The sequence below is a fragment of the Condylostylus longicornis genome, unplaced genomic scaffold (assembly GCF_029603195.1).
Source record: "Condylostylus longicornis isolate FDR11 unplaced genomic scaffold, ASM2960319v2 ptg000062l, whole genome shotgun sequence".
In the NCBI taxonomy this organism is placed as follows: domain Eukaryota; kingdom Metazoa; phylum Arthropoda; class Insecta; order Diptera; family Dolichopodidae; genus Condylostylus; species Condylostylus longicornis.
The window spans coordinates 511,139-787,746 of NW_026578030.1; the positions used below are offsets into that span (position 1 = coordinate 511,139).

Sequence of the window (276,608 nt, forward strand, 5' to 3'; positions counted from 1 at the left end):
TCCAAATGCAACCAGCGGATGTTTTATGAACAAAACACTATAGCAGTTAAACAAAGTAAGAAAAAAAAAACTGTTCTATTTTCAATTGAAAGAAAAATATTTGAAGGAATATAAGGGTCCTCAAAAACTTTTAAAGTTCAGTCTATGAACACACTAAATGTATGTTATAATGTTAAACCGAAAAAAATTAAAAAATAGTTATTTTAAATGCAAGTTATTAAATCAGAAAAAAAGCAAAAAATGAGTAACTTTACTTAACGCGTTTTACCAGAACAAAAAAAACCGTTCCAGCACATTATGGGAGTGCAATTTTTATTTCTCCAAATCTTCTATTTATTTTTAGGTTTTCGTTTCAATATTGTAATGATAAAACATGATTTCATGAGAATTTAACAAAATAATTTGTAACAAATGATAGTTCAGGAACATTTTCTTTTGTCTGGTGTAAAAAAAACTAATATGGTAGTAGCACGGAATCATAAGCAAACGACTGAAAAATAAAGTATATTCAAAGAAAACAAAAATAATTTGAAAATTAATAAAGAACGCTAACAAATTGAACGTTTTTCAATGAAAAAATAATTCCAGTTAAAAATAATTCGAGACTTTTAAGTATGCACTAGAATTTCGAATAAAAAATTTCAATAACTCTAAATAACTTAATACTGCTAAATAAACTGTGAAACATTTAGATAAAATTATATTTTAGAGTCAGTACTAAAAATTTTACAACTTCAATTCCAAGAATGGCTCAATTTTTCTTTCTAATTTCATATTGGACTCTAACCACAACACCGATTCCTCGTCCAATTAATAGTTTTTATTAATTTAATTAAAATTAAATTTGACTAAAACTTTCAAAACAGCTCACCTTTAATTTGAATTCAAAACCTTACATAACAGGCTGTAAATATATGTTTCATTAAACATTTTGTTTTTGGTATGTCTTCCACACCCTTATACAACGAATATTTATAATAAATTATGTGTTATAAACTTATTGATTATAATATAACAGCTGCAATATCGATCAATTCAAACTACATTATTTTTGACACATTATTATAGTGGTGATATTTTGAAAAAGGGTTTCTGGCGAATGTTAGCAGAAAAGAATAAAATGAAATAGTTTATGTATGTGTTTCTACTTGAAATGAAAAATTGTTAAGAATCCTTGATTTCTTAGAGGATACTTGTATTTCTAAAATTTTATATTTGATTTTATGTACATGCATACACACATATAATATATTAAAGAAAAAAGAAAACACAAAAATCAAATATATGTATTCGAAAATTATCAGATAGAAAACATCCCTATATAATAATTTTAATATATAGAAAATATTTTAGAATGGTTTTGAAAATATGTCAGTAAAATTTGTAATTTTTTTTTTTTATGTTTTCTTCTTTTTATCCTTCATATCCTTCATATTGAATTGAATGTATGTATGTATGTTTTAGTATAATATTTGTATAAAAATATTATTTAAATAAAAATTTCAAATTTCTATTATAAAATGTGGAAACATGATGGTGAAAAGTTAATTTTTTTTTTTGATATTTCTAATATTTACAAAAATTAACGCCGCATGAGCTGCAATATTTCAATTTCTTTCATTCTTTGTTACACTTGTAATAAATGCATTTAATTTGAAATTTAGTAAATTCTATAATATTGAATTGACGCTATATTCAAAATTCAACAAAAGAATCTTTTTTCTTTAAACAAAATTTTTTTCTTTTAAACATTTTTTGTGAAAAAAATGTGGATTAAATGAAATTTTTAAATACCCTGTGTGCTATTATCATTTAAAAGATAATAAAGTTGGGTCAAACCAATGGTTTGTATTGTAGCACTTTTCCCTTAAACAAGTGAAAATACTGGTTTTAAAAACAGTCTATGTATATCCACCACACTATTAAAATTATTTTCATTCATATACAAAACTATTTCTAGGGTTGCATATATTTAGGATGAATGATTTATGCAGTCTTTGAAATAAAGCAAAATTTAATATAAACAGGGGTTAACATAATGCTCGATTTTAAGGGTTAATTGTGTGAGTTAAGAAAAATAATTATATTTTTTAATTTCATGGAATTTACTGTTAACTTTTTGCGTTTATAGAAATTTGAAAAAACTTGCGGTTTCAGAAATATAAGGTGTCAAAAATGCATATTTCACAAATTTCAAGAGGCCATAACTTGAGAGGGGGTGGAGATGGAAAAAAATTTTCTTCTAACGAAATGAACTACTTGTTAATGTCTAAAAGCTCCTAAAATTTCAAGCTTCTACAGGCTGGGGTCTAGAAGAAAAACGACATGAAAAATTTGGAAAAAAAGGACTTTAGATAACGGTAAATTTGAACGGCCATTTTGTTTTTTTAAAGTTTAACTATAGTATACCGCGGTAGGGGAAGCAAGTCACTGCCCTTCTGCGTTTGCAAAATTTCAAAAATGCTTATGGTTTCATTGCAGCAAATAGTTAAAATAGGCCATTTTTAGTGCTTTGGGGGGGTATAACTTCTAGAGGGGGGGAGATAGGTAAAAATTTTGTTCTACGAAAATAAGTTTCTAGTAAAGATCTATGTACGTATTAAATTTCAGCTTTCTATCTTTAAGAATGTAGAAGTTTTGTAAACAGACACACGGACAGACGGACGGACGCATGGACGGACGGACGGACGGACGGACGGACAGACGGACGGACGGACGGACGGACGGACGGACGGACGGACGGACGGACGGACGGACGGACGGACGGACGGACGGACGGACGGACGGACGGACGGACGGACGGACGGACGGACGGACGGACGGACGGACGGACGGACGGACGGACGGACGGACGGACGGACGGACGGACGGACGGACGGACGGACGGACGGACGGACGGACGGACTGACGGACGGACGGACGGACGGACGGACGGACGGACGGACGGACGGACGGACGGACGGACGGACGGACGGACGGACGGACAGAGTGAAACTAATAAGCACTTTTTTTCAAAAAATTTTTGGAAAAGTGCTAAAAAGAGATTTAGAATTTTGAGTTTAAAAAGAATTTTTTTCGACAAAATTATTTGAATTTTATAATTTTAATTCATTCTTTTCAATAACTATTCAATTTCAAATAGCTTTCTGTACACTGGAGGTCTCTAATGATTGCATATAGTAAATGCTGTAGACATGGAAATTTTTAATGAATAGAGACAGTATTTGATTCTTAATAACTTTACTTTTATTCAAACTATTCTATATACTTACAGCATCCGTGTAGCATAATTACAAAAGAAAATATGCAACACGCAGACGAGTACGCCCTAAAATATGCAATAGTTTTGGTAATATTTTTATTACATTTTGAGAAAATGTAAATACTTAGACTGTTCGCGAATTATATAGAATAGACAATATTATATTTCGTACATTTTATATTTCCCTCTCTTTGTCAATTCTGCGGCGAAAACATGCGTCTTAAACAATAAATAGCTTAGTTAAAAGTAATTACAATAAAAAAATTTCAAGAAACACATTTTGATCAATTTTTATTTCAATGTCTTTTGAAAGCAAATATAAACCAAGACATGCAATATTGTATAACAAAACGCGAAAAAAATGTGAAATCGAAATGAAATTCTTTAATTATTGTTCAGATTATACTCTTAAAGCTGCATCTAAGTGAATGAAATAATAAGAGTTGACAACCTTATAGTAAGAAATTTAAGTTAATAATTGTGAAATTTGACTGCATAATATTCTCTGAAGTGCACATGCATTAACTATTAATGCAAAATATGTGAATTACACAAAAGGAAACAAAAAAATCTGATGTGGTCAGCACATAACCGACCGCAATGTGTATTGTCTAGTTAAGTGAAAGTGTTACAGAATATTATAAAAATGTCTGTTAAATACTTATTTCCAATTTTTAGGACATTAGTAAGCTTATAGTTAACATACCTAGAAAAATGTAAATTTGGCTCTTATTACCCGAATTCCCTGAAATGCTCGCCAGTTAGTTTCGGTAACAACCAGAACTCAAATATCAAATTTCAAGAAAAATGTAAAATCGGCCCGCAGATCAGTTTTCGAGCCCTGATCTTTCCAAAAAATTTTCATGTTCATTGTTTTAATACAAGGAATTCAAATATTAAATTTCAATGAAATCGGTTGATTATTTCTCTTTATATACACAAAAATGTATATTTGGCCCGTAGTAAACGTCCAGTTGCCGATGCCTGATTTGTTACAAAAGCTAGGAATTTTCACGGACGGTAAAACAAAGCTCATATATGAAATTTCAAGTAAATCGGTTGAATATTTTCTTCAAAATGGTGAAAAATGTAAAATCGGCCCGCAAATCAGTTTTCGAGCTCTGATCTTTCCAAAAAATTTATATGTTCATAGTTTTCATACGAGGAATTTATATATTAAATTTCAATGAAATCGGTTGATTATTTCTCTTTATATACACAAAAATGTATATTTGGCCCGTAGTAAACGTCCAGTTGCTGACGCCTGATTTCTTCCAAAAGTTAGGAGGTTTCATCGCCGGTAGATCAAAACTTATATATGAAATTTCAAGTAAATCGGTTGAATATGTTCTTCAATATGCTCAAAAATGTAAAACAGGCCCGCTAAAAAGTGCAGTTCCCGAGGCCTGATATATACCAAAAGTTGATCGATCCGTCCCATGGTGGAAATAAACTTACATATAAAATTTCATCAAAATCGGTTCAGCCGAACTTGAGATACACGCGTGCACACACAGACCGACAGACGGACAGACCGACAGACCGACAGACCGACAGACCGACAGACCGACAGACCGACAGACCGACAGACCGACAGACCGACAGGTTGCTAAAAATAGTTTATTTACACTTCCCTACTATGGAGAAGTACGTTCCCACCGAAAACTCGATATGCAAAATTTGTTGCCATCACATAACCTACCTATTGTTTACACAATACGGTCGGTAAAAATTATTAGGAAAATTTACAACTATTGTGGTGATAGCATTTGCGGTAAAACTATTTATTAAGAAATTATAGAAAATTTTTACAAAAAAAAACAAAAATGGGAAAATAAAATATCCTTTAGCAAAGGAAACATTATTGCAATTCCCTAAGGATACCATCATTTTGCAAAAAAATAGTATCACAATAAAAATGAGAATACAACAAAAAAAAAACATATGTACTTTGCGAAAGAAAAGCAAAAGGAAATTCCAATTCTTGTTGTAAACTACATAAAAAGAATAAAAGTTTCCTGATATTTGAATGTTGCACTTTAAATTTTTTAAGTTTAATTTTTATCTTAAGGACAATCTTTCAAACCAAATAACAGTTTTATACAAAATAGAAATGGAGAACTCAATATAATTTTAATAAAAATTGTGTTATTCCAATTTCAATTAATTTCACGAACTTCACAACACTAAATTTAATAGCAATATAGCAGATTTCTTCTTGTAAGTTGGACAACTGCATTAAATGTTTTTATTGCATTATAGGGCCATTCTACATTTACAGGTTTTTCTTAATATATACAGTGTTGTCATACGCATTTATTAAAACTTGTGAATGCGAGATTGATACAAAACAATCTCGCATTCACAAGTAATTAATGAGTAGGTTCATTAAAAATTTTATTTTTCAACATACTAAAATTGCATATAACCTTAGTTTTAATGGAAATCCTTGTTAATATTAAATTAGACGTTAGCCATAAGCTCACTTTCAATAATTTTTAATTGTGTGTATAATAAGTCAGAGTTTCAAAGTTATTAACTTTTAAAATCCACTGACAATATTTTCAAAATTAATTCTATTCAGCTAAATAACCAATTCTCTATCAACAATTTCAATTCAGGCGACTAGCCATGATTAATGTTACTACACATGAAATCTGTAAACTCAAAATTGTTTACTCAAAAAGCTTATTATTTTAACACTGTTTACTCAAAATACTCAAAAAGCGATTATTTCCCAAATTAAATTAAATGAATTCTTACTACTTTATGAATTTCTAAAATTGGATAGCTCTGGAAACATTTAAAACTTATAGATTTTTAGTTAACTACACCTTTTCCATTTATACATATATAAAATTTATATTATAATTTATAAATAAGAGCACATTATATAGGTATACAAGAGTTGAAAAAGAATAAAGTTATTGCAAGGTTACTTGTATTCAAATGATATTGTTGTGTCAACAAGTAACTTCCGTTCTTTTCATATTATTGTAACCCAATAACTTAACTTGTTTTATAGAGAATGTAAGTAGGAAAAACCATTCAAAATTAAAGTACAAAAAGATTGGAAACAAATAATAAAAATAAAGACAACAACTGTAGAAGAGAAAAACTGTTAACTTTAAGATGATTTTTCTTCTTCAATATTTTTTACTATTTTGCGAGCTACTAACTTTACTATATGCACGATACATACAAGTACAGAGGAATTTAGAAGAGAAAATTTAAATTTTAAACAAATATATTATAGCTATGTGTGTATATAATATAAAATTAATTTTAAAAGTTAATTGAATTAAGCACCTATACTTAAATATACTCGTATTTGAATATAGTATAATGTAGTAGTAAAATGCAACATTCTTAAAGAAGTCATTGAATTCTCTCTCTTGTCTCCCATGATAATATTTAATTGTGTAGTTGTATATATTTGAAAAGGAAATTTAGTTCAGGAATTTTCAATTAAACTTTATTTATAAAATATTGAATTGGAATGATAATTAAAATGGTTGGTTATTTTTATAAATATATTCTATATTTGTACAAACACAGCATTCTTATATAATGTTACATAAATCAATTATAAAATTGTCATTTATAAAATAATTGTGGCAGTGTTATTTATTTTATTGTGTTATTATTACAAATACATTTGTGTAAAATCTTTAAGTGCAGGTATTCATAAATATTAAAAAGGATCATTTGCCGTGTATTCTGGCCCAGACGAATCAGTAATATAGACCTCTGGGCTTTAACCCACCAAGAACCAACCGCAAGGGTTATAAAGAAGAAAAAATGGAGGTGGATAGGTCATACATTGCGACGCCCGCCTGAAACCATCGCAAGACAGGTATTGGAGTGGAATCCACAGGGTAGAAGAAGAAAAGAAGAAGAAGACATGGCAAAGAACAATAAAGAAAGAAATCGAGACGGCTAACATGACATGAGCAGAAGTAAAAGGAATGGCCCCTAACAGAGTTCTTTGGAAAAGCTTTGCAACACATTATTTTAATTGTAGATTTGTAACAACTTAACCAAGTTGCACCTTATCCTATTATTGTGTCATATACTTTAGTTTTGCTTATGGGGATACGTTTAATATGAATCATTTTTAAATGAAATTTTATTAATAATTTCTCTTCTTCTTCGTTGCCATTCAAATTTTATGCCTAGCCCGCAATCAGCAAAACTGCAAATTTTACATAAAAATTTCGAAAATTTAACTAGCAAGTTATGCAACTTTTAAAATAATTATTTTATACACATTTTATTTCTATTATATAGAAAATATTCCTTTATACATAATTGGTTTATTTGAGCACACCAACAAAAACAAAACATTCCTTTTAAATAATTTCTATTTAAAGTTACATAATTTTTGAAACTACAAAATACCAACAATTTTAGCTTTCATCATAAATAAAAATGTTTTTTTTTTTAAATAAAAGAAAAATCATTTTCTATATAGAACAAATCGTTTTTAATAACAGGAACTAAAAAATTTATGTAGGACATGAGTTCAAATTTTACATAATAATATCCTTTTATATAATCGTGTTGGTTTTTTTTTTTTTTTTCGTTTTCTTCATATCGTTTGTATAACAATACAAACATGAGTATTAAATAACTGTGTACAAAACCATGTTATTCAATTTATTTTCAGTCAAATATTTACCTTACATTCTAACCATTGTTACGTATTTAGATATATACTTAAATAATATATTCATCTCTACTTAATGAACTATATAATAATCTTGCATGTATAGTGATGTGTTATAAATTAAATGTTATGTATATAATAATGTAGTGTCGCATACTCAAAGCAATACTATTATACAATACCAAAATATTTTTGTTTTTGTAGTAATAACGAAAAGTTTTTGATCATAATTTTATTTTATATACTATTCAAGTATATTATAAAGGTGTTGTTAATCTCCTTCAACTCACCTTGATTTGATTTGAAATTATGTCAAAAATATGAAATATGAAGTCAATATTTTGAAAATGTACTGTATTCACATTTTATGAAATAATTTTTAATTCAATTCAGCAGGCTATAAAGCGGCTATAAAACTGGAACTATTTATAATTCCGTACATTATAAATAAAGTATGCAATTGAAAATGGATGCTAACGTTGATATCTATAAATGCTATTAATTTATTAGCCTTCATATCTATAATTGTTAAAATATCAAAGCCACAGCTAAATATTAATGATAACTTTACTCTCCCAATGTGTTCTTTTTTTTTTCCTCACTCCTAGGAAGAGCATAGGGCTAGTACATGATATCATATATACTCATGCACCAGTTTCATTGCGTTATAAAATTTTAATTAGGTAAGTGACTAGTCTACCGTAGTTTGTTTTCTATATATTAAATATTTAAGGTTATGAATATTGATTGCTTATTTTTCTTAGTGTTTAATATCGAATATTATTGATATATGAAAATTACTTGTATACCAATTTCATATTTTATGAAATATTGTATATTACGCTATAATATTGAATATTACTATTTTATAGTGACCTGACCGGGGTTTAAACCCGAGACTCTTCCTCAATATCTTCTTAGACTTATTTAGATTAAATCAAATTAAAAATGCTGTACTCGTAAATGCACACGAATTGAATCTGATCAATGTATTTTAGCTAATTATTCTTTTTCGGGTGCCAAATTATTCATTCTCTCACAAATATTATACCGCAACATAATCTATAAATATGTGTATTTTTAGTTTTTCTTAATTTATATAAGCGTCATGGAAAATTTTTCACTCATTTATTCACAAAAAAGTAAGAAAAACACTTGTAACAAAATTAAATATTATCAAAATTGTAATTATTTTAAAGATTTATAAATACAGGTTTGTTTTAATTGTAAGGAGTCTACATATACTTACATACATACAATATATATGAAATTGGAATATTTAAATTTAAACTATTATATTTAAGTCATTTAAATGTACGCTATTCAACTACATATTCATACTAAGTATTTCTTTAGTATATAAGTAGAAAATATTTTCCAGTAGGGCAAAATAACTTTCAATTTAAATCATAGAGAATATAAATTTATAAAAACTGAGGGCGTTATAATTTTATTTTTTTAACTTTTTTTTTTTTTTATAAAAATTTTTCTATTTTCATTTCTATTTGGGTAAAATATTAGTTAAAAATATATATACAGTCGAACTCGCTTAATTGCAACACGCATATAAGCAAAACTCCTTTATGCGCACAGCATATTTTGCCCACATGCAATTTCTATAATTCTTCATACTATTTATAACGCTTAACTGCAACTCGCTTAATAACACAAAACTCTTATAAGCATACAATTTTTTGACAGTTTTGTAATTTTTTCATACAAAAGTTTTCGCTTATAAGCACAAAATTTTTTTTTACAATTAAATAATAAAAAAATGTTGGTGTGAGCCATCTGGTGTAAGACATAGAAAATAAAGTTTAGTATTCAATATATCCCTAATACACTGTCATCCCTAGTACAAACTTGACATAAAAATTTAACTTTGAAATTTATTGAAGTGTCAAAAAGGCGGGTGAATACGGACGTAATATTTAAAATTTGTACGGATTGAATTACATTTATGCATGATACAATGAAAGAAGTTGAAAACTCATTCAAAATCATTCAAAGTTATTTTAAAAACTGTAAAAATATTGTAACATGCGAAGGTATAGAAAATTTAGAAGATATTATTATTACAGAATATTTAAAAGGCAAAGAATTGAAACAGAAAAAAATATCTGATTATTGTTTAAGCCAAAATAATTAAAGAATTATTTTTATAAAATAATTGTGATATGTACATACTATACATGCACATGTGTACATGTATGTCTAAAGTAGTTCCAATGCAATTCTGTACGTACAATTCTGTTAGTCATTTTTACTTTTTTTTTATAACACGTACAAAACGTAAACAGATCTATATGTTAACTATGCAATTCCTTAAAATGCTTTTTTTTACAAACAAATTTAATTTTTATTTTGTTTTATATTCAAACTAATGAATTGTTAACCATTATAATTTTATTTTTTAATAAAACTTACAAATAGATTTACATAATACATACGTGTATTAATATGAATAAACAATTTTTATGTGGGACTAACAATTTTCGAAAAAAGGTTTAACGCATAATTGCAATTTTTTTGCATATAGCCGTCAAACGCATATATGCAATTTTTTTGCAATTAAGCGTGAAGTGGATAATTGCACAATATGGATATATGCACAAAAAAGTTTGCCAAAATGGGTGTGCATATAAGCGAGTTCGACTGTATACAAGTATAAGTAACAAAAAAATGCTTAGGTACCACTAAAATACTCGTATAAGCAGAAAAAAAAAATTTTGTTTCAATTGGAATCACTTGGGATGGTTCTTTCCCTTAATTCTTAAATAGGCATTTTTTCTCGTTTTCATTTTCATATCAAATATTTTAACGTTTTATTTTTTTAAGTCGGCATACATAGGTATCCTATTTTAATAATAATAATAATAAGAATATCCTTGAATATAATACCCACAAGGATTTTAAACAAGGTTATGTATAAAAGAAGGTTTAATGATATGTACACAGTATGTATGTATATTATGTAAGTATGTACACTTTATAGTAGTTTAGAGAATTGTTATGATAGTAGGTTAGAAATTTAGTGCTTAGAGATAATATACTGGTGGTATACTGGTATACTGGTATTGTTATTGTTATTTTATCCTCTTATTATTACTTTTTGTTGTTTTTTACTGTTTTTGTAGAAAACGGATAGAATATAACGGTTATTTTGGCTACTTAAAAGTCATTATCCTTTTTCATGTTTTAGTTTTTTTTTTCTTCCACAATTTTCTTTTTTTTTTTCGTTTTGCAACAAGTTAGAAATTTTTTTCCCTATATTTGTGTGAATTTTATTTTTTTTTTACTATTATGTAACAATTTATGTTAAAATTAAAGCTTTTCCTAATGTTATATAAAGTTTTGTAGCTTCCTTAATATCATGTACATAAATTAATTTTTATAGGATACACAGAGGATAAGTTAACATTTTATATTTTGCTTTTTTTTTCTCTACAACTACATAAGATTAACCTAAATTTAGATAATATTGAAAAAAAAAATCAAGCAAAATTAAGGTTTCAACTAAATATAAAGTGTTCATAAAAGGATCATAAACTCAATCTCCTATAATAACCTATGGTAGAAAAAAAATCTCCTAAAATATTTATGTTTGTGTATTAAGGATTTCGAAATTCAATGCCCAATATATAAATGGTGTTAAAGTAACATTTACCCACAGTTAATTGATTTTTTTTTTGTTTTACTGAATAAAATCGAAATTTGTTATTAGCTCTATGCTTTCTATAAATTTGTATTCGAGTTCTTTTAAATTCCATTTAGAAATTTAATATGGGATCCGTGTATGGATACTGGAAAAAATTTCTTAAATAAAACTTAAATAATAAAATATTTACAGTGTTCTCTTAAACATATGCACAATGGGTGAACTTATTTTTAATTGAAGGTGTACAGTTTCGTGCCCGAGTAAGTATAACAGCATTATTTTGTATAATATTTGAATCAATTCGGAATTTTCGTATAGGGTCGCACTATAACCATGAAAATATTCTCAAAATTCTTCATAAAATTGTAATCCATATAAATTTTCCGAATAATAATCTCAGTATTCACAGTACAACATCAGTTTTTCACACAAATTCCAATAAATATTTTTATTTTCAAAATATATAGCTACTAACTACAATAAATAACATGCAATATTTTTTCATTGCTACATTTAAAGAGCAACAATAATTTATATGTTAACAAATTACAATAAATTTGTAAACGTTTAACATACCATTACTAACTACCATATACCATCAAATACAAAAAATAATTAATGATTTTCATTCAAAGTTTTTCACTTTATACTTGTATTACAATTTTCACCTTAACCTTACATATTTTTTTTTGTTCCAATTTAAATATATGTATCTAAAGCAAAAGAAGATAAAAACAACAACAAAAACAAAGATATGGTTCATAATTCACACCTCTATTGTTTTTCAACACTTTAGTTTTAACATCACTTATGTTCCAATTATAAATTGAAAAATCTATGCCATTTTAACACCTAATTTATGTAGATCATACAATATATACCATCTCCAGTTGAAAAGCACAAAAAAAATATATAAAAATAAGATAACAGTTTAAGAGAAAATGTGTAATAGAAATGATAAAAAAAATGATTGCCATACAAGTATTAACACTAAAAAAAAAAAGTGCTAAGGTAGAAATAAAAAAACATAAGCAAAAAGAATAATTTCCACGGTCAATCAAGTATTCCATACTTGCATATAAATAGCTACCTTCTAACAGCTATATTTCTAAAATATTTTATCGCTTGTAATCGGAGGGAATCAACATACACTCTTACAATTATTATTCTAAAAGAAGAATTTTTACCGTTAATACAATAACCGTATAGCATATTTCCATTTCATTTATGCAATTTTTTAATAGTTTGTATTGAAGCAAGCATATTACTTTTAGTAATTTTTAAAATGTAAGTTATGATGAATTTTTCTAGAACAGCTATCAATCGAATTTCGTTTAAAAGAGGAATAATCATAAATTATTTACTTAAATCTGTTAATCAGAAATTTTATGGTTATACGAGCTATAATTACTGAAATATTAACAACATAAAATATTTAAAAAATTTCTACACGTAAATACAAACATAGTAATTTTCTCGACAAACACATTGTTGAAAAAAGTTAGCGAAAAAGTTAGCGAAACAATATATAATATTTTCCTTTATAAAAAAATAAAAATGAATTTCAATTTTAAAGTTTTTATAATTATAGTTATAATTATAGCAAATCTGACTTGTGAGGATCAAAGAACTTTAATAGCGAAATAATTGTAAAAAATAATAAAAGAATGAGTAAATAAAATGAAAATTATTTAAAATGAAATATTAAAAGACAAAAATTGTAATCTAATTGTTCAACAAACAATAATTGTTACTTATTTTGAATTTTTTAAAATTTTCATCTATATTATTTGCTTAAACTTTAACTGATTATGTGTTTTATTTCTTAAAAGTACATAATAATGTTAAGTGTAACACTCATATCGGTTCCTTTTTAGGAAATCGTGTCGTAATTATAAAATTTAAAATTTAACTAATGTTAGGGAAAGCCTAGAGATTGGTTTAGAAACCTTATCTGTTAATAATCTGTTAATCTAAAATAAATAAATATGAGTTTTTGCTAGCAACAATTAAAAATTTATGTAAAAAATAATTATGCACGTTGTAGAAAATTTTTAATTACCAGAATTAAGTTGACGTCCTTAAACAGAGAAATCATACTTTGTTGTTGGCAATATATTAAGTCGCAGTGTATGTACATAGATGTTACGCTCGTTAATTATAAGGTGAGCAAAGCATTTCAACAATATAAGACCGACAAATAACATTGAAATCTAAAACAAATTTTAATTAATTGCAAATAGAAATTAAACAAATTTATTTCCACTGCATAACTACTAAAGAGCAAAATTTAAAAAATTTCAATTATTTCTCCATTATTTGCACTGTAGATGGCACTTAAAAATCAAATGTTTTACTTCTTAAGAAGAACAAAAGTAAGACAGATAGTCAATCAAAAGTTTGAACAATAAAACAAATTTTTGTTTAGCTTAGTTGACGGCACAAACAACTTTAACAATTAAAACAAAAAAAAAACGTTTACCTAGATATTTGCTTTTATTTTTATTGTGGCCTTCTGTTTTGTTTTTTATTTAAAGTCAACACCCGTAAATGATATATTTATAATGCATGCCTATATTTTACCTGAAGTGTGCACAAAACAATAGCTACAAAATACTACAACAAAAAAAGAAAAAGAAGGGAATACGAAATGGGCCTAAACCAAAAAAACAAGAATATGTGAACGTATATGTTTATTTACCGTTATTCACATAATATGAAAATCTTGTGCTATCATGGTAGTGTGATGCTATTTTTTTTTTTTTTTCATATATTTTGTATTTATTTTCATATCATAATACGAGTACAACAATATGGTGATAAATCCTTCACTTTAATCCATTTAATCATATTTTTTCCATTTTTCACATTTTTCATATTGTTTTTCTTTTTATTATTATTTTGTTATTTTCTTTTCTCATATTATATACATATTTTACATTCTCTTGATATTTTCATTCATAATGTTGTTATATGTGTCTACACACGCATATATATAAATTTTTTTTTTAACATCAACTCATACTGTCACACCTCGTTTGCATATAAAAAAAAAAACAAAAACTTTTGAATGAGTTCAGAAGCACACAAAAATTTTTTATTAAAATAATTTTTTTTTTTTATATATGCGTTTAGGATATTGTCATCCCCAATAGAGCGACGGTATTTTGTACATATAGGTAGGCATACAACTACAACTTTTTATATAAAAAAAGGAACGCATGTAATTTATGTTAGGAGTATAGCACATCATCTTTAAAACAAGAAAAAAAAAAGTTTAATACAATTATATACAAAAATTCAAATACATAGAAACACACATGTGTACACATTTTGATCTATGATGTGATAATAAAAAGAGTAAAAAATATGTGCGAAAAATGCTGTAGGATCAGATAATCTGAGTGAGGAACAAAATATTAAATTTTTGTATCTCTATATGTACATGTATGCATATGTATAGGAATTTGGTATTATACATGGGTACTTAAAGTGTAAAAACAAAAATAAAAAAAAACGCCTGAAAGTGAAAATTAAATTTTTGTCATAATTCATAATAAAAACAATAGTAACAAAAATTATAGCTTATGGCAATTTTCTCGTTATTCTCTTAAAAGAAAAATCATGGGAAATTGAAAAAAAAATTAATATAATAGGTATAAGGTGCTATTATTTATCCCAGGCAATATTATTACGACAGCATAGTATGAGGTTGCAAACCTTTTAGATTAAAATTTTATAAAACCATAAGATTTTTTTAAGGAACAATTCAAACACAGTAGAACGCGTGACTTTTTACTCTTATCGTGTTTACTGGTATTATCGAAGGTAATTACGTTATTTCAATTATTGTAATAATTTTATCTATGCTATTATATTTTAGTCAATTCGATATGTCTACATACTATAAATTCAATTTAACACTCTCACTTCCAAATCAGTCAAAAACTATTGACTATTAAAAACGGCCACAAAAAAAATTATTAAAAATGATTCCCGCTATCGCTACGTTTTTTTTTGTGGTTGCTGATATCGTACGATAACAAAATTTATAAGTATCATTTTAACTGTTAACTAAAAATTAGAAAAATTCCATTTCAGCGTTAAAATTTTTTTTGTTAATTTATCTATAATGACCGTCAGTCTCTGAAAATAATAAAAATTTATTACAAAGGTGAATGACGAAGCAATTTTTGAATAACTCTTTGTCAGATCAAAGTGTCTGCCAAAACAACTTTGTACTTTATTTTTTCTCATGCTTCTTTATCTGACAAAAACCTATTCAAAAAAAAAGCTTAAAAATGTCGCGATAGTGAGAGATTGGTGCTGAAAAATTTACGATATTAACTTTTAGATATTTACGATATCATTTTTTTTTTTATATTTTATTTAAAAATTCCTTTATCATGCTCCATAACATATTCTGTAAATCAATTATTTTTCCGAAATCACCTTATAATAGCAGGGCGTAAAAAGCAAAACAATTTAATTCAAAATTAAATCTTTATAAATTGCATATATAGAGATTAATATAAACTCCAAAAATTAAAATATTATACTAAAGGACATATGCAAAATAATTCTAATATTTGCATATACAATGGGAGCTGTAAACTAATAAACAAATATTTTAAAAAAAAAAAAAATTTAATTTTATATTAACCTGGCACGTACGTTTAAAATTTGAATTCCTCTGACTATAATATATAAAAAATTGTAAATATACGATATACGTACACGTATACTATACAAACTATATGCTTATACCTAATAAATTGTTTAACTGGCACGTATTTTCATAAAGCATTTTTCAAATAATCATTATTCATACATACGTATAGGTACGTATAGGTACGTAGACATAAATATAAGTTATTCATACATATTTCATCTTACTATATCGTTATTTTTATTTATTTGCTTATATTATCTTCATGAATTTCAAATATACCTTCTATTATATTGTACTTTATATATACATACTTGTATATGAAATAAAAACATACAATTACATTTTAGTATACGGTATACATGAAAAATTGAAAATTAAATTTAATCAAAACAGGTGTATAATACAAAATACAATTATTATTATTGTGTTGTTATTGTTTTTACTGCTCTTTTTTTTGTTGTATGTTTTTCCTCTTACCATTTAATAAAAAAAAAAACAATGTCCAAAAGGGTTAAGGGTGTAAAATAACAGTATATAGAATAAGTGTTGTCACTTTATTTTAATATTTTTCAAAATTTTTGAAATATTTATTTAGGGTAATCCTTTTTATTTATGTATGCTTAAGTTGTTAAATTAAAAATTAGACATTTGATTTGACTTTAGTCTATACCAAAAAATCATGTGATAATGATAGAGATTACGATATAGAGAATTACGAACAATAAAAAAATGTTAATGTTGTCAACAGTAACATAATTAACAATACACATTCAAATAAAACAGTATAGTTTGCTTACCATATCAAATTTTATTATACCAACGGTAACACTAAAAATCAAAAATTTAGGGGTAGAGTAGGATAAAAAGAGTAAAATATATTCTCTAATAATATAATCCAACTACCCATTGGACAATATGTTTTTTTTCTTGTTTAAAATTTTCATTTTACTTTTTATTATTATTTTACTGGTTTGAAGACCTCATTATTATTAAAATATTTGCAATGATTATAATAGCGTAACATTACTTGTAAATATTTGTTACAAATTTTCTACATGCCTTTCGGTACACGTATATATAAATATGTTAAGTGTAAGTACCTATACACATTAACATTAATAATAATACATAATTTTCATATTTTGTACATTTCTTGGCTCAGGTGTATTAATATAAAAATATACGATACATGTACCTATACATACAACTATGAAATTAAATATGATATTCTTATGTTATATCATATTTCACTTTGAGTGACATTTCATTGTCAGCAAGTTTTCATTTTACTGTTTTCTTATTTTTCTCTGATATTTCATCGTTTCACACAACACATATTATTATTTTGTACATAATTATGCATTACATATGTATGTATGTATATGCATAATATTTTTCTACATTTTGACACTAAAATTACGTTATTTGGTATGAATGAATGATTATTGAAAAGGAAAGAATCCAGTTTTATTTTTCTCTCTATGGTTTTCCTTTTTTTTTTGTTTTTTCTTGTTTTTTATTTACTCAATTAAGATAACATGCTTGATAGGATTCCCTATACCACCTATATATATATATCTATGCACATATTATAATTTATACGATATTAAGATGTACAAATATTATACTTTAATATTATTATTACAAAAATTATTATTAAATGGAATTTTGTTTTACAAACAAAATATAATATTATGAATATAATTATTATTCAATGAATTTTATAAACGGATTAAGGATTTAATTCACATAATAAAATAATAATATTCTCTAGGGAAAATTTTTGAAATTGTTTTGTTCGATTTAAGATCAAATGGAAAGAAGAATATAATTTGACTCACATGTATGAAGGAATGTATATAAACATTGTTGTCTTTTAATTTTATATTGTCTTAATTTTAATAGATTCAAGTAAATTTGAATATATTAACTGTATTTTAATTTATGCTAAACTTGGCATAGAAATTGAATGCATCTACATTAATTAAGTGTATACAATAATATAGAATTTAATTTTTTTGAAATTATTGCATAAGTAATAATGTTGTACTCTTTAATTATTAAAATAAATCTAGTTAAAATATATTAGAACCCAGTGATATATTAAATTTATAGTTTATTAAGAATTATATTTATAATTGTTAGTGTACGAATACATAGTGGAGTCAATTAAATTCATAAACCGATTTAATTGTATCCTGCACCTTTCCCTGTTGCATAGTAATTAGTCGAACATGTGAAACTATTCTAATATTATTGGACACACGACAGCTAAGTGTCATGAATCTAGTTTCATTATTTTTTCGAATACATATTTAAAATCAGGTTGTTGGAGTTTTATTCCAAAACCTCTTTTACTCTTTGAGTTGTATGGCATCTATTCGAGCCCGTTTTCAATTCAGCCTTTCATCTCGCATTAAAATTAGAATAATAATCTTTCCTACGCAGAAAAGATGAAACTTTTGAAAGTTTGGTGTCGATTACAATATTCGTTTTTGAGTTATCGTGTAATCGGACGAACGGCCGGACAAGATTAAATCAACGCAGAATTTTACGCTTGGTAAGAATACCGTAGACGGCTCTTTCAAGTGGTTACTCCATGTATACCAAAGTTCCTTGACTTCTTTATTTAATTCATGTGTATATTAGTTAATAGTAATTATTGTAATGCAAGTAAACAATCAAAATAAATGACAGTCAAAAAACAATTGTATTTCCATACCAATTATACATATTATATATAAATATACGGAACCTTATACTTACCTTGAATGCAATTTATATTTAAATTAAACGTAAATTTCAAAATAAATCAAAAATAAAATAAGATAATTTTTACTTTCGAAATTTAAGGGATGTAGAAATATTTAATTTGTTAGCAATTAATATTTGGTTATCTTGGAAACTGAATTGTAAAAATAATTTGATTATCCAGAAAAATATTTAGAAAATAAAAGGAAAATATTTTATTTAAATTTTATTTTACTTCAACAATTTTTTTTATTTATTTTAAATATTACTCGAAACTTGTTTTAGTAACCCTTCATTCTGTATGTACATTTTGTATGTATGCATTTCCGAAAAAAATATTTTATTAATGTAAGTCTTCTTCATAATATTTTTATTATATTATTTTAGTTTCTATAAAATTCTTTTGAATATTATGAATATTAATATTATATTATTATGACGCTGTTACAATAAAAACAAAAAAAAAATATTTTAATGAAATTTAAAACTTACTTCCATCCTTCCGTGAATAACACATAAAATGTATATATACCTAATTATATACATATACAATTATAATATGCTCTACATTACATGTTATACAGAGTTCATATAATGTAAAATACCCCCTCTTTATTTAATTTAATACTTTATTCATAATAATAACAAAATTATGTAAAAAAAAAATTTTAGTTATCAAACGAAGTTACTTTTAGAATTAAAAAAACACAAGTAACATTGTTAGTATTATTCAAATATTTCTTTATCGTAAAGAAAATTACGAAAAAATAAAAAACGACAAAAAGCAAAAAATCATTTTTTTTTTCTTATTGTATAAAATTGTCATTAAAAGAACGTTAATGTAACGCATGAGTTCATCCCCCATCAAAATACAAGTACATTAAAACACAGTTAAAAAAAAAATAAAACACCGCAGAACAATAATAATAAGAACAAAAACAACAGGTAAGACAAGATAATCAAAGAAAACCAGTATAACATACAACACTATGATGACTTGCTTAGGTGACCAACGACATAAAAGTATAACAAAAAGCAAAAGTTTTATATAACGAAATTTTTATAATATTGTTACAAACTACACTCATGTCCAGCATTTTTTTAATTTTACTATCCCAAAGTAGTTATGTATATGAATGAAAATGACTTGCTACCTATTATAATAAAATTATATGGTGTAGTGTTGCACAGGTGTTTTGCAAATTTTTATTCGTAATTTGTATAATCGTATATCGTAACTATATGCTTCAGAAAGAGGAAAACTACAATATAATGTGGTTGTGTTGCTTATTGTAATCAAAAATTTAGAAAAATTATAAAAGTCGTATCTCAAAATTCAATTACATATGCACATACATATGCATACATGAAAGGATAAAATTTATTTATTTTTTGTTTCATTTTTTGTGATTTTCAATATACTCAAGAAAAATTCGATAATATTTTAGAAATAAGTAGTTAATCTAAGGTATGCAAAATTTGCTATGTAAAATGCAGTAATAAATTTTATTGTTCTTAGTTAAGAATTAGATAGAACATTGTAAAAGCGTAGTCCTTAATTTTAATTGCATTCATTAATAATCGTTACATTGAAATTAAACTTGTAAAGCGAATAAATCAATAATTTACATACTCTTATTTTGCATCTTTGATGACTTGAATTACTTGAACTCAATTTAAGCGCAATTAACTACTATTTTTCGAGATAAAAAGTGAACAATCTACTTTCATAAAAAAATTCAAAGGTAACTCCCACAAATACATTCAACCTGCTTTAAATATTGATAATATTATAAACATTTTCCTTTGTATATACTATTAACATACCCGCAATGTCTATACAACCACGTCTCAAAATTTACATACGAATTGCAATTACATACAATTCTTTTTTCTTTGAAAAAATTTTATTTTTGAAAGATTTAAAGAGATTTATGAACACTATGTAAAAAAAGGAAAATTTTCAAATATTTAAAAATAAATCTAAAAAGAATTTATATACAACGTAACAATTAAAAAGAAAATAAAAATTTTCCCATCATAAAAGATAGTTATACAATGTAATAATGAAATAATAATCTGAAATAAATTATGAATATGCATAATGTAAAAAAAAAATTCTTTCATAAAAAATATTAACAAAAAAGTTTTTTTTTTTCTTCTTCTTTCATAAATTTCTCATTCTGCTACCAAATTTAAAATTAAGTATACTTAAATGTAAGTTTATTCTGAGCAATTAGATGTTGGGCTCTCCTTCCGTCTGCCGAATCACTGTAGTGTATTTTAGCCGAGGTGGCCGCAATTGGGAAGGCTCTGTGCTGGCTTGGGTGCAACGTCGTATCGGCTGGTTGCGTCAGTATTTTCATTGACAGTCAGGCCGCGATAAGGGAACTCCACGTCTAGGTCTCCACGTCTAGAACAGTCCGGGACTGCAGGTCATCTCTCAACGAGATGGCGGGGCAGTTCAAAATAAACTTGGTCTGGGTCCCCGGACACAGTGGGGCTCCAGGTAACTGCAAGGCGGACGAGCTTGCGAGGCATAGAAGTACTCTGGAGATTCCACCTGAAAAGGAAAACTTGAGCATGTCTCTAAGAACCCTAGGGTTGCTGCTGCCCAACGCGGCTGTGGAGCGCACCAACCTTAGATGGGCTAATAGAGCAACGTGTAACGCGACAAGGAGTTTTTGGCCAAAGCTTGATTTACGTCGCACAAGGGATCTGATCTCTATCAGAAGGGAGGATATCAGTGCTGTGGTAGGGGTACTGACGGGCCATTGACTAATCGGCGAACATGTAAGGAGAATGGGCCGCCCCGCAAACGAACTCTGTAGGAATTGCTGTGACGAGGGGGAGGAGGAAACGGTGACCCACCTTCTATGCTCATGTCCGGCACTGGCGAACTCCAGGCATAGATTCCTTTTACTTTTGAGCAGAACTATGTGTGCCTATACCTAGGACATTATGTATCAGTGTTACAAACTGAATACAAAACTCGTAATAACCTTCAAACCCTGTTCTTGAGAATACAAAAATTAAAATATGATAATAATTCGTGATGGTATACAGAATATTACAATAAGCTTAGCTCAAGATGGCTTGATTGTAAATTGGGCTGAATTGGCAAGGTTTCCTTCTGACTTCATTAACACGTAACCATCCTATTCGTATGCTTTATTACTGCTTCATTTTCCACACAATTTCTGCAAATTCTATTTATTGGGATATTCAGTTTAAATACTTTAGTAATATTGAAAATTCTTTACTAGATTTATGCAAAATATAAATACATAAATACTGTCCAATGTCAAATTCATTATGTCATCAAGGGGCACATAGTAGTCTTACATTTAATAATTTAGTCTGTATATTATAACAATTAACACATTGGAAATGCTTACCCAGAATTTACTGTATTTATATCTGCATTTTAGTATTTGAAAATATTTTTGAATAGTGATTGTAAAATTTAAACAAGAAATCAAAAGCAATGGAGCGTAACTTTATAATATATTATTATGAATGTACACACATAGTAGCAGAACAGCTACCAACAACTATATGGTATAAGTAAAAGTTTTAACTTCGTTCAAATGGAAGGGAATTCTGCTATGGAGAGTAACTCTTCAAAATTTTTTAAATTTACTTTTTTTTTCTTTATAAATTTATTGTTTTTCTTTTTTTTTGACCACTAAGAAACAAATTTGAAAAAGAGAAAATAAATTAAAAAATTTTGTATATATGCATGTAAATATAGACACTCATGTATAAAAAATATAGACACTCATTTAGAATAACAACATACCCAACATACTAAGGTAAAAAAAAATTATTATACATACACGATTAAGTTACCTGTATTATTTTCTCTCCCTCTTCTTCGGTATTTTTTTTTTTTGGTTCTTGTATAATAATATAATAAATTCTTAGACTGAATTTCATTACTTAAATTAATGTCATGTACAATATATATATACATATTCACATACTATGTACTTGTATAAATCCTATATGAATATTACATTAACATATGAGTATTATAGTAAAGAAATATGTGTACATTAGTATGCACAATTTACTAACATACATACATGTAAATTAACTAAAATTATGCATTTAAGACTTGAAGTAAAATATTATGTATTATAATTAAACTATGTATATATGTATAATGTATGTAATAACAATGTTAGTGTGTTAGATGAAATAATATGGATAGTAACAGTTGACTATATATATAGAATGGAATTTATAACGGGTGATTCAATAGGACTGCCCAGATTTCAAACTTTTGGTCTATTAAAACTATTATATTTGAAAAGACAGATCAGTTTGCCAATGCAAGTTTTATTTGCCAGTTTCAGTAAGGTTTACAATTTAATTATGATATCAATATAATATGGTAGCTTCTGTGAAGGAATCAACAAGAACACTTTATAGTCGAGTTGTCAAATGGTTCGCAAGTCCTTGTGTGCTCAACTAAATGATATATACTTAACAAGTCAAGAAATTGTGATTTAACGCCAATAAATTCTTTGAATAAGTTATTTAAAATCCTTGGTGTATATGCAAACAAATCAGAGTCTATTGTCGATTTAGCAATGAGAACTGAATGCTTAAAATATTAGATCAATCTTCAAATATTGGGTAAAATCCAAGGCTATAATTATATTCAATAATTAAATTTAGTCCAATAAAATTTATAAATATTGTATTTCAAACTGATATAGAAATTTTCTATCATCCTCAAATTGCTCCATTTTTAATTTCGAAAACACACCCATAAAATCTTATTGAAAAACCCAATTCATGTATATGTATGTAATATAATTTTTTAATATTACATAAGGCATAATCATTTAAATATACATATACAAATTTTATAAGACTTAAAAAGGAAACTTAAAAAATGTAAATTTTCAATAATAGAACTGAGGGGGATGAACAACAACCAAATGCTCTATTCACATCATATGAAATACATAAGTAAGTTTTGTTACATTGCATATGTACATACGTGTGTACTGTAATATATTATCTGATATACACATAAACAAACACGTATAGGTACATAAATATTTTTAAATATTAAGTACATCAACTTGTATTAAAAAAAAATGAATGAGTAGCTAAAGCTATTGCACTATTCATACTATATTAATAATTTATGTGAGAATATTATAATTCAAGGATAATACACTTAGTAATAATATAATATGAAATTCTAGTTTATGTGTGTACATTTGTAATATATATACATATGTACATATGAGCATTTTAAATGTGTTATATATAGAATTGAAATAAATTGTAAAGAATTTCACTAAATAAATTAAATAATTAACTTCAAGTTGCATAAAATCAAAATATGTGTATTTCATTATTTATTCGAATGAATGAATTAAATGTCTGCTAAACATAATGCGATATAGCTACATAATAAAATTTTAAAAAGTAATTTTTGAATAATTAAATGCAAAAAAATTAACAAAAAAGTATAGCAAACACTTAAGAATTTTGCATTAAATAAAAAAAATGATGGGTTGTAACATGAGATATCTACTTATTTAGAATGATATATTTAGGAATTATTTGTGAAAATTTAATTACTCGAAAATATGGAAAATACTGCCATGATGTCAGTCATCTCTCTCCTCTCTCTCTTCTAGTAATTCTTATGGAAATTATACGTCAATTCATTCACAATGTTGGAAATGGTTGTTTCATTTGCTTCTTACATATATAACTGAGATTTCATATTTAATAATGATTTTATTACAGTTTACTTGTCCATCTTCAAATATGTAGATTTCATTAAAATTTTTACAATATTAAAAATCCTTCTATATAAATAATTATTCTATATACAAATATAAAGCCACATATTTCATTAATAGTATATACTACAGCACCTATTCATGGTATCAATTACAAAATTACTGACCTATGTTTATATTATGTTATTAAGGGTATATTTTCATTAATAAACAATATAAATTTCATTATATGTTATGTACCTACATAACATTATTATAAACCTGTTAAAGAAAATCTGATATCTTATACTATGAGTGTGTGTATGGATAGATACAAATTATACTTTGAAAACAGATCAAATAACATTATAGGCGACAATATAAAAAACAAAAAATGAAAAATTATAATGAAAAGTTTCTTTTTTAAAGAAAAAAATATTCTATTTAGAGGAAATATTTCTATTATATTGATATTTAGCAAGTTGTAAAGACTTGTAATCATAAATAACAATTTGTATTTAGAGTAAGAAACATAAAATTAAGACCTTTAACTTAAAAAGTATTTGTAACATTTTTTTTTACTTTACTTAATACTTTATTTACTTTATTTGTACATATAATTAATTTTAGTATATGGCCGTACATACCAAATAAAATTCCCGATATTAAGGAATCCAATGATATATCTAATATTCAAAAGTGTTTTATACACCAAATGGGACAGAAATACGACAGAGTACTAATACAATCTTATTATTTATTTTAAATAAGACAATGCATTATATAAGATTTTTAATTTATTTTTGTTCTTTCATCTTTAAAATCACCAATTTTATCTCTGCTTTCTCAATTATTGTTTTGGCACTTCTAAATTTCTTCTTAATTATTCATTTTTTTCAATTCAATTTTAAATTTTCAAACAATTTCTTTTTAATTAGAACGCACTGAATCAATTTTATTAAATTTTTTTTCGAAAATTAATTTAATTAAATACTTACATAATACGAGACTCTTCCCAAAATGCAAAATTCCATGAGTGTAACTGAGTGTAAATTCACTCACTTAGTTTACACTCAGTGAGCAAAAAATGAGATACATAATAGGACCGTAAATTTTTATTAATTTCCACATTTTCATTAAAAAACGCCTTATAACTACTCCCCGCCAAACAAAATGCAAAATTTCATTTCTAGTGTTAATCATATTTTTTAATTCAAAAATCATATTTCTACAGTTTGAACTGTTTTAATTACTGAATAACTGCGGTGACCCGGGATATCTATCCTGTTGCCCTTCGGTTCTCTTGAAATCAACAAATCTCCTATTTTAATTATTCGATCTACTGAATGGCTGCGGTGGCCCGAATGATATGTTCCCTTGGAATCTACTACTTACCTGAAGTTTATAGCTTAAAGTAAATAATAATTTTTTATTTTGCTTTTATACTATACTCAAGCACACATCACCATCATAATAATATTTTCATAGTTAAAATTACAATTCAATTCTGTTATACTCTATAAACTATATGTGCATGTAACTTTTTAAATTTATATGTGTATAACTAGTTCAAACAATAATATAAACATAAATATGTAATTATATACTTATTTATGTGTATAAAATTGTATAATAATTAAATTATTCACGTCAAAATTCCTATATATAACAATAATAAATTAATTTTTGAAAAAAAAAAAAAAATTTTCTCATACTATTTCAAAAACATACCACATTATACCTTTTAAGTTAAAAAATTTTAAAATTTATTTTTCATCTTTCAAAAGAGAAGAAGAAACAAAATAATTACAATACCTGTGGCACGAAAAAAAAAAGAGATCAAAGAAAAACAATGAACATTTTTTGCTTTCGGTTTTTCATTTTTAAAGAAGCTTAAAAAATAAATTTACTGACACAAAATTTAAATCTGTAAAAATTATGTTAAAATTAAAAGAACATAAGGTTTACTTTTTACATAAATAAATTTTATAAAAGTATTTGGAAAAGAAGAAATGCCAAGACTTTTTAAATAACATTAAAAATTTAATAAAAATCAATAAAATTCTTTTACTATAATTTTCATTTCTCTTTGTTCTTTTGTAACAATAATTTCGGAAACATCAAGAACAAAGAAACAAGAATATTACAGAAATAAAAGAAGAATTCTTTTTGACGTGACCTCTAAAACAAAACGTTATTTGAATATGATTTCCATTTATTTTTCCAAAAAACATACAAACAAACAAAAACACCCAAAATACAAGTTTATAACAGACAAAATTTTCATCAAAAATAATCAGAAAATGTTTTAAGAAAAACAGAGAAAGAGAGAAAGAGAAAAAAAAACCAAAGAATACAAAAAGTAGAACAAGAAAATCTTCAATTCCAATATGTCGTTTTCTTCAATCAAAAATATATTAAAATTAATTTATTTTTTTCTTTCATTTTATTTCTCATTTTTTATTTCGTCATGTTTCTATAATATTATATACATAAATATCTATACGTATAATAACCCTCATAAGGAAAAAATATTAATCTTCACTTGTAGTGCTTTTCAATTTTTATCTTCTACCAAATAAATTTTCTATCTTCTCTTTTTGATTTCCTCTATTGTATAACAATAGAAAAATTTTTATATATGTATAAAAAAAAAAAAGAATAATAAAGCAAAAAAAAACCTAACACAATATTAGAAAAAAAAAACATAAAACGGAACTGAGAATGGACCTGTCAACTGAAAACAAGTTACAAGAACTGAAGAAAAAAAAAAACAATCAAAAAAGAAAATTTTACAACAGTATCCTGTATTATGTAATAAAATAGAAAAAAATTCTAGAGACTGGAAAAACAAAACAAAATCTAACAATCAAAATAATAAAAAATTACAAGAAAAAATAAAACACAAAATATCCTTAATTGTTCCTAGAACTTCATCGCATTATAATCTCTTCAACATGGTACAAAAACATAAAAACGAACTAAAATAAACAAACGTCAGAAAAACAAAAAAAAACAAAAACCCATATACAAAATACTGTACACAAAAAAGGCCATTCATCTCCTAAAATTTTATATTTTATAGAACACTAAAATATCATAGGTATATGTAAGGATGTACAAGAGTATATACAAACATGTATATATTACATTATATATAAACGTAAAATACGATAAAAACTCTAAAATATATTTCTATGTTCATATACATACATACATATTATTGTAACACATTTCTAAACGGAACCAATTTTACAATAGGAAAAAATTTTTCCTTACGTGAAATATTTTTACATTACCGTATCAAATCAATGTCACTTATCATCTCTCCATTATAATAATTTTCTCATTTTAGAAATATAAAAAATTATTTAATTTCTTTAATAGAGAAAATTAACTTATCAAAATATTAATGCACTCTTTAAAATAACAAAATAATTATAAAATTTAAAAAGAAATCTTAATAAAAATATTAAAAAAAAAAAAGTTCCCAAAAATCTCCCAACATTATTTTCTTCCCATATATTCTCGCATACGATTACGAATTCTTACGATTACAATTAAAGGATAAAAATTCTCCCCAGAAAAAAAAAAGCAACGTGAAAAAAAAATATCCTTTTTCCCAGTATATTCTCTAATTCTCTTTTTTGACGTGACTAAACGAAACAAAACGAAAGCAACATGAAAACGAAGGGAATAAAATGAAATTGACATGCCTACAACAAAAAAAAAAAAACAAAAATAAATAAAATATAAAAACAAAAATTAACCCAACAAACGCTTAATATAAAATTATATTCATAGAAATAGAAAATATGAGAATAATAGAGAGAATTAAATTTTAAAGAGAATGAAATGAGAAATTGAGAGCATGAAATTTTGCAAGAAAAATATGATTATAAATAGTATAATGAGAAAATGAGAAAATATAAATTGACAACGAAATAAAAATAATCTTAAAGTAATGCTATTTTTACTACACGTAAATTTATATTAACTTTTTGAAGTTTTGTAGCCAATAATCGGACTACAAAAAGCCGCATGATAAGAAAACACAGAACAAATAAAAAAAAAACAATTTCCGTTATTTTAAGAAAAGCAGCAATGCGGCTTTTATTATTTACACACATTCTTTGCAAAGCTACAAAAAAAAAATTGTTTTTTTTTTTTTCTTCTATAAAGCAACACGACATAATTACTACATAACTACAAAATAATATTTTTTAAATATGTATTACATTTTCCATTAATATTAATATTTTTTATAAAATTATGTACGTATCATGATGTATTTTATTCAGGAAATTTCAAAGCAACATTTAAAACTACAACAATAATAATACACAAGCAGAACTACATACATTACAATTTTTTCACCCTTTATACCTCTCTTTTCTCAACTATAACTACAAAAGGAATGACACAAACACATAATATAACAAAATAAATACCGAAACAAGTGAACATTGAATACACATAAAAACATAGTATAAAAAGTATGGAAAAAAACGCAGTATAAATAAAAATCCTCGCAAAAAAAAAAAATTGAAATGAAATGAAAAAAAAAAAATGTAGCACAACAAAAAAAAAACCAAAACAAGAAAAAATATATGAAAAAAAAAAAAAAATGGAAAAACTCAACATTTTTCCGTCAAAACAATTTTCTTCAGTTGTAATATAACTTTCAAAGCGTTAAGGTTGTGTACTTGTTATTAATATTTATTTTGTTCTCGGTGGTATTATTGAAAAACGTCAAAAATAATGAGAGAAAAATTTTTTATAACAGTTTCAAAATGAAAATTTATAATTTCGTTACGTTTATAATAAAATGAGCACATTTTTTTTTCTTTTTTAGAAAATTACGTGAATATTATTTTTGTGAGATGATTGAAATTATTTTAAGAATATTAAATTTAAAATAAAAAAAAAGTACCAAAGTAGAATATATTTTATTTGAATAATTTATTAAAATTGGAAACGAAAAAATTCATATACGTTATGTAGGTAAAAAATAATTTCGTGAAAAATTTCCATATCAAGAAGTTTAAAAAAAAATATTTTTATTGTGAATGTTTTTATGGTTTTCTTTTTCTTTATTTCTTTCCATTTACAAAATATAATAAATTAATAGCAGAAATTGAAAATATACTCGTATGTGTTATATTTACGATATTTGTATATATATATTGATTTATAGTAATAATGAAAACCGGAAACTGTTAATCATCACTCAAAAAAAAATTTATTATAATTTTATTTTTTTTTGTTGTAAAAATGTTTTTTCGTATGTTTTACTCACTTATACTCGTATATTTGTATATATATATATTTATATTAAATGCTGATGTGTTAATTATTATCCTTAATTTCAATATGATGTGATAAGATGTAATTTATATTTTATTTATTTATTTTTTTTTATTAATAATATTTTTTATTTCTGTTAACGTTTCTTCAATATTATTTTATAAATTTTATATTTTATTTACTTAGTTATATATTATGTATATTATGTATATTATGTATTTTATATAGTCACGTTATTATTATTTGTTTTAATTTTGTTGTAACATTTTTCCGGAAATTATTCAATACCAATTCCCTCTGATAAACTCCTTATATCGAAATTGGTAAATTTACATTTCAAAGGATAAACAAAAAAAAATAAATAAAATCATCAATGTAAACACGTACAATTTTTTTTTTTTTTACTGTTATATTTTTATTTTATAGAAATGATAAATAATTTAAGTAAATTAATATCCTTTTTCAAAATTATTATTTTTTTTTTCAGTGTTACAAAATTCAGTGTGTATTAAATAAATTATGAATATTTATTAAAAATTGTTAGAAAAGAGAAAAAAATATCAATATAAATATAATATTGAAATTAATTAAAAAAAAAGACCAAAAAAATGCGTAAATTATAAAAATAAGAAGAAAAAAAAAAGGATAAAGAGTAATGAAATTAATAATGATGAAATAAACAAATGGTTTTCCATTTTTATTTTTTTTTTTTGCATTATTTTTTAAAATGTATTTTAATAGAAAATCGCCTTCATAGCCGTAATAATAATAGCAAAAATAATAATTAAGCCAAAACAACAACAACAAAATAAAATGTAATATATTAAGGATAAGAAAAAGCCCTTAATGTGAGAACAAATAAATAAAAAGAAAAAAAAAATAAAATAAAGAAATTTTGTGTATTTTAAGTGAAAAATTAACAAAAAAAAAAATTATTAATTTTCTTCAATTTTTCTCTTGTTTTTCTTCTTAAATAAAAGATAATAATTATTCCTTTTCCTCTATTTAGTAAGAATTTCGAAAAGATAAAGAAATTATTAAGGAAAAATACATAAGAACCAAATAAGAAAAAAAAAAATTAAATGTGCAAAAAATAAACCGTTATTTAATGTTTTAAATTAATGGTATTAAAGAAAAAAAATGAAAAAAAGCATTAAACAAAAATAAGAAAAGAAGAAAAAAAAAAACAAAAAGGTAAGAAGCGCGTATCCTTTTAATAAATAAAATATCCTTAGAGGTAAATGAATTTTAAATTACATCATTAAATATAAAAATTTTGTAAATTATTTTCTTCCCTTTCTTTTCTTTTTTTTTTCCTCTCTTCGTGTTCTGTTATATTTTTTTTCTTATATTATTATTATTATTATACTATTTCAAGTAAATTCACTCAATTTATATATATATATATATATATAAACATTTCCATTACAATATAACAATTGGATTGAATTATTATTTTGAAGCATATGGCCATAAAGTATAACTATATAGGAGGAGGATTGCGATGAATAAAATTAAAAAGGATAAGAATTTTATTTTTTGTTTTTATGAATTTTAAGAAATAAATCTCCTTGAAATATTTAAATAGAATTCATTTAATAGGTTAAACGTGATTGATAAACATTTTTTAATATTATTCAGAAAACGGATATAAAATATTTATTTTTTTTTTTTTAATCTTTCAGCTGTATAACTAGTATACTTATAACCTTTTAGTTTTAATAAGAATTTGAATAAACAAATTAGTATATTGGAGCAGGGAAATTAATATTGTTATATTTTTCTTAATTTTCTGGTTAAAATTTATATTTTTATTACATAACTAAGTTTGTAATAGTAATTATTTTCGTTATATTTTAATTTGAAAATTTCAGTGGTTTTTAAATTCCCATTTATAGTGCAATTCTTACACCTAGCGTATTATTTTTAAAGTTACTGCAATATACTGTCGTACTATAGAGGAATAACATCTAGCCTAAGTCTATTATAAAATAAGATAAATAGATTAGATAGTATTCTTCGGATTCATAAAGCGAAAAAAAAAAATAGAATACCCATACAGGATCAATCAGAAATAAATAAAAAAATCCAACACCATTGTGTTAAAAATTACTAATGCGTTCTCAAAGGTACAGCGAGAAAAATGTTATACTCTAATTTAGTTGAATTTTTTTTTACAAACATAAAATTAAACTTAATCAAATAAAAATTACATTTTGTAAGTTGTAGATTGCACAGGTGGAGTAACAGTGCACTGCAATCAGCATATAAGTAACTATTGTGCCGCCCTACTAAGTGTTGGACACGTCCCTACAACACCTCCTCGATAACCATCCCGTTAATGAATTCGAGTATCTTGGAAAATCCGAATCTTGGAAGATTTCAATGACAGCAGTTCCGCCTGAGTGAGTACGTAGTTTCCCAGTATTTCCCTTCTTCTGCGCGTGATTACTTCACAATCCTCCACAAAGTGCAATTAGGTCAAAAATTACATGTTATTAGAGTTTTTATTATTTTAACAAAATCAAAAACAACGGCAGGAAAAACCATGTTTATATAGATTGTAAATATTAGCAATTATTACTAAAATTCTAATTAAAAATTGCTATTGAGAATAATTTTATATCTGATTACAAGTAATCATTCAACATGTTATCAATAATTCGAATAACATGTAAATATTTCTGTTCTCAATTAGTAGGAGTACCACGCGTATACGTATACAATCTTGTATCTTCCCATTAATCTGAATTTAATGTTATAGTTCAATAAAATTGCACTAAAAATAATCAATTACATGCTTTTTTGTATATTGAGTCTTATTTCACTTAATAATATTATGTATTATGTTAAAGTAGTCCTTTAATGAACTCAATGCTAATGTTAAATTTTTATTCCTTCCAATATATTGTATACGTTATAGGTACTCACTTGTATTATATTTGTGAAAAATGATTATTATGTATATACACTGTAACATGATGCAAATGTGAGAATTTTCTGTTAAATTATGTAAAAATAACGAATATAATGTTCAGAAAACAAAAAAAAAACAAAAATATTCTTAACCTAATGTTCAATATGATAAAAAACAGAAAAAATTTTATTGTAATTCAATTTCATTATCCTTGAAGCGTAGGATTTTCAAAGAATTTCTATGTAGCAATATACTTTTTATATTTCTGTAACATAATAGCTATATATATAAGCCTAAATAACTCGAAATTTTGAATTACACTCTTTTAAACATTTAACATTTTTATTTTTGGTTTTTTTCTCTTGTCTTACTTTTTTGTTTTTTTTTTACATAATTAATCATTATATTGTATTTTAAGAACATATTTTTCTCATCTGATTGATTCCTTCTTTCTTGCGGGCAAAATTATTTACCATTCATTCATATTCATTTTTATTGATTCATTATACATATGTATACAAACTCGTACATGTACATGTGGGTAAGGATGTAAAGAAACCATAAAAATAAAAAATTTACAATTCATGACGCACAAGCAATTTAACTGCAATATAATCATTTTGTTATACGTATAGATTAAATATACACTTACATTCATACATTCATATTATATAAATAAGAGTATTTCAAAATAGGCATAGTGAATAAAAAATATCGACTAGTTTATTACCCATTTTGATTCCACTTGTTACACACATTTACATACTATATTAAAATACTTTGACATTCATTGAGGATAAAATTTACATTTAATTCAAATAGTGTATATTATACAGGCTGTACATATATAGTTATTCACTATGATTTCCCTTAATAGAAAAAATTCATAAAATAGAGAAAAGGGTAAATGTATACTCGTATATATATATATGCATTTATTTACTGTAAATATACTAATACACTAAATATTATAATTTACCCTTCATATTTTTCTTATTTATAAACTAAAATATCCTTGATTCCTTACTCTATTTCTTGTTGTTTTTTTTTTCCTTTCCTTAATATTTCAGGCTATGATTTCTCTATTATTTATTTTTTTATTTTTCTTTAACTCTTATTGATATTTACTTTAATAATAATGAAAAAACATAAACAAAAAACAACTAGAACTTTATGAAAATTGTAATATCATGTCGGTAATTTAGATTATACTTGCCAGTTAAATTAGATATTTTTCTTGGTTATAATACAGAGGTAATACCGAAACCAAAAGGGAATAATGTATATATATATATATATATGTTAATTTTTCCGGATAATGAAATCAGTTCTAGAAAAATGTACTTATATAATATAACAAAATATTTTGAAATATTTTGTAAATTAATAATTTTTAAATATTTACATTTACTTATACGTAAATTACAGAAAAAAATCGCAATGATCGATTGCAAAACGAAAAAAAAAATCGACCTTCATCTCTAAATTAAAAATAAATACAGTAATTTTCAAAAACCGAAAAAAAAACAAGAAGAAACTTATTTGCGGACTGTGAATTAATTCATTCGCCTATATTCATTTTTCAAGTTCGTATACCAAAAATAATTGTTTAAATTAGGTTTTTCTAAGAATTTTCTAACATTAACCATAAGTACACAAAAAAGTTGGCTTATTCAAAGTTCAAGGTATATTGTAAATTTTTTTTTTAATATTGTTGATTGATTTATATATAAATTTAACATTATTTTATAACAATGTTATTAATAAGTTAAAGTTTGTTTTAGCTTTCTCTTAATTTTCTGCAAATATTAACATAAAAAAGTACTTATGTATACTTTACTTAATTCATTTTCTGTGAAATCTGCACACCTTTTAAGGCAAAATTATACGGATAGTATAGACTACTTTTTATAATGTGTATGAACATGTTTTCAGAACATTTCCATTAGCCACTTGGATATGACCATTCCAACAAGTAAAATTATGCAATCAAAATTAATTAAGACAGTTTAGCTTTAATGTTTCTGTGATTTATGGAATAGATTTACTCTTAGAATTTTTTTTTTGTAATTTGTTTTAGAAGTCGGAATACAGTTAGTGATTTAGTGACCTTGTTATATAAAAATCTTTTTATATAACAAGGTCAAGTTTAGAAAAAAATTAACAAAATTTATGCATTAAGACCGAGCCATTATTTGCGAGACGACTACTCACTATTTTAACTGTCCAATCTGATATGTTTTGATTGGAGATATATGAGCAACTCGGTAGTATCACATAGGAAAATTTAATGTGGCTACAAAACTGTGGTTTGTCAAGAGACTGCATACGTATGAAGCCTATGAACATAGACATAAGCATCGAAAAAAATTTTATTGTGTCAAATTGAAAAGAACTGCAAAAGCCACAAAAAAAATGAAGTAATGTAATTTTCAATTGATTTTTTTGCAAAAAAAATCTGGTTTAATCAAAAAATGTTCTTTAATGTGGTTTAATACCCTAAACGCAAAGGGAAATCGGCATTTTATTTATATGTTAACAATGGGAAGCATATTAATATTACAATTTTAAAATCCATAATATCTTGTAATCTCACCACAAATATTGTAGAATTAATTTCCATTAAAAATAGAATATTATTCTAAGAGATTTCATTGAATTTTGTTTTTTAATTAATAAATTTTTATCAAAAGAATATGAGAAATTCAAAAAATATAATTGCATTTAAATAAAATAATTTTAATATATTATTTAATTAAATAAATTTTAAAGAAATAAAATAATTAAAATAAAATTTTTATTATAAATTCCCATAACATAGGTCTATATAATTTTGCTCTAATAATTATTAAATTGATTTAATGTGCATATGATGACATTCTACATATTTCAGATCTACAGAGATTAATAATCAAATTAATTTAATATTAAATTTTATAAAGAAAATTCCCTTATAAAATAAATTTATTTTTATTTTTTAATTTATTTTTGGTTTTGATAATAATAAATTAATTATTTTATTAATAATTTCATATAAAATATATAAAATACTTCAAATCAAATGATATTTCAATCAATTCAATATTATATAACGTAGAAACGTACATATGCATATTTATGTATATAAAAAACATGTTATGTAATTTTATTTTTAGCAAATTAATAATTTCTTATATAAATCTATAATTTAGTACAATACACTTTAATATATTATTATTACTTTGCTATTATTATTAGAATTTGTTTATTATATTGTTAAAGGACAAAAATATAAAAATCTTGTTTCTGGGTATAAGAACCTATTATATATTTATTTTCTCATTAATATAAATTGTAATAATAATCAAATTACTCCTACTTACTACTTAATTGTGTCTATATAATGTACATGTTTATAAAATTATTATGTTATATTTTACGATTATTTGTACTCGTATATTGTGTATAATAAAATAAAAATAGAAAATATACTTTCAAATTTGTAATATTCAATAGCTCGCTATGACATTCATAAGAACATTATGTGTCATTTTATAGAAATTATTATTATAGAATTGTCAAGAAAAAATAAATTATGAATACATAATGTCAAAGAAGATTGCAAAATATTATATTGCAAATAATGAGTTTATAATCTAGTAAAAATGTCAATTTGATCAGTGCGTGTGCAAAAAAAAAAAAAATTTAGAAAAATTAATTTTTTATATAAAAAAATTTTATTTGTCAAATTATTAGTTACTTTGGTTATATACAGACATCCATTGCTTAGATCAAGCATTAAGCATATCGCCAACAGGCGCAAATAAAAACATCTTTTAGTCGTAATTAAGCAACTGTCAGTTACCAAGCAACAGCGTCATTATTTATAGCAAAGAGAGGGAAAAAAAGAGGAATATGTTGTAAAAAGAGGGAACAGCTAAAGGGCAAGTAAAATAAAATGACGAGCATAATTTAAAAATAATAATAACAAAAAAACCGACCACCATGCAATATAAAAGATAATATAGATAAATAAAGTTGAGAGAGAATGACAAGGACAAGAAGAAACGAAAATATTACTACTAATTTAAATTGCACAAAATTCTAGATCTAAAAGTACCCTTACTAATAGCAGAATCAAATACCAAAGAATTAGAATTAACAGAACGGAACATTCTAGTGGCCGGCGCATTCCTACCATAATCAGTAGAGTGATAGCGATCATTGTACAACGCAACACACCTAAGATTCCTTACGTTTTCCCTAATAGAAACCTGCCCTAACAAAGGAGGAGCCACATTGGCCCCCAACACGAGGTGATGGATAAACATTATGTCAGTGACAACCCTAATTATTAATTTAAGGTGGCATAATATCTCGTTAGCAGAGGGGGGCCAATTTTATAAAAAAATTATTTTGAGGGGGGGAGGAGCGTAAACCAATATTTAATCTACGAAATCCCAGTTAAATGGACATGAACTTAAATGTTTATAGCTTCCATATTTAGTAACATATTTAAAAAAATTAATAGCATATTCATTTTCAAATGAAAAATAAATTTTCAACTGGGATTTCGGGGTTTAAGTATTGATTTGGCCCACCTTTCTTAAAATTGTCCACCTTTCTGCCCCCGAGAGATTATACCACGTTGCAGGTTCACCCTGTATACATACCTGTACTCTAAAGGAATGTATAAACATCCAGTAAAACAATTTGATATATTGAATAAACACACCATCATAATTATTTAACAATCACCGAGGTCTTTCAAAAAAAAATCTCTTAATGCCTTAACCCTTTTTATTTTTGTTTTTCTGAATAACTGAAAAATTTCAAGTAAAGCTTCTCTACGATTTGGAAAAAAACTTATTTTGTAATTAAATTAAATTTATAACATTTTTTTCAATTTTTTATTCTCTTTGATCTCAAATAATTCTCAAACTTTTTTCTAATGACGAGTTTACAACATATTCTTTTGTTGTCTTTGAAACTAATAATATTTTCTATGATTTTAATTTCATTGTCTATGAAGATCCCTTTTTTCTTCCCTCAGAAAAGCCAGGAAAATAATAGTAAAACTAATCTAGTATCCGCAGATTAGTGAAATTTCAAAATTTTTTTTGCTGAATTTTTTAGTTTTTATTAAAGTTGAAATACTCGTATTTAATTAATTTATTGTACTGCATTCTATAATAATAACTCTAGTATAACATATATTGTTATAGCGCTATGAAAATTAAAGTTGAATTATAAATAAAATTTTTATAATAGTGTCCATTTCGCTATTGAAACTGAAAATTCTATACTTATATTACTTGTTAAAGAAAATTTGTTAAAAAATATCAGTAAATGTGGTCACTGGATAAGGCAAAATCAACATTTAATTTCGTATATGAAGAAAAAACACAAGAGAAATTTGAAAAATTAATATTAAAGTCACTGTTTTATGAAGTTTTGCTTGCAAATGATTTCATGCAAAGGATCTTTCATTAGAGATTTGCAAAACATAAGGATATGAAGTGTACTTAAATAAATAGTTCCAATCTTTTTGCTTACAAACTATAATTAGAGTTTTGAAATTAATTTTTAGTCCCGTATAACACATTTACCATCCTATTTAAAAACTCATTTCCAATTAATGCTCTTATATGTTCTCTCCATGGAAATCAAAACTTTAAAATTTTTGCATTTATAGAAATAATTACAGATTATTGAAAAACCGCAAAAGCTATTAATGAATCAAATAGTTAAAAATTAAAATGTTTGTTTTCCTTTCATTGGAATTGCGCGTATTGAAAGAGAGCCCGTAACACAGTAACAAAATACACCAATATTAATTTAGAAATAAAATAAAACAAAAAGGAATGAACATTCTTTTGGAATGTTCATTCCTTTGGAAAGGAATGAAAGCTTTTGTTTGTTTTGTTATCACCGGTAATCCTCAGACACCAACGTGTTTAAGTTGTTTTGATTTGAGGCTTACCTTTGAGCAATTTATAAACTTAATCTGATTCGTATTACCGAATTAAATTAGAAATGCGGCTACCTTTTTCTTCTACGAGTATGTGGAAATCTTGTATATATATGCTGTGCAATGCTGTATAGAATATGTACGAGTATATGTAATTTTAAATCTGCAATGTTCAAACTGCAGCACAGTTTTCGTTTGCATTAAATTTTTTTAATATATGTAGTATTTCTAAATACCATAAAGTTTTTTCGTCTGCTTTCAACTACTCTGATTTACAATAGATTAGAAACCATAAAATTTTCTTCATTTCACTTTATTTATACAATGTGTTTTTAAAATTCATCACATTATACCTAAATCTATACTACAATTTTATGTTTATTGGGTCATTGTTGATTAAAATATTGTTTTGCATGTACATGTGTATAATTGCACATATATAATTTTTGAACACTTAGGGTAGTTATATTCAATATAAAATAAGTGTATACAATTTTGAATTTGACTAATATTGCTGATTATATTATTACAAAGAATGAAAACATATAACTTCTATATTTTAAAATGGACAATGACATTAATTTGCTTACAGGGGCAATTAAATATTTGCAATGTATACATATATGCATACACAGACATTTCAATAATGAGTTAGAGTAAGTGATTTTAAATTGCTTAATTTTACAATGTTAAATGTCAAACAGATTTTAAGTGTTTCGGTTATTCAGGTTAATTTTAATAATATCTTTCTTTTATATTAGTATGGACAATGATTACATACCTAAAATATTAGAGTAACGTCACGAATGTCTCATATAGTAAGAAGTTCTGAGAGCAAGTAGAAAGTGTTTGTTCTGAATTTTCATTTTAATATGACATATTTAGTATAATATCTATATTATATTCTTAATTGTTCCACCTGAAACTCTGTTTCTTAATATTTTAGCTTAAGTTTTCTTCAACCACCGGTCTCAATTATTTCAAGAAGTAGTTAAGTGAATTCTATTGAAAATTAACTACGCTATAATACAAAATTCAAGTTTGCAAAATATATGTCTTCTTCCAATTGAGAGTTTAGTTCCAAATTCATTATTAAAATATCATATACAGCACATTCCAAATATATGTATGTATGTGTTATATTTTTGCCGATTATGAAGAATAATATTTTTCTTCATAATCAGCCATTACACAGAAAAAAAAGAGTAGAAAATTTACCTAAAACAATAGTATAAATCACCTAATGAAATGCTTGATTTTCAGTCTCCTAAACTATTTAGCTACATTGCCTAATTTAAATTAGCTGAATTTACTTTTTAATAATTAGGAAAATAAACCAAATAAATTATCTAATTTATCTACAATACTAGCTAAAACACCTAAACATTTGTCTGGATTTCAACTAAGCAAATGGTTGGTTCACCTAATCTTTTAGTTGAATTATTTTAAAATCTTTTTGGAATTCAACTAAAGAAATTGGAATTTCACCTAAATAAGTAGCTGAAAAATATTCAATACAATAGATAATATGCCTAATTATTTAGTTATAAGAATCGAAAATATAACTATTTAATTAGATAAATAAAATAGAGTTTTTACCTATTATATTAGAAAAAGTACCTAAATAAATTCGGCTCTCTTCTAAATTTATTTAGGCTTAATCCTGAAAATAAGAGGATGTTATAAATTAAAAATTAAGTTTTGTTTCCTTTAATTTTATTCACAACAAAAGAAAAATGTATTATTTTTAAAACATATATAGGTAATCAAAAAAAAACTTATTGGTTTTCAAATCACTAAAAGTAATTACGTCATTAATTTGGTATAAAGTATTGTGGACATATAATTTATTTGTGCAACTTAGTTTTTCAAATTTCAAATTTTTCAGGCTCCAAATGTAATGATTGACTTTCTGAAAGTTTTTAACACTCCTGCGTTTTGGTGTTTTTTAGATAAACTGTAATATTTTTCTAGTAATTTACCTCGTTGACCTTTAGCTCCAACGTAAATTTACTAAAAGTAAAACTATATCAAGAATCCAAGTAATTACATTAACGTATAAACAATAAAAAAACAACTACTAACCAAATCGAAAGTTTCGCTTATGCTACTACCTTGCTGCAACGTAGACGTACTCTGTATATTTGAAAGCCAATTTCCTACTGTATTAGATGTAGATAATGTATCAGAACCTTGTTTTATTTTTTAAATTTTTTAAAATTAATTTCAATCACTAAAAATTTACTTTACAAAAACAAAACTATGCTTCTTAACTATATCAATATTCACCATGTACTAGCTTCTATTCAAATACTTTAAAAATTAGAATACAAAAAAAACTAGCGGTACTTTGGATTTTCTCTTGATAAAACGAGTGTTTTTATGTGAATTCAGCTAATGTTTTCGATATTTCGACTAATGTTTTAGTTAATTTTTTTTGGAGCAAAATAAAGTGGCTGAATCACCTAAAGTTATAGTTAAGATATCTAGAAAAGTAGTCATTGAAGAAGAAAAGTAACGGTATTTTGTTTTTTATTTTTTCTGAACAAAATATTTAATCTTTTGATAAGTCAGCCAATGTTTTTGGTAGTTCAACTAATGTTTTAGTCAATTTTTTTGCAATAAAATGAAATAGCTGAATCAACTACTGTTGTAGTCAAAATATTTAAAAATGTAGTCATTGATTAGGAATTTATATAAAAACTGTAAATTTATTTTTTGTTTTCTTTTCTAAAATAACCAAATGTTTAGGTGAAATGTCTATTAAAATTAGTTGAATATTTTCAACTACTTATTTTAGATAATACACCTAAAGGATTAGACATATCACCTATTTTTTTTAATATTGCATTCAACTAATTCTAAATAGTTGAGCCAGCTAATAATGAATTTTAAAACAGCTAAAGGAGTTGTCAATACTTCTAATTGTTTATAAAAAACACCTAATTTGTGATCAGCTAATTACGATTAGTTGAAAAATCTAATTCATTTTTTTCTGTGTACTTCACAATCAGAAATACTTCTAACCTACTTATATACCTTTAGCATTGTTTTTAAAATTACACATTTTTCTGAAGCCATAATGAATTCACATGGTGCATTTTAATTAATTAAGCATTACTTCATTAATATATTTAATATATGTATTCAATCCTGTAAAAATATTTTTTTATATACATATATACGTATATGTATTAGTATAATTTTGACCCCTCCGAAATTATCTTAAAATTACTTTAATAAAAAGTAAAATCACTTTATTTCCAACAATTTTTAATTCAAAAATTGAAAAGCTTAAAAAATAATATAATATTAAAATATTCCCACTATTCTTTTATAACATTATTATAAAAAAAAAAAATCTTGATTACTCACATATTTTTGTATATACGTATATACGTTTTGTGTTAACTTTAATTATTCATCGCTTAATATAAGAAAATGGAATAATAATAATAATTACAAGGAGTCTCAGAATTGGTTCGGTCAATTAACAAATTAATATAGTTAGATTGTTATAAGAGTTTAATACTTATTCAAATTGAAATAGGCAACAATATTTTCTAAAATTAATTGTGTAAATTTAATAATCCTTTGTCGATGTTTTATATAATAGAAAATAGAAAAATCATACCTAAAATAGAAAAATTTTCAAATTCCGAATTAGCAATCGAAACTTGCCGAAAATACATTGATATTTTCGAATTTACCAAACCGTTTTTAAATTGAAAACTGTAATTCAAGAAAGAAGCAATTTGCCCACATGCAGCTCGAACAACTTAAAGAAAATCTCTCTGAACACTCTGTAATCAATCAAGATTATTTTTTAAATTGAAAAAAAAAAAAAAAATATTTCATTTTTACAGAAACCATTTTATTCAGGCCAATCAACTTCTTTGTTACCTTTTGTATGAATCTCCTCTTTTCTGCTTTTCGATTTTTCTTTGAAAAAATGCGCGATAAAATGCTATTATTTTGAATGTAAGAGTAAAGGAAGCTTTAAGCCATAGTTATAAAGACCCTTCTTTAAGTTTTGAAAATATTGTGGGAACTTTTTTTTACTATACATACTTTTAAATAATCCATTGTTTTCTATATATATTAGATTAGCATTTCATTTTATAACGATTTTTACTTTATAATTGAAGTTTTGTTTGTAAATCGTTTCTATATAATATTATAATATGTTGATGTTGTACCCATTTTATACTAAAAAGAAATATTTGCCAGTTTCAAGAACATCAATGTTGTATAAATTATGTAGACACATCATTGTATTGCAAAATATCGAATTAATCGTGAGAAAAAAATACACATTTTTTTTTTTTAAACAATTTTAAATAATTTTAAAATAAAAGTTTTTCTTAATAGAAAACAAATAAAATTTATTTAAGAGAAATAATTTTATAGCAAAAGAAAAAGTGTACAGTTGCAGTTTATAATTATTTTTTACTCTCATTAAGAGTTTTACTTTTCCAATAACATGATTTTTCATAAATTAGATTCTAAAAATCATTAATTAAAATTGTGAGAAATAAAGTATTCAAAAAAAAAAAAGTTTTGTCGAACAAAACATGAATAATTTTTTTCTAATATTCGGCATTCATTAATAAAAAACAATTTTAACTTCCATACTATATTTAAATGCGTAGAAAACACAAAAATTGTTGGATCAATTGAACGGATACTTTCTTTAAAACAATTAATTTCTTTAATGAATAAAATTTTGGTTTCCCAGGACATTATTAAGTTAGCCCCCAGAATATACTTCCTCTTCCATATCAAAGATGGACAAGCACAAAGAACATTTTCTACACCCTCCTACTCTGCAATATCCTGACATAACATGTCATACATCCGTCGTAGCAACCCCAAGCCTCTTAGCTATTTTCCTTAAGAGACAATGTTCCGTCAACACCCTCACCAGCATGCTGAGATCAGTCCTACTATATCCCAACAACGCCTTCGTCCTTTCCTCGTTCCTACAAAGCCACATCATTCTGGCCACCATGTACGTGTGAGCCTCCGTCCGCAAGACCTAGGTCCTTCTTTTAGTTTACCTATATATGATACCAAAGCTTCCATACTGAGAACCCCTTCATCAATTTTTTATGTCGAAATTCGAGGAAATAGAAATCTTTTTTCTTTAAGGCACAAAATTAACAATTTCCTCGTAATCTAAGGTTTCTAAGCATAATAAATAGAATGTAACCTAATAATTTTTAAAAAATCGCTGAAAATCTGAATGTTGCGGTATCTGCTACCTTATAAGATAATAAATTTTCACGATTTTAATTATTAAAATAATAATCTATCAACATAGCTAATCAATTTATATAGGTACTAATTATTACAATGTCAACACCCATTAACAGTGTTATGTATAAATTAATTTCTAAATAAATATTATATGCCATATAAACATACCTATAATGTTCATATGCCAATTTCCAAAATTAATCATAATCGCATATATAATTATTTGTCAATATTGTATAAGCTGTTAAATTATCACCTTATTTTTAAATCACATATATATAAAAATATTTGTTAACAATGTCGCGTTTTCATTGTGGTATCCCCAGCTTTTTACATTATGCTAACTTTTTATTTCTAACATCATGTTATTATTTCAAATTTTTTTTTCATTTACATACCTTATAAAGCATTAATGCGAAAATCATGTTTCTAAAAATCAACCTTTTTTCAATAAAATGTATAAATTTTTAATTTAATTCATTTATAAATTACTTCATAATACAACCTCGTGTATATATACTCGCACACTATATCTAATGTTAAATTAACAGATACGCGCCCGTATTCAAAAGCACAATATTAAACTTATTAAAATCAAAATAAAATTCTACTTAAAATTTTTTGTATGTATAAATTTTTAGACTATAAAATATTCAAAATCATCACAATCGCACATATCAAATTAAATGTCATTTTATTTTTCAAAACAAAAAAAAAAACCAGTTTATTACGTATACTTACCCAAAAACGTAGAGAAAAAAAAAATCAACTTTTAACAACACCATCAACAGCAGTCAACTTGACAACTTTTCATAATTTATCATTTCGTTTTAATTTTCTATTTTTTAAGTTTTATTATTTTATATTCTGTTTTTCTTTTTTCAATTTTCACATAATAAAAATTACAAAATATAATATGTAATTATAATGTTACTGTTATAGTTATATTCTAATTACATACTTAAACACTTATTTACACACATGTACGCATATATGCCAACAATGATGAAATTACCATAGCCACTACTGCCACATCAACGTGAGTAAGTGTAAAGTAAGGTGTTATAAAGTAAGGTTTCCCCAAAAAAAAAAGAGAAATAAACACAACCAAATATAGTAAAATGTCAAAAAAATAAAAAAACACTTTTATATATTTACATTAACGTAACGTAACAAATTAAGTTATTAAATTTTATATTTTGACAATATTATAAAAGTAAAATAACAGTACAAAGTGGAAGCGACAACAACAACAACAGCAATAATATTATACACGATATACTTTTAGACACATACATACATATATGTATAATACTATTATGTACTATATAAAATAAATGAGTAAAATAATTTCGGGTCAAAATTTTAAAACCGACAATATTTGTCACTCACATGACACATATAACTTCCCCTAATTATTTTATGATGGAGAAAGTGTTGAATAAAACGGTTGTATTTTCTGGTATTTTCTTTTTTTTTTTTTGGTTTTTTTTTAATATTTGCTTTTTCTTAAATAAAAATAATATTATAAAATGAAAAGGATTTCCACCCTTTATTTTTTTTTTCACAGAAAATAAAATTAATGAAAATTTTAAAAGCAAAATAAAAAATGAGAAATAAAAGAGAAAGAGAAAGATATATCCGGTTCCTGTATACGCATTTTAACCCAAAAGAAAAAAAAAAAATGGTAAAAAAAAACACTTGTATTAAAAAAATTATGCGAACAACAAAAGTTCAACAGTAAGGGTCAATTCTCAGAATTTTAATAATTTTAACGGAGACCATTTAAAGTAGCAATAATAATAAAAGGTGTGGAGAATTTTTTTTAAGAATGGAGACAGAAGTTATTGCACTTGAAACTTACGTTACTAATCAAAATTTATCTTGATAAAAAATGAAGTATTGAAAGGCATAGTTTTTACCATGCGATTACCTAATTCATTTTTAAGGGTTCACTTACATATTATATAAAAATTAATATCTTGATAAGCAATATTAATAAAGGTTATAATAAAAATAAACACCGTGCATAGATCTTGGATATTATACAATTGGAGTAAGAATGAACACAATTTAAATATGTGGATTTGGGGTAAACACACTTTGTCCCGCACTCAAATGCAAGTCTTGGTATATAATTGCTGGGTCAGATTATGCCTTTAAGTAGCAATTATATACCAAAGTTAGTGTTATATCAAAGCCCTTGAATTCATTTACTTAAAGAATAAGAAAAAGCTGCAAACAATAGTACTACAACATCAATTTCCTTGGCTTATTTTTCAGATGCTCCTCAATTTTGTATTAAACTCCGACAATATTTGTGATATTTATCTGATGCTTATCTATGATGTTTCGAGTTGTAACCTTGCAGGAGATTCTTAATTTCTCGAAGCATTTAAACACACTTTTTATGTTTCGCACGCGTTCTTTCCACTTGTTTTCTTATTTCTCCGTGAAAATGAATATGAATCTGGTTCATCTAATTCCGCAATAGTAATTTCATTACAGAAAAAGTATCTTATTATAACGTTCTTATTGCATACTTTATAATTTATAAAAAACTTGAACTTTTACTCTTCCAATTCACTACTCTACTTCAATTTAATTTCTATGCATTCTTTGTACACACAGTTTTACTATTATAGTATTAAATATGTATACTATTACAGCACTTTTTCAGACAAAAATTATTAGCTGACCTCAACTACTCAATAGAAAAAATTTAATAACGTTCTCAGATACAATTCTTAATATTTTAAATAATAATAATTGCATTAGGGTAATTTATTTCTAATTAATATTATGAATAAAGACCTACAATTTTTCATGAGTTCTTCATATTTGCATAAAACAATAACTTTGTAACTGTAAAAAAAATAATTTTCTTAAAAATTTACCGGAAACAGAGGTCAACTTTATATAAAACAAAAAATAAAATTTAATAATATTCTTGAGTAAGAAAAATTTACGAGTATGGCGAGTGTCAGACACTTGCCAGTTGTATGAAATCTAATTAATATCAAAAATTATATTCTGTACATGAATATTCCGTAAAAGAAGAAATTGGTATCTAAATAGCAATTTCATTTCTCGGGCAAATGAAAATAAGAAAAAATTATTGAAATTGTCAAAATTCAAATACTTATAGTAGGTACGTATTAACGACTGATGGGAAGTGTAGGAAGAGAACGCGGAAAAGAAAATAAAGAAAGGTATCGTTAATATAATTATTACATTTCTTGTCTTAGAAACTTCTGGTAATTATAGTTTTGCGTGCATAACAAATTCTTACTCTACAATACAAAAAAAACTCATTATAATTATTTTGGGGTATCTATGAAAATATTGACAATGTACTACAATAAATAATTGTCAAAAAAAATAATAATACAATTATTACTCGTATTCTACTACATTTACTCCTTCTTTAATAAATATTTGTATGTATGTACATCCATATTATTATTAAATTACAACTAACTTATAAAAGGAGCTTTGCTGAAGCAATGTTATGCTTTATAAATGAAGAATTAATTTGCATTATAGAAGCTTTATTGAATATTAAAACAAGATTTATTTTTATATATTTTGCAATTAATGTGTATGGCACACACTAGTGTTGTGCAATTAAGTATTTTAAAAGTAGTTTAAATATAACTAATGTAATATACACTAGTGGAGTTTAAAAAAAGAACTACTGCTAACTATTCTTGAACATCATGCAAAATTTATAATTTCCTTACAAATAGTGTTATTAAAAACATCCTTATACTCACATAGCCGAAGAACAAATTTGATATTACTTTCTTAAAGGTGGCAATTTCTTCTTTTTCAGAAATTATTCTGACATGCATATCATTAATATTACTGTTTAAAAATTTGTAATTTAAAAGAATTTATTTTAGAATAAAGCTCATTGAAAACAACTAGTTCAAAATCATTGATATCTTCAACTGGCAGGTTTTATTTATAATCAAACGACACAGAGATGTTGGTTATGTGAGCAAAAGTATTTTCAACACCATTTTATCACTAGCAATTTCAAAAGTGCCATTTGCGTCACAGAATGTTTTCAATCGTATCAAAGTATTGGGAACAGAACCTTACCTGTTTGAACGAATATCAATAGTCAATCTACTATGAATACAAATAGATTCCAAAAAATTTAAATTAAAACATACTGTTATACTGTTATACGTTTCTATAACAAAAACAAATGCAGAGAAGAATTAATTTTAGAAAGATTCGAAATCGTAGTAATTTATTTGCAATAACCACTCTTTACTAAGTGTTATACTGAATAACGCTACTAATAAGTTTTTGAACTTTGAATAATGTATCTAACATGCTATAAAATAAACCTCCCCGCCAAGTAGTAGGAGAGTAAATTCTATATTTTAAAGTTTTTAACATTTTTACTTTATTTACATTATTTTAAATTTTCAAAATTTTAATTATTACCAATTCTTGATTAAGAGATAATATCTTCATTTTATAGAATATAGAGGATTCCATATTAAAAACACAAAATTAATATTTGAAATTTTATCCTATAAATATGCAATGAAATGAATTTTACGATAATCTAAAATAAAAATTTTATATTTTTTTACTTTATTGTTTACAAAATACTGTAAACAAAATTACATTTTGTTAATTTTCATTTTACACGCTTTATAAACACAATTTTCCCTTAAACCGTTATAAAGAGAAAAATTTCTTCATAAGAAAAACCTTCTGGCTAATATTATTGATTGATGTCAATTGTAATTTTGTTTATTTTTCCCTTTGCCCTGTGCATTATTTTTGCTTTTCTATAATTTCTTATATTGTAAATATTTTTTTTTTTTTGCTCCCTACCAGTGCTTCTTATCACTTTCTTAAGAAATTTATCATAAATTATACTTTATTATGTATGTACACCTACATATACCCACGTTTATAATTATTATACTTTTATATATATTTTTTTACGTTGTATACTAGTATAAGAGTAGATACTATCATAAATTTAGGTATAGCAATGGTCGTTTGATTTTACATAATTTTCATCATCATTATGATTATGTGGTAGAATAATATCGTCTATATATATGTATATATATATATACATATATCAAAGAAGTTAATAACATTTTGTAGGATGACTTGACTATACTATATTAACCGAACTTAAATGAGGGTAATATGAAAAAAAAGAAAGCATCGTTTTTTTTTTTTGTGTTTTTCTTGAAACTTCACAGAATTTTTAAATTTTTATCATTCTCAAAAGTATATGTAAGTAAAAGTATATGTAAACATCTTTATATAACATTAAGCACATAATATTATACAGATATTTGAAAAGCCGCCATAATGTTTGTTGTTTTATGAAAATTGATGATAATATAATTTTCTTTATTTACAAGACACTTTTCAATACAGATACCTACTTTCGTATATAAAAATATAGTGCTACATATACTTAATATTATACACTTAAAATTATATAAAATTTACACAAGTCTACCCTCATTTTAGGTGAGTATATCTAGGCATATACATTGTATACTTATAATAAGTTCATGGATTTTTAATAAAATGTAGTGGGACAACTAAAAATATTTGATGGACAGTCGCATTAAAAAATAATTTAAGTATGATGAATAATTGCGTATATATATAAACATGCGAATATACATATATTACATATATTATATATGTATATATATATATATATATATACATTTGCAGAATATATGTGAAAATAACTGTACCTACTCGTAAATGTGAATGATGGTTGAAATAGTGTGGTTATTGAGAGCGGAATAACAATAGGTCATCTTGAATTAATGTAGAAGATTAGAAATTCAAAAAGTAAAAAAAAAAAAAGCACAAAGAGGAGGACAAAATCAAAGACTGTTTTTATTTTTACTTATTTTTTTTTTTTTGTTTTTGTTGTTTGTTCACTTAGTTGATAGTATGAAGAGTTTATTAAATCTCAAAGTTTATTCTATGTTTATTTTGAAACAATTTTTATTCACTTTAGTTGTTATTTTTTTGCTACTATATCTTTTGTTGTTTCTTTTTTTTTCTTGGGCTACTTTTGTAGACCAAAAATTAAGATGTTTACATTTTACCGTTATGATGACAAAGTTTGACATTTAATTTTTTTTTTCTTTGTTTAATTTTCTAAGTAATTTTCAAGAAATTGGTAACGTGACAATATATTAAATGAGATACTTCCGTTTCTTTTAATGTCTAAAGAAAAGAAGCTTATATTACAAAAATATTGTAGATAAAAAATCTTATTATATTTTTTTTTTTGAAGATTTATATTCTTTAGTAGATTATGGCGAAAACTTATTAAAAAAAAAATTTGATTATCACCTTAATTTATTGATGAAAAAATAAATTAAGGAAAAAATCATCTAAAAATCTTCCTTAAATTGTTTACTGTTTTAAAATACTCATTTTATGTAGAGATTACGAGTATAAGCTGAAAAAATTCATAGATAGCTAATTAAATTCACCGAGCAATTTATCGAGCTCATATGAGCGTATTTTACTGAAAAATGAACTTCTTTATTTGTGCTTTTATTACAAAATTGTCTCTAATTACGAGTATTAAATAAATTATTATATTAAATAATTAAAAATTGCTGGAATGATTTATTCTGAATTTCGGTCAGAAAATTTAACAATTTATTTACAGTATATAACACAGGGCAAATAATGCACCAAAAATTTTCTGATTTTTATTTTAATATTTAAAATTACGAAAAAATTATACTGAAAAGAATGTTAGTGGATAAAGTATAGATCTTAGATTATTAAATTTAGCTATTAGAGATTAGGTCTTAAAAAATTGTAAAATATAAGAAATATAAATATAGAAAATATTTATAAAAGAAAGCAAACATATACGAAAATTATTGTACAGTATACAAGGATAAATCAACAATTAAAACAAGAATTAGTATAGTTGACCTTGTCTAGTCTGTTATATTCGTACAAATAACAGGAGATCATTTACATACAATTTCATAAAACCTCTTGATTTTCATATATCTGGTGCTATATATTTAAAAATATGGTAGTTACCATTTAAACCCGTTTAATTTAAAATGATGGCCACATAACCGAATTTGTTTGTTCAAAATTTCAACTTTGTAGCTTTAATAATTTCTGAGATATGAACAAACAGCTTATGAGACTGTATGGCACCTACTACAAGTTGTCGGGAATATTTCAACGGAAAGTCAATTTTTTATAATATTTTTGAATTTCTTTTCATCACAGTTATCGAAAGTTTCCAATAATTCATTATAATGTCGAATAATCTTTGATGAAGTATATTGCCAGTACCCGATTCTAAATTACTATATAGGAATTTGCTTTTGTCGTTGTATGTTGGTGTAACATTCTTCTTTGTGTTAATTTTGTATTACATAATAAGTAATCCGTTAGAGATTTTGTACATGTTCTATTTGCAATATTTTTAGTTCTTGTCGTATACTGTTTGGACATTGTAATTGGCGTATAAGTTTTCTGTTGGTATTCTTATATCAAATTCGTATAAAATTTTTATAGCTTTATTTTGCAGTGTGTGTATGTTTCTGTTCTATTTGAACTTCTAAATTGATCTAGTTCTCCATATTAGTAGCCTATAAGTTATATTTGAATGAATATAATAGATTAATCGTTTTGGTTTGTTATAGGTAAGCAATATACTGTTTCTCTAAATGTTGCTGCTATTCTTCAACATTTTTTTAATACTTTAACAATTTGCGTATATTCCAGTTTCAATTACTATCAATAGTTAGTTCAAAATAATTGTTGCCGTTCATTTTATAAATTAAGTGGTGAAATATCTAAATATTTTTAAATATTACTACAATTTAATATTTTAAAATCAATTTAATAATTTATAATTATTTAAAATTAAAAATTTTAATCTTTTATAATTTAATTGAAAAATCTCAGTATTCAGTATCAACTCAATACTCCAACTCTAAACATATTATGTAATTAAGATTTTAATAAATACTTGCTACCATAATTATATTAATTAATATAAACTATACATAATTGTTATATGAAAAGAAAAATGTTATTGGCACTAAAAGAATAGCTCATTCATTATAAATTAATAATTAGGATGAAAAATTAAAAAACATGAAAATTTTTGTGAAAAAGATTTTTTTTTTTTCATTTTTCCCTTACCCAAATCTTTCAGTTTAATTTGTGTTTTTCACAATTATTAGAAAAATTTTTCCACTTCCAAAAATTTCATGACGTTAAAAATTGTTTTTTTTTTTTTTTTTCATTAAAAAACCAGAAAATATAAAAATAATAAAAAAATGCAAATAAAATAAAATTAAGGTCATTATTTGAGTGTTAAAAATTATTATTTCTATTGCAATTCTATGTACTTTGCTTAAATTCCGAATAATTTATTCATTCGTGTTGCTTTGAAAATTTTTATTTTCAGAGTTTTTTTCATATTCAAGATTAACAAGAATATTAAAAAAATAAATAAAATTAAAAGCATTTATGTGAATCTTAAAATCCTTTTTCATATAAAAATCTTCATTACTGTTATACGGCCATATTGTATACGTTGTATAAATTTGTAGAAATATGTGTGTGTATATATTCATAAATATCACCGCCGGTATATTACCTAACAACTATTTATTTTTTTGCTCCTTAACATTCTTCCCGTATACAAATCCAACTCGAACTGTTCAACATTTCAACATACTAATGAAGAAAATTTATTAAAAATTTATTTTTTAAAGTTTTTAAATGTTATACTCTTTCTTTCTGTTTTTATACAGAATTTACGCTCTAATCCCAAACACCATTCACATTCCTGTACCAAGGGTATTCAATTTTAGCTCTACATATAAGCGTTTGTGTTGTATGCGAAATCTTGTTTTGGAAAAAAAACTTATATACTAAAAAATAGTTACACTGGTATATTGTAAATGGTTGAACTATAAGATATAGACGAAATCATTCAATTGTTTATTATAAAACTTAAAATTCTTATGACTAATTTAAAATTTTATTGATAATTATTATTAAAATTATTAAAATGTGTGAATTAGAACTAGAATGGGGTGGCTAACTTAGGCGAGCCATAATTTGTCAGAAAAACGAGCTGGTTTTTGCGAAACTCTTATTACAGAATTGCGTAAATAACCATTACCTCCAACGAAAATAATGTTAATTGAAATTTTCATCAGTTTAGATGCACTTACTTACCAACTAACTACATAAACCAAATAACCAACAAATTTGATTTTAGTTTATACGTTTTATTTAATCAGTACGCTGTTATAATATAGTTATAACAGATATTACTAACTATGTGCATTTCGTTTCCTCATCCTCAAACCCCTATTCTATATTAACATTACAAATGAATAAATAATTTTTCTATATGTACGGTATAAAACTTAAAAGTTACAAAGTATAGGTTGAATTTTGAAAAGAAAAATATAACGAAAAATCCTGTACAAGGATATGCTCATATGTACAAAACACAATTGAACGAACGGTGAAATTTTCTAGAAAAAAAAATAAAGTACCAGAAAAGCAGGAAAGGTAAAAAAAAATATAAAATTACGGAAACATAACTAGCGTTAATTAATTAGCAATAACCTAAAGGTAATTCATCTGCATCTTTATTTAGAATAATAAGAGTGCAAAAAAGAAAAAACCATTTTTTTTCATGCTCCTTGTATACTATTAATATTTGCAGTTGGGTTCATTTTAATTAAAAAAAATAATTTTATATGTTTTTTTTTCACAATCACAACTAATTTTATTAAAATTATTTTTATTTAATTTAAAAAAAAAAAAATATTTATTCGAACAAAAAAGGACAAATTTCGTAGAGTAATTTAAGGTACAAGTTTAAATTTTTTTCAATATTTAAATTCATAAATTTTTCTAACAAATTCATTAAATTTTTAAATGAACTCTCGAAATGTTTACTACTTTATTGAATACTCAGTGAGTGTTCAAATTTACTATTAAAATTCTATTGTTCATACGATTAAAATATTCAATTTTACCTTAGTGAATCACAAAAATTTGAATTATGAGAAAATTTTTCAAAAATTTAACGCAATTATTTTGCAAATTTCTAAAGAACAAGTCCATTTATTATAATTAAAAACCAAATTACTTAGATTAAAAATCTGATACCTACGCTTATTTCAAATTCAAAATGAATTGACAATTATAAAATCAAAACTAAAAATTGAATACATATAGGTAAAATATGCGGAAATAAGGGAAGAAGAATTCAACAATTGAACAATTGAATAAAGCAGTTAATCCTATAGATATTCCCTGTATAAAGCTTATGACATCTCATTTGAAATGAATTATGACAAAAGGTATATAATTAACATTGTCTTTATCATTACAAACAGTTTTATGAAAGCATTGTACGTACCAAATTTCATGTGAACAAGAATTCAAAAATAATTCAAGACAAAGTTTTTGAATCCATTTAATAATCATGGCATTAACAAAAAATTGGTAACTACATGCAATTATCCTTCTGATTATCTAAACAAAATATACTTCATTATCATTCAATGAAGTTTAATTAAAAACTTTCAAAAATTCCTAAATTTTTCTTTTTTCAATTTATCACAAATTAGTATTGAATTTTCCAAATTGTTTTCATAATGTGACAAATAATTTCCGGTAGGTTCTTTTGATCAATTTCCAGCTAGAACTACAGCCTGTTGAAAAAAAGGTATCTGCATATAAATAAATGCTTATAACTTCGGAACCCTACAATATAGAGTTTTCATTAGGAGCGATTGTTGGTTCCCTATTCTTTTGATTCCAATTTTATTCTAAAAAATTGTGCTGACATGCAACAGTCATGTTTACATAGAAGTTATTGTGCTCAATATTGTGAATAAAATTTTATCGAGCTAAGTATAATAAAATTTTATAGTTTTTCAAAATCTACATACTTGTCTTATTTAATTACGAACGAATATTATTAAAATTCCACAATAATGTTCACAGTTCCATAATTTTAACTTAGAAATTGCATTTTTTTGTTAATAAATTATTTTTAAATTGTTTGTTCTTTTCTCATTTCATAAACTCTAAAATAATAATTTTCAGCGAAATGAATACTAAATGAATAGCGAATTAAGCCATGATGAAAAATGAATTTTAAATATAATTAGTCAAATTTCATAACATATAGAAAATAATTATTAAAAATTCACAATTATTCTTCTAAATTAATAACGACAAATTTATTTTATATTTTATTTTAAAAAAATTTCCATGGAAAATGAAAAATTTTAAATTAATATTTTTTTTGTCTTCTATTTTAGTCATAGAATTTAATAAACAATTTCCCGCTCTCAATCGGTTTTGTTTTTCATTTCTATTTTTTGTTTTTTCTTTTCCATTCCCTATTAAAATGTCCTTTCAACTTATTTACAGATGACCACAATTTGAAATGATAAAAAAAAAATATTCTAAACCAAAAAATCTTACCACAAAATCGGAAACATAAAAATGAAATTAAATTGAATGAAAAATAAAAACTTAAACATTTTCTGCAAAAAAAATAGAAAAAAAAATAACAAATAAAAATTTTATCGACGTAAAAAACTAGAAATATTTATAGAATGTAGTTCAGTGTCTAGTTAAAAGAGCTAGAGTTTCTGTATTTGGATTATTACATTTTTTGGTTTAACCCGTCTTAACCACTGTTTTTTTTTCATTTAATTAATTGCAATGAAATTTTAAAATATGCTTGCAAAAAAAAATTATAGCACTGTACATGAAATGTAAGAATAAACGATGTCTACTTCAGCTCTTAAAATTTTTTCTTCCTAAAATATATTAGGTAAAGCACGAACATTGGAACGTTTCATATTACTTGAAGGCAGAATAAACTTAATAAATATTTATGAAATTTACTTAAATTGAAATATTGGGTTGAAAAATTTATAATATTAAATTTGAAAAAATTTAAATTTGAAATAATTTGAAATTGCTTTATTTATTGTGGGTTTTAAAAAAATATAATAAAGTTAGGTCAAAGTAATGGCTTGTAATGTAGCACTTTTCGTTTTAACAAGTAAAAGTACTGCTTTTAAAAATAATCTAGCTATGGACTACAATATTAAAATTAATTTAATTCATATAATTAAATATATACAAAATATTTCAAAAATTGCATACATTTAGGATGAGGTAAAAAAAATTAAAAGAGGCGCTAACGTAATGCTCGACTTTAAGAGTTAATTGCGAGTTACGAAAAATTATTATCTTATATATAGTAGCACCCAATTTACCGTTAGTTTTCTGCATTTTATTTAAACTTGAAAAAGCTTGCAGTTCCGGAAATATAATGTACCTAATAAAAATTATGTCAGATGATAACTTGTGAGTGGGTTGAGGTGGAATAAAACTTCTTTTAACGAAATTTATCATTTGTTGGCGTTTAAAAACTGCTAAAATTATTGACTTTTACAACCTGCAGTCTAGAAGAAAAACGATATCAAAAATTTAGAAAAAACTGATTTTAAATAATGGTGAATTTTAAAGGTCATTTTGTTTTTTTAAAGTTCAAATATGGTATATCGCGGTAACGCAGTAGGGTTTCGCTGCAATACATAGTTGAAAAATTGCATTAATTATTAATAGACTATAGCTTTTATGGAGTAAGATTGGTAAAAATTTTCTTTTACGAAATTTTTTTGTTTTTTTGTATCCCACTTCGCTTCTGGGAGGAGAATAGGGCTGGTACATGATCTTGCCATGATAGCCATGAACTAATTTCTTATGTCATTGAATTTACTAAGTAGGTGACGAGCCTCATTAGTTTATTAAATTAGTTTCTAGTAAAGATCGATGTTTATATAAAATTTCAGCATTCTATCTTCAACGACGTACAAGTCTTGTAAACAGACACATGTAGAGACAGAATGAAATTAAAAAGCGCTTTTTTCAATTTTTTTTTTGGAAAATTGCTAAAAATTAGGTATAATAAAACATCAAAATAAATAAGTAAAGGTAAAAATTAAGATAAACAACCATAAAACCTCAATAAAGGAAAAAAGTTTTAAGAAATAAAAATAAAATATTAGATAAAAATAAAAAAAAAAGTTAAACACATAAAAACAAGAAATTCTTGAAATAACAAACTATAAAAAATTCCATTTCAAAGCAAAATTTTAATATTTGTGTGTATGTGTGTACACATTATTCAAACACGTAACAAATAAATATAAAAGTTATTTTTTCTTTTACATCAGAACCTATTTCTTTCAAAACTATTTATTAAATAGGAGTATTTAATAAAAATTTAAATTGAAAAATAATGCCTTCGCACAAAATAACATTTATATAGAATTGAGAAACTGGAGCTTTACTATGTAATTCGACTTTCGCGAAGTGATTCTCTTTTTTGCAGAAATGATAAAGTATTACCAAGCAAATTGATTAGCGTAGTGACTTTTCACTTCTGCAAATACGAAAATTGTTTCACGAAAATTCGAATTAAGTACATAATAAAGCTCTTGGTAATACAAAAAATATTACTACAGACATAATGTGCTCATGTTTTGAGCTTGATTCTATAAAGCGAATATTTGGGTTGAGGTTATAGCCCTCCTAAACGGAGGGAAAACCATTTATTCAACTATGCTTTTAAAAGTAACAACTGACTGTATTACTATATTTTAAATTACTACAACATTACACTGTCTGCAATTTTAGTAATTTAAGTAAATTAAGGACGAAAGGATTAAAATACAATTATCCTTTTGTTTATTATACAACATTAAGTGAATTTTAGTTTTAGAAAATCGTTCTATTTTTAAAAAATCATTCTTCCGATTAATTTCTTACAAATGCAACTAAATATTGATATTATTATTAAATTCTGAGAAAAAAAAATTGTATTTTATCTTTAAGAAACAATAATATCCTTATACTTCAATCAATTTTAAGGACTACGCATAAATATTAACAAAAATATCAATTTTATACACAAATATTTCTTATAATTCTATTTTACATAACATTCTTGATTGCACTTTGACTATGTTGTGAGTATTAGATAATAATGTGTATCATATTAGTGATCAGTAATGACATAAACTTTAACTCTTTAGTTATTGAAAATTTTACTTGATTATTAAAATATAATCAAATCATAGAGCACTAGAACTTAAAATAATATTAGAAATTAAATTAAAAATAAATTTAAATATAATTCTAAATATATCACTTAGTTTTCTACATCACAAGTACAATTCAGAATCTATAACAATAAAAATGTCTATATAATTATAATAAGGATAATTTTATGCGAAAAATCAAGAAAATAAAATTAATTTTCCATCTAAAATTCTGAAAACTTTAAATTTTATTAATGTCTCTACTATGTATATATCTTTGCCTTTTTATTTATTAAGCATTACAGCAGAATAAAGCTAATATGTTAAATTTAAGATTAGATTATAATGAATTACATTATAAAAATTTTCTATATGGTTATATATAACAGAAAAAAAAGCAACTATTTTTCACAATTAATTTTTAACTGCTTTTTACGCTGCAATATTTTAGTACCTAACAATTTTAAAAGTATATAAAATAAATAGAAAACAAAAATCTGTATAATTTTTAAAGTTTCTTCTAAAAATCCTGCATAGCATAGAGACCATCTAATTATAATGAATTCTTATATAACATTATATGAAAGCAAAAATTGAATAGAAAATTATTTGAGGTGCCTTGCTATACATAAATAGCTGTTGTTTTCATATAATGAAAAAGTTTTGTATACTTAAAAATATCTAAAAACCAAATCAAAAAAATAAATATATATAAATATATTTATATATTTTATGTACCTATATAATAATATATATTGTCCTTTTTTCGCTATTTATTCTGTAATATTCCCACGTAAACATAGAATAACCGAGAAAATAAAAACAAGTAAAAACGTTTCAGTCGGTATGAACCGATTGAATTATACCCTGCACCTTTCATTGTTGTATAGCAATTACTCAAACCTGTGAAACCATTCTATAGAAACTTCACGGATATGTCTGATCTATAACTGAACACACAACTACCAAGTTTCGTGAATCTGTCTTTATTACTTTTCCAAATATTTAAAATAAGCTTTTGGATTTGTATGGGAGCCACTCGAACCTGTCAAGCAATTCCACCAAAACTTCAGAAATATTTTTGACCTATAATTGGACACACAACTGCCAAGTTTCATGAATCTGTCTTTATTACTTTTCCAAATATTTAAAATAAGCTTTTGGACTTGTATGGGAGCCACTCGAACCTGTCAAGCAATTCCACCAAAACTTCAGAAATATCTTTGACCTATAATTGGACACACAACTGCCAAGTTTCATTAATCTGACTTTATTATTCTTCAAATATTTAAAATAAGCTTTTAGACTTGTATGGGAGCTACTCGAACCTGTCAAGCAATTCCATCAAAACTTCAGAAATATATTTGACCTATATTCGGACACACGACTGCCAAGTTTCATGAATCTGACTTTATTATTTTGCCGAATATTTAAAATTAGCTTCTGGAGTTGTATGGCAGGTACCCGAACCTGTCAAGCAATTCCATCAAAACTTCAGAAATATATTTGACCTATAATTGGACACACGACTGCCAAGTTTCATGAATCTGACTTTATTATTTTGCCGAATATAAAAAATTTGCTTTTGGAGTTGTATGGCAGCTACCCGAACCCGTTGTCCGAATTGGTCCAATAACAATAGGGTTCGTCCTTGGCACAAAAGAAGCAACTTGTGAAAGTTTGGTGTCGATTGCATTATTCGTTTTTGAGTTATCGTGCGATCGGACGGACGGACGGACGGACGGACGGACGGACGGACGGACGGACATGTCTAAATCAACGCAGAATTTTACGCTGAGCAAGAATATATATATATGTCCATACCCCAGATGACTCCTTCAAGTAGTTACAAACTCCATACCAAAGTTAATATACCCTTCACGAAGTGCAGGGTATAAAAAAAGGACAACAAAATACGTAAACTATTACAAAATTTATAAAACTTATTTTCTAAATTTTCATTTAACTACACATACAATAATATTATATTGTGTATAATACTTATAAAAAAATATATTATATAATCATGTATAACACATGTTTACGAAACAAATTTTCTATACAAATTTTTGTACATATATCTATGTATGTATATATATATATACTTATAAATAGTTTCAATGCGCCCATATAAAAATATTATACAAGATGATGTAAGAGAAACTTAAAAGAACAAATCCGTGACTATTAATATTTATGAGACAATTTTCTTAACTTAACTATGTTGGTTTTTCTTTTCATTTTTTCTCTATATATATAGATTTTTCTTGTTTTCTTTTTCCTACTTAACTAAAATTTACTTTATACTATATATTTCTGTATATAATATAAAATACTTAAAGACATCCGCAAGGATAATAAAAATGAATTCATGAAAAATTATAAAATAAAAGCTTTAATTAAATTTTGTTTTCGTCGTCGTATAATGAAGCAAGAGAAAAAAAAATAATAACAAAATAAGAAAAAAAATATTGAAAAGACTGTAAAAACACGGAAATATTAAAGGTTTTTCTTTAGAAAATAGCGTATAACAGATTTTCATGTTTTCCTTGGATTTGCTTTTTTTTTTTTTTGGTTTTTTGTTGTGAAAAGGAAGGAAAAAAATTAAAGATCATGCATTTGGGATATTATAAAAAATATAAAAAAGGTAATTTCTCTTTGTATAAAAATTGAAGCGAATTTGGATTTTTGTACTTTGGTTCATTAACACAATAATAAAAATAAGAGAAAATTTTCATTTCAAAATATCAAGGATAATGAATGCAAATACATTTAATAAAAAGTTTAAGAGCAAAGTGACTATGATATTTTCAAAAAAATCTTATATACTAAAATTTAATCAAACATCAAAAAACTAATAAGGTTGAATTGCCATAAAAGTTATATTTAAGTTTCTATAAGAAGATTATAATTTACCTAATACATAGGATCAAATAAGAGCGGAATTAGTTTTTCTGCTTCTTCCTACACATTATTGATTCCAAATCAGAATTCATTTCTACATGTTTCATCCGTTTAACTACTATTTAAATTAATTTAGCCACAATTGTTTCAGCTATGCGTATTAGGTGCTAAGCGTGCTTCGTTCGGAGCCTTATAAATTTACCACTCCTTATTTTGAAATTACTATAAACCCATACTATTATACCTTAATAAAAATTAAATTAGCAAGGACGAGCTTAGAAATAAGGCGATTATTCTAAAATAATATTATTTGTGTTAATTTATCCATTATCACCCCTCATAGAATTTATGGCTTATCCATCATCATTCTTCTTAAAACATTTTTAGGGGAACAAAAAGATGCTACAATAAATCAGGAGTTGCTGCGGTGGCTTGGGGGGTTACTCTCGTCCTACTCGGTTCCCTTAAAATCTAAAAAAGGGAACAAAAGGACTGATGCTCCAAATTACATTAAAAATTCAAATACTTCATGAAAATTACAATTTTTTTTTTTGTAAATATAAAAGAATATTATACATTGATTGCAAAAAAGAGCGATTCAGTTCATATTTATAAAAAATGAGTTTATTTAGTCCACTTATTCATCTGTATTAATGTGTACTACATTACCGAATATACTACATTACTGAATCAAAAAATCATAAAAATATCATAGAGCAAAATAAGTAGGCAATCGTAATCAGGAAAATAATTTCTCAAAAAAAAAAATTTTTGTGTCAAAATCAATATTTTATTTTTTTTATAAGTAAACAAAATTTTAAATTCTATTTTAATAATTAATTTTTTTCTTTTTTTTTTTTTTTTTTCAATTTTTCAGATATGCTATAAACCAAAAAAAAAAAATTTACAAAATAATTAATTCAAATTTTAAGTAAAACAACAATATTAAGGATCATCAACAACAACTAGTATAATAGAAGATTAACATCGAAAAATAAAACCAAATTGAAAACTAAGAAAATTATTATACTCGTACCACATAAAAAAATTCATTCTTCATTTTATTCTTCCTGCAAATTCCAAATTCAACTAAAATATACGCTTTATCACTAAAAAATTTCTTATTTATTGAAAAATATATTATTTTATTAAATTATTATTTCCTAAATTTTAAAATTTTACTCAACATTAAAATAATAATATCAAATAAATTTGATAATAAATAATGAATAAAATATTAGTAAAATCTTAATAATATTTATATAACAAATAATTAACTAATATTTCAAGATTCTACCAGTACAGTATAATATTATTAAAATTTTGAGATTGATCTTATGCGATATAAAAAAATAGAAGAAATCAAGAACAACAGACCGGCAGAAAACAATAATTTAATATTCAAATAGAAAGTATAATAAAATTCAACCATATATAGATACGAGTAGCTAAAATATTTCAACAATAAATAAGGAAAATTTTCTATTCTACAAGCAAATTTAGAAACTTGAAGTGAAAATTTTTAAAATTATTAAAATAAACAATCACAACAAAAAAAAAAAACAGTATAATAATTAAATTATAATTGTTCTAATAAATGCATTTCAAATGATTATTTTCAAAAGATAATATTATATAACATAATTTAATTTATAGTCTTCATTTTGTATATATATACACATACATATATAGATATTATAATAGGTATATGAACAATCATATTATTATAATAGTTATGCTTGTATGTACTTAAAATTATTATTATAAATATTTTTATTAATTATATAAATTATATAAAATCTAATTTTGTGGAAAATAATATTTTTCAAAATTTTATAATTTTTCAACATAAAGGTACAAAAATTACCTATATATAAATTTTATAATATTATTTAAATAATTTTAATATTATTCACTTATTGTTTTTTTTTTATATTTTATTACTATTTTAATTTTGTTTATTCTATACATTCAGAATTTTGATTAAATTTTAAAATAGTGAACAAAAAATTCAATTTTTATCTTCATCCACCAATCTAATAATTTTTTTTTGTTTTTTTACTTTCATACTAACTGCTATTTATGCAACATTAAATTCTTTTAATATTTCATAAATTAATAATATTATATTATGTGCATTATTAGATTTTAATAAAAAAATATACAAAAAAGAATATATAGGAAGAAAAAAAAATCATCTATTCAAAGTGAAAATATTAAAATTTAAAACAAAAAACAATAAGAAAATAAAATCAAATAAATAAAAGATAACAAGGATACAAGGATAACAAGCACACAAATATAAACAAATAACAAACAAAAAAATATTAAAATTATTAAAAATAAATAGAAAATATAATATTGAAATATATTAATAATAATAAGTTTTTAATAATAGTTATAAAAAAAAATAATAAAGTAGGAAATAAATAATATAGAAAACAAAAATCATAACAAATAATAGCAAAAAAACAAAAAAAATTTAGGAAATAAAAATTTTTAAATGAATTATTATAAAATAATTTCAAAAACCTGATGATGGATCGTGCAATTTTATTTATTGGATTAATTGCAATTGCATTTTGTGGTTCTGTTAGCGGTGGTATTGGTAAGTTATATTTGATTTAATATTTTTTTTTTATTCTATCTATTATATTATTACTATATAGGAATATTATCTATATAATAAATTTATTATTATTTGTTTTTACATAAAAAAAATTTTTAAATTAAAAATACTAGATTGCGTTTTTTTTTTTGACATTATAACCAATATTGTTAAAAAATTTTGGGCAGACAGTTATTATTAAAATATTGTAAATGATGATATTTATATTTATTGCATATAGTTAGGTGCCTGACATTGATTTTGATGATTTAAATAATACGAGTATTATTTTTAAACAGCTTAAATGCACAATAAAGGAATTTTATTTGCAAAATATATTATGAAATTTTCTTAAATAAAATTTTAATAAAATAGTAATTAATGCCGCCATTTTAAATATAAATTAAGTAATTAATTAAAAAAAAAAAAAATAGTTGAATTTTATGCATCATACTTGTTTAATTGAAATACTTGAATATTGTAGTTATTTTTCAATTATAAAGGATTTTAGGGATATATGAATTCTAAAATCAAATTCCAATAGCTTCTATTATTACTTAAAAACTTATTTTAGGCTTAATTACAATAACCTATAGGCAAAAGAAAGCTACAAATAAGAAAACAAACATATATTGCATCAATACTTCAAAATAATAGCCATGATAGAAGGCAAATGTAGATATTTTTCCGAAACAAAAAAAATTTTTTTAAATCTTAAAACTGGTCAAACAATTAATTTAAAGAGGCAAGTAACCGCGTTACTTGATCCGTGTTCTAAGTAGGTACCGCCTTATTTGATTTATATATCTGTATGCTCTTATGAACTTGTCTCCTGTTCATTTTCATTTTAACTCCTTTATTACCTTCAAGTTATCTTCTGAAATTATGTGATCCGTTTCGTAAATATATTTCGCAACCATTGAATTGAAATACCTGTTAATTCTTACTCTCCTTATACGTTTTACCTCATTTAAATGTTATACTTAAGACTCGTTGTAACAGGTACCTTCGTTTAGCCTACGTAAAATTTGTCACAACCATTGCATTTGATTTTATATATCCCGCATTTTTCAAGCGCATCTCCTAAAAGCAATTAATTATGTTCATTTAAAAAATTCTAATTATATTAAGTAGTTCTAAATTAAAATTTTCAACATAAAACATTGGCAACTAAAATTATGTAACTGCATAGTCACTGATATCACTCATAAAATTTTACAAATTTCAAATTTTCAACAAATTCCATAAATACATACATACATATTGTATGCATGAATCAATAAAATTTATGTTCAATAAAATTTTGCTTTTACAATACAAATTTTTTTTTTCATAAACATGTAATTGAAATTCAAAGCTAAACACAAAAAAAAATACAGGAAATTATTTTAAATTGACTAAATATTTGATAAAAAAAAATAATGGCAATAAAAAAAAATATTATTAAATCAACAAGTAAATATTTAAAGAATTTAAAAAATTTACTGTACACTTTAAAATTTGCTATAATTAAGGTTTCAATATAAACGTTTTTTAATAGCGATGTTATTAACGGTAAATGATTGTATAGTTTAATTGTACTTACTTATAAAATTTATAGCTTTAATAATAAATTATTTTGTAATTATTGTTGTATAGCAAGATTGAATTTTGTATAGAATTATAGTATTTTAGTAACCCACTATAATTTAACTCCATTCCATTTTAAAGGATTAGTTTAGGTATTTTTGTAGAATATTTTTAAATGTAAAGAAATTGAGTATCTGCATCACTATTTGGATTTAATTTTGTCCATGAAAATAATATTTTTAATTCTCAGATTATACTGATTTCAATAAATTATGTCCTATATTATGGTTTAGCACTTTCGATTGATTTGAGCATATTCAAATACTCAAAATTTAATTGTGCATTAAATCAGTTAAGAGGAAATCATTCAGAATTCAATTTTTCTCTTAATTTATAAAGATTTCTAAAATCATGAACAATTTTCATTAAAATTATTAGAATTTAATTCTACAATTATAAGTCTTTGTGTAAAACTATTTACTAAAAATTTGTCCATTACATGTAGACAATTGTACCTATTGTAAAATACAAGAGAAAACACAAAAAGAAACCAAAACATGTACATGTCTACGTAATTATTTCCTTTTTAAATCTCATCCATTTTTTTTGAAACAAAAACAACAAAAGCAAACAACAAATTATTTCCAATTTATTGATCTGCGTAAAACCAAATCGAATAACAGTGCAACAAAATAACAAAGAAAAGAAAAATGTTCCTAATTGGCTTATAAAGTATCCAATTTTTATGCCATCCGTTTAAGTAGAAAAATTCTATTTAACTTTATACACAATTAATCCTCCAGCCCAATGAGTTTTTCGGAAGATATGCGACCATGTAAAAAATTATTTTTTTTTTTTCACTTTAAAATGATTTTTTCCACACCTTCTCCACTAATCTTACACCATATGTAAACGTTATACAGGAAAAAAAAAACAAAAAGTAAAATTACGAAAAGAATTTCATGTAATTTTTTTGTCAAAGAAAAAAAAAGATGTTTTCTTTTTCCACATAAGGCAACAATTGGTTTTTGTTTTTTTTTTTCCTATTTTTTTTCATTTACTTCTTGTTTTGATTTTTTTTCCGTATGTTTAACAAAAACATTACCTTCAACGATATTACAAAAAAAATTTTATCCAAATAAGAACAAAAATTTTTAATGACAATAATATGAAAATGAGATTCAGAAAAGAGAACAAGAGGAATAGAGCAAAGAGAGAGAGAAAGAGATGAAGTCAGAACTGAATAAAATCTTTGATTTTGGTTTCGGCTTTTTTACACATACTTCATACAACATCATATTATTATTGTGTTGTAATACTGTTTTGTATTATGTTTTGTTGTATGTTATCTTTAAGAGAGGAGCTTATCCATATATTACTTACCCACTCATGATAATCAAACATTGTTTCAACAGCGACCGACTAAATACTACTTTTTATCGCAAAATTCTAAATGTACCACACATAAAATGTGAAAAATATATAAAATAAATTTGGGTTAAACCAATGGTTTGTATTTTAGCACTTTTTCCTTCAACAAGTGAAAATTCTACTTTTAAATACAGTCTATGTATACCTATCAAACTATTAAAATTATTTTCATTCATATACAAAACTATTTCTAGGATTGCACATGTTCAGGATGAACGATTTATGCAGTCTTTGAAATAAAGCAAAAATTAATATAAAGTGGGGTTAACATAATGCTCGATTTTAAGGGTTAATAGTGTGAGTTAAGAAAAATAATTATATTTTTTAATGTCATGGAATTTACCGTTAACTTTTTGCGTTTATAGAAATTTGAAAAAACTTGCGGTTTCGGAAATATAAGGTGTCAAATATTCAAATTTTACGAATTTCAAGAGGCGATAACTTGAGAGGGGGTAGAGATGGAAAAAAATTTTTTTCGAATGAAATAAAGTATTTGTTAATGCCTAAAAACCCCTAAAATTTCAAGCTTCTAGAGGCAGGGGTCTAGAAGAAAAACGACATCAAAAATTTGAAAAAAAAGACTTTAGATAACGGTAAATTTGAACGGCCATTTTGTTTTTCTAAAGTTTAACTATAGTATACCGCGCAGTAAGTTTTGCAAACAGACACACGGACAGACGGACGGACAGAGTGAAACTAATAAGCACTTTTTTTCAAAAAACTTTTGGAAAAAAAAACAAAAAAAAAAAAAAAATAGGAGAAAATTTTCTGTACCCATTTTACTTCTTTGTATTTTTTCAGTTTCTTAACAAAAAAAAGAACCTTGTTTTGCCTTTTGTTTGTCCTTAAAAAAAAATCTTCCTTTTTTTACATTGTGTTGTATGCTATCGTCGTTTGTTGGTATCACAATAAGTATTGCTTCTCTTTATTATTGTTATTATTGTTGTTATTATTATTATTATATAAATATGTGTGTAAGTATGTAAGTATAGTAAATATAAATGGTTGTATTTTTGTGTCGTTTTATTTTCTATGTTACCATTGAATTCAATGTTCTAAAATCGTTAAAATCATTTCATTTAAAACGTGTTTATTTCCCTGTTTTCAATTTCATATTATACTTATACATTTTTCCGTAACATCAGCTACCTATATCCTTGTATTATATTATATAGGATAAGGATAATTTTTATATTATATTTTCCTTGTTAAACGGTATGATTTGGTTTTTATTCTGGTATGTTTTTTTTTTTTTTGCTGTTTTGATTTCCTATTGTTGTGAATATTTTTTTTTCTCTTTGTAATTTTGAATGAAGAAAAAAGGAAATGTTTTTACTTTCATGTAAAATATATACGCACACTTGTTTTTTTTTTTATCTCTTATATTTTTCTTCTGTTTTTCTTCTGTTTTTTTTCTGAAGTTTTTCGTATATAGTCTTTGGGTTTAGTTATTTTTCTTGTTTTTTGTTCTACTTTTATTATTTGTGTTGGCAACAGGAATTTTTTTGATAGATGAAAAAACAACAAAAAAGGAAATAAAATTTGGAAAGTAAAAAATGAAATCAAAACCAAGATCTAAGGAAACAACAGTAAAAACAAAATAAAAAAAAAATAAAAACAAAAAGCATTTCTAAATTTTCTGCCTATTTAACATTTTCACAAAAATGATGAGATAGTATAAATTTTATTTAAAACTTAAATGATAAATTGTTATATGTGAAAGATTTTATAATTTTAAAGAATGGCAAAATTTATTTTGAGTCCCCGTGAATGAAATTTTGATTTCTGTTTCTTTTATGTAAAATTTTTATATAAAAAGTCAAAGATTTATTGAATGAATTTAAGAAATGAATGGAGAACAAACATAACAAATGATTTTTTTAATTTTAAAATGAGTATAAAATTTGTATATTGAGCTGTAGAAATTAAATCAAGGCATATTTGGCTTTTTTCTTAAAGAACGTAAGAATTGTATTCCAGTCACTTAATACATCAGGAAAAAAAATCAATAGAACAGGTCAATTTTTATAATTACGCTAATAAGAATGCAATGCAATTATTTAAATCATTCAGCGTGGATTTTAAAAACTAGACACATATGAAAAGACATTGTATAGATTCTACAGAAATACAAAAATTAAAATAAATTAAATTATGCTAAAATTAAACCGATCAATTTGAAATCATTTTCATTGTTTAATTAATTATTGTTAGACTTACACAAAAAAATTTCAATTTCTTCATTTACAATTTGTCGTAGTCCTTTTGTTTCCAAATTAATTTAATTAAATTCAATCACTTCAAATCATCATTTTCGTTCCCGTTTTTATTGTATAATCTTTGAGAAAATTTTCATATTAAAATGAAATCAACTTATTCACGTAAAATTTTTATAAAATGGCACTTTTAACTTTTTCAAAATACACGAATACAAAACGTTTTGGAAAATCTGAAAATTTTAACAAAAATAATTTTTATGCAGAACATGAAAACAAAGAATAAAATATTTAATAAAAATAAAAAAATAAAATAAAAATATTAACTGAAAATTTTTTTTTTATTTTCCCCTAGCTTCCTGGAAATATTTGCGAAAGATTATGATTTTTCAGGATTTCTCGTTTTTATTGTTTATTATTTTTTTTTATTATTCTTCTTCGCATATTTTCAATCTTCATTCAGGTTTTTTTATATTATATTAAAAATATTTCATTCTCGTTTAAACAACACAGCGGCCCCGGAAATCTTAAAACACTTACTTGACTTTAAGAGAGGTTTTTTTCTGCTTTTTTTTTTTTTAATTTTATTTCTGCTTGTATTCTGATTGTTTTCGTTTATTTTTATTTACTTGTGTTTATGTTTTTTTTGTTTTGTTCATGATTTGAAGCCCTTCTAATCGTTATCATTTAAATTTAAATGTATAGTATAAATACAGTGGGTGCCTTTATTCACAATAGTGTGTACCTATATAAAAAATGTAGGTATTTTTGTTTTTTTTTTGTTTTTTGTTCAACCATAAAAACTCAAAGATTATACACCTTAAGTACAGTTATACGTGGTATAACGGTTAGTAAAATTCTAAAGAAAGAAGAAAACCTCAGAATAACACAAAATACTCGTAATACAACGAAATGATAGGATTTAAGAAATTTGTTATTATTTTGTTTTTTTTTGCATTAAGGTTTATTTTTGTATAGTTGAAGGTTATGTGAGGGATTCAAAAAATGAAAAAAACGGATGATAGAGATAATGATGACTGGCTTTTTTTTTTTTTTTTAGAAAATCTGAATATATTAGAAGGAATTTGTATAAATTTACTTTTATGTTAACTAAAGTATGTAAATATGTAAGTGGAGAGGGCTAAGCTTAAACAATAACTATAAATACACAAAATTTTTTCCTTTTATATTTCCTTTTTTTTCAACATTTTTGTACCCCGGAATGTCCATAAAATTTTGTTTTGAATTTCTAGACCCCCACCATAGACATAGATATGAATTCATATTTAATTTAATTTTAGGAAATTTCAGAATGAAAAATTTAAAAATTTAATAATTTTTAAGTGGTACAGAGAAATTTAATGAAAATTACATATTATTAAATTAAATAAACTCACCTCCGGTAAATTTCTAAATATAGATTATGTTAGGTAGAATTTCGAATATATTTTAAGTTTTAATATTCACCAGTCCGTAATAGTGGGATGAGTTGTCTTTCAAATTGATATTTAATGACTGCTTTATAAATTTAGTTTCCATGTGGATAATATAATCAGCTAAACGTAGCCTGCATCTTAAATAACAAAATATGTTATTTAAGATGCAGAACATGTTATTTAAGATATAACAACATGTTAGTTACAAAATAAGTTATAAAATTTCTAATTATCTTATCATTGTCCTTTTATTTGCTTGATATTTCGGATATTATTAGGATTTTTTCAACTACACTAACATAATATGCTAAAACTAGCAACAAGTACCTTGTTTTACTACCGGAAAATGCTTGCCTTATAAAAAAAATTCCCAAATTTGTACAACTAAATAATTTGAAAAAAAAAAAATTAATAATCAAACTTTGCCATCAGTTCCTTATTCACCATCAAAATTTCCATTTAAAAATCGAAACAAGGTATGAATGAATCCTTCATCTCAGTCTGATAGTTTCCCCAATTTTTTTTTTCTTTTCACTTTAGTTGATCATAAAATTTTCTTTACCTTCATCAAATTCTAATATTAAAAAAAAAAAAAAATCCAAATTCATATGAAAATTCAAATATTGCGTACTCCTACTCTTGAACAAACTTTAAAAAAAAAAATACACTTTAAGCACAAGGTGTCTGTAGCAACAGAAAATATAATATATAGCATGTTGTTATACTAAAAAAAATTTTTATAAGCTACAACTATACTATTTTTTATACAATTTAGACTACGTACATTATTCTGGCATCTGAAAGGCTTATGATGAAACGAAAAACAAAAAAAAACAAAAATTTTCTTATCACTTAAGTTGTTTTGACCCTCTTCTCATGAACAAAAAAAACAAAAAGGAGAAGAGAAAGAACAAAAGAAGAAGTTATTCAGAAAAGGATGAAATATAAAAACAAAAAAAAAAACAAAAAAAAACTTAAATCCTTTTTTTTTACAAAGGAATGCGGGATTCTTTCTCTTTTATTCGAAATTTACAATCCGGACGGTTTAGTAATTGTTTTTATGAAAGATGGGTTTTCATTTTGTAACGTTTTTGAAATTATTTTAGAATGGTTTTATTAAACAAACCACCTGTAATAATGGGTGAGCTCCTTTTGAAACTTCATCTCTTTTACGGTAACGTGTAAATTTTTAAAATTGATTAAAAAATTCTAATAATTTAATACCGTAAACAAATCCTGATTGTGCATTTAATATAATTAATCATAATTACCAATGTTGCCATTTATTGCTAAAAAACTAATTTCCATTGCCTAACTGGAAATCAAAAATAATTAAATTTAAATGAAAATCAGAATGAAAATTTCTGAAAAAAAAAGAATTACAATAAAATTTGGAATTTTAAAAATAATTTCACTTCTTCCGAAATTTATAAAACACTCAAATTAAGCCTTATTAAATGCAATTTTCAAAATAAAATTATTAAAGTAGTCAGGATCGGGAAATCCAAGGAAAAAAAAACAATTTGTTTTTATTATCTTTTTTTATGTGCTTTTTTTTGGTGCTGCGTCATCATAACCCAGTGAATATTATAGCAAATATGAACAAACTAAAAAAAAACGATAAAATTTATACTTTATGAAAAAGTATGAAAAAACAGTAAACATTATTTACACAAGCAAATAAAACGAAAAAAAACGCCGAGCACAAAAAGGATAAGAGCATTTAAAGTATAAGACTACATGCTTAGAAAATATTATCTATACACTCTTCACTATCACATTTTCAAGATTAAAGTTGCTTGAACCTTTCTTCTGTTTTTTGAAATTTTTACAACTTTTTAATATCATATACGTACAAGAGAAATGCAATAAAATTTTGTCAAGTCCTTCATAATTAAATTGAAACTATGTACAGGTAGAGTATTGAGTCATTTACAATCTATAGATTGTAGATGACTCAGAATTAGTATTAGATGAATATTTTTTGTATTAAACCATTCTAGAATTTTATAATTCATCATAAAATTATTTTAAAACGAAAAAATTCTTAATATTGGACACACAAATAAATATGCTCTAGAAATAGCTTAAACTCTAAAAATAACTCAATGTTATTTGTTATGCTAAGTGCTTTAATTTATTTATACAGCATTCAATATAAAATAAATTTAATTTTTAACCATTTTTTTTTTTGTATTTATTCAACTCACTTATATTATTATTGTTTACAGTGTAGTGGCATACAAAAGAAAATTTGTCAATATTGAATCAAAAAATTCGTATAACAATAAGAATTATAATTGCAAAATCGATACGCAAAGTTATACAAAGAAAACATGTAACTCAAACAACCAATCAACCAATTTTGTAAATTGACATAATATTTTATATAGGTTTTTGCACATAAATATAATTTTACTTAATGTATTTTATGAAAAGTACGTACATGTCATACACAATATAATGATACCGGTTGCCTCATTTAAGGTCATCTCATTAGACTTTTTACGGCAAACTAATATTATATAACTGCTTCTTATATAAGAATATATTGCTGGTATTTCAATTTTCTCGTTTCCATTTGAATTTGCCGAAAAAATCACTTTTATACATTAATGGCTCTTAAAAGAATTACCGTATTTAATAAATATTGTTTATTTTATTTACTACTTTCTTCTTAATTATCCTCAATTTTTAAGCTTCAAAACATTTTAACTTTCAATATAAATTAATTAACTAAAAAGAAATATAAAATTAAATAATAAACACCCTGTTTGTAATCCATATCATATAACTATAAAAAACATCTTTACACACGCCATTCGGCCACAAATCTTATATGTCGAAGTTGACATTTAATCTATATTATATACTAAATAAAACATCACCATATACCACAACCATAATAGTGCCACCATCACCGAAACTGTTAATATCACAATTATTTTTTCACCACCACAATTTTTTCCTCCTACCACAAAATTTTCTCTTCCTTTTATTTCCTCCAGTATTCTAGTCATACTATACTGACATCTTACCTATTGGCATTATTTTAGAATATTTTATAATATTATATAACTATAAAGGCTGAGGTAAAAACAGTCGTGGTGGTTATGGTGGTAAATAAGGTTAAGTTTCAAATCAATAAAAGCTACATATATATAAGAGGCTTAATAAACTTTATTAGCGATATTTTGTTTCCCTCTTCTTATGTTTTAAGCCAATATAAAAAGTATAAACCACTATTAACTTAAAAAAAAGCCATTCCTATTGTTTATTACTTCTTATACACATATTATTATAATATAAAACCGAAAATTCCATTAAAATATTGTATAAGGATATTTTTACTATATCCGCATACATAAATACAAAAAAGAAAAAGAAATTAAATAAAAACAACAAAAATATAATGTGCAATTTCCATCCATTACAGATAAACTTTTATATACGGACATGCATAGCAATATACACTGTTATAAATGCGAACATTATTACGTTCCAATGACGGACACACTTATATACTAACGTACGTGCATAAATTACATAATTCGTTAGTGAATATTTAAAACCGTACATACTTTAATATTTTTGTAATCGTACATGTATAGGGATATATCCTCTAAGAATGAACTCTAGACAAACCAATATTTACATTCAATATCGTGAAGTTACATATATATATACAAAATTCCATGTCTTGTCCACCTCCATCATCTTTCTTCCCTTCAAAATAAAAATAAACAAAAAAAAATAAAATAAATATTTTGTAATGGCTTTCAATAATTTTTCTTTCGTACAACAAAAACCAAGTAAAACTAAAAAGAAAAACAAAGGAAAAAAAATTGGTAATTTTATTACAACGAATTAAGGAACAAATAAGTCAAAATTCAAGGAGAAATTTGATAGACCGGAAGCCTATTATAAAATTGCCCAAACAAATAAAAATATATAGTATAAAAAAAAACTTTGTGTATCAATAAAGAACAGAAAACAATATTAAATGAACCCCTTAAACTAAAATAATAATAATAAAGAAAGAAATAAACATATACACATACACACCTGAGCCCATCATTCATTCATCGAATTCCTTTTTCTTATATACGCTGTACGTCTTATAATGATGGAATGAACAACATAAAAAGTCAAAAATTACTTTACCTTTTTCCCATTCCGCATGTTTATATGGTCATTTTTACATCCAACCACTTCTTTCCTCATATATACTTGTGCATAACTTCTTTTAACTCACTTTCAAATATTGAAAACTATACCTACTTACCACAAAAATAAAGAGAAAAATTCCGTTCATTGCCAAAAATATCTTTGTGTTAGTGAAAGTTGGTCATAAACAACATTTTTTTTTAATACCGAAAATATAAAAAAAAAATTTTTTTTTTGTATTCCTTAACTGTTTGAAACCGATACCAAGAGAATAAATGATTATTTCACCAGCAGTAAATTAAAGTATATAAAGAAACAAACAAAAAAAAAAACAAGAAGACTGTAATAACGTTAAATGCTTGAATAGTATATTTGTCACACCTGAATGACATTTTAACGTCTTTCCCCACCCCTTAACATATTGTCAAAAAGAATGAAAAAAAAAAACTGAATTTTTTTTTTTGTTAATGGTTAGTCATGAACTTTATTAAAGTGGTAAGTTATGCGAGTGGTTCTATGGTAGATATTTATTTCGTATATAGTTTGAATGTAGTAATATTGAAAAGTATAGTAATTAAAATTAAAGTGGTCAAAGCCTACAAAAAAAAAAACGACAAAAAATGTTTTAAGTTAAACTGGATGACCGACGAACCTTTTTCTATTGTACGGGATTAATTTAAAACTTTTAAAAAGTTAAATCGTAAATCTTAAGAAACATTAATTGTCACAAATATCTTAAGCCCACATTAAAATAAAAGGGATCAAATAATATATTATATTAACAATTACAAATCTAGATTTAGTGTTTTAAACTATGCTCTAGTACAGGCAAGTCAGTATGGCAGTCACATGAAGCTGCGAGATCCTCCCCGGGTCACAAAGCCCCCTTGAAGCATCTCATCCGCCACCCCGCCCATCCTTTTCGGGTGGACCCTCGAGAGGCAGTGTCCAGCGAGAATCCCTACTAATGTCCTCAAATTTGGACGATTGAGCATGGTCAGACCCCGTCCCCGCAGTCCCAGGGGAGGCACAAATTTCCTAGAGTGCGACAGGCCCAAGCAGCTATTCCCGTATTCAACTCTGGCCCGCTACTCTCATTCACTGAGGGCACGCAAGACCGTTATCTTGGACAACCCAAAGCGTGGCTCCGACCCAATGAAGGGAGCCGCCGCTCCCTCCCTGGCAAAACCATCAGCTCTCTCATTCTTGTCCACTCCGCAGTGTCGTGTCACCCACATCCAGGTTAATTTGTTGTGATTAGCCAGGACGCCAAGGGTGTCAATGCATTCTTCCGGCAACCTGGCTTCCACTACATCAGACAAGATGGCTCCACGAACAGCCCTACTGTCCGACATAATAAATATCCTGCTCCTCCTAGTGTTCCTCCTGATACATTCCAAAGCACACAACTATATGGCATATGTCTCAGCCTGAAATATCGATATGCTTACGTCCTCACTGTACACACCCACGCCAGCCTCTTCATTGTTTTGGATGCATCCGTATAAAAGACCACGGCCCCAGGGCCAAAAATTTTTTAATATTTAATATAATTTCAGTTTTAATTTTTCTTCTTAGTAGAAGTAGTGGTAGAAATAGTATTAGTAGTAATAGTAGTAGTAAGGAATGGGGGGCACTAAGCTAACGTATCAGCAACCATCAGATTAACACCTCACAATCACTATGTAATAACACCCCGAAAAATAATGTATCGGAAACAAGAGGCAATGCCCCGTCAGCAACCCCCACCACTATGTGGAAATCTACCCTACCATATCCCAACAACGCTTTCATCTTCGCATATTCACACCGCTCTGTTCACCCTGCACGTGTGAATCCTTCACCACATCATCCCTCTTTAATTTTTTGCAACTCTGATGCCAATGACCTCCTTCAGACCCAGACACACCGGCTTATCCACTAGGCCAGCACCCTCGCACGCCCCAGTCCTTAGAAGACAGTCTGCTATCTTATGTCCCTGAACCTACTACCACGTTCTCGGTCACCGCGGGATACAAGTCAGATCGTAGTTGCACATATTGCCAAGTGTCCTAAATGCTTCCCTGTGTCCAAGTGTCCTTCTGTAGTCCTACAACCATCTGTATATGGACAATTGATGATATGTGCTTAGCCCTCCAGTATTTCATTTCTCCCTTTCTGAAATCACAATCCCAATTTTTCATTTTACACAAAATTCAATTTCTATTGACGAAAACACTAAATATATTTATGCCAACTGGCAACCAAATGAAGAAGCCAAAGTTTTTTATAGAAATTTTTAAATACCACAATTATGTTTCGTGTTGTATATTTGGTTTGGTATTTAATTTTTTGTTTAATTTTTGTTATTGGCCGATCCTATTTCGTTACACTATCAAGTAACAAACAACTAATACGCACACACACACAAACTTGTAAACTTTTATACTATACTTATGCATATAATCATTCTGAGGACGATTAAAATTTAAAAAAAATTTCAAAAACAAAAAAGGAAAAAATACAAAATTTACAAAACGGATAAATTGAAAATTGAAACCCTTGTATAGTAAAATAGTTGAAGCGGATAATTTGGTTTGAATTTTTATTTGTTTAAAATATTTTTCCGGCTTTTTAATGAAGAAAAATTATTGTTATAATTATTAGTTCCACATATACTCATAAAAACATATCAAACGTTTATCCAAATATAAACAATTTTTATTTGAAATTGTAATGCAAATACAAGTCTATAAAATTCTGATAGTCAAATTTTGAAATATGATACGTTAAACAGGTTCATTTTCTGAAAAGGAATTTAATATAAAATTTTGGTATTAAAATTCAAATTACACAGGAAATAATTATTTGTCTGTTGCGTTGTTCATTCATTTTTTCCTTAATTTTCACATTTTAATGCTTTCTAAAGCTGCAGTAATTGATCTCGTATTACATACAATGGAATGTTCACATGAAATTTATTCATAAATTTTGATTGCGAAATGAAATTCGTTGATGACTTACGATTTCTTCAAAATTTCACCACATCATGTGATGTGGTGTTCACAAATTTTAATTTATTGAAAATTTATTGAAAATTTCAAAAAACCAGAAGCCGTAGTGAAATTTTGTTTGGAGAGTAATATGATTTATGTGACGGTTACATGCAACTTTCAAAATAGACTTGGAATCGATCCGAATTATGAATTTTAGAGTTAAAAATCTGGTTCAGATTGGCATTTCGGTGACAGAATCAAAAATTTTTCGAAAACAAAAATGAACTGTATTTTCTGGAATTAAGTGCTTCCCACAGCGGATTCTTGTCTACACCAAAATAAATCGATAATAAATTTCCGTATAAATTATCAGAATTTTAAGAATTTTCAGAGATTGAAAGAAAAATTGGTGATTGTCACTGTTTCTCATCTATAAAAGAAGGATCTTCAATAATTATCAAAAACATAATATTTATTTGATTGCTTTGCGCGTATACTGTGCATACAAAATTATTCAAATTCTTATTAAATAAAATTTTTGAAACAATAGAACCTTACAAGAATACAAATGACTCCCGCACATCATCAAACAAATTAAATAAAACAAGAAGAAAGAAGAATTTAAATTTTGTATCGAAAATTGATGTTAACTTTGTTAAATCTTCCATATTATGTGAATTTTTAACGACAAAAACAAAAAGCAAGACGAAACGTCAACGTAAACATAAAAAACATAATTTATTCTTATTTTGTTAAGATTTTTTTTTTTTTGTAGGAATTGCCCCAAATACATAATAATATTTTACATGACACAATTATTATTTATATAGATAGATTTAAAAAAAGAAAAAAATTTTTCAACTGAAAATATTTTATTCAAAGGACAATATCCTGGAATAATTTAATATTATATCAATTTAATAATATCAAAAAGCAACATAAGTATACAAATTAAATATACATACTCAAAATTCACATCCCCACATACTCACAGCAAAAAAGAAAAAATCAAATACCATAACTTGGTTATAATAACAGCGTACGCGTGTCTACGCTCGTTACAATAACAAATAAAAAGAGAATTTTCCAATAAAAACACAACAGGCATACAAAGAAAACACAATGATATAAAATAAATTTTATGAATATCAAATTTCGTTGTATTATTGAAGAAGAAGAAGAAGAAGAAGAAGCAAAAACAAACAAACATTTATACAAAAATAACAAAATAAACCGAAAAAAAAAGAAAATGTCAAATCAACCGCATATCACATATTCGTCAAAAAATAATTTTAAAACAATTTTCTGCGATTGAATTTCAATTCTTATCAATACATTTACTCCGAAAACAAAAATAATAATAAAATAATATTTTAATAAAATTCGTTATAAAACGAGAAAAAATAAAAACATATGAGCATTGTGTTTGAACGTCAACACACGAGCACACAATTATTGCGAACCAAAACCCACAACATCTATAGACTAAATAATATGTGCACACATATGTAAGTGTAGTAAGTGAAAATCCTTCCAACTTTGTATTCTCTGAACATCTTCAACAATTCTTGAATTGTTGAACATCTTCAACAAAGGGAAAATACGATTTCTGTATGTACATTTGTAAGTAGGAAAAATTAGAGTTCCAAGAGTCAAAAGGAGGACTAAAGAATAATAAGAAATAATGAAAAATAAAACAAAAATTATTCACGAAATGTCATGACTAGACAAAATCATTTTCATATTGTACTTTTCTTTTGTCATTTTTGCGTTTTTTTTTTGCATTTCTTTGTTTTCCTTCTTTTTGTCTTTGTCACTCTTTCAAAAATTTTGTTTTAATTTTTTTGTTTTTGTCTTCATTCTTATAACGTTGTTTTTATTTTTGTTTTTGTCTTATATTGTATTTTGATAATATTTGAAGAAAGTACACGTACCAACCAAATGATAAAAACAGTAAAAATTCTCTTAAATAAGTTGTTGACTTTCAAAGAGAAGGGAGGTTCTTATATCCCACCATTACAATATTCAAATCATATTTTTGTAGATTTTATCATAACATATGACATTGACATATTACAGCTTTTATCTTTTGATTATATTTAGAAAATTTGTATGCATAAAAAAACTATGCAGAATGATTGAATTGAAAAATTTTCTTTTACTCTTTACGTATTCTTTATGATGATGTCTTCGTTAATCGTTACGACATCATAAAGAGTTATAAAAATTTTTTTTTCAATCCCATATCAAGTGTAATATTAAGGGAATTTGTTGTCAAATTAATTACTTGTTTGGCATTATACGACTTTTGTATGAATAAATAAGTATAAGGGGTTTTTCAAAGTCTCCAAATTATTTCTTTGTAGTTTTCTACTCTGTGCGGAATTTGTTAAATTCAAAATTTAAGTTATGAAGATTTCATGTTTATTTTATGAAAAAAAAAAAAACATGAAGCCAGCTACCAGGATAAATGTTCGTAATTACTCTATTTCAATCTTCTATGTATAACAGATACTGTTGAATGTGTTATACACCTAGAATATTACGTGTTTAGAGTGTTATATGGCCTTAAATTGAACTTCTACCTCAATACTCTATGTATAACTGTATTTGCTCTGCTAATTTTTCCATGACTCATTTAATGTTTTTCCCTTACATTTAATTTAAAACCAAACTGAAAATACCCTAGAATTGTTCAAATTTGAGTATACTAACTATACTATGTAGAAAAAAAAGTACTGGAGACTATTACAATAGGTCTATCAAGTCTATCGAGTAGTTTAAATAAAATAGAATTTTTTTACGTCAATAACAAGTTATACATAACAGGGTTCTACTGTATTTACATTTATATTTAATTTTTATTTTGTCAAGCTTTTATTTTGATTTCATTCTTTTCTTTTTTTGTTTTTCTTGCATATACCTATACTTATATTTTTTCTGCATTAGCATTTTGTTTTTATTTTTCATATTTTTCTCTTTTTTTATTGTTGTTTTTCCCCCCATTTTACTTCCTTTCAATTCTATATAAAAGACAAACAAACTGTAAGAAATAAATTTTTGAATAAATACACGACAAAACATTTTTAGAATTTTGATCTCGTATGTGGTAAAATGTGATTTTAAGAAGCATAGAGAAAAAAAACTTTCCCTGGAAAAATGATACAAAAAATAAGAAAGGAAAAAAATTATTCTAGATGAGAAAAAAAAATAGTCCAAAAATTAACGGAAAATAGGGAAAAATAATATGTGAGTATGGATATATAAATATACCGTTATATTATCGTACGTGTACCTATCTAAATAAATTTACACGAAAATGTGTGGGTGTATATGTGCACATTTGTACTCATTTCGTTTTTTGAAATCATAACTTTGTGGTTTTTCTTTTAATATTTAAACATTTTACATTTTTGCATACAAACATACATCCCCACTCTGTATCGTAACTTATATGTACATACACGTAAATATAATTATAGGATACATATATATATGTATATGAATTTAGGATGTATAAAGGATATTATATTTTATTTAAGGACAAAAAAAAATATAAGGTTTTGTTTTTCTTTCTTGATCACGTTCATAAAAATACCTTTGTTTACAAAAGGATTACAATTAGAATTTTCCATTTTGTGTCTTCTTTTTTTTTCTTCATTTCTTCTCTTTCTCTTTCTCTTTAATTATTTTGTTCTTTTCTTTTATTCGTTACAATTTTCCTTTTTATTGCGGATGCTTTTCTCAACATTGTCAACTAAAGTAAATTTTAAATAATTAGGAAATGAAAAAGAAAACAATAAAAAAAAAAACGTAATGTGCAGAATTTGTTTTCTTCTTAATTAAAGAAAAATAAAATAAAATCAATATTTAATTTAAAAAAAATAATATTTTTTTTTTTATAAATTTAATTTAGATTAAATTAAGAATTCGAAGAAATACAATAATATTAAAAATTAACGTTTTTAATTAAGATTTCAACAGAACAGATGCAGTAACGAAGAATTTGTAATCAACGTCTTATTTGTTACATATTGTGTTATACATATATGTATATGCAGTTGTTGTATATATTACTAGCATAACTATATATAAATTATCGAGAATTGAAATTATAATTAAAGAATTTGTTTGTTTGTTTTAAAGATTTGATGTTAAGTTACAATTTCTTTTATGCCATTATAAATTTTTTTTTCTGCAATGACACACATACGTATTTCTCCTTGTTTTATAATATTTACACAAAAAATTATAAAATTGGTATATGATATGAAAATTTTTGCCTCGCTCTCCTCCTCTGAAAACTATAACATGTAGAGATAGGTAAAAATTAAACACTAATAAATCGTTTAGTTGGAAGAAATTTTCTTCCACCTCCATCCATTCATCAAGTTATCCCCTCTTGAAATTTGTAAAATTTGAGTTTTCACGCCATTCTATTTCCGAAACTGGAAGCTTTTCCAAATTTCTATAAATGCCATGCCATCAAAAAATATAAATATTCATCTTAACTCGGGCAATTAATTCTTAAATTCGATCCTTATGTTAACGCCTCCTTAAATTCTTTTTTTTTTTTTATTTCAAAGATTGCATACATTTCTCATCCTAAATGTATGCAATTTTTAATATATTTTAATAATGTAGATTGTTTTTAAAAGCAGCATTCCCATTTCTTGAAGGGAAAAGAGCTATTTTACAAGCAATTGACTTAATTCAACTTTATTTAGTTTAGATTTCAGAAAATTGCAAAATTATTAACAATGTCTCAAAAAAGTTTCTGTACAACTTAATTTTTTTTTTTCTAATTTTAATAAATTTTTATTAAAGTTCTTTTAAAGACAAGTTAAACTCTGTGCACACCATTATTTTTTCTTTACAACATTATATTATGTAATAGGCATGTAAGTATACTGCATTAGTAAGTATATAATAATATACAAATACATGGGTATGCACATATAATCATATAATATATTGTAGACTTACTTGTACTCGTATAATATTTGGGGATGATATTCGTACATTTTATTTTGTAATAATATGAATAGTTAATAAGAACAAAGGTATATAATTTGGTTATACTTCAGAAAATTTTATATTCATTTCAGTAACATTTTTCTAATAATATTCTTTGATTTTATTTCCTTTATTTTTATTTTTTTTTTTTTTTATTTCTGTCTTCCTTTTAAAATATCCTAATCTTGAAATAATCTTTAGGAAAGGATTTTTAGTTTTTCTTTCTCTTTATACATATACTCGTAATATGCATGTTTCCTTGATCGTTATATTATTTATTTAGTACCCAGTATATTATATTATATTTTATATATATTTGTGTGTTTTTCATATATAAGCATAATATTATATAGTTACATTTATAACAGTTTGTTACCATGGATTATTTTTAGTTTTTTTCTTTGGTATTTTCTTCAATATTCTTTATAGATTTAATGAAAATTATAGAAATTCAAAATTGCGTACGTGATACGCTTTGTTATTTTTCTTTCTTTTAGATATTATAAGTATGAACCTAGATATTCTAATAATCTACATCTACGTATATATTTATATATACATTCGTTTCAATATAGTTAAATTTTTATTCTGTTCAGAAATTTTCTTTTTTTCTAAAATCTTTAATATATAAAGTGCTTTAAATTTGAAGAACAAAGAAAATTTAAATCAGTGATTTAATCTTTTTTTAACACTTTTAGTATGGAAGAAAAAAATATTATGTAATATTATAAGGATTTAAATATTTATTATAACAACAGGCTTGTTGAACTTAAAAAAATAAAAATTTAAAAAAATTTTTTTAAATTTTGCACCTTGTCAAAAAAAACAAAATTTTAAAAATATTTTTATAAATTTAGAACGTGCCTAGTGATCACGAAAAACACTTAGAATCTCCCTATATCTTTTAATTAAGACAACAAACGCGTTTAAAGTTTTTAAATGGATTGGTCAAACATCTTAAGAAAAATAATTAATATGCCGATAAACTTAACTTTCATAGCTTAGCTTAAGTAATGTGCGATCAATTTCCAAAGTAACCATAAAATGTGATAGGTCTTGTCTTGATAAGAGACATATAATACTCACTAAACTAAGCGAGAATAGATGACATTGATAAAAAATTTCTTTAAAGGCAAAAATTTTTATCTTCAAGTATCCTAATTGTAAATTATTTGACATATTACTGTCAAATAATTTACAATTAGTAAAATAAATAAATTACAATAAATAGATTAAAATCGGCAAAAAATATAATTTAACAGTACCGTTTAAATTTTTAGTTATGCTCCATTAATATATATTGGAGCTACTATCCCTAAAAATATGCCGATTAGTGAGACTCTTTTGTTCTTTAATAAATTGTCTGAAATTGATGAAAAGAAATTGTTGTCTCCCAAGTTTTTTAGTAAATTTTTATTTCCAAAATTTTTGTTAATTTTTTCCAAAAGCCAAAGAGTAAGTAATTACCCAACAAGTTTTTTTTAGTCTAATTCAGTCTAATTCTAAAAAAATAGAAAAAATCAAATTATAGTATTGTTCAAATAAGGTTGTTCATTGATGAAAAAGTCTACACAATTCTACAAAATTTTCTTTATACATAGATTTTTCTCTTTAAATTGACATTTGTCTTTATCATTCAAATTTTTTTCAATGTAGTGGATTATGTCATGTTCCCGATTTTTTTTCAACTCTTCATCCATCTCATTTCGTATTTTAAATAATTTAAACTGACTTGTTTGGGATTTCAAAATGGATAAAAGTCTATTTTGTTTTTTTTTTTCTCTATATTTGAAAATATTTTCTATTTTTTTTTTAAATTCAATTCTATTTGAAATTAGAAAAATTGATAAACGTCTTTTTTTTCTCTCTTCCCTTAGTTTGATTTCTTGTTTTCCTTTCTCTTGTAAAAATTCAATAAAATTTGATTAGAATTTTCAAAGGGTTCTTGTAGTGTATATAGCGTAATTTTATAGATTTAGATAAATAAGAAGATTGGGTACTTCAAATGTGTGAGTGAAATTTCGCTACCTTTATGTTACCTCTATACATGCAAATATTAATGTACATATATAAAGTTTGATATTAATTTCAGCACAAATTGTGGTAAAATGTCAAAATTTATTAATTCACTGTACAACAAGGGTTTTTGCAAAAACATACATTCATACATTTGAATTTAGTCAAATAATTTTGATTGTCAACATGCTATAATGTCAATTTTCATCAAGTATGTGTAAGATTTTTTTAAAATTAAAGGAGTTTTTTTTATATAAAAAAGGAGAAGTATTTAGTACAATGAAATTCACTTTTCATTACACAATATACTGAAATCTTTAAATACAATACAGGATATCAGTAATATACCGGTAAGAAGAAACTTATACGGTATTAAAATTCGTTGATCACTTCCACCTAATTTAAGGAATAAAAGTTGTCGTAATGGTTTATTCCAATTGAACTTGTAAAAATATTCCAAGCCTCCAAAAATTAAACAAAATATTACAACATTACACCATACCGATACTTGTACACCTTGTAATTTCAGTATCATCACTGTTTTTTTTTTTTTATAAATTGATTCTTTGAAAATTATTGACATTGATATTTTTCAATAATTTAACTGAAACTCATTGAATTGAAATTTTATAAATTGAAAATGTAAAACAACGAATGCAAAAAAAAAGAAAATGAAAAATGAGTAAAGAAAATTTTAAATTTATATTTTTATATTTCTTGCATGAGAGAACAATAGATTTTCTTCTAAATAAATTTTCTCTTATAAATAAAACTTCTTTGCATATTGCTTTGTATACCAAGTAATAAAGTGGAAAAATTTTAAAATAGATTCAATGTGGAAATTTTGCTTTTCTTTAAACTCACACTGAATTCTAAAATCGTTTAAATGTAAAATTTTACATTTCGAAAATGATGAAATTTTCTTTATCATCTTCATACTCTGCACCTTTGTATGGACTTTGGTATGGAGCTGTTTGTAACCACTTGAAGGAGTCGTCTCTGGTATAGACATCTACATCTTACTCAGCTTAAAATTCTGAATTGATTTAGCAATTTAGTAATTGTTATAAGAATAGATCATTTGAATAATAAGTTATTCATGTCAATTACATTAAATGACTACTAGCATTAATGTTGTTGTATTTTACCAAAACAGTCAAAGTTAAATTAACGCTATTACGCCAATTTTATAAATATAATCACATTCGTTCACAGGAATAATTTTAAAACCAAACCACAACTTTTTTTTAGAATTTAAATTGAAAATGGCAGATGACAACAAGCCACGTCTGTGCTTTTAATTACTCTCCATAAAAAGATGTTATAAACTTAATAATAGTTAAAGAGATTTGCTTCTTCTATGGGTATCAGTGAAAATTGGCTAATATTTGTATGCAATAAAATTTTAATTGAAAATATTGTCGTAAGTCATTCCTAAAATTGTTGCTGACAATATTGAGAATATCACTTGAAAATTTTTAATCTATTTGAAAAATTACGCTTTGGCTCTATGTGAACATAATTGAAATTAGGTAAAAATTAAATTTGAAAATTATTATAAAGTAATAATGCGAAGCACTCGTAAAGTCATCCCCAAATAAAATTTTTAGTATAAAACAAATTATTCGAAATATAAAATATTTACTTATCGAACTACTTTATACCGTTAATCCTTAAATACGTATACGACACAAAACACAAAAAGAAAAAATTCTCTCCCTCATTACACAAAATAGAAAAGGTAAGGTAAAATTTTCTTAACTATTCACCTTATCATTTGAATAATATGAAAAAGGACAGTAAGGATATTAAAATCGAATGAAATGAATATTTGCTCAACCAATACTTTTTTTTATTATTTTTTTTTTTATTTTTATTTTTATTACTTATTCCTTTTAATTTTTTTTTTTACTTTTTCTTTTGTTTATACAATTCGAGTTAATGGTGAGAAATTTAATTTTATTATTACCAGCCAGACAGATAAGCCAAAATGCGACAGGTGTACATATACGTATAGTTGCCATCAAAATATTCATAGTATTGTATGTTTTTTTACATGAAATGAAAACATATAAGAAATTCAAGGTTGGTTGAACCTGAATTGTTTTTTTTTTTATTATTGTAAGGATAATACTTAATACACGCATAATATATGCATAAAGAAAAATATGTTATAAAATATTCTTTGAGAAATATTTTTATACAAAGGGTCACTCAACTATATATATTATTTAATTTATTCAAGAAAGAATGTTTTTTATTGTGGGAATTCAATTTTTGCTATGAAAATTACTATTTTTAAAAATTGAAAAGAATTATTCAGAAAATATAGTTTACATAGATAAATTCATAGATGCTATTTCATAAAATAGCATGTGAATTTTTTCAAAAATATTTATAAGCACCGATCATTTTTGGCGTAAATAGTTATAGTAAATAATCGTTCCTCATAAAGGATACGTACAAGAAATGGAAAAGAAGGAATTAATTGTATTAATTCTTATAATACGGTTTGTGATGAGAAAAATTCAAAGTCCAAAATCCTTCTATGTGTATAATTTCTTAAAAACATTGTAAATCGTTCAAATTCTTCTTCTACCATAAATTATAAGATAATCCTTGAAATAGAAAAGGTCATTGAAACTGATTAATAATTAAGAATTATTTTATTCTAGTCGTTAACTAGGAATACAAAGAGCTATCTTGTTACAAAAAATCTAAATGAAAAAAGTGTCATTTATTTTCGAAAAACATTCACTTTTTCAATTTTTTGACCAAAAAGAAAACAAACTATTAATGGTCTCCTCTGAATGTTATGAGATCTCTCTTTTTTTTTTTCTAAATTATAGAACACAAATAATTTATAATGTCATGTCAACGGATACTTATGGAAGTGAGAATACAGACAAAACAAAAAGCAAAAATTTCTTTTAAAAAATTATTAACTAAGATAAATGTCAGGATAACATTTTTATCATTTGTAACACCGCATTTAATAGACGGCGTTTTTGTTTTTTTTCTAACGTTAGAAACAGTAGTAGAAAAAACTGTCTACAATAATTTAATCTTTATGTCAACCTTTTTCCTCTTTTATTTTCAACTCTATTTTTGCAAATACAAAGATCATAAGTTTTAAACATGAAAATCATAAATCATAAAATTCTCAACTGGCTAATCATATTTTTCTCTTTTTCTCTTCATCTATATTCAATATTATAATTGTCGTGCCAGCCAGACTGTGGCGGTAATAAATATTTTACGTTCTCTTCATTTATTCAAGTTAAAATGAAATTTAAGAGAACAGAGAGAACAGAGGAAAATTCAATATCACAAGAAATTAATGAGAAATATAAAATATTATGAATTTAATTAAATAGAATTAAAAATTAATTTTAAATAACTTTGCTGTTACACTACATTCTAATGTAATTTTCTCTGTTAATGTAAGTATATTTTAAAATTTTTATTAAAATATTAAATTTTTGTATTCATGTGGCATACATCTCTTGCGGCGTCATCTTTTCATCTCTTATAACAGTAAAATCCTGGAGAATTCCAAAATCCATTTTATTCGCTGTATCAAGGTAAACTTCATTGCATTTTAATCACAATATTATTATATAAGAGCAAAATAAATCAATTGAGCATAGAAGTCACGCTGAGAAATATTAAAAATTTCATTTTCTTTAAAATTCAATAAAGTCAATTAAACTGATTTTGAAAAATTAACATTAATTGTCAAGACATTTTATATCAACAAACCATTCAATTATACGACACACAATGTATGTATTTCTTATCTCTTATTATTTTTTCTATAAACATTGCGGATTACGAGTGAAATTAACAGGGCTGCTAAAGCAAAAATTTCATTACGTCCTACTTATATGTAAAAATTCATAAACCCAATCACTTTATCTGAACTCAATTTTTATGTCTTAAAAAAACCCAATATCAATTTTCTCATATTGAATTTTTCAAAAATTCGGTGATAAGAATAAGACTCACATCACTAGATAAATTTAAAAAAAAACAAACATAATTAAGAAGGAAAAATCTTCCTCTGAATAAAAAGCTGCAGATAATGGAATAATCAGCTTGTATAAGAAAAAAGAACTTATAATTTTTTAAGCGAACTTGAGAACACTCTTGAGCATTTTTTGAAATGTACAGATGACCTATTTAAATTATATAGAAATTCATTTTAATTATTTTCATTCTTTTAGATACTCAAAGATTTAACAATATGCTGTTTTATTTCATTGCACCGCTAATTATTGTGATTTGGTGATTTAAAACCATTCCTTTATAGAACAAAATGAAAAATTATAAAAAATATTAAAATCGGAAGAAAAGATATTTTTTCCAAATCCTTTTACTTATTTTTATTTATTTATATATGCAATATAATGTATATATTGTAGTTTTAAGGATAATTCAGTTGTACACTATATTATATTGCACAAATTCTGTATATATATACTTGGTTTATTCTTGGTTAAAAAATTAATTATTTTGACATTTTATATACATTATCAACAAAAAAAAAAATTTCAAGAATTATTTTGTATGTATGTATGTTTGTATGTACATAATAAAAAAGAAAATTTATAACCATATCCTCCGTTTCACAATAAATTTGCAATATCCAAAAATAGGGAGCAAATAATAACGAAAAAAGAGAAAGAAAAAAAATACTGCATTTTATAAATTAAATAAAATATAATTAATTAAAAATGAGGTTAAGTCGAAGTCGAAATTTTTAATGATAAGGATATTGATACAATTGTTTTTGAATTTTTCCAAAAAAAATAAAAGGACAAAGGAAAAATAAAAAACTTTATTAATAATGCCGAAAATTTTACGGTTCTGTCAAAATTCTTTAAAGCAATTCTTTAAAGCAAATTTATAAAAAGCAAAGCTATTTAAACAAAATTTGGTCAATATTGCAAATTATAAAAATTTAAAAAATTATTGTAAATGGAATATCGGCCTGTTGTAAAGAACTAATTTTCAGGACCTAGAGGTTTTCTCAAAATACATAGAAATTCAAAGACATATTATTTATCCATAGACTGATAGACCGGCATCTTAATTAAATAGACAGCTTATTTTTGTTTTTCTAATACGATTAGGTGCATTTCTTTTGAAATTCAATTGTCGAAATTTAATGCATTCATAATATGAAAGGCTCAAAAAACAAAATGGCCTAACACTCCCAAAATTTTTGTTTTTTTTGTTAGAAATGTACATATTATATAAAATTAGGTCCCAAATTTAATTTTATCGACAAAAAAGTCAAATATTTCCTATATTCAATTATTTTATTTGGCTTTAACCGAAAATTTAATTTTTTAAGTGCAAAAGTGGCCTAACCCACAAATGTTATGGGTATGTCAAAAATTGAGTCCCTCATATATGCTTATTCTACGCAATACGATCAATAATCAGGAGTTATAAATCAAATTATTACAAAATAAATGAATGAATTAGAAATTTAAAAATAAATTGAAAACACACAAATAATGACAAAAAAGTATAATAAATTTTAATGGTACCATAATAATTAACCTCCCCGTTTAAATATAAAATTCTACAAACAATTTCACTACATAATTATTATAAAAAAATATCTGTACTATTTCTGATATTATTGCAAATTTATCATTACTACCTTCCTAAGTCAGTATGCATTTTCACAAATTAAAATTTTTTTCTAAAATTCAAAATTTAAAGTCAAGAATAAATAATAAAAGAAAAAATAAAATTTAAAAAATAATTCAAATAATTGACAAAATTCTTGTATTACCTTGTATCATATAACTATCATACACAATGACAAGGGAGTATGACATTAAATACAATTAAAATCATTATCAATAAAATCGTTATAACATATATAATAGAATACCAATACCAATATAATAGAAAAAAATTCACAAAATTTTCAATAACAAAATTTTTGACATTCAAACATTTTTTGGTCATATTATAAATTAAAATTATCAAAATATTCTGTTTTATTTACTCCACCCCCCCCCTCCCCCTTTCCGATATCCCTGTTTTCCTAACATATATTTTTTATTTTTATTTAAAAATACCGAAAAGCAAAAGGACCAAATAATATATTGTATATATTTAAAAATTATATAAATCCTTAATAAATACACACAAATTCTATAATTATCATAAATTATTGTATACAACTTTAGTGAATTCAGACAATATCAGAAAATACTACACATCATATATTTTGGAATCGTATAAATCTAAATTCTAAAATTCTGTAAAGAACAAAAACAAACAAATTTTATTAGATAGAAGATATAGAAACAATAATATGAGGAAAAAAAAAACAAAACAAACAAAAAAAAAATCATAAATAAAATTAAAAACCACAAAAATTAGTTATGTTTTGCCATACCTCCCTTTCAAAAACATTTTATTTTATATGACTTCATTCTTTTTTAATTTGTTTTTCTCGAAAATTTTCATTTTGTCAACTCCTACACGTTTAACCCTTGTATATTATATCTTTGTATATATATATATGAATTTAATAATATGAAGAAGAAGAAAAACAAAAAAAAAATATCTCTACAATTATTATCCGTTTTCACTTAATTTCAAATAACCGAATCGATTTATTATCACAAAAATTGCCCTCAAAATCAGCCTATAATTTGCCCTTCTTTTCCTCCTTTTTCTTCCTATATTTATATATATGCATACATACATCAAATATTTCCAAATCAAAGTATAATATTATATCTGATATACACACACAATCGATATTATTTTTATTATTATACGTATGTGTAAATTTCTATATATATTATAATTGTATTATATAATATACATACATTTAATATATGTAGATAGATGTATATGTACGTGCACATTATAATGTAATGAGTGTATGTACGTATGTAAAAAATTCTATGTTATTATCTTTTATATTGTTATTTCGTTGTTGTTTTTTTCCCAAAAAATGCTGCGGTACCAAAAACATATACATGTCTAAATAATGCTGTATATAGTATATAATATTCTTATTAAAATATAAAAGATAGAAAATGAAAAAGGACTCAAAAAAAAATGAATCCTTTTTTAATATACATAGACCTTATAACAATTGTGTTCATTTGTCCTGATGACACCAAAAAAAAAAAATATCCGTTATTATCCTTTTTTTCTTTGTTTTTTGGTGTTCTTTCCTTGTTTGTTGTCTTGCTTTCGGTTGTATATTCTTCCTTCTTGCGCTCATTTTATCTTTTATATATTATTTTCTTTGTTATCCTTTTATAATGTACCATTATATAGATTGTCGCATTGTATACGGTATATGTATACGGTACAAATTATTTTATATATAGAGAAATAATATTGTGTATATTGATGGTATATATATAAAGAAAAATATCTTTATTATTTTGCTTTTTCCTGTTTTTTTTTTTTCTTACGATAAAGATAACTGGCTTTATTAAATATCCTTATATCTTTAGAACACTTTTGTTTTATTTTCATTTAAGTGTACAATGTACAATAGATCAACAATTTAAGATATTTTTTTTGTTTTTTTGTCTTTTTCTGTTTTTATTATTGTTTTTATTGAAGGTACATGTTTTCTTATATAAAAAATATCAATATACGTTTATATCTCGATTTCTGAAATTGGATCACTTAAGTGCCATATACAGACCATATTATTATTGTATATTGTTAAGATATTGCCCTTTTTTTTTATAATTTTTTTTTTCTTATATTCGATATTATTTTCATTTCTTATCGTATACATATATTGGATGTTTATTTATTTTTTTTATTTCAGTTAAATGAAAATAAATTGAACATACAGTCGAATAGTATAAATTCGTATATAAAAAACAAATTGTGAATATAACATTATATGTGTATAACATTAACTGATCTTATGTAATATTATAAATATGAAATAATATACAATCATCATTATATCAGATTCAATACGGTTCCTATTTATCTTTTTAGTTTTTAACAAAGTGAAACATCATTTTCATATTATTTACAATAAACAAAAATACTATTGACAAGATTTTTGTCTTTTGACTTTAAAATATTAACAAATATTTTAGGCAAACATTAAGGCGGATAAGGCAGAAGAAAATGAAAGCATACTAAGTACAAAAATATAAGATGTTTCAAAAATATAGAGAATATACGGAGTTTACTTAAAATTTATAATAAATATTTCGTTTAATTACAAACGGTTGCCGATTCGACAATAAAATGAGGAAAATAACTACTAAATCTATACAACAGTAATAAAATCGGCAAAATTTACATTAGAGTTACCGATCATTCAAATAAATTAATTGAACTTATATAAAAATGAAAGAATCTTAACCTTCTATTTTTGAAACACGTGTTAACTGTAAATATTAATAACAATAATAACACGTGTTAAATAAATTTTAACATGTAACGTAAAATAATAACGTAACGTATTTTTTTTTGTCCAACGGGGGATCAGGAACGCCATGGGCCTTCTCATCTCCAACCATAGAATCTTTTGTGATTTGCGATCCACTTACAAGAGCACTATTCCTAGGCTTCTGACGAATTTCAATATTACGTCTACTTGGAGTTGTGACACCTTGTTGGAGTTGGAGTTGTCTACTTGGAGTTGTGAGTCACAAAGCTCCATCCGAAACACGACACATACCGTCTTTTTCAGTAAACCATGGTGAAATTTTTTGATGAATGTCCAGTGGGAAACCAAACCACCAGCAAGTCTGGGCGACTCAATGAAATTAACACCCTCTCCGGCCACCTTGGCGGGTCCAAAGAAAAATTTGAGCGATATTTGAAATAATTCAATTTTTTTGTAAAGACCCATTTGTAGTTCTATCAATTTTTTGGGATTTTTTTAAAAAAACATATTGCATGAATACTAAATTTTTAATTTATTCTGGAAATCAGTTTTCAAAATCAATTTCTTCAAAAAGTTTAAGAAAATATTCCACTTTATTTTTTATACGCTGTAAAAGAACACTGTGTCAAGACGTACAGCTAAATAATATTATGTGAAAAAGAAAAATATAAATTTGTTCTTTTCCTTATTATTTAATTTCGTTTAAATGATATTATTCTCTTATAACATTATAATATTCGATATAATAAATGAAATGAGAGAAAAGAGAAAACCATCTAAAATTTATAGATTTATGAAATATGAAATGAGAGTAAATTTTATAAATTATTTTAGGTCTAAATTTAATATAACAGATATTTTTTTGAAAATTCATAAAAATCTTTAAATTATTCAAACTTTAAGTGTTTAGAATATGTTATACAGAGATGGCGCTATAGTTTTTAATTAAAATTAGTATTTAAATGTGTATAATTATTCTACTCAGATTAAATAGTTCAAATCGAACAGCCTGAATTTAAAAATATTAGAGGCTGAATTACAAAAAACAAAAACTCGATTTTTTAATTTTGTATTCTTTTTCAAATACTTTTTGCATATTATATTTATAAAACGAAAATAGTTATCATTCGGAATTAAACACTCGGATAACGAAATATAACCAATTTGTATCAAAAACATTGTTCAATTAATTTCATTATCGTTCTTAACAACACGTCACAGATTTCTCTCAAAAATTTTTACATATAACATTATAAAAGTATTAGGTTTTAAGAAAATTTTTTAATTGTTAAGTCAAAAGATTGTTCCATGGATAACTCTTAAAACATTTTAGATAATTGAAGAATAAAATTTAATTAACAACTTACAGAAAATATCATTAAAGTATCACCCCCCTCCCCCCTCCCACTTATTTAGTTTCATTCAATAAACAAAGTTAAAAACCCAATATATTATTAAATCAATAGTTCATATTATATAACAATATCAATATTTGATAGCCATATAATTTTCGTTGGAATCCAATCCTCATTGTTTAAGTATAAAATTCGTTATATTATCACAAAAACGAAATATAACAAAAAATAAACAAGAACATATCAAGATAAAGATATTTTTCTCTTTTTTATACAAATTCCCTTTTAGAAATCCCAAAATTACTTGCAAATGGCAGTTATTACATTGTATTATTAGCCAATGGTCTGTAATTTCATTTCGCTTTGGAACATTTTAAAAAAGTTATTCAATGATCCATCCCTGAGAAAATGAGGGTGAAATTGAAAACAAAAACTAAAACTTATTTCATATTATTTTTTCTTTCTCTTTCTTTTTTTTTCCATTCTTAAATTGTTTCTATATATCTGAAATTCTTTTCCTTTTCAAGATGTGATGTTATCCTATATAATATACATCCTTTTCAAAATAGACATACACTTCAAATATACTTTAACACGTACATACGTATACAATGTCATATTATGTATTGGTGTATGTATATGTTCATTGTATATACATACATAAATACATCACAAAGGAAATTAAATTACGGTTTCATTTCTAGAATAAAACAAAACAAGGAAGCGATAATGGGTTTTTACTTTTGTATGTTCATAGTGTAACAAGTGTTCATCTTTGAAAATTTTATAACAAAATAAAGAAGCAAAAACAAAAAAAAAAATTAAAAGAAAAAAATTAGAAAAATAAAAGAAGCTTATCTGAAAATGAGGAAAAATTAAGTTGATCAGGACTACATAACGAATTATGTATTTATAAAGGAAAATAGGAATAATGAGGACGATTATTGAAAAACAAAAACGATTCTATAGGGATGAAGTTTTATTTTCAAGAATTTTAAGGTTACAATTTGGTTAAACGCATTTTAAAATCAAAAAAATTTAAATGAATTTTTTTAAATAGGAAACACAATTTTTTATTGTGTTGAGTAAGCGTAAGGGCAAATCAATGTATCAAGTATAGTGAATCATTCTTATTCATACTCAATTATTAATTAAGCTACCAACAGGTTTGGAATCTATTCCATTTCAAACTAAAATATGTTTACTTGAATTATGATTTCAAGAATTTTGTACAGGGTATGAAAGTTGTATGTAAATTAGTGAATATGGGCGCACATTACTTCGATGCATGTAATTAGACAAACCAATAAATTCACCTTTAATAAATACAAAACGATAATATTACACTTTCAATTCTAGAACATTTATTGATGATATTTTGACAGACAAAAGCCTTAAACTAAAAAAAAAAATTAAAGTTAGACTACAAGATTTTTTCCCAACTCACCCAGTATTATTAGGGAAGTGATTTCAAATTATTAATTATTATGTATAACAATAAATTTATATTCTCCACCCTGTTATTCTCTTCTCTTTTATTACAATATTTCATTAATTATATAAAAATTTGAGACATTTATACCAAATTGTTTACAAAAAAAAATTTTCTCGTTAAAGAAATTTCTCGTTATGGGGTTCCGATTCTTAATCAATTTCGGAATACCCTTCCGAAATTTCGACAACAAAATGTTAATAAAAAAGAAATACAAAAATAAAATGAAATTGAAATAATAATTTTAGGTGGGAGATATAATATATATATACACACACATATATATTATATTGTTATAAGAGTATACAAGCAATTATTAACATAATGTACATACATAATATATACACTTATAAATACTTGGATATTAACATTCTTATGGTTAAAATTAGAGCATATTATATTAAAAGAAGAATATTAATTTTTTTTTCTTGTTTTATATTATTTTAGTCTTTTAATGAATTAAATGAGGTCTACATGGTATTTATGTTGAGAACTCTGAAATTGACTATTATCATTATGATAACATCATTAAAATTGAAAATAAGTACATTAAAATTTGAAACTTTTTAACTTGTATAACAAAAACAAAAAAAAAAGTTTTTGTTTTTTTTTTCTCTCTCTCTCTCTTTCTTTTATTATCCAATATATTTTAGTATTATTATTATTTTTTGTATATCAGAAATATTTGTATTATTTTTATCTTTGATTTTTTATTGAAAATAATAAAAAAAATTGTGTAAAAAATTAAATAAAATTTGGAAGAAAAATAAACGTAAGAAAAATATTAAAAAAGTTTTAAAATGTAATTTAATTTTATCAGAAGAATTTTTATAAGTATTTTCATATGAACTTCAAATTTAGAAATTAAAAAGTTATTACTTAATTAGTTTTATATAGGTTAAATTACATATTAGTCAATAAAATTCTTAAAGAGTAATTTCTGATTAATTAACCATAATTAAATGATAATTAAATAATTTATATTAAAAATTTTGTTTGAATTTTCAGTAACAGACGCAAAATGTGAATTCCATGTTATATTTTTTCAGTTTATATGCCTAATATTGTTATGAATATTTCAGCTCAGGCATATAATATATATATATATATTTTTTTTTATCCTACTTCGCTCCTAAGAGGAGCATAGGGCTGGTGTATGATTATTGTGTTTAACTATGAAGCAGTTTCTAACGTCATTGGGTTTACTAGGTAGGTAACGAACCTACGGTAGAGATTATATAATATATCATTCAATTGAGAACAAATTGATAAATTTTAAACTTTTCTTAGTATTCTCTAAACTTTTCTTAGTATTAGTTCTCTAAGAGTTCTTATTTTCTAAGAACATTTTTTCAGGCGAATTTCGTTAACATTACAATATTATATTAGAATTATAAAAAATATTTTTTATATATTTAAAAAAAAAATTACATTCAAATCGTTTAAATATAAAAATTGTATATTTATAATATTAAATATAAGAATAAATCTATACCAATGTTTTGGTTAAGACCGCAAATTACCTGACTAATGCGTATATGGAAAATTACTTCAAATGTAGTTTTTTAAAATTTTCTAAAATTTCCTAATAATTCATAAAATTAATCACCTAATATAAATTAAGTATAAGTAATAATCAAATTATTTGAATATTGTTTCTCTCATTACAATTTAAATGATGCTTTTCACTGTTTTCTCTATATTATGATGCTGCAACTATGTGTTTCTTCTACAAAAGACAATGAACACGAACAAGTATATACTATACAGGAAGAACCTGCAACAGAACTTTTTGCAGGGACAGAATGGTGCCGCAAATAAATATTGAACTTCCAAAATCCTATATAGTTGAAAATTTTTGGTTTTTACAAAAAGATGTATCGATTTAAATGTTTATAACTTCCATATAGTTATTAACTGATGTAAAAAATTTAATATGCTATGGAAAGCATGAATATAACTGTTATAATATCGTTCTGTTATATAATTTATACAATATAATTTCTTAAATAGATAAATCGATTTTTTATCATTTCATTCACACACCAACACAATTAACCTTTTTATTTCCAGCATACTATTCCAATTCATACAAATCAATACAATCACCTCTTTGTTCAAATTATCTTACATACGCACTGATTATAATATTCTATTTTTAACCCTTTTATCATGTTATTCAACACTACTCTAGACCAGATATATATACACATACATAATATTTTGTATACATATAGGTATAATTATTTAAAATAGGAAAAATTTCGTCTAACCGTTTGACCTTTTTTTCCGACCTACTCGTCTATATCTAATTTAATAAATTGATAGAAATAAATCTGAATGTCATTAGCATTCTTAAAACGTCATTAATTTAATTTTCTTTCACCCTAATAATTTTCATGTTGTTTTTTTCGATACACTTGAAGTATAATCGAATTTTTTTTTTAAGTATAAAAATAAAAATGAAAATTGAGAGAAAAATAAAAATTCGATTAAAAAAAAAATAATTTTTTTTCTTGTCTTTTTAAAATGAGAGTGAACGTGTAATAGATAAATAGACCTGGAACCAAGAAGACCAAAAAAAAGAAATTACAAATTTTTTTTTAAAGTGAAAGAAAAACTGTAGAAATAAAAACGAATAATTTTCAATTCACGTTTTTGCTGTTCATTTTGTTTTTTTGCTTTTGCTAACTGAAATTTAATTTCTCGACTCGATTAATTTTTATTAAAGGTGCAAAGGCTATTATACAGAGACTGAAAGAAAAAAGTAAGATAGTAGCAATAAAGGATTTTATAAAATTCCACTTAAGAAAATTCTTATAGAAAAATGGCCTTGTACAGGTGATTTAAATTATAATTTTATTTAAACCATAATATTTTTATTAAGTAAATGTAGTTGAACCCATAATCCTAGACGTAATTTCTTTTAATGATCGCCTTTATCATTAAATTTTTTAAGTAATTGCAAATATTATTTCTGATTGAGGGTTAATAATGTATAATACTAGATTCGTTCTCTTAGAAATCGTAAATAATACGTTTTAGAAATAACTGTGAATATTTTGTTAATTTGGAATCAGACACTATTATGAACATAGACTTATAAATTTCAAAATTATATTCCAAAGTCAATAAAATGGTCTAATGCTAATAATTGAGTAAAAAATTGTATCTAAACACAAAATACGACCTTTGCATATTTCTTGACCAAATTTTACTCTACACAAATGATAAACATTCAAAAATTTTATGCATGAGTCAATGAATATTTCTTCTTAAATAGAAAAACAAAATTAAAGAACTAAAATGTAAATTATTATTAATTTATTCCTGAGAATGAAGTAGCATAAACACCCACAATTTGATATAAAGAATAATATAAATTGCGCGTAATTTAAGAAAAAGGGGGCACCACTCAGCCGTGAAAAAAAAGTTCTCAGGTAAAAACTAAAAAAAAAAAAAAATACATGCTTTTTCATCCACACATAATTCAAGATATACTTATAGGAATACTGACAAAGAAACCATAATTTTATTTTTGCTAGGACAACAGACGATTTAAGATAATAATTAAGAACCAAAAGAAAAAAAAAAGAATAATAATGACAATATCCAAAATTCCATTAACAAAATATGAACAAAGAATTCATAACATTTAATTATCTACCTATATATATACACAAACATACTTATGAATAATTCTGGACTGTACTAAAGACGGAAAATAAAAGTATTGTCTTAAGTATCGTCATCATAACAATTATTATTGCTTTATACTTCTGGACTTTATATCAGTTTTAATGTAACTAACCCCTTTTAACAATAAATGGCCACATACAATTGAACCATGCAAAATTATTGCATATTGTACTCCAGATCCAATATACATATGTACAATAATTTCAGTTCCAGTCTGTTATTTTCACTCTAATTTCTTTTTTATTACAATATTTTTTTCTTTTTACTTAAAATAATAATGATAATGATAATATTAAGGTTAAAACGATTATTTCGACATGCTTCACTACTTAAATAAAAACGTCTTTTAATATTATTTTGTAATGTAAAGAAGAAGTCAAGAACGAAATTAAATGTGATGTGGGTCTTTGCGATCATTACATAGTTAATAATGTCATTGTCCATAACCGTAATATTTTATTTTGTACTCAACTCTGGTGAAACTATATACTGTGAATTTACAATCATTAAAAGTTTCAGTAACTATACTTATATGGGAAAAAATTGAATAAAAATTTTATTTTCGTGTGGTATACTGTTTTACGGGTAACTTGATTATCAAGGAATCTTTAATGTAAAATAAAACAATTAAGGTACAGTACTGTTAACAAATGTATAAAGTTATAAAGGGAAGGTTTATTTGTGTATAACAAAAAATGTAATATGAAAATAAAATAAAACTCATGTATCAACGGAAATGATTATAATTAAATTTTCAAGTCATGAATTAAATTTATAAGTTAGTCAAAATATGACCCCAGAACTAGACATTTTATATTATGTGCAAAACTAATTGAATTAAATAATATAAAACATTCGGTTATACAAACTTGACCCATAATAGCCCAAATCCTTAATAAACCCGTTTAGATCCCTGGCATTTACATTTGCCAGCCAGGTTCGTAACTTGCAAAAAGAAATGCGACCCAAGGAACCTCCGCCTTGTTTATGTTAAAACTGGGCGTATGCACAGAAAATGGGCTAGCGTGTCCTCCTCCTCCTCCTCCTCCTCGTCACGCCAATTCCTGCAGAGATCGTTAGCGAAACACCCTATCCCCCTGGCGTGTTCGCCAATCAGACAGTGCCCAGATATAACTCCTACCTTAAATACATCGTTATGTTGTATTTCTCAAAATGCATTCAAAACTTGAAAAATTATATTAACCTTTAGAGCCTCATGCTTCTTAGGTATTTTTTTCAATAAGGACAATCCATGAATCATTGAGAAAAAAACAATTTCAACAAATCCCACATTTACTGAGTGGTTAACCTATTCAGACTTATTAAAATGTCTGAGAAGAAAATGTTATGAGTACCCAAGTTCATAACTCTTTGTCAACAATTACACAATTTTTTTTCCAATTTTTAGAAATCAGAGAAAAGCAGCAGTGTTATATGTTCAAAATTGTATATCTAGATATTAATGTATGCATGCGCTATAAAAAATAAATTAATGTTAATATGGTATGATTAAAGATTGCATATTCATAATTGAAAAAATAAATTGCAGTACACTCATTTAAAATTCACTCATTTTTATTTTTTAATTTTTTCGTATCATCCACGTGTAAAGAAATGTGTAAGGAATGCACACATTCAAGGTTTATATGAAGCAATTTATGTGCCCATATATAAGTTAAAATTCAGTGACATTTTAATGTTAATGAATGTGAATATAAAGCTAGATTAATCTAAACAAAACTATGTTAAATATTGCAAGGAAACTGTTTTATTAATCTAGATATTTCTATTTAACATTGAAGAAAATTAATTTTTAAGGCAATAATTTTATAATAGAAATTGATGTGCAAATCAATTAGTCAATGTGTAAATCTCTGATCTGTACGTGTTTTTAAGGTCACATACAAAATTGAGTTTTAGAAAAATTTTAATATTTTAAAATTTTATTATTATTACATCGGAACTTAAGGATAGAGTATATTAGAGGAATGTAGCACTCTAGTTTTAATTTTTGACAAATCAGAGAATCATAATTAACGTTCAGACCTTCAGAGACACGTGGGTAATCCTTCGAAATGCAAAAAAAAATTATATTGGCAAAATCCTTCTACGTTAATCATTTTAATTTCAGCTAAAATTCTAGTGACAATTGCATTGATATTTGTAATTTATTAAGTAACCTCAAATAAACTAGTTCAGGATATGAGATACAACGTCTAAAAGAAAGACTAGTTTTTAAAATTAAACCACTGAGGTCCATGTAATTTTAAAAAATACACTTTCAGTTTGCTTTAGTAAAGCTCTGAGAATAAGAAAATTTATTAAAAATTAACAATAATTGAAGCATAATTTTTAAAGTTTAATAGCACAATATTATTAACATCAATTTACTTAAGACCCTTTTATTACAAAACCTACTAATAACTTATAGAGAAATTTTTTTTTTGTCTTCTTTTTTAAAATTTAATTATTTTTATACCGTTTGATGTACTTGTGATAACCATTACAACAAAATATTTTATTTACAGTCTTAAAAATTATTGTGATTGTTATTATTATTACTAAATATAGAGAAAGAAATCATAAAGAACCTCCAAAATGAATGGAAAAACTTAAAAGAAAATTCAATTTGTAATAAAATAGAGTACCACGACGGAAAATTGAAACGACGATAAGTTTGTGAGAGCCAAAAATTCAAAACTCTTTTAAGCTTTGTGATTTCTGTTTCTTTTTTTTGTTTTGTTGTATTTTTTCTTGTCGTTGTCAGATCATCAAACATGATAAAAGAGCGTATAAAAGAAAAAAATTTACGGTAAATTGTTTTCCTGCTTTTCTAATTTTACAAGGAAATTTATTATTGTATTTTTACTTCTTTTTTTGTTTTGTATATCAAATTTTAAGGAAATTTTGTGCTTTTAACTCTATCTACTATACGAACCATAAGCATATACTTCTGTGTCACACTCGTTCAAATTTAAAATTATGAAATAATTATGGCTTGTATTCCTTTGCGTAGAATATTCAACGAACTGGTACAGACTGTGTCGAAAGTACAACGTTTTTCGGAGTCCATTTCAAAAAGACAATTTTGATATTGTCAACAGGGAGTAGTAACCATTTAGGACGAGTATACATTAAAGGCAGCATCGTCTTGAAAGAAGCGCAGACGGATGACACTTGCCCATAAACCACATTCAGCAGTATATTTTTCGGGATATATCGATGTTGTTGTTTACCAATTGGACCAAATACAAAATTCTTTTTTCTTAGTAGCAGCATTCTCAACTGTAGGCATTCTACGTATGCAATGCGTGTCGCTAGTTTAATTTTCAAAGCATAACCAGCCGTATTCGGCTTGCTAAGGCTTCAACTGCTTACTCAATTGCTCGATTACTGCAACCAACACACTCTGTTTAAGAAAATATGTTAAATAAACAAAACATAAAGTATTTGCTTCCTATTCCATTTAGAATTTAAAATTTTCTTCTGAAATAAATGCTTGTTAGATGTTTCCTCTTATAAAGTATATACATATTACATACATTGTATAAAGCAAAAACAACAAAAAGCAAAAAAGAAAACAAAAACCAAAAATGAGGAAAAATTAAACTTATTATCAACTATCTCTTTCTTGCCTATACAGACAAGTATCATTTATTCAATTTTCACGGGAGCTGGAACAGAAATAAAATTACAAAAAAGAAAACCAAAAAAAGAACAATGGCAGCAATGACAGAAACCCTATTTTGTCACAGATCGTTTTATCCTTTTTAAATTTAACACACACAGCTGTTCATACATTATTTTTATTTTATTATTTTTGTTGTCTTTTTCATTCTGCTTTTTTTTTAACTTTAGATTCGTCAAGGACATCATTTATTCCTGTTATGATTTTTTGTTCTTTTCTGTTTTCTTTAAAAAAAAAAAAAAAATTTAGTAAAATGATAACAAGGCAAAATAACAATAAAAGAAATTATGAACATACACACATCTATACTAAACTTTGTATGTATATATAGGCATATGTTTTTATATGCCACAACATTTCATTTTTCTTTTGATGTTATATTATACTTGTAAAGTATTATGTAAAGGAAAACATGCAAAAAAAAAGTTGAAGCAAGTAAATATAGAAGGCGTGAAATAGCATAATTTGATCTACAATATGTTTATGTGTAAAAGCAAACAGAAAAAAAAATGAAGACTACGCATAAACACTGTGAATATACACAATATGTAAGAGCAAATGCAGTAGACTCGCGGTTGTATGAACACGGGTATACGTGCACTTCGTAAGAAATTCGAAAGCTGTATTGAAACTAACATCCTTATCGATTAGCGATTCAAAATTCCGAAAAAATTCGGTTAATTTCCACAGTTTTCACGTTTTCAAGCATTCGGAACATGATTTTATTTTTAAGACTTTGTCCAGCCCATCAGTAGATAAAATGTAATAGAACACCATATAGTTCCCAGAAAATGTTCGAAAATTCTTAATATTCGCAAAATTAATTTATACACATAATTTTAATTCATATTATTATGATTCTACTGTATACACAGTTGTGCGTATACAGAATGTAATATGAAATTGTAATATAAATAGATTAACAGGCGTAATGAATTTGTTGAAAGACAAACATCAACTTTGTTTACTGTTTTGTTATGTTTTCTTTTTCAAGGCGACATTTTCTGTCTATCAGACAGAAAAATATTTAAATTAAGATCATGCTTTATTAGCGTTAAAACATTTTGCTTTTATAATATGAGTATAAGAGATTGATAACATAAAATTCTTTAATTTATCTTTTATACCATTAGCCACATTAGAGAATTTGTGAAAATTCCTACATAAATTCTGTTTTTATTCTGTTTATCTTATTAAATTTTTGTTTTAAATTACTTTTGAATTTTCTTATAAATGAGTTTAAATTCAAAGAAATAAATTGTAATGTTATTGAAAAAAAAAAATCAGAAATGTAGAGGCTTCATCAAATAAAGTTCTCAAAAATCTTTACTTTAAAAAGTCAATAATTATTGCTAATATGGTTAATTTAAAAGAATTAAATATTAAAAAAATTGGGGATTTAACATATGGAATTCTTAAAATAAAGTAGAAAAAAATCTGATGTGGTCAGCATATAACCGACCGAAATTTCTATTGTATCGTTAAGCGAAAGCATTACAGGAAATTATAAAAAATCCCTTTTGAACACTTTTTTCTAATAATATTAAAGTTAGAAACTGAATTCCCTGAAAATTTCGCCATTTTTTAATTGTAGATTGCAGATTATTAAAGAGGAATGTAGGCAAAGGATTTCCCTTTACTCTGACCACCGCAGGCAGCCATGGCTTATTGTAGCCGTCCCATATCTCATTTACACTATCCCGGTGTCAAGTAAATACCCGGAGATATCTTTTCAGAGAATTGAACGCGAAGCTCCGCAACACTGAAAAAGTTCTGCCCAAACTATTTGCAACTCCTGACAGCCAGAAAAACCAAAAGCTTTCCTACCATGGTAAAGTACATTTCCACCAAAAACTCGATATGCAAATTTTTATGCCATCATAAAATACTCCTTATTTTCGCTATACATTCAAATGAACACAAATTATGAAACGCAAAAACTCCGACGGTATATTTTATAATTTTTTATTAATTTTGACCTTATGGCATTTGTAAATGAGTAATACGCAAGATGGTATGCCTCCTTCAAATTATATTTTACTAAAGTATGTGTATGTATGTGGTAGGAATAATTTTGTTCATTTCAACTCAAATCATTTTTTAAATAAACAATGTTGTACAATTAAACTTTACTACTTAATTATTTATTTTGTTGGTTAAGCCTAGAAGTTATTCGTTATATTTATTACTCGTAAATAAAATTCCATAATAATTTCATTTCATAAAATATTTTTGGTTTTATAATTTGTTTTTTTTTTCAATAAAGTTTCTCAACTAAAAAATTTAAAGGTGTTTAAAAGTTGTGTACATTTATTTTAATGACAAAAATCAAATTAAATATGTTTACATTTCAATACAAAAAATATAGTAAAAATTATTCAGTTATACAAATACAGTATACGTGTATGCAGAGCCGGATGAGCAGGTATATACAAGCCGCACCAAAAAAACACATTCGATTTTATTTTATTACAAATGGTCACAGGTACAATAACTTCCTGTTTATTGTAGATAAGTGAGAGTTAATTATGCTCTTTCAGAGGAAAAGCTTATCTTCCAATTACTTAAGATGAGGCTAATTCCATACCGGAGTTCTAACTTGGTTTAAATAAGTATAAATGCATCTCCAACAAAAAGAAACGTTATGCCGAAAATTGAGAATTGCCGAATATTTACCTTAATAAGCCCAAAAATGTTTTTGCTCTATCTTAGTGCCTAGGCTCTGACATACCTAATTTTGGAGTAAAGCATTTGAGATATATAACTTATATGTACAAATTAGTATATGTATATGTCATACACTCATCATGTAGGTACTTATATGTTTATTAACATTTTAGGTCTTCGTATAAAATTAAATTTAAATTTATTTACGCGAAAAAGGTAAAATATAATATGAAGAGATACGTTCCCGTTTCAAAAATATTAATTTATCCTAGAAAAGAAACTTTCTTTTCACATAAATTAAAATATAATATAGTTGAAAATGTTCGTACTATTTACAAAATAGAGCGAAACTAAAAGACATAAAATTATGCAAATATATTTTACATATTTAATGAAGATATTGATAAATATATAGTGTTACTACATATATATTTTGTATATATGTATTTACATAGTATATTATAAAAGTACTTCAACAAATACATGATATCCTTGAACAGCAAACGTAACATCAAAAAAATAACATTAATTTTGTTCTTCTTTTCTATATTTGCTACGTTTTGACTTTTTTTTTTTTCTTAATTTTCACACATATAACTTTGTTTTCATGATTGTTAGTAAATAGAAAATTTAGCAGTTGGTTTTCCTTTAATATTTAAAGTTTAAAAATTATTTTTCATTTTAGTAAACTTCAATATAAAATTGCGTAAAATTTAATTTAGAGTTGTTAAATTGCTTGTATTCAAAAATATTGTGCGACATCAATTCAACCAACTTCTGTGTAAGAGTGCACGTCTCTTGTAAATTGAAATAATTGTTTACAAATAAGTTACAATTTTTACAATCAATACAGTATGGAAGTAAAGAAGTTACATAAGGCTTATCATCCGCATTATGAACGCATTATGTACAACCACATTCATCACACTTAGAATTTACGAATTTTTGTCCTTGAATTCTAGAAGTTCATTTAATTTGGAATCATCAAAATGAAAAATATCAAAATGAAGCAGAAAAATTAAATTACATAAACTCTAAAAATCTTATCACAAACGTCAGCGAAAAACTGAACTCAATGATGATCTTATAGGTATTCGGAATTTGGCCAATACCATGGTAATTTTCATTGCTACGATAACTTTTGATGTCAGTTTATGAACGCTTAAATTTATGATTTATTTGTTGCTAAATTTTTTAATTTCCAATAATTTTTTAAAACAAAATTCAAACCTAATTTGAATTTTTAATTTTCTGATATAACATAAGGATGGCAACCCGTAAACCTTCCTTTAAGATATATATTATGTACACATGTGTTTATATTATGCGGCATTTGTGTACACAAAATGTAAAATTCTTTTACTACCTTAACATAATTTTAAAATATTTACGTATGTACAAAAATTTAAATATTTACTTAAAAAATTTTAACTTTACACCACATCTAAGTGAATTTATAAAAAAAACGCTGGAAAAAAAAATAACAGATAAAATTACATTCTCTACCTATACGTCATTACCGTTATTCTATATACGCTCATTTTTATTTATAACAGTAGTCAACAACAGTAGATACAGATGAAATTTTCCGCGAAAAAATATTGGAAAAACAAAGTTGCAATTGCAAATATGTAAGAAATGCCAATTTTAAATGTTGTCATATGCATCGTATGAATTTGCATTCGTGTAAGTATTTTGAGTAGAAATATTCATACATTTTGTATTCAAATGCAAATATTTTTAACTTGAGGCGGTGTTTTTATAAAGATTAACATTGAGTAAGTGAGAACAAATCTTTATTTTTTATATTTTGTTCACAATATTCAACAAATCAGTACGCACTTACCTTATGCCTACAATAAGTCAAAAATGGCTGCGGTGGCTTGGGGGGATGCTCCTGTCCCACTCGGATCCCTTGGAATCTACCTTATGTCCTTTAAGCTAGAATCAACTTAGCTCGGAACCTTTTGCTGTATGTGCTGCAAAGGATCCACCTAGCTCGGATCCAGCTTTTGTGTGTGCTACAAGAATCCACTCAAGTCCAATACAGTTCTTGTTTGTGCTGCAAGAATCCATACAGCTCGAATCCAATACATGTAAATTTTTTTGTAAATATGTAAATCTCCGAGAGCGATGAGCTGATTTCTATTTTTCGTGAGTGGTTATAATTTTCTACTCTTTTTGTAACAAAATGTTTAATTTTGACATAAAGTCGGAGATAATTTTATAGTCTAATGTGTAAATAGTAATCAGATTTATCGTAGCTTTAATCCTAATTTTTGTCGTATTTGTTAACCATATACCTTAGATGTACACTTTGTCCATGTTCTGTAATATTATGTCAGAATCTGCTAGATAAGACATAAATTCATATTTACATTGAAATTTTCTTAAAATTCCTAAATCTCAGAAATGGTTTATTTTTGACATTTACTACGAAACACAAGATTTACTCGTTTTGTTCTTGTAACACCACGTTTCACAAGTAAATTTGGAGCGAGCTTCTCAGATAACCTCTACATAAAATACTAAATTACTTCAATGTGAAAGAAATTATGTGAAATAATTAAAATTCTTAATTTACAATGAAACTGTCCATTTTTTCATATAATATTTTGAAAAAATGACCCTGTAAGTTTGTAAATATATGGGACATCAATTTAAAACAGTAATAATCGCGTATTCAAATTAATTAAAAATAAACTTTCATGAAGATTTAAATTTATAAATTATTGAGTAAAACTTAATAAAATATTAAACATTTAAATTTTTTGTTCTATTTAAATGCTTTAAAAAATAAAATTAAAAAAAAAAAAAATGTTCGTAACCCAGTTCCATGGTGAATCTTATCTACCTTATGCTCTAAATCTAAACAATTTATGAGTGTCATATATATATTGTACAAAACACTCTCATTGATAATAGAGTATGATAAACTCTTAATAAAAATCTTAAACTAGAATTAATCGTTGTTTTCTCTCATATATACATTGAGATATAAACACAGAATAAAAATTCTGTGCATACTTTTTACACTTACATGAGCTCCTTTTCTTGCATGATCCAACAAAATTCACTTAAGATTGTCAGTACCTTATTAAAGCTATAATGTTGGAGTTTTTTTTTTTGCTTGTTTCTTTGTTTCTTGTTGTCTAAAACTAGAGCAAACAATTTTTTTTTTTGTTTTCTTATGGTTATTTAAATTTTCTCATAACTACTATTGTAAAACAAAAAAAAAAATAACAAAGGACAGGAAAAAATAATTTCCATTTTTATAAGAACTAATTAACATTCATGTTTATTTTTCTATTTAGTGGAGAAGCAATACTGTGGTGAAACTGAAGTAAAAAAAAAAAATTTTTTTTCCTCTGATATGAAAACGGATCGCCTAAGAAATCAAATTTCTTATTCGCATCTATTAAACAGAATTTTTAAATACAAAATCATTAGCTTGAATGTATCAGCAAATTTTTTAATACTTAAAAACCTACTAATGTTGAATTAATAAGGATTAATCGTAATTTTATATCATAAAACACATGTTCATGTCAATAGTTTAAATTTTATTTAATAATTTAAATTTTAATAGCGTCTGTCTTCTCGAATTCACCAACCTATTGAATCTGAACTACGTATGATTATTGCATGAAATCTGATTATGGTCTCAAGACCAGGTTTCATGTAACGAAATTTGTCTCTATTTTTGAATTAGTGAGCTCTTCTTAACCTACATAATGAGATAAAAGTTCCTAAATTTGCTTGGGTTCCATCCGACCCATTAATTCTTGTTTATTTTTTAATTAATTATCATTTTTAACCTAATTATTGTAATTGAAAAATACTCACAAAATATTTTCAATTAATCGAATAAATCAAGCATTTGACTATCATATAAAAGCACTAGGATTGCTCATTGGAATATTGTTTAAAAACCAAAGCTACCAAGAAAAAAAATGTAAGAAAAAAAGTCATTCAAAATATTTTCCCATATTTTTTTGTAAAAAGAAACGAAAACTTAAAGTCAACAAAGGCGAGAGAGAGAGAGAAAGAAAGAAAAAAAAAACATTAATGGTTTTCCTTTTATTTTCCTTAATTTTTCTTTTCTCTAATCAACGCAGTTGTCTACAAAAGTCAACCAGCGTTTTTTCATTTTTCTATTTTTTTTTTCTTCTTATTTCCTTCTCAAACTCATTAAAAGAGTTTTGGTTTTTTCTCACTCTCTCTCTCTCTCTCTCTCTCTCTCTATCTACTTTTTCTTGCGCTTAATTCTATAATTTAGCTTTTTTTTTTCTAGTGCTTTGATACCTTTAGCCCGCCAACTTAATATCCGCTTCGACATTGTCTTTTTGTTTTTTTTTTGGTTCTCTTTTTTATTTTCGACTATTTTCCAATTTTTCTTTTATTTTTGCTCTTCGTTTCTTTTTCTTTAAATAGTTCCGGTCTAGGGATTTTTTGAATAAATTAAAAAATAAGGAAAGCAAACAAAAAGTTCAAAAAAAAAAATTGCAAGAAAAAAAAAAGCAAAACATTAAACCAAGCTAAAATATTTTCTTCTTCTTTTTGAACAATGTGATCAAAATAAAATTCTTAAAATTATCAATTTTTTTCCCCCCAATTTTTCTCGTGTCTTAAAAGTGACTTTTACTTGCATTTTTTACAAACTATGAGTACAAGATTTAAAAAGAAAAAATACGAGTATAAGAGAAAAAAAAACTGCACTTTAAAATTAAGGAAATTTTCTATTATGTTTGAAACAAAAACCAAGCCCCCTGCACTTTGCAATCTCAATACTTTTCTTTCTGCAGTCTTTTCTTTTCCTTCCACACCTTGGGCTTCATAAAAAGAAAAAGACTCTTAATGGTAATTTTTTCCATTACATACGTGTTCCATATTCTTATAATAAACGAAAAAAAAAATATTAAAAACGCGAAACTTTTATTCCCAAAGGTGGTGTGGTTTTTTTTTTATTAAAGTGGAAGAAAAAAAAATACAGTAAAAACTCCACATATACGTATACAAACTGTAATTTACTAAGTACGAGTAGAAGCTAGTTTTTCCCACAGTTTTTTAATAGTAAATGTTAAACAAAAGAGTTTATTTTTTTTTTTAAGTAAAATTGGAAGAAAATTTATAAAAACAAAAAATCTTAATTTTCATATTTTTTTAAGCAACATTATAAAATTCATTTTGTTATAAAATAATTTTTATTGCATATCTTTAGGGGAACATCAGTTAAATTAAATTTTTTTCTCTCTCTTTATTCTCTTACCTTGCAATGTTATTAATAATAGAAATTAATAATAATTGCTTAGAAATTTATATAATAATAATTCGAGGTTTGTTAGGGTTTGTGAAGGTTGTTTTGCATTGAAAGAATATATTGAAGTATTGAACCTTATATATATGATGCCTATTTAATTTAAATCGAATTCAATTTAAATTAAATTGCTATTTTATTGCTGAGACAATATTGCTGTTCTGTTTATAGTTTTAATTTCAAATTAGAGCAGAGATTATTGTCGACTACTCAATACTAGTATAGTCAGTAATATGAGACAACAACGGCATGTCATTCTCATTGTTAACTACACTGTATACACTTCACTTAATTAAGTATATTAAAATCATTATAAAATCCTGTTCTAATTTTCGTATTGTATGCCTTCCCAAATTCCTATAATATTTAGATTGTAGAATATCAGCTAATCTGAAATTCCTAGTGAAACTAACAATTTACTGTTATGAGAGACATTATATTCACTTACAGTGTGCGTGAATCACTATCAAAATCATAAATGTATAAAAAATTTTAATATTCCTATAGATATATTAAAAGTTTTACACAAGCTTATTTGCAACACAATAAAATGCACATGTATAGTAAATTACTCTTTTTTTTAAATAAAATTGCGTGATTTGATATACATATATGAGTTTAGAAGCACACACAATGGCGATATATAATCGTAGTTACTTTTATAACATTATTCTATAGAAAATTGTGATAGATTTTTTTTTTATAACTTGTTTTTAGTTTGAAATTTAATGGATAAAGTTAAATTCACTCTTGTTTGTTTGTTTTTTCTGTGTTTTTCTTCCACTTTTAATGTATAATGCTTAATATGTCGGTTGATTATATAGTTTTAGTTATAATAATATGTAAATATATAAAATAAAAAAAAATATATATAAAAAATGTGGGTTGATTTTTTTTTTAAAAGAAGTTATATAGCAAATAGTTGTAAAAAAAAAAATAAAAGTAAAATAATAAAAAAAAAAATATTAAAATTCTTATTTTTACAAGGTTTTTCTTTTAAAATATGAGTTCTTAATGTGCATAATTTCAAATAAAAATAAAACGAAACGAAAACTAATGAAAAATTAAAAAATTGTTCTAAAAGGAGTTAAGTGAATTTATTTTTGTTTTTGGGTCGTTCCTATATACACATATGTATACGCTATATGTCATATACACACTTAAAATATTTTAGTATGTGCTTATAGGTTCGTATATCATAAATCTACAACATTTGATAAAAGCTGTTTTAAATCACTTTCAATTAAAAGGTATCGTGAGTTCAGAGAAAAAAAAACTAAGCACATATATTGTGCATCAGCCATAAATCTAGATATAAATATGATTTAGAGGTACTAAAATTTGTAATTTTCATATATATATACATGAAAGCTTGTGTATATGTACATAAAAACTAAATAGGTTGTGTAAAATAAAAAAATCATAATATATATTTGATAAATTTTTTATTTTCAATTGAAAACTATAGAGCATACCGGGGCAATTTTTTAACATCATATGAAAATAGAATTAAATTTCTTTTAAAGCAGTACCTAATAGGGTTCAACTTTAATGTATGAACAATTTATTCTAATAATTACCTATTGGTATAATAAATATAGTTTGGTTCCTTATTACAAAATTATTTATCACTTTTAATATCTAAAATTAATTTCCTTGGTAAAACTTCTTTTATGTTGCATTGCTCATTTGCACAGCTATTTTGAACGACTCTTAATCTTTGAACCATATACTGCAAATTAAAGTTTTAAAATAATCATTGCTATAACAGTCAAATTAACTGGTACAACAGTTTTGAGTGAATTCAATACTTTGAAATCTGACAATGCAATAATAATGTAATCAAAAAACATTAAATTTTTTCAGAAGCTATGTAAAACTATCAGAGTACTTCTGATAATAAAATTCTTTAAAATTAAAAGGGTCCCTTATAAGTGTTTCCATGATTTTCTGCAAAATTTATTAAAAATTCGTTCTGTTTTCATATTTTATTAGAAAATTTTAAACAACGTCCAATAATTGGTGTGGCTAAAATTAAAATAAAAAATCTTGCTTATTCGTAAATTAAAAACTATAAAATTCCCTCGCACCATTTATATGCTACGAGTATTAAATAAATTTCAAATAATTTAAAATTAATTTTTCATATTTATTTCAAAATCATTTATTTAATTTAAACTTACCAATTTAATTCTAACTCAAATATAATGTGTATAACAATACAAATACAATCAGCATACATTAAACAAATTTTTTCTCTCTAAGCTGCAGTAATAACCAGTCTTTCAATATTGAAATTGAAAAAATTACCCTCTTAAATCAAACTCGGAAAAAAACTCGTATTACTTATAAATAATATTCGTATAATAATATTATATAGAGTAAATAAGAGAAAAAATACGAAAAAAATAAAAAAGAGAAACAAGAATAAGCAAACAACAACAACAGGCAAATGCCTGCCTCATAATATATTCAAAACGATAACAGCCCTTAAAGCTAATTTAAGCCTTCAAATTTTACAATCAATTTAATTCAATTTATTTCTGTTATCCTATCATACATTCACATAATTTAAAAAATAAAAAATGAAGAAAAAAAAAATAAAGGAAAACACAACAATAGAAAGAAAAGAAAATGGAAAATTTTTTCTTTTTTTCTTGTTTATTCTTTTCGTTTTCTTTTATTTTCTTTAATATCCTTAAGACTACATGAATTTTAACTTTTGATTTTTCATATGTTTTTTTTTTTTGGTTTTTCTTCTGATTTTTGTTTTTGTTTTCATATTCTCTACCCTGTTCTTTTTTTTCTCTTTTATGCTCATTTATTTTTTTTTTTTTTACATATTGTCATATCGACAGATGTTACTGATTTTCGAAATTTTTAACTTGTTTTTTTTTTTTATTTTGTTTTTTATTATTTTTTGTTATAATTTTTATTATTTTATTTTCGGTGTTAAATGTGGGAATATTGTTGTGAGTTTTGTTGTTTTTGTTTTAATATTTTGTGAAAGAAAAGAGAGAAAATATATAAGAGAAAAGTTAGTATTTTGTTACACCCACATTCATTCATACATATGAGAAAACTTATTGCAATGAAAATAAAAAAAAAAAAATTTCTTCTCAAATTCTTAAGAAAATGAAGAAATCAAAACGAAACGATGAATTTTGTATTTTTGTGTATTTAATCAAAATGAAAATCTTATTGGGAAAATTTTTAAAATACTTATTCTCTTATACCATTTGAAAAACAAAATGATTGAAAAGATTTAAAATGGAAGCAAAGTTACGAATACGTATGTTTGCATGTATGTCGAAAATGTTTTGAACAGTGCTACCAAAAAGTGAAAATTTATCTTTAAAATGAAGTTATTTTGGTCATAATTCTTATAATAACCAAAATACCATACAACTTCGAAAGTCATTGGGTAATCTGGAATTTTTTGAAACAACAGTACTGAAATTTTGCAAAAACAAATATGGTAACATGTCCATTATTTTTTGGTAAAAACAATTAAGATATCATAAGCTTTGAATAGATAACTGCCATATAATTTCTAAAGTTATTTGACTATAGATATCAGAAATTACAGAATGCACAGTATTGAAACTTCGCACAAGCAAATATTTTATTAGGTCTCTTATATTTTATAAAACTAGTTGAAATTTCTTGACTTCTGCCACACAACTTTGAAAGGCATTTAGTCGCGTATTATGAAAACAATTAAAATTAAACAATGTGGAAATTAACACACAGCACTTAAAATCATTTAGGTTCGTGCAGATATCACAGAATTGACATGGTCAGCTCTATCTCTTCTCGTTTTTAATTAAATTTCAAATGAAGATCTCGAAAAGTTCGTGAAGATTTTTTTTATTTTTTTTCCAAATCTTCAAAATGAAGATTTTATTTAAAAAAAAAATTACGAAATTTGGGCTAATCTATTTGGCAGCTCTGGTTCTGAAATACACAATAATAAAGTTTTGTTTTATTTTAATTTTAATTTTTTTGTTTGTTTCAAAGAAAATACTAAAATAATGAATTTCTTAGGAAGATTCTGTGTGAGTAGGTTTTTATGAATTTCCTATGAAACCCCAATATCAGCATGGTATAAGTGTAGATTCACAAATAACATCTTGTTATCAAAGTTTCTCTTTTATATTATAATATTATTTTTTTTAATCAAAACAAGAGAAAAAAAAAATGTTTATGTATATATGTGTATAATAATAAAATTTTATGGCTAATATTTGAAAATAATGGTGAGGTTATAATGCTCGTTTAATAATTGATCGTATAAAAAAAAAACAAATATTTTTAAACGATAAACTTTAAAAAAAAATTAGAATTTTTGAGGTTTTAAAGAAAATTTAATCTACTTTTTATATTTTGAATATTAAAATTATGAATCAAAATAGGTCGTTAACTATAGTTGTATGTTTTAATAAGGAAAAAACGAGCAAAATATTTGTTGTATTGCACTTAGTACAAGTTGTATTGCACCTAGTACGAGTAAAAGTTCTTAATTTTGCTTTACCTTTCTTTTTTAATAGTTTTAATCATAAAAAGTTATTATGTACTTAATAAACTTTATTCGTGACAAGGTTATTTTAACTAATATTCATGGAGTTTAATTCATTGAGTATTCATGGAGGAGATGTCTAGCATTAGTTGTTCAAATATTACTGTGCAATCGAAACAAAAGGCGGCTATTCCAAATGTGTACTACAATTTAGGTACGGTGTTTAAGCTAGGTGTTAAGTAGTTTACGCAGAATTGGAATATCTTTCATCTAATTTCTAATTCAAATTTTTAATTTTGATCGTAAAATTTCAAATTACAGCTAGCATTTTAATGAATTTTAAATTACAACTATGCAAATTAATTTCGCTTGTATAATGGTATAGAGTTATGAACAGAATGAGCAATAATTCAATTCATGTTATTAATCTAATCTTAAGAAATAAAAGGTCTTAAATACGGAAGGCTTAGGAATATTTAACATATTTTGCAATAATAAATGGGCTGTAACACAGAAACAAATATTGGAATCAACAAAACTTGCAATAAATTATAAACAAAAACCAATATTATAAGCAACAATTTCAACTTCTTTTTTAGAAAACTTCATTTTTCTTCTTAATTCTTTTCTAAGGCAATCTAATATAATCTTCGAGTTTTATATTTGTTTAATTGTTATTTTAATATACGATATTAGATTTTGTATATCCAGGCACAAGAATGTTCCAGGCTATGTCAATGTTCTACCTTATTTTCAAACATTGCTGGTTTCAAGACACCATTCAATTTAAAATAAAACCAATTGTTTTTGAAATCGTGTCTGTGTTGCATTGGAGACTTGACATGGTTTTGCATTTTCAATAATTAAGAATTTCTCAAAAATTCAATGGTTTCACTTTTATTTTGAATATTAGAGATTTATTGAAATTTTCATAATTTTTGAAATGTAATAAGATTGCTTGTGTTACTTCTTGTTTAAATTAGTTTCTTTTCAAAAATGTTTACGTTTGAGATTTTATTATGATTGGAAAATTCCTAGTGCATATTGAGTGAGAATGCTAAAAATTTCTACCAAAAATTTCTTTAATTTTTGTACAATTTAAGAACAATGTGTTTACACAAAAATATTAAACATAAAATACTTTAATTTTATTGTTAAACATTTTGTTTATATGCACACATATTTTTTTATTATATTGTGTGTGTGTGTATAATCATAATAAATTATCCTTTTTTGTATTACTTAGATGTTTTAAAAAAAATTTTCTTGTACATGTAGACCAACAAATTCATAACCATAAAATGTTGTATTACATTTATATTATGTATAAATTTATTTATTTTAATAAATTTATTTAAATATTTTGTTATAAAATACAACAATATTACTTTTATGTTTTTAGAAAAAGCACAAAGAATTTATTCATAAAATCAAAAATTACATATATAAAACTTTTAAAATAACTCTCTTTTTTTTTGTTTTTCTTGTTTTTTCTTTTGTTTTGAATAATAAATTTATTCCTGTTGAAATTCATGCATATTCATACAGGCATGCAATAAAATTGTTTTAACAGCTCATAAGGGAAATTAATTCTTTGTACTAAAGTAAAAAAAAAAAACTTCCTTTTAAGGAAATTTTCCCATTAAATTTTATTCATACATGTTTGTTTGTTTGTTTTTTTTAATATTAAAATACTAAAATTTAATACTTACAAAATATTGAAAAATGTTCTAATTTCCAAATATGTAGGTAGTATTGTACATTATGCATTTTCAAGTATATTTATATATGTATATCGATATTATGTAGTAAAAATAATATTATAGATGCAAGTAGTATTAGAATTATTTCACTTGAATAAGTGCTAATTGGTTATGGTAATAATGAAAATACACGTATTTATATGCATATATATATATATACATATATGAAAAAATAAATTATTCTGGAAAAATATTATAAAGTATAAATAGTGTTTGTTTTAAGCATGCAAATACCATTATTATTATTATAATGGTGATAACAATCAATATTTTATTTGGAATTTTATAAATTTTTTCTTTAACCCCAGATTAAAATGAAAATTTTATTGAAATATGAATTGCATTTGAAACAATTGTGATAGGGATCCATAAAATCAATAGAGTTGATAATACCCTTTTAATATAAAAGTAATATTATAGGTGATTTCTAATGTTATCATACATAATTCAATATTCCTTTGAGTACTTATCAACATAAATAGAAATTCTTTTGTATATGCGACAAAATTTGCCAAAACACGACAACTTAGCTGACTTTTGAAATTGAGAGAACAATATGTTTATTATAATTCAAAATCTAAAGGGGCTACTAAAAAACACACAATTAAGAACTTAGTATAAATATTACTCAATGAAGCCTCATTTTAAAATTTATGAATCACAATACCGCCGAAAAATTTTGATTTTGAAGAATATTTTATGGCCTTCAGAAAATTTGCACAAATATTATTTTATCATTTATTTTCTGCTCCATCAATATTTCGGCCTATATTAATGTGATTAATAACTATAAGGTCCGACTAGTTGCGATAGCTTTAATATTTTTATAATTAAAAAAAAATTTCAAATACTGAAGATCTATGGCAATTAATCTTCAATTGAAGAAATATTTCACTTAAACTTTGTGTGTTTAACTTTAAGTTCGATATTGCATACTTTAAGGCTAATAATACAAAAAAATTTCAAAATTTAATTAATTATTCTCTGCATTCTAAAATAATTAGATAAGTGAAATTATATTTTCAGAATAAGGCCCAACTAAATTTTTGTGCTTTTTTATTTGCAATTGAAAAACAACATTTATTCTAGTGCCTTCAAAAGAGTTAAATTTTTTATAAGATAACCTAATAATTTTCTTCTGATCATGTCTTTATTTGTGTAAATTACAAAAATTTACACAGATTAGAAATAAAAGAATTTTCTACATTTTTTTTTTCTTTTATAATATTTTTGAAAACTCATAAATATTTACAGTTCTTATGTAATAAAATCCATATATATATATATATATATATATACATATACATTGATAAATATTTGCATATTAGATTTAAAAAGCAAAAACAAAAAAAATATAATTTTATTTTTCGATAATATTATTAGGGATAAAAATCTTTTAAGAAAATACTATTCCTCAAGTGATTTAAAACAAAAACAAAAAATTTTATATTTATTTTTCTGTATACAAACATATACATTCACGCACATGTAAATAAAAGGAAAAGATTTACAACTAAATAATTTTAAATATTGGAATTTAACAAAAAACAAAAAAATAAATAAATAAATAAATAACTTGACACTTTTATATTTAGTTATTTTGTTTGGATTATTATTTTTGTATATATACATGCACACACTAGGTAAATATAGTAAACTAGGTAAATACAACAGGTGCCTTAATTTAAATAAAGAAGAAATATTTCAAATATTATTTAACATTGTATTAACAGTTCAACACGTATTCGATTCAGGAAGTGTTCTCTGGAAAATTTCTTAAGATTTAAATTTAAAATTTAAGACTCTTGTATTCCTACAAATTATTATTTTTTATTGTAATTTAAGCAAAATTAATACATAATATTTTAACAATCAAAAATTATTTTTAATATTTGAAAAATAATTTTTGTGTAGATCTTATAATACAATCATGCAAATTATTATTTTATATCAATTTAGTATGAGAAAATTGAATTAAAAATTAAAGTTCATACATTCACTTGGAACTATTAATTAAATGACTATTAAATTATAAAATGAATTATAGAAGGAAACATGAGGCACAACTTAAGGTACATCCAATTCATAGGCGCAATTTCCATAAAAAACTTGTTAACTATTAACAAATACTCTCCAACAAACATGCAAATGTATATTATCTCCAAATATAACAATAAATCGCAATATTTTTTCATATAACATTATAACAATAATATTCAAATAACATTAAAATTTGAAAGTAAACAAAAATTACATAAAATTCGCATAAAATTCTTAAATAAAAATATTATACATATTTTTAGTTTAAATAAAATTATTTTAAAAATATTGTTATACTCCGCCAATGAATATTCGTATAATACTTATAGTCAAGTGTATAGATGCAAGTAAATACATTTTAATATACAAAGTAAGTAAGGTACCATCTACATATGCATGTAGATTTTACTATTATAAACATTTGACATTTTTTTAAAATTCAAAAATAGAAAATATTTTTAGCTTGACATTTTAGAACAACTTGACATTTATAAACTACACATAAATTCCAAAATGAAATAAACATTTGTATACAATATTATAATATATATACATACATATATTTAAATAGAAATTTAATTTATTTTACTATACGAATAAATTTTAGTCCTTATATGTGCATGTTACAAGTATATTATGTTAAAAGTATACAGTACATTTTCATTTACATAATTTTTTTTTTTTTTTTTTTAATTTTAAAAATTGCTACATGTTTACAATGTTGTGACATCGCATATAAAACAGAATTAAATTTAAAATTATTATACAAGTAACAAATACATACATTTACATACATATGTACATACATAAAATATAATAAATTTATGTGAGTATATAGCTTTTTATAAAAATATTGTGTACAATACATAAGATTTACGGTACCGAAATTTTTTCCATTTTTGAAAATTTTTTTTGAAAACTATTATAAATATTTATTTTTTAATACTGAAAATTTAATGGAAAAAAATAAAAATAATAAAATTTCTATAATAAAAAAAAATATTAAGAAATTAAAAAAATTTGAATTGGCTTTTTGAATGGTTTATATTTATATGAATTTAGAGTTTATAGCAAGGGGTTAGTGAACAGCAAAAATTATTACACCCAAAGTGTCAATTGTATAGTCAATGAAATATTGAAATTTTTAAGATTATTTATTAATTACTTTATTTATATACCTTTTATATATTTAAATATGCATTTTAATATTATAGTGAATATATGTATGTATATGTTTTCATGAACGGTAATTATTAAAGATCAAAATTCTTAATTCACAATAATTGAATCCAATTTGAAATTTTAAATAACTCTTAATAAATTTTGCTAAAAATTATAATTATCAAATATTATGCCATCATAACCCAATTATGAGAAAGATAAATGACAAAATATTACAGAATGTCATAACAGTATACATTCATTATTATTAAATTTTCTCTCTCAATATTCTCTTTAAATATAATACAAGTATACCACTAAATTAAAATTAAATCTTAACACTATTGTGTGTTATTTATCAAAGAAAAGCATTCATAATTGTTACAATCACTATGACAACATCATCAAATTTTTTTTACATTTCAAGAAATTATCATTTAAATTATTGTACTTACACAAAAATATTTATAGTGCTGCGATGGCATCTCCACAATAGTTTTCTCTTAAATAAATTTCATTTTCTCAGTAGCAACTTATTAAGCAATTTATCTATTCTCTTCAGTTAATTTTATAAAAAACAAAACAAGAATAAAAAACAAACTTTTAAAAGTAAATCGAGAAAAAAATTTTTTTTTTTTTTATATTTTTTATTAGTTTTTAATGTTAAAATTTTATAATATTAATCCACGGTTATCTTGTGATGTACATTTATTCAAAAAAGAGAAGAAAAGAGAAAAAAACAAACAAAAAATTAAATAAATAAACATAAGGCAAAAAAAAAAAATATCCTAGCTAATAACTATTTTTGGGGCAAATCCAAGAAACAACAAAAATAAAAACACGCACAAAACCAGGACCATACAAAACTTTTTTAAAAGTATTAAAGAAATAAATTAGAAAAATTTATAAATGTTTTTAACAAAACTGGCAAATCTTTTTTATAAGTTTATTCGAAATAATCAAAAAAAAAAAAAAGAAAAAAAAATAATTTTGTTTTCATTCTTCTTAAAATATTCCTGGTCTTGTTATGTTGTTCCTCTCTTCAACGAAACAACATTTGAAGAATTTTAAAGATATTTTATAATCAAAACTCAACTCAAAAGTTTTCTTATTGCTTGCTTTTTTCTCTTTTTTTTTCCTATAAAGTCCGTGTACTAGAATTTCGTATTTTTTCTATAAAAAAAAATTATTTTCTCTTTTTAAAAGTAATTTCAAACTTTAATCTTATATGGATGAGAAACATTGAAGAAGATTTGCTACTCTCTAGAAATCTTTCTCATTTTATGTATAGATAAAATGGACATGAAATAAGTATGAGAATACGAAAAAATCAGGAAAGGAATTAAAAGAAAAAAACAAAAAACAAATCCTGAAATGGATATGTGAGGTTTTTTAATTCGATTCTTCTACCGGAAATATATAATTTTTTTATATCTACATAATTCTATTTTTATTTTCCTTGTGTTTTTTAATTTGTATTTGAAATTGAAAATTTCATTTTGCATTTTCGTCCATTTATCTGTCTATAAAAATGGTCTCTCATTAATAATATATTAGATAATAAAAAAAAAAACTTTGAGTTATTACTTTCAAAGAGAGAATTTTTACGTTGCATACTTGCATACAATTAAATATAAAACGCAATACTCTTCTATGACGTATGAAGTAAATTGTTGAGAGACAACCAAATGGCAAAGGAAAAAATGACAAAAGTAGTAAGAGAAATTATAAGCAAAGCGAGAAAATAATGATGGGAGAAAAGTCATGTCAGCTCTCTTCTAGTCGCCTGTCTCAGTTTTGAGAATCAATTGAATTATTAATTTATTTGCCAAAAAATTTGATTCTATTTGCTGTGTATAGCATGATAATTTTGTAGTATGAAAAAGAAATAAAAAGCAAAATGTGATTAAACTCAAAAGTTCATTCTCTTCTTTGGAATCTCGGCTATTTAATTACCGATAAAAAATTTTTTTTTAATATACAATTGTGTTATGTGTATTAAAATTTTATTTACGATTTTTTCCCATACACACACACACACACTCTTATATATGTGGAATTTTTATTTTTTTTTTATGATTTTATCGTTTGTTTTTTTTTTTTTTTTAAGTTTATTAGATATTCTCGCTAATGTCTTGTACTACTCATTCATTATGAGTATTTTCCCTTCATATACAGAATTTATTATGTAGAATGAATGTACATAATAAAAAAGAAAATCTCATTTTCCTATTCATTATACCCTCAAATACATCGACCATACACTTAATATTAAAAACAAAATAATAAAAAAAAAATATATTATGGAAAGAGGAGTAGAAGGACGGGATTTAAATAAAATGAAAAACTTTATATTCTCAACTATTATTTTTAAATTTTTTTTCTTATATAAAAAATTTCTAAGATTCATTGGTCTGGATGGTTCGTTTTCTTTTTTAGTATATTCATGTACAGAACATGTATTCAAGGAAATCATATGTACATACATTCAAACGTAGTAAACACTATCAAAGTAAAACTATACAATTTATCTTTTGTGGACTATAGAATAATAACAATAATAATAGTGTACAATAATTGTAGAGATGATCTATACAAAAACAAAAACACGATATAATAGAATTTTATTAGATATACGTACATCAACAGCAGTAAAAGTTTGGTTTGGTTCTTTTTTTAAATGACACTATAAAGTAGAAAAATAGAAATAAAAAAGTTAAATCTCAGCTATAATAATATCTATGGCTTAAAAAGTTTCTATATTAGATATATACGTTGTCTTATACATTTCCTTGAAATATTCATGATTTATATAGTATACTCGTATAAGGAATATAAGGGTACCCATATATAAATTTGCTTATATTTAAATAATATTAAATTTAAGAAAAAAACAAAAAATTCTTTATAGAAATTACAAAATACATGCTGGGTAATATTTTAAAAACTAATATTGTTTAGCAAGAAAATAAAAAAATGAGGCAAAATATGCCTTAATAGTAGCAAATAAAATTATGCTATAACTTATGTTTTGTAAATAATGTTGAAACCAGAATATTTCTACGCTATGAAAACATCCTCTTGGACATTGAAATCTTATAAATTGTAAAACATACACGTAAATCGTAAAATTCAGAACAATAAGCAAAATGTTGAAATTATTTTAAAAATTAACCTTTATAATTTATAAGGAATTAAAAAGTTTTAAACCTTGAAGGACAAAAATTGAAAATTGCTAAAATTTTTTTTGAGTTTAAACAATAGTATTTAATTTAAAAAAAAATTTTTAGTACGTGATTTAGAGTAGTGTGCAAAATTATGAGTGCAAAAGATCCTGTCCCGAAGGTCTCATTGAAACCGCAGACCTCATTGAAATCCCTGGCGTCGCAGGCATTTAAATTAAATTTATTTCACCATTATTTGATATTTGTACTTAAAAAAATTTTAGTACCTAAAAATACTCACTGATTATACAATGGTACTCAACATGTTAATAGTCAAACACACAATAATGTAATTTAAATATATTTATCTATATAATTTATACCCAGAATTAATTACTAATTAGATTGAGTTTCTTTTAAATAATAAGGAAACAAATAATAATTATGGTGTTAAGATTGAAAATTTTCATAAATTATTAAATTTTTTTAAAATCACACATGTTATTATTGATTATAATATTTACCACTGCAGTAATATTTGCTTCTTATTTCATTCCTTCATAAAATTAACGTCATTTTCGTGTGGGAGCCAAAGTGTTAATCCATTTACAAATTATTAAAATATCAACATTACCCACACTATAAAATTTCAGTTTTTGGTGCAATTTTAATTAACTCTACACTGAAAAAAAAAAAAACAATCATATAGGCAATAATATATTAATGGAAATTTAAGTAAATTAATTAAATTAAATGGCATAGCATTTTGTAAAAATAAAAAATTTTATATTCGAATTTATGTAAAAAAAAAAAATATTTTTTATTTGAGAATTAATAAATATTTTTTCTCACGGCATCTTGGTGTGGAAAAATATTTTTGTTTTTTGGTTTTTTTTTTTGTAATAAATTCATATAAGAATTTTAATTTAAAGTATGTATGTATGTATGTGTAAATAGATTCATATATATACAATTTTCATGTTAGTATTTAAAATGTTCATGTGCACAATAATTGTAAAATTTATTTGAAACAGTTTTTAAGCAATAAATTTTCTAGATAAATAAAAAAAAAAATTTTTTTTTTTGCAAACTTTTCAGAAAAGAACGAAAATTAATTAACAATATAAAAAAATATAAGAATAGAAATAGTTGACCATGCCAACTCTGTGATACCCGTACGAATAAATGATTTTAAATGACCTCTTGCTTTATACAATATGTCTAGTGCTATATTACATGGTAGTTACTGAAAATGAAGGCCACATTACTAAACTCGTTTGTTCAAAATTTTGAAGCTTTGATCTTTTAATAGTTTCGGAGCTATGATCAAACAACATATGAAATTGTATACAAATTATAATTGTATTTTATTCTACTACAAGCAGTTGAGAAATTTCAACGGGTTTTATCAAGCAAAACAGCACTAACATTATATTTTCTTGTGCAAATTTTCTAAACTATGCCCTAAATAAATTTCTGAGCGTGCGGATGTACACATGCGATTAAACCGACTCAGAATTCGACGTTGATCAAAAACATATACTTGAGTCTATATCTTAGATCATTATTTCATAGCGTTACGCACGGTAAAGCAAATTTATGATAACCTTCGAACACATGTTCGTACGTGTATAAAGAAATGAAAAATATATTCATATATGTATATAATATGACAAGTTGGAAAAAAAAAAATAACAAAAAATGAAAAAGAAAATTTTAAAATATAATTATGCATAATTTATGAACATGTAGCTATAAGAACCTTACATACATACATACATACAAACTAAAATAATATGGAAATTCCATGAAATTTAATTTAGGGTTCTTTTTATGAATTTTTTTTTCCACTCATTATTATTATTATTATATTATTTGAAATTAATATTATTATGTATACATAAAAACTCAATTGTAATGAACTTACATATTTACATATACTTATATGAGAACAAATGATATTTTTATTTCATTGCACGAACAGAATCGAATCATAATATTAAAGGCAAATATAAATTAATTTATTAAAGTATATTATAGAGAATGACATAATTGCTATAAAATTGAATTTTGATTTAAAACGACATTAAAAGGTACGAAACATAGAGTTAAAGCTCAATATCAAAAAAAATGCAAAATTTTATGAAATTTTCTTTTAAATTATGAAAGAATAACGAATTTTACTGAAAGAATATTTAATATGGTATAGGCTTGAAATATGATTGAATTTCAAGGATAAAGAAAAGAAGTCTTTGTTATAACAGAATATGTTATTTGAGAAATTCTCAAGAAATTTGAAATTTCTAAAATTTAAATTACAAATTTAAGTAAAAGCTTCTATTGGCAACCAGAACTATACACTAAACTATTACATATTTCTAAGAAAATTATAATGACGCTATATTTGAGAATTAGTTAAGAATTATGACTAAAATAAGTTTACCTGATGTTATTTATCACAATAAAAGTTTGTTCTGATACAACTCTGAATTAATGGTCAAATATTTTATGCTATAAAACAATGCATTTTACAGACCCTAACACAAATGGTATAGAAGGATATTCTAATAAATAAAAAGTTAATTTTTATATGAAACCAATTTTGGACACTATATGAAATAATGAAATATGCTTCTCTCCTCATGTATGATTAAAAATAAAATTTTTTATTGGTCATCGAATTCTTTGCAAAAAAAAAATTTTAAAAATCATTTAAAATTTAAAATTTTTATAAAAAAAAATTTACACTTTACTATTCAAAGCGTTTAAATTTTATTAAAGTCTTAGTAGAGAAATTATTGAAATAATTGGTTTTTACATTTAAAAATGAAATTTAAACAGAAAATTCTACGAAATCATTTTCAAATGCCTATGGTAAAAGTAATTATATCACTTTATCAAAATATTTATTTCAAAAAGTAAAATCCAACCTCCAATTTCAAGTTTAATATATTCGGCCATGAGTAAGAGAAATTTTAATAAATTATGTTTTTGATTCAATTCACAAAAGTTGCTATTTTTTCACTTTTAAGTGACAATTTCCAAATTCTCATTCTTTCAAAATTTTTCACACTAATTTTCAAAATAACTAAGACTTAATATTAAAAATGCCTCACTTAATCCCGTAAAACTAAATGAAAGTAAATTGTAAAACTTTGAAAATTACAATTGCATTTACTGAGAGAGCAAAGCAATTATAGTTATAAAATATTTTTTTGCTACAAATTGCGAGTGGTCGAAAAACTAAAGTATCACTAATAGAGATTTCGAAACCTTGTTCATTTTATCCAGATTCAACTGTTTATAATTATTATAGTTATTTAATTTTATAACACTTTTAATCATATAGCATTTGATACCCGCACATTGACATTGACATACATAACATATATCGAATTAACAATTGATTTGCAATTAAATAATTATACTTATAAATTACATATAGTTCATAGTATACTCGGAACATTAGTTCATAGTATCAACAGTTTAATGTTACTTCCATTAAATAAAACTTCAAAAATCAATGAAAATCCGAAATCATAATAAATGGAATTTTGTAAAAAAAAAAACAAAAAGAAGCGGACAATTAGGTAACTAATTGAACAATCAATTGGAATTTATGTCAAACAAAATATTTCCATTGAATAAATCTGGATTGGATAAAAAAATTTATTTCATATACGATATTGTAATACATACTCTTAATTTTAAATACTGTGGATATTTGCCTGAAATTTTTAAAATTATTTTAATAATTAAAGTAAATGATAAAAATTCATAAATTTCTTTAAATAATTTATAGTAAAATTTAAAAAAAAGACCATTTCACATAAAAATTAAGCAATTTTGCTGCCCACCCATCCCCCTATTTGAAATTCTAATCTATAAATTGAAAAAAATGAACAAATCATTTAATTTTTAAATATTGTTAAAATTGGGATTTATTGTTACCATATAGACAATAAAATATAATAATAATAATATTAAAAATAGACCTAAACACATATTATCCTTTCCAATCCTTATACTCGCCTCTTTGTTTTCAGAATTATTTGTATTTTTGTATGCTGTTCTAATGCTTAAGGTATAATACATATAAGCAGATCATATATACTATTGTAAAGTAATCAAATAATATTGGTTTTTTGTTTTTTTAAAGGATATCAAAGAAAATAGGAAAAGAAATCTATATACTCTCGCCTTATCCTTACAAAAACAAAAAACCAATAGAACAATAAAATAATACAAATCAATACATTCTTATACTGCATTTGTATATAATATTTATATATTATATAGACTGCCTACATTGGGTATTTGTACATTTCCCAGAAATGAAAACAAAAAAAAAATGTTTTTGTTGTGGTCCCAACAAATTCCCAAAGTAATTTCTGAAATCTCAAACCAAATTAGTTAAAATAATTCAACCAATTTTAATTTAAAATTGTTTCATTTATAATACGATTTACAAATACGATATATATATATATATATAAACACATACATTTTTATATAGATTATAACGTAAAATACCTTAAAATATATTTATTTAAAAAACAAGCAAAAAAAACTCATCACAAATTATATTTAAATCAATTCCAATTTCAAAAGCCCAATAATTGCTCTCTAAAAATACAAAATTCAAATATATATATATATATATACATAATATGAATATATATATATACAAATGTATATATATAGAGTTAAAAACCGCAAAAACCAAAAAACTAATTTTATATCCTGAATGATCCTTTAAAAAATATTTTTTTCCTATGTACATACAACATGTTATAATAATATAATTATGTATATATATATAAGCATATATAACATAAACAGGTATATAATATGAATACATACATAATTATAAAAATAATAAAAAATAAAATTATTATTATTTCAAGGTATTTAAAAAAAAAAAACAAGAAAACAAAAAAAGAAACAAAAATATAATATAAAAGAATAATTGGAATAAATACACTCACACACACACCCACATTCACACACAAATTTATTTATTTGTATATTAAATACACATAATATAATAATATGAGTGTTAACCCTTAACATGTTATTATCCTTAATCCCTAATGTAATCATCAATTTTAGTAATTATTAAACAATCATTATAACATTGAAGGATCTCCTCTTTTAAATAAAAAATTCAAAAAAAAAAAAAAAAAATTAAAATTAACAAAATCTTTTATATACATTTATTAACATTCTAATTCAATCCCTACAGCGTATATTTATTATGTGTGTATAGGCAACCCACCCAATTCACAGTCTTTTGCAAAATATTTTGTATCCTTTCCTTTACAATACTCTATCTATATATAAATTTTTGTATTATGTATAGAATTATCCTTTTTTTTTTTTGTTATTCTTGTTGTTTTTGTTTCAAATCATCTCTTATATATTATTATAACCTTCATATAATATGTATGTATATATGAATTTGAAAAGTAAACAGATTTATTGGATTGAGTGGTGAAAACAAATTTTCAGTCCAATGAGTTTTTTAATATGGAGTGTTGTACCGGACATGTTCCTTTTTTGTTTTCTTCTTCTCTCTTGCTGTTTGTTCTTTTTGTTTTTTGATGTACGTTCTTTTTTTTTTTTGTAATTTAACCCTCTTTTGTTTACACCTACATATACGTTAGAATAACAAGTATGTAATTACATTCATATCATTGTACATTATATAATAGGTTACTCATTATTATGGGTATCAGAGTAAAGAGCTAAAAAAGTAGTAGAAAAGGAAATAATAAAATAAGAAACAAAACTGTGTAGGAAAATCTTGTATTTTATTGTTGTTTTTTTTTTGAAGGGACTAATGATTATTAAGGCTAGAATTTAGGCTAGGGTAAATTCAAAAATTTGTACATTCGTTTATAATAGTATTTTAAAACGAGAGTTATAATATTAAATTTTTGTTCTTATTTTATTATTTTTAGGGTCTACTTTGATAATTTAATTTAAGATTAATATGAATGCCTAATTAATATGGGTATTAAGTTATTTAGGAAAGGATTAATGTTAGTATTAAATAAATGTGACGTGATATTTTTTTTAATTGAATTGTGTTATTTAGTTGTAATATTACTGTGAAGAAGAATATTAAATAAGGTCTAATTAATAATATACTATTATATAGTAGTGGACTTAGATTTTACAGTATAAAATAGAATATTCTTGACATGATTTATAAACGAATCAAAAGACATGTGATCGGAATATTTGAATAATTTATATGACAACGTTCAATATATTCTGTGAAGAATCAGTTTAAAAATGTTGTTTAAGATTGTTGATTTCCGGGGTTAATTTAAATAATTCAGTCCACATTCAGTTCCAATTTCTGCCTGACAATATCACAGTAGACATAAACTTCAAAAGCATTCTGCAGTTTAAATAACATTTCGCAGGTTCAATTTTATCATTTCAGTCTTACAATTTTATAAGCTATTCTGAAAAATTTTGCACAATTCTGTCTCAATCATACGTAATATTTAACACTTCCCTTCGTTTTTTTTCTCAAAGTTCAACATATTTTCTCTTAAATTTTTTAAAAAATTGTATCTTTACGTAATAATATTCATAACCTAATTTTTTATTTAATCATTTTTCTTATTATATATTACAGATAAAACAATAAAACAACAAAAAGGACGAACTGTTGTTTTAGAATGTCCAATCGATGGTGAAGCATGCGGTGATTTACATTCATTGAATTGGTTCAAGGGTGATACAAGAATTGCTGTTATATTAGGTGGTGTTAATGTATCCAGTGTTATACCAGAGTATAGTGAAAGGTAAATATATAAAAAATTATACAAAAACTGAAAAAAAAATGTTATGAATAAAATATGAATGTAATTGTGTATGTATATTATTGGTGTGGGGCATGAATTTTATTTATTTTTAGTTTATTTGTTATAAAAAATGCATGCATTCAAATTAGGAAAATCGATTAGAAATCGCATATATATGCAATTTTCTAAAAATTTTTTTCCACTTTTTTGTTTTATCAATTTAATAAAATCGTTCGTATTAAAAAAAATTAATAGTTTTAGATTATTTATGTTTTTTTTAGTTTGTTAGTCAATTTCAATAGCACCAATGCACCAATGTCAAACTAAATAAGGAAATTTCAACTTCTCTCCTAAAAATGTAAATAACAATGCCTGTTGCTATTTCCTAACGATTCTAGTCTAAATCTCCACAAGTCTTTGATGCTCGCCACCCTAATTTTTGGAGAATTTTGTAAGACAAAATGTTTAAATGGCAGTTTACAGCTTTTTTCTCTTACAATTCTGCTCTTTTGTATTACAAAAATAAAATTTCTTTTCATTTAATACGAATTACAATTCATGGCTGAAGCACAGATCTTGAGAAAAAAAAATAAAAAGAAAAAAGGAAATAAAATTATTTAAAACGCTTTCCAGATGTAAGAATGAGATTCGTATGGAATGCTGCATGAAATACAGAAAATGAATAAATTTTTGCGCTAAAAGAAGCTTTTGGAAATGTCCGTTAGAGGTCTACTTAATTCCATTAAGAATATTGCCCTATTATGGTTCTTGTTGATCGTAGATGCGAGTTGCTGCAAATTTATAATTCTAGTTGAACGTTTTCTGAGGTTGTTGCCAATCATTTTTTTATTAGCATAGTGTCATGTGACCCCCTTTTACCATTGCTACTACTGCATTAAAACAAACGTGAACATTTTATTTTAATTTCTAATTTAAAAATTGAAAAATAAAAAAAAAAATAGACCAACAATTTATCATTTTACCATGATTTAATGTTTACTTTCCACAATTTGGGAATTTCACCTACAGGTTTTTAATTTACATCCAAAAACATATACAAACTTATTCATTGCACTAAGTATAAAAAAAAATAATGCACATACAAGCATTTTTATGCAATTTTTGCTTTGTTTTTGATTTTTTTTATTTTGAAAAACTAGAAATTTTAAAATAATGACGTTAAAGTTATATTTGACAAAGGATAGAATAACAAAAAAAAATTTTTCCTAAATTTTTAAATAACCTGAAGGAACAAAATAAAAATTTTCTTTTCTACTTTTAAAATTATTATGAATTTTGTACACAAAACTTACTTAAAAAAAAAAAATTATATTACATTTTAAATAATTTTTAGTGCTTTTTCAACAGAATTGGAAAAGGAAGTGCTTATTAATCTCAATTTGTCCGTGAATGCGTCGGTTTTTCAAAACTTCAATACCCTTTAAGATAGAAAATTGAAATTTTATTTATAAATCGATCTTTAGTAGAAACTTATCCAGAAGAACATTTTTACTTATTTTGCCGCCCTACTGCTGGAAGTATTCCGTTTCCAAAATAACGAAATTCTTCCTCCACACTCACCTTCTATAAGTTATTGTTTTTAAAATTGAGGAAACTACAAAATTTCCCAATCTTATATTTTCCCAATTTCCTAATATCTTTTCATTTAAAAATATATTAATTATTCTTAGATACCAGTTTTGGTCGCTATTTTTTATCAGAAAAATTACAAAATTAGCAATATTTCCGCCTCCATATTGAACACATATTTATTCTGTAGTGGTTTACAACTACAACAACAAATGTTAAGAATGCAGTGCAATAAAACATGGCAGAAAATGTAATTTTTTCGCACTATCCCGATTTCGACCAGTTTTTATCACCAGGAGAACACAAAACTATGGCAAATGTAGTAATATTTTTTTTTTGAGTAACATTTTATATAATTAAATTCCGAATTTAACAATTGTATTGTTAATGTTTCTTGCAAATTTTTGCACTTATCCAAGAAATATGCAAAATTTTATGAAATTAATGAGAAAAAATTTGGGAATAAGATTTGTTTTTTTTGCAATTCCAGCATTTTCACTTGCTTGTTGGAAAAGTGCTACCTTACAAAATCTTGATTCAATCTGTATTTTATTTGTATGTGTACTTATACATATTATGTACATAGGTATATATAATTTTTTTTGTTTTTTGCTAAAAATGCAATTAAAAAATAAATAATAAATCTAAAAATATATACTAAATAATAAAATGAATAGATTCTAATCGATATGAAACAACAATTTTATATATGAAATGCAAATAAAATACCTACACAGAAAAAAAAAAATTGTATACTAATATAAATGGGTTCAGGTCATGGCAATAAATATTCAAAATTTTAAAAAATTAAAACTTTAAATGCATTTGAAAATAAAATTCTGATATGTAAATTTAATTTTAACGCAAACAAATGACGGAGAAAAAAAAAATAAATATTTTTTGCTTTTTATATTTAAATAAGCATTATTGCATTTTCCACAAAATACAAAAAATTTTTATCTTTATATTCTGATCATTTATTTATGGAAAAATCAAATTTACTATTTTCTCAAAAAAAAAAAAAATTTTTTTAATATAAACAACGCTAAGTAAATATTTAAAATATTGTAATTGATAATAAAACTAAAATAATATGTAATTATGTAAACACATTTAAATTTATAATGTGATAAGGACATTGTACATGGACAAATTAAATATTTAATAGTTCTAAATAGCAAATTAGTAATTTGTTTAATAAAATTATGTTCGACATATGCATAAATAATTTATCTGTAATCTTGAAAAATATTAAAATTCTTAAATTATATTCTCAACTCATGTTATCATATTGCCATAAGAATAACAATAATTTCTGTTAAAAAATCATTTCCATACAGCCCAAAAATATGAAATCGAATTTCCATGTCTGTATTTCATTTCATGTCAAGCAAAAATTATGTTGCTTAACCCTTTGGGGCACGCTGGTATTAATAATGTCCCATCTTTTTGATGCGTAAAAACGCATGGTGGGACATTTTTCGACCCATCTGGATATATTGGAATAGTTGCGAGCTCATACATTTTTTTCAGAACTTTATTATTTCTGAACTTTAGTAATTGGCAACACCATGGTATTTTTATTTTCAAAAATTCCGTACCTCAAAGGGTTAACGATATGCAAAAATTTAGTTCTTAAATTGTGTTATCGGATTGATGCTTCATATTGATTTTCAAATAAAGTATTTAAAATTCTAATTTTTTTAAATCGTAACAAGATGATTGAAGTTGAAAAATTAATACTTAAATTTGCTTAAAAATAAATACGATATTCTGTTATTTTTAACTCTTTCGCTCATTTATGTAAAATGAGTACTGTGAGTGAACAAAAATGATTTCCTCCTATCAGCACACCATTTCTCATATTTATATTTTACGAATATTTTTTCATCAATTCTATTTGTTGTTGGTTTTGCAAAATGCGATTCTCCCGTTTACTTCATTCATACAAAAAAGAGATCTATATATTATAATACTCCCTGGGTATTTGTTGCTTGCTGTTTTTATACCCTGTTCATACTTTTCTTCAATATAGCTTTCACTGAATTGATTTAATGAGGAAAATCTTATGTTGTAATATCAAATTCTTTTCTCATGATTTAACTAATTTACATTTGAACCAATAGAATTTTAAATCACATTTTGATTATTATACATTGTATGAGATATTGAATTTATTTTGGAAACTGCACTACAAGTAATTCATAATATAAATAAGAAAATACCAGAAAAATACCGAATGCAATATTGTTAATTTTTGATACCGAATTAATATTGTTCAAAACTGTATCATATAGGTATCAAGGAATCGAAAATTTCGAAATAGTTGTACAGTTTTCATTCAATTTATTTAAAAAAAAAGATTTCTTATTTGAAAATTAAGCACATCCTGATTGAAGATTGAAGTTTAAAGCAGAAAATTTTCCACAAATTTTATCTCAAATCCAATTTGAAGTTAAAATTTTGATCAATTAAAATTAATACTGATTAATTAAATTTGCGCAATAATATTATCAATTATAATATTCAAACCTTCTATATAAAAGGCTTAGGCTATATTCAACTTCTCATAGGAACTTTATACTTTAATACTCGCTCTCCGCTTTGATTTCTCTCAATTTTCCAAAATGTCAAAAAAATTATAAACACTTTCTTTTCCAAATTTTTCTTTAAACAAATCACAAAACGTTTCATAAACTCATAGAAACAAAAATTAAAAATTTCAAAATTTCTTTGTCGAATAAAGTAATAAAAAAATGTCCTTTTAAATTCCTTTTCCCAAAAAAAACAAAACTATTCTTTGAAAAATTTCTCTATTTTTTTTTTCTCCTTAATTTTCAATATTCTTCTTATATACTCGTTTCAAACTAAATTAACACTTTAATTGAATAATTTTATAATTACAAAAAGAAAAAAAAATAAAAGAACAGAGAAAGAGAGAAGAAAAAAAAATTTCCTTTTAAATGAGAACGGAGAAATTTCATTCAAAAGTTGAACTTTAAAAATTAAAATTCTTTTTACCTTTATTTTTTTTTTACTTTATTTCTCTTGCATACACAGAACCTATACAGGACACAAAGTTTTTCTTAATAACACAAAATTTACAGTAGCAAATAAACGAATCAAAAACAAAAAAAAATAAGAAAATAAAATGAAAAAAAACAAAAAGTCATACTCAATTTTCCAATTTCTAATCGACTGGATTTTTTTGAATTAGAATTTTTTCTTTTAAAAAACAAAGAGAGCAAAAACTATAAACTGAATATAGAACAACAAGAAAAAAAAGAAAAAAACAATAAAACAAACAAGAAAAATTTTCATTTTCTTTTTCTAAAATTTTTAATATAAACTTTACAAAGTCCTTTTTTTCTTGTATTTTTAAGTATTTTGTTTATTTTTCTCTCCTTAGTTTCAGGATTTTACTTTTTTTTTGGAAAATTTCTAAATTGTTTGTTAAACTATATTGAGTACAACTAGTATTCTTTTAATAATGTGTGTATGTGTGTATTTTATTTAAGAAAAAAAAATTTACATAAAGAAAGAGAAACAAAGAGAAAAGAAAAAAAACTTAATAACTTGTTTATTTTTTTTTTCTCTTTTTTTTTACTTCATTTGTTTCATCTATTGTAGAGTAAAACTTGAAGAATCACCATATCGCCTTACATTGAATGATCTTCGTATTAGTGATGAGGATGTTTATATATGTGATACAACATTTTATATACCACAAGAATCTTGTGATGCGACAAGAGGATATCGCACTGAAGTCATTGTTTTAGGTAAGAAAAAAAATTTATAATTTTCAAAAATTGTTTTTTTTTTTTCCTTAAATATAAAATAACCTTAAAAAAAATATGTTTTTTTTTTATTATTTTAAAATTAAAATTAAAATAATTAAAAAAAATAATAATAGAGCTTTATAGAAACCACCATGTTATAATATTCCTCTATATGAAATTAATCCTATATATGTATGAAAAGATGAAGAAGAAGAAGAAGAAAACAACATTAAAAACTAATCCTAAATTTTTAATTTTTCTTCTTTCACAATATTACCTAACCAATTTTAAATAAATAACAAATATAACAATGGAGAAAAAAAACCGCTATTGTTTCCGATATTTAAGAAAGAAAAAAAAGGATTTTTTGTTTTTTATAATAACCCAGTTTTGTTTTGTTTTTTAAAATTTAATGTTTTTGTTATAAAAGCATAATATGCAATTTAAATTTATTCCTTGTATATTGTTTTCCATTCTTGTTCCATGTTCAAACAAAAAATACCATTAATCTGAAAAATCAAAACAAAAAAAAAAAAACCTAAAAAATTTTTATGTACCAAAAAAATTAGAGTAACAATTTTTTTCCTCTTTTTAATTTTAAAGAAAATTTTTGTAAACAAGAAGATTTTTTTATATAATTTTTTTTTGCTTTCGTCCTGTATTTCATTTCATTTAAGATTTAAACGAGTAATTTAATGGAAATTTTGTTAACTAAATGCTCAGTGTATGAATTAAAAAAAGAGGACTTCCTATTTTTAATAATAAATTGCATAAAAAGAAAATTTAATAAAAAGAAAATTTAGTAAATAATTTGTAAGAAAATATTCAAGAATAATGAAAAATTAATCGTTCTTTATTAAAAAAAAAATACGGCAGGCTAGTCACCTACCTAATTAAAACTGCATAACACAATGATACTGGAGCAATATTTACAATATAGCCATATGCTTCTCCAAGTAGTGAAGAAGAAAAAAAAAACGAAATCTTTGTTTACAAGCGACCAAAATTTTAGATACAAAAAAAAATTTCCTTTGAAAATTTTTTAATTTGCATTTGTATACAAAACAGATTTCCTTGTTTTCTAAACCAAATTGTTAATACCAAATAAAAGGGTAAATACTGTGCAGCTTCACAATTAATTTAATTAAATTTTAGAGAATATTGAGATTACGAATAAAAAGAAATTGTCAACTTTACTTTCTTTAATTAAAAAATATTATACTTTGGATTATAACATCCTATATTGCAAACAAATACGGGCATTACAATTCAACTTCCAATATTCAAAAGTATAAAAAATAAATAAATTATTAAGATTAAGATAGCAGCTTGGAAAAATGTAAACTATTTACCCAAGGAAAAAATCTATTAGAATCGCAAAGATTAAGAATTGGGTACAGAAATCTTATTCATAAATAAATTTTTGAAAAGGCTCCTCATTTTTAATAAATGCAATGAATATCTTGAGCATCAGAAGAATATTCAAAATACACCAGTATTGAAATTTTGTAATATGAAGATAGAATACATTAGTCACAATATTCCTCAGTAAAATTAGCCTTTTTTTCATTTCTTGCATAATTTTATTAAATTTAATGAAATTTATTGTATTCCTTTAATAAAAATTTAAATTTTTATTAGAGCCTGACAAAAGCTTAAAGGGCTATAAAGACCATTTTCTATAAGCTTTTCCTATGTTAAAAGAAAAATTACCAATAAATATCTTTTTGAAGGAAAATTTTCCATTATTTTTGATTCTAATGTTGTGAAATTCAATTTACATTTTTCTATTATTTTGCATGAATAATTAGTAAGAGATATCGGACGTAAATTTTTCAAATCTCCTGAATTTGCACCATAGAAACTATGTTTGAAACAAAATTTATTTAAAAATTTTTCAATTAAATTTTTCATTTTGAATATTAATAAAATTCTTAGTTAATCAAAAAGCAATTTATGTTTGCAAAAATAGGAAGTTGTATTAGAAAAAATTTCAAAAATAGAAGAAACTTCTCCATTAAATAAAGCAACCAAATTCAGATGCCTGATGAAAGAAAATTATGATTTTAATTTGAAAATTTTCATTGCAATTAAAATGGTTTCCTTTTTTTTTACAATATTTTAACTAACTTCATAATAATCTACAACTTTACTATATAATAAGCATACCCAACTCATATGGTATTTTTTCTCCAAATATTTTTGATTAACATCCTTTCCCTTTCTCTCATATCCTTAACTAACAATAATAATAATAATTGTGTGTTTTCATATAAAGCATTTTGTTATTTTTTTTTCACATCATTTACTTTTTACTAAAAAAAATCTCAAGTTTAATTTTCTTTATTTTCTAAAAAATCAAAATAAAAAAAACAAACTAAAAATAAAAAAAAAAAACTCGAAAATATCAAAAATAAAAAAAAATTAAAAAAAAAAAAACTAAAAATCTAAAAAAAATCATGCAGAACATCCGCCCCCAGGTAAAAGCAACAACAAAAAAAAATTTTTTTAAAAATTATTTTAATTCTCATTTCTCTGCTACTTACCTTTTTTTTTTTAATTTACTTTTTTTTTAACTAAAAAACAAAATTTTTTTTTGCTAATAAATTTTTTTTTTTGTGAATTTGTCTTGTTGCTTTTGTGCTTTTAAATAAAGATATTTTAAAAAATTAATTTAATTTTAGCTTTTGCATTCTAAATTTCGTAAAATTAAAAACAGAACATGAGCTGTTCCATACTCTAACTCTTAATCAGTTGTACATTGACAATGCATTACGTTAAGTTTTAGGCATGATGTTGTTAACGGTAACAAATTGTATGGAAATGACATTGAAAGATATTAAATTTCAATGAATTTCTTATGTAAACTGTTATACTGTTATACAGTTTCTTTTTAAATTTTATTTAAACTTTCTTTCAAAAGAATATTTTAAATCACGCCGTTTTAAATTGTTAAAACTAAAGTTGGACATATTCGACACTTATACATCATTTTTAATATATCTAATTCGGTTCCAAACTTATATTTTGTGTGAATTCCATTTCAAACTTGTACTTTTTGTTGATCCCATTTGAAACATGTATATTGTACGGATTCCATATCAAATTCGTATTTTGTGTGGATTCCATTTCAAATTTGTATTTCATGTGGATATTTTGTGTGGATTCCATTTCAAATTTGTATTTTGTGTGGATTCCATTCTAAACTTGTATTCAGTGTGGATCCCATTTAAAATTTGTATTTCATGTGGATATTTTGTGTGGATTCCATTTCAAATTTGTATTTTGTGTGGATTCCATTCTAAACTTGTATTCAGTGTGGATCCCACTTCACATTTGTATTTCGTGTGAATATTTTGTGTGGATTTCATTTGAAATTTGTATTTTATGTGGATTCCATTTCAAACCTGTATTTTATATGGATTCCATTTCAAATAAAAGAACAACACCTTTTCATAATTAATAATAAACTGATGTTATATTTGATAAATTCAAGTATTAAAATAATTTAATTACCTATACTTGGAAAAATGCAACATTGTCCACATCATTCCATTCCATTTTCCTTTAAAATTTTGAATAATTAAAATAATAAACCATAATACATGATTTGTTTTACATCTTCTAATATTAAAATTCATGAATTCATTCACATTCCTACATTACTTGTCTCTAAAAGAATAAATTCTAAATGAAAATTATTATAATCCTCATCTTAATACACTCAATTAATTTTAATGAGCCTAAACTCAAAAATTATTTATTAGCACCTATATATAAGGTAAAAAAAAATTTTCTTAAAATCAAAAATTTCGTTTTTAAATCAACAATTTTTTTAATATAATTTTTGGAAAATAATCAATTATCTGCTGGATAAAATTTTATACATTTTTAATTAAAAGACATGAAAAATCAAAGAACTTTTCAAATGAAATAACTACAATATTGGACTTTTAACATTTTAAGAAGTAGGTTTCCTTTAATTCTAATAATATCAAAGGAAAATATTTCGAAAAATCTCTAAAAAAAATCTTTAAAAATCTCTTTAAAATTTTCAATAATGTTGAAGTGCATAAAGGCATTTACAAACTAAGTACACAAATACATGTACATAAAGTAATCAAATTGAAATTTTTTTTGTGCTGCATTGTCAAATTGAATTTATTATGGAAAAAAATGTTTTGTTTTTTGTTTTTTTTTGAATTTTTTTTTTTTGGTATAGAGATATTCATTTTAATTACTTAAAAATTAAGAGTAAAATCATTTTGAATACTTAAAATACATCATATGAATAGACTAGAAAATTACTATATACAGTTTTTTTTTTACTACATCTACACAAATTCCAAAATAATATGCTTATATATATTTAAAGACCTATATGCAATATAATATAAGAACATGTCATGAATGTTGCTCTTTAGCATATTTCTGTAAAATTTTGAAAAAAAATCCTCTTAGTTTCATTCAGCCTGCCTGGTTTTTTATATATTTATAAGATGGCAATACAAGTCCTTGTCGCTAAACCGAAAGGTATTACCGAAAATCGTAAGGCTAATATCAGTATATGATTATGGCACTTTAATTTAGTCGTAATTCCAAACAAATTTCTTTTAAATAAAATTTTTCATGTCAACTTCTTCATAAATAACATCTACCAGAGACATCCGAAATATTAAATTAAGAATTTTAAAACAAAACTCTTTGGTTCGATTACCTGCAAAACTTCTGTAACAGTAACATTATGAGGGAGTCTGTTCAAAAGACACTCACTAGTTAGTAGCATTAACCTGGCCCAGATACAGGATGTATAAATAAATTTGCTTAATTAGTCGGTCAATTCAACCATATTATAAGGTTGTTACATTAAGATACTATAGAATACGGTATTATGCAACAAGACTAAAAAATATTAATTAATTTTTAACAACTCCAGTAATTATATTTTCATACCGCATTGCATACAATAAGGGTGTTTTTTGCGAGCTAATTTTACATTTTTCCGCTTATAAAGACTCAATGAATTTTCTTGAAATTTAATGTTGGAATTCGAGGGTGTTATAGCAATTAACCTATAAATTTTTTGGAAAGATTAGAGCTCGGAAACCGAACTTGGGTCGATTAAAAATTTTTCTACCACATCCACAGAACTAATTGATACAATCATTTGAAATTTAATATTTGGATTCTGGTCATTATTGAAACTAATTGTCGAAGTTTTCAGAGAATTCGGATGGTAAAAAGCAAAACTCTATTAAGAGCCAAATTTACATTTTTATTGGTCTATTAACTAAAATCTTACTAGAGTCTCTAAAATTGTAACACTTCCTGTAATACTTTCACTAGACTAAACAATAACCGTTGCGTTTGGTGATGTGCTCACCACATCTGATTTTTTTCAAGTGAAATGTGCTGTTCTATCAACCCATAGTTTAAAATGAATTTATATTTTTTGTCAAAAATATTATTTAAGTATTCATAATGTATGTGCATAATTTTGAAATTTATAAATTATTAATTTGAATATCTTGTATGAAAAAATATGAAAAATGCTTTTTTCTTCCACATTTGGCTTAAAATTTTTTATACTCTAAAATATACATATAAATATACACATAATATAGCTTTGCATTTTTTTTTAATAAAAAAACTAAAATTCTATATTTTGTCAAATTTTTTTAATATAACTTTTGTTTCAATTTTAAATAAAAATATAAAAAAAAAATTACTTTTTTTTTTTCATTACTATTTTTAATAATTTTTTGTATCGTGTAATCTTGTGTGCAATTTTATAATATACTAAACTATTAATATACATATATAATATACATATATATAAAGTAGATAAAAAAAAAAGTGAAATTGAATAAATTTTTGTAATATTTTTATATTTTTGAATAAATAATATAATTTTTATTAAAAAAAACTAAAATTGCAAATATAAAAAGTGAAAATCTATTCAAATACACCAAAAAACGTAACAAAAACAATTTTTATATTTTGATTATTATACAAACATACTCACATGTTATATAAGAATTATACTGGAATTTTGTATATAGGTACACATATAGCGAGATATATGCAAATTTATCTTTCATAATTTTATTATCCTTACAACTATTTAAGAACCCAAATTCAATTGTAACTCTTATGAAAAACCTAATATTATTTTATGAGAGAATTTTAAAATGTAAAATTTAATTTTTTCACAACATTTCTATTGTAAAATTTTCTTATTATTAAAAATGAAATTTTAAGTTAATCTACCATCATTAAATTAAAATTTCGATATTTTTTAATTAAAAAATTTTTGTTAATTCTTAGTTAAAGGCACTAGCTCTATACCTAACATAAATGCTTTAATAATTTAAAAAAAAAAATTGGAAGGGTTCTTTATATGTATAATAATATAAGGATTTGTAAAATTTAATTATGGTTGCTTATTATAAACGATATAAAATATAAAATTATTTTGTTATACGGAAAAATATAAAAAAATTAGATAAGAGTTTTCATTATTAATGTTCTGTTATCATTAATGTTCTGATTCTTGGAGCAACAGGAATTTTACAAATTTTTTGATTAATTATTATTAGAAAGATGATTGGAGTAATAGGGCCCTGATTTACATTATAAAAACGAAAAATGTATGCTATTCAAAAGTATAATTGGAGTTCTAATTAATTTTATTATTAGAGAGTTGCATAATTTTTGTTGATAATTGAAAAATTGAATTTTTTAAATTATTTCTAGTAAATTTTAGATAAACGATCGTCACAAACTCTAAATTAAATGAATTATGAAAAATAAATTCATATAAAATAGAAATACTAATAGAGCAATGAATATTAATTTAATATTTAAGAAATTAATTTTCATGGTTTATAATACATATAACTATTATTCGTATAACATTAATTAATTAGTAGAATAACATTAAATTTATTAAAATAGATCAGAACTCTTTTAGAATATTTTTCAACAACAACTTTCATTAGATTCCAATTTTCCCAATTTTTTTCAATATAATCATTTTATTTATTTTGTTGACCGAAATTTTATTTTATAGGAAAAGAACTTGACTAATTTTAAATTAAGCGCCTGTTTTGAATTTCTAATGAATAACAATAAATTAGGCTAAAAAATTAACGTGTTGGTCTAAAATTTTTAAAACAAAATTAATTTTTTTTTACCAAATTTCTAATTAGCTCTTTTGAATTATAATTGAAAATTTCAATGCTATTACAGAGCTATAAAATCTTTTAAGAAGAAAAAGAGTTACTAAAATCTTTTTTATATTTTAAAAAAACTTGAAAATTAAAAACGTGATTATTTTTTTTTTAGAGCATTCCACATTATTCATTTTATCAATTTATAAAAACAAAACAAAAGCAAAAACATTCTTAACACACAATAAATCCAAAAATTTTCAACTTACTTCATATTTTCAACACACATTAAGTGTACCCACCTTAATATTGCAAATACAACAACATATTGCAATTAATTTGTAATTGTATGAGTAAACACATAAAATTTTTGCCTCTCTTGATTTTGTTTTTCTTCTCTCAATTTTTTTTTTTTGTGCATTTTACGATTTTTCAATTTTTTCTGTAGTTACGAATGAGTGCTGATTTTATTAATTTTTTTTTTTTATAGATTTTCTCCAGTTTTACAATTTTTCTTTTTTGGCCCGTGTATAAAAATAATTTTCGAATTTTTTTCTCCGATTTCATAAAAATTAAGAATGGCTTATTTTATTTTTTTGTTTTTCATTTGTTTTTGCATAAATCTTAATCATCTTATTGTTAAAAAAAAAATTATTACTATAAAATATTTATTACGTATTTGTTAATTGCAATTTTAATATTATTAAATTATTTTTAATATTATTGTAATAATTTTATTTAATTTCAATTTAATCATTGTATTTTATGAAATTTTAATAAATTTTTTCTTAAACAAAAAATTTACAGTACCACCATCAGATATATTAGTGTTAGATGAAAAAAATGATAAAATAACAAATGGATCAATAATTGGTCCTGTAGAGGAAGGCAAAACATTAACAGCAATATGTAAAGTAGAGAAAACAAGACCGCAACCATCAATGGCATGGTATAGAGGCAATAAAAGGCTTACAACACGTAAGTAAAAAAAAATGTTTATTTTAAGTTTTTTAATTATTTTTTTTTATAAGTTAATTTTGAAATTATATTCTTAATAAATAATTTTAAATATCCTTAAAGGATAAAAATATATTGAATAGCTATGTATGTTGTGTAGCGTATAATACAATTTTATTTATGTACCATATGGTGTACATGAAATAAATTTGAAATTTGAAGTAAATAATTAAAATTTGAAATTTGAAGATGAAATATTAAAATTGGAATTTATACAGCCGATTTTGACCCTTGAGTTTCATATTGAAATTAAAATGTTCTAATAAGTGGTCAATTATTTATGCTAGATGAGTTTCATAGGCATTTCATCATTATAATGAGAAGTATTGAAAACAATAATTGTAGATTATGTCGGTTTTTATAATATAAAAAATCGCTAGACATTTTTATTGATTGCAAAAAAAAATACTCGTTAAAATTAAAGATTATAAACGCTTCTTAGTTGTTGTGAACTTCTTGAAGAGGTGAAGTAAGTACGGTAATTGTGGCCTAGTCAGGTAATATTATAGCTGAGCAACTATGAATAACCGGAAATCAGTATTACTGTAGCTGAACTATGGTCCATCTTTAACTCATAACTAATATACAAGATTTAAATTTTGCATTTTTAATGGTAATAAAATAATCTGTGAGTGTAGCTCTTGTCAGGGTTAAAACAATTTAAAATAATAAGGGAAAACTGCAAAAACAAAATAAATGGTTCAAGATTACCGCACTTACTCTACGGGTGATTGATATTATTTTCAAGACTCGCTGATCCGCCCATTTTGTTAACTATAAAACGGAGACCGGAGTTTAACGGAGAAATTGAGTTTTATTGCTTATTTGATTTCATGTAATGATCCGATTTATTTAATTTTAATCAACGACTTTCATAATTGAACATAAATTTTGTATTGAATTTAATAATTGAATACAAAATGTTGGGTAGCGTTACTCTTAATTACACCCTAAATCTTTATATCCAAATTATTATCATTTCGAAATTATAAAATATTCAAAATATTATAAACATTATTTAAATGACTGTTACTGAACTTAATTATATCCAAAAAAATTTATGCAAAACAATATTTAACTAAATTTGTCGACACAATACATACGTATAACAGTTAATTAATTTACACTACATTAAAAACTCATTTATCCTCTATAACAAATTAAATTAATATTCACCTGATTAACTATTTATTATGAATTCATGAGAAAAATTAATCATTAACAGAAAAATTATTTAATTAGGTTGGTATTTTTTTTTTTGCTTTTAATAAAAAATTCACAATTTTTAAGTAATTATATATAGGTGCGGCATCAAATACACACAAATTCTATTATTTTGTATATAAATTCCACAGCGATTCTTTATTTTAATTAAATTGAATTTATTTTTTTTTCACTTTTAATGTCTTTTTCCACTCTTCAAAAACAGAAAATTAATTAGAATCAAGGAAAAATTTTAAAAATTTCTGAAATTGAAAATTCATTGTTCTACATTATTATTAGCCTGGCGTAAAAAACAAAAAAAAATTTGATAATAAAACAAATAAATATTTTTTAATCCCTTATTCATGAATAACAAAGAAAATACAAAAAAAAAAGATAAAATTCATAATCAAGCACGTAAATAAAATATTTTTTTCTTCTGAAAGTCTGGAATTTTATTATATTATGTGTATATTTGAAATTACAGTACAGGACAAAAATTTTCATACAAATTCAATTGTTGAAAAACTTCAAAAAATTTATTTCAGAAAAATTTCTTACCAGAGGGATTCGGATAAGTAAGAGGGATTAAAAGTAACGTAATTTTTTAATACGGTTAATATTCTTCTATCTTCATATAGGAGCCTTCACGATACATAAATTTTGGACCCCCTGAGAAAAAATAGCCTAGTTAATAAAATTAATTTTTAGATTATTATTAAATCATTATTATTAATATCTAAATTTTTAATTATCTTAATATTTAACAGCTGCTAAGTCTTTCCTAGTGTCCAGGCATTTTTCTGGGAAATTAAATAAACATTAATCGTTCTAACTACATCGTTCTAACTATACAATAAAATTTTATCAAATTAATTACATTTCCTATAATATTTTATAACTGTCTCTATTAAAGCGTTTCTTTATCAAAATTCTCAAACTCAATAAAACTATTTTCGGATAATTTTTCTAGAAACTTTTTGCTGATTGCCATTTTTACCGTTATAAGATTATACTTAGAAATACTTCGTAAAAACAAAACTACGCCGTAAGAACAACAGTAATTCATGAAAAAAAAACAAAAATCTACGTGCCCTGTCCAAGGAAGTCAAAATTAAAAATTTGTAAATCTAGGGTATCCGTCCGTTAAAAGTTAATTACACAAATACAGTTTTGTAAAAATTCAATTGAATTGTGAATTATATAATTCTAGAGTTAAATTTAATGACTGACGGTAATTATTTGATTGAGGATAAATTCAATGGTCTTTGCCACTACTTTTTATTAAAAAAACCCTTTCACTTTACTCAAATATACTATGTTTATGGTATGTACCTAGAAGTAAAAAATTTCCTCTTTTACAATAAACCTAGGATATTTATTTTTTCTTAAATTCCATTTTAAGGATTCTAAAACTATATTTGTATTTGTTTTTTCAAATTTGTCTCGTAAAATAAATTTCAAAAGAAAAAAATTCCTTTATTATCTTTATCTAGATAGTCTTCTAGTCTTTTATTGCAAAATATAAAATTGAAAGAAGGTCACAAATGATTAACTTGAATTATTCATAAATTATAAAAAAAAAAAAAAAACAAAACTAAAAAATAAATTTTTATTGTTTTTTATAAATTGTGCTTCAAAAATTGTCTTTTAATTTTGTTTTTATAATTTTTTGCTTTTTGTCATTCTTACCATAAGAAAATCCATTATTATCTTAATTATATTTCTTCCATTGTATTTCCTTTAAAGCACCTGTAATAATTTTTTCCAATTAAATGCATGGGTAAAAGAATTTTCAAAACAAAAAATAAAAAAAAAAATTTAAAGTAAATTCAAAGCAAATGTTTATAATTAATTTTTGTTTTTTTTTTATATAAGACAAAAAAAGAAAACATGAAAAAGAAATATAAAATTTTTTAACCCATTTAATCAAAATCAAACACAAAACAAAATGAAAAAGGGAAAAGAAAATGAATAAATTTTGTATATAGAAGAAATTGCAAGGAAAATTCTTCAATTTCTTCTCTTTGCTCTCGATTCTCTTTGTATTTCTTTTTATTTTAATACTAAGGACTTTAGACACAGGACAAGTACATAGATATTATATATTTAATATTCATTTTGGAATTTCAATTAAATTTTACCTTTTAGGTATACACAGGGACGGACGGTCCATATATGCAAAGTATGCATTTGCAGTGGGCGACAGAAAAGGAGGGGCGCCATTAAAAACTTTAAAAAGCCATAAATTTAAAAAAAAAAATTTAATACAAATTTGGTTCAATTTACAGCGAAATTAACTTCATAAAATGTACCTACATACAAACATAATATTTTATTCCTAATAATATAAAAAATGTACATGAAAAAAAAACGGTCAGTTACGCAAAACACTAAGTATTGATCTTCATATATTTTCCTTTCGCACCGTACAATGAAATGTTCATAGAATGAAAATTATTCACATATTTTCTTACTCTACACTACTCTTTTATTTTTATTTATTGTACGAATACACAAAATATTTTTTTCATCATATGAATCATCACAATTGCAATTATTAATTTTTCCTTTTACATACATACTAGAATAAATTCGTATAATATGCCTATATACAGAAAATATTATTTCATACAGCTGTACACATTCAATCCTACATATACATAAGCGAAATCCTCTCATATAATATACATAACATAGAAGCAAGATACGCATAAAACAAAAATATTCAAAAATACATATATATGCACACATAATATTTATATTGTTTAATATGAATAAGATCAACACTCATGCGTACACATAAAATTATCTCATAAAGCAACATTTTTATTTTGCTGAGATTGCTCCCTATCAACACTCGCTCGTACACATATAATTATATCACAAAGCAAGGTTTTTATTATGCTTAGTGGCTACACTCGTTCGTACACATTATATTTAAATTGTTTCATACATGCAAAATTTTATTTTTGCTTAGTTGGCGCCCACTCACCAAACAAACAAACACATTATTATAATGTATTACTTTTCTGTATACTATTGCATTAGTAAACAACAAGAACAAAAAAGAAAAAAAAACAAAAATTAAGAATGAGAATAGAAAGAAATTAGAAAAAGAGAATGAGAGCAATATTCTTAAATAATGTAAAGCATAGCTTGATATTGAGATTGTTTATACCAATATTTTCTCTTTGTTTAACAACAAAAATTTTGAATAAATTTCAAAATTACATTATCGTTAACGATCATCGTTATGAATTTCTACTACTTACTATGTTTTGCTTTCGTTTTTGAAAAAACTGTTATCAATCACAGAATTAAATATTAATTGGTAATGTCTACTACTTATATTGAATTGAAAAAATGTTGTTTAATAAAAAGCTTATTTTTTAAGTCACAAATTTTAGAACGAAACTTTGATTTTCCTTAAATTTTTGAATGCAAGTCGAAACTTTTTTTATACGCTGCTTCATTTCTCAGGCGATTTGTTCAGGCAAGCCAAATTTTATTCGTAAATTTAAAATTACGAATAAAAATAAAAATAAATTTTTACTTTTTTTCATATTCAAATAAGCTTTGAAAAAGTTCATTTGATATAATTTTCATAGAACTTTTTACAATAAGTTTCACTAACGTCAAAAAATAAATTTTTTGGTTGTTAAAATCAAAAAATCAAGTTTAAATGATTGACATAAATCTGATCATACCATCATAAAAAAACATACAGTTAAATAAATTACCTTGTTTTTGAATTTATAAAACAAAATATTGAAAGTTTAGTTCCTGACTGTAATTCTATAATTCAGCATAATAAGGTTACAAGAAAGGGTTTTATGATGCACAATGTGCAATGCCTATTAAATTTTGTTCACAGTAATAAAATAGGTGAAACAGTTGAAGGGGGGCGCACTTTTTAGGAATCGCTTAGGGCGACGAATACAGCAGAACCGCGCCTGGGTATACATATAATTTACTATGAAAATTTTTCTTTTCATTTCTTTGTATAATAAAATCCAAATTCTTGTAATTGTGATTTAATTAGTTTTTCATTATTATTATTACTAGAACTCTTTCAGGACAATTATATAGTATTTTGAATTAACTATAATATATTTAAATAATTTTTGTAATTAATAGTGTGTCTGTAAGTAATTTCATATAATAATCATCTGATTAGTTGTTAAATTGGAGATTTTTAAGTACAATATTACAGTATTGTATTGTTGTAATAAATATTTTAGCTAATTTTCAGATCTAATAATAAATGGAAATCTTGTGAATATTTTATATTCCTAAGTTATGTAACATTATGTTTACAAAATTGATTTGAGCTTATTATAAATTTTAAATAATATTTTAAAATTAAATCAAAAAATGTTTTTATACCAATAAATGCCACTGCTAATATACTCTTGTCAAATTTTCAAAATTAAATTTAGTCGATTAACAATGCCATACAATATATTGTGTTCCGTATTTTTCTTTAAATAAAATTTTCTTATCTTACAACTCCAATTAGCTATACATAGGATTCATAGTTCTCTTAGCATTACAATATAACACTTATAAAATATTACTTACGGTTTCTGTATCTGATTAAATGCAAAAAGAGAAATAAAAATTAAATATCCTTGGAAAATGATTAAAATTTCAAATTATTTTTATTAAACACATTTAAAATAGTTTGGAAGCGCATTTGGAGGAATCATTTCTCTCTAAATCAAATTCTTTCCAGTATAGGTAATATTCTTAGGTAAATATTGTAAATTAAACCTTGTGTACATCAACAAAATTATTTAAATAAAAATAATTTTAAATTTTTAAATAAAAAATTTATAATTCCAAAAAATTTTTTTATTTTCAAAAAAACACAAAGAAATTTTTTTAAAATTTAATTTTTATTACAAAGAATCTCAAACGATAAGATGAATAAAAAATCTTTAAAATAAAAAGGCAGCATAAAGCTTGAATACGTAAAAAATTTTAAATATTTAAATTTTAAGTTGAAAACATTTAAATTCCACCAAAAATTTAATTAAAACTTACCACTCTCTATCTCACTCTCTCTCTCTGTATTCGTTTAAAATTAAATTTCTTCGAAAAATAGATAAAATAATAATAATAGAACAAAATTAATTCAAACTATATTAATTTCTATATCTAGTCAACACCGATGATAGAACCATTACTGCCATCTGGTTTTAAACACAATGAAAATTATGACTTCATAATACAATAAAACAACAAATTGTTACTATGTGATAGAAATAATTATCAAGTTTAAATCTACTACCATGACACTCTATACTCTCTTATTCTATATTATTTTTTTTTTAAAGTTCATTATGAAGAGAGAAAGGAAAAAATCGTTGTTCTTTTTGTTTGTTCTTTTTTTTTTTGTTGATTTTCATTTCGTTATCTTTTTTTTGTTTTTTTTTTTTGTATTCGAATAAAAAGAAAGACGTGATCTTTTTTAATAGCACGAACTCCAATATAATTGCCATGTTTCCTGATTTTTCGCTTATTTTCGCTTTCTTCCTTAATATTTGATAGCATTTTATAATAGTATATGCTATCAGGATTGTACTTACACCAACATAAGTATATAATAGAAACTTTTATTTTCTCCACGAAATTTCTATCCACGAAACTTATTATTATAGGCTGAAAAATATTTTGTGAATTTTCTTTTTCTTATTTTTTTTTCTGATATCTTTAATTTCTTCTGTACATGCTCTGCTAAAAGTTCAAAAAACAAAAAGTAGTCATACAATATTATATAGAAAGATATTTTTATAGTTATTTTTTTTTCCACTGAAATTTTTTTTTAAGATTATTATCTTTCTCACAAAATGTGCAAAAAAAAATAAAACCAAACAGACAAATTATAGGAAATTATAGAAACAACTTTTTGGCAAAATATCCTACCTCCTAAAAATAATTACATAATTTAAAGCAATTTGACACGCATTAACAATCTAATAAATGTTGTTAAACATCAAGATTAAAAACGAGGGTAAAAACAAAAACAAAAAATGAAAAAGTGAAAAAACAGGAGTAACACAAAAATAGAAAAGGACAAAAAAAAAATTAAACGTAGGGTAGTTTTATAAAACACAAAAATTAAATAAAATAAAGAAGAAAGTAAGCAATAAGTTCTCCAGAAAAGGAAGTTTATGAATAGAACTGTTTGTACCCTAATAACGGCCAGGTACTTTCAGTTTATAATTTTTGATTTGCGGTTTTCAAGTTTTTCAAGTCACGAATAACTTTTTAATAATGTTGGTTAATTTGAAAAACAAAAAGAAAATTTAAAACAACGGTACATTTAGATTAAATTTGAATATCGCCCCTAAAAGTATGCAATTTTTTCGAATTTAAGTTTCATAAAATTTTAATTAAATATCAGCTAGCTATCACATTTAAATATTTTATTTATAAAATGAATTGTAATTTTAGGTCTCAAATCATTAATTCCTAACGAAATTAATGATTTGAGAAGACAGTATAGAATGCTTTCTATACTGTAATAAAGGAATAAAATTTCAAATGTTTTAAAACGAAAATTTTTACAATTTGTAAGGGTAAACTGAATTGTTGAAACTAATAAATTGCTCTGAGAACTTTTGACTTTTACAGAAATTGATTAATTGTTCAAATACTCGGGAATATACTGGAAATTTAATAAAATTATTGTTTCGGTTTTTATCAAAAATTCATTCTTATACAAAATTTTCTTTATATCTTACAACCAGGCGCATCCAAATTTCTTTCATTGTACTCAACTTTAATTAGAAATGGTAAAACTTAAAACTGAAAGCTAATATTCGAACACGAATTTAAAATATGCGCTACAATTCTATTGCAAAATTTTTATCAGAAAATAAAGAAATTTGCCTGAATTGGGAACAAAATTTCTGATACAAAACTCATAAACATGCTCTAGCTGTGTGTAATTTAAATATTTTGCTACAATCTTAAAGTTCAATTTGAAAATTTAAAATTTGATCATTATTTTGGCTTCAATATAATCACTATAATATAATAAAAATCTTAATAAAGTTAACAAAAAGTAATGAAATTTTTATTTTTTTCTTATTTTTTACATCACACACAATTCATGAATGTTCAAATGAAATAAAAAAAAAAACTATAAAGAACACATCCAAAATTTAATTAGTTTTATTCGAAGGAAGAAAAAAATAAATTTTTTGCTTTTTTTTTTTATACTTACTTGTGTATTGTGTGTCAATTTCAATTCAACTCTTAAAATTCATGTACTTTCTATTCAAATTTTTTATTCTCTTAATATTCTATACTCATACACTTACATATGTTTTGTATATGGAAATCTTCATTCATGTACATTTTATTATATATCCTTGAATATCCTTTTTATTCTTTTCATTATATAAAGTAAGTATAATACAAGTAAGCATATTTTTGTATTGTTCTCAATCTATGTATATTTATGCCAATAACTATATATATACACAATCCTTAACATTCAAATTGAAATTTTATGAAATTAAGCGAATGAAAATTTTAAGTTAATTTACAGCATTCGAAAAAAGAAAAAAAAATGGAAAAAAAATTTTTATTTTATTTTTGAAGTTAGATTCCTTTTTTTTTGTTGATATTCTCAAAAAAACAGAAACAGAAAAGAAAGGGCTACATTTTGCAAAAAAACTAAAAAAAAAAGAAAAATAAAAAACCCCAAATCAAAAAGTCTCAGTTCGGTTTTTTTTCCCAATAATTGGATTGAAGCACTAAAAAATAAAATAAAAATTATTTACATGCTTACTGAATTAAAAAGAAGTAAAATGAAAAACCTTAAGGCCTCGATCAGTTGATGTGATCAGCACATAACCAACCGCAAATTGTTTTGTCTAGTTAGGGAAAAATGTTGTACAATATTATGAAAATCCCTTACCATTTAAATTAAATTTTAAGGACCCTAGTAAGCTTTCAGTTATTATGCCTAGTAAAACAAAATTCTGGTTCATAGTGGTGTTTCGTTTTGAGTCATCTGAATTGTTTTCCAGTTAGTTTCGGTAGAACAACCAGAACTCAAATATTAAATTTCGCAAAAAAATTCATCAATTCCGTAGATATTTTAAAAAGTATAAAATCGGCTTGTAAAAAAGTCCAGTGAAAACTGACTGTAAGGCATTGGTGGGATAATAAACATTTTCATGACATTTATATTCTGATTATATATCTGAGATATTTGAAAGCGATTAAAAGTAAGCTGTTCATTATTTCAGCGTTCATAAAAATTTCAAAATTTTTGTTAAATTAATTAAATGTACTCAATTGTTAACCATGCCATATAAACGATAAAATTGAGCTATTATTTAAAATTCCACTTCCAAAAATTTTCACAACATTCACTCAAATTTAATTATAGAATTTAAATAAACATTTCAGAATTAGATCATTATTATTATACACCACTGCAAGTCCATATTATCTATGATATAGAAATATCAAATATTTAGTGTAATGCTTAAAAAACTGCAGCATTGGCTCAGTTTACAATTTTCTTATTAAAAAATTTTTCTCTCAAATTACCTTAATTATAACACAATTGCAGTTAACATTTAACAAGAATAAAATTAATAATTCTGTTGTTTCTTCTTTTTTTTTCTTATAAACTAAATTTACTCATCCTATCCCATAAAATAAACAAAAAACAAATAAAAAAGTTAATTTTTTGCATACCTCATTAACAATTTCATATATTAAATTTTTTTCTCTGTTAACCTATTTTATAAAACCAAAAATGCGATGACTTAATTCTTAGAATTATATTAATATAAGTAAGTAAGTAAGTAAGTACTTATTATAACTATTATATGAACAAAATATTAACATTATAAGATTACAAACTTCATTTATAATAAAAAAAAAATATAAAAAAAGTCTACGTAAATTGAATTGAAAGGAAGAAAAAGAAAGCAACAACAGCAACAAAATAATTATTTAATTTTTTTTTTTTGTGTGTTTCTCCTATACAACGGGCTTTTTTGTACGTCCTTAGAATTTTTTTTTTAAATTAAAAAAGAAAAAGAGAAAAAGGAATATTTAAGTGCTGAAATAGGAACCTTCTTATACTAAAATAAAAAAAAAAAGTATTACAAACACTTATACTTAAATATTGTATATGAAATTACTTCAAAAATGCATAACAGATTGTCCTTATTATCCTTATGACTGCAAAATTAATTCTATTAGTGAAAAAATAATAAAAAGAATAAAGCGAAAAAAGAAGAGAACAAAAAAAAAAATATTTTGTTTGTAGGGATGCTATTTTTGTTTTTTTTTTTTCGGTTTTTCATATTTCCTTTCTTTTCTCTTCATTTTTTTCTCTTTCACTTTTCTATTCTTCTTGTTTTCATTTTCATTCCTCTTTTTTTTTTTCTTGTTCAATTTATTTTTGTTAGTTTTTTTTTTTTGGAAAGGGAGAATTCCGAAAATAAAAATGAATAAAATGGAGCTGTTATCGAGTATACAAAGAGTGAAGAAAAAAAAACAGAAATAAGAAGAAAAATAAGAAAAATGAACGCTAACTCTAAACAGAAAAGAAAAGAATCCTTTTTATATAATCGTTTTTCAAGTTTTTTGTTCTCTTCCTCATTTCTTTGCTTTTTTTTATATTTTTCGTCCTTTCTTTTAAGTTTTTTTTTAAACAACTTTTTTGTTGCCGTCTTCTGTTATACCAACTCCTATAAGTTTTGAATTAAACACAAAAGAAGGCGTGTAATATCTTTATTAATTTATAGAATGAATTTTTTTTTTTTGAACAATTTTTTATCCTTTATGAAGCGAAAAATAAATAAAGAGTAAATGAAAAAATTTTAAAAAAATTAAGTAAAATTAGAAACTGAATAAAAAGGTTTTTTTATATTTTCAATTTTGTTTTTTTTTTCTTGTTTTTTTCAAATATATTTTCTTATAAAATTTTTTATATAAAGGACACATGAAGAGAATACAAGATAGATATAAAAAGAAAAAACATTGGAATGAAGTTTACAGAAATGTGAAAAAAAAAGGATATTTTTTAGTTTGCAATGAAGACTAATAAAAAAAAAATCTTTTATTATTGTAGTTTTTGTTTATTTTCCTTGTTGTCCTTTTGAAAAAAGAAAAACTGGAAATCGAATGATCTTTTAGAGGTGTCGCGTTTTTTTGTTTTTGGTCGCTTTATCATTTTTGAAAGTGTAAATAAGCAATATAAGGAATGAATTTATTTCATAAATAAAATAATAACTTTAACCCTTAAAATTTCAGAAATCGAGAAAAATTAATAAAATATTGGAGGTTATTAATTATGAGATTTTATTATAATTCAAATACAAATAATTTTTTTTTTATTCTACTTCGCTCCTGGACTGGTATTATCCATGATATTGTATATAGTTTCTGAGTTTTGGTAGGTAGGTGATCAGACGTAGAATACAAATCATATGTAAATTAAATAATTTTTTTATGAAATTTTTAATTCTATTTTTTTTTAAATTTCAATCCTGTTTAAAGATATTTAAGAATTTTAAGCAGGCGGTGATTTAAATTTTAAGAAAATATTTCAAGTTTCAGTTCTATTTCCTCATCTAGAAAATCTAATAAATTTAATAATTTTAAGTTAATTCTTATGTTTATTATATAGCAGATAATTGTATGTAGTTCTTAAAGTTTTCAATATTGCAAATTTTGAGAACAAAGAAAATTGTAAAAAAAAATTGCATATATTCAGGGGCCTCTTATTTTTCAGAGAATTATTTAATTAACTGCAAAATAAATAACTTTTTTATTAAAAAAAAATTAATTATAATGTTTTAAAGGAAAAAAATATTGAATATTAATTAAAATTAAAAATTTTTATTATTTTATTAAAATTTAATTAATATTTTTTTCTTAGAAATGAACGTTTTTTTAGCAAAATATTTTTAATCTAGTTTCATATTGAAAACTAAAATTAAATAGAAATTTAACTTATTGAGGCGCTCAAGGAAAAATTAGTTTAACTCAAAAAATTACTTATTAAGTAAGATCGAAAAAAATTTATCTTTGAAGTTGTGTGTGAATATGAAGTTTGAAAATCTTTGAAGTTTGTTCGATATTCGGTAAAATTCACTTAATATAGAGCTTCAAGGATCGGACAGATTTACAAAATTTTCAATTAAGGTTATTGAACAACTCAGCAATTAAATTTAAAAATCTTTAAACTCTGCTACTTAGACGATTTTTCTTTTACGTTACCTAGTTTTCAAAACAAACAAAAAGTGAAACTTTCGTTTATATAGAATTTATTTATGAATGGAAATACAATGGTCGAGCCGCCTATTATATGCTTTAACATTTTTGCTAAAAAAAATTGAAGCAATCATTTCGAAATTAAGAATTTGTGGATTAGACCACTTTGCCTAAGTGTATATATTTTCACAATAAATCTCATTTCAAAGGATTTTGAGCCGTAAAAGCAGCCCAAATTAAAAACGTTTTGTAAATATAAACCAGAATTTCCATAGTCCTTAAATATTGAATTTTTAAATTATAGACCAAAAAACTAGAGCTTAATAAAAATTCTAATTCTTAAATTTCTATCAATTGGCATAATTTTCAATAAAAAATTTTTTTACAACAAATTTACTGATATTAAATTGAATTGATTATCAAAAGAATTTCTAAATTTATTTTTCATTTTAATAATCGTGAATATAGCAGCCATAATATCAAAGAAAAATGAAAATTATGTCTATAAATAAAATGAAATTTTTCAATTTGTCAGTCCTTATTATTTTTGATAAAGGATTTTATCAAAAAATTTTATTATACCCACACATACAAGTAAATTTTAAGACGTATATGTTAAATACAAAAAAAAAATCCCACCAATTTCGGTCATTCATCACGAAATGCTCTTAAGAATAAAACAATATTCCTTGAAGATTTCTCCATTTATGACATCTATATTTATCATAAATGTAATTTTGAAATGTGAAGATTCTTCATAATACATACACATACACACTTATCTGGACAGAAAATAAAATTGAAAAACTTTAACAAATACATAGAATAAAATTGATAAAAAAGGTATGCATTAATTTTTCATATTAAAAGGTAAGAAGGGTTAAAGCATAAATATTTTTAATCATAATGTCTGACTGTTGTATGTCGCATTATAGAAATTTAATAATTTATTTAAAATGTTTATCTAATATTTCAGTTATAATGTGTTTTCTCCAGTATATTTCAATTTATATTTAAAAAAATCGTATTTTAGAGTTTAAATTAGAAAATTTGCTATAAAATTTCTTCTGTAGAAATAGCTGTTCTTCAAAATAGCTCTTCAATTTTAAACAAATTGTGGAAACAATTCATTTAATTAATTTAATTAATGACTAAATTTACACTCTTGAACTGATTATCAAAAATCAATTAAAATTAATGTTTAGTATTTTATTATATTTGCGTTCATTAGGACTAGCAGGATAGTTTATTTAATTATATTAATATAATTGGGACTAGCAGGATTAAATATAAAATCATAATAAAATTTAAATAAATTAATTCTTGATTTAATACATAATAAATATTAAAAGATATATTCAACTCCTTTATGTATTTCAAGAATAGATCAAATAACAATGAGCAATCGTATTCTAAGACAGTATCAGTAAAAATTTTTAAAGAAATTATTAGTAATTCAGAAAGTAATTAAGTAATTCATTTTTAAAGTAATTATTACATGAAATCAGAATTTATGAGGAGCCCTCGGAACACCTTCTGGGAGACTGAAGGGAAATACTGGGGAACTACATAATCAATCCAGCAGAGCTATGATCTACTGGTCTTTCATCACGAGTCTCGAGAGGGTGTTGCCTGGGCTTATCCAACACCTAATTGGGGGACAAAACAGATACTTATATACTGATTGCGGTGCACAGTTACCCATACTTTTGCAATTTATACCATCTACAAGTCAGAATTTTATTTTATTTTAAAAAAATCTCAAAAATTGACATTTATTATGCAGATAAGAAATAATTTTTAAGAAATATAAAATATTTTTTTTTTTCACTTAACTTTAAAATATTTTTATGTTGATTTTAATAATTTCCTTTTTCTCAAAGTAAATATTTTTTCAGAAATAAATACTATTTCCTTTTAACATAAATATTTTTCCATTTCAATATTCGAACTTTTTCACATTATATACTTTATTAAATATAAGAAAATTTTAAAAATTAATATAAGCAAAAAACTGGAAAATAAATATTTATATATGTATACATTATTATGTCGAAAGTTCATAAAAGAGGTGAGATCAAAGAAAATTTTAAAATATATGAAATTGGAAGAAAAGTTGTCATACACTTTTTGAAAAAAATAAATTTTTAAAATCTTGTAAACTATAAGTGTTTATGATTTACAGATTCTTAGGAAATATAAAATTAAACATGTGTTTGTATTGATCCCAAGAATTTCAGGGGCTCTACTATGTAATTTGATATTCGTAAAACTATTTGGGTATTTGCAGAAATGGAAAGGTAGTACTATGCAAATTGAATGATGCTACCTTACTATTTTTCCAAAGCCCCAGAAAATAAATTTCCTTTAAATATATATGTTGTTCATTTTCAAATATTTTATTTTAATACCGTATTTACTAGAAATTGAATAGTGTTGTAAAAGCAAATTGTTAATATTTTTGATTTAGTTTATGACTAATTTGTACATTAAAAAATTCTTGAGCGATTTGTCCAATTACAAGTCTAACTAATAGAAATTCCTTTATAAAACTGCAAAATAGATGGCTGACGTTGTCAAAAGAATGAGTCAAGGCCGAAAAATTAAAAAAAAATTTTTTCCTCGAACTAAACTCGAACCAGTGACCTACCGCTTTCTAGGCAGACACTCTACCAACTAAGCTATATATATACATATGAGGAAATTACTAGCAAATTGTTCTTTACATTGCTTTGCAGCTGTCTACGTACATGATTTCAAAGTATTTGTTTATATGAAATTGCTATATATACAATCTTCTAATCTGCAGTTGTATAAAGAAATTTCTATTACTTATTCTTTTAAGAATTATTCTTATAAGTCTTATTACGTTGTACTAATATTGGCTTTCCTATAATGTTATAATCGATTTGCGATATATAACAATTAACACTATTGTCATAATACCTTGACTGAACGGTTTTAGTGTACGGTACTGAATAGTTTCAATGTACAATTAAGTCTCGCTCCAAAAAACTATTAAGGAAATTTATTAATAACTAAGATTTTAAGAGCCTAAATTCAATTTAAAATAAAATTTTCTTTATTAAATTTTTCAATTTTAAATTTTATATCAAAAATGGAATTTGAAATGAATCACACTTTTAAAATCAAAATCATGTACAAAAACAAAAAACAAACAAAAAAAATACCATTAAAATAAAGGAGTAATGGTAATGTGAAATTGATTGATCTAAAATTGGAAAAAAAAGTAATAAAAATTAAAAAAAAATAAAAAAACATTTCCTTTTTCTTCCGTAATGGATCTTATTGTCTTTTCTTTTATATTTGTCTTCTAAATTCAAGTTCGAAATGCTTATGTGTTTAAAAAAAAAAAGGATTCAAAAACATTCAGAAATAATTTATTACAAACAATATTTCATATCACCCCTACAAATTCACATGCACATATATGTATGAATGTATGTATGTAATATTTTATTTTAAGGTACACTTTTTTATTTCATCTGCTCCTTCACATTTATTAAAAGGAATTTCGAATTCTATATAACAAAAAAACAACAGAACGGGGTTGGAAAAAAAAAACAAATGTCATTTTTCTTTTAAGAATTTTATTTAAGAACAATGTTACCAGTAAAAAGGACTCTAATTTTTTCTTTGTTCTTTATTTTTTATTCCTTTTTATTACATTTATTATTATTATATAAGAAAAAGCAAAAACAAACACATATATTACGTAGAAAAAGGTAAGACGGGAACAAAAAAGGATTGAATATTTTTGTGAGACCAAAGTTAAAACTCAAACAAGAATACATGAAAAAAAAGTAAAAGAAAAAAAAATGTTTAATGGTAGATGCTATGATTAGATTATGAGAAATTGGAAAGACCCTCAATTATAATTAAAAATCTGTCCTCAATTTAAAATTTATTATATTGTAAAATTAAATTGAACAACACTTGAATTTTTTTATTTTTTTAAAAAATTAAAGAAAATTTAAACCACTTTAAAAGTTTTTGTAATTTTTAGCATTTTTTCAAAAATTTTTTGAAAAAGAGTGCTTATTAGTTCCTCTCTTTCCGTACGTCCGTCCGTCCATGGACATGTTTGCAAAATTTCTACACTCTTGAAGATAAAAAGCTGAAATTTTATATTAATTTTTACCTATTTCACCCCCTCTAAAAGTTATACCCCCCCTTCCGGAACCCTACAAATGGCCTTACATATTATAGTTAAATTTTAAAAAAACAAAATAGCTGTTCAAATTTACCGTTATTTAAAATCCGTTTTTTCCACATTTTTTATGTCGGTTTTATTCTAAACCCCAGGTTGTAGGAGCCTAAAATTTTAGCAGCTGTTAGAAAATAAATAATTTATTTTGTTAGGAGAAAATTTTTTTCCATCTTCACCTCCTCTCAAGTTATCGCCTCTTGGAGTTTGTAAAATTTGAATTTTTGTCGCCTCATATTTCCGAAACCGGAAGCTTTTTCAAATTTCTATAAAAGCAAGAAGCTAATGGCAAATTCCATGACATTAAAAAGTATAATTATTTTTCTTAACTCATGCAATTAACGCTTAAAATCGAGCATTATGTTAAACCCACTTTTTATTAATTTTTGCTTTATTTCAAAGACTGCATAAATCGTCCATCCTAGATATATGCAATGCTAGAAATAGTTTCTTATATGAATGAAAATATTTTTAATTGTGTATATTCGTATTATATACATAGTAGTGTACATAGAATATTTTTCAAAGCAGTATTTTCATTTCTTGAAGGGAAAAGTGCTACAATACAAACCATTGGTTTGACCCAACTTTATATAAATTTAATTCATTTACGTATGTACGTAGCCATATTCGAAATTTTTTATTATTCCACGGATGGTAAAATTTTCTGAAAAATAATAAGGAAATTTAATTTATATAGTATATGATCGGCTTGAGCTATTTTAAGCTAACGTTGTACTGAACATTGTAGAGATAAGTAGAGTCAATGTTCTTTATTATATTAGTGTTTTATTGCCTTGTTTTGTTAAATTTTAATTGTGTTTAAGTTTGGTAGTGAGCTTACTCCCCATAGATCAATAATCCATGTTTTATTGGAATAAAACAAACTATAATCCTTTTACATGATTTGGGACCAGATTTATTCTGAATATTCTGATATTTCTGAACAGCTCTCTTACTTTTCTAGACTTTTTGGGAGAAAAATTATGCAGTCATTTTACGAAAATATTAACCAGTGAGGTAAATTTTCTTGTGTTTATAGAAGTATATATTGAAAATTTGAATATGTAATTAGAACATTTTTGGAAGAAGGATTCTAATTAATTTCGATTTTATGGTTTTTGATTCAACTGTAATAGATATTGTACCTTATTCCGTATCTTAAAATTATTAAATATATATTGTTGTTGTATTTTAATTTACTAGCATAATTTTAATTAATTATCTACATAATACGAATATTCAACTAAAAATTTTTACAATTTTATGCTTTGAATCAGCAATTTTATGTTTTGAATACAAAATAGATTTTTTTTTCCGAAAACCTACAAGTAAATTTTAAATTTCTATATTAACATTTTCTTATAATTATAATTTTAAGAGCTGCCTTTAAATTCGTTATCCACATAAATTTCATATTAAAAATAATAAAATCGAGAATTGCCATTGTATCCTTTGTATATATAATGTCTTAGATTAATTTAATTATTAATAACAAGCTTTGAAAATATACAAAATCTATTGCATTTATTTTAATCCTTTATATAAATTTTAATAAGTACTCAAATACAAAATAACAAAACAATAAAAAAAAAATCTTATTGCTTAGTACTTACATACATAAGTATTTTTGTCCTTTTCTTTTTCTTTATTAAAATCATTGTATTTTTTAACATTAACAGTACAAGTATACTATACTACGAGTGATCCTTTTTTTTTTTATTAAATTATTATTGTCATTGATTTTATTTAATGAGATTATGTTTTTTTTTTGTTGGCCACACCATAAAATGTGTTATTCTTTTTATTATAGGTTTAGATGGTTTTGGTTTTGTATTCTCTTTTTTTTGAAATGAAAACAATAGAACACTATCCTAATCCTTAAAATCAATATTACTCTCTTTTTCTGTTTTTTTTTTTCAAAATAAATGAAAATCGAAAATGAATAAATAAATCCCAAAGTAATAATAATAAAAATAATAATAACAATAGAGAGAAAATTCACTAAAGTTTATTATTTTTCACATTTTGAACTTTTTCGTCCTTTTATAGAAATACACACAATCATTATACTGACTTGGAGAAAAAAAAATCGGTTTTTTTTTTTCTTTTAGAATATTTTTCGCATTTACATTCAATAATCTACTTTACAATTGTATTTTTTCAATTTTTTTTTTTATTTTTATATATTTGTATATGTGTGTTTTCAATGATTAACATACATAGATATTCGAAAATGTTATGTAAATATTGTATATATGTATGTATAAATGTATAATAAGTAAATCAATTCAATATTGAATATTTTATTTCTTATTTTTTGTACGTTTTTATTTTTTATTGTTATTATCCATTATTTTTATCCTTTTTTTATTTATTTATATATTATTATATATATATATATGTGTGGTTGTTTTTTTTCAGATTCACCAAGTTACGATGAAGATGAAGATGGTCTATTTACAGCCACTTTAGAATTATCACTTGTTTTGTCCCGTCAGGATTTAGATAATGATATTGAATGTCGTGTTGAGTCAGCTGCTCTCGATGATATTTATAAAAGTTTAATAAAATTGGACTTACAAGGTATGTTTATTATATACATAGATATATATATATAAGAGTATTATGAATAAAATATAAAACCTCATTTCATACATAATACACTAATTTTGTTTTTACTATAATATTATTGAATAGAATAGAAATTTTCCAATTATCCTTTGTGAAATTTTCTTTTATTCTTTTACTTTATAGTTATATTACGTTTTCTTTTTTTTGTTTTTATTTTATTTAGTTGCGATTCTTATCTTGTTTAATATTCGATTCTTCAAATATTGTATTTTCTCGTTACATATTCAAATGATTTCAATTTTATCATGTATATTTTTTGATTATTTCTGTATATATGGAATATGTTATACCATTATATAATATATAAGTAACATGTAATACACGTGTATATTGAGAATATTTTTAACTGGATAATAATATACAGTATAGAGAAGAATTTTCAATATATGTACTGAAATACTTGTATGTTGCACATACACATATATATGTACATGTATGATTAAAGTATACATTTTAGAAAATGAATGTGTAATTATTATAATTAATGCTGATTTAGTTATTTCCAGGGAGAATCAAGAAATTTAACAAGAAGAAAACAAAAAAAAAAAATTGTGTTTTTTTTTATATATTTTTTCCTATGTGTATGTTTTATTAAATTTTCACTTTTATATTTAACTTTTGTTTTTTGTTATATAAACTCCTGTTGTTTAGCAACTTCGAAATTGTAATATACAGGGTAATTCAACAACAAGTTAGAAGCAATATACCATCGGGTCATATGGTTTTCTTGCTGTATCTCCTGTATTATATAAAAATATTTTAATGGTTGATGGTCTAAATCAAAGCTCAAGCGGCTAGGCAAAATTCTGTAAAGAGAATTTTTGAAAGCTTCAAAAAAATTCATGAAAAGTTGTCGAGACAAACAAATTAAAAAAATAAAAAATGAGGAAAATTGAAATTTTCCTAAAGTTCGAATGCTTGTATTTCCGAAAAAAACATGTAAAACCAAATAATTCACTGTCAAATTATTTAAACCCCTCTTAAAGCTCTTTTAAATACTATTTATTTGAAACTTCTATCTTTTTTGGAACGGAAGTTACAGACAAAAGCACTTCAGTATATTATGTCAAAATTTCGCAAAATTTTCTTAAAATCCCTGTATCTTGAAAACGGTTCCGATTTAACACTAACAAAACGAAGAAAAATTTTATTCATTTTCGACCCTCTACACGGTGGTTTACGGCTCCTAAATTCCTGGTGAATCACACTGTATACATATGCACACGTATATTTATGTATACAGATTTAGAAAAATAGAGAGATTGCTTACATTTTATATAAATCTCATTTCTACAATAATATGCCCAACTATACAGAAAATTCTGTCGAACATAGATATGTACAACATATATTAAATACATTCTTAATTCCTATTCAAAATATTCAAAATAGACTTTTGTTGAATTTTATTTTAACAATATTTTGAAAAGTTCAACAATAATAATTGATGACTCCAAAGAATACTGCCATATTTTATTGAAATATACACTTAAGCACTTATAGCGAAAATGGAATCACTGAAACTTTTTGGTGAGCAGAATGCGAGTAATTCTTGAATAATGTTTAAATTCTAACATCAATTTACCTAAAATTACAAAAAAAAAATTTCAATTTAAAAATAATTTTTTATAATTTTTCATTGAAATTCAAATTATTTAATATTTGACTTATTCACTTTTAAATTATTTTATGTTATACGAAATTTAATAATTCAATTCAGTTAAGTTTATTCTGAGAAATTATTCATATGTATAGCAATTTATGAATATTTCTTAGATCCAAGATCCAACCATGTAATATATGGTTGAATATTAAAAGGAACTTATGCAGATGCTAATCTGTAATTTTAATATTTATGATGGTTTTCTGAACGGGAACTGAATTACATTGTGCTATAATATGAATTTTTGTATATGGTAAATAAGATGTAGATTTTCTGATTTCATTTCAATTTAAGGATCAATCTTTGTTTTTGTTTGTATTTTTCTTTTCTATTTTTCTTTCATAATATTGCTATTTCTTTAATTTTTCTTTTTCTCTTTTGTTTATTTTTCTATTTTCATTTTGTCCTATTTTATTTTGATTTCTATATCTGATAAATTTTTGAATTCAATCCTTAAATTATTCCACCAATTATTGAGTCAATTATGGCATACATGAATGTTATATACATAGATATACAAAGGTATATATAGTAGCTTTGAATAATAGTAAGATTTGGTAGATTAATTTTTAGGGAATAAAGATTTCTTTTCTTTTTCTTCTTCTTTTTTTTTTTTTATTATTCTTTCTTGCATTATTTTATTATGAATGGAAATTTTCGTTCTTTCACTTTTTATATTCCTCCATCAATGGATACTGTAACTTTTGAATATCAATTGGAGATAATGAAAAAAAAAAAAGGAAAAACTATAGTAAAAATCAGATATTTGTATAACATGCATAAATTTATTGTATAAAGAGATGAAAAACAGTAAAATCTTGAAATAAGGGCTAATTTTATGAATAACGTGAAAAGCTGGTGTTCATATGATTTTCTTTATTACATTGCATGGTGATAATATTTGCGGTCAAATCTCATAAATTCAATTAAATTTCTCATTTACGTTATCATTCTCTTCCTGATATCCTTGATTTCGTTATTTAGAATTGTAAGTTTATCTCACATTTATAAAGAATAATATGAACTCATGTTTTTTATAATTAAAAATAAAATTTTACTTTCTGTTTAGAAAAGATTGTCCACACTTTATAATGGCGTAACCAATACCTACAAATGTTTTTGAAAATTAATTTTGAAATAAATTGAATTTCCAACACAAATTTCAATTAAATACTCATTCTGCTTAGCTTTATTAGACTGTAATACAAATAAAAATTTAAGCTTGTGTGAATAAAAACAAAATCGAAACTTACTAATAATTCATAGGATTAATTTTGTATAGGAGATTAATATAATGAAAATTTGGGAAATTTTCTATTTGGAAATTAACATTTTTTTACCTAATTTTCTACGTAAAATAATAACAATAATAATAAAAACGTTCTTCAATTAAAAATAATTAGTTGAGAAATAAATGTGCAGAATGGTTAATTTCTATATAGATTTTATTCTATACCAATATATATAACATATATACATATAATTTAAATATGTATAAGATACAGTTTAAACTAGCAAATAAGAAGCTGAAGTCGCATACTATCAACTTAAAGCTGCAAATATCATAGAAATTTTAAGGGAAACAACATTTTCTTCCAAAAATTTATCATTCCAAAGATCTTGTAAAAAGTAATTAAATTACGATTATTTAAAATATTATTTGAAAAATTAAAGAATTCGTAAAATCTTACAAAATTTAAGATTTATTTAATAAAAATTCAGATATTCACCACAGTATTTGTGTTTTTTCACCACAGTATGTGTTTTTCACCACAGGTGTATTTCAATTATATTCAATTTTTTAATCAATTTACCAATTTTAAACAGATTGATTAAATTTTTAAAAACGTTAACAATTCATAATTAACAGTTATTAAAGCAATAATGTTAATAATTGTTCTCGGAAATTAATTTAAGAAATTTTTGTAATGATAAACCATATGAAAGCAATTTCCCCTTTATACACATTTTTATTCATAAAAAATTATTTATTCGAAAAATTTACTCCAATCATTATTATTACTATTGCTGGTGAATCTGTTGAAATCATGTTCCATTATAATTTATCCCGGTCATATTCAATAATTTAAAAATTTTCTTCTATTTATACAAATAGAATATATTATATCTATTCATATAGATATTTTTGTTGTTCCAATTTTAATTTATGTTCATTTTTCTATTCATACATTATAAATTATGTACCTGAAATATAATTGTAAATGTGGAATAAAAAAAGGATATATGAGAAATTCAACTGAATCAATAGTTGTTAATAATTTCCCCTGAAGGCATATTTAAAATATTCATACATCAAAGTAAATATTTGCACAAATGTAAATTTATCTAAATTGTCCGGGGATAAAAATGAAAAACTAGAAGGACATTATCTTTATTTTTTTCTGTTGCAATACAATGAATGTATAATTTCATTTATGAAAAACTTTTTTTTTGTTATTGGATTTTTCATACTTGTTCGTTACATTTTTTTCTGATTATGTGACATTATTGAAAAATTAATGAAAATTTTAAGAAAATTTTCAATTGTTTTTATTCCCATTCATTAATTTAGAAATTCTTTTGCAAATTTTTCTTATTTTTTCACCTCTTCTTGCTTAAGTAATAAATTATTCTACAAGATGACCTCGTATCCGTACGTACAAATCATTGTCTTGCTTTAACAAAATATTATTAGTATTTTTGACCAGGACAGCAATTTGTTATCAGCAACATTTAAGGACAATTTTTTTTTTCAAAGAATTAAATCTAATTACTTCTGCAACCAGTCTCATTTTAGTTAATCTAATAAAAATATTATGTAAAAATTAATTTTGAGAAATAAGGTACGGCAATTAGTTGAATTTTAACAAAATCTAAAAATTTTTACTAAAAATATTTTGTGATATTTTTTCAAATATTGAAAAATTCTATTCGCATCTTTATTCAATCTTCTCTTAAAAAACTCAAAATAAATCACCTTATACCATTTAATTTCCATCTTTAAAATCGTTGATTCGAACGCAAGCTATTGCCCTCAAAGGAATATATTTAGTTTTACTTTCTGTTACTTGTTAAATCGCAAAATGTCCTTTTATCCTTTCATTATTGAAAAATCATTTTAGTATGCATATATATATCCATACAATTCATAATATAGTTAAAGTTTTAATTGCAATTTCATTCTAATGAGTTTTCAATTTCAACTCCAATAGTTCGTCCAACTGGTATTCAATTAGAAGGAGTAGGACATCATACAACACAAGGTACCTTAACAACATTAAGCTGTAAGGTAAGTTTTAAATTTCAAAATTAATTAATGCTTTCAATAAATTTAATGGAAAAAAAAAATTAAATACTTATAGTTGCAAAATTTGCAATAACAATTTTAGATGGGGGTGATTTCAATAAATTCAAAAGAATAGACTGAAAAATAAATATTGAAATCATTATTCTTAGATTTTCTTTTCAAATAATTTTTAGTATTCAGTTTCATATTCATTGAATTTTCAATGAAGAAAGAATTGAAAATAAAAGTAGGAAATTCTTTTTATAAATTTTCATTACCAGTGCTTTTTAATTTCTGTGACATGACTTGATTTTTTTGACACTGTAGAGGGAGCAGAAGTAGTTTTTACATTACAATTCGTTTGTAAATTGTAATTATTGACAAAAAAGCTTCACTTAACCCATTGTTTCAACCTGGACCCTCAGTACTTTCACGATATTTCCTAAATTATCAACTAACTCGAGTATCTTTTGCACGTTAGACTAAGATAATCAACTAAATTTAATTCTTATGCTACAAGTTGGTAACAAAAAATGTTCAGAGTCACTGCTGCGTTATATACAAATTTAAGAATCAAGAGCAAAAATTCACTTATATACCGTCACAAATGAATCTAAAAACGGAAAAGAAAATATTAAATTTTCGAAAAGATTATAAAATCCTTAAAATAATGTTACTTTCAGGTCAATGTCAAATTTAATATTCCAATATCATTGTATAATAGATTTCATTAAAATAATCAGTAAAAAATCATAAAATAAAATTTTTAATTACGAAAAATAATATTCAAATTCCTTTTAATAAAAATTTTCAAATAATCTCTACAATTCTTTTATTTTCTCTAATTTCATCTGCATATAAGAAATTTTCATTTTTCATTGCTATTATAAAATGGAAGCAAAATTTTTTGTTATATTGGATTAGAAATATTAATTAATTGCATTATACTCCATAAATTTCAATCAGGTTGCAGGAGCTCGTCCATCAGCAAATATATCATGGACGAATGGAACTGAAATTATCGATCCAAATGAAAATGGTGATGGTGTCGATATTAGATTATATCATCAATTACAAAAAGATGGAACATATGATACTGAAAGTCAGTTAATATTTACAGCATCACGTTTCGAAAATGATATAACATTTGGTTGTCATGCAACAAATATTGTTATAAAACGTAATAATGAGAAACCGATACATGCTGAAATTCCATTAGAAGTTTTATGTAAGTTTTAATAATTAATTTATTTTTTTAACTAGTTATTAAATTAAGTTTAATAATTTTGCTAATATATAGATCCACCAGTAGTTGAAGTCTTAGAAGATGATATTACTGTAAATGAACATAAAAAGACAACATTAACATGTGAATTTATAGCAAATCCAGCATCATTAACTGGTGTTAGATGGTAAGTAATATGTAAATTTTTCATACTATAAATTTCATACTATAAATTTTTTTCTGTTTATGGAATATTTTTGATTTTAAATTTAAATGACACGCTTAAAGAATATATGTACTATTTAAAATAGAAATTTTTATGAGAGCTAACAAAAGCTTAGTTTCCTTACTAACAAAATTTCCGCAGCACCACTAGATAATAGTAATTACTTCTACAAAAAGGCCTAATTGTTCGTTGATTTTATAGTACTTAGCATATAAGTGTGTTCACAAACATAATTTTCGGAAAATGCATGCAGAACTGCCAAAATCGACAACTATCATTCGAAAACAACTTGATATGCAATTGCCATTTGCATAAAATTGCTAAAAAATTTTTGAATTCGCATAAAACGAGAATATTTCAAGAATTTTTAATTAATATTATATAGCATTTTACTAAACTCTTTTTTTTTCAACTATCAATTAACTTTTCCATATATCGCAAAAAAAAAGTAACATTAATAATCTAAATGAATAAGTCATTTCAATTTAATTAATATAATAAAATCAAAAACTTGTTCATTTGAAACCTTTTAAAATGAAAAAATTAAAACTATTTCTAAATTGATATTTTTTTTTTATTATTAAATACCTACCATTTTGCACAATTTTATTTTATAAATCAACAACAGAAAAATATCATATACATCATATAGAAAATGTTGAATCCCAATGACTTTGAATACTGCATTCAACTTCACAAAATTTTTAATATCAATTAAATTTTAAAACAATTGAATGTGAATAGTTTCACATATCTTTCTGTTTGAAATATCCTTTGTTTACTATACCGGAAAAACACCAGAAATAACTAAAATATAGAAAAAAATAAAAATATATTTAAATTCACACTTTAAAATAAATAAAAAAATTAAACATTTTAAAATGTTTTGTGTCAAATATCACAATAGTTTTTAATATAAACACATACACATTTAAAACTGACATCACTAAACCTCTTTTTTTTCTGGTTGATGGAAAATTAAATGAATATCAACATGAGTATGTACACATATGATTTAAATGTGTATATGCAAAACTGTATAATGGTTTTTAAAAGTAAAACATTTAATTAAAAATATTTGAAATTATTTAATTATTGAATAGAAATTGACAATACTTATAATACATATATTAAGTATAAATTTTTGATGATAATTTTGCATATATTTAGGCGATTATTTTTAATTAGATCTTATAAAATAAAATTACATTTTAAATCGGATTTGAAACTTTATAAAGTCGATTTGAGCAATTAATATTTATCAAGAGTACAAAAAGAATTTGAATTGAATAACTAGAATTGAATAACGATTTGAAGAAAAAGAATTTGAATTGAATTAGGGAGAGCGAGAAAAGGAGAGAGAGAAAGATATATGGAAACGGATGAAAATTAATTGATTTTAATATAGTTATAAAAATATATAATCATCCTGCATTCTTAATTACTTTAATCATTAAAATCAATGGTGAATTTTTTTTTTCTTAATAGTCATATTATTTTTTCTCTAAAATACTTCTCTAAATAGTTCTCAAAACTCTAATAGAGTATTATGAACCTGTATTTTTTCAACTGCGATTGTGAATGGATAATTGTAAAATTTTATTACATATTTAAAATAATTTTTATTCCTTTTATTTAAAACTGTATTTCAACCATTCATCCCCCAAAAGTAGGCAATTTTTAATAATTTTCAAATATAAGTAGAAAAACTGCAAGTATATTACAGCGTATCTCGTAACAGAGTACACTGATATATGCCATTGTATAGGTTCTCATGAGTAGACAAATTTTTTGTAGCGATACCATATTCACAGCTCTACAGGTTCGGAGCTACAGGGGCTTAAAATCAATTTTAACTGAGTTTTCACTTTCAAAAATCAGTCAAAATTCACTGATCAAATTGTATATTCTTGTACAATAAGTGTAATCATACGATTTTATTTAAGTAGACTATTCTATTACGATGAAAAACCTAAAATTTACTTCATCACTTCATAAACTAAAAATATCAATTAAAATTTAAATATTCAATATAATTTTACATGCATACTCGTATAATATATAAGGTCAGATCTCTGTAACACGAATCACAATTTTGGGGAAAAAAAAAATTAGTTCATGTTTGAAAGAATTCGAATTATGGGGTATGAAAAGTACAAAAATCAATATTACGCAACAAAACCGTTCGTGTTTTTACGTAGAATTTCGTCTTTACGAGAGTTCATGCTATAGAAGTTTGACTGTATTGCAATTGTTTTTTTAAATTATGGCTTTATATGAAGTATGGCCTTTCAAAACGAAACCCTATCAAATGATTTGGTATAACATTTCATACAATATTTGTGTATCAGAAAAATTTTAATAAATTTTTCCATTGAAAATTTGATTTTAAAACGTTTTTGTGTTTATATTTTGTAAAATATACAATATTACGAGTGTAAACATTCAATACACGCTCATAAGAAAAAAGAGGAAATTACACAAAAACATAAATATTATTTGTTTTTTTTTTTCCTTTTCTGGTTCCCCAAATATATACTCGTATGTACCTAGTAAATAAAATAATATAGAAATAAAATTCAGGGTAAAAAATTTTTAATTTAAATTTGATCGCTAACCATAAAATTGTATTGTAACATAAATTTTAATAAAAAATATTACTATAGAAATATTAAGAGCAACGTCAATAAATTTAATTCGAATTGAATAAGAGTTTGATAATTCAAATTTGAACACATACATTGAAATTTCTATCCTACAATACCTACATAATCAAGCTATTTGGAAAATTTTGAAAATTTTCAAACATAATTAGTTCATATTTAATGTAATTCAATGTTCAATATCAAGTTTGCAGAATACTTTCATTTTATATAGGAAATTATTTTTTGAATATTATAAAATAGATTTGTTTTGGGAAAATGACAATATTTAAATTTAATATAATTTCATTTACTAAATGATTATGTTTAATTCTTAATTAAAAAAATTTCCATATTCAGAATATTATGCAATATATGTAAATAAATAAAACGTAAAATTTAAATAACTTTTGATGGAACACAAATATTTTCGTATTAAAAAAATTATCCTTTAAACATTCATTATTAATATTTGTAATTGATTGCAATGCAATTTAATTTATTTTTTATTTGAATTTGCTCTTTTCTGTACAGGTACAAAAATGGTGAACCAATTAAAATAAATAAGAGTGGTCATTATGAAGGTGGTAGTCCAGATCATGTACCATTAACAATATTAAATGCACATCGTGATGATCGAGGAAATTATACATGTGAATTAACAAATTCAATTGGTAGTGGAAATTCTACAGTACAAATTCAATTAGACGTTCTTTGTAAGTAAAAAAAAAAAATTCAAAATGAATGTTTACGAGTTTTTTATTAATAATATTGAACCCTTTTATTAAAAAATATTTCTCGTCCGAACGAAACGTATGTTATATGTCTAAAATACGATTTAAGGGAAATGAAAAATATTCTTTATGTTTGTCAAATAATTTGCGATAATATTGTGTTACACGTCGGGGCAATTTTTGAAAAAAATAAAAATATCCCAAGTCAAATATGTCCTTTAAAAAAAGCAAAGATTCTATAGCGGCAAATAAAGATATAACAGGTTATTTGAATTGATTTCCATGGCCTTAATGAATTGAAAGATGTCAAGCTTTAAACTGCTGTACAAAGTCTTATGTTTTGTAGCTTCTTTTCGTGCGTCTAATCCTTATCGTCACTTATGCTGAAACGTAGTATAAATCGATAATATATCCTCATACATTCACTAAAATTTTTCACTAAAATAGCTTCTTCGGATTTCGAAATTAAATACCATATAAATTGGAATGTCTATGTTAATAGGAAAACCGTATGCAAAAATACAATTCATATGTATACACCAGATTTATGGGAAGTTTCTTAGTACAAATAAATGTGAAAATTAATTAAAAATAATTTCAATATACACTCAAGTAATAATTCGGTACCCGAGTACAATTTTGATCTATATGCAACTCTCATGATTTTTGATTTAAGAACATTTTCATAGATTTTCTAGGATGATCTTTTAGAATATGCAATCCGTATTTCAATATCTCATTAAGTTTTATATATAAATTTTTATTAACATCCTAGTAAAACGGCAGCTATTAAATTTTTTTTTCGTTCTTCACTACATAGGGCTAATTCATGATATCATCGATAGCCGTGCTCCATTTTCATTGTGTCACAGTGTTCTAATTAGGTAGGTGACTAGCCTGCCGCAAACAATTTAAAATATTTGATATATATTCATTAAATTTTTTATCCACGTCATACAAAGTGAATATTTAAGAACATAAACGTGGATATAGATCTAAATTTCACTGCTCATATATCACTGGACCATTTCTAAGTAAATTACATAGGTCTCGAACACGTCACGTAGTTTAATAACAAAATGTTATTAAACTTCAGATTCGATTTTTTCGATTCGAAAAATATGTCATATGGATCAAAATTGCATTCAGCAAACGAATATTGTGTTAAAATATTTTTCTCTATGCTTTAAATAATTCCATTTAAAATTGTTTTTTAATTCTTATAAAACATTTTCACTTTTATTTATGTAGATGTTCCATCAGTTGAAGTAATTATGTTACCAAAGGGTCCAGTTAAAGAGAATGATGAAGTTAATGTAACATTATTATGTAATATTACTGATGCAAATCCATGGGCATTAACAAAAGTTAGATGGTTTGCTAATTCAACACTTCTAAAAGAATTACCAGATTGTTCAAATCAAAATAATAATAGTGTAAGTATATAATCTTATTATTTCAGCAATATATAAAAAATATATACAATTTAGAATGATTATATTAAAGTAATTCACAATAATTTATGTGCATACTTAATTATTTTCTGTTGTAATACTTAAGTAAACATAATATTTTACACAAAACCTCAGAGACAAATCAATTGTAAAGATCAATATTGTGTGTGCGTATAGAGAAGAATGTCGACTTTATGTGAGCATTCTATATATGTATGGGGTTGTTTACAATATTGTTAATTTATATACAAAAGTAAAAGAATATAAGAAACTTATACTATTACTAATTATACATACATACTTATACATATAATATCATTTATATGCAATTATATTTTTATATTATCATTTTATGCGTATGCATAAAAGATTAAAATCACACAATCAAATTTAAAATTGATTGCAAACCTATTTGTAATTTAATGCTCTTTTAATTTAAAATTGTTGAATTGTGTTGTTGATTTTTTAATGATTTCGAAAAAAACAAAAGTAATTTTTCTTTTATTTTCCCATTTTTTTTTTAACAACAAAAAAAACAACAACTTTGTACTCTACAATATAAGAGTTTATAAAGTATGTATAAAAATATTTATTTTATACAATGGGAAAACAAAAATAAATTTTTCTTCCTATTGTCCTAGATTTTGTTTTTTTTTTTGTTATTTTTTTCTTATTGTTGCTATTTTTTTAAGGCAAGAAGATGCAGCAAAATGTTATCGTTTCCTTGAAATCCTTTCTTTTTTTTTTGTTTTTGTTTATTTTCTCCTTGATGCATTATTTTTTTCCATTTTCTTTCTCCATTTACCCAAGTTGATGTTTTTAATTTATACTTAATGTACAATATTACACAAGTCCATACATACAAAAAACAAAAAGTAAAATAGTTCAATACAGTAATAACATCAACAACTTGACAAGTAATACAAAATAAATGTAAAGAGTTATTCAATATTGAATTACAAAGTATTTTGTTGTAATTTTTAAAATTTATTTTAGTTAAAAATTAAATTTACTACTCTCATTTTGTGTTGAATATTTTAAGTGTTATACTAGTGAATGAATTTCCCCGTATGTTCTTTAAAAAATAAAAAATCTTACTTAAAATTGCAATTAACAAAGTACTTTTTAGTATACTCAATAAAGCTCCCTTAAGGACGACTAAATACTCTATGGTATACTCAACCTTAAATATTCAACTGATTTAAATTAACGCTATTGCAACTCCGCTGTCTGTTCCTCTTCAAAACAAAGTCGTCAGAGATAAATTTCCACTTTTTCCATCGCAGCTAAACAGTATCTGACGAGCACATCAACTTAATTCTCTTATCAAAATCAATGGTTTCTTGAAATTTGAAGAGCTTACTTGGCCAGCTCACAAGCTAATTTGCAACAAATTTTTTAGTTTTTCCTAAAAATTTTTATTAATATAAAAGACTGTAGCCCAGGTGACTGAAAACGGAATCCAGAGTTAGTAGAAGGTTCATTTGCAAGAAAACATTTCAACAACTTTGTCTCTGCCTGATAAATCTCTCCCTATAGAATCCTACAGAGCACATTTCTCATTCTGATTCGCTCTATATCAATTTCGTATCAAGATACTCACAGTGCTTGCCATAAGACCTACTACTTAAATATGTCATTTTTTTTGTTAAAATTTAAAATGTTATTCTTCAAATATTTTTAAATTTATCCTTGCTGCATTATTGAAAGATCTCTTGAATTATACTTTTATTATGTTTAACTTATTATGTACACTGCTTATATAATATTCATATACTAAAATGCAAATCTAAAAACATCACCAATAATGTCACAATTTACAAAATAATGTATTGAAAGTTTGTAAGTGTTGTGCTGCAGGTCCTTTTTTCATTTATTGACATGCTGATTTAATGCCTTTTCAATATTTACGTTGTTTTTACGTTGTTTTTCTTTCTCTCTTTTTTTTATATTTATTGTTTTTTTTTTTGTTTTCTGTTTTTCCTTTTATATTTATATTTTAATTTTTGTATTGTTTATTTTTTTTGCAGGAGGATTTGTGTAACATTGATCCTAGTAAATTGCTTTTAGAAAGTGTTGGTCGAGGATTTGCCTATAATTATTCTTGTGAAGGTTTTAATACCGCCGGCTGGGGTAATCGAAGTCAAGAAGTAGAATTAGTTGTAAGTGTATTTGAAAATTTTTGTATTTTCAATATAAAATTTTTCCATTTAATTTTTTAAAAAATTTTTCCTAATCCGTTGTTTATTTTATTTTATTCTTATTTTTTCTATTTCACTTTATTCATTATTTTTATTATTTGAAGGTTTTTCATGAACCAGGACCAGCAAGACTAACATATTATCCATTAACAGTTGTTAAAAAACAAAGTGTAACATTTTCATGTACAGTTGACGTCCTAGGTGTACCGGAAGCAACACAGTAAGATAGTTTTTTTTTTGTTTTGTATTATCATAGCAGTTGTTGAACATTAGTGATCTCGATATTTCATTTTAATATTTAACCCTGTATTTAATTTGTCAAAGAGGAAGATGATATAGCAAAAGTTTTTATAAATTTTTAATGATATAGCAAAAGTTTTAAATAGTAAAGAATAACTAGAAAAGAGGACTTGTATAATCAAGCTTCCATTAAATTTCTTTCTTGCTTAAATGTACATAGAAAATAAATTGTGAGGAGAGAAGGCTTTCACTACTCTGATAGAATTGACATTATAGAATTGACACACGTTGCTTTTGCTGAACTTTTTCAATTTGTTCTGAATTTTTACGTAATTTTCTATTATTTTGAGCGAAATTTTCCACAGAAATTTTATTAATTTAAAATTATTTTCAACTGTTCCAAGGCGCATAAGCAACTTTCGAAATTTTGAGGAATTACAGGGTTAAATAAATTATTTTCATTTTAGTTTTTAAACAAAACTAAAAATGAAAAATTAAAATTTTATTAAAAACAAAAAAAAAAAAACAAAAATTCTCAATGCAGATATCGATGGTTCCGTGGTGGACAAGGACCACTTATTGATGTTTACAAAAAGGATTGGACTATAGAATTAGTTGATTTAGATAGTCGTACAAATTTCTCATGTCTAGCATATAATGATGGTGGTAAAGGTGAACAGGCAACAGTAACATTAGATGTAAAAGCACCACCATTTTTCATTAAAAATTTATTACCATATACTGGTGTATTATTTTCAACAAAAAATGCTTCATTAACATGTCGCGTTGAATGTGTTCCACGTTGTAAAATCAATTGGTTTAAAGATGGTGTCGGTATATATGCCAACGATACAAGTAAATATCATATATATGAAGAATATTTAAAAGAAAATCCTGCTACAGGAGATTTTGAAAGTGTTTTATCTATATTGGTGAGTTTAATTGAAATAAATTTTTTAATTTTTGGATTTATGAAAATTCAGTTTATTCGGGATTTAAACCAAATTTTAATTCTTTCTTATCATAGCATTTCAATATGTCAGCATGGCCAAATCAACAATTTGATATGCATTATGATAATGCAAATTATTCATGTGTTGCCTCTGAAAATGAAGTTGGAGCTGGAGTTCGTAGTGCTACATATTTTAGTATAGAATGTAAATAATTTTAAAATTAAAATTTAAAATTAAGAAATTTTATTAAAATTTATGTTTTTTTTTTGTAGACCCACCAGAAAATACAACTGTTTCGAATGAAATTGTGAATGTGACTGAAAATACAATTCCAGCACGTGTTCTTTGTAATTCAAAAGCGAATCCAGGTAAGAAAAACAAAATCTTTAGGAAAAAGTTGAATTTTTCATTAAAACATAATTGCTTCTTTTCACGTACAGAGCCATCTTATGAATGGACATTAGAAGAGAAAAGTTTAGCTCAAGGTAACGCTCTAATAATTAATAAACCAATGTTAAGAAATGAAAGTGGTCATTACAAATGTATTGCATTTAATAAACATGGATCAAGTGAAGCAACAACCTTTGTTAACGTTCAATGTAAGCTTAGGTGTTTTTCAAATACTAAAATGAATTATTACAATTTTTGCTATTTTTATTCTAGATAAACCACATTGTGATATCGATAGAAAAATGATTGATGATCAAGATACATTAATATGTACAGCCTATGGTAATCCTGATGAGGTGAGAAAAATTCCAAATATTTATGATGGCTTTTACGTTTAATTTTTTTTGCATTTAATTAAAATTAAATTAAAATTTTTTTTCTTATAAACAGTTTGGTTTCGTGTGGTCTATTAAAACTGAAAATGATTCTGTTGAAGTTAGTTCTGGTTCAATTGATGGTGATAAAGCCTTTTTAGTACTAAATGATGATTTTACAATTACGCGAACATATCGTTGTGTTGCTAACAATACAATTGGTGAAGGTCATATGTGTGAAATTGAAGTTGCAGGTAAATTTTATTAAAATAATGGAAAAAAATATTTTTAATTTGGCGAAATATAATTTTTTTTTCTCTTAAAAAAAAAAATCAATAATTTACACCATGTATACTAGTTTCAAATTCCGGAGAATTTTTATATTACTATTTGTAGGAATAATATTTAATAAACTCATATGGCAAGGTTAATAGCTCTGTGGCAAAGTTAATAACAAAATTCTAGAAAATTAGTTGTATTTTTAGCAGTAAAATTTTTAATGAAAAAAAATTCCTGCTAAAATTTCATACTAAATCGGAATAAAATAAAAATTTTGTATTTATATAGTTTATAGACTGCTAATTAAATTAATTCCACAAAAATTGTGAAACAGAATTTCGCAGAAATATCTAACGCTCTTTATTAATATTAAGCAAAATTAAATGACAATTAAAAGTATATTTAGAATATTCAAAAAAATATTAAAAATTTAAAAAATTAAAAATATTAGGATAAATCTATGAATTACCATGATAGAACAAATAATTTTTAATATTAAATTCCAAAATTTATTTAACTTGAATTCGATCGAAATTAAGTGGTTCAAGTAGCTATCACATAACCTTACTAATTAATCGCCTTTATTTCAAAAACATACATGACAGCCGCATCATAAATTTCTCACAAATGAACTCGCTGTATCTCAGAAACAATTCAATTTTCAACACTGAATTTCACCGAATATAGTTATACGTATAATAGGCTCCCGCGATTTTAAATAAATTTAGCCGTCATAAATAATTTTACGTCATTTCTTAATTTTACATTTTATTCCATTTAATTATGTAAACCAAAATTAGAAATTTCCATAGCGAACTAACATATTGCCATTTATTCCTAAATTATTCAGTATTGTCAAACTTTTACGGAAAATAATTTACTTTAAAAACAAAGAATATTTTATGGCTATCAAAATTTAAATAATTCAAAAAAAAATATTGGATTATGGCTTCTATATATATAAATAATGAATAATTTATTAGTTAAATCATAATTTATTTTTCTCAATCCTATTATTCTCTATAAATAATAATCTATTTAGTAAAGCACAGTTAAGAGAAAATAATTTCTTCGCTAAGGCTTACGAGCTTTTCTGAATAAAAAAATTTAAAAAATGGTAAATAAATTCAAATAATCTACCATATATTGTAAACAACATTTTGATGTACGTACAAAAATTCGGGTAACTTTACCTAACTTAATGTAAATTGGCTAAAATATATAAAAAAACTCATTCTTTAAAGTCAGAGTATTCACAAATATTTTCGAGTCAATTTAATAAAAAACAAAATAAATGATTGAAAATATTAATAAAAATGAGTGCACATATTTCAAATGAACATTTATGTGCGAATATGCTCATCATGCATCCATTCATTATAGAATTTTTGAAAATGTGTAAAAGTTATTCCTCAAATTTAGAAACAAAAACAAACGATCGATCCAAGAAAACTGGCTAACTGGCAAAAGAAATATTCCTTCTCCTGTTCCATTTTGCACATAATTGATGTATGAATGATCACTTCATGCTTTGCAGCTTTTCCTCGTACGTTTTTTTGGAAGTAATAGTCTACTTTCAAAATGATGTAAGTCCCAAATTCAAAAAATTATGGCCTTTTAAATAAATTTTTATAATAATGTAGAAATCCAGGCATCATGTGGTTTTTGTGTAAACCCCAAACAGAGTAATAAATTCGAAAAGGAAAATTTACTATGGAACCCTTTTTGAAAGCCGTAACAGCAAACTTCGTAGGTCTCATGGAACCATTTGAATTAAAATTAGCCAGTCCAAATTATTTTGAAGTATCTGGCTAAGAATTTTTTAATATATGAAATTTAATTGTAAAAATATTTAAAAAGAAAAAACGTGTACATGAAAATTATTGATTTTTTTTTCTTCAATCAAATTTTAATTGCAAACTAATATTACACTTTTGCTTTTATGAATGAAATTTCTATAATAACAATAAATTTTAATATTTTTTCTTTCATTAATTAAAAACTAACATTAAAATATTAATAATAAAATTTGTGTTTTTTTTTCTTATTTTCATTTACAACAAAAAAAATTCTATTTAATTAAACAATTAAAAAAAAAAAAAAATACGCTATCTAACAAAATTCTCAAACCAACAATTCATTGCTTAACACACAAAACATATAATTCAAAAACAAAAACAAAACCAAAAACTAAAACCAAAAAAACTAATACCGTAAAATAAAATAAAAACACAAAAGTGCGGCCTAAAAGTAAGTATAGCTTCTCTTTATTATTAATAATTCATTTTAATATACTCACTCATTTTAATACTCACTCACTCACTCACTCGAAGATACAAAGTAGATGAAAGATAAAGTGTGTTATTCAAATACACTGTAGTCATCTTGATTAACATTTTAACAAGAGTTTTTGTTTTTTTTTCTCTCTCTCTTATTTTTTTTTTTCACTATTTTAGCTGCATTTTAGCTTCATTCATTTTGATTTTATTTCATTTTCATTTAGTCATTTTTTTTTTGTGCCATTTAAATTGGATATCTTCACTAATTTTCATTTAAAAAAAAAAAAAAATTATTTGCAAACCATTTTTATTTTTCCTTTTTTGTTGCCTCGTTTTTTTTTTAATTCTTTCCGATTTTATTTCTTGTTTCTCTCCGTGAATGAATAATTTTATTTCCTATATAAGCAGTTATCACTATATAAACTTTTATATCTCTACTATTTAAAAAAAAACAAAAATGAAGTTGGAAAAGTTAAATTTTAATAGTTTTTCTCCAATTTATATAAGCACATGTATACAAACACATACATATTATAAGAATATACATTAAATATACGTGAATATATATGTATGTATGTATTTATAGATTTCATCTTCATATTATAATTTTAAATCTATTCAAAATGAAGTTTTACTTCTTCCTCTATTTCTTCTTATTTCCAATTCATTTCATTTAAAAATCATTGAACCAAATAAAACTCCCGATAATGGCGTTAAGAATACAAAGTGGATACAAAAAAAGAAAAGTGTTGAAAAAAAAATGGAAATAAAAAGGACTTTTCTAGAATTTAAATATTAATTTCTTTTTACTAATTTTTTTTTTTTTTCGTCGTCTTTTTCAGTTCCTGCCTTTCAATCTAATCTTAACAAAAATTTCCCACAAACGCGAAAACTATAAATGAAATATCAAAAAGTTTTAAACAAAAATTTTTTTTGCTTCCATTTTAACACCCTATACTTTTATAGTACACGGTATTTATATATATATACAAAACGAAAAAAACTTAATTTTGAAAAAAAGCTAAAAATTAATTGATTTTTTTTTTTTTGTTAATTATTTTTTAAATATCAATTTTATATTGTATATTGTTGGTTAAACGATCGTTCATTAAGCCCAATTTTTAACTAATTAAATTTTAATGATTTTTTCCAGATTAATTCGAAATTTTACCGAAATCTATGGATCTATAATAATAAAAATTACATACGAGTAATTACCAAACTCTTATTATGATTTAAGGGTTTATGCTTTTAAAATTTAAAATTTCTAAACATCTTAAATAATTCGTTTATTGAACAAACAACCTAAAATTTCAACTCTGCATTGAATATTTGCTCCTTTCTCAAATGTATCAATAAATTTACGTATGCAACAATAAATTAATCAACAATACTCAACCAAATTAAATTAAAGGATTAAATTGATTGACGATTGATTTACATACATATTGTATACCATCCTGAACCCTGAAGTTGACACAATGTAAGGAGAACTTGATTCGGCATTGAATTTTTTTTTAAATCTCAAACTTTCTCTATGTATTTTTTGCTACTTATTACATTATTTTTCAAATATTCGCCTACAAATAATGTGCTTATCTTATTAAATCGCTCACATACTTTCGAACTGTTAATTGTGAAGGCCACCAGTATTTGCATTCAATTTAATTTTTTAAAATTATTTTAAAAAAAAACAATTTATTTTCTTCGTCAATTATATTGCTAACTTTTCGCCTCAATATTGCAAAAGGAAATTATAAGCAAAATAAATTTAATATTTTAAAATTCTTGAAGAAAAAATAGAAGGATTAAATTTTCAACAAAAAATAATAATAAATAAGTGAAAAATAAAAATTAATTCAAATTCAATTTAAAAAAAAAAAATTCTTAGAAAAACCATTTTAATAAACTAAACAACAATTTTCATGCCAATTTAGAAGACATTTTTGAAAGGAAACTAAAAAACAACGTTCTCTTATTTCTTGTGTTTAACCTTTTATGGAATTTTTTAGAAGAAGAAGAAAAAAAAAAAACTATTAAATAAACTTTAATTCACTTCTGTGTGTATGCGCGCTCTCTGTAAATAAATTTAAAAAATAAAATTTATTTTTTTTTTTCTCAAAAATTTTGCGGTTTATAAAAATATCCAACTTCATCAGCTCGGTATTTCTAAAACATTATAGAAAAAAAATTTTTTTAAGTAGATTTAAAAAAACAAAAAAAAAATAAATTTAAAAATTTGGAAAAAGATTTTTTTTTCCCTCATCCAGCTACCTCCCATTTATTTTTTTATTAAGCAATTTTATGGGAAACTAACTATTCTTTGAAAGAAGTATTAAGGATATAAAAAAAAAGGATAATAACATGAAGCGAATAAACAAAAACAAAAATAATTGATTCAGTAAAAGCAGGATTTACTGGAAAAAAAAAATATTTTGTTCTTGTTATTTTCGCTTTGGTATTCAAATTTTTCCCTTAAATTTTATATAAAAAAAAAATAAAAAAAATCTGATCGCCATGACTGCTTTTTACAAAATATGATTGCATTTTAATGAGATTTTTATTTTATTTTATCTATCCCTTTCTTTCGGCTAATATTTACTTGTGCTCATATTATAGTTATATTGTAAAAAAAAAAAAATTATAATTTTAAGCTTTAAATAAAGTACAATGTTTCTAAAAATAACAAACAGGAGATAAAGTAGTATTAAGAGTAATTCGATTAAGAAGGAAATCGGATAGGATAAAATTTAGTATAACATGTTACAAGTATATTCGCATTTTCAATAAAATGTGATGTTCACATGTAATACGACTAGTCTATATTCGGCCAGTCTTGCAAAATTCACAAATTCCAACAGAATTTTTGTGATTTAAAGCCTTAAATATTCCTGTTAAATTATAATGATCTTAGTCTTTATAAATTTATAATAATTCAAGAAACTTTTTGTTCTTACTTCTTAACATTTAGACTTTACTATTTATTTTCAATCCAAAAATTCATTCAAATTAATTCTGTTTTGCGAATTATTCAACAAAGTTTTCTTGTAAAATTGAATTTTTTGTAAGAATAAATTTTATATGATCCTTCAACATTTAAATCGATCCCACTAAAATTTTACTTCCATCCATCTTCTCTTAATATTTTAATTAAGCCTTTTAAAAATTAATTCCCAATTCAGTGTATTTATAGAAGGAAAATGATAGTTAAAAGAAAATTTGTTATAGAAAATTTTTCAGAATTTTATAAAATTTAATTTTACATTTAAATTTTTCGTAAAGTAAAAAAAAACCTTGAATTTCGGTAATATTGAGTTAAATGGGATATAAAGAGAGAGATTTTTATAAGTCTTGAAATGAGGAAAAGATTTTTATAGGCTAAAAAATTACTAAGTCTGAGAAGCCTGCTTCTGAATTAATGGTGAATTTCAAATATCCTTTATATTATATTTTGCTCTGTGATTTAATTTATATCTACCATAATAATTTGATTTTGCATTAAACTTATACCAATTATTTATGTAGAATTAAAAGAATTGATTAAATTACTTCCCATAAAAATGATCTTATTATACCCGATTACAATTTCCTGGAATGCATAAAAATTACATATTTACTCGTAAATACAGAAATTTTAATTATTAACTTTTTCATATTCTCATTTAGAATTTTTTTTCTTCAGGTTTTTTTCATTATCACACTAATAATTATTATTAGCAATATTATTATTAATTAATTAATTAACACACCATATATTTCACGATTCATTTCTGTACTTAAAATTAACTCCCTAATTTTATGGCAAAAAAAAAATTTTTATTTTTAAAAATTGTTCACATACTCGTAAAACATTTACAAAATACACAAACAAATAAAATTTTATTAAAATTAAATTTAAAAAAAAAAATATTTTTAAATTTATAATAATTTTTTAATATTATATTTAAAAAAATAATAATGATAATAATAATATTTAAATAAAAAAAAAATAGGACAATTAGCATGGTGGCAAAGATGGGATAGAACAACATTAATTATTGTTATAGCAGCAGTTAGTGCCATATTATTAGCAGTTATTATAATTTGTTGTATAATTATTTGTATATGCAGAAGGCGAAGAAGGCAAGATAAATGTGAGTACAAAAATTATTTTAAAATATTTAAATACATATACATTTATATATATATATATATAAACCATGTCTATATAATATTTTTATTTAAAATATTTTTATAATAATAAATGATATATAAAAATAATTATTATGAATTTTTTTTTTCCACTTTTGTTTTTAATTAAATTATTGTTTTATTTGATTAAATTTTTTTTTTTGAATTTTCAAATTTCATTTTAATAAATTTTTATTTTCACTTATAATTCATTAAAATGTATATATTAATTAAAAATAGCATATATTTATAAAAAATATACACAATGTTTATTTCGGCTGCGGCCCTATTTTTCTTTATTGAATAAAAACAAATATTCTGATTTCTGATTTTGCACAAAAATTCAAAAAAAAAAAAAAAACAGAAAAAGGATTATGATTTTTAAAAGTTCAATTTATATAATCTATTTTCAAAATAAAATTATTCACGAATAAAAACTTTTAAAATATTTATTTAATTTTTTCATTAACAAAAAAAATGATTACAAATTCATTTTCATAAAGCTACGAATATTATGTAGACCGTATATACTTATTATAGAGATAAACTTAAAATAAAATTCAAATTTACAACGAAACAAATTTTAACAATAATTCTTAGTTTAATTTTTTAATTTGAATCTTTTAAAAATTGTTATTTGCAATTAAAAAATTTTATACTAAAAAGAAATTTTTATTTTTGTTAATTTTGTATTTTTCGCTTATTTTCATTTTATTTTATTTATTTTGAATTTCATGTTGATTTATTTCATAATTTATTTAACAAAATTTAAAAAAATAGAGGAAATTTATAACAAGACTTTACACATACATAATTATATACAACGTATTTTTCATTTTATTTTTTTTTTTTGTTATTTTTATTTGAAACATAATGTGCCCATTATTTTACACTTATTTTATATTTAACTTACATTCTGTATGCCATTTATGCTCATTTTAACAATAATAAATTTTATTTGCAACAAAAAGGAACTCAATATAATAATTAAATTTTATTGGGAAATTTTTATTAAAAGATTTCTTATTTTTATTTTTTAAATATTCTCAATATTTTTGCTAATATATACATAAAATAAAATTCTTAATCAACGCTATCTTTTTCTAATATTTTTTTGTTTGATATAGAAATATTAATAAGTGAAAAAAATTAGCTCCCTTAATTCCAGTTTTTCCAAAATGTTAATTTTTATTTCAATATATATTTGACGACTTCATTCTGATTTGAATTCCTGAATTTTCTTCAACTCCAATTTCTAAAAACTATAAAATTTTATTTTTTGAATTGGAGATTGCAAATTTGTATTTTTTTTTAAAGGGAATTTTAATAAAAACTTTAATTTCTGAGAGCGTTCTGCATTCGACACTTATTTTGACAAACAATTATTTCCATAATACCTCAATTAAATTTGTGGATTTCGCGTACTAAAATTTGCATTAAGCATAACTTACAAAAATCGTTTTAACTCATTTCAAATTTAATTTAATATATCGCATATATCTACCGGTCCATCAAGATCAGAGAGTTAATCAAAAATAAATTCCAAATTTATATCCGGTACACTGAATTATATGAACTGAATTAAATTGAAAACAGAACAAGAGCGATTTTCCGCTGCGGAATATCAAAATTTAAATAGAATACACATATTTATAATCAAGAATGAAGCGAAATTACCACCACCTACCACTTTTTCTTTTTGTTTTGATTTTTTCATTCCGCTTTTGTTCTGGATTATCAGCGAAAATGGTTCGCCGTCGTCGCTCACTGTTAAGAAAAAATTTTTAAGTAAGAAATTGAATTATGATTTAGATCGCAAAAGCAAACATGGTAAATAAAATAAGAGTCATAAAGAATATTCAAAAATTTAACAAAAAATAAATAAAAAAATCATTTAAGTCGAAATATTTATTATTTTAAGAATTGTTCGCAATATTTCGGAAAATAACTTTAGCTTGGTGGACTGTCAGATATACATATGTGGCATTAGTTTAATTTATTGGAAATTTTTAAATTAAAAATTCAAATTGAAAACAAAAATTCACTTATTAATATTTCTATTCAAAATTAAGTCAAAAAAATTGAATCAATCAAAAAATATCTATTTTAAAAAAAAATTAATACTATTTATTATATAATATACTCATACTATCTATATATTTTTAAAATATTTTCTGAAATTAGTTTTTATTTTTAATTTTTTTATATTTAATATACATACATAACTATATATACATATATATCCTTTTTTTTCTTTCATTTTTCTGCATTTTTATGTGAATTTACTGCTTGCTTAAAATTGCGCCTGAAATTTTACATCTACTATATTATTATTTTTTTTTTTCTAATAAAATATTAAACACTGGCTTGTTTTTTTTTTTATCGTGCAAATAAAATAAAAAATAAATTAATTATCAAATAATTAATTTTCTTAAAAAAAAAATTAAAAACAAAACTTTGTTTTTTTTTCATATTGGTGTGAAATTTAATAATATTTTTTTTTTTTGCTTATTACTTATAACAAAAATAATTTTGATTAATTTATAAAAAAAATAATATTCAAAAAACACACAAAACGAAAAACATATAATTTTTATATTTAAAAAATGAATTATCACAATATTGCGAATAAAATTAATGAAATGCAATCATCACTACAAAACCATAAAATCATCACTACAACAACAACTTTAACAACAATCAAAAACATCAAAACAAAATCGACTATAATTCGAATAATTGGCAAAATATGATTTTTTTTCGTATAAAATTTTATAAAATGCAAAAAAAAACTAATAATATTACGATACTAATATAAAATAAAAAAAATAAATAATTAATTTTTAATTAAAAAAAAATACAAAATTTGCTTTTATGAATAAAACACACAACAAACAACAACAAACAAAACACTCATTCAATATAAAACAACATTTTAACTCATCAATTTTTAACTCAACATTTTTAACACAATTAAATGAATATTTTATTGACAATTTGTAATTATACTCAAAAAATAAATTTGACATTACGAATTTTTCTCTTTTTAAATTCAAATTAATTTCTTTTTGCATTGATCACAACAAAAAAAAAAAACTTAATATTTTTTCTTTTTAATTTTATTTTTTTTTTTTAATTAACGCAATCTGAATGCAATTTGTGTTTTTTTCTTCTTTTCTCATAAATTTTACAATTTAACAAAAAAAAAATTTTAAAATTTAAAACATTTAAAATTCAAACTAATTTAAAAAAAAAAAAGACAATACGGCCGAAGCTTCAATTTGCGCTACACAAAGGTAAGAAGATTTTTTTCATTCATTAAAATCAGAAAAAAAAAAAAACAAAATTTTTTTCACAATACTTAGTTTTTTTTTTCTCTTTTTTTTTCTTCTTCTTTTTATTTTTTAATATTGATTTTTATGTTTGATTTTATTTTTTAATTTTTTAATTTTTTTTTCATAATTTTTTTTTTTCATTGGTGAATTTTGTAATTTCATTGAAAAGACAAAGCGCGCTTTTAGCAAATTTTTATTTTTGTTACAAATGGATTTTTAAGTGAAAATCACAAAAATTAAAAATTTTTTTTTTTCATATACGTACTAGCAAAACACCCTTTATTGTTTTCACTCAATTCTAAAACATTTAAAATTAGCTGAATTCTTTTCATATTAAGTAATATAATTATTATCCTCTCTTTTAATTAAATTCTCAAACAAACAAACAAAAAAAAAAACAATCAAACAGACTGATCAAATATTAAAAGAACTTATTTAATACATTAGTACAATGGGAACATTAATTAATACATTTATTCCCATTTACATGAGAATATTAATTTAGTACAATTAGAAGTTGTGTTCATCCAGCATAAAAAATAATAATTATGAAAAGAACGCAGCTATATAAATTTTGCACTTATACTTTTAAAAATCAATACTCAAAACAATGTTTACTACATTTTGTCTCATATTCACTCATTTCTTGTAAATATAAAACTGAGTTAAATTACAATACTAGAATATTCTCATGAGTATAATATTAAGTATTCATAAGGGTATAGAGTGTAAGAATTTTAATTTTAAAACAAAATCGCAATATCTTCATAAGAATTTAATAAAGTTATTAATAATAAGCATTTAATATAGTTATATACAATTTCTAAATTAATTATTAACATTTATACATAAATTATAACAATTATTTAGAAAATTCGTTAAAATATTTAATTACTTAAATAATGGTTCAATTATTTAATAAAATATGAAAAGAAAATCTCAATATTTAATTATTCATAATACTATTACACCTAATAATTTTTATTTCTAATAAAAATCATAATATTTTAAATAATACCATTCCTAATTTTAAATTCAATTATATTTATTCTATTCTATTCAAAAATAATTCTATACTATGAACAACCCTATGTCACGTTTCAAATAATAATTTATTATTATTATATAATAAAATTGTCATTATACTTAAATATCTTAATAATTTAAAAATTTAATTTGAAATTTTATTTCTAAATATTATGATGTTGACATAACAATGTCATCATATCAATTATTTTAAAATTTCATTATTAATTTTTTTTTTTTTTGGAATAACCTATAAAATACAATAATTGTTTCGAGAACACATTGTTTATAAAATTTATAAGATTTCTATTGAAAAAATCACGATAAAAATTCAAATAATATTGGAGGGGGGCTGAATATGTATATACCAATATAATTGTTTTTCAAAATTTTATTTATTATTATATAATACATAAAAATATTATATTTTATTTTGAATGTCATTATTTTCACTGGTTTTTGTTAAATTTTATATCAGAATTCAATAAATACATATTTCAACCTTATATTTTGTATAAATATGCGTACGTACGAAAATGTTCAATTTTTTTATTATAATAATCACCATTATATAACTAAACCTATACAATAATTTTCAATTGATAAATAATATACTCGTATATAATACAATTTTTTTTGAATTTCATTGAATTTTCAGTATATATAAATTGAAAAATTGATATTGTAGTATTTTTGTTGAATTAATTTATGAAATTTTTTTTTGTTTTTGTTATATAACCAAAAATTCTTATAACTTGAAATATTTTTGTTAGAAATTTATGAATAATTTAATAATATAATTTTCTATTATAATATTGTTTTCTGTATGTGTATATAAGTAATTGAAATTCAAGGAAAAAAAAACAATAAAGTAAATAATAGAGAGCGGAGAGAGTAAATAAAGAAAAATATTTTATTCAAATTGAACAGTTTCTTGTTTTTTTTTTTTTTGTTTTCAATTCTATGTATAACTTTCTGCTATGAACATACATATACATATCTATATTATTTTGTTTTTGTATGTCATACTCATATAAAACTTTTTTAAGGAAAAATATTACAAATTTGAAATTTAATTTGAAATAGTTTCTATGTGAGACTTTAGGTTAATTGAATAAATAATTATGTAAAAGGTGCTTGAAAATTTTATAAATTTCGTTGTTCCCGTTCAAATTATAATTAAGAAAAACAAACCTTGGTGAGTCATAAAAGCTCCGGCAAGGATTCCGCCGGCAAGTCCTCTAGATTATTATTAAGATTATCCTCCAAGATGCGCTTCCTTTCTAATATTAGAAACGAACAAGCACAATGAACATGTTCCTCCACCACCGGAATATCGAAATAGATAGACCGATAGACATCATTTGCAGTGATTCCAAGCCTCTTGGTAATTTTCCCCAGCAAATCAATTAAAAAATTAAACAAATATTTGTATGTTCATTTGAGCTGAAGTTTTTAAAAATAAAATTTTATAAAATCAGAATATCAATTTTAAAAAACACCACACTACAATATTTATCTGAAAAATTCTGTCTTCATAAACCTGACAGTCAGCCACGTTAACTAAATTCATATTCTCCTTTTTATTTACAAACATTGAAATTTTAAAGTTAAAATTTTGTTATAATTCAATTTTGAATTGAATTTGTGAATAAATGAAAATGATTATATGCACATATGTATATATACACATATATGTATGTATAAATGAGGTACGATAGTAGTATATATATTTTACATATTTCCAATTTTCTTGTTTAACTTCAAAATTAAATTTCTACCCCAGAATTTTTTAAATTTTACAGAAATAATTCAAGTTCTATAATAGCTCAAATTTTTCAAATATTTTGAAAAATTTTGTCACTCAATTGATTTGAAAGAATTTTGAAAATAATTATTATTGAGAAAACATACATATGTACATATACGTATATAATGATATTCCATGGATTTCCTAATAAACTCACACAAATTTCAAAAGTATACATTACATATATGTATGTGATATAGATAAATGTGTATAAGATAAATTCAAAATTTCAAAGTTGTTTTAATTTCTACCAGGATATTTAAATAATAATACCGTATATTTTTAAAAATTGAAATTTTCATTGGATTGAAATTCAATTAAATTATCAATTATTATTATTTTTTTAATTACTATAAATAATTTTCCATTATCCTTAAGGTAAAATAAAATAGCACTACTTCATTACTTTTAATATAATTTTATTATTCAATACTTACATATGTAAATTATATCGGGTAGCTCGAAAACGAGTATATCTGCAGCCCCCACCCCTCTCCATTCAATTTTTTGATGGAAATTGATCAAAGAATCATTCCTGAAATTATTTGCCAACTAATTCGGAACACCCTGTATATATGTAAATATAATAAATAAATTCTAGACAATGAATATTTTTATATTTATTTTAAATTTCCTTCCAAGAAATATAAAATTCCTAAATATCAAATGATTTCTTAAAAAACAAAATATAATTTTGTATAGCACTGATGCTATTTTTTGAATGTCCTTGAATTCCAAATTAAGACAATTTCTTTTTTTCCGCATTTTTAATGAATTAAAAAGATACAAAGAAGATATTGCGGGTAACACAAAAAAATAAATTTTAGGTCGACATTTCTAAAAATTTTAGAAAATAAAAGAATACTTATGGGAAAATTTTTTTTTGGAGGCCAGTCATAAAATTCAAATAACCTCATTTGTATTGCGATTTTATTAAAAATTCTTTTCTAAGAAAAAAAAGTAAAATTCAGTGTTTTAAAAATGCTACAAAATTATGTTAATAAATTTTTAAAAAACAACCTTTGTTTATTGTCCAACTGGACGTAAAACTTCAAATAAATTTAAAATTAGAAGCTTAGATTTTATAATAAAAAAATATTAGTATTTTTTGAATAAAATTTAATTCCAAACAATCAATTTCGCCAGAAATCCCCTATAATTATGCAAATTAATTTTTGATGATTCTTCTCAGTTGATACTTGGCTCCAAGTTCTTGTTTTGATAACAAAATGTAGGTAAACATTAAAATTTTTCATGCACATCACTACAATAACTCATTTTTTTTTGCATGAATAAACATTTAAAATTTTTAGCACAATTTGCACTACTTCAAAAAACAAAAAAGTACTAAAACAAAAATAATAATTGTTTGAATGTATTTTACTTTTAGGTTTAATTAATATATGAATGTTTATATGTGTATGTGATATGCTTATTTATTTATTCATTTTTTTTAATTTTTTTTAATTAACTTTGTTTTTGTTTTTTTTTTTTTTTTTTTTCTCTTTATGTTTTTAACTGCTATTGTGTTGTGTTTTGTTCAAACTAAAAAATTCAACTAACTTCCATATATATATATATATATGTATATATACACAAAAATATAATCTTCAATTAACCTGCAACATTATAACTGCAATTAAATATGAAAAATGAATACTAAAAATTGTATAAAAGTGTGCTGTCATATCAAGCCTCGACGCCTTTGCCCACATCATCGTCGTTACAGATTACATCTGAGGTACCAAAAAGTCCTCCTAAGTGGCCATTAAGACCAGGCGTAATGGTGCATGTTAAAAATGATACAAAGAAAACTTTATGTGCCAATCGTAATATTCAACATAAAAGATCATTATCATTTAGTAATCAAACGAATAAAATAACAACAACTATGAATGCAACCACTACAAGTGATAATAATATAGATGAACAAAATTGTAATATTGTTAGAGCATCTCTTAATAAATCTGTGCCACCAAGTAATTGTAAAAAAATAACGAGTACACCATTAAAAGAAAAAACCATAGTAACACAAAAATCATTAAAAAATTTAGATATATCAAATGAAAATTGTATAAAAAGCACACAAACAAAATCACCGACAACACAATCACAATTGTCGTCAACATTGCCAATTTCATCCGATTCAATTGAAATTGAATGTAATAATAATAGTGTAGGTATTCAAACTGATGATATCGATAAATTTAAAATATCTGATATGATGTTAACAACAAAAAATGATACAAACAATGACAATGAAGAAAATGAATCTAAAAAAGAGCATTCTACGGCATTAATATCCTCTTCTGTTACATCAGTAGAAAGCACTATAACAAATACAAATTCTACTACTAAAGTTCATGTTGCATCACCATTCAAAAAAATTGGCACTACAACGGCAATAAAATTAACAACTTTGCAACCACCACAACCTCCACCACCACCACCACCACCACTTCAACAAGTATCTAATAGTCAATTGACAGAAACTTTAATTATAAAATCACAAAAAAATGAAAAAAAATCAAATGAAAATTTTGATCAAAAATCTCTTCCACGTAATATTAGAAGTCCTTCAAAATCACTATTACAAACAACAACACAAACTGTAGTTAGAGTTAATCCAAATAATACAATTCCAACAGATACACCAAATCGAGAGTTTATGAAGGCAGTTATTAAACCATCAAAAAAAACAACAGAAAAACTTAAGCAAGCATATAAAATATCATCATCTACAACACCAATTAAATCAACAGCAACAGCTATAGAAATTGATGAAATTAAACCGTTAGCTACATCATCACCTTGTAAATCAATATCAACTAAAATTTACGAAGAACAAAATGAATCAGATTTACGTAAAGAATCATTAATATCAACATCATCAATACCATTATCATCACCAACATCAATATCAAATGTATCAAATGATATTCCACCAAAATTACCTAAAAGAAATATACCACCAAGACCTCCACCACCAAAAACAACAGTAAATCAAATTTCAGCTGGAACAAAAAATTCCATTGCAAATAATTCACATTTAGATGCCATCAATAGTTCAATAAATTTAACAAATGAATTGTTGCCACGTTGTCGTTCAAATAACAGTGCCACAAATACAAATTTTCAACGTAAGGGAAAAAATAATTTTGGAACTTCAACAATAACAAGTCCAACAACATCATCATCAATAGCAACAATTGCATTAGTAAATCAATGTGAATTAGCAAGTGATGAAGAATATGAAGATGATACAATAAGTATAACAAAATCACCAATAGGTGGTGTCATCAGCCGAAAAGGTAATAAAAATGATCAACAATCAACTATAAATAATAATGGTTGTTCTCAAAATAACAATAGTAATACTAACAATACAATAGGCGGTTATAATTTACCATCACCACGAAATATTGGTGGAAATCTTTTTGAAAAAATATTTGGTGAAATATTTTCAAAGCGTAATTTTAATAAAAATAATAATCATAATGATGACTTAAATAGCTTAAATAGTGAACGTTCTGAAAATAGATTATTACGTTATTTTGGTATGTCAAAAGTATTTAAGAGGCAACGATTACAGCGTAACGATTCATGTTCTTCATCAAATCCTTTTACTGTTGAACATCGTTTAAAAGGTTTACGATCCTCAGGAAGTGGTAATATTTTTTTTTTTTTTTGTTTTTTTAATTTATTTTGACTTTTTATTTTATTTTTTCGTTTATAATATGCTTTTAATATTTTAATTACATACATGTTTTTTTGTTTTTTTATATTATTTCCTTTTTATCTAAATGGCATGTCATTAATGCAATATTGTATTGTATGCTTGGATTGTTTTTGTAAAATATGTTGTTTTTGTCAATATTGTTTTGTTTTTCGTGAAAAGTAGTAACTTATAAGAAAACGCCTGTATTAGAACGTGCTGCACAAAATCAACAAATAAATAAATTTGAATCTACAGAACAACCAATTTCAATTGATGATAATTATGCTTTAATTGAATTAAATGAACATGATAGTTTAACTAGTCAAAGAAGTGGAATGAAATTACATGAGAAAAGTAAGGATTTCAAAAAAGATTCAAGTTCATTTCAAAATGAGCACTATATTAATATTATATATTATGTAATTAATTGAAAAAATTATTAAATAAAGAATTTCTAATTCTATACTATGAAAATTCTAAGAATCGTTAAATATTCATTTTGTAAGAATATTAAACAGACACGACAAGTTGTCTACCGTGGCGAATTTTGTAAAAATAAATTTATATTTCAATAAATAAATTTAATTTTTCATTCAGAAATTTTTTTTTATTTTAAATTTCTGAAATTTCTAATAAACATTTCGAATGTAATATCACCCAGAAGATTAAAATCTCGAAATGAACAATTTACTTCCTGCTTTACCGAAATATTAATTACAATATTCATATAAACAATAATTATATTAAAAATTAAATTAGAAATTCTTTATTAGAATTCGTCAACTATAATTTTAAAATATTCTAATATATAGCAAAAATAGTTTTTGCATTATTAAGAAAAATAAATAATAAATATATACACTTTAATTATGATTATATCTTAAAATTATTATAAGATGATCAGTAATTATAATTAAGTAATTAAGTATGTACAATGATGTTTTTAGTATATTATATACAATAAGAATAAGTATTAATATAGGTAGGTACCAAGTATATGTAAATATTTTAATAATGAACATTTTTTTTGAATAATTTTAAAATTTTAATTTAAATAATATTTTTTTTTAATATAATTTTCGTTTCTATGGAACTCACATATTATAATCAAATTATTATTATCATTAACACAAATAATATACTAGAATTCGAACAAAAATAACACTCTTTTTAAAACAGTTTTATTATATTTGAAAGTATGCTATTTTTGAATTGTTTCGTTAAGTTTCGTTTAATTATTATTAACTATTAAATTTCATTGTTTTATTTGCTTGTTATTGCGCGCCATAAAAACTCATCAATTTTTCTTGTTGTTTTTTTTAATGCATTTTTTTTTGTTTGATTATAATTTATTTTGTAAGTTTTTTTTAGAAAAATATTGTTTCGTTAAATGTTCGTCAAATATTATAATTTTTTCTGTTTATTTAAAAAATATATATAGCATATATATATATATATCTTTTTAGATTCTAGATAACTATTATCGTAATTAAGAAAAAAATGAAGAAAGAAAATATTAATAACAAAAAAAATTGTATAATATTTTATCAGAAAAAATTATACAGCATGAAAAAAATTTAAATTAAGAAATATAATAATTCTTAATATTGTACAAATTTTATTAAAATTCAAATTTAAGAAAACCATCTATAAATTTTATGTTAGCCAAAAAAATAGAATAATTTCAAAAATTCCTAAAAAAGATTTCCTTCGTATCCTTAAAATATTATTCCTTTAGTAATTGTATAATCTTAAAAACTCGAAAAATAATTTTTCTTTTTTTCAAATTTTAAAATCTTTTTATAATATTAAATAATTGAAATCTCCAATTTAAATGATAAAATATTAAGTTTTTGTAATTTTCAATTTAATAAATTTAAAATATATTTTTTAATTATAAAATTATTTTTTTCATTTATTTTTTGCATTTAATATAAAAATAAAACCATTAATCATCACCAACTATTATATTATATATAAAAGAATATTATTATGTAAAATAAAATTAATATTAATATTTTTATTTTAAAAATCTATTTTTGAAAATTGAGTTTTAATTGTGATACTTCGGATTAAATATCGTAAATTTAATATTTTTAAAAATAATTCTTGAAAATTTGTTGATTCTATACTCGCAAACATTTTAACGGGTTTCAGATTTAATTTTATTAATAATATTAATTCTTAATACATATATAATAGAAATTTAATTATATTAAAATTATTAATTAATTTAATAACATTTCAATAAATAATTAAATAAATTACCAAATATTTCTATTTCATAAAATATAAAGTATAAAGTCAGTTATTGTTGATATTTAGACAACCCTCCAATAAATTTTCAAATTTAATTGTATGTTTAATTCATGAATTAAAACTACGCCGCCGTTTAATTATTTTGACTATTTAAGCAAGGTGCCATGTTGTTAATGCTTACTTATCGCATACTCTTTGTATATTAAACACGTTTACTACTCAATCAAAACTCTCTTTTCAAAATAGAATCAGTAGTTAATTTAATTCAATATTTTTTTCTTTAAAATTAAATTAATTATATAAAAATATAAAATTATATTTTATAATTTTTATTTTATAATTATTTATTTTTTTAATTATAATTAATTAATTCTTTTTTTTAATTATTACTATACAAAATTTAATTTTTAATTTTTATCTTTCATTTTGTTCTTATCTTTTCATTTTTCAACCCAAAAAAAAAAAATGAAAACAATTAAAATGAATTAAATAAAAATAATTCATAAACCTCGGAAAAAAAAAATATACAAATAAAAAAAATTAATAAAAAAAAACATAAAATCAAAACTCAAAAACAAAAACCAAAAAATAATATAAAACAGTACACGACAAGTCGTCTACCTTGGCGGATCCTTTAACGGAACCTGGAGAGTATGAGAATCTGCCGTTCCATGGCCTTCAACAAGCTCCAAATAAGGTAAGAAAAAATTACGATATTTTCAATTTAATAAAGTAAAATATATGCAAAGTATTCATTTAATATGTAGATAATTAAAATATTCATAAATATACGAAATTATAATATTATAATTTATAATTAAATATTAATATTCATATACATATATATACATACATACATATATATTTTAATATAATAATAAATAGTGTACTACATTAATTATGTCACGTGTCTATGTCTAATGTTAGATAATAATATAGTTTAGCTTCTTATATAATTTTGTTTTTCTTTACATAAATTTTTCATTCATTTACATATTTTTTTTTTTTTTATTTTTTGTTACATACATATTACATTATAATTAAATATTTTGTTTTACATTCGCATTATTCACATTAAACATTTCAAAATATTCATTAAATTTCATTTATAATTTTTACTTATAATTATTATTCACCATTTAATAAATTGATTAAAAATATAATTTATAAATCAATTTTTTTTTATAAATTTAAATTTATAAACATACATATATTATATATTACACCTATATATTACACTATATCTACATTAAATTGTAAGTTTTATAGAAAAATTGGATTATCGAATTTTTTTTTTTTACTTGTAAATTATACAATCAACATTTATAGGGTTTTTCAATAATTATGATTTTTTTATTTTAATTGAATTACATAAACACATTGTTATACGCATTGTAATAAACATTATAATACATTATTACAAAAACAATTTCCTGTTTTATATTGCAATCAATTATAAAGTAAATCAAAGGATGTTATTCTGGATTCCATATGTTCCGAAATGACAATGTCAATTGAGTATTTTTTCAAAAATGTCAAATTGTGAATTGATATTGCCATTTTGTTCTGTCAAATACCATCATTTTGTTCTGTTTATGTAAATACCATTACATAAATGCAAAAAATTGCATACTTACAGGGGCAAAATTTTTAATTTCCTCTTTTTTCTCTACACCTATCACGTTTACGGAAATTTTCTAATATTAAAAATAAAACAGGAAATTTCAAAATAAAAATATACCCAAATAATTAATTATAATTCAATCACATACACGAATAATATATAAACATATTTTTACATATATTATTATTTACCATTACCATTATCAAAGTATCTCACATGTTTTAGAACACGAATTCAGCTATACATTTAATTAACTCTGAAAAATTTATTACAAAATGTGTGTTATAAATTTTTATTATTTTTTTTTTTTTTTGTAAATTTTAGTTATATTAGTTTTTTTTCTTTTCTTTATTTTTTATTCGAAAAAACAAAAAAAAAAATAAATGGTAATACTATTATATTTTAAAATATCACATAAATTATCTCGGTCGCAGCCTATTATAATATTTTTACAATATTAGATATACACACCCCATAGTATGTATATAATAATAAAAGTGTTATATAAAATATAATGACTGTATAATATTTTCTATTTTATTTTTGTAATTTTGTTATACTCGTATATATTATTATTTAAATAATATTATATGTTAATTTTTATTATTATAATAATTTAATTATTATTTTATAAGTTTTGTATTATTTTTTTATTTAAATAAAAAATTTTCCAATGATTATGTTAATTGAAAATATAATAATTATGTAAAAAGAGAATATTGTTATAATGTAAATTAGTTGACTTTGTACAACTTGTTTTAGAAATTATACTGTAAAATGTCGAATAATTGTAAACTCGTTTATAAAATATTTAACGTTTAAAATTATTTAATTATTTTAAAATTTTAAATGCAATAACAAGAAAAGAAAAAATTTATTAAAATATTTAAAAATAAAAATACACAAAGAACTGTTATAATTTTTTTTTTTGGAACTTTAGAAATTCTAATTCCAAAAATACAAGATGACGTGAATTTCACTTAAAAACGAATTTTATAAGAATTTAATTTTTTAATATAAGAAATTTACGGAAATGCGTTAATAATAATCTATTTCGATTATTTTATTTTCATGTTTTTCATAATTATAACGGATAATATAAAATCTGTTATACGCATTTCCTTTATTGGATTGTCCTTATTATTTAATTAAAAATTCAAAATTAAAAAAAAATTCAAAATTTTCTAAAATACTCCCCCCAAATCTACTTTTCTAATATTCAATAGTATACGAGTAATTTTATACGATAGAGCTCTACGATATTGAGCTTTTTATAATGCAATATATAGTTTGTCATACACGATAAGTGTATAATTGAAAATTCGGTATGATATAGTTTGGAATTTCCAACAGATTATTTCCAAATAGGAAATCCGATTCAGATTAATTGGTACGATTAAAAGCATATCGTAGAATGTTAATATAAGCAAAAATAGGCCTTTTTTGCATTAAATTATGTTGAATTCAGAATAGAGAATTTAATAAATACTATATCGTACATTTCTTTTTACGATCTAGATTGCATTCCGTTCAAGTTCCTATTAAATTTTATATGTAATTAATTTTTTTAAATTTGTATATGTATTTAATTTTTTAATAAATAAATCTTTCTTGTTACACAATTGCATTACCAAATTTAGTTAAACAATGTTAATGATAGCTTAATATCTAACATATTATTTTAAAAATTAAATATATTATATAAATGTGATATTATTTCAGAAACATTTTATAAAATTTAAAACAAATTTCTACAACGAATTGAACAATAATAACTATGAAATCGAAAAAAAAATTTCATATTTACTAGTCAAATCAAGACACGAAAAAATATTTTTGGAAACTCATTTCTAATTTGAATATGAACGCTATATTAATACTAAAACAAAATAAATGAAATTTTAAGTAGTTAGTTATTAATTAGATAATTTATTTATTATTAATTTTAACTTTAATTTTAATTGAATTTTTTAGTTTTTAATTAATATTTAAAGATTTTTTTTTCTTAAATACATACATATATAAATATATTGAATATTGACTATGAAATTTAGTTTTATAAATTTTTAATAATTAATTTAATTTTGTATTTATTGAGTTTATTTGTTTAAAATTATTTTAATTTTTATTGTCAGAATAAAAAATGAAAAATTTTGTTTTGTTGTTAATTTTATAGGGATTATTTTCCTTTCCTTCCCTGTTTTAGTTCAAATATAATAATAAACTAATAAAATAGCTATAAATATATTATTAACAATTTAAGAAAAAAAAATTAAAACAAAAAATATTACAATATATTTATATAACACGCATGCTTTTTTTAATTAAAACTAAATAACTTCTAATTTAATGCCATATTAATGCAATTGTAAAAATATTTGCTTGTTTTTTTTTTCTCTCTTTTTAACACTTTAATTACAGTTTACTACGACTCCTATAAATTTTAATAATAATACAAATGTTGTACGTGTCGCACCTCGCCCAAAATTAACCCAAACTAATAATCATCATCAGAAAAATCTTGATCAATTTCATCAAATATTTAATCAACAACAATTACAACAACAAAATATAACAACAAATAATCAAAATAATTACCATCAAAAATCTATCCAATTCCCTAATCAAAATCAACATCAATCCCAACAACAATTACATTATCAAATTCAACAACAATATTCACCAGCTGATTGTTATACAAATTCATTAAAATTAATTCAAAATAAAACAAAAACGAAAAACTTAAATTATGGTTCAAGTACATTAAAATTAGAAAAACGTAAACCAATTGTAGGCGGAACTATTGATAATAATTTACAAGATATTACAAGGGTAACAACAGATCGTTTTCCAACAAGTTATACAGAATATTTTCAACAACAAAAATTTTCTGATATTATTTCTTCTGATAATCAAAATAATTTAATTGATCGAACAACATTAAATCCAAATTATCCATATACTGTTGTTGAAAATGGTATTATAACACCAACATCAACAACAACACAATTAGCACCACAATCATCAACATCATCATCATCAGTTTCATCATCTAGAATAGTATTTAATAATTCAAATTCAACGAATCCATTTTTAGCAACAAATTTTCGTAAATTTCAAATAAGTACCGGAACACGTCCAGGTTGTGGTACAATTACCGCAAATCATCGTAAAAAACATCACAGTAATAATTCTAGTAATAATTCTATAATCGGTTCAGGTGAAAAAAAATTTTATTCCTTAAAAGCATTAAAAAATAAAAATAATTTAAGTTTTTCATCAATAAAACCTTCAGCACTTTTATCGAATTCGAATAATAGTAATAGTAATAATAAATGTAAACGTCATCATTCATTTGCTGGTGGTAGTTTTGCTGATGTTATAAATGGTATTGATACAAATAATAGTATTGATATAACAGCAAATAATTTACCATATACAATGCAGCCAAAAATAAAATTTTATGAACCACCAACATATGAAAATTTAACTGATTCAATACAAATACATGAATCACCAAGTGAAAATTTAATTCAACAACAAACATCTGATATAAATACACAAACACATTTAAAACAACAACAACAACCACAACAACAATTAATTAATACATCTAAAACAAAAACATCAAATAAACAAAATAATCAAACAGTAACAACAGGATCATCAACATCATCATCATCAAAATTAAGTAATTCAATTAATTTATCAACATCATCAACAACATCATCTGTTGTTGGTGGTATTGGTAATCAATATAATATTATACAAAAGCAAAATCAACAAAAACATCAACATCATCAAACCCAACGCCAGAAAATGAACGATGATAATACAAAAAAACATTTAATGGAACCCGAACGTATGAGCATATATCGTAGTGATTCTGGTATATCAAATAGCTCATATGAATGTGTTACACCAATTGCACCACCACGCCAATATAATTTATTGGATGATGATATTATTGATACAACAATATGTATTAATAATAAAAATGATAATGATGATAATGATATAGATAATGATATTATAAATAATCATCATCATTTTGGTGATGCAATTGATAAATGTAACCCGGATGTTACAAAAACTAATCGAATCGATAAATTATATAATAGTGCTATTAATTCAACAACATCAACAACATCAACAAATTTATCATCATATAATAATTCAATAAATAATCGTAAATTATTAGAAAATGATTTTGATCGTTTACATAATGATACAAATAATAGTACATATAATAATTCCTTATTAAATCCTGAATTATCCCATCTCTACCTCAATAATCCCAATAAAAGTCAATACACATCGAATTCAACTAATCAAAAAAATTCAATAGCTGATACAATAAATGTAGTAAATACTAATAATGATTTTACAACTACTGCTTCTAATATAATAAATGCAACTAATAAAACTAATAATATTATGCATGATGGTTTATCAGTAAAGTGCCAAAATAAAAAGAATGACCAACATGAACAACGACAACACAATCAAAAGAAACCAATAACAATTACAACATCAAATACATCAATTAATACTATTGATAATAGTCGATCAAATATAATAATTAATAGCAGTAATAAAATTGGTAGTAAACGACGTACGAATACAGCATCACCCTTAGCGAATTCATCTTATAATGGTACAGCAAATATAGTTGGTCATGAGGTTGGTTCCATTATATATATTATTATTTTAGCAATAAAATTATATGAGTAGAAAGTAGCTATAATTTTTTTGTTTTAATAATTTTCCTTAAATTTTTTTTGCAAATTAATTAAATTTATTTGAATATAAAATTATTTTTAATTTTAATTTTCAAATGAAATATTTTGCACTAAATCGAAAGTTGATCCAATTCTCAATTATGTGACATTATTAGTAATTCAATATGACCGAACAATTTTGTTAAATTTCAGTTTTGAGTCAGAGAAGGTGTTATAAACTCAAAGCATTAAAATTGCAGAGTTATATAAATATTATTGAACTACTCAATGACAAGCTAAAGATTAAATATAAACTTCATTTAATTCTAACAATTAATATAAATGTAATAGTAAAATGAAGTCAATTTCTAGTAGCTTACTTAGCATACAGTCAGAAATTTCAAGATAATTATTATTATTCACCTTTCCAATTGAAGAACTTTACAATTGATTTTGAATGTAGAAGGTCCATTTAAAAAATTGCCTAAATGTCTTACCTTAATTAATTACTGATCAGCTTAAGGGGATTAAGTGCACTTTTGTAAAACTAACATTAAAATTAACTCTTATTTTGAAATTTTTTATGTTTCTTTAATTAATTAATATTTTTTTTTAATTTTATGTTTTTTTTTATTATTAATTAACATTTTTTTTACATTTTGTTTACTTTTTTTGCCATGGTTTGTTGCTTATATATAAAAAATTTCATCTAAAAAAATAAAACAAAAAAAAAAACAAACTCAAAATTGCAATACAAAACAGCAGCGTAGCATAAATACTAACCCCTTTCTAGTAACATCCCCAAGTACAACATCCTCATCATCATCATCTGGTTGTATCAGTAATAATAGCATCAATGATAAAGGTAGCAGTAGCTTCTTTAGCAGTACATCAAGTCAAAGTGATGAATTCAAGTCATCTTCAACAATATCCCCTTCATCAACATCATCTTTTGCATCAACAGTACGTGAAGGTTTTACCTCTTCTTGTGATGGAATTCAAGCATCTTCATCAATAACACCAATATCATCAATAAATAAATATAAGAAATTGAAATCGTCTCAAATCCAATATCAACCCAACGAAAGTTATATTGAAAGTATAACAGAGAAAGAAAATTCTGATGCTGAATCTTCAATAATAACATCAAAATCTCTAAATGCAAAATATCAACTAAAAAATAGAATAATTAATAATGATTTTCAACAAAAAGAAAAATCATCATCATCATTATCATTATCAATTAAGGATATTGTTACACAAAACGAAACCACTAGTAATCGTTTACTATCAAATGACATACTAAATACAAAACATGCAACACAAATAAATAATAAATTTTATGAAATGATTAAAAATCGTTATCCCGGTTACATAACTAAATCAATTAAACAAATACCCTTACGTAAACATCATAGTTTTCATTTCCAACAATACTATCCAAATCCTAATACAATGCTAGGTCAATTAAAACTGCATCAAATACAAAAAGAACAAGCAAAAGCTGCAGCTGTTGCATTACAAACATCATCATTTGATTCGACAATATTAAGAGATGCCAGTAATATTAAAAATATTTATAAACAGGTTGGTGGACCATTAATTTATCGACCATTTTTAAATGAAAATACAGCATTTAAACCGATTTCACCAGTTAATAGAACAAAATTTTCAACAACATTTCCAACCACCAATTATTTAAGTGACAGTGAATCAAATTGTTATCGCTATCAATATAATAGTAATGCTACAGAAACAGAAGAAGAATCATTAAATTTCGAAAGAATACATAATCGATATCCTATAGTTAGTTTAAAACGTCATGCATCAAATATAGAATCATATGATAGTAAACGTTATTCAACATATTATGAAAATTCTAGAGAAAATTCACCATGTACAGAAGAAAAGATTATATCCGAACAAGCACATAATCAAATGAATTTTATTGAAAATAAAGAAAATCACCATTCTTTATCTGAATTAGAAGATGATGATGATAATGATAGAGATGATGATGAAATATTTATGCAACATGATGATGATGCTAATTCATCTGCATCAAATAGTACAATTGTTGGGAAACGTTTAATTTATGTTGATTTTGATATTGTTTCAACAACAAAATCTGATAATAATTGTTATCAATCAAATCAACATGAAAATGAAAATTATAAATCCAACGAATTTAATAATGAAACCCCTAATAATGAAGAACAATCAATAAATTCTAATGATAATTATTGTGATAATAATCAACAAAATAATGTTGATAACTGTGAAAAAAATTATTATTTAAAAAAAAATTCAAGTAATGATCAAGAATTATCAAAAATCAAATCAAAATCTGATGATTTATTTCATAAAAATTCTATTCAAAATAAAAAATCAACAATAAAATTAATAAAATCATCTTTAGAAAATAAAGATGAAACAGATCAAGAAAATAAATTGAAATCAAATGAAATTGAAAAAATACAAAAAGATGAAATTAATAAAGAAGTTGATGAAGAAGTTGAAGATATTTGTGAAACATCAAGTATTACTGGCATAATATTAGCAAAACCACCAACAAAACGTAATACACAGTATGCAACACTGAAATATAATGAAGTCAAAATATAAGGCTGAAACAATGGAAACAAATTAGGAAAAAAAATAAATTTATTCATATTGAAAATATTTTTTTTTTGTTTTTTGTTAATAAAATATTAAAAAATTTTAATTTAACACTGAAATGAAATTGTAAACTCAAATAATATTTTATTATACAAAGGACATTATGCGCTTGTTGTCGAGATATCACTGTTCCTCATATTAGAAAATTTTAATCAAAAATAATTGTTTAGATACATTTTTATTTAAGTATCCATCTCTAATGTCAGATTTGATTTTCAATTCTTTTTAATTCGCTAAACCAAATTTTTATTTCAATACCTAACCGGAATTATTTATTAAACACGAACGCTTCCGAAGTCATTTCCGAACTCTATACATTTTTGTCATTAATATGACAGTTAACGATTTGAATTATAATCTTTGGCGTTTAGTTAAGAAATTATTCAATTTTTATATGATAAATTTTCATGTTCAATTAAATTATATAAAAGTTGTGCCAACAATAATTATTTTTGATTAATAAAAATTTTTAAGCCAACAGGAAAATAATAGATTTGGCGGCAGACGCGTATGCCTTTTATAATATTATATAAAAAACATTATTGTATATATATTTACAACAGAATATATTATGTATATACGATATGTATATAATACAGTAGAATCAAAACATTTATAACAATAGAATTAAATTTAATTTTTTTTTTTTTAATGATTTATTTATTAATTTCAATTAATTAATTTTATATTATAAGAAAAATATTCACTATTTCTATGTACATATTTGTATTATAATTATTTTGTATATATTCTATAATAAATTAATAAAGTGTAAACCTTTAATTTTACACAACTTTTGAAAATAATTTAAAATATTAATAATAAGGAGTAATTTTGAAATTAAAATTTGATATTATTTTATAAATGTTTTTGATTTTACTCAATTTTATAATTGAATTCGAAATTTCATTTATTTTTCTAAGTTTTTTACTATCAAATTTCTAATAGGTTTCATATTCCAAAAATTAAAATAACTTTAAATTTATTCTTAAAATTAATTTAATCTTAATCAAACCAACTGGTTTTCTATTAAAAATATTGTTAAAAATTCATTTATGGTACAACTTTTTTGTATGGTTCGTGAAATCTTAGGAATTGTATTTTCATATTTTTGAAAACCAATATTTATAATAATTGTAAAATTTTAGTAAAAGGGACAATTTGTGCAATAGATTAACTCTAATTTAAAATTTTTTCTCTTGCATCTTGTAAATTTTTTGTAAAAACTATGCAGATATAAATAAATTATAAAATATTATTAAATTTCTATCACATTATAATTCAATAGTACGTATAACAGTTTTAATAAATGAAATTTCGAATATATTATATACATAAAAGTAAAACGCAAAATTCAATAATAATTGAACAAAAATATTGAAAAAGAAACAAGAATTTCAAAGGATAATGCAGGATAATTATATAAGGAATTAAGAGAATTTATAAGAAAAAAATGAATTTGATAATATAGAAATCTGTAACTAATAAACCCATTTACAGCTAAAAAACAAAAAAATAAAATACTTAATTGAAAAATACCTTGTAAAATTAATAATGAATTTTTGGTATATTTGTTAAAGAAAAGTTTAAAACACTAAAAATATATTTTGTAATAATAAAAGATAATGGAAATATAATGTCCAAAAGTACAGTGAAATCTAAATAAAATGTAGCTATTTTCTCAGCTAAAATTTTAATTCAATTAATTTTCTAATTCTAAATAAGTAAAATGTTGAAAAAACAAAGATCACATATCAAAAAAAAAAAATTTAATTTTAAAAATTTTCAATTATTAAAACCATTGAATAAATTTCTATCATAATTGTACTTATATTGCAATTAAAATTAAAAAATTAATTTTTACGAGTATAACTTTAAAAAAAATTCCAATATTAAGTTACATAATATTTCGTCGGGTTATAATTTTAAGCAATTTGCCGAATCCAAATTCAATTTTTGAATTTATTATTATACTATATTAATATTTTCTTTATAATAATAAAAATACAAAATAACATAAGCACTTCGAAAACAACACAACATTTTATAATTTACTGTAAATAATACTAAAGTAGTGGTAACACTTTCTTCATTTTTTCAAATTATTATTTAGATCAAGATTTCACTAATATTCTATTCAATGAAAAAAACAAAATTTTAATTGAAATTAAAATAAATTTTGCAAAATATAACTTTTCTATAATAAATATAACAAATACAGTATAACAAACAAAAAATCAGTATAACAAAATAGTAAAAAAAATTATATAAAAAATTTCAAATTTTCTGTTTCATTCATAATACATTCATAAAATATACATAGAACATTTTCGAAAAATTCATAAAACAAAAAAAAAATTAACACAATGAGGGAATTGCCAATGTAATATTAAAAATATTAAATTTACAAAAAAAAAAAAAAAACAAAATAGTGATATTAAAAACTAAAATAAATTTAATAAAAAAAAAATTAACATAAAAAAAACAAAACATTCATCTTGATTTTATTTCCCACTCTTTCTCTCCTTCCCCCTTGTACAAAATATATTATAAATATAATTTTTAATTTAATTTCTTCACATCCGCCCTCCGCCCGCTCTTCTAATTTTACTTGAACTTCTTTTACTCTATCATATTTTTCTTAAATTTTCATTTATCCACAATTCCACAATATTATAAAATTAACAAATTACCAAAAAATTAAATTATTTAAATATAAATACAAATATAAATATAAACAAAAAAAAAACTCTTATTCTTATATAATAAATTAAAAATTGTAAATAATTCAAAAATACATAGTCCATATTAGAATGAAAATAAATATAAAAAAGAAATAAAAAAAAAACAAAATAATAAATTCATTTTCTGCAAATAAATAAACAAAAAAAAAATAAAATTCAAATTAAATACATTCATCATAATTTATTTTACACTACAAAAAATGAAAATATAAAAAAATAATAAAAAAAAATAAAAAATTCAATATTTATAATAAAATATAGCAGAATTATTTAGGTTTAGCTAATTAATTTAATTATAAATAATAAAACATAAAAAAATATTATAAAAAAACCAAAAAAAAAAAAAAAAAAACTAATTTTTAAATAAATAAAATAATTATAAAAAAAAATAAAATAAAATTTGTATATTTAAAAAATAATTTTTAGATATTTTGATTACAAATATTTTGTTAATTTATTTAAAAAAAAAAACAACAAATATAATAATAATTAATACTATATAACAAAAAAATTAATTAAATAACAGTGCATTTATTTAACAAAACAAAAAAAAAGAGAAATATTAAAAAATACAAAAAAATGCTATAAAAATGAAATTTAATAATTTAATTTAGGAAAATAAGAATTTAAAATAAAATTAAAATGTAACTGGAATTGTAATATAATTAAAAATAAAAATGCACTACAAAATTATTATAAATTAACTTTAAAATTAAATTATTTAAAAGAAATAAAAATTGAAGAAAAAGCAAAAAAAAAAACAAGAAATAAATTAATTAAAATAATTACAAAAAATGTGAAATTAAAAAAAATTGCTTGCAAATTTTCTTCACTATATTGTAATTTGCGCAATTTCAAAAAAAAAAAACAAAAACAACCAAAAAAATAATAATTTTGTTATAAATTCTTAAAACAAAAAAAAAAAATAAAAAATTAAAAAAAAAACACAAACCTATGAATTATCTAATATTATAATTACTAGTAATTATATTATTAATTATTATTATTAATTATTAATTATTATTATTATTAAAAAAAAAAATAATTATAAGATATTAACATTAAAATATTTAATAAAAACATAAATGAGAAAAAAAGTTGAAAAAAAAAAATTATAACTGTGTTTAAATTATTTTAAGTTTTATTTATATTATTTTTTTTTATTTAAACAATTAATTATATATTAAAATTATTACTATATAGGTTTAATTTAGGTAATTTTATATTATAATATAATGTAATACAAATTATATTAAATTTATTTAATCTTTTATAATGAAATCCCCCTACATTCCTTTCAATATGAATTATATACAGAATATTTATATATATAGGAATATTTAATAAAATATAAATATATTATACTACTGATAGACGTATGTTGCGTCGATGTTATCATATTCTCTAATGTTAACTTAATATTAGTTAGCTTTATGTGCTTAATATTAGATAGCTTTAAACGTAATAACAAACACAATATTAATAATTTTGTAAAACAGAGCACTCTGATGACAAATATATCAACAATTTTTTATTCAATTCGAATTGAATTATTTGATATATTTAATGTAAACGAGATCAAAATTTCAATATTGTGGGTTGAAAAGTTTTTAAGATATAATTAAATAATTTTTCAAGTTGAATGGAAGCTGCTAGAAAGAGCAAAGAATTAAACGACTTTTTCACAAACACATTGGTCTACTAATATATTCCCTTTTGTGAAATTTTAATACCACAACTTTCATAGTTTCTGAGATTAAACCAAAAAAATTTGGAAATTTTAAGGATGCTACCCAAACCAATACCTCAGTTATAACCAATTTAAGTAGGGTTCTGACAGACAAAGCTATTTGTTAGCGTTACAAACGATTTTTAAAACTTTGTTAAAAAAACTTATAACAATTTAATTTAAACACTATTGTACGTTTGTTTTCGTCACCGATTTTTAATGTTATAACATTGAAATTATTATAATATTAATATTGTAATATCGATATCATAATATGTCTGTCAGTAGTATTTTATACAACTATTAATATTTACAATTATCATAATGAATTCACAATAAATTATAAAAACTAATGTTTAGATAATTGCATAGAAAACCTTTCAGATTTTAATTGCTTACAAATAAATTACATTCATTATTAATTAATTATGATAATTTTACATGATTCAAAAATCAATTAAAATTTTTCAAAAATTCAAATAATTTTTTTTTTTTTGTTTATTTTTAAATAATTCCTAGTTTAATTTTGTCATTGATTTTAAATTCAATAATGTAATTGAATGTAATTATTTGTATATTATTTCAATTATTATCAATAAATTCTAAATAATTTATTATTTTTAAAACAATTACATATTTTAAAATATTGTACTATAATCAATATGAATTGTAATAAAAAACAATGGTATTTATTATAGTATAATACGAGTATTAATTTATAGAACAAATATACTATGTACATTCAAATATAAATATATGTATTATAATATTTTATATATATCAACATAATATTTATAATACATAATATTCATATACAATATTCATCACGTATAATTATATTTCGTGTAAAAAGTACAATTATTAACCCTTCAAGGATATATGTCTGGTACATCCATTAGTGTCTCAACGAATTTTTTTCAAAATTATAAAAATTTATAACTATGCAATTTACCAAAATATTAAAAATTCATTCAAAAATTTTTCTTATTTGTCCAATTCTTAATAATAATCCCTAAAGGGTTAATAATGAAATAATCTTCATATACCATAAAAATTTCGAGTAAATAACATTAAATAATTCTGTATATATTATAAATAAATTTTTTTATACTTAAAATTTCAAAATCACATTTTTTCATAAGGTCATAATTAAAAAAAAAAAGAATACATCATCATTTATCACATCATCAATCAAAATATCACAATTTTTTAATTATATTAAAAAAAATCAAAACAATCATTCATTATTATGCCATTAAACATTAAAAATCTGCAAATAAATTTAACACAACATCAATCTAAAGCATTTATATATATATATATATATTGTACACATAATATATACTCACACAAAATTACAGCCCTAGATAAATGAAGTGAATTAAATTTGAAGAAATAAAATTTTTGAAATTGATTTTAAAATTACAGTAAAACCTGGATAATTGCGCGTATTGCCAAATAATTAAATTAAAAACTTCAAAAATTACAATGTTTTAATTATGTTGCAGAATATTGTCACATGAATCCAATACTAAATGCTTGATATTCTTTTAAGATGTAATCGTTGGAAAAAAAAAAAACTCCTTGTAAAAATTCGACATTTAAAAATATTTTTCCAGTTTTATTACTACAGCTATAAACAAGCATTTTCTAAATATAGAAAGCCATTATAGTAAATTAAATAAATTCATAAGTGGACAACTTATTTTTGAAGTAATGAGATGTTACTCAAAGAAAAATTCAAATTTTTCGCAACACAATGCATTCTTTAGTATTTCACTCAAATTTTTATGATACATTAATCAGATTGTTTAGTGTAACATCTAACTCTAAACATCCAGATTGTACTACAGTCATCCGGTGCTTGAGAATAGAGAAAATTACTGATAATATAGATTTGTCAATATCAATTTTTTTATATTTGCCCTTGCATTTGAATACTTAAATAACTGAAAACTTCTGTTCCGAAATACCACAATTTGTTAATAGAAACAGGACTAATTTTTATATCAGAGACAAGATTTAATTAACCACAATAATCTATGACTTAGCCAAGTGGAATTTACTTATACCGAAATTTAAAGCTCTTATCCAGGTTTTATTTATTTAATGCATTTTTTTTTCTGAAACATTATTAAAAATAATGTAAGCCTAAAACTATGCAAATAACTCTTTTTTTTTTTTTGTTAAATTCTTGTTCTATTACAAAATTTTTATAATTATATTTTGTAGATGCCTGATTTCCAAGACATTTATAAAGGAAGTGATACCTACATTTTTTAAATAATAAAAAAAAAACAATACAAAAATTATTTCACATTTAATTTCTGTTCATAAAATGTCCTTACAATAATTTTTTTATTAATACTCGAAAAAACAAAAGTATACAAATAAAAAATTTATTTTTATTTAATTAGATATACATAAAAAAAAAATTCAAACAAACATGCCTACAGCCATGCGTACATATATATGTACAATACGTACATAATTCAAATAATAAGAACACATCCATTTTTTTTGCCAAATAAAATTTTTGAAAAAAAAAAAAATAAATTATTTTTATGAAATCACAAATTATATATAAAAAAAACAAAAAAAAATTTTTTTTTATGTTGGTCCTTGTTGTATGCTAAAAAGGTTCGTAAAATAATGTTAATAACGTCAGTAAAGAAAAATCAAATAATTATAAAGACTATAGAAAAATCTTATTAAAAAATCTAAATATGAAAAAAAAAAATTATTACCTAATTAAAAGAAATACCATTAAATGTAAGTGTAATAAAAATATTAAAATTATTGATTTGTTTCTAAGTGTTGGTTTGGTATCCTATATATTATATAGAATAGTTTATAGTTTATATAAAATATGTGTTTTTACAAATATATTTGTGTTAAAAAAAAATTTACTTAATTTTTTTCAAAATTTCTGTCGTGATTTTATATTTTTGAATTGATTTCCCTTTGGAAAGTAAGATATTTCTGTATAATAATTAAGCGTTAAATAAATTGTACAAAATAACATATAATTTGTACAATACAATATTCTCCGGTATTCTGTAATACTACTTAAACTCTTCAAGCTCGAAATCCTAACATTTTCGTTTTTGAGCCTATAACATATGAAAAAATTAATCAGTAGTTCTAACCATTTGTATATTTAGTGCCTTCTGTATGTATCAGATATAGAATTTTGACGTTCTTCTATATTAAAAATTCACTGAATTTTTCTTATCCAATATCAAAAATTTGTATTTTCTTATTCTATTTTGGCGTGTTTCTATATTAAATACGAAATTTGTTTTATTTTATCTTATTATTGAAACGAATTTAATAAAAGGTACAGGTTTAGGAGCTCAAAAAATATATTTTTTAAATTTTAAATATAACCAAAATATAACATATAGTGTATTCTTCAAATCTAAAGTAAAGTATTCTTATTGAATCTGTAGCAATAAGGCAAAACTGCTTAAGAAAATTGATTACAGAATTCTGATTTTACAGTATGTAAGTTAACTGTATTCAAAAATATAATCTAACTAAAAATTTGGTTCAATTCGGACAATATACGGAAAATTCAAACTATTCGGAACATTTCGGAAAACTTCGGGCAATTTTTATTAATCAGAACAATTTTTTTTTTTCAATAAATTCTATAAAATTTTTAAATTTTAATTAAAATATTGATAACAGAATACAAATATTATTCTAAAATTTTCAAGTTTCTCCAAAAATGTAATTCCGCCTAAACAATTCTGCCTAATTGCTACAGAACACATAATATGTACATATATTAAAATTAAGACCAGTTTCAAAATTCAATTAATGCAACACCTCGCACCATACTCAAAAACCATAAAAAGTATAAATAAAATTTAGAAATTTTTTTTGATTTTTTTTTTTAAATTCTACAGTAAAATTAAAAAAGTCATCATTATCTTGGGCTAAAATTAAAAACAAAAATTATAATTGTAAAAAATTCATTAAAACAAAATTAAAAAAAAAAAATCACGGCAGAAATTCAATTGCATTCTAATAATTTCACGTTTAATGTTTCTTACTAACACAATATCCTTCTAAAATTCATTCATTTCTTCGAAATCATTTTAATATAAAATTTTGTATATATTTTGTTAACATTTGTATAAAATCTTTATAATTATCATTTTTTTAACCATAATTATTCTACTTATTTAAATAATGCTTAAAAATTATATTGAATATCATACACAATTTAAAATTTAAAAAAAAATTTTATTAAATTAAAATATTTAAAATTCAAAAAGGAAAAATTTTGCTTAAAATTAAACTATATGCAATACTTTTATTTCATTTTATATTTTATTAACTCCTTAATTTGAAAATTTTTGTCAATGTACAGTAAAAATTTAATTAGTTTGGGCAGAATAATTGAAATATGTTCCTTTCACAAATAAAAACAATTGGGAACCCAATATTATCTTACAAAATATTAATTAAATCCTACAATAAAATAATAAAAGGTTCTGGGATCACCGAAACAGTAATTCATTTCAAGGATTTCCATTCATGTGTAAGTCAAATACTACTTTCAAATTTAATTCCTGGGTGATACTGAAAGAGACTAAATACCTGACATACTTTCCCTGAGATGAAAGTAACAATTTCTCTGAGTATTAATAAAAATTTTCTTATATCGAATATGTTAATCACACAAAATTTAATGGAAAAATCAAAACTACAGAATAAAATCAGTAGGGAAATAACGCACAAACTGGTGTATCAATACGATCTACTAATTTGACTCACAAACGAAAATCATAAACCAAGGTGAACCATATCTAAAATGCTAAAATGAAGAACTCATTCTAATTTTAAAAACTTCAATTTTTTTATTCAAGCAGAAATTATCCTTAACATTTAAAATCATTTTTTTTGGCAAAAATTTTCAAATTAATTTTTATACGGTAGTTTTGTTCTTTTTTCATTTCAATTAAATAACTTTAGTATTATTCTTACATTTTTTGAAAAAACTAATTAAATTTTTTTTTTTATATTCTCTAACATTATTGTTATCATTATAAAAATATATTCAACTCATAGTCTTTGAGTCCTACATTATTTGGAGATGATATCGATTATGCTGATGTTGATTTTAAAACTTATGCATATGGTCCAATCAATTATAAAGCGGCATCAATTTATGCTCTTGTTAAAAAAGATAAAAAATCTGGTAAATTAAATCAAGTTCGAGATGTTCCAGCAGATAAACGTGGTGAATAAAATCCAAGCAAAAAAAATTTAATTTACTATAAAAAAATATTGTAAAATTTTTTTTTTTAAGAAATCAATGCAAACAGTTTAAATAATATAATTCCAATAAAACTGATGCTAAACACAACAAAACACATTTATATTAGAGAAAATATTTATTCATACATACATACATATACATACTTACGTAAAATATATAGCATGCATTCGAAATCAAATCATTGTAATTATATGAATGTCTTTACAAACAAAACAAAAAAAAAATGTAAAACATATTAATTTGTAGATAAAAAATAATTATGAATGAATAATGTACTAAATTTTTTTTATAAAAGCAAATAAAAAGCAATTTTATATTGTTTTTAATATTTAAGAAAAAAAACTGTTATATTAAATTCATTATTTATTTATATTCATATAAAGTCATATTCATTCACATCATTTCTATCGATCTAGATTATAGATTGTAGATTTTAAGGGAAATGAGTGGGGCAAGAGGATCTCCACCTGGCCATTGCAGCCATTTGCGATTTATATTGTAGCCTGCCCACTCACCCGCCTATAATATTCCTATCGATCGATTTAAATTATATTAAAATGAATTCAAATTACCAAAATAACGTACTTAGTACATTGACATATCTCGAATATATTAATTATAAAAAAAAAAAGAAACTATAAAAAAAAATAATTTAAATTTAAATTTAATGTTGCCAAAATAATGCCGAGAATTTGAAAAAATTATTTCCATATTGTTATATTATAAATATACGAAAAGTCGAATTGTTCTTGTTACAGCAAAAAATTATGCTTCTATATAAATAGATTTATTAAAATATAATAAAAAATTTCAACAACATTTAACATTTCTGTTGCGATAATCAACTCAAATTTGACATCTGTTTGTTACAAATATGTATATATCAATGCGTTATACTTTTTAAAAACGTGCCAAACTCGTATAACATTATTTTGGCAAAAATTTTTTTAGGAATTTATAAAAATATAAAAATTATTTAACTATTTTACTATACAATTTATTTTATTAGGAATTCATCACATATACATAAACATTTTAATAAAAACAAATAAATTCACCACACTAAAAATAATTCAACTCAATATTGTACACATTTGTAAATTTAATTAATTAATTAATCCAATTAATTCTGATCGAAATTAAAATTAATAAATTTTAAATTTTAATTTCAAACCTAGTCAATATTTAATTTTTTTTTTTTCTTTAATATAAATAATTTATATAAATATAATTTTAAATAATTAAATAATAAAATATTTCTTAAATAAAAAATATAAATTTAATTAAAAATTAAAAAAAAAAAAAACTGAAGTACTAGATACCAGATTAAAGCTTTTCAATTTCAAAATTATTATTTGTGTTTCATTTAAATACAAAATTATTAAAGAAATTTTTATATTTCTAATAAAAAAAAAAATAAATGCATTAATTAATAAATTTAAGTTTAAATTTTATTCATTTTGTTTTAATTTTAAATAAAATTTTCTTATTCGTTTCATTAATTTATTTTTATTATTGTAAATTATTTAAAAACAAATTTCTTTATTATAACTGTTATTGCAATTTATATTTATATACACATCGTTGTTACAAGAAAAAAAATTTTTTTTTTTATTATATTTAAAATTTATAGATGACAAGTTGTTTATTAAAATGGAAAGAAAAAAAATAAATTAATTTTAATATTAAAATTTTATAAAAATTTAATAAATATAAAAATAAAAACTAATTAATTTAAAAAACAATTTAAGAATAAATTTTGGAAAAAAAAAATTTATATTGTTTTATTTAATGCAATTTCATTTCATTCACGTATAATACGAGTAATATTATGAATCCTTAAATTCCTTGCAAAATTATAAGTAAATTTTTTTTTTTTAAAAATTTTTAGAACAAGAAAATTTCTATACCTAGAATTCTATCTAAAATAATGTCAAAGATAATCCGATACAGAGCGATTCTATTAATAAATAATGGAAACTTTATGCGTCAAAGTGACATAAAACGAAATACAGTTCGAAATTAAACAGAAGATATGACATTCGCAAAAACAAATTAAAGACATGATCCAATTTAATTGAGAAACTAAAATAAATTATAAAAAAAAAATATGCTAAGTAAACAAAAATTGTTCGAATTAAATAAAATTTGATCTTACAGAGAGTACGAGATAGAGAAAATTTACTGTTATGAGAACAATAAAACTTGAAATGACTAAGTAACTACTTATTACGAATTTTAAATCCGCAACCAATTAATTAACTTTAAAAATTGTTCCTATACAAAATTAAATAGGATAATGACAATGGTTATTGATTTCTAATCTCTGCAATATTGGTACTTCTTCAAAACTTCCATTCAATTTTACATTTCAATTCATTTATGCTTCGAAATAAGCTTCTAATGGAATAGATATTTTTAAATATTACCTATATATATTTTATAAAAATTCTTAATTTTTCCAGTTAAATTCTTTAACAAATCAATGATTTAAAGCAGAAATATTAAAGAGATTTTAAAAAATTCGATATTTCTAAGGACAAAAAACTTGAATTATAGGAAAAACAAAGTGCACTCTAACAATTTAGTTGCATAAAATAACATAAAACATTTTTTATTCTTTATATATTTTTCGGATACAAGAAAAAATAAAAGTTAGAACTGAAAACAAATGATAATTATTAAGCACTAGATTAATTGCTAATAAACGAAAACAAAAAAATCTTACATATTTTGAATTATATTTTACATATCTTGCATATTATGTAATATAAATTTTGCTCTTAACGCGAATTTACCACATTTTCACATAAAATATATTTTGTAATTCAATAATACAAATTACATACATATATGCATCTATGTGTTATAAAACTAAATAACGTAAATGGTAAAATATTCCTTACGCGACTCTAACTTAATTAACAATAAATTTTCCTAAAAACAAAAAAAAACTCATTTCATAAATATTATTATTAAGTCAGAATAAATGTCCAATATATAAAATATATGATGTTATTTTTCAAAAATTATAAAATAAAATTGAAAAAAATTGGAAAAATAAAAAAAAATTTAAAATAAAATTTCCAATTTCAATTCTTGTTTTAAATTTCCTTTTAGTTTTCCTGTCTAATATCCTGCTGTTTTGTGAATTGACAATTTTAACATATGTATTTTCTATATATACAAACACATTTAAATCTACAAAAAAAAAAAAGATTAAACATGAACACATGAACTTTATATATGGATATGCATAGGATATACAAGAAATTATACATGTTAAATGGACAGTATTTACTGTTATATAATATTCTGACCCAAATATTTTAATATTGCACGCGAACATGGCCATTAATTCATATTTTGTATTAAAAAAAAAAGTATAAGTTATGCATATGATATTGAAAAAATTATTGATGGTTCTAATATACTTTCTGTACAGAGTTAAGATTGTTATCAACATCCTAAAAATGATTCATGATTCAAAATGTCTACTTGGTGCATTAAATTTTAAAAAATTATTAATGGGTTTAAAATTTCATTATAATGCTGTAACCTTTTAGAGCTGCATCTGCTGTATTGCATATCATTACAATTTTGAAGTCATGGCATCCAATGGTATTTAGTTCAAAACATGATAATGTAGGTCTGGTCTAACACGAAGATCTTAAGATAAAAATAATATTTGATAGTCATTCGAGACTACGAACTTAAATTCTATTCCCAATCATATTTAGTAAATATCGGCACGTAGGGTAAATATTCATTTTTCTTATTAATCTTAAATAAGGATTTATTTTTCGATATTCATAATATGATTGTTGTAAAAATAATGTTGACAATGTTGTAATATTAACAAAATTTGTCGCATCAAAATTCAATATTTTCGGTTTCGAATTTTAAACAAGTAGAAGTATATACAGTAATCATATTCTGAAGATTTCAAAAATTTTTTTATATAACAATTCAACTATGCTTAAATTTTTGTTCCCGTTTAATATGAAATTAAATATCTGCATGCCAAGATTTCAATTGATTTCAATAAATGAAAACTCATATATAGAACTGATTCGAAACAATTGTTCCAGTTAACAATTTCTTAATAGGAAATTTCCTAAAATTTACATGTACACAAATATTTGCTTCAAATCAAACTATAAATTTTAAACAATTAATTGCAAAATATTAAAATATATATGGATTTGTTAGATTTATTTCCGTTGTCCTTAAATTCAAAAATGTTACTTATACATATATATGGCATTTATTAAAATGACACAGTACATACATATATACATATGTAGATTTATGTCTATATGAATGCAAGTTATTAATAAATATTATACAATATTGTAACTATTTTATTATATAGATAGTAATAATTATTATTTGAAACTTATTTCCATTATTATTTCATTAAAATGTCAGAATATAAATAAAATCTATATATATGCAAAAATAAATTTTTATATATGTATAAAAATTTTCTAAAGATATCCTTGACCTGAATTTATTCTTAAAACATATACAACATATTATATAAATTACACTTTATATTAATTTTTACATATTTTATATGAATAGAAGAGATAAGATGGAAGAGATTGAAAGAAAAAGAAAAAATAGGATTAAGTAGTGTTCAAAGGAATGTGTTGAAAAAAAATCTCAAAAATTCTTAAATTTTATACTTATATGTGTATACATATATATGTATATTTTTTATGAAATATTTGATATTATGGAATAAGAGAAAATCTAATTAAAATTTTTAGTTTACTTATTTAAGAAAAAAAATTATTTTAATAAAAATATAGTACTTTCAAAGAAAGCCAACAAGTACTCATTCAAAACTCATTCAATATAAAATTCACTTTCAAAAGATTTACATACATACTATTACGAAAATGTCAAAAACTATATAAGAAATAAATTTTTTTAAGTTATACTCGTAGCTACGTCTCATTCGTTATTTACACTCTTTATATGAGTATTTGTAAACAAAACTCTTTCATTCTCTAACTATAGATGGTCTAAATTGTTTACGCCTCCTTAGCATTGAAAAAATTTTATTTTTGAACAGCTTGGATGCCTCAAATTTCAAAATCTTAGAATTATATTTGAATTATGGTTATTCGTTAAAAACATCGGAATATGTATAAGAATTATATTTACTTTATGATGTATGATGTGTGTATAGTAAAATATGTAATTTATAGAGAATATAAAATGCCGCAAATAGCAAATTTACGATTCTTAAAAATTACTCAAAATATCGTTTCTTGCGACCTCGCCAACTTATTAAATGCTTATAAAATTCAAAGAGTTGACTAAAATTTAGTGAAATTGAAAAAATCAAAATTCATAATTTGTAATTATTTCAAAACTGCATTAGATACAAAACAGAAAATTGATAATAGTTTAAACACATTTTTTCTTTAAAGCCTTTTTTTTTGCAAATACTGCCTTAAAAGAAAAATAAATAATTCATATATTAAAAGGAGAATAGGCAGACCGTGTCAATACGAATGAATGATTTTAAGTTCTATATGCTAACTACCATACTGTTCCCATTAAATAAATCCTAAAATGTAAACATACTTATTAAACGTATTTTTCACGCAATTTATACACATATTAGATAAAATTAAACTATTTAATTGTACTTTTGTAATAAAAAAACCACGTAAATTCATTTCGATTAAAAACACAAAAAAAAATTTTGTTATTACATTTTAACAATAATCCTAATAATTACAAATTGCATTTTTCCTATTTTAAACAAATGAACATAAATCAATATTCATATTATAATCAGATGTAGTTATATACATATATATATATATATTCATAGTACAAATATAATTATACACATGTAAGTACAATAAAATTAAAATTGCAAAAACAAAACAAAAAAAATTAATTTTAATTACATCAATTTTTCCAGTTCGATTCTTAATAATTCAATAATATCAATTTGTACATAGCACATAAACATACAAATTGAATATTGAATAAAGTCGGAGCATATCAAAATGGATTATAAAGAAGCACTTTTCCCTTCAATAAGTGAAAATACACTATTTAAAAACAACCTGGGTATTACATAAATTATTGAAATCACTTTTATTTACATACCAAAATATTTCCAGAACAAATTGCATACGCTTAGGATAAAACAAAAAATAAAAATTGGAAGAGGCGCTAACATAATGGTGAATTCGAGGGTTAATTGTTTAAACTATGAAAAAAAATTATATTTGTGGATCGCATATAATTTCCCGTTAGTTTTCGCATTTTGAAAAGTTTGCTGTTCTCAAAATATAAAGTGCCGAAAATTTAGATTTTATAAATTTTTGAAAGGCGATAGGTATTTTTTTTTTTTAAATCTGCAAAATTTCAATTCTCTATCTTAAAATATATAGAAATTTTGTAAACAGACACACGAACAGACGCACATAGTGAAACTGATAAGCATTTTTTTTTTTCAAATTTTTTTATTGGAAAAGTGCTAAGAACTACATATGTATAGTTCTATTTTTTGTTTCGTGTATTATTACACGTTATTATTGTAAAATATTGTTATAAAATGGTGTATGTATACAATTAACATCCTTATTAAGATCAAATTATAATTATAAATACCAATCACCGTTAAAAACAATTAAAAAAACATAAATAATATTATTGTATATTTTAAACAATATATTCACATATTATCAGTGACGGACTTAAATACATTAATTCTTAGACGTACTCGTAATAATGGATACCATTTTTTGGGTCGTACTTTTTTGAGCGGAGTCAAGAAGCTGTACTATTCAAATTTTTTTTTTGTTATATTTATAAGTAGATAATATTTTGTATTAAAAAAGTTTCAGAACGATAAACTGAGCAATCACACTCAATTACTTCCATAAAGGCTGTCTAATCACAAATTAATGTACATAAGGTGAATAGAGTCTTTATTATTTCTTTCTACTATATATAGTAGTGAAAAACATTTACCTAGGGAAGGTCGGACAATTTTGTCATAACAACACTTGGACTGGTGTCATACACTTTAGATTGAGCGCACGATACAAACCATCCCAGAAACTATACTAGACACACGACATACCTCGCAATTTCAAAGCAGAAAACGGTATCTCAAATTTAGAGAATCCGAATTATTTCATTTTATTTCGGGTGTGAGTATTTGATGTTGCAAATATTTCCGAATATCTCAAGAATTCTAATAGCCTTAGGCGTCAGATATACTAAATCCCTCACTGCATATAATGTAGAAGGGACGTAATTTATATGTTTATATACATACATTATAAATACATACTTATATAAATTTTTTTTTAATAAAATATTATTTACTTTGAAATCGCATTTACTTTGAATAAATCTTCTTTTGTTTTTCTCTTCCCCCCTCCTATTCTCTCATATTTGAAATTTTCCAATTTAATTTTGATTGAATTTTGTAATTTTTCTACAATATTGAATACTTTTTTTTTTTTTTTGGTTTTTACAAAATATAAAACAAAAAATTTTTTTGTGAATGCTCAATACATAAAAACTAACACCAAACACAAAAATAAATAGCGGTTAGTATTGTTAAAAATTTTTACAATTTATATACTTTTATATCTGATAAAAATATTTATTTGAGTATAACAACACGAACCCAACCAAATAATATCATATTAAATTAAAAAAGAAGCAGAACAACAACAAAAAGAAATTAATTTTAAATTTACCATAGTTGAATTTTTCCTACAATCACTCATACACATACTTACAAATTACATAATATTACAAACGCTTGTATTTAAGTGGTATGAGAGTATATAGTGAAGTGGGAAAGAAAATAAGTGATGATGGCAGAAAATAGACAAAAAAAAATTAAATACAATACAGGTACATATGTACATAAATATATAGAAAAGAAAAACAAACAAAAGAGAAAAAAAAAGGATAACAAATAATAAATTTTCAAATTGAGAAATAAACAATATAACTGTAATAATGGCCATCTGATATAATAAAAGCTTACTTCATACTTAATAAAAACCAAAAACAATATATGTTTTTTTTTTTTATTTATTTTGTTTTATTTTGCTATTCAATACTCTGTACTACCCTTTCAGGATTACAATTTCTTTTCTACATATATATTTTATTGTATTTGTGTGCGCAGAAAATTGAAGCTTCAATCAATAATTTATAATATTTTACAACAGAAATATGTAGAATGAGGACAATTTAAAATTTTAAGTAGATATGAATAAAAAAAAAATGTGGAAAAAACTTAATTATCTACAGTTAAAGTATTGTCTGTCTGTCTATCTGAAAACCATAATGAGGAGATATAGAGTGCAGTGCCTTAAAACACAGACCGCCTGAGACAGTTATAGGAGTAAAGAACGGATTATTCGTCTTCTTTTTGTGCAACTGCACCCGTGAGAACTAAAATATGGATAAACATCTGAAAAAACACATTTGAACGAATCACTCAATCAAAATCACCGCACTAATCACATCGGTGCACCTATAATCTACCAAAATTGTATTTATACATCCATCAGGTGTCTTTCGTAAATTTTTATTAATTATTTTAATATACTCAAATTTCATTCAAATCTGTATTTAAAAATTTTTAAATTAAGTTCAATCAGCATATTCCAAATTTTAGGTCTATTCACATTAACAATTTGTATAAAATTTTATTATAAAATAAATTATTACTTTGCAGAAGCATTTTCCATGTTACAATAATATTCAAAACAAGAAAAATCCTTTGAACATAATTGGATGTCGGCCAATTTATCTATGATTTACAAGATATTAACAAAACAAATATTTCATGTTTTAATTTTTTTCATAATTAAATAATCATGCGTTTTAATCCAAGGACTTTTCTCTTAATTTAAAACCTTTGCATGTATAAAATTTATTTTCCTGTAAGTCTTGAAATTGAGTTCACAAAACACTCTCCCTATTTCATTTTCTCCAGTGTAAAGCAATCCGAATTACGTGAAAAAAAATTTTCATTTCATACATTTTTTATTTATTATAAAAAAAAGAAAAAATCTGGACTAACCATACAGGGGATTTTGTTTTTCTGAAAATATACTATTATTGTTATTATTTGAACGTCATTTATGACCATTATTAAAGTATAAATTAAAACTTAAGCTGAAAAATGAATGAGAAGGGAACAAAAAAAAAACAACAACGTATATCTGCAAAATAGAAAGAAAAAATGTGCAAAAAAAAAAGGACATTATGTTGTTGATGTTTTATAAAGATTTAAATATACACATAGATATACATATATTATATATATACTATATGAGTATAACACATATATACAGTGAGATATACATAAATTAAAGCTGCAGCAGTTAAATCATAACAATGAAATTTACACGTGTGTTTAATCTATTTTACTATTATGATCATAAATATTCTATGAGAAAAAAAAGAAAAATAAAAAAGGATAACAGAAAAAAAAATTTATGATTTATTAACGAATATTTTTCAATATTATAGTTAAGGGTCCTCTTTTTATTTTTTTCTTTTCTTGTTTTATTGTTTTTTTGATGTTAAACTTTAAATTTTATTGGAATATTTTTAAAGGATGTTATGATAATGTTTATGTTAAAATATGCTATTTATTATTATACTCGTATTTATGAAAAAAAAATTCTATTTTTAGATTTTGTCGGAAAAATCATTGAAACTCATAAATATTTTTTACAATAACTCATACATAAATCGAATTTTAAGGAAAAAATTTATATATGTAAATGAAGGTTGATTTAAACAATAATGTTTAATATATCAATCAAAAGCAAACCTGATGGTTATAAAAAATTAATGCTCTTTAACAGGGAGTTTTCCCTAGAATTTGTGAATTATACTTTCATATTATACAATTGAAATATTATGTCTTAAATAAAGTACAAAGCATTTGCTGTATAACAAAATGAGAAATAAATTAGTAAAGTTAGTATTATTGCAAACTAAAGCACAACATAGAATTGAACTTAAATTTTTCCTTAAAAGCATCTTTTAATGTTTAATAACAGAAATTAACATGGTGAATAATTTAATATGATGTATGATCCAACATTATATTTTTTTTAATAAACACTGAATTAGTATGAAATATCTAAAACTTTTATCCAGTCTCTTCTATTTATATTTTGAACTAATACCTATATAAACCGAATTTATTAAAAATATTGATGAATTTTTATTTTTTCCGAAATCGGAATTCTTCTCGTTTTTAAAATGTTGGGATCTTTCATGATTGTTATAACTATTTATATAAGCTATGGTATAGCTAGGTACCTGACATACGGCAGTATTACAGTAATATCAAGTTGTAAGACGCAAATCATTCAATTAAACTCATTTCTAAACGACTAACTAACTTAATTTGAATTTATAGCTTAATTTTCTTCAAAACAAATTTGATAGACTTCCTGATTCTTACAATCTAATCGTGTATCTCAGTTTCTTGCTCACTTTTTATTCACTTCACAAATTAGAATACTCTCTTTTTCTAATGGATATTTCACTTTGCCAATAAGATTACTTACTTTTCATCTCATTTTCAAAAACAAAGAGAATAGATTTTGTATTTTTGAAAAAAAAAACGAGATACGGAATACCAAATAATTTTTATCACTCGAAAATTACGTTATGCAAATAGTTACTCACTTTCTGCTCGCTTGCCGAGTAAAATAGCGTAATAGACGATCAAGCTCTTAATCTTTTTAATTGATTCACATGTTGATCACTCGACAATTATTGTGAATTTATAACGCTAGATGACACTGATTTTTGATATATAAAGTTTATGGTTAAGGTTTATTTTGTTTTACAAACTATTCTCCTATATAACACATGTTTTCTACTATATTTTCTACTATCTAAACAACAAGCAGACAACAAAAAAAAATTTACATAAATACAAAAGAACAGCAAAAAAAAATCAAATGATCTAAAAACCAATTCTTCACCAATAATCAAATATTTTAATATTTTCCACATAAATTTTTACACAAATATATTCAATAAAAATTCAATAAAAACCATGGTATGTTTGAATGTTTATTTATACAAAATTTTTTTTATAATATATTTAAATAAATATTTTTCATATAGTATCCAAAATCTACACATATATACATGCATATTTACATAGGTTAGACTTTACATACTTGCTGATTTTAAAGACTGTACTGATTTTTGTTGAACTGTACTAATTGTACCGATTTTTCAAACCATCGATATAAAGATACTATTTTACGTTTGTTGATAATTTTAGAGTTGATAATTTGTGCATCATTCCATACGTAAGTGCGACAGCTATTTTCCAGCTGTTAAAGAAACCTTTGTTGTTGTTGTAATATTTGAGTTTTGAACAAGTAAAAACGTTTCAGCCGGTAAAAGCCTACCAAATTATAACCTGCACCTAGGCAATCTGAGTTTAAAATTTGTTTTTGAAATATCTAGAATTAGCTTTCATTGTTGTATACCAAGTACCCAAACCCATCAAACCACTCTATTGGACACACAACTGCCAAATCTAATGAATCTAACTTTATTGTTTTCCCAAATAATTAAAATTTATTTTTGGAGTTGTATGGCAGCTACCCAAATTTGTCAAGCCATTCCATCAAAACTTCAGGCATATAATGTGGCTTGAAATTTTACACACAACTCCCAAGTTTCATGAATCTAGCTTTATTTTTTTTTTCGAATATATAGAATTACCATTTGGGAGTTGTATGGTAGTTGCCCAAAATAGTGCAGCAATTCCTTGCAATTTATAGAACATACATATATAAAATATGATTGGACATACCGTTACAAAATTTGATATTAATATCTCAATTAGTGTTTGAAATATTTTAATAAAACCTCTTTGAGTTGTATGGCAGCAACTCAAACCTGTTGTCCAAATCGGTTAAATTATAATAGCGGCCGTCCTTAGCAGAAATGAAACAACTTGTAAAAGTTTGGTATCGATTGCATTATTCGTTTTTGAGTATTATTCGTGCGATCGGATGGACGGATAGACGGGCATATCTAAACCAATGCAGAATTTTACGATAAACTATACATATCCATACCCCAGACGACTCATTCAAGTAATTACAAACACCATACCAATGTTAATATACCCTTCACGTATAATAATGTTATGCGAGATTTTTGTTATAATAACAAAATTATAGCATTATATAATGCGTACAGTCAACTCGTCATGTAATTCTTACTCTAAAAAAAAATAAAAATAATTATGTACTGATTTGACATTTTACAAAAATGGTCAGCCTAACATATGTAGGTATACATAAAAAATATTCACCATAAAAATGACATCATTGATGACAAGATTATAATAAAAATGAATTTAAATTGAACATAATTAAACGATTTATTATTTTTTTTTTATTTTTTCATAACTTTATTATAATATAATTTTCATTTTGTATTTAATATAATTAACATACATGTATGTAAAAGAATATAACATTACTGTACTTAAAAATTATTCCTGTTTGTGCATTTTCAATAAAGAAAAATTAAAATAATTTGTTTAAATTAACAATAAATTATAATAAATGATGAATATTTTTTATTTAATTTTTTATTTGTCTTAATTATCGTAAAAATTCTTCTTATTTAATTGTATAAAAAAAATTGTTTATGTCTGTTTGACATTGAATTAACACACATGTATGTGCATACGGTATATATATGTATACTATCATAATTACTCATTGTGAGAAGTCAATAAAATTATTTCAATTTTTATTTTTTTTTTTCGGTAATTTTTTATTTTAAAAAAATAAATGAATTAAATAAAAAATAATTTAAATAGCGTAAATTAAAAAATTTACTGAATTTGTTGCTATTAAAGAAATTAAAAATAATAAAAAAAAATTTTTTTAATAAATAAAAGATTTAAATATTATTAAGATAAAATTATTGGATATAAAAATATTTTTTATTTAATTTGTTGAAAAATAGCAGAATATGGAAGAAAAAAATCATTAATTACAATATTCTGTATGTATGTCTATATAGGTATGTAGTTATCATTTATGTTGAATTCCGAAAAAATGGTGAAAATTCAGTAAAGAATTAAATTATTATTATGAGAATGAAAATAATTTGTTTATTTTTTTTTCTGATTTAAATAAATAATATTATATTCTTTCTTTTAATCTGTTGTTATTGTAGAAAACAAATTAAAATTATTAAAAATTCACTTACCTATAAAAATACTACCTATAAAAATACTGTACCTATAATATTATGTACGAGTATGCTTACTAATATCCTATAATACCACTCTATTGTAAGTGTGAGTAATTGTATAAAATTTATTTTTAAAATACCATTCTCATACAATTATATGCATGTATTCATATAATAGAATATTCATTTTCAAAATTATATTAACAAAAACTTGTATGTGGGTATGTACAACATGTAGGTATGAATGTAAAACTAACAAGTCTTGAATTACATTTCCTTCGCAGAAGTAAATAATATGATAATCAAAATATGCAATATAAAACAATTATACAATAATTAAAATATTATTTAATAAAAAAAATTAATAAATAAATATAAATATACTTAATATACGCCTTAAAAGGGGTTTCCTTTCACAAATGTATGGGTGATGATTCTAGTGAATTTTTAATTGATGATTCGGAGTTTGAGGTTGATGCACCCTTCAGAATTAAATTCCATTCGACTAATTCAAATGGTTTAAATAGTAAGTTCGTTAAGGTAGTCAGGCCAGTTAACATCCTCCAATTTTTTTTTTTGCTAAGATCTGGGGAAGGATTATGTAAATGGAAATTAATGTGTAAGTTGAAACCAACAATTTAATTCATGTACTACAGTAGAGTTTAAAGAATATACAGCCGAAAGTCTACCCTTATCTCCATAAATTTTGGTAAGAATTTAGAGACTGTGGCAGTGTTTTTGGATTTTTCTAAGATAAGGTTGGACATGAGTTGCTGTGTATGAAACTAAGTAGTCAAATTGGGTTCTCTATAGAGATGCAATTATGCTAATCAATGATTATTTGAGGAATAGACAACAGGCAATTTTTGCTTGATGCCCTTAGGGTTTCACAGAATTCAATTTTGTGGGCCTTTACAATTATCTATGTTTATTAATGATATATATTTTTCAAGGTCCAGCACGCAAGTGTATATCTATACCCTGATGATGTTTAATTGTTCGTAGTCAAGACACTTTGAACTTCAGTTTGAATGTGGATTTAGACGGTTTTTTGTTAACCCACGAAAGTCTAAATGCTTTAAGGTAGATCGAGAACCGTTTCACACAAATTAGTGCTGGAGGGGTATGTGTCCCATTCAAAAAAAAAAGCAATTAGAAATTTAAGCATAATATGGTGAGTGATAATCAAGCTCATCTATTAATTAAGAAAGTTTATGCTGGACTCTATTTGTTATGATCAGTCGAAATTTTATAAAAAATGATCGATTGGGAAGGCACATATTCTTTATAGTTTTCTTAAATAATTAAGCTAGTGACATCAAATGCAACATAGACGCATCTACCGCTCATTTCATGTAAAATAATAGCTACCATATCTCGAATATTAATTATTACAACTCCAATTGTCACAAAAATAAAATGTTTGAGTTATTCCATTGATTTACTTACCTCCATGTGGAATAATTTAATAATTTAATGAAAAACATTATTATTGTTGAAAAATTAGGATTTAATTAAAATACAAAACTATAACAATAACTATGTTATGTGTAATAATTTACCAGTATAAAAAATAAAATATATTAAGGAAAAAAAAAACACTACTAAATAAATTACTTTTAAAAATTGTTATAGTTATTTAAATGAAAATTGAGTATATTATGTAATATACTAGAAAATAAACTGAACAATTACATATTATACCATAGAAAATAATAGAATCAAATAACATTTCTTCCAAACTATTATTCTATAAGGATTCTTTATTAAAACTGCGTATATATATATACATAGAATTGAAATTGATGTCCTTACAAATATTATGTATATATTCATATATAATATTATTATAAAACATAAATAATATTCAATAATATAGAATTCTATTTATAACTTCAAATACTCAAATTCAATTTAGATTTTAATATAATTCTTCAATCTTCTTAATGAAAAATATTGTATGTTATAATATATAATAATATATATAAATATTTATAATATTATACTAGAAAAAAAAAGCTACTGCAAACCTAACAAAATATACATACCTAGAAAAGGATTTTGGTTTTATATTCAATTTCCTATTAAATTGCAAAAAAAAAAAAAAAAAAATTTGTTCAATAAAAATGAAAATATGAGTATAATACCTTCTATGACATAATTGATCAAAATAAATTATTTAAATATAAAAAAATTATTGAAAATATATTATATGTGGAAAAAAAATATTATTCCAGTAACTATAGAAACAGAAGACAAACCCCTGAATATTTTATTAACCCTGGCATAGAAAAACACAATTTTTATTACAATTTTATTTAGAGATTTTATGTTTTCACATTTCTTTAAATTTTCTTTATTATTTTCTAAATTTGTACAAATATATATAAATATATATATATGTTACACAAACAGAATAATATATAGATATTAAGTTTTACAAAAAATTCTTCTTGTTTAAACAATTTTCTTTTTTCAATTCAAAAAAATATTTTATTTAAAGCAAACAAGTGGATGTTAAAACAAAAATAATAAACAGCGTGCATTTTACACAATTCTTCTTAATATATATATATATTTTCTGTTATATATATATATAACAGAAGTAATTTTCTGTTATTAAATAAAAAATTTCTTTATCTACATAGGACATAGATCGTACACTTTCGTGTGCATCATCATCATATTTGTATATAAATATACAAAAAAAAATACTAAAGATTCTTTCAAAAGATTTTTAATAAGTCCTAAATTTATTATTACTATTTTATTATTGAAAACATACACACATAATATAATAATAAATAATATAGAAAAATCAAAAAAACAAAAACAACAAAAAAATTTCAAAATATCCTTGAATGAAATTATTTTGTATATACTGAATTATAAAAGAATGTTAAACATACAAATGTACAAATAAATCATAATATGGTTTTTTTAATCTTATACTTTATAGATTTTAATATAAATATATACTTACATGTAAATACTATCCACATACATGAATACTTGTATACACATAAAGCCAATGTTAGATAATACAAATATAATAAGAGTTCATGTTTATGTGTGTAATCTTATGTATTACATACACTATACATAGTTTACATCTTATGTGAATATAAAAGAAAATAACAAACTGTCCCTTGTGTATTAAAGAATTTCTTTTTTTTTTTTCCAATTTCTTGTTATTCATATATTCATATACGGAGCTCTTGTAAATTATAATTGAATACAATGTGATGGTCCAATTTCCCATATGAAAATAACTTTCATCATTTTATTCATATAATATTATAATATAAAAGTTATATATTAGTATACTTGCAATCAAATTTATTTATTTTTTAAGTTTACATTTACAATTATATCTGGAAATAATGTTAATTGAATCAAGTTTAATTTAATTTTATATAAAAACTTACTTTATATACGTATACGTTAATCATGTAGCTCTATTATTATACTGAATGTGTGTTTTTACACATAGGTCACGCAATTATAATTCAAAAAATGTTGCTGTTGAAAGTGCAGCATCTATAAATACTAAGTGGAAGTCGATTAATCTATATATAGTATCTCGTGGCCTATTATGATTTGGACTATATTTGATCTTATTTGCTCCTAATATTTAGAAGATCAGGTATTTAAAATAGTATTAAGCATATATTTTTTTAAGTATTTCCAAAAATGCTAGAGCAAAAGTCTAACGTTTCATTATAACGTAAATTATGACGTACACAATATACAGAGTGACCTTATAATTATAGTGGTAAAAATTGTTACCTACAGTTAAATTAGACTTTTTTGTCAAAATGAAAAAATTTTGACAGAGATTTTGGGGGTTAAAAATTCCTTTGTGGGGAACCCCCCTAACGATTTTTCTCATAAAACTGCCCACGAGAATTGCGACCCTGTATTTTGCAAAATTCGAAATATGTTGCTACAGCAATTTCGAAAGCAAATATTACCATGCAAATGAACCTTAAATTAGAGTACATACATATATGATAAAAATATTAACTTAATTATAAGCCCCATATTCTTTTCATTCTCCGTAATATGAGAGTAATATGGGGCTGTTGTATGATATTGTAGATTACCATGAATCAGTTTCTTGCTTCATTGAGCTAACTAGGTAGATAGCGAGCCTACCGTAGTTTAAAAAGAATGCATAGTTACATATAATTGATTTATATTTTGTCAATTTTTATACATATAAACTTCGCAACTGCATGCCGTATTTAGCACGGAAAACTTAAATAATATAGACTAAAAATTATTTCGTGTTCTAATTCACAGATAAGATGTTCCCAAATATTACTTTTGATGACATTTTCCAAGACAATATTCAAAGCTTTTCAGCTAATATCAAAATCTCACTAATATTTAATTAAATTCAATAAAAATGTTCATTTTGAGAAAATCTGATATACATTCTATTTAAATATTGTATTGGTAACCATGTATATGTATTTATGAGTTACAAGATAAACACAGAAATAAGAAGAAGAAGAAGAACATAAAATAAAAATTTCGAATGTCTTCTGAGTAATATTTGTAATAAATCAAAGGAATATTATATTTTCCTTTCATTTCGTTTTCCTTAAATTTTCACCAAAAAAAATAACTTTTTTTTACTTTCTTTGTTCTTGTTTTTATTCATCATCATATACGCCATGTAATATTGTACAACTTTTCTCCAAATAATAAGAATAATACAAACAAAATGAACTTACGATGAAAATATTTAAGGTACAGGATATTTCAATATTTTCTTGTTTTTTTTTTGTTACTGTTCTTTTTTTTTCCAATTTTTATTTTGAAACGAAATAATAAAATCTGTCTGTCAATATAGAAGATTAGGTACCAACATGGTTCATTTAGGTTCATAAAAATGAAGTTTTTTTTTTTATGTACTCACCTCTAATATAAAATTATGTGCATATGTGTATAAAATAAAAGAACAGAAAAAAAAAGTGAAAAGAAAAAAGGATTTATGAAAGTATCCTTAAGTGATATTATGTAAGAAAAGTTTCTTTTTTTTTGTCTTTGAACAGGTAAGAAGAAAATTTTACGTTCATTGCTTTTGGTTTTTTGTTTTTTTTAAAATCTATATATACGTAATTTGACAAGTTTTTTGAATTAAAGGTGTATGTTTTCAGACTGTACACTGATACTTAATAAAATTTTATATAAATACGACAAAAACTTGTTTTTATAATGGAATAAACCTAAAATAAAAAGCCCAGAGGCTAAATGTATAGACGAAAATATTTTGTCTTGAATAAAATATGAATTTAATTCAAATAAAATTCGTGTTTTTAAATTGGGTTTTATATCATTTAAAGGAGTGTGGAGTTTGGGTATATATGTATATTATATTTTATTGTAATACATACACACAAAACAACTTTCCACCAGTGAGTTACGGTAACAACCAAAAATACGCAAAAATGTAAAATCGGCCAGCAAAGAATCACGAACTAATCTATCATAGCTGTCCGTGTCATAGCCAAAACAAATTCACATAAAAAATTTCATCAAAATCGGTTTAGCCGAACTTGAGATACACACGTGTACACACAGACCGATACACCGACATCTGTTTAAAAAAAGTTTATTTACGCTTCCCTAAAATGGAGAAGTGTAATAATAATAAAAATAAGTATGATAACTGCTATATTATTCAAAGAAATATTAGTGTAACCATCTAACAAGGTTTCCAATAAATTAATTATATAGTAAGATTAAATTTTAATTAAGTTGTAATTTTTTGCTAATAAATTAATATCACGTGTTTTAACCTTATTCATTATAGCTGGCAGAAAGATAATTATACCGAATAATAAGAAATGGTGGTATATTGGATGCAGTGATGGGTAATGATAGCATAAGCACAAAGCATTTAAGAGTTCCTTATATAACGTTTTCAAAATTGGTTTGCGAAGAAGGTTCAGAAAATATATGGCTATAGGGAAACGTAATGGAAGCGTTAGTTCGTGGTTCTTCTTACAGAATAATTGAAAAATGTACTGCAGTCCCACAATCAATTATCTATAAAAATATACACTGATGTAACAGTTATTCAATTCCGAAAGATTTATTAACTGTCACAAATTTTTGATCCGGAAAATAATTAAGTGCGAGAAATATTTTCGGAAAGTGCTACTGTGCGAAGTGCAAGTACTAAGCGATAGTTCAATACGTCTGAAGACAGCCTAATTAACATAATTTTCTAATGCATTTATATATATATTTATGTAAGTTTCAGTGAAACAAAAAATCCTATATTATACTAATACTAAAATCATAATAAATCATAAACGGCATATTTTGCAGGCTTATAGGCGCACGACTTTAATTCATTTAATCACATACTAATTGAAACTTATTAAAAATTAGGATAAAATTGATAATCAGGGAAGGGGTTGGGAATTAACAACCAAAACCCGGAATTTTAATTATAAACGCTCTCGAATTAAACATTTAATTTATTATTTACTGCTTAAACGAATTTATTGCATATTTTATAAATAATTATAGTAAAGTAATTTATTATACCCTAAATCCATCTATAAAAATTACTGCATTACTGCATTACAAAGTAATCAAAAAAATTTTTTTTTTGTTAAATTTCTTTGTAAATAAGTTACTTAACAAGAAGCTCGTTACAAAATTCTAACAATAAAACTAAGTAAGTTACTTATTTTAAATAAAAATAAAAAAAACAAAAATAGAATAAAAAGTTTTAATTAAAAAAAAAATCAATTGAAATTATTTTTCCAAGTTTATTTTTCAATATCTTTTAAAACTTCCTCTCTATATTTTTTTTTTTTTAAATTAAAACTTTTATAATAAAAAAAATTTTAACCCCCATAATGTTAAAAAAGGAAAAAAAGACACGTTTAACAATATTAGAACTATGCAAGTTCGATAAAAACTAATTTAAAAATATAAAAATTATTGTTATTTTTTATTTTCTTCTTTTTTTAATAAATAAATATCTGTAAAAATTTTTAATTAATTTTTAAATTATTTGCTTAGTTTAGCATAAATTGCTTTCCCTTCTGCCCCTCATGTACCCTCTCACTAAAATTTAATAACAATTCAAAATATGCTTATAAATTTTAGTTTTATAAAATGTTTCTATATAAAACTTTTAAATTTTTTTTTTTTATTTTATATAGAAAACTTTAGAAATTCTTTGAAAATTTCTTGTTCATGATAAGATTTTTCTTAAAATACCAACATTTACACTTTTACTCTAGATATATAAATTTATTTTTATAAGTAATTTTTTTTAATTTTTTTATTTTCATTTAAAGTTTCAATAATTTTTTAATAGAATTCGAAGTTTAATTTAGTTTCTATATAAGTATAAGTAAAATAACAATATGAGATACAAATTTATTTTAATAAAATTATCTATATTAAATAATAATCAGGTTAACTAGAAAAACATGAATTTTCTTTTAAAAGAAAATTATGTTCAAACAATACTTTTTTTTTTTTGTTTTTCTACATTTTACATAGAACATATTTTTAATAACACGATTTTTTACTTTAATAAAAATATAAAAATTTCAAGATATTTTTAAAAATAAATATTTAGAGAAAAATAAAAATATTTTATTTTTTTCAATTTAGTTGTGCGTGACAATAAATAATCAATAATATTAAAGTTATTTACCAGTGTTGTTCTATATCTATGCCAATAAAATCATTAAAATTAAAATTAGAATGATTTGAAACTATAAAATTTTTACATTGTAAACATGTCAATAACTTTAATTAATTGAAATAAATAGTAAACGAACAAACAAAGAATTTTCTATTAAAAACTTTAAAAATTTATAATTTTTAAATACTTGCAAGTTCCGGCTGACTGATTATGATGTTAGTCAAGTTTCGCTACCGAACAACAGAACCACTAAACCGGAATATTCTAAGCTTAATCGCTCTGGATATTTGAGTACTTCTCCGTATCAGTTGTAGTCTTCTTTAGTTTGTTGTCTACATCTACATAGCCTCCGTTATCAGGTGTTGTGATGCATAAGCTATTAACGACCTCTATATCATACCTATTAAGTTCCAAAGTGGCTCTGTTAGTGAAGTCTTTGTTTTTTTCTAGGCCCATATGTCCGGCAAATTGTTCAAGATGTCTTAATTTGTCTGCAATTTACTGATTTTGTGGTAGAGAAGGCAGATATTATTCGTGTAATTCAGATCTTCGAGATGTTGAGTAAGATATCAGATTATGCCCCTTATTAGATTATCACCCTCTGTAAGAAGGTGACTTGTATTACGTTGTTCAGTATAGTTGTAAAGAATAGTAACAAAAGTGGGCAACCGTGTTGGACTCCTGATTGCCTGGTGAATGGTTCGCCGTTTATTTTTCGTCTATGAAAAGCATGTATAGTAGTGTACTGTAAATTATTGATTATTCGACAATTTTGAAGTGTTTATCGCTTGATTGACACAACTCCGATGTGGACGAGACCGTTTTTCTGGATAATTTTTGCAAACACCTTATACACTATATTTTAGTGGAAAATATCATGTAAATATATAGAAATAATTATATAATTAATCTCAATTGCGGTTTACATTGGATATTGGCAAATCTGAACAAATAATATTTCGACCATAAACGTCTAGTTAAACTTCTAGTTAAAATAATAAAGTGTGACGATCCTACTTCAACATATATCTAACTATCTAATAAATTGATCACAATGTCCGTAAAATTAACACCTGCAATTATATTTTTATATTTACCTATGAATGCCGAACAACAGTTCCACCTTAAAAGTAACATTATTTAAGAATTCAAAATATCACTTTAAAAATAATTTTATTACAAAACTTTCTCTCTTATCAACTCTTACACAAGTTCAAAAACACTATATAGAGAGATAGAGTTTTATTTTACACTCGTCAGCAAAAATATTCACTAATTAATAAAAAGCAATACACACATCCTTGAATACATATATACGTATATACATGACTTAAAAAATTAAAAAAAATATTTTAATTTACTTTCAATAATTTTATAGAGTTTCGCAAATTTAAAAAATATACGCTATCAAATACCAAAATATATGAATGTATGCGCGAATGTATTTGTTATAAATTTTTTTTCCAGTTAATAAAATATGATTTATTTTTTTTTTGTTTTTATAAATAAAAATTACAAAAATTTTAATTACAATCAGAAACAGCATAACCATTAAAAAATTCATTTTAACATGCATATTTTAATTAATAATACCAATTTATGGACACTATATATTATTATACACTAATTTTGGAAGGGCTATACAATATATCATTAGAGACTTTTACAAAGGTAATGAATTCATAAATTTTTTATAACCTATTTGCTTTCACCAACACTTTTCAACTCAAAATACAATTGAATTCGAAATCATTTTTTTTAGAAAATCAAAATAATAGCCATTACTCCTGATTCATCTAATGAAAGTTTTACTATGATTGCAATTTAAAAAAAAAAAATAAATTTTTTTTTATCAATTAAAGTTCAATTAAAGCATTTTCTCTATGATTCACACTATTTTTATTTCTGCTGAGCAAACAGAAAAAATTTATGAAAAAAAAAACAACTTTTCAATCGGGACATCATTTTTCATTTGTTTTTTTTTTTACGAAAAAAATAAAAAATAATAAAAAATTACTAAAATTTGCAAATTTTCAATTTAAAACTATTTTTTTTTTTAGTGTTTTTTGTATAATTTTTAAATTATTATAGAAAAAAGAATTATGAATTTGAACCGCTCGCACAGAATTTTATAAAAAACATGCAAAAAAAATAAACTTGGTGCCTGTACAGCAAAAAATAAATATTTGTTTTAGAAAGTCTTCCAAAATTAAATTAATAGAAAAATATAAAGTGCCTATATTGATTATTCACATGCACACAATTATTAATACAAGGTTTCCAATAAGTACTTATAATAATTGTGAAGCTTAAGATTGCTTAATTCTCAATAAGTTCGAAATAACTAAGACCAGACTTTTCCCAAAAAGTTCGTCCCCCCCCCCCTCCCCCTCCATTCCCTTCTCTTCCAATAATTTGTAATCTTGCGTTCAGCATAAATAATCACTTTGGTGTAACTTTACCATGCTGAATGCTAGGATTAGTCGAATTAAAGTGTCGAATTAAGGTAGGCACATATGTAATCACATTTCGCTGTAAGTATAAAGAAAAAAAATTTTTTTAGAAAACACGTAATGGAAAAATTTCGAAAAAACAAAATTAGAAATTTCGTTGGTTTCCCAAGTTTTCAAAGGCGTCTGTGTTTTCCAGTTAGTCTATTGCAAATACATAATTGATAGAACTGGTGCTTACAAAAACTAATATAATTTATGTTAACTTATAAATGTAAATCAAGAGCAAAAATTTGAATAGTGCACAAAGTAAATATTCTAAATCTTCGTAAAATACTCTCCGATCTCAATACTTAATAATATCTTTGTAATTAATAATATTTTCCGATTTCAATACTCAGTCTTTCAAGTTTATTCTCTTTAAGGTAAATTACAAAACTTAAATGAATTTTTTGAGCATTAAAAATTGAATATTTTCCAAAATAATTCTTAATTAATTATTTTTTGAATATTTTCATTAACATATCATTGAACACCCGATGGTTGCTCTACGTCGCATGGTCCTGAAGTTACAAGCATTTATTTATATGCAAAAAAAATCTGGTACCTTTTTTTCGTAAACGAATGTATCTGAACTCCCCACTCATATAATTTTTTTCAGGAAATTGATCAAAAAATCATCCCTGAAATTATTTGCCACCTTATGCGAATCTCCCTATATTTATAACGATTTCAATAACATTAGGTGTAATTTACAAATTAAATAAAATCAATGCGTTCTAATAAAAATTATTGAATTTAAATAAGAAAAAAACATATATATTTGTAACTAAATTAAATTCAGTCAAGTATATAGAACCATTAATCTTACAAATATTCAATTGAATTTCAAAAAAACAAAAGCCAAGGTTTCATACACCAACTTCCCTTTCTTTACCGACTCATATACAACATAGTATTCATTTACAATCATGTAAATACTCAATATATACTTAATAAAGTAGTATTGTCAAACACTCTATACACATTCACGAACATAGCCTAGATATAATATAGATAATAAATTTTTGAAGATTTAACAGAAATCTTTTTTTTCCCTCTCTCTCTGTCAATGTTAAATTGAACTTTGCGAACAAAAATTAAATATATTTTTACCTGTAGGTTTTTATTATTACTTTCAGGTTTTGTTTTATATTGGATTATCCCCTTAAAATTTTCGCAACCATTTATATAATACACACCGTATATAAACTGGGATCATGTTCACAATACACATAGTACAATAGAAGGTGTGTATGTGCACCCGTGTTATACATAATATGACGCGATTTATGATATATAAATGTTGTAATCTAACTATTTTAGAAGAGTAATAAGTAGATAAAATAAGAAAGGGTATGAGTGGGGATTTGCTTAAAAACGCATTTTGTCATTTCCACATATATACATATATAAAGTGAAAATTTATTGAGTGGAAATTGAAAATTCCATTCTAATATATTTGAAAAGTTTAACAACATTTTCTGTATATTTTAATATTATTTTTCTTTTGTTTTTACTTTCATTATTATTTTTTATTGAATTTTATAAATTTACCACATTTGTTTTATTATTTGTATGTTTATGTTTGTAATAGCCCTACCTATATGTATGTACCTATGTACTTCCAATATATCTGATGATGCGATTGGTGTTTTTATATCTTGAATACTTTTTAACATTTTTCTGTTTTGTTTTTATTCTTTTCTTTCATATTTCAACGATAAAATGTAATGGTGGTTATATTTTTCATTTCCATATCATTAGTTTTCAAACAAAAAAGAAAAAAATAAAATTTGAGAGCATTTTTTTTTCATTTTTGTTCCTTTTGTTTTTTAATTTTCTAAAAATCCTTTTTATAAGCATTTTTAACGCGTCTCATTACCAAAAAACAGAAAAAAGAAAAAAAATAGCAAAATTGAATTTTATTAAGTATAAAAAGTTTTTTTTTTGTTTTCAATTCTTTAATAAAAAAAAAGAAAGTTTGGAATTCAAACGATCTGTAATTAGAAAGCATTTTCGAATACTTTCCGTAATTCACGCAATATATATAGGTATCTATTACACATAGGACTACGAAAGATAAGAAACTTTTCAAATTTTCGCTTCTTTATATGTAGATTCTTGTATTAAGAAATAAAAAGTTCCTATAAGTAAAAAATATAGTAATGAAGCTATTGCAATGACGTTATTATCTCGCGTGTTATTTAAAATTTGTTAACTAAAATAATTTCATATGAGCTAGAAGTCTCCTTTAACCGCCATTTGAACTTTCTAACATTTCTTTTATTAGCATTAAATTAGAGCTCTCTAAACAAATTTACTCACATTTTAATTTAATATTTCATTTTGTGAATTACGGCAAAAGTTTCGAAAGTGAGTAAAGATTGACCGGAACGGGGAATCAAAACTCCGACTAAAGTTGACTTTTGTTATAATTATTAATTTTGGAAGTAATGTAAAAACTTAATGTAAATATTGATTTCTAAAAATACGGGTAGACAACAACTTGAACTGAAAGAAATAATGAGAAATTTATTTGAAATATATTAATTTTTTCGGTATCAATTAAATCCTTAATGGATAATTTTTAATTTGCACGAAAACACTACAACAGAAACATTAATCAAATCAAGAACTAAAACAACAAATTTTAATGGACTTACCTTACATGAGATGCATTGTGGTAGTTAAATAAAACGATGGACAAATTCACCTAGCTCGAATCCAGTCATATGTATGTGTCGAAAGCAAATATTTAGCTCGAATCCCTCAGTTGTATCCATGAGTTCTGGCATTATGAAAATAATCTGAAAGAAGAAAAGGTGCATAACTGTAATTTTTACCAAAATATATATACATAAATAAATTGCGTAGTTGACTTATCAACAAAATGTTAAGAGTGAGTCCAATTCAGAGTTCATATCGAAAAACGTGATTTGATACTATTAATAAACGAGTACCTATATAAATTTCGTTGATATAAGACGAAACATTAAACAGCACATATACAATAAAGTAATGCCTTAGTTTTGAAAGCCTTATAAAGGCAAGTACAAATTTTCTGCAACATTTTTTAAATTTCTATATCTCGGAAACTGTTGAAATATCGCCCTCAGTTCGTAACAAAAGTTTATTGCATCATATTATATGCCCTTCTAAATCACCTCACATATTCAATGGACACATTATGTTTGTAGTATTCTTTGATTTATAACATAACAATATGAAAGAATTTTATGTTTTCTCTTTTAAATTGGAAAAGAATCAAACCGTTTCATATCAGATCATCCATTAATTATAATATTTTTATTTTGTTGTTTAAATCTCATCCTATGAAATTAAATTAATAGAATGGAAAAGTGGGTAACACTGATTTATTTTTTTTTTTCAAATCGGAAATCCTGCAGACCATACATATTCGCTTTTTTATTTATAATAGCCTGTTACATTAAGATGGGAAGGTTTCTAACAAAAGAAACAAATCAATATTAAATTTATTAGTATGAAATTTATATAAAAGACATTTCTCATCGCTTAGATTACTATTTATAACATTTTGGAAAAAAAGAAAGTGGGGGCGGGAAAACAATGATATCATTTTAACAAATAGATGTCGTAATATATATTTTTTTTAACCACAAAAAGTTGGGAATGGTCAGAGTTAATACATTAAAGATGTATTAATTTTATTGTTCTTGCAAGGCTATGCTTAATCGTGCATTTTAAGCTCATTACATAGTTTTCTAATACAACCGCAATCATTTTAAATGTATTGAAAAATAAAAAAAAACATAATCTTCCAAATCTTAAAATATTAATCTTCCCAAAATTATTTTACAGAAAGAGAAAACAGTTCTTTCTCTATGTACATACATTAAACGGTATAGAAATACGTATGTGTGTATGAATGAACAAAAAACGCAGCCTTATTGCAATTTAACTTTGAGTTACCGACATATGTTACTCGTATTATGTAAATGTGGATGGCTCAATTCTCTCAAGGTTATATTACGTCACTGACCTCTCCACTCTTATTCTATTTTTGAATTTTTTTTATATATCCGTTCAAAAAGAAAAGGTACCCTATTCCCTGACCTTCTCATTTTCTATTACCCTACAGTCTCTTTTAGGTTGCAAACAAAACAAGAACGATTTTCCTCAGCAAAATGCCAGAATTCATATGGAATACACTTATTTAAATAGAAGTGCCCAGATATCAAGCGATATTATTGCCGCGGATCTCTGTCTCCATTTGTGTATCCATAATATGTGTGTGACATTATATGCAAAATATTGTATACAGTTGATTTTGCCGTTCCGCTGTTATTCGAGGTTAAGAACGGGAATCATCCACCGTTTTCGTTCATTGCTTTGGTCATTGTATTTTTACACAATTATTATTGTTTTAAATTATAAATACGTAGATTTGTTCGAGAGACATTTTAATCTGCAAAAATTTTTTATAGTTCTTCAATTTTAAAAAATTTAACATTGGAAAAATTAAAAAAATCTGATTTTCAAGAACTGAAAGCAAATAGTTAGTATTTCATATTTTATTATTTTTACACCTTTCTTTTTTGAAAATAATTCAAAAATTTAAATTCACTCGTCCATGTTGCCTGAATCTTCTTAATAATCTCAGGATTATTGTAGATTTGTGACTTATGAAAATATGAAAACTTTTCTTATACTGTACCTAATTTACGACTATAAAATATGGGTTCGCGTTTCCTGAAATAAAAGTTAACTATAGAAATACATTTATCATTCAAATACATATACACACACACACATGGAGTATACAAGTAGAGGTGGAATATTTGCATAGAAAATATAGAAAAATTCCATATATTTTGTACCTTTTACCTAACTTTTATAAGTAAGTTGATAAAGTTTTTCATCTTTATTTTGTATATATATATATATATACATTTTTATTTTTATTTATGTCCTTTACTTTCGCTATTGTTTTTTTTTGTTTTTTCAACTCAATCATCATTTGAACTCATGAATCTTCATCAAATGCCATGTAAAATAACTGGTATATAAGTTTTGTTAACTATATACAAATATGGTCTTAAGTATGTTTGTAATACTTGGGTATCTAAATAGATTCATATAAGTATGTATGTGTCTATGTATGTTTTACCATTATGCGTGTTGGTTTATGAATGTACCATTCTTTTTTATTTTTATTCCTATTTTAATAATAAAAATTACAATATAAAAATGAGTGATTATATGAGTTATGAAATTCAAGTAACTTAAAATGAAAAAAAAAAATGAAAAGTTTGAAAGAGAGTAATTTTTTTTCTCATTTTAAAACAAAAAAAAAAAATAAAAGTTAGGAAATAAAAGAAAATAAGTTAAGAATTACCAGAAAGGTCTTAAAAAATTTTAAATATAAAAGAAAAGTTAAAAGTTGTTAAAAGTTTATTTTAAAAATGTTGAAAGGATACAAATCTATGAATATATATATATACATATTTTATATATATTACATTTGAATATTAAAGTGCGCACCATATACATATATACATTCATACACATATGAATATCTTTCGCATATTTTATAATAGAAGAGAAATGAATAAAACAAAAAAAATAATTTTTTTTTTTTTTTGTTTTATTATTTTTCATTTCCTTCATTTATTATTTAAGGTTTTTGATTATTATAAAGACACACACACACATACGTATAAATCTTTAAGAAGAGGGAAACAACTCTTGGAAAATTTGAACTTCTATAATTGTGGTCCAAAACATAACCACTAATAATTGATAATTACACAACTTTTCCATAATCTCATATAATAATTAATATTTATTTGCAATTTTCTAGGTCAATCGTAAGTGTTGGTACCTTGTGATATTAGGCATAATATTTCAAGAAAGTAGTGTATTATGTTGTGGAAAATAAACGGAGAAGAAGAATAACTTGCTACTAAATCACTTTTTTGAAGGAGATCCCCACAAATTATGCAATTTTTTCAAATGTGCAGCCATTGAAAATTTATTAATAATAGTAAGAACAGACCTGTTAATTTAATCTGTTTTGTTTTTGTGTTTGCATTGTAGAATTATAAGAATCCATTTGTTTTGCAACGAGAGTTTTCTTTTAATAAAATTTAAATGAATCGATTTTTGTAATTTATCTATCAATTAATTTGCATTTTGTCTAGTTGCAATGAGAGCCATATCAATAGCAAATATTTTCGTGTTCAAGAGCATCGTATAAGGATTGTAGCAGATATAAATTTTAATACAAAACCCTACATTATAAATACAGCAACTCTGTTGCGTTAAAACAAATAATGATCTTTTTCTTTCTTATCTCGAAGCAAAAGTACTTATAAAAAGAAGTCATACTGCCTTAACAGTATTATTCTGGTTTATTATCAAACCGATCCGGAACAATAATTTCCAACTTTATAGACAGTTTAGGTTTTGTCGAAAACACATAATCGAGTACGAAAATTTATTATTAAATGAAAAAATAATATTCTTAAGTCCATTCTACTTATATTTTTTTAAAAGTTAAGAGGTAATTTCTTTTGAACAAAATTCATTTAACCCACATTATTATATTCAATAAAAATTCTGCATAGTAATTCTGTTTTGTATACATGTATGTACATATTGTAAGAAAATTCTTACAAAAACTTAAAAATCTTATAATAATGAATAAAAATAGTAGAAAAACTAAATGATTACCAACATGTACATTGTATTACCCTTATATAATTGGATTTAAGTCAAGAAAAATCATTTTTTAAAGAGAGTAACAGGAAAACTTTTTAATAAGTTTAACAAATCAAAAACAAAAAAAGAGCAAAAAAAAAAGAACGTAAGTAGAAAAACAATTGTACTAAATCAAAAATTGTACTTCTTTTTTTTTGTGTCAGGTGTCACTTCATTTTATTCTATGAAAAAAAAAATAATAAAAAAAAGAAACTTTTAATTTTACATTCGAAAATGGAAGAAAAGAAAAATATATTTTTTTGGTTTGTTGAGAAGGAAATTAAATTTTTAAAAAATATTTAATTCATTTATAAATTTTTTGAAAAAAAAAAAAAGTTTTTACATACTATTTTATAGGGTTGTATAAATTCAGTAAGTACTTAAGTACGTAAGTCAAGCATATAATACTATAACTCTTGTCCTATATATGACAAGAGCATTTTTAAATGATCACATACGTGTTACATGTAGTTTACGAATACAAAATCAAAAACTGCACTTGATAATCATTCACTGCAAACTCATATACACTACACATTATTATATAACACACACAAATAAATAACACAATTATACACACAAAAAGAAATTTATTCAAGAATAAATATTTGAGACATTTAAATGTCAAATTAAACAAATGCATGTATGTCATCTACAACTTTCTTTTATTTTGTCAAAATCTTTCAACAATTAAGTTTAATTTAACTCATCACAAACTTTGTTAAAATATATAAGTAAGTTTCTCTGCTTTTAATCATTATATTTTTTTTTTTGTTAATTTGCAGAAGAAAAAAATTTTTTCCTTAATACATTTTTACGAGTTGCCGCTTATTTGTTTATACTTATGTATATATACTAAATTATTTTACAAAAGAATTGTAATTTAAATTTTAAGTAGATAAAAACCACAAGTGTCTATGCAGAGATATTAAAGTTTAATTCGACAATTCTTCAATTAACAATAATTTTTTATTATAATACCTATAATTTTATAAAAAAAATATTTAATATTCAAAAAAAAATTGTTTTTTAAATTAAATATTTTTTTAACGAAGAATTATTATCATTACATCGCCATCTACCCTATATTCAAAAGAGTTAACAAATAGAGATTGTATATTCAATTACAATCAACGGCATATAATACAAGCCAGAGGTGGAATACATAATACTATTGTACCAAATGTAGATGTTTTCAGAAACAATTTGTCATGGGGGTACGCTTAACTAAAATGTGATATTTTCTACTTGTGTATATTTATTATATAAAATCTAAAATCCTTCTTGTATTATGTCGAACACAAAAATTTATTTTGTTTGTCAACTTTATTACTATTATTAATTGCACATGATTTGCCGCAAAATTCGTTGGATGAGTTTGTAGATATTTTAATTGTGAAAATACATTTTTTTTTTTTTTTCAAATTGGGTGAATTGAAAGTAATGTACCGGCAACTTTATTTCCCGCTAAGATATTGTAAGTTTTTAAAAATTAATAATTTTACAATAACCAAAAATCGAAATCATAAAAAATTGACATGATGTAACGGACCAATATTTAAATAACGGTAATGCTTTAGAACCTGGAAATTGAAAATGGTTGCCAAGAAAGTTTCAAAAATCTTCAAAAAATTATAATTCCTAGTTAAAACTAGATAATTCTTAATCCCAATATATGAAGTGTAAGTGTATGTATAAAATGTAGTATTCAGATTGCTGGTAATATTTCCAACATTGAATTGCTCCTAGTGAATTGAATTGCATTGTTTTTTAGAAAAACACAATGAAGAAAATTTAACAAAAACTGCAAGAAAATAGAAATTTCCTAATACTATCGTTTTTATGACTTGAACATATACATGTATGGATATGTATATGATTGCCATTATAATGTATGTTGTACATATTAACTAGACTGAAAAAGTGGTTACTCTCAATTCTGATTTAGTACCCTTAAAGAATTTAACGCGGTACTCTTAAAATTTTTCAAATATTCATCACTGATACCAACTAAAAATTGAGAAAGATGCTAGAGAACAATACACTAAATTCTAAAAAAAATTTAAGAAGAAAAAAAAAAACAAAATTAATATTCATTTAAATTAAATCTATATCAAAATATCCAAAATCAGATTAATTTTTAATCCTTTTGAAATAAAGTAAATTTTCGTTTATCGACCAAAAAACCCCTTACCATTCTCATGTTTATATTGTTTAAATATGTATACATAATCACAAGCACATGTTTAATATCAATATTTATATTATAACCCCTTCCCTCCACCCCCCACAATATTCATAAATTCTAAAATTAAATCAAAAGAAAAAACAATTTTTTTAACTACGTGTATAATGTTTGCATATGACCATTGGTTTTAATTTTTTTCTAAAAAAAATTTTAATATTCAAATCATTTATGTTAAGAGGGAAAAACAATAATAACATAATAATTAAAAAAGAAATATTCAGCTACATAGAAAATTTTTTAAAATTCTAATAAAAAACACAAGTAAATTTTTTTATAAATGTAATTTTGAAAAAACAAAAAAAAAAAATACAAAAAAGGATCAGTTTACATAATATCTCAAATGAAAATCGCCTTAGGTTTTTCATATTGTATATTCTCTCTCTATACATATACATATCATATATACAAACATACATACATATATTTTTTATGCTTTTCATTTTAATTTTCATTAGTTTATTTTTTCTATACACACAGAATCAATATTACACTAGAAAAAACGAAAAAACATAGAATAGAAATGGGGAAAAAAAAGTCGACTAATCGGAAGCAATAAACTTTGATTGCACCAATCATCAATATTTAAGTATATATACTTGTTTACATAAACATCATAAGTATATGTATGTATATTAATGCTGCTTGTACAGTCATTTGAACAAATTTGTCTCTATAGAATGAAAAAAAATCACAAAAAAAAATTTTTAAAAACATCACTTTTTTTTATTCGTATACCCCCTAAAGTCATATAGAGATGATGACGAAAGAATATTACAATTTCGTAGTAAAAACCAAAAGCATATAATATACTTGTAAAATTATCATAGAAAATCAAAACATAGATACGACAAAAAATGAAAAACTAAAAAATTATCCTTTATTAGAGCAAAATAAAAATGTAAGAAAAACAAAAGACAAAATATTTTCAATCATTTACTGTATATGTACATGTAGAACACGTCCTTCTATATTCTCGTACAAATATACTTAAAATACCAAATTGTTTTATTCATTATCTTTAAAAGAAAAATAAATAAATATACGAGAATAAATTGTTATTTATAAAAGAAAAAAAAATTAAAGGATTCATTAATAGCGAATCTCAAATTAAAAGATTTTAAATGACAGGATCATACAAAATTTTCGTGAATAAAAGAGGGAAAGTAAAAATTTTTCAAAAGCTTATACGAATAGTTACTCAAAATTTTTTAGCACAAATGAAGATCTTAAATTCATTATTCGGGATTTAGACTTAAATACTGCAACAATATGATATTGTATGCACATTTGGATATTGCAGAATTAATACATCTATATAGGTATCTAATACATCTATCCTCTATATAGGCTAGAGAGGATAGAGGCACATCCTTTAATTTAGGTAAATATTTTATACCATAGTTGTGCATTTATGAACATAAAATGTGAAATATGAAAATTTTGTATTAAAAAACTTAACTTATAAGAAGCAAAATTTATGATGAAAGTAAGATTTCACCGATATAATTTATACTATTAGAATTAATAGGACCGTAATTTATTTGCAATAATTTCTGTAATTGTGACCATAACCTTTAAAATCATATAAGTAGTTGTAATCGTAACGAAAGAAATGTTATGTACACATTTAATACAGTTTAAATTTTTTGTATTTTCAATTAAATAAAAAAGCTATTTTAGAAAACTGCAAACAGCAAAGTTCATTTTGTACCATCCTTATTGAAAAAAAAAGGAAAACGAATAACAAAAAGAAAATTTAAAACCTTGCATCTCAGGAAAAACCACCAAATTACAAGACAATAAAAGGATATTGTAAATGCAATATCAAAATACATTGACACACATATACCCATACGAATACATACATTTTTTTTATATTGAAAATCTTTAATGAATATTGTATTTTTTTTCTTATTTTCTTTGATAACCTACATAACTACAACAAAATTTAATACAAGAATAATTTTATATCAAAGTCAAAACAGAATCTTATAACCTCAAGTAAATTTAATATTATTTTTTTTTGTTTTACATGTTTCTCTAATATAATTTCATTTAATATTGATCTTTTATACATTTTATAACTAATTCATTCATTCATTTATGCATTTATGTTATAAACATAATACTTATATATAATATATGTACATATTATGTTATACATATATGTGTATATTCGTTTATATAGTTTATCATCAAAATTACATCATGCAAAGTAAAAAGTTTATATTTATAATTAAATGAATTTTCGTAAAATAAATTTATTACAAATATGAGAGTTCAAAGTAAATATAATTAAGAAAATTATTCTTTAGGATTATAATAATATAATAAAATGATATACAAAATTATAATATAAATATATCATATCTCTATATATATAATGTATAAATAGAATAGGATAATATTAATATATTTAAGTATTGGTATATAACCCTTTCAGACCTGAATCCAAACCAATAGCATTTGGATAATGCACTACAATTTTATTTTTGTATTTAAATAATTAATTGAATCTTAAAACACGTAATTTAAAATTAAATTTACTTTAGCTTTATCTAAAAATATTTTAAATAAGAACTATAATAATGAAGCTCGAGGTGAAAACCCGAAATTTTTCAAATTCAAAATTTTTAACTTATTTTTGCTATGATGATCTAAAATTTCAGTATACAATAACACCCGATTCGATGAAACTGAATATAATATCGGTTCAACATCGTTGACCTAAGTGGAATAGACAACAAATAATACACAAAAATGTTTTATACAATTTAATAAATAATTAAAACATACTTTTATAATCTACATGATTAAAAATTAAAAAAAAAATTGGTAAAACAAAAAAAAAACTGGAAGAAAGAAGATCTAGTTAAAGTTTGTAGAAAATTTTTTAAACACATATAAAGCTTAATAACACAAATACAAGCATTTGCATGTGAAAGGGATAAATATTGTTATATTTATACTACAATTCAATAACAGCATAACAAAAAAAATCATACTTTTTAGATTGATCCAAAAAAAAATCTATAAAATTCGAGTTGTTTAACTGTAGACTTAGCAGTGAATATTTACTGTAATAAATTTTTTACCATAAGCAAATTTTATTTTAAGAGCTTACTCTTATATCGAAATAGGCTATACATTTTCTACTCTTGAAATATACATAAATACATATACATATTATATTTATAAATATATATATTTTTTTTATTTTTATGTATCATACGCCAGCCAATATAATTCTTGATTTAATTCACAAATAAAAAGACCTAAACTGTCCCTAATCAAAACTCTTACAAAGCAATTGAACTTAGCGTAATTCATATAAAAAATTTGTATTTTTTTTAAATTTATAATTTCTATTGCTTTGACATAATTTTAAATTCAATTTCTGAAAAATCATTAATATTAAGATAAACGATTTTTAACATATACATATTAAATTGTTGTATTCAAAACATTCGAATTATGTGATATGATAACTAAAACCTATTATATATAGAAAAAGGGTGATAAGGATTATGTCCATTTACTCTATATTATAATATTTAGAATTATATACTCATATTATATTAATGAAATTTTCTAAATAAATATGAAAATTTTTCATAGTTTTATGTTGAGATTTTTTGATATACTTATAAATATTATATGTACATAATGCATATGTACGAGTATACCATGTCATATATTATGTATTTATATTATTTTCTACATTATTGTACATACATACAATATTATTATGATTATTGGTTTATTGTAACCATGAACGATTATAATTTAATTAGCATATATAATATAAGCTTCAAAAATAGTGTTGCCATAAATATATTATATAAAAATGTGTATGGAAAATACATAACGTATGTAAATTGAATGATATATAAAAAATATTTTTTTGGGAAATACAAGAAGACAAAATTTTAATTTTTATAAAATTTAAATAGTGTGCATAGCTATACTATACGGGTGATTTAAAACTAAAATAAAAATATCACTCTATTAGATAAAAATGAATCTGTGTTCTTAAGAAAAAATTTAATTGATCGGGTATTTAAATTGATTGAAAAAAAAAATTTATTAAATTTTAATTTTTTAATCATATTTTCTTCAAAGAATATGTTAAAATGGAATTTAATATTTTTATTTGTTTAAATATCAAAACAGTCTCTAAAAACCATGCAGAAACTCAAACGGCACTCAGTTCTATGTTTACTTTTGTATTTACATCTGTTCTTACAAGCAAATCAGCTTATTAGCGATACATTAAATATATTTATAGGTAAAAAACTACCGATCTGTCAACAGTAGGTTTTCTATATTTTAATCAGTTAAACAGTTACCAATTCGAAAATCGTTTCTACTCTACGTTTAAACAATATCTAAGTTATACTAATACTCCGCTTGTGAAAATTTATTTTCACTTCCGTAAATTATGCACTTACACTTTAAAACAACCAATCACTAATAACTACGCAAAGAGAACAACTCTGGCAACATTTCTGTATATAAAAACACAAAGTACACAAAAATTCACTTTCTGGCTTAATATCATAAATTTTATTACATACCAATCACACCATATTATTCTATATGAAATCATTGCGATTGATTGATGCTAAAATTTTCGCAAATACAAATTGTTATTTTTTTTTTTGTTGCATTTAATAAGCTTGAAAGTAAATTTATATTTTCGTATATACAAATATCGCAATAAATATATCACTTTTAATTAAACTTAACATACTATACTGCATTCAATTTAATTTAATTAAAATATGTATAACTAATTATTCTAATTAAGTTTTAAAATATTGAAATTAATATGTATAAATGTTCATTCCAATCAGAAACATTACCAAAATATTATAAATTTATATATATTAAAATATTAAACACAATTCACATTCATATTTGTGTACATGATATAAAATTTGATTTATTTTCAATAATAGTGTGCATGTATGTAAATAGGATTTATTAAGATTTATTCTATATGGTAAATACCATAAATATTTTCTTCACATATAATTCAAATATTGAAATTATAAAGAAAATTTCTTTATATATTAATTAATAATTTTGATTGTATACTTAAAATTAGATTGCCGCAGTATTATTTTGTTATTTTAAAATTTATAATATAAAATGTTGTAAATGAAATTTTGTGTTTATAGAATAAAAAAAATTAATTTTTTTTACTTATATTCTGGTTTGCATTTTAGCAAAAATATACACATATACCATAGTGCTGTAGAATTGAAAAAAAAAAATTAATTGGCAGCAACAGGTTACATTGAAAAATTGATTGTATACATAGAAGCATTTTCTAGCAACATTATTCATTTTAACCACTTTATCAACATAATTTGTATAGCAACATATTTTGTTCCTATTCGTTTTGCTCTAACAGAAATAAATTAGTATTAAATTATAAGCTCATATTTTTATTATTCATGAATTGAACCACGATTGCAATAAGATTTGGATATTTTTAAAATTAGTGTCCCATATATTTTTAGAAGTTATAATTCTAGACCGAGCTTTAAACATCTTAATAAACTTTAGAATCTAGTATAGTACAACTGTAGGCAATAGAATAGCCCGTTTACAAAAGATATTCTATTCTATAGAACAAGGCAAATTATTTCCTATATAGATTCAATTATACTGCACACACCTTATAACTGCACATTATTATAAAATTTTATAGCTGCATTCGTTAATTTTAATATTTTCTATATAAAAACCAGTCATAAGCAAAATATATAAATAAAATTTATAAAAATTTTATATCGTTTTTCTTTCAGTTTTTTTTTTCAATTCTGTTCTTCATCTAATAATGAAACCCCCCTTGAATCCCTCACCCAATTTGCTAATTTCCTTTATGCTCTTGAAAAACTATTGAAAAATTCTCTTTGTGTTTTTCATTTTTATACACCTTTGTGACGTAATATATATATATATATATATATATGAATATCCACAAAAAACAATTGCATGCACATCTTGTAATTTTTATAACTACAACATAACAATAAATTGCAATTAATAGCCACAGAATGTGTTGAGTATTCAATATTCTTTCTAAACTTTTTCTATTCGAATTAAATTTCTTTTAAAAATTAAATAATTTAAAAAATGTTAATTTATTAATTTTTTTTATTTAAAATTTACTTTTTGTAAAAGTATGTTTCCGCCCGGATTCGAACCAGGGACCCTGTGCGTGTGAAGCACACGTGATAACCACTACACTACGGAAACTTAATCCACTGCCATACAAATTTTCCATTTGAATATAAGGTTTTGTGAAAAATCAATAATATCCTTGTGTATATGAAAAGTAAAATAGAAAATATTGAGAGAATTTTCATTTTGTTAATACTCATACGAATTGTATCTGAAAGGTATTATGAAATTGTCTCGGCACTTTTTGACATTGAGAAATGACATATTATTTATTCAACAAATTTTTATACGTTACTCTGTTAGAAAATTATTGGTTGATTAGTTTTTTAGAAAATACTTTGATAAATTTTATCACAGTAATTTGTATTCTAAAAAGGTATTATAAGATTAAAATTAATTATAAGATATAGAAAGGTATTATAAAATCTTTGATATAAGATATGAAATGTGGGAAGCTTTAAATGCAATAATCACGGAGCGAGACAAGCATAGAATCTAAGACAATTGATTTAGAGGTAAGACTAGAAATCAAAACACTAAAGAAAAATTGTAGATAAAGAAGATAAATATGAAATGTAAAAGCACATTACGTCTAAAACTTTTAAACTGGACAACATCTTTATTATAAAGTTTTATAACATTTGAATTTATTTTTGGAGTTACTTCAATTTTATAAGCATAAATTTCAAATATGTAATGATAGAGTAATTTAAAAATTTAATATTAAAATTAGAGACAAAAGCAAAGTGTCCACACCACATATGTAAGCTGCAAAGAGCTACTATGAGTCCGGTCGTAAAGTATGTTGTGTATTGTTCTGAACTCAAAACTTAACTAGCTGACTAACGCGAAGGTAAGAGCGTGGAAAGCCTGTAGGCGAACTATATAAGCTGTACCGAGTCACCCTGAATCCGGCCGTAAAGTATGTTGGTGTATTGTTCTGAAATCAAAGTTTAACTAGTTAACTAATAAGAAGGAGAGAGTGAGAAAGGCCTGTACTGCTGACTGCACTATCTAAAAAATGGTTGGGAATCAATGGAAATTTAAACCTAGCGTTGTTAAGTGGCTTTACACAGCGCTTGTGCGACGCAATTCATATTTATGAAGTGCTCATGTGGTGCCTGACAATGGAATAGTTGTACAACTAGAGCAAGATTGTGACAATACTTTTAAATATGTCGCCTAAATTATAAGATACATTAATCCGGCAAGCTTTAAAACAATTTAAATATAAAAAAAAAAAAAAAACTTAAAATTTTCCACATCTCCTAAAATTGTATTAGAAATTTCAAACGTTTTCAATCTAACATATATTCACTAACAAATCAATAAAATTACACAAATGTAAGTACGTATACATATTTCAGTACACAGTAACTATAAATAGGGCTGTATTTAAACCTATGATGCCTATATAAGTTTATCCTAGCAAAACAATTATGCTACATCTTCTCTCATATGCTAAATACGATATTTCAGCTGTCAGTATACAGTTATGTGAAAATTTTAACATCATATATCTTTAGAATGCCATAAGAGATTTTCATAAAATTGTGTACTTAATAGTCAATAAAGACAATACAACGGAAATAGAGTTAAAAATAAAAGTTTCTTGTACATAGAATATTGTATCTTAAATCCATTAAAAGCTTATAAACAAACATTTTCTAATAGCACTTTTTACAAAGATACAAACACCTAAGACATATATTTGCCATATAAATACAAAAAGAACAAAAAAAGAAACAAAAAATTTAAATCTTTTTGAAATTCCGCTTTAATTCTTTCATGACTTATTTTTTTCTTCTTCCTCTTCTTCTTCTTTTGTTATAATTTTCTTTCCTATGTATTCTCCTATATATTTGAAGTTACTTTCAATAGCCTTTTGCAATATTACAAAAATTCCCTTATAGACAGACGAAATTCGTACATAAACATATCAGAGAAGGACAATGATAATGAAAAAACTAAAAGATCCGTTTGATTTTTTTATTCTTCGCTTTTCTACTTTTTTTTTACATTTTGAGATTATATTTTAGGTCCTTGCAGAACGGTTGTCGTTGCCATTTATTTTTGTCTTTTTTTTTCTTTTTCAAAAACTTCTTCAACTTTTTTTTTTGTTTTTATTGTTTATATAACTTTATTTTATTTCATTTGTTTTAGAATTTTCAAAATTGTCACGAAAATTTGATTAAGTGACTGACTTTCATATTTATTTATTTTTATTTGTTTAAAATAAAAACCATCCTAAATAATAGAAATAATTTTTTTAATCGGGATTACTCTTATTTTGTAAATTCATTCAAAATGAAATAAAATATTAAATAGAAATTTTAATATTTTTTATCTTGAGAAAAATTTTATAATAACCCATTAAAAGTTTAAACCAAAGAAACTTGTAATCTGACATGAAAATTAGTGTGTGCTACAAATACAAAAAGTTACACAAGTACTAAAATTATGTTATTCATTATAAGCAATGTCTAGAAGAAGCAATGTCTAACATAATATATGATTGAAGATAAATGCCCTGCTTTTCTTTAAAGAATCCCTGAACAATCTGATTACAAACAAAAAATTTTTTTTATTTAAAAACAAAGTTTTCAATTCAAAAAGATAAAAGATGATTACGAAGACTTCAGATTATCAATTTAATACGTTGATGGAATGAAAAACAGTTTTGAATGAATATTGGAATTACAATTAAAATAAATTTTTTTTGTCTGAAGAATTTTCGTTCAAATATCTTTGGTAATTCTTTTACATAATATAAAAAACAAGAAAATTTCAAGTTTTTTCACCTTTAAACGAAAAACATTTGTTTTGGAAAGAAAAAATCAATAAAAATTGAAATAGAAAGTCTTTAAATTTGAATACTTATTAAGCATTTTTTGGTACTTTAATGTGACTTGAATAATAGAAATTTATCGATTCCTGTTAATTAATATTTGAGATTAACTTTTTATACCCGATAAATAAAATCACAATATGTTTATTTTTCTTTTCTCCTTACTTAATTTAAGGTAATAGAATTTTCACTTAATACTTTAACCTTGTTCAGTTTTTGGAAAATTGCTTGATGTCCGATTTTTCTTAGTTTTACCTTACGGATTTGATTTAAAACAAATATTTTCAAGGCATCCGAAAGTTTTGATCACTATGGATTACACTACAACCCACTTATGGTGATGTTTCTTGCGGGATTTCTTAGAGTATATCCAATTTCAAACTCAATTTCTTATTCGAATTTGCATATTAATCGGCTGCTTACGTATTATTTTCCAGATATACATATTTGTTATTTCGATATAATATTTCCCGACTAGAAAATTTTTAATAAACATGAAGATTATTATGTACTACAAGTTTATTTAAAACTTACTGTCTAAAGTAAATATGAAACTGAACTGAAATAATTTTCAAAAAATTTCAAAGCTTTGTGACTTTTTGTTATACAGAAATAATTATGTTTACTTACAGTGTAAGTCTTTCTAAGCTTGCTTTGTAAAATTTCTTTAAACGTTATTCAATCTGCTATTAAAGCTAAGAATTTCGAATTATTAAAAATAAAATAAAATTTTAAATCTGATTTTAAATTATATTTGATCAGAATATCGAAACTATACCAAAATTTTTTAAGACATTTTCTAAATAATATGTATAATGTGCATACATACGCAAAAACATATTAAATGTTTATACCCGTACAAACGTATGTTCGAAGGGTATACTAAATTTGTAACGTTGAGAAATAACGGTCTTAGATATAGACTCAAGTGTATGTTTTTGATCAGCGTCGAATTCTGAGTTGATTTAGCTTTGTCTGTCCGTCCCAACGATAACTCAAAAACTAATTGAGTTAAGTTCACCAAATTTTCACAGATGATTTATTGTGGTAAGTGCCAGAACCCTATTTAAATTGGACATGATCGGGGTACCGGTTCGGGTAGCTGCCATACAACTTCAAAATTTATTTGGCTATATCTCAGAAAGTATAAAAGCTGTGGTATTGAAATTTCGCACAAACAAATATATTAGTAGGGCCAATATGTGTGATAAAAGTCGTTGAAATTACTTGGCTTCTTCTGGTACCTGCCATACAACTTCAAAAGTTGTTTGACCATATCTCAGAAACTATAAAAGCTATTGTATTGAAATTTCACACAAACGAATATATTAGTACTCGTAGGGCCAATGTGTCTGATAAAAGTCGTTGAAATTACTTGGCTCCTTCTGGTACCTGCCATACAACTTCAAAAGCTGTTTGACCATATCTCAGAAACTATAAAAGCTATTGTATTGAAATTTCACACAAACGAATATGTTAGTAGGGCCAATCTGTTTGACAAAAGTCGTTGAAATTACTTGGCGCCTTTTGGTAGCTGCCATACAACTTCAATGGTAGTTTGGCACACACAGTATTTTGAAAATCACAGTACTAAAATATTGCATAAATTATGATGGTAATACGGCAACTTATTTATTCGCACATAGGATAACCAATTCGTACGGGTATCACAGAGTTGACAAGGTCAACTCTATTTTTTCTCGTTTTTTTGTAATTTTTTATAGGGACTATAATGGAATCTAATTATCCGTGAAACTCCTTAAATCCTTTTTAATTTGTAGGCTAAAACAAAATATATTATATATACCTACGTATACATGTAGGATACGTCATGATAAATGTTTTTCTTTATTAAAAACCGGATGGAAATTTATACGAAAAGAAAGTGTGTGTATATAAGTGTGCGTAAATTAGAGCAGAAAGGGTAAGAATAAGTAAATAAAATCATGTTGTATAACTTTCCGGATTAGTTATTAATAAAAATCAAAAATAATTTGTAAAAACAAAATGTTGTTCAGTGTAATTGATTTCATGAGAAAATTCAATAAATTCAATGTAAAATTACGCTTCTTAAAATTAAATAAATTTTTAAAATAAATTTTAAAAATTTTTCTTTATAAAAATTAATTTAAATATTAATTTCATTAAAATGCAGTTTTTTCTCCTATACCTCAAATTTTAATAGAAAATTAATGTGTAATAACACCTTAGGAAAACAGGCAAGAAGCAGCCTATACAATTATGTTTTACAGGTCCTATAGTACATCCATTGTTGGTTCAAGACATCATGAAAGGCAAACACATACATACTTCAATTAATTATGCCAATATTACGTATATTTCGACATGCATAATACTTTTTATTATTATAACTACAGCGATACCTCGATATGAGGAGTTTTTTTTTTTAAAATTATGCCAAAAGTTAAAAATTTTTTCATAATTTCTAATAAGAAATTTAGAAATTAAATTCCATTTTATAATTTATTTCATGCCAAGAAAATTCTTTAAACATTTTACATATTCAAGTTAATATTCTTTGAATTCTATTTAAATTTTTTTTTAAGTACAATTAAATGATATTAACTCTAGTATTGTATACATGTATACAAATGTACGTCTATGTCGAGGAGCTATTTAAATATAGTTCTCTCTACATAGTAGCTTATAAATTATAATATTACAATATTTCTACCGACCGTATTGTGTAACAATATGTAGGTTATGTGATGACAACAAATTTTGCATATCGAGTTTTCGGTGGGAATGCACTTCTCCATAGTAAGGAAGTGTGTAAATAAACTATTTTTAGCAACCTGTCAGTCGCGTGCATTTCAAGTTCGGCTGAACGGATTTTGATGAAATTTTATATGTAAGTTTATTTCCACCATGGCACGGATTGATCAACTTTTGGGCTTATATATCAGACTTCGGGAACTGCACTTTTTAGCGGGCCTGTTTTACATTTTTGAACATTTTGAAGAAAATATTCAACCGACTTACTTGAAATTTTATATATAATCTCAGCTCGACCGTCCGCGAAACCTCCTAACTTTTGAAAAAAATCATACGTTTACTACGGGCCAAATATACATTTTTGTGTATATAAAGAGAAATAATCGCCCGATTTCATTGAAATTTAATATTTGAATTCTTCGTATTGAAACAATGAATATACAAATTTTTTGAAAAGATCAGGGCTCGAAAACTGATCTGCGGGCCGATTTTACATTTTTCACCACATCTACGGAACGAATTGATAGAATTTCTTGAAATTTGATATTTAAGTTCTGGTTGTTACCGAAACTAACTGGCGAGCATTTCAGTGAATTCGGGTAGCACAAAGCAAAACTCTACTAAGAGCCAAATTTACATTTTTCTAGGTATGAAATAATAAGCTTACTAATGTAGTAAAAATTGGAAAGAAGTATTTAACTAAACATTACGCATTGCGGCCGGTTATGTGCTGACCACATCAGATTTTTTATAAAGTAACTGCACTAAATATTGCTATATACATATATTTGTACATATTTATAAAATATTGTTTTTTTTTTAAGAACACTAAAGTGGTGATAATCCCATGGATTTATTTTTTTAAATCAGCTAAGTAGGTGGGTTGATTGTGTATAAAGGTCTTTAAATAAAGATTTTTTTTGTCTTCTTATATTATTCACTATTCTTTTTCATTCTATTTTTCTATTTTTTTTTGTTGGCTGTACGCGGCTATAAAATATATTTTCTCTGCCCCTTTCATTAAAAATTTAAAAAAAAGAAAACAAAAATGAAAACAAAAAAGTAGAAAAAATGTTAAGACATTTAAGAAAATTAACTGCGCGAAAATAATTTTTAAATTTTGCTATTCTTTGTTGTTCTTAAAAGTTAATTTTTATTTTTTTATTTTTGTTTAATGTATTGATGTAGGCAAGTTCTTTATTTTGTTTTTTTTTCTTTTTGTTGCTTTCCAAATTGCTAGACTGTCAAGAACCCATTAAACCAGAATAATCACAATTGAATTTAATTTTGTATGTGTGTGTATATGTATTTATATTATTGTAGATGTGTCTATGTTTATATTCGCATTGTAAGCCTTTATAAACCGAAAAAAAAGAAATTTATTAATGGAATATAAATACGAAATAAAAATAAATAAATAAAAAAAAAAAACATATTTTTTTAACAAGGATTATTTTTGATTGAATTGAAATAAAATGAGCACAATATTTTAAAAAATAAACTTAAGAAATGGAATTTAAAAATTTCTCCCCCCCCCCCCCATTCGTTTTTGATTTTTGCTGGAATATCGTTTTCAATAAAAGGAAAATTTAATATTAATTTTGCATATAGTTTTTAAAATTTTTAAAAATTAAATAGAAAATTGAGACACTCTTATTGTTGACCTTATTGAAAATTGAAAATTTTATAAACTCGTATAATAATGGTAAAAGTATAAAAGTTTTGTAATACACTTCTTCCCTGCAAACATTGTTAAGCAAATTACGGAGGGTCTATTTTCGAAATATTTTATTTTTAACATTACATTGCTATTACATTTGAAATCTGTACAAGTAGTTCAATTAAAAGTACAAGGGAATCAAATTTTTATCAAAAAATGAATTCTAGAATTTTCCGAACTACATAAAATAGAATTTCAAATTCCGGCATAACTCCAAATTAAAAGTTCACAAATTCAATGAGAAAAATGAAATGTTGTAATATTTTTAATTTTAATTTTTCAAAAAGCTTCTCGACATTCACAAAATATCCAATGTCGATGTCACTAAGGCTTGACCTGATTTTTGTTCCAAATGTTTCAGCGGCAGAAAAAACTCTATCTACTAAACGTTTGTTAGAAGAATATACAACAGTTTATTACAAACACTTTCCAAAATTTTAAAACCGATAAAATTTATCTAATATGCTTTAAACTAGGCTTGTATAATAAGTATTATATAATCAATATTTAATATAATTATACCATATTAAACACAATGAAAACTAAATTTAATTCAACACAAAAAAAGAAATTCTTTTATGAAAACAAAGGAAATAAAATTTAAGGAGACACACACATTTTCTTTTACTCATTGCATAGCTCTAGTACTTTTGATAAATTTTTGAATAAATTAAAAATTAAGAAATTTAACACAAACACGGAAAAAATTTGCATATCCGTAGGAGAAATTTCCAATAGTTAAAATATTTCTAAGTAAAATAGCTATTTTTAATTAATGGGAAATATTTGAAAATTTTTTAATTATTTTTCTAGTATTAAATATAAATATCATAAAGAATTTAAGAAAATTATAGTTTTACCGAAAATCATACAAAAATAACATATAGAAAATTTTCCAATAAGTTTTGTTATACATATATTAACTACATCCATATTTATTACTCTAAAAGTACAAAGAAATTTAAAGTTAAACACTTTAAATCTGAAGAATCATTAATTTGTTAAAGTATAAAAAAAAATTATTATGAATTTCTGGTAAGAAATTTTTACCAAGAAATACTTTAAAAATTATTTTAATTATTACAAATATAATCGAAATTCTTCAGAAATCTTATTTAGAATTTGAGAACCCTTTACAGCAATATTCTTTAAAAAATATTACAAGTCTTGACTGTGATTACAAGATTTCCAAAAAATTTAACTACAAGAAAATTATAATTAAATCTATAAAGAAATTATTTGAAATACTTCTAATAACAAACTTAATTAGATTTTAAAGTAGAAACAATATTCGCATTATAATTTTAAAATGAAAATGATAGAGAAATTAAAAATACAAAATTATTTACGTCAATTATTTTGAAGTAATTTTAATTAACACCGCTTGAAATCGTTTTACCTTTGATCTTAAAAATAGATCAAAATAATGATTTGTTAGATAAAATGAGATTTTCTTTCCTGATTTAGATATAAGCATGTGTATTATATTTTTATAATTTTTATTTACCACACATATACATAAATGCTGTATCATTTATAAACTTACATGTATAAATATTCATGTTATATTTTAAAAACTCACATATATAATTTCTCCGATAAAATTTCTCCAATAAAGTTGATAATTTTTCCGATAAAAGATAATTTTTCTTTCTCCGTGAGTCGAAATAATTAAATTTGATGTCAATTTTAAACGACTTTAGAGATTTCATTGACACTAATATTTAAAAGCAATATTCCTAAATTTTATCAACAATATAAAACGCAAAAAAATTATTAAGGCCATAGCAATAAGTAGTGCCGAAGCTGAAAGAGGCTTTAGTTTGGTGAAAGTAATATGCACTGTTAAAAGAACGAGGTTGGCCCACATCTGTCAGATTTCTTAACAACTAATTTGTGGAGTAAACCTATTGAAAAATCGAATGTTGAATATTATGATAAAAGCTTGTTAACAAAGTATTATGTTCGACTGAAAATCTACATGGTCAGAGAAAAACTCTACATGGTCCGTTTATGAATTTACACATATTAAGGTTCCGAGCCGGTTGATAGAAATTTATTAATTTTATCTCTATATTTACCTCTATATTTATTAATTTTATCATTAATTAGTTTATTGATCCTTAAAGTGATATTCTAAATTTACATATGTGTATGTACCAATAGACGCAAAACTATAATTTAAAATAAAATACGAATTGTTTTTAAATAGGGTAAACGTTGTATGGTTTGAATAAAAAAAATATTTATTTATAGTGCAATAGTATTGATTTTACATAATTTTTGTTAATATTCTTTTTTATTGTCAGATTAATAGACCAAATTAGTTCGCGTAAAATATATTTCTAAAATCATAAAAAATTTGAAGAAATTTTAAAGAAAAAGAATTTCGAAAATTTCTAAAATATTAAAGTTAATCGAAGTTTTTCTTTATTTATAATTTTTTCTTCAATTGTAAAAGGTGCAAATCTACATTTGATTAATCAATTGGATGGTTCGAACAAGGTAGTTAATGATATTCTTAAATGTTATTTGAATATGTGATTTCAGCTACAAGAAGAAAATCTATTTTTGAAATTTAATTGCGTACTTTAATATATTAATAGAATTTGAGTTAATTTGAAGAATTTAAAAAATTTCATTAATTCGACTTTAAATAAATAAAATTTTCAATTTATTATTCTAACATAACATCATATTACAGAATTGACTCTAAGTGTATAATGTCAAGCATTAATTTTATGAAAAATCCTGGTGTAAAAATCATTCATAACAAATAAATTTAATATTTACCAACAACAAGTTTCTATTCATTATACAAAGGACAGTCTATAAAGCTACTACACTATATTCAAATGGAAAACAATAGTGAGTCATAAATTTTTCAAAGACACATACATATACTTTAAACAATCAAACAAAAAATCTGAAGTATAAATAAAAAACAAAAACATTTGTACATACCGCCATTTAGAAAGACAATTTTTTATACATTCAATATTTTAGTGCAAAAAAATAAACAATTTTTTTTTTTATTTTTTCATTACTTAAATTATATTTACACTTTACCCAAAACACATACACATATGTACACATATACTGACTCAATTATCCTTAAATTTATACACTATACGGAGAAGAGAACTACAACAGAAAAAAAAAACAAACATAATCTATTGTAAATTTTTCAATTGATTGCATAAGTGAGGGCGAAAATCCACTCAGTAAACAAAAATAAAACAAAAATGTAAATAAAAACATAAAAAAAAAAATTATAACTGATTGTAAAACACTCAAAATCAGAATTAAAATTTTTGGAAAGTTCCTTTTTATCATATACATACACATATACATGCGTGAGGTCTACACCATGTCTACATACTTAATATAAAACAACATTATTTATACTTGATTTGAAAAAGTATATATTTCGTAAATGCCCACATAAAACATAAATCAGACTAAGTAGAATTGACCATAAAGAGAAAATTTTAGTCTGGAACATCAAAAGAATTTGAAAATTTTATAAATGAAACTGAAGGAAGATAAAATAAAGTTTATGGGGAAAATTTAGTTTAGAAAAGAAATAAAAGAAGATATATGGAAAAATTAAAAAAAAAAGAATAATGACAAAAGAACGAAATCTTAGATCTTATCTATACACTCACCATCACATATGTGTGTACATATGTATACATTTTATTATCTAATTACAATAAGATTCGAAATATCATTGAATTGTACTACAATACTTATAAAAACGCATATTATAAAAAAGGAAATTAGCTAGGTAATCTATATTATTACAAAGATGGGGATTTTATAATAACAAGACTTCCACATATCAAGTCTCGTTTGTCATGTTTTGCCGGTCTTATCACATTCGATTCTCATCGTCTTCCAACAAGTTATTTCTGGTTTTTTACTTAGTCTTTTCTTCTTTTTATTCCAAAGTTTAGCGCGTCTATAATATTTTTACTAGCGTTAAAATATTCTTGTTTTCTTTCACCTATTTTTCATGTAAGCCATATTTATTTTTATCATGTAAATATCAAGTATTCTAACTTTTGTCGTGTCGTATAAGTAAAAGTTCGCATACTGCTCATAACCTTCGAAATAATTTATCCGTTTAATAAGCAGTTTTATACTATATATTGAAAAGCTTGTAGTACAATAATGTCATCCTTGTACTTCAAACCCTAAAACCTGTATAAAATCTTCTCAACTATTCTCCTATCCCGTACATACACTTGTCGAACAATTTTAAACACATATTGCATAATACGTGCATTTTCCAATTAGAACACTTAATTTTTGTTTAAGAAAGCAAGTACACAATTTTAGTGAATTTATTATAGTGACAATTACTATTGACACAATCACAAGGTATGGTCCCAATTTGTCACTAAACCCATCAATATTGTCATATTAATTTTTAATAGTGTAACGTATACTCGTACCTTCGACTTTACAATACAATTTCTGCCAATCATCTGCTATACATACACTTGCATTTTATTGCTCATTATAAAAAAGAGGGGGATTACTGTACAAGGACATTAACTAAAGAGCAATAAATTAAGAAAATATGCGTAACTATAGACTACTGTAATGTACGATAAGCCCAAAAACAAATAAAAAAATAAATAAAAAAACAAAAATGAATAAATAACAAAAAAAAAAAACATCAACAGTTCATCAGGAATCCTTGTTGTATATAAGAATTGAAGTGGTGAGTCCAAAATAACCAAACATAATATTAACAGAAATTGTAAATATACCAAATGGTAAATAAAAAAACAAAAAAAACACAACAAAATGTGTACACATAGACAATTTATGTATCTTTGGAAAAATAATCTATGACCAAATCATTCATCAAATTGAAATGTATGGTCACTTTAGATTTTGTCACTGACAATTTTCGCAGTTCAATCATCTAGTTGCTTGAATAGTCATATTCATATGTATATTATATTTATATATATATATATTGCTTGATTGTAAATTATACACATCTTACGATAGATACACATAAGATACACACAAATTTAAGGATATAGATGTGCGTATACTTTGGCAAATGCTTTGTAGATCTTGTAAACAAGCAAGGATTTTAAATTTTGACATTCGTTTTGTTTGTTTTATTTTTGTTGTCATTTTATTTTTTATGATTCTTATCAACTTCCTTGTTACTTCAAACACATTTCATACAATAAAGGAGGTATTGTTTTTGCATCAAATTTCACGTGACAAAATACAAATTTAAAGAAAAATCTTCTATAGCGAAATATTAAAAGCTACCCCCAGAGAGAGTTTTAGGTGGAATTTAAATGCTAATTTAATTTTTTTGTTAAAGTGATCTGGAGCTTTTGTTCATTGTCGAAATTTGAAGCTTCCACAAAATGAATTTTAACAGAAGAATTGTTTTTAGAACAACAATAATAACAATTTTTCTCGAAATTTTACATCTCAGCTATGATGCGACTAAATTTAACTGCATATCCAACAAATAGCAAAAAGTTTTATTCCAAAAATAAACACTTTTGTCCGATCATATGTTGGCCACATCCAATTTTTTTTCCAAATTTTAGTTTAAAATTTTAACTACTTCTATTGTAAAGCTCAGCCAATTTTTCAAAATTAAAAATAAACTAAAAGAGAAAAGGAAATTTTTTAGGATAAAAAAAAATCATAAAAGGACTAGTAAAAAAAAAGCAACTTTAATTTATCAACTTTTTATTTTTAACTGGCTTACAACAGTGTGCCTTTATGCGTTTCTTTGTTTTTTTTTTGGTACTTCAATTTGTGCAAAAAAAAAATTTTTTTGAATTGAATTTCTCTCTTACCCTTCTATTTTTATGCGTATTTGTTTGAAAAATTCAATATAAAAATATAAAAGAAATTCAAAATCTCAGAATAAAATATGGTATAAATTTAATGGAACATGAGAGCAACAAGGAAAAAATAACACCATGTCAAAATCAATTCAAATTTTTTTTATTTGATATGTGGATTATTTTGCGTAAATTATGTTACAAGAATAGAACGAAAAAATAAACTAAGAAATTTATTATACAACGATTTTGTAATATTTTTAGTATTTATAACTTCAAATTGCCTGTAAATGTCTAAAGCACTAAATATACAATCAGGTTTTAAAAAATTTAACATAATGTTTTAAATGAACGAGGACATAAAAACAGATCCGGAGTACAATAACTGCTCTATTTGGCCTAAGTTTATTAATATACGTTAATTAAGCAATGTCAGAAACGATTTGCCGATAATTTCTTCGTACATCTGGAGCTCAGTTGATAGAGCATCCGGCTAGAAAATGGTATGTCACTGGTGCGATTTAAATTTTTTAAAATGAATTTTTAATAAATTTTTCTGTCTTAATTCGTTTCTTTAATTAAGGTCATCCATCTGTTTTGCAGTTGTATAAAAAACATTCCATTACTTATTCTCCCAAAGTTTTTCCTATGGTAAGCCGCCTTAAGCCAACCTAACTTATATTATATAACATTCAATTATAAAATTTTGAGAAAAATCTGTCATTTTCCGATTTCTCGAATCTTTTCTAATTAAAGTTTTTAAGTAAAAAAATTATGTTTTAAATTAAATCAAAAGTCGGACAATAAAAATCATACTTTTAATTCAACTTTTACATTATATCTTATGTGACTTGTAGTTTTACGTGTTTTAGAGAGAATATTACACATATTATAAACAATAATGTGCACATTGTAAGCTTACACATATAAATAAATTTTATATACTCAAATATTTTCATCATTGACTGTAACATTTCTTCTCTTATAAACCCACAATATTTCTTATTGAATTAAATAAAAAAATACGAACGAATTGTGTAATATATTCTTACGAGAGACAAAAAAAAAGATAAATTATTTCGAAATTGTTTATCGAGCGAAAAAAAAATATACATATGAAAATACAATAATACATACATATGTATATACACAATCATATTTCATTACTGAAACTGTTTGTACAAATGTACCCAAATTGTATGAATAAAATTCTTCAAGAATTGGAAAAACCCTTTCTTTAAATAAATTTCATTCTTAAAAAATATTAAAGTTAAAATTATAACAAAAAATTCTTCTATCTTCTCTAAATTTTAAAATTTAATTTAAATCAAGAAAAAAAAAATATTTTTATTCTTTTTTTTAATTTTCAACAAAAAACAAGCAATAAAATTTTCTATAACTTTATCAATTGTAATTTAAGAAAAAATTTTCTTAGAAAAAAAATTTTTTTTTTTTTATTAATAAAATATTTATAAAATTTTTTTTTTTTGTTACCTATGTAATTTTTTTTTTCTTTTTTTGCATTGTAATATTCTTTAGAATTGAAATTTTACACTTGGATTAAATTCTTTTTTCATACAAAAAAATATAATAAAGATTTCATGCATTCTACAAAATTACACAAAACTTTTTTTTTTTCATAATTGAAATTTTTTAAATTTCAATTTTTTTTTATTTTATTACTTTAATTTTTGTGTTCCTTTCATAAAAATTCTTATTTAAAATGTATTTGGATTTTATTAAGAAGAAATTATAAATAAAATTTCCTTGTAGCTATTTACAAAACAATTGTGTTCTAATAAAAAACTTAAATACCATAAAATTGAATATATATAAGAAGATTTAAATTAATTTTTTAAGAAATCAAAAATAAAAAAAAAAATCTTATGCGGTCAGCACATAATCGACCGCAATGTATATTTCCTATAGGGTAGCGAAACTATTTGCTCTCAAACACTTCTTTCCAATTTCAAGTACTCTCTCTTTCTCTTTTCTGCCATTATCCTATCCTAGGATGTAAGCGATCACATACTAAGTTAACTTGGATGTTATGTTAGAAAATTCATTTCTGTTTGCAGTGGTGTGAAACAATTCTTGGCCCGTTCTTATTTCATTCTAATTTTTGATATTACGAAGCCAGGACGTTTGTTTTCTACCGATATCTCGTCCAACTTCAATTTTGTTTTGCATGATTAATTGGAGAAGTTCGTACTTTGCACAGAAATACGACGGTTTTCTGTCGTATTTCGTCTTGGAACATGCTCATTTCAAACACGCCAGCAACCTTTTAGTTAACACACCTAGAAACATTTTATTTTAGCTCTTAGTAGAATTTCGGTTTGCGCCAACCGGAATCCCATTGCCATTAAAAATTTTGCCACTTAGGTTTTTGTAAAAAACAGAACTCAAATATTAAATTTCAGGAAATGCCATTAATAAGTTCGGTAGATATGGCAAAAAAAAGTAAAATGGGTATCTAAGTCAATTTCCGAGCTCTGATAATCTCAAAAACTTTACAAGCTTATTGTTTCTACCTTTGAATTTAAATATTAAATTGGTTCATTATTTTCCTTTATATATACGAAAAAATGTATAAATTTAGCCCGATGCACAGACAGATCTGCACAGATGTACGTTTATCATCATATGTAGGAGTTCGTTTCAACCGGAAATTCGATATGCAAAATTTAGTGCGATCGCATCACCTGCCATATTGTATGCAATGCGGCCGTAAAAAATTGAATATAAGATTTTTTTTTCTTCTTATATTATTTAACAAATTACTATTTAGCAATTTTTTTAAATTAAATTTTTTCTAATTTTTTTTTTTCTTGTTTTCAATCACAGATTAAGATTAGAAAAGAATTATAGTAAAATCAGCTAAATTAAAATAAATTAAAATATAAATTTTGAATATGTTTATTTATTTTTGTAATTGCTTGAAAAAAAATCTCAAACCCAAGCGAATATATTGTTTAAGTTTTTAGATTAATATGCAAAAAATTTAATTAAAAACTGTTAAATAATTTTTTTTTTGTAAATTATTCAAAATGCATAAGAAATATTTCGGAAAATTTAAAAAATAAAATGAATTCAATGAATATTAAATTTATTGTTATGGATGAGAAAATTTAAAGGCCAATACAGAATGAGGTCTGTAGCTCACAATATTTGAGAATTTTTCTATAATTTTCACTAGCGTGTACTACTGAAATAATTATTAGTTCACTCATCTACAATTTAATAACACTATCTTCTTTTAGCAATCTTCCAATTTAATAACACCTTTCCTTTTTGATATACATGTAATATACAACATACATACTTATAGTATATAATATTCTATACTACAGTATAATTATAATACAAAACGGGAATCTCAAATCACATATTAATGTGTTTTTTGTTAATTTTAATATTTCACGTGATTCTAAAGAATTCGTCAATATTATATCAGAATCATTCTTTCAACAATATTCTATATGATGATTCATTAGTTCAGTCATAACTATATTTAAAAAAAAATTATTGATTAAATCTGAAAATGTAATTCAATATTTGAGTCGAAGGCTATTTCATAAATCATATTCAAATTTTAATCAATAAAATTTTATTGCTTAGGTCTGCAATTCAAAATACAAACCAAAAAGTACAGTTTTGTATATTGATAAAATGCAACATATGACGTATCGCACAACATTCGATACTAAAAATTATAAGAAAATATTGTAAGTAAGCATCAGTTCTATTAAAGCTTTCAAGGAATTAACATAAAAATATAATGGTATTAAATTCAATTAATTAAATTATGAAATAATGGAAATTCAAAAAATTTTTAACAAAATTAAAACAAATTGTAATGTTACACTAAAGAGACAGTAAAACTAAAAAGATTTTTAAAAAAAAAGTGTTATACAAATAATAGTTCAATAAAGAACTTAATATTTAAATAAAAAAATTAAAGTAATCTACTAAAATTATGAAATTTAGTAAATTGATCAATTAAATTTAAAAAAAAAATTTTAAAAAACAATTTAATTTCTAAATTATGTAAGCAAATTTCAAAAACTAACGTTACCAACAAACTTTATCAACAATTCATCAATAAATTAAAAACAATTTTTTCCTAAAAATTTCAAAAATATCAACAACAAAAATTTTCAACAATATCGTAAATATTGTATCAAAAAATTTCAATTACCACCTGCCAACAAGTAACACCATTCACAATATCAACTTTGTAAGAAATTTACAAAATAAGAAAGTATATAACAAATTCATTTAATTTAAATACCAATTACAAAGAATTTCAATAATAATTTTAGGTGAAACTAGCACAAGTATTATTTCTTGAACTAAAATGTCTACTTGTTCTACTACATCTTTAAACCATCAATTATTGTCAATTCAAATAGAACCAATTACTTATTTACTAGAAAATTTACCTGAATTTAATGGCTACTATAGTAAATTAGAAAATTTTATTGACATAGTAAATCATATAAGTCCATTGCTAACGAAATATGATAATTCATCACAAGAGATTTTTAATGATTTAATAAAATCAAAATTAAAAGGTAAAGCAAAAATGGTAATAGAAAACAATGATGATATAAAAATTTGGGATGAAATAAAAGATGTTCTTATTAAAAATTGCAGTGACAGAAGAACCTCTGAAGAACTCTTTAATGAATTAAAAGCTACAACATTCAAAACAAATGCTAATGATTTCTATAAAGAATTTAAACGAATTTTGAAAAGACTTAATACAAAAGTAAAATTGAAATTCGAAAATAATCCAATTCTTTCTGAACATATTATAAAGAGTAATAAATATTCTGCATTACAAATATTCAAAAGTAAATTACCAGAAACATTGCGTTTAATTTTAATTTGTCGCAATGCAAAAACAGTAGAATCTGCAATGGAAATCTTATCTGAAGAAGGATATGCTAATACTAACTTCATTAATAATATGCAACAATTGAATTATTTGAATAATAATAACATCTTTTAACAAGAGAATTCTTTCAATAGAAATCCAAAATTAAATTACAATTTAAAATAAAAAAATAAGAGTAATTTGATTAATTATGAGTATAACAGCGAAAATAATCGTAATAAAAGTAACAGTAGACAATATTGGGGATTCTCCAAAATTAATATTGGGGAACAAGAACAAAATCCAATTTCTTCAGAACAACAATGTTTTTACTTAATTACCTCCCAACACAATGATTATCATACAATATTTAAGTGCAAGTCAACCAATATTAAACCGAGAATTTATATACCCAAGTGCAACTCTAATTTCCTGTTAATATTGAAGAAAACTATACCATATTGTTATACAAAGCTTTGAAAAACTCGATGAAGAATATTGAATTTTCCTATTTTATTTGAATTTTTATTAAAAATATTAAAATCTTAAAAATGAAAATATGGAAACACATAACATTCGAATCGAGTTCTCGTATAAAAAATCTAACATAATTCTACAAAATTTATAATTGGACATATGGATAATGAATTTTAATGGTAATTTATTGAATTCATTTTCAACTATAGCTAAAAGCAATTCAGTGTTAAGTTTGGGATTTTGGAAAAATTTTTAACGTAAAAACACCACTTACCTCTATGACAGCATTAAGTAGGAACTTTTATAATAGAGCACATAAATCACACTTCCAATATATCAGGACTTTAATTTTAGTGTTTGAGAGTTTTAAATTTTCCTACAAAAAATAAAAATTTTTTAAATCACACATTTTATATTTAAAACTTTACTTGATTAAAAAATTTTTTTTGGAATAAAATTTATTTATGTGGCAAATTATGTACAAACATTATTTCCGAAGCCTACTAATCATCACAAAAAAAAAAATTAACTAGTGCTGTCAAGCCACGTCATTTTTCTAAACAAAACAGAATTGTCATTTCTATTAAAATTTCAAAACTTACACAAAATTTATTGGCTTTTAATTAATACCCTCTCCATGATCACCAAAAATCAATGAATTGCAGTCCAGATTTTAATTTTTTTAATTTTAACGATTTAGAAGAAATATGTAAATTTCTATACGATTTAATTGAAGAAATGCAAACCGATTTTTATAGAAAAGCTGAAGCAATATTAGAATGGGATCATAAAGTACAAGAAAATAATGAAAATTTACGTAAACTTAATCAAAATATCAAAAATATATTGGATACAATTGAAAAAAATGAAAATCAATTAATTTGTATGGATTCAGAATTAAATAAACTTGAATATTACATTGAATGTCATTTGGGAAAAATTTTATTAAAAAATCTATGCCGTAATTTTATTTATAATACAAAAACTGAAATTGATTATTGTCACAATTTTAATATAAAGTGTTGCCGTGATCGTCTTAATTTATATGAACTTTTTTTGTATATTAATGCTAAAACATTTGCAATTAATATTGAATTAAATCAATATTTAAATGATTTTCGATCAGATTTATTAAAAATTCAAGAAACAATTCCAATAAGTAATATTACTAAACTATTTGATTCAAATGTTGCATCTATTGAAAAAATGGAAAATTTATTGAATATAGAATGCGCTGCTATACAATATATTGAAAATTGTTTAACAAAAGCAAATGATCAAATTTATTTTAACAATAATTGTTAATTTTGTATTAGAAAATGTTCATAGTTTTAAATGTACTTAGGAAATTTGAAGAACAATACAAGTATAAGTGCAACAACTTACTGCAAATTTTGGTAGGCATGGAAAACATCAATTAAAACAATCATTTAATGGATAATGATTTATCGAGCAGTCATCAATTTAATAATAAATAACTATACAATAATTAAAGGATTATGGAGAACGCATAATGCAGGAAATAATACAAGAGTAATAAATTAACTTTCATCATTTTACACCATCAAAGGCTATCGTTAAGAAATTCCCCAAATTCTCTTTTGATATTGTATTTTTTTTTATGTAACTTTTTTTTCAGTGTCTATTAATAAATTTTTAAGATAAAGCAAAAACACACGCAGTAAATTTTTTAATATTAAGACAAAACGCAAATAACGCAAGAAACGTAGAGAGTTTTTCGATATAGTACGCCATCTCATACTATTATAAAGTGAAAATTAAAGAGTATATAATTTCAACACAATTGTATATATACTCGTATGTTTGAAAAATATTATAAATTTGCCTTACCGTTTATAACGCTAAGAAATAACGGTCTAAAATATATGCATAAGTACATGTTTTTGACCATTGCCGAATTCTTAATCGATTTAACTATGCCTGTCCGTTTGTTCATTCGTTTCCTACAACATCAAAAATTCTCGTGCGTCTGTATAACTCCCCTACAACGCCAAAATTATATAAAACTATAATATCGTAAGAAATTATTATAAAACTATAATATCGAAATTTTGCACCAGTTAATATTTTATTAGGGCTGTTGCATTTTACAAAATTCGTTGTAAATTTTTTTGACTAGTGAAAGCTACCATACAATTTACAGAATTTTTTGGTAGTTTCCACAACGAGTCGTTAATTATGATAACTATTGAAATTACAATTCTGCAATTTTGCATAAACAAATATGATTTGATGAGCTTAACTGGTAACTGCTATATACTCGTATGCATAAAATATCACTAAATATAAAAAAAACTAGGTCGTGTAGAACAGTTTGTGAATTATCATACAATTGTTAAAATCGTTAATTCGTACGGGTATTACAAAGTTAACAACACTATCTGCTCTCATTTTTTTCTATTAAAAAAAATAAAATTCATTCTTATTTAGTTCTTAAAGAACCGTACCTTCTACATACCTGTATTAAATCAATTATTTTTATCCCTAATGTTCTCTCGATTGAATGTGTTATTATTTCCCCCCGTAATGCGTAATAAAACTTTTATCCATAATTTGTAATTATTTAATGGAACAATTATCAATATTTACATTATTTTGTATGGTCTTTTTCAATTGAAAAGTAAACAATTATCATGCTACACTTGTATTCTCTTGTATAATAATATGCAATTTAATTAAAATAAATGTACATATTGTAATTTTACTCATCATTATT

The 276,608-nt window shown here is 23.7% G+C and overlaps 1 protein-coding gene and 1 non-coding gene across 11 annotated transcripts; one reads left to right on the top strand and one right to left on the bottom strand.

Moving 5' to 3' along the window:
* Positions 1 to 63,429: 63,429 nt before the first annotated feature.
* On the top strand, positions 63,430 to 217,816 carry LOC129612165 (hemicentin-2). Of its 10 annotated transcripts, none has more exons than XM_055525670.1 (26): positions 63,430 to 63,875; positions 130,632 to 130,800; positions 136,021 to 136,169; positions 138,635 to 138,649; positions 144,149 to 144,319; positions 163,473 to 163,634; positions 168,558 to 168,634; positions 169,598 to 169,859; positions 169,932 to 170,043; positions 173,259 to 173,440; positions 174,710 to 174,894; positions 176,943 to 177,074; positions 177,218 to 177,333; positions 177,898 to 178,285; positions 178,381 to 178,510; positions 178,579 to 178,674; positions 178,747 to 178,905; positions 178,970 to 179,052; positions 179,147 to 179,324; positions 181,588 to 181,599; positions 185,621 to 185,761; positions 194,618 to 195,637; positions 195,868 to 196,041; positions 198,549 to 198,643; positions 201,992 to 204,253; positions 205,054 to 207,752. In XM_055525670.1, exons 1-26 carry the CDS (start codon positions 63,803 to 63,805, stop codon positions 206,914 to 206,916), a joined length of 8,406 nt encoding a protein of 2,801 aa, XP_055381645.1. In that variant the 5' UTR covers positions 63,430 to 63,802; the 3' UTR covers positions 206,917 to 207,752. The 10 variants fall into 10 exon arrangements, with proteins under 10 accessions (XP_055381645.1, XP_055381647.1, XP_055381646.1 ...); XM_055525672.1 differs by having other exon boundaries at positions 205,057 to 207,752; XM_055525671.1 differs by having other exon boundaries at positions 195,871 to 196,041.
* Positions 217,817 to 255,373: 37,557 nt separating this feature from the next.
* Trnav-cac (transfer RNA valine (anticodon CAC)) lies at positions 255,374 to 255,446 on the bottom strand. Its single transcript has one exon. It is a non-coding gene; the product is annotated as a tRNA-Val (tRNA).
* Positions 255,447 to 276,608: the final 21,162 nt, after the last annotated feature.

What these genes read in the sequence shown, in the direction of transcription:
- LOC129612165 (XM_055525670.1), top strand. Translation starts at nt 63,803, where the DNA reads ATGATGGATCGTGCAATTTTATTTATTGGATTAATTGCAATTGCATTT. An exon ending in AAAGTGTTTTATCTATATTG is followed by an intron (nt 178,286 to 178,380) that starts GTGAGTTTAATT and finishes TTCTTATCATAG; the next exon opens with CATTTCAATATGTCAGCATG. An exon ending in AATGAAATTACATGAGAAAA is followed by an intron (nt 196,042 to 198,548) that starts GTAAGGATTTCA and finishes AATATAAAACAG; the next exon opens with TACACGACAAGTCGTCTACC.